We start from the raw sequence: 288358 nt of genomic DNA on the forward strand, positions 1-288358 counted from the left end.
TATCAATCACTTGCTCATGTATTTTCAGGTAGAGATACCTCACGAAGCAACTGCTGTCTATCCCTCTCGATCGTGCGTCTTCTGTCTCTTCTCTCCCTCTCCGTGTCTGCCGCACACAGACCGGACTAGTAGGTGCGCAATGGATTAGGGTAATTCTAGTTAATTACTACCTTTTCCGTGCTAAACTATGTAGAATATTGGCCTGTTGGAAACTACAACTCCCTACTACATATCACAATTTTGGGCTTGATCTGATTTATCTCTGTAGAAACTGTGCATTGAGATCACAGATAAAAACTTTGTGAAATGGAATTCAAATAATTGAACCCATCATCAATTAATTTTTCCGTTTTTAATCAACTAACCAAATGTCAGTTAATCGCTCAGCACTACATTAGTAGTGTTCTTGGCCCTGCTGATGTGTGTGTGTGGGTGTGGAGGCTGCCATGTGTAAAGGAAGATGACAAATGGACTGTCCCCTCAGGGGTGACCTAGGTTTGGGGGGCTGGCCACGCTAGATTTCACTAAGCCAACAGCATCTGTCCCATGACTGAGCCCGCCCCAGCTCCTCAGAATGGATATGTCTGGGTTCAATGTTCTCGTCACTGCCCACTGCAGCTAGCTAGTATGCACCATCACCTAGGATCTAAACCTAAGAGTTGTGAATCTTGTCTCAAGTACCGCAGTGGACACTTCGGAACCTATATATACCATCAAAACCTGTTACTGCGTGTCTGTACACAAGGGAGAATTGCAGTCAAGTCAACATGGGAGAGTAATGTCGCACTGGGCACAAACTGGTTGAATCAATGTTGTTTCAACATAGTTTGTCAACGTATTGTGACGTGGAATTTACGTGGAAAATACATTGGATTTGAAAAAGGTTATCAATGTAATTTACTCTCAAGTGTTCTCTTGAGGGTGACATTTCAACCACAGGATTATGTCATCATGGTAACCAAATGTCAACATAGACAAACCTTGAATTTTTACCTTTGAACATCAGATCTTCAACATTATATCCACTATCAGAAAAAATAAACAGTAGGCAGTACAGCTACCCTTCAGTCTCCCGACCAAGGTTTTAACCAATCCCAGCCCAGCTATGACATTTGTCACTGACTATTACCAATATGCTATGGGGAGAATGACTGTTGTGCAATCACCACTTAAAAACTAAATAGATTCACTGTTGCTATCGAAGTCATTCCAAAGGGTAGGTTTAACAGAGCAAATGAAATGTGAACTTATCACTCATGTATCATCAATGACTATACCAATGACTAGGACTATGTATCATTTGCAAAGTCATCAACAGCTATAGTTTCAGTTCAACCCAGGATTAGAGCGTTGCAGGTTCAAACCCCCGAGCTGACAAGGTACAAATCTGTCGTTCTGCCCCTGAACAGGCAGTTAACCCGCTGTTCCTAGTCCGTCATTGAAAATAAGAATTTGTTCTTAACTGACTTGCCTGGTTAAATAAAGGTAAAATTTAAAAAATCCCTCATGCTACTATTTATCAATCACTCATTCAATAGTAGGCTACCATTTATCAATCGCTCATTCAATAGTAGGCTACCATTCATCAGTCACTCATTCAATAGTAGGCTACCATTCACCAATCGCTCATTCAATAGTAGGCTACCATTTATCAACCATTCATTCAATAGTAGGCTACCATTCACCAATCGCTCATTCAATAGTAGGCTACCATTTATCAACCATTCATTCAATAGTAGGCTACCATTCACCAATCACTCATTCAATAGTAGGCTACCATTCACCAATCACTCATTCAATAGTAGGCTACCATTCACCAATCACTCATTCAATAGTAGGCTACCATTCATCAATCACTCATTCAATAGTAGGCTACCATTCATCAATCACTCATTCAATAGTAGGCTACCATTCATCAATCACATCAATCATTCATTCAATAGTAGGCTACCATTCACCAATCACTCATTCAATAGTAGGCTACCATTCATCAATCACTCATTCAATAGTAGGCTACCATTCATCAATCACTCATTCAATAGTAGGCTACCATTCATCAATCACTCATTCAATAGTAGGCTACCATTCATCAATCACTCATTCAATAGTAGGCTACCATTCATCAATCACTCATTCAATAGTAGGCTACCATTCATCAATCACTCATTCAATAGTAGGCTACCATTCATCAGTCACTCATTCAATAGTAGGCTACCATTCATCAATCACTCATTCAATAGTAGGCTACCATTCATCAATCACTCATTCAATAGTAGGCTACCATTCATCAACTCATTCAATAGTAGGCATTCATTCAATAGTAGGCTACCATTCATCAATCTCATTCAATAGTAGGCTCATTCAATAGTAGGCTACCATTCATCAATCACTCATTCAATAGTAGGCTACCATTCACCAATCGCTCATTCAATAGTAGGCTACCATTCATCAATCACTCATTCAATAGTAGGCTACCATTCATCAATCACTCATTCAATAGTAGGCTACCATTCATCAATCACTCATTCAATAGTAGGCTACCATTCATCAATCACTCATTCAATAGCCAAGCAAAGTAAATAGACCGGTAGTCTTGGCAGTATGTGACAGTATGGGTAGGCTACAGTATTGCTGTGTGATAGGATTAGTAAAGGATTAGGAACACCCCTCCCCCTTTATTGGGGGGAGGGGTGTTCTACTAAGCGAATTGTTTTAAAATGATTATACCAAGGATCGTTTAGCTATCTGATTTTGAGTTTTAGGACCCTTTTAGGTTTATATATATTTTTTAAATGAAACATTGAATTTGGTCATACTGCTATTAGCCAATAGAAATGCATTGAATAACAGATTCATACATGGAAAAACAGAAAGTAAAAATAAAAAAAATTGAAAGGAAGTCTATTTTGAAGTGTCTGTCCTATATCTGAGAGATCGAAGAAAGATCAGGAAACTATTTAACATTTTTCTTGACACATTTAACCTGTTTTTGTAGGGACTAAACCACTTCCATATATACATCCAGAAACGTTTTTAACTGGTACCGGGCTACGTTCAGGAGTGTTGTTAAGCTTCTGAGTAAAACAACCACCATGTAGGTGTTTGTGAGAGTCTCACCTTTCCATAAAGGGTCAAATTAGTTAGAGGGGGTCAAACCGTTTTCGTGAGAAGAGCAATTTTCTCGTGGTCTCGTGGTCTGACAAACACCACGGTAGCTGGGCCACCCGCCACCTCAGATGCGGAAGGCCACCATTGGCAGACGAGGTGGATTGAGACGCAGCCCATGCTGGATATCTCTAGCTTAGGTGAACGACATCATATCCTAGCCTATTGAATTTCAGAGCCTATAGCATGGCAGGAAATAGAAACACAATCATGCATTGATAAACTAAATATTGAACAACAATTTGTCTTATGCATCGATGTGTGCACTGTAGGGCTCGTTCACATTTGAGAAATGCAAATAATATGTGGCGAACGCAAATCCTAGAATCTCCATGTATGCCAGAATTTAGTAAGACATTTATGCATGGTTGATAAATGAGGCCCCAGGTCATTTGGTTCTGCTATTAGATGACACAGTGATACCAGTGATAACACAATCTGTTGTATAATTAAACAAAATGTCTGACATTGTTTATCCAATGGAATTTGGTTCTACATTGGAAATTCAACAAACTTTTGGATGTATTTTTGAGTGGGTGAATATAGTTTGTAACCTCATTGATCAACCTCTCAACCAAATATCACCCAATTATCCACGTTGAAATGATGTGCTTTGACCAGCACGGTGTCTTACTCTTAAAAAACATCAACATTGCTTTTATTACTTTGAGGTTTTGACCTGATCTGTAAAATGGCTTGCTTTAATAAAACAGACAGTACTCAGTACAGCTCATCCTCTCAAACCAATGTCTGTTTGTTGCCATGGTACCCGTCTCAAAGATATGCTTCATGCTCTCGCTCTTTCATCAATGATCAGTTACTCAGGCAGACACAATATCTCATATATAATGAGCTTGATATCTATATTTTCACTATAGGTTGGTGTAGCAGCCGTATGGCAGCCTTTGTCAGCCAGCACATCTGTATGCAGGAGGCAGTGTAAGTATACTTCAGCATCAGCTCTTCCATTATCAGAATCAGGATTGAGCCATCCCTCACAATACCCCTCTCCGCCCGCATGCACTAAATCCTAAAATCACTAAACGGGAAAAGGATGATCATTTTTGGAAGTTGATGACGTCCATAAGCACACACAAGCTCCTCCTGTCATGATTCTAGGCCTTGGGGGGGGGGTCTCGTATTACCGCATAGTTCTGAAAATATGCAATTCCCAGGGTGAGTGATGGGCTGAATGAAGTAGTGTGGTACCTATCGTCTATATGACTGACAGTAACTGGTTCTCTTGGATGAAAAGCAATAGAGAGTGAGTCATACTCCCTGCTTAGTGGATGGCAATCTCCCAGAGCCTTGTCTATCAGTGGGCATCAGTGAGCTCAGTACAGACACTCAGCTCAGTACGTCAGAGGAAGTAGGCTGATCTGACAGGATAAGGGCTGCCTCCTAAATTACCATCTTATTCCCTATAGTGCACTGCTTTTGACCACAGCCTTTTGGGCCCTGGTCAAAAGTAGTACGCTATAAAGCGAATAGGCGCCATTTGGGACACAGCCAAGGCATGACAGGCAGGCACCCAGGCTCCCTCACAGCTTCACAGAGGATCTGATCTGCGGGGGCTTAAGCAGCTGCTGTTGTTAAAACAATCGTTGCCGTGTTGGTGATATTTTTAGAGTGTAATGACTGGACATCCTGTGTCACCACCACCGGCCGACCCTGACTGTGAACAGCAAACATTGGACATCAATATCCCTGTCAACAGGGCCCGTCACACATCTCTGTTCCATTGACTGATAAGCAGCGAGCGATTTGGTGACCAGACGCTAAGACTCCTGGCTCCTGCCTGTCAAAACCACTGGATATAGACTATTGGTACACACGTCGTCATAGCCACCGGCAACAGGAAGAGGATCCCCGCCCACCTCACTGTCATCATGACAGCAGCACACCTGTCCTGTTTCTCACCTGGACAGACAGAAGTTTCTGCATCCCAAATGGCACACTATTCTCTTTATAAGCCACTACTTTTGAACCGGGCCCATACAGCTAGGGTCAAAGGTAGTGCACTACATAGGGAATAGAGTGACATTTGGGACGCAGACAGATGGTCCCAGTTAACAGTTGCCTGCCTGGCAGTGACGCCACAGAGGGCCCTGCACAGCTGGCCTGTTCTTACAAGCAGCCAAATAGAATACCTACAGCAACACTTACCACCGCAACAGCGTTATCCCTTTAGCCAAGAGCAATCCCTACTGAACAGACCAATCTCTATCTCCTGAGTGGTGCTCTACTTGCTGAGAAACTGGCTACAGACATTCAGGCACTGGAGACAGACCTTTCCTATCTAAATGGTCAGCAATGTTGGACATTTACATAGACCAAATGCTGCTTATTTTTAAGGGACATTGGTAGCATCATGCTAAATCCATGGAGCAAAAAGAGAAACGATGACAGTGCATCTCACTGACACTGAGAGGAATAAGAGAGAGGAGAGTAAATGAGAGGAGGAACCTTGGGAGAGACATTGTTGAGCTGGACTCCAATGCAGTTCCGTTTGCCTCGGCTGCAGAGGAGATCCTCCTGTCCTGCGTTTCTAAGACAGACGACAAAGCGCAGCATAACCAGTTCATTACATCACAGTCTTCTCTGACCACTCTGTTTAATTTCTCTCTCCTCACATGACTTAAGCTGAGACCTTGGGCGCTGTGGCTTGTAGCTGTCATATCTGCCGTGGTGCAGAGATGTGGGGTGACGACCCTGGTGATTGAGTCAGCCGCATCAGGGGGCCAACAGAACATTGCTATCACTGCCTTTAGGACTATGCATCTAGAGACTGTCTACCACGGGTTTCTATGTAAAGCAGTGATAGACACTCACCGGCCAGTATATTAAGTACACCACCCCGTTCACATAAATGGTTCACTCCTACAGACAGTGAGTCATGTGGCCGTGGCTTGCTATGTAGGGGTGGCAAGTAGCCTAGTGGTTAGAGCGTTAGACTAGTAACAGATAGGTTGCACGATCGAATCCCTGAGCTGACGAGGTACAAATCTGTCGTTCTGCCCCTGAATAAGGCAGTTCACCCACGGTTCCTAGGCCGTCATTGAAAATAAGAATTTGTTCTTAACTGACTTGCCTAGTTAAATCAAGGTTAAAAAAAAGCAGACAGACAGGCATTGAGGCATTCAGTTACTGTTTGATTTAACGTTAGAAAGAAAGTTACCTTTGAGCGTGGTACGATCGTCGGTTGCTGACACGCCAGATCCAGTCCCTCAGAAACCGCCACCCTCCTGGTCTTTTCACGCACGACAGTGTCTAGGGTTTACCAAGAATGGTGCGACAAACACAAAATGGTCTGTTTCTGAGGTAACGGGCTGTTCGTACCATGAATGTACCGTCGTCCAATCTGCAGCAACTGCATGATGCCATCGCGTCAGCACAGACCAACATCCCTATTGGAATGTTTCTGACTAGAATGCCTCAAAGAAGTCAGGTTGTTCTGGAGGCAAAGGGGGTCCGACCCGGTACGAGATGGGTGTACCTAAAAAACTGTCCGGTGAGTGTTTCTTAATTTAATACACAACAGAGGTTTGTAGATATCCATAAATCCATATTATTGACATCATCTTATGTTATCAAAGTATATGTCCATATGGTCTGTTTTACAGAGTATAATTAAGCAATAAGGCCCGAGGGGGTGTAGAATATGCACAACGCAGAGTGCCTGGATACAGCCTTTAGCCATGGTATATTGACCATATACCACAAACTCCGCAGGTGCCTTATTGCTATTATCAACTGGTTACCAACATAATTAGAGCAGTAAAAATAAATGTTTTGTCATACCTGTGGTATACGGTCTGATATACCATGGCTGTCAGCCAATCAGCATTCAGGGCTCCAACCACCCAGTTTATAATTGTATATAACTATCTACCTACATTCATTCTGTATTTCCTGTCTATGGGTGGTAGAGTAGCAGTGAGACTGACAGCAGGAACCTACTCGTCTCCGCACCACACATATTAACTAACACGTTTTTGAATATACTTCAGCTCTCTTTCTCCACTAGTATTACAGGAAGGAAGCCGAGTGAGAGGAAGCATATTGGCCTACTCTGAGACAGGAGTGTGGACTAATGCACTAAGTGGACAGAGATGAAGTGCAGGTTCTGAGTGGCTGGCTTCCAAAATCCAGCAGACCTGTGTTTTCCAATCGGATCATCGGATGCTGTGGTCAGCTTCAACACTGTTATTATAATGTGTGAAATGGTTTTCCATCCCCTTTGTTGTACTTGCTGGGAGTTGTGCAACTGTGATAATGTAAACCACGTTGAACAAACATACAGTATTTTAGATGCCACAGAGTGTAGGGAAACATATACAGTATATTGATTCGTCTTTTTTTTACACTCAACCTAACATACAGGCATATAAGACATGAATGTTGCCTCACCATCTCTATCAGTGTGTACCAGTGAGTATGCAGTCAGTCACTATGATGCAGGGAGGGGTCCAGGACTCTGCTATGAGTCACACCTGCAGATGAATGACATGTCATACCCCTCAGCGGTCAAGCATATCACAGTCTCTGGGAAACAAACAGAGGTTGAAAACAGCCCACACAAACAATAGCTGAACGTATACAACCGTCATCGTTCAGTCAGAATGTCTGCCAGAATGACGACTGCTTAGAACGTTTGAGTCTTTAGAACGTCTGGTTGTTCAGAAAGAGAGATGCATGCTGAATGTTGTCCTGTAAAATTATATGTCGCCATTAACATCGTCGTATCGCATGTTAGATATGTTACACTGAGAATGGTGTTCTTGGGGTCCGCTCTTCTCTCTTCCTGCACAGCACACATTGTCGGTGACTACTAGCCAGGGGTGAATGAGCTGCAGCAGGACATCTCACTGTCATCCTTCTTCAGGCCAATGTATTTTCACACTAGGGCAAGCATCTCCTCCTCTCCAGTCCCTCTGTATGATAGAACAGATAATGTTTCCACAGCTGCGAGTTATATATTCTTCTCTGTCCCAACAAGCAAGTTAGGGAGACAAGCAAGTTTATTCGAGAGATTCCACATTCTAAGAAATGATTGTTAGCCTTACAGCATGATTACTCCAGTCTGAGTGGTGTACTATTGTCAGTGGGCCCTAGAAGTGAGATTACCCTGCCTTCCTGACTGCTGAGATCAGGGTTGTGGTCCATGCATGACATTTTATAACAGGACCGGACAGTCATTAGTGTTGCTTAGAGGGCTGATCCAGCCTCAGAGCTGACTGAAACCCAGCACCTTGTTCACTCCATCTGATGTCCACTGAGGAGACAAGGACAGAGAGAAAAGACAGGAACTAAGAGAGGAGAGAAGAGAAAGGGGAGAGAGATGAGAAAGCAGAGGAGAGAAAGAGAAGAGGAACTCACTGACGGGAAGAGAGCAATGGACACCATCAAAAAGAGGTGGGTCATTATTTTTTCCTTCTGCATTAATTGAACACGACGAGGCCTGAAGAGGAGTGCGACAGCAATCAGGACAAGAGGGAGAGAACCCCAGTCTGGATTATATACTGTTCTCCGTATGTTGATGAAAGCACTACAGTCTCAAAGGGTTTATGTAAATGAAGGGGCTCTATGAAGGATGTTGGTCCTCAAAGAGCGAGTTGATTGATTTGAAGAGGCAGGTGATAAGGAGAGAAGGAGAGGCTCTGTCTGCATCCAAAATGGAACCCTGTTCCCAAGATAGAGCCCTACATACACTACCGTTCAAAAGTTTGGGGTCACTTAGAAATGTCCTTGTTTTTGAAGGAAAAGCTCATTCTTTTTGTCCATTAAAATAACATCAAATTGATCAGTGTACAGTGCAAGATTAGGTAACTAAGCACTTTTCCCACTTACCCAGAGTCAGTTGAAATTGCACTTAGTTAGCAACTTCCATCGAACTGCATGCAGACATAAAGTTGGTATCCATTAGTTCATTTAACTCTGGGTAAGTAGAAAAAGGGCCTAAATTGCGAAAATCACGCACTATCGCTTTAAAGGTGAAATAAAAAAATAAATAAAAAAATAAAAATAGCAGCACATCTCGACAAAATGTTTTATTCATGTAATCATATTTTTTGGAGTGGCTGCAATTATTCATATTCATAAAAAATGAACGATTTTAAATCAATCTATGGTTGTGCCTCCATTCTTATTTAATATTAGCCTTATGATTGAATTTGTCATGTTTTGTCTTATATTGTCTTGTCATTTTGCTTTTCCTTCTGTTCGTTTTCCCCCTGCTGGTCTTTTTAGGTTCGTTCCCCTTTTTCTCTCTCCCTCCCTCTCTCTCTCTTCTCTCTATCGTTCCGTTCCTGCTCCCAGCTGTTCCTATTCCCCTAATCAATCATTTAGTCTTCCACACCTGTTCCCTATCTTTTCCCCTGATTAGAGTCCCTATTTCTCCCCTTGTTTTCCGTTTCTGTCCTGTCGGATCCTTGTATATTGTTCACCGTGCTGTGTCTTTGTATCGCCCTGTCGTGTCGTGTTTCCCTCAGATGCTGCGTGGTGAGCAGGTGTCTGAGTCTGCTACGGTCAAGTGCCTTCCCCGAGGCAACCTGCAGTTTATGATCGAGTCTCCAGTCTGTTCTCGTCATTACGAGTGGAATTGTTCTTTATGCTTTATTTACCGCTCCGATTTGTCTAGGAGTATTGAATATTTACTTTACTGGATTAAAGACTCTGTTTTCGCCAAGTCGCTTTTGGGTCCTCATTCACCTGCATAACAGAAGGATCCGACCTAAGAATGGACCCAGCGACTACAGACGCTCGTAACACTGCCGTCGAGATCCAAGGAGCCATGCTCGGCAGACACGAGCAGGAATTGTCTGCTGCTCGTCATGCCGTGGAGAACCTGGCCGCTCAGGTTTCCGACCTCTCTGGACAGTTCCAGAGTCTTCGTCTCGTGCCACCTGTTACTTCCTGGTCTGCCGATCCTCCGGAACCTAGGGTTAATAACCCACCTTGCTACTCCGGGCAGCCCACGGAGTGCCGCTCCTTTCTCACCCAGTGTGATATTGTGTTCTCTCTCCAACCCAACACATACTCTAGAGAGAGAGCTCGGGTTGCTTACGTCATTTCACTCCTTACTGGCCGGGCTCGAGAGTGGGGCACAGCTATCTGGGAGGCAAGAGCTGATTGCTCTAACAATTACCAGAACTTTAAAGAGGAGATGATTCGGGTTTTTGACCGTTCAGTTTTTGGTAGGGAGGCTTCTAGGGCCCTGGCTTCCCTATGCCAAGGTGATCGATCCATAACGGATTACTCTATTGAGTTTCGCACTCTTGCTGCCTCTAGTGACTGGAACGAGCCGGCGCTGCTCGCTCGTTTTCTGGAGGGACTCACGCAGTGGTTAAAGATGAGATTCTCTCCCGGGAGGTTCCTTCCAGTGTGGACTCTTTGATTGCTCTCGCCATCCGCATAGAACGACGGGTAGATCTTCGTCACCAGGCTCGTGGAAGAGAGCTCGCGTCAACGGTGTTTCCCTGCTCCGCATCGCAACCATCTCCCTCCTCTGGCTCAGAGACTGAGCCCATGCAGCTGGGAGGTATTCGCATCTCGACTAAGGAGAGGGAACGGAGGATCACCAACCGCCTGTGCCTCTATTGCGGACTTGCTGGACATTTTGTCAATTCATGTCCAGTAAAGCCAGAGCTCATCAGTAAGCGGAGGGCTACTGGTGAGCGCTACTACTCAGGTCTCTCCATCTAGATCCTGTACTACTATGTCGGTCCATCTACGCTGGACCGGTTCGGGTGCTACATGCAGTGCCTTGATAGACTCTGGGGCTGAGGGTTGTTTCATGGACGAAGCATGGGCTCGGAAACATGACATTCCTTTCAGAGAGTTAGACAAGCCTACGCCCATGTTCGCCTTAGATGGTAGTCATCTTCCCAGTATCAGATTTGAGACACTACCTTTAACCCTCACAGTATCTGGTAACCACAGTGAGACTATTTCTTTTTTGATTTTTCGTTCACCTTTTACACCTGTTGTTTTGGGTCATCCCTGGCTAGTATGTCATAATCCTTCTATTAATTGGTCTAGTAATTCTATCCTATCCTGGAACGTTTCTTGTCATGTGAAGTGTTTAATGTCTGCCATCCCTCCCGTTTCTTCTGTCCCTACTTCTCAGGAGGAACCTGGCGATTTGACAGGAGTGCCGGAGGAATATCATGATCTGCGCACGGTCTTCAGTCGGTCCCGAGCCAACTCCCTTCCTCCTCACCGGTCGTATGATTGTAGTATTGATCTCCTTCCGGGGACCACTCCTCCTCGGGGTAGACTATACTCTCTGTCGGCTCCCGAACGTAAGGCTCTCGAGGATTATTTGTCTGTGTCTCTTGACGCCGGTACCATAGTGCCTTCTTCCTCTCCGGCCGGGGCGGGGTTTTTTTGTTAAGAAAAAGGACGGTACTCTGCGCCCCTGCGTGGATTATCGAGGGCTGAATGACATAACGGTTAAGAATCGTTATCCGCTTCCCCTTATGTCATCAGCCTTCGAGATTCTGCAGGGAGCCAGGTGCTTTACTAAGTTGGACCTTCGTAACGCTTACCATCTCGTGCGCATCAGAGAGGGGGACGAGTGGAAAATGGCGTTTAACACTCCGTTAGGGCATTTTGAGTACCGGGTTCTGCCGTTTGGTCTCGCCAATGCGCCAGCTGTTTTTCAGGCATTAGTTAATGATGTTCTGAGAGACATGCTGAACATCTTTGTTTTTGTCTACCTTGACGATATCCTGATTTTTTCACCGTCACTCGAGATTCATGTTCAGCACGTTCGACGTGTTCTCCAGCGCCTTTAGAGAATTGTCTCTACGTGAAGGCTGAGAAGTGCTCTTTTCATGTCTCCTCCGTTACTTTTCTCGGTTCCGTTATTTCCGCTGAAGGCATTCAGATGGATTCCGCTAAGGTCCAAGCTGTCAATGATTGGCCCGTTCCAAGGTCACGTGTCGAGTTGCAGCGCTTTCTAGGTTTCGCTAATTTCTATCGGCGTTTCATTCGTAATTTCGGTCAAGTTGCTGCCCCTCTCACAGCTCTTACTTCTGTCAAGACGTGTTTTAAGTGGTCCGGTTCCGCCCAGGGAGCTTTTGATCTTCTAAAAGAACGTTTTACGTCCGCTCCTATCCTCGTTACTCCTGACGTCACTAGACAATTCATTGTCGAGGTTGACGCTTCAGAGGTAGGCGTGGGAGCCATTCTATCCCAGCGCTTCCAGTCTGACGATAAGGTTCATCCTTGCGCTTATTTTTCTCATCGCCTGTCGCCATCTGAACGCAACTATGATGTGGGTAACCGCGAACTGCTCGCCATCCGCTTAGCCCTAGGCGAATGGCGACAGTGGTTGGAGGGGGCGACCGTTCCTTTTGTCGTTTGGACAGACCATAAGAACCTTGAGTACATCCGTTCTGCCAAACGACTTAATGCTCGTCAAGCTCGTTGGGCGTTGTTTTTAGCTCGTTTCGAGTTTGTGATTTCTTACCGTCCGGGTAGCAAGAACACCAAGCCTGATGCCTTATCCCGTCTTTTTAGTTCTTCTGTGGCTTCTACTGATCCCGAGGGGATTCTTCCTTATGGGCGTGTTGTCGGGTTGACAGTCTGGGGAATTGAAAGACAGGTTAAGCAAGCACTCACGCACACTGCATCGCCGCGCGCTTGTCCTAGTAACCTTCTTTTCGTTCCTGTTTCCACTCGTCTGGCTGTTCTTCAGTGGGCTCACTCTGCCAAGTTAGCTGGTCATCCCGGTGTTCGAGGCACTCTTGCTTCTATTCGCCAGCGCTTTTGGTGGCCGACTCAGGAGTGTGACACGCGCCGTTTCGTGGCTGCTTGTTCGGACTGCGCGCAGACTAAGTCAGGTAACTCTCCTCCTGCCGGTCGTCTCAGACCGCTCCCCATTCCTTCTCGACCATGGTCTCACATCGCCCTAGACTTCATTACCGGTCTGCCTTTGTCTGCGGGGAAGACTGTGATTCTTACGGTTGTCGATAGGTTCTCTAAGGCGGCACATTTCATTCCCCTCGCTAAACTTCCTTCCGCTAAGGAGACGGCACAAATCATCATCGAGAATGTGTTCAGAATTCATGGCCTCCCGTTAGACGCCGTTTCAGACAGAGGCCCGCAATTCACGTCACAGTTTTGGAGGGAGTTCTGTCGTTTGATTGGTGCGTCCGTCAGTCTCTCTTCCGGGTTTCATCCCCAGTCTAACGGTCAAGCAGAGAGGGCCAATCAGACGATTGGTCGCATACTACGCAGCCTTTCTTTCAGAAACCCTGCGTCTTGGGCAGAACAGCTCCCCTGGGCAGAATACGCTCACAACTCGCTTCCTTCGTCTGCTACCGGGTTATCTCCGTTTCAGAGTAGTCTGGGTTACCAGCCTCCTCTGTTCTCATCCCAGCTTGCCGAGTCCAGCGTTCCCTCCGCTCAAGCGTTTGTCCAACGTTGTGAGCGCACCTGGAGGAGGGTGAGGTCTGCACTTTGCCGTTACAGGGCACAGACTGTGAGAGCCGCCAATAAACGTAGGATTAAGAGTCCAAGGTATTGTTGCGGCCAGAGAGTGTGGCTTTCCACTCGCAACCTTCCTCTTACGACAGCTTCTCATAAGTTGACTCCGCGGTTCATTGGTCCGTTCCGTGTCTCCCAGGTCGTCAATCCTGTCGCTGTGCGACTGCTTCTTCCGCGACATCTTCGTCGCGTCCATCCTGTCTTCCATGTCTCCTGTGTCAAGCCCTTTCTTCGCACCCCGTTCTTCTTCCCTCCCCCTCCCGTCCTTGTCGAGAGCGCACCTATTTACAAGGTACGTAGGATCATGGACATGCGTTCTCGGGGACGGGGTCACCAATACTTAGTGGATTGGGAGGGTTACGGTCCTGAGGAGAGGAGTTGGGTTCCGTCTCGGGACGTGCTGGACCGTTCACTGATTGATGATTTCCTCCGTTGCCGCCAGGATTCCTCCTCGAGTGCGCCAGGAGGCGCTCGGTGAGTGGGGGGTACTGTCATGTTTTGTCTTATATTGTCTTGTCATTTTGCTTTTCCTTCTGTTCGTTTTCCCCTGCTGGTCTTTTAGGTTCGTTCCCCTTTTTCTCTCTCCCTCCCTCTCTCTCTCTTCTCTCTATCGTTCCGTTCCTGCTCCCAGCTGTTCCTATTCCCCTAATCAATCATTTAGTCTTCCACACCTGTTCCCTATCTTTTCCCCTGATTAGAGTCCCTATTTCTCCCCTTGTTTTCCGTTTCTGTCCTGTCGGATCCTTGTATATTGTTCACCGTGCTGTGTCTTTGTATCGCCCTGTCGTGTCGTGTTTCCCTCAGATGCTGCGTGGTGAGCAGGTGTCTGAGTCTGCTACGGTCAAGTGCCTTCCCGAGGCAACCTGCAGTTTATGATCGAGTCTCCAGTCTGTTCTCATCATTACGAGTGGAATTGTTCTTTATGCTTTATTTACCGCTCCGATTTGTCTAGGAGTATTGAATATTTACTTTACTGGATTAAAGACTCTGTTTTCGCCAAGTCGCTTTTGGGTCCTCATTCACCTGCATAACAGAATTACTGTAGTCTACATATCTCTTACATGTCTGTTTATCGATATGTCTCTTTGCATCCATGCAATGTCCATTGGTGTATGTTTGTGTGTGTGCACTTGTGTGTGTGTGTGTGTTTGTGTGGAATGTCTCTGTTTGTGTTAACGTCTGAGTGTGTGTTTGTGAGAGGGATGCTGCTCTCTCCCATGAAACCCTGGGGAGGGGGAGGATTCAGAAGTGAGTCAGAGCGGAGCAGCCCCCTGCCCCCCTGCCCCCCTGCCTCAGCTGATGAAGGGGGGGTGGGGGAGGATCCTCTACAGCTGCTCTGTCTGCAGTGCGGTGAAGGGCATAGAGACACAGGGACTTATCATCACACAGACTGATGACCCCTGAGCTGGCTTTCTTTCCTAGAAAGTAAGACCCATAACATTTGGTGAAAAGACACAGGATCAAGTCAGTCAATACTCTGGTCAGAAGCCAAGCTTCTCTTTGCATGATGAATATTTCAGAAGCTGAGTCCCAAATGGCACCCTATGACCTACAGTACGCTACTGTTCAAAGGTTTGGGGTCACTTAGAAATGTCCTCATTTTCCATGAAAACATACATGAAATGAGTTGCAAAATGAACAGGAAATATCAAGGTTATACATAATGATTTGTAATTGAAATAATAATTGTGTCCTTCAAACTTTGCTTTCGTCAAAGATTCCTCCATTTTCAGCAATTACAGCCTTGCAGACCTTTGGCATTCTAGTTGTTGAGGTAGAGATTTCACCCATGCTTCCTGAAGCACCCCCCATAAATTGGATTAGCTTGATGGGCACTTCTTACGTACCATATGGTCAAGCTGCTCCCACAACAGCTCAATAGGGTTGAGATCCGGTGACCGTGCTGGCCACTCCATTATAGACAGAATACTAGCTGACTGCTTCTTACCTAAATAGTTATTGCATAGTTTGTTGCTGTGCTTTGGGTCATTGCCTGTTGTAGGAGGAAATTGGCTCCAATTAAGCGCCGTCCACAGGGTATGACATGGCGTCGCAAAATGGAGTGAAAGCCTTCCTTCTTCAAGATCCCTTTTACCCTGTACAAATCTCCCATTTTACCACCAGCGAGGCACCCCCAGACCATTACATTGCCTCCACCATGCTTGACAGATGGCGTCAAGCATTCCTCCAGCATCTTTTCATTTTTTCTGCATCTCACAAATTTTCTTCTTTGTTATCTGAACACCTCAAACTTAGATTAATCTGTACATAACACTTTAACAAAAATCTTCCTCTGTCCAGTGTCTGTGTTCTTTTGACCATCTTTTCTTTTTATTGGCCAGTCTGAGATATGGTTTTTCTTTGCAACTCTGCCTAGAAGGCCAACATCCCGGAGTCGCCTCTTCACTGTTGATGTTGAGACTGGTGTTTTGCAGGAACTATTTAATGAAGCTGCCAGTTAAGGACTTGTGAGGTGTCTGTTTCTCAAACTGGTTAACAATGTACCTGTCCTCTTGCTCAGTTGCACACGGGGCCTTCCACTCGTCTTTCTATTCTGCTTAGAGCCAGTTTGCGCTTTTCTATGAAGGGAGTAGTACACAGCATGGTACGAGATCTTCAGTTTCTTGGCAATTTCTCGCATAGAATAGCCTTCATTTCTCAGAACAAGAACAGACTGACGATTTTCAGAAGAAAGTTTTTTGTTTCTGGCCATTTTGAACCTGTAATCGAATCCACAAATGCTGATGCTCCAGATACTCAACTAGTCTGAAGGCCAGATTTATTGCTTCTTTAATCTGGACAAGAGTTTTCAGCTGTGCTAACATCATTTCAAAAGGCTTTTCTAATGATCAATTAGCCTTTTAAAATGATTAACTTGGATTAGCTAACACAATATGCCATTGTAACATTGTAGTGATGGTTGCTGACAATAGGCCTCCGTACGCTTATGTACATATTCCATAAATAATCAGCCGCTTCCAGCTACAGTAGTCATTTACAACATTTGCTGGGCCACCCCAGCAAAGAGCACTTCCAACCCCCCCCGGACTGCCTTTGGCACCGCTGCTGTACCAAAAATCCTAGAGGAACTTTTGATAGGGGAATCCCCACCGGTAAAGACACGGGCAGGTGGCCAGTTGCCATGACAACAGTTATCTGCTAGAGAGAGTGAGAGTGAGAGTGAGGGAGAGGGAGAGGGAGAGGGAGAACTGCCCCTGGTTCATTCATAGATCTGCAGCTCACATTCAATAATGGAGGGCTCAATGGCAAACCTTCTCAAACAGCCTAATTCATTCTCTTTATAGGGAGTAATGGACTTTACAGTGTTCTGCTATTAAAATAACATATTCCTATATATAAATACGTACAGTATATTTGGCTGTATGTATTTGTAGATAAAGGCCTATTGAAAATGTGTATTGTTGCACTGTCACCATTTTCATTGCAAAAATAAATACACATACAAGCATAACTTTAAGCTACATATTACTTTGACAGAGGTAAGGAACTCTCCATTGATCAGCACAGCAATTGATGAAACAGGACCATGTTTGCTAAAAAAAAATATTAAAAAGAAGTGGTTCTGAGCTCATGGCAATATTGCACAGGTAGTCAACGGGTTACAAGAACCAGGAATGCAGACAGGCTAGCTCATTATATCTGTATGAGTGACTGCGTCCAACACACCACCACCTGTTGTTACGTTGGACACCTACTGATGTTATGATTTTTTTTAAAAGTATCTCAATCACATGTACTGCTAAAATAAAGGTTTAGGGAACAACAGGCAGGTACCACATTACTACACGACAAAACAGCTCAGTCAACCAAGCCTGATGGTCTTGTAAGTATAAAAGCAAATATAACATTGATGTGACCAGCTTCCCAAGCAGTGTGTCAAGAAGAAATGCGGCTTGGCAGAGTCGTGTTTTGGAGGACGCATGGCTCTCGACCTTCGCCTCTCCTGAGTACATACGGGAGTTGCAGCAATGGGACAATTGGATATCACGAAAAAGGGGTATACATTTATTTTTTAAATAGTACATTTTGTGTGCACTACATCATCACGCACAGCCTTTTATCCGGAACAAGTCAATTTGATGGAAACACATCTCTGGTGGGAAATTGCACATATTGATTTTCTGCAGATTATAGAATTGGATGGAAACCTAGATAGAGATGATGAAATATATTAAATAATATGAATAAATAACAAAAGCTTATTAGACAATGTCACATCTGATATTCATTAACCCAGGGGTCTCCAATCTTTTCTAGCATGAGAGCTACTTTAAACAATGTAACACGTCGCAAGCTACTTTTTCCAGCTTTAAAATAGGAATGTTCTTCTCTTCTCCTCTCCCTTGCAACTCTTCACCAGGTCCTTATTGTACAAGATAAAGTAGTGCACTATGTTTTCTGTTAATATACCTGGTAAAAAAGAATGGTTAATAAACAACTCTAATGGGGGCCCTATAAAATATTTGTTGTGTTTTCCAAAATTCTGTTTTATATTTTCCCAAATGATGTTCTCAGTTTTATTTTTAACTCCTAAAATTACAATTGTTCATAGAGAAACAACGAAATTGGATGTTCTGAGTCCAAATCACATCAGAAGACAATTTATTTTAGGTCTGGAAGAAAATTAACAAATATAGATTGTTTAGTGTAATTCCCCTTTAATTGTGCATCTTGTGAGTGAGGAATGTGCGGCCTAGCGATGGTTCTGTACTGCTGCTACTCATTTAATGAAAACGTTTGCAATAACAAATAATAGAAGCAAATTCTATACTTACCCATGATACACTTTTGCCAGGTAAGCCTACTTTGTGGTTAACATTTAATTGAGAAGATTTTGGGAAAAATATTTCTGTCAACCCACAAGATGATTATCACATCAGCTGGCTACATAGAGAGTGATAAACAAATGTGCGCACCACACAGACAGACAAGAGCAATATTGCTGAAATCAATTGGCATTAATTACAGTATTGTGGTTTTTTACAGTATTATGGCATTTTAAGACAATAGTGGTCAACCAGGGATGGCATAATGTCAATGTTGTGTTGATTAGATAGTATCTGGGAGCTTGTGGTGTCTGATACTTGTGAGATTTGTTTATGACAGTTGGCAGTGGAACACGTCAAAATTGCATGTACTTTCAGAATTGTTTGGCGAGCTACTCATAGGTGGGCTGCAACCTACTGTTATCTCACAATCTACTTGTTGGAGACCCCTGCATTAACCCCTCTATCATTATCAAAACGCCAGTGCACCTTGAGAAATGACAATTGCTATTATTGAGGATTTGAGAATGGAGCCTGGATCTAATGTGCTACAATAACTATCAACCAGAGCATTAAAGCATTTCCCTTATTATGTGGTGAGTGAACCGTTGTAACAGGAGGGATCATAAATCTAATTCATGGCTGCATGATTCACACAGAGAACAATAAAGCAGCTGGCTGGACCAGCAGGAGCTGCCATCATCCTCTCTCTTTACCTGCTTCTGACCAGTAGCTCCTGACAACTGAGAACCAACCTCCCATACTAAATAACGGCAATGGGCGGATTTCTCAATTCCCTTCTCCAGACGTTGTATTGGGCAGTTCAATGGTGAGAAATGTATGTCTCAGTCCCTGGAGGAAAAACGTTGTGCGATCCAGGCGCATGAGTACAGGACATCAATAAGTTGCTCCCAAGCATTTTAAACCAGCATCAGGAAATTTAGTCTATCATAGTTCATGTGGGATTCAATGACATTATGAAATGCAGCTCAGAACAGCTGAAGATGGATTTTAAAGAACATATTGGGTCACTACTTGACACCAACAAACGCCCCATTATACCTGGCCCTCTGCCCTCCCTAAATCGTGACATTGAACGGTTCAGCAGGCTTTTATCCCTCCATAACTGGCGAGGAGACTTTGGCAGCTCTGTGGGTGTAACATTTATTCACCATTTTGATACCATCTGGAAACAAAGCTCGTATTTTAAGAAGGCTGGGATCCACCCAAACCATTTGGGTTCCTGAATCCTTTCACAGCATTATAAAGCTGCGTTGAGACAATGACTTATCAATGACCCAAAGCCCAGCTCATTTAATCCGTACCATTGTGTCGCTGAGTTGTCATAATGCTTCAGCAAATGTACATTATCCCAGGGGCTTTGGAAGACACAATGTAAGTAACCTAATTTATATTTATTATACTGCCCTGAATGCCACTGCTGATCCCACAGCTGTTGTATGCAGTAATCATGTGCCTATGAACCAGAGTGATACTGTTAGCACTAAGGCAGTGTGTCCTAGTAGGAAGTCCACTGTGTGCAGCTCACCCTGCACTAACATAAATAACATGAGCATGTCTACCTCTGCTAATTTCCCCAGTAAAGCAATAAAAACAATCAATCATCACAGAAAAGTGCTAAAAATAGCCCATATTAACATATGTAGTTCAAGAAACAAGGGTTCATAAAAATCTATAATTTGCTTGTAACAGATGACATTCATATTCTGACAATCTTTGAAACTCAATTAGATAATCCCCTTGATGATACAGTGGTAGCAATACATGGTTATAAGATCCACAGAAAAGACAGAAATACCAAAAGTTTAGAGAGGATCTCATGTTAAATACTGTTGACGTGATATAGCTACAGGTTCAACTGCCTCCCATAAAACTGCTATAGCCCACCAAGTGCTAACAGTCAGTATCTGAATAACGTGTGAAACGCTTGATAGTATATGTGATATCTACAGAGAGTTATATTTTCTGGGCGATTTTAACATTGACTGGCTTTCATCAGGCTGCCCACTCAAGAGAAAGCTTCAAACTGTAACTAGTTCCTGCAACCTGGCTCAGGTTATCAGCCAACCTACCAGGGTAGTTACAAACAGCACGGGAATGAAATCATCGTCATTAATTGATCACACTAACGCTGTAGAAATTTGCTTTATAGCATTATCCAAGTCCATCGGGTTGTTGTTGATGTAATATATGTGTTGGTCTGTGGTGTGTAGCGAGAAGCAACCAGACGCTGCACTTGACACATATATGGAGTTGCTTATCCCAGTTACTAATAAATATGCAGCCATTAACAAAATTACCGTAAAAACTGTTAAATCCCACTGGATTGATGAGGAATTTAAAAAATGTATGGTTGAGAGAGATGGACAACAATAATGTCTTCACTGACATTTTCAACCTCTCCCTGACCAAGTCTGTAATACCTACATGTTTCAAGCAGACTACCACAGTCCCTGTGCCCAAGAAAGCGAGGATAACCTGCCTAAATGACTACCGCCCCGTAGCACTCATGTTGGTAGCCATGAAGTGCTTTGAAAGGCTGGTCATGGCTCACATCAACACCATCATCCCGTAAACTCTGCACCCACTCCAATTCACATTCCGCCCCAACAGATCCACAGATGAAGCAATCTCAATCACACTCCACACTGCCCTTTCCCACCTGTACAAAAGGAACACCTATGTGAGAATGCTGTTCATCGACTACAGCTCAGCATTCAACACCATAGTGCCCACAAAGCTCATCACTAAGCTAAGGACCCTGGGACTAAACACCTCCCTCTGCAAATGGATCCTGGGCTTCCTGACGGGACGCCCTCAGGTGGTAAGGGTAGGCAACAACACATCTCCCATGCTGATCCTCAACATTGGGCCCCTCAGGGGGCCCTTCCAAACACACCAAGACAGTCACGAAGAGAGCACGACAACACCTTTGCCCCCTCAGGAGACTGAAAAGATTTGACATGGGTCCCCAGACCCTCCAAAATTACTACAGCTGCACCATCGAGAGCATCCTGACAAGTTGCATCACCGCCTGGTATGGCAACTGCTCAGCATCCGACCATAAGGCCCTACAGAGGGTAGTGCGTATGGCCCAGTACATCACTGGGGCCAAGATTCCTGCCATCCAGGACTTATATATTAGGCGGTGTCAGAGAAAGGCCGAAAAATGTGTCTAAGACTTCAGTCACCCAAGTCATAGACTGTTCTCTCTGCTACCGCATGGCAAGTGGTACTGGAGCGCCAAGTCTAAGTTCAAAATGCTCATTAACAGCTTCTACCCCCAAGCCATAAGACTGCTGAACAATAATAAAATGGCCTCCCAGACTATTTACAATGAACCCCCCCCCCCCCTTTGTTTTACACTGCTGCTCCTCACTGTTTATTATCTATGCATAGTCACTTTATGCAAAGATACCATGTACAAAGTACCCCTGCATATTGATTTGGTACCGGTACCCCATGTATATAGCCTCATTATTGTTATATTTATTGTGTTACTTTTCATAAATTGTTTTACGTTTAGTAAAAGGAAGGGCATTCAGCATGCACAGCACTTACACAAATGACTGATGATTGGCTGAGATACCACTCTGAAGTCAAACAAAACATCATAGTCTGCTGCTGGAAAAACATATGTGTTATGGCTTTACACCCCCTGTTATATTGTGGATAAAGATCACCTGTCTAACAGAACGCAGAGGGATACGCACCTTTTTTTCAATTTTCACCTAAAATGACATACCCAAATTTAACTGCCTGCAGCTCAGGCCCTGAAGCAAGGATATGCATATTCTTGGTACCATTTGAAAGGAAACACTTTAAACGTTGTGGAAATGTGAAAGGAATGTAGGAGAATATAACAGAATGGATCTGGTAAAAGATAATACAAAGAAAAATCCAACTGTTTTTTTGTATTCTTTTTTTCCTGGTAAATTTTCTTGTTACTTACAACCTCAGGCTAATCACATTAGCCTATGTTAGCTCAACTGTCCCATGGAATGGACACCGATCCCAAAGAAGTTTTAATGGAAGCCTCTCCAACACAATCATGAAATCCCCAGGGCAGATGTCTAGGTCCCTACCTTATGGAACAGCTGGGACTGTGAAGCAACACAAACATAGGCACATGCATCCAACATACGCACTATACACATACGTACACATGGACTTTGTGTTGTAGATATGTGGTAGTAGAGTAGGGCCTGAGGGCACACACTTAATGTGTTGTGAAATCTGTTATGAATGTATTGTGATGTTTTTAAAATTGTTTAACTGCCTTAATTTTGCTGGACCCCAGGCAGCAGCTAATGGGGATCCATAATAAATACTAATACAAACACAGATACACTACATTACCAAAAGTATGATAAGTATGTGGACACATCTCATTCCAAAATAATGGTCCCCCCCCCCCACATGTCCATGTCCTGGGAAATGTTATTGTTACTTACAACATCATGCTAATCACATTAGTACACGTTAGCTCAACCGTTGATGTGGCCTCCTTCAATAACGGGCTGCTATCTGTCTATGGTACAGGGGTTCAGTTACACCAAGGCTGTCTGCTGGAGACAAACAAAGTTCATTGCCCTGCCCCACACAGCTGCACACAACATCTGTTGCACAGCTGCATGGAAACCATAGCAACAGCAGCCAAAAGGAGCGTCCGGCTTATCTGAGAGGAAATAGAAGAGTAGCAGATACAGGTACACTCCATTACCCCAGGTCAACTTCCTGCCTAGATGGAGAGATGGAATCTATATGGGGCTGTGATAATGGTGGATGTCTGGCAAACCAACAAACAGTCAAAAAGTAAAAGTGAAATGAACACATACATAGGTTGTTTATTAGCTTGCCTCTATTCTGGGAGTGATGATAGAGAGAGCAGTACTAAGCAGTTTCTTTATTGTTGATAGCCCCATCTCTCCACCACTGTCCTCCCTAAAACGTCACATTCCAGTCTACCAGTCCTGAAGGTGGTGCAGTGCTACAGTGAGAAGTGGAAATGAATGGCTGAATTACTTCCTATTTTTTTTTTGCTGCATGAAAAGCAGAAAGCACAACAGACTGTACATCTCCTCCCTTGAACAACACCACAACAAAAACGACAACATAAACCCTATTAGCTGGTTTATTTTCTATGCAGCATATGGACTCTCTCCCATTAAACTCAACCTGATTGAAAACCAGCCTGTGTAGTTCTGAACTCATCCACATTACACATAAACATAGTCCTTCCCTCTTGTTTTTGCAATGCTTTAAAAAATAGTACTAGATAACGGACAGTCCATTTATGAAAAATGTATATCATTTATATCATTTCCCCCCTATTGTATATAATTTCCCCCCTATTGTATATCATTTCCCCCCTATTGTATATAATTTCCCCCCTATTGTATATAATTTCCCCCCTATTGTATATAATTTCCCCCCTATTGTATATAATTTCCCCCCTATTGTATATAATTCAATTTGGATACATATTCAATCTATGTATCTGTATATCTTTTCTATTGTATAAAAACACAATGAAAACTTAATCAATGTTTACTGCACTTTGGCACAAAAATCAAAACGATGTTTCAAAATAACATTTTATTGTACAACAAACAAACCAAGTCAGTATTTGGATACATATTCAATCTATGTATCTGCCTAGTTAATGTATTTAGTTTGATAAGTGCTGAACACTATACATTTCTATATGTTTACCTCATAAATGCTTCAATTTGACATACATTTATGGTTGAAGGTAAAACCAAATATGGATGTGGCTGTAAATAATATGTCAATCGTTCTCCATCAGCCAGTTTGCATCAATAGGACAAAGTTTTAATAGTCTATATATATTCTACCATTTGGAATTATACATGTAGTGTAGTATACAATGCACTGCTGAAATACCTGGTTTGAATGTGACAATATAACTGTGTGAAATAACCACCAATGTCAAATATGACATAAACCTCTGCTTTATAAAGGGTGGCATAAGCACCGCTTAATAAAGGCCTAATAAATCATCATATTCAATTATATTCATTTAGAACCCTGTTTCAAGTATTCAGACCCTTCACTATGTGCTATATCTCTGTAATATATGTTCAGGCATTACACGCAAGACAAACATCAAATAAATGTACCTTTTGACCTAAATGAAAAACAGGTTTGCATCAAATCTAACGCAACACGATAGAGTGACTCCTTCTATATTTTCAAGTTTTGTGGTGGCATCAAGTTATGGGTATGCTTGTTACTGGCAGGGACTGGGGGGTTTCTCCGAATCAAAATAAATATGAATGGAGCAAAACCCAGGTAAAAAGAGGAAAAGATGTCTCAGTATTCTGCGAAACAAACCCTGGGAGTTTTTTAAAATATTTTTCAGCGGGACCATTACGCAAATTGTAATGCCAAAGACACACCAGAATGGCTTTCCAAGAGGTGTTGAGTGTTCCTGAGTGGGTTAGTCTCAGTCCTGAGTGGGTTAGTCTCAGTCCTGACTTAAATCTGCTTGAAAATCGGAGAGGTTTGAATGTTGCTGTCCGTCAATGATTGCCTGCAGAATTTACTGAGCTTGAGCAATTTGGATATATGTTGCCATAAGCTTTATGAAAAGTTGGTAGAATCTTATTCAAAATGATTTATAGCTGTAATGGATGCCAAAGGTGCATCCACCAAGTATTAAATCTGGGTTGTGAAGACAAACACAATCAACACATCTTTGGTTTTGTATTATTATTCATTAGGAAAATGTTCTATTCTTTTTCTTTCCCTTTGAAATTGTGGAGTAGGTTGGGTAGATATTAAGATAGATACATGTAATATTAAGGCAGAAAAATGTGAAGACTGTGCAAGGAGTGTGTAGACTGACACAAGCGTCTGTATATCTAGGGGATTAGTCTCGATCTCTATTCTATCATGAGAACAACTGTTGATAAGGCTGTCAATGCTTAGAGCCCAAGGATCTGGTAAGAGACAACATTCAGTCATACAGTCATGATAGAGTTACAGTGAAATTCTGTGGTAACACTGTGATAATGTCTGATAAGTGCATGATAATGTGTGAAATTCATACCATGAAATTATACAGCAGCAACACGGTTGGTGCTCTGATGATGATGATGAGGGGGGTCGGTGAGAGAGAGAATAATAGAAGGACAGAAAGGTGGAGAGAGTGAATCAAACTGGCCTCATTGTCAGTCGGAAGCCCACGGATGCTTCCCACTGCTGCAGGGTGTGATGCATGATGAGACCTGGCCTGGCTGCCCTGTATGAGGTCACAGTGAGTGGCAGTTCACTTCCTGTTCCCATATCACCAGCTGTGACGGCCTCTGCTGGGGGCAGGGAATTGGACCACTGAGAGGGGATGACAGGTTGAGGGGGGGTGGTAGCAGAGCTCAGTGAGAGGAGAGAGGCCTGGGGACGGCACGGAGTTGGGATTGGGATGGGGGTGGGCAGTGGTGGACCCTCCAGGGAAAATTAAGCCTCCATCTGCCGGTGTGGAAAGTGGACAGGAAGAGAGAGTTTTTACACGCTGTACTGTTGATTAGCCATGGGCATCATGCTCTATAACTGCAGCAGTGTACAAATGACTAGAGAGACTCACTCACTGCACCCAGGCATTTGAAGCTACAGTTGACTCATGGCTAATCAACAGATTACCACGGTTGACTCATATTTCCCCTCCCCTGTAGTACTTCTGATTCATCTAAAGAAAATGAAGGACAGCGTTCTGCAACATAAGATAATTAGATAAATATGTGGAGGAAAAATATTGAAAGAAAATTGAATGGATATGATTAGGGATGGTATGATTTTCCTCTTGACAGAACCCATATTTTCTATGTATGAGACTTGTGCAATTGTTAAGGACATACAGTATAAACAGTGCACAATAGGTTGTTGGCACCTTAATTCGGGAGGACGGGCTCATAGTAATGGCTGCAGTGGAACGGGATCAAATACACCAAACACATGGTATCCACACTATGTTCCAGACATTATGAGCCGTCCTCCCCTCAGCAGCCTCCACTGATACAGAGGTGTCCAAAATTATTGACACCCTTGATAAAGATTAGCAATAATGACTTTATAAAATGAATAACACTTAGTGTGTCTGCTACCTTGAATACGGATAATCCTGAATCAATCGTGAGTAATCATAAGAGATACAATTCTGAGGGTCAAAGATCATAACCCCAAGACATACTAAGTTAGCATGTCTTGAATGTACAGTATGATCTCTGACCCTCTGTAACTTTCTCAGTGATCATTGTTTATGATTAATTCAGGATTATCCGTTATCATTGTAGAATTAACATTAATGTAGAAGTGTTAAAAAAATCTATTCTATTCTCCAAAATGACACGACATTATTTACCATACATTTGTATTGGGCACAAAATGATGTGAAAAACAACAAAAACAAACTGCAAATGTATCCAAGTTTGTGGAGTCAAGCTTGATGAAGTCATTGCGTGCTAGGAATATCAAATCAAATGTTATTGGTCGCATACACATACTTAGCAGATGTTGTTGCGGGTGTAGAGAAATGCTTGTGTTCCTAGCTCCAACAGTGGAGTATAATATCTAACAATTCACAACTGTCACACTGATATTAAGTATTTGGAAACAGGCGCAGGAATACACAAAACAAACACGTATACAAAAACAAAAGAGCGATGGTAAACCTCGTTGAACGACACGATACCCATAATACACAATATATAAAGCACGCAGCATAACAGCTGCACCAACGCATAGGTACTCACACCACCAAAGGACATGGGAACAATAATCGACCCAGCAATGGAGACCAAGATATAGGACAGATACTTCAAAACCTTATTCTTTTTTTTGACATTTATGAATGTGCTATTAAGTATTAGTAAAAGGCCAAATTCAATATTTTATCAAATAGCGTTTAAATATATATATTTTTTGTATCTAATGGGGTCCTAAAATTCTAAATTAAATAGCAAAATGATCCATGGTATGACCTCAAAACAATTCCACATGTCAGCTTAGAACCAACGAAGTTACATCCTTCAGAAGAGGACAAGATAAGCTCACAATATAGAAGTTCCTCCTATAAAACTATAATGCCAGATGGCAGCTCGATTGACCCAGGAAAAGTATGTGATCATCAGCATAATGGAAACTTTCATTTCGATCTCAACATCCAATCATGGCAAAAACATCAAATCCTTACATTACAAGGGCTATATTCTGAAGGTATTAGAGAAGAGAGAGAGAGAGAGAGATAGAAAGGCTATATTCTAAAAGAGAGCGAGAGAGAGAATAATGATTAGCTCCAGCTACAGTCTGGCTAGCGGCACGGACAGAGGTACACAGACAGGGACAAGACACTCAGGCCCAGAGCGTGCCTCCACTGAGAGCTCATTCCCTTTTGTTTTGCTACACTGTTTTGATGCACTGTTTTGATGCACTGTTTGAGAGGAAAAGTGAATAATGCTACTGTAAAAGCATTAAGAGAAGAGTTTTCTCACCTTCCACTCCAACTCTCTGGCAGGAAGTCCTCTGCAACACTTCCAGGTCGCAGCGTAACCCGTGGGAATTTGGAAGCCTCCCAGAGTAGTGTCCTTTGGAGGGAATCAAACAGTAGGAGACTGGCATTGCATTGTGAGGGCAATAATTTGACTATAACTCAACATCAGAGGTTGCTTTTCCTAGAAATCCTAGAGACATGAACATGGCAGGAACAAACTGAGGTATTTAATTATAGCAACATACATTTGATATGCAATCAGTAATCACTCTTAATGACTAGTGTTCGACTGGCACAATACCGAGAGAGAATCCCGAGGAAGAATTCCTTCTTCCTCTCCTCTGTCCCTCTTGCATGAACTCAATTAGAGGCATTGGGGGGTTTGTTAAGGCATTAAGTCCATCACAGAGAGGCACTGATGTGTCATTATAGAGAATCTGCTTCCTGTTTACCAGCGGGAGACAGAGAGAGCCTCCTCTCAGAGCAGAGCAGAGAGCATGTCTACAGGTCACACACGCACTCACTCAAGCATGGACACACACACACACACACACACACACACACACACACACACACACACACACACACACACACACACACACACACACACACACACACACACACACACACACACACACACACACACACACACACACACACACACACACACACACACACACACACACACACGCACTCACTCAAGCATGGACACTCACGCACACACATAAACACAGGCTTTGAAAAACATTGCTTAACGTGTCACCACTCTGCAGAGTGCTAGACAAAACCCTTTTCTGAATACTGATCCTTGTTCTCTGAAAGAAATACTGATCATGGTACAGGGACAGAGAATCTGGGTTAATACGATTCTAATACAACTATTTGAAGACTGGGAAGATACATTTGATTCCAATGAACTATCAAAAACCGAGTGGAAAAAAAATCTCCTCAATGTGTACACTAGTTCTATGGTTTAGTGGAAGTCTAAAAGGGAAGCTAGCTAATGACCTCACATATTTAGGATGTCTGTATTCGCGATCCCTGGCATTTAAAGATGGCTGATTGAAGCCGAGGAGCTACAATCTTGTATCACAGGTCCCCGGTAGACGACAACCCCTCACCAGGCCTAGTACTTATTCCCAGTGACATGCACATCCTGCTACCAGCCAGTGAGGCAGGCAGCAGGCCAGATGTGGATGTTTTATGTATAACCACATTAGCAGACAGCATATGGGCTCACCTGGCCGGGGCTCTGGGCACAAAGTTCTGAGGGAAATAAATAAACACAACATGGGGCAAAGATGGGTCTGGATCTCAACAGTTGCTGTCTCGACTCCATCTCTGATCATAGGCTGGCACAAAGGTGATGCAGCAACTGTCCTGGAATATAAAGTCTTCTATGGGTTCCAGAATGAAGTGTGAGAGTCCAAGAGTCCAGGGCTAAGTGAATGAGTGCAGTAGGAAAGAAAGAGTCCAGCAATAGTCTGACAGTGTTAGTGGGAAACTAGCTCAGCCACATCATCCCCAGTCAGGTCATTGTAGAGAACAGTAAGACTCACTGACCTCAGAGTTAATATTCCACCAGCAAGCGACAACAGGACAGGCTTAAAATGCCGCTGCACACTCCCTCGTTCCATTTGAGAGGATTACTCACGTCTTTCCGACAGCTCGGGAATCTTAATCCGCCACCTTAATGATGCCAGGTGAGGCCTTGCGGCTATGATGCCTGGCTGGCTGCCTGGGTCTTGGTTAAAGTACTCTATCTTTCTCTCACTCTCTCTCTCGCTAACCCACTTTTGTCTTCTCTCTGTCTCTCCCTCCCCCTCTCTCTCTCCCAGTCTCTCTTTTCTTCTCTCTCACTCTCCTGGTATTGTTATTGTTGTGGCGGAGCTGCTTTTCCTCAGGTGTGGGGAGGGCATGACGAACCTCCATCCACCCATGACGAACACCCCCCCCCTCTCCTCCACCCAACTCCAGCCCTGCATCATCAGTGTTTATGCCTCAATCAATTACCAATCATAACCTGGGCGTGTAAGTATGCATTATTCATCCACCTGTCGAGAGGGGGAGGTCTACTGGGAGCTGGGTTCCTCTCCTCTCCCTTCCTCCTCCTCCCCTCTTCTCCCTCTCCCCCTCTCTCTCCAACCTTTCCCTCTCGCCATCCTCTCCCTCTAGATCCTCTCCTCCATCTCACTCTCTATCCTCCTCTCCCTCTTCCTACTCCCTCTCTCTATCCTCCCACGCTCTATCCTACCTCTCCCTCTTCCATCTCTCTATTCCTCTCTCTCCCTCTCCCTTTCCATCCTCCCCTCCGTCTCCCGACTCCCTCTCTCTATTCATCATCTCCCTCTCCATCCTCCCCTCCCGACTCCCTGCCTCTATCCTCCTCTCCCTCGCAATCCTCCCTCTCTCCATCCTCCCCTCCCCACCCTGACAGTTCACTCTGTACGACAGATTGATATTCATGAGCTATTAGTATTAAATATGCATCTATTATCACCTGTTTGTGTCTGATTAATCTCAACACTTGTAATTGTTTTTTCTTGCTCTTAGTTGTGTCGGCGCCTCACTGGCTGGTTGAAGTCCCAAGCCGCTTCTTATTAACGACATCTCCAGGTCAGGACTCACACAGGGAGAGATCTTTACATCAGTCCAATTGACTAAGGGTTTTTCCTAATTAAAAAATATAACTTTAATTGAGAAAGATTGTACTAACTGTACACAATCACTCAGTGTTAAAAAAAAATATGAAAAAGACATTACACAATATCTAGCACACAATTTAAGCCATTGCAAATGCAAGCTATTACTTTTTCCACTCACACAGAAAACACAAGAGGGTCAATCAATTTAAGCCCAATCAATTCCCCTCATGGGCTGTAGTTGATGCGTAAAGAGGCATGAGGTCACACTATTCCAAGATGGACGTCATCAACTGGACCATAATGAATTGGCGATGGGAGTAAGACAATAATCTATTGGCTGACAGCTCTATTACTAAAAACATCCATAATACGATATTCAATAACTTATTTTTAGTCACACAATCCATACATTTCAGCAACTGCATCATAAACACTGACTGAGATGTAGGAGGCCTGCTTTGATTAATACCCTTCCTCATATCAGAGATAATATACATTGGGATGGGAAGGAAAATACAAATAGAGTTGATACCTGTAAACTCAAGCTTGATTTCAGAAAGTGGGGAATATGGGAAAATACTGACGTATCATTGTAAACAACTTAGAAAGAAAGGAAGTAATTGTCACTGCATGCCACAGGGAGATCCCAATTGGCTATAATAAGTCTAGAAAAAGACATGATGTTCCCTTTACATTCAGACATCTATAGAAACGTGGGCATGCTACTCCCCCTAGAGCTCAGATCATGAATTGGAGAGAGATGAGATAACAAGCAATGTAGTGGACTCACCTGATTGGCTATTCAGAGAGGGGGAGAGAGAGAGAAAGAGGGGGGAGAGAGATAGGGGAGGAGAGAGAGAGAGAGAGAGAGAGAGAGAGAGAGAGAGAGAGAGAGAGAGAGAGAGAGAGAGAGAGAGAGAGAGAGAGAGAGAGAGAGAGAGAGAGAGAGAGAGAGAGAGAGAGAGAGAGAGAGAGAGAGAGAGAAAGTGATAGAGCTTTGAGAGCCAGTGACAATGAAAGTGAGGAGAGAAGACCCACCACATGTGATCACAAGGTATGTGTCTATGGCAACATGTTTATGCACTCACCCCTGTCTCTCACACTCCAGCTTGTTTTAATGATGTCCATGAGCTTGTCTTTAGCCTCCAGTGTTGTGCAGAAGCCAAAGATGAGATGATCCCTGTAAGGGAAGGACAGCGGGTTGAAAGGTCTACGGTCACATTCTGATCAAATAATATACTGTATGTGCAAAGGGGGCAGGACGTTCTTTAAAAGAAAGTGAGACTAAAATATGTGTTACATTGAGGCCCAGTGTGAGCAGCATGTCTAAGAGGGGTAAATCTACAGTATGGGTGGCAGAGGCTGATCTCGCCGTGCCATTGTAGGGTACAGGTAGCCTAGCGGTTGGGCCAGTAACCAAATACCTGAGGTGACAAATCTGTCGATGTTCCCTTGAGCAAGGCACTTAACCCTGCTCCACGGGCGCCGTACTACTATGGGTAAAACACATTTCACTGCACCTATCTGGTGTATCCGACAATAGAACATATATTAATAATCTCACTGTGCCAGTGTAGGGTACCGAGCCTGTAATCTCACTGTGCCAGTGTAGGGTACCGAGCCTGTAATCTCACTGTGCCAGTGTAGGGTACCGAGCCTGTAATCTCACTGTGCCAGTGTAGGGTACCGAGCCTGTAATCTCACTGTGCCAGTGTAGGGTATCGAGCCTGTAATCTCACTGTGCCCGTGTAGGGTACCGAGCCTGTAATCTCACTCTGGGTTCACGTTCAGGAACAGCCCTAACACCAGGTCTGTCCCCAGCTGTTTAAACAAAGGGTACACTCCACAAGAAGTGGTAGTCAGAGAAGTGAACAAAACCTTCATTTCTGGTATGGTCCTGCCGGTGTATTTTGAGTAAGACTGCATGAAGGCATGTGACTGGGGGTTTTAAAGGGTTCTTATGTTGCAGAAAGACCGTATAATCACTTTTCACAAACACTGTGCAGGAAAGAAGCACTGCGAAACAAGCACTGTTAGCATAAATCCATGCCTATTTGTCGTGACATTTTCACCCTGTCTTACCCAAGTCTTTACCTGCTGATGAGGTCAGACCCTGAGTCGAGACAATTTCCTGTGAAGAGGTTGGTGATAGACAGAAGCAGCAAGCAGGCCTCCTCGCATGAATTAAAAAACACAGAATACAACGGACAACATTATGGAGCTGCTCATAGCATAGTATATGAGAAATAAAGAAACACAGTACAATGACTCCATCTATTGGTCTAAATAAGGAACAGTGTGGAGGCCTGAAGCAGCTTTACCCTATGTGTTGTGATAATTGAATAGTTTTCTCTATAACCTGTTCATTTATATGCCTTGTGACCGTGATATATACAGCGGGTTCAGAAAATATTCAGACCCCTTGACTTTTTCCACATTTTGTTACGTTACAGCATTATTCTAAAATGGATACAAATATTTTTGTCCCTCACACAATACATCATAATGACAAAGTGAAAAAAGTGCAAATGTATTAAAAATTAAAAACATTAGTATTCAGACCCTTTGCTATGAGACTAGACATTGAGCTCAGGTGGATCCTGTTTCCATTGATCCTCCTTGAGACATTGCTACAACTTGATTGGAGTCCATCTGTGGTAAATTAAATTGATTGGACATGATTTGGAAAGACACACACCTGTCTATATAATGTCCCACAGTTGACAGTGCATGTCAGAGCAAAAACCAAACCATGAGGTTGAAGGAATTGTCCGTAGACCTCTGAGACAGGATTGTGTCGAGGCACAGACCTGGGGAAGGGTACCAAAACATGTCTGCAGCATTGAAGGTACCCAATAACACAGTGGCCTCCATCATTCTTAAATGAAAGAAGTTTGGAACCACCAAGACTCTCCCTAGAGCTGGCCACCTGGCCAAACTGTGCAATCGGGGGAGAAGTGCCTTGGTCAGGGAGGTGACCAAGAACCAGATGGTCACTCTGAAAGATCTGATGATGGGAGAAACTTCCAGAAGGACAAGCATCTCTGCAGCACTCTACCAATCAGGCCTTTATGGTAGGGTCACCAGACGGAAGCCACTCCTCTGTAAAAGGCACATGACAGCCCGCTTGGAGTTTGCCAAAAGACACCTAAAGGACACTCAGACAACGAGAAACCAGATTCTCTGGTCTGATGAAACCAAGATTGAACTCTTTGGCCTGAATGCCAAGCGTCTCGTCTGGAGGAAACCTGGCACCATCCCTTCAGTGAAGCATGGTGGTGGCAGCATCATCCTGTGGGATGTTTTTCAGTGGCAAGGACTGGGAGACTAGTCAGGATCGGGAGAAAGATGCACGGAGCCAAGTACAGAGAGATCCTTGATGAAAACCCGCTCCAGAGTACACAGGATCTCAGAATGGGGCAAAGAAGGTTCACCTTCCAACAGGACAACGACCCTAAGCACACAGCCAAGACAACGCAGGAGTGGCTTCAGGCCAAGTTTCTGAATGTCCTTGAATGGCCCAGCCAGAGCTCGGACTAAACCCAATCGAACATCTCTGGAAAGACCTGAAAATAGCTGTGCAGCGACGCTCCCCAGCCAACCTGACAGAGCTTGAGAGGATATGCAAAGAAGAATGGGAGAAACTCCCCAAATACAGGTGTGCCAAGCTTGTAGCATCATACTCAAGAACACTCAAGACATCGCTGCCAAAGGTGCTTCAACAAAGTACTGAGTAAAGGGTCTGAGTACTTATGTAAATGTGATATTTCATTACATTTTTTACATTTGCAAAAACAGTTTTTGCTTTGTCATTATGAGGTATTGTGTGTATATTGACGCCAAAAAACACATATTTAATCAATTTTAGAATAAGGCTGTAACGTAACAAAATGTGGAAAAAGTCTCAAGGGGTCTGAATACTTTCCGAATGCAGTGTAGGCCTAAAGACCAAGACAAGAATAAGACACAGTGGCAGAATAAATTCAACCACACCCTTGTTTTATCCCAGCCTCTGTCTGGTGAAGTCCACAAAGCATATTGCATGTACAGTAACCTGCCCTACAGCGGTCAAGCAAGTTCATGTTTCCTACATTTTTGGACCACAAAACAACTATTGATTTAGAACCACAGAGTTACCACAAGTCGCAAAGAAAACAGGAGCTGCCTCCACTATTCCAGCACCATTTAAACAACATTCAACATTTCAACATCATCAAATCATGATGTGGCTGTCCATGGTTCTGAGTTCATGTTGACTCACCCTACTTGTAGAGAAACACCAATGCCATCCTCCTCTCTTTCATGTCACGAAACGGTCTATGACTCAGTCATACAGTACACGCCTTTATTTGTTGTTGTCCTAGGCTACCTGGCTAAAATGTTTGCTCGCTAGCCTAACTTGCATTCATGGGCAACGTTAGCTAGTTAACATTAGCCTTCTACATCTAACGTTAGCTACATTTTGATATTCCATCCTCTCAGGCCAGGGGCAGAACAATGTATGAATTAATGGTTGGATCAGAATCACCATTATAATCATTGGCCAGTACAGAGAATTTAGTAAAACCACAAGTCAAAATCCCTAGCTAAAATCCCTGGTTAAATAAAGGTGAAATAAAAAATATAATAAAACCTGCTGTGAATTACATCAGCAGAGTCTTTCAGGAACACAGATGATTTCTCTGAAAAACAGTAATATCATGACCACATTTGCCCATCAGTTGTAATTTCCTCTTTCAATGGGGAAGCAAAGGGATATAGCTGTCATCTTTTAATTTTTTATATTTTTTATTTCACCTTTATTTAACCAGGTAGGCTAGTTGAGAACAAGTTCTCATTTACAACTGCGACCTGGCCAAGATAAAGCATAGCAGTGTGAACAGACAACAACACAGAGTAACACATGGAGTAAAAAATAAACAAGTCAATAACACAGTAGAAAAAAAGAAAAAAAAGAGTCTAGGTGAATAATTACAATTTAGCAGATGAACACTGGAGTGATAAATGATCAGATGGTCATGTACAGGTAGAGATACTGGTGTGCAAAAAAGCAGAAAAGTAAATAAATATAAACAGTACGGGGATGAGGTAGGTAAATTGGGTGGGCTATTTACCGATAGACTATGTACAGCTGTAGCAATCAGTTAGCTGCTCAGATAGCAGATGTTTGAAGTTGGTGAGGGAGATAAACGTCTCCAACTTCAGCGATTTTTTGCAATTCGTTCCAGTCACAGGCAGCAGAGAACTGGAACGAAAGGCCGCCAAATGAGGTGTTGGCTTTAGGGATGATCAGTGAGATACACCTACTGGAGTGCGTGCTACGGGTGGGTGTTGCCATCATGACCAGTGAACTGAGATAAGGCGGAGCTTTACCTAGCATGGACTTGTAGATGACCTGGAGCCAGTGGGTCTGGCAAGGGATAGGTCCAATACTAGACTACAATGTTATCATTTTACATTCAGACCAGAAACTGTAACCTCATGTGGAATGCATTGAACCAATACCCCCCAGACAAAGTCCCCGTTGCATCTCATGACATGGTCAGTTACCAAGCCCTGTCTAATCCATGGATGAATTATCATAAATGAAATCCTATCATTGCCTGCTAATGTGTTAAAAATAGTCTAAACGTATATGTAGGCTATGAAAAGCAAAACAATGTATTAATGTATAACATTGTAAGCCTATGACAAAGTGACAAAGTTCAACTGATTAGGCTATTGCAACACACCAACGCACACACACACAAGCGTGCGAATAAGTTGCTATAATAGGACTATCACAAAGAATTCCTAACAGACGAAGGTTGTTGGTTAGTTCGGCAATCTTGATTGTGAACAACAAATTGAAAAGCAAAGTCACTGCATCTCGGCAAAACTCCAGACTTGTCGCCCGGCACAGAGAACCCTGCAGTGACCGGTAGTTTCAACATGATTTTAAATCACTCTGTAGTGGTAATTCAATGTTTAGTTTAACCAAACAGTAGTTGGATTAGATGGCATGGTCTAGTTTGTTGGAGTTATACATTTATGCATTTATTCTGCATACAGCCTTTTAAATACATTCTGCAACAAGGTTAAAGATCGAACTGGCTATTTGTCTAACTATGCCATAAAACAAACTCCAATCAAACTGAAAGCATGACTAAAGTCGCCCAATTGGTTTGTTTATGACAGCTGTCATATTATATTACATAGACCTATCACACTGCTATCTCATCCTGATATCTCGACCGCAACCGAAAGTATTCAGCAAAGCGCTTCCTGGATGGACTTCAGTAGTCCCACCAGTAGTCCCACTAGTAGTCCCACCAGTAGTCCCACCAGTAGTCCCACCAGTAGTCCCACTCCTCTGCAGAGTTTCAGACTACTGTACTATTTTGGGCAGTGGCGATTTTAGCATGTAAATCTTGGTGGTGCAAACTCTATATAATTTTTTTTAGATCCATGCCAGCAAAGCTACTACACAACACAACACGAAACAATGCTTGAATTGCACTCTAACGGTGACAAACGGTGCCCACAAACTGTTAGGGCCTACATAAAGCTGTCCCAACCGCATAGGCTTGTCTTGCACACTTCATTCAGCCTCATAAAGCTAACTCTCTCTCCTCTGCTCTCATCCTTCTAGACCTATCGGCTGCCTTCGATACTGTGAACCATCAGATCCTCCTCTCCACCCTCTCCGAGTTGGGCATCTCCGGCGTGGCCCACGCTTGGATTGCGTCCTACCTGACAGGTCGCTCCTACCAGGTGGCGTGGCGAGAATCTGTCTCCTCACCATGCGCTCTCACCACTGGTGTCCCCCAGGGCTCTGTTCTAGGCCCTCTCCTATTCTCGCTATACACCAAGTCACTTGGCTCTGTCATAACCTCACATGGTCTCTCCTATCATTGCTATGCAGACGACACACAATTAATCTTCTCCTTTCCCCCTTCTGATGACCAGGTGGCAATCGCATCTCTGCATGTCTGGCAGACTATCAGTGTGGATGACGGATCACCACCTCAAGCTGAATTTTGGCAAGACGGAGCTGCTCTTCCTCCCTGTGGGAAGGACTGCCTGTTCCATGATCTCGCCATCACGGTTGACAACTCCATTGTGTCCTCCTCCCAGAGCGCTAAGAACCTTGGCGTGATCCTGGACAACACCCTGTCGTTCTCAACTAACATCAAGGCGGTGGCCCGTTCCTGTAGGTTCATGCTCTACAACATCCGCAGAGTTACATGTGACCCTGCCTCACACAGGAAGCGGCACAGGTCCTAATCCAGGAACTTGTCATCTCCCGTCTGGATTACTGTCCTTATTGTGGGCAAATTTTGTCATGAAACTTTATCATCAAAGTGGACAACTCGCTGTTGGCTGGGCTCCCTGCCTGTGCCATTAAACCCTACAACTCATCCAGAACGCCGCAGCCCGTCTGGTGTTCAACCTTCCCAAGTTCTCTCACGTCACCCCGCTCCTCCACTCTCTCCACTGGCTTCCAGTTGAAGCTCTTATTTGCATCCGCTACAAGACCATGGTGCTTGCCTACCCGGAGCTGTGAGGGGAACGGCACCTCAGTACCTCCAGGCTCTGATCAGGCCCTACACCCAAATAAGGGCACTGTTCATCCACCTCTGGCCTGCTCGCCTCCCTACCACTGAGGAAGTACAGTTCCCATTCAGCCCAGTCAAAACTGTTCGCTATTTTTCTGGCTCCCCAATGGTGGAACAAACTCCCTAACGACGCCAGGACAGCGGAATCAATCACCACCTTCCGGAGACACCTGAAACCCCACCTCTTTAAGGAATACCTAGGATAGGATAAAGTAATCCTTCTCACCCCTTAAAATATGTAGATTTACACACACACACACACACACACACACACACACACACACACACACACACACACACACACACACACACACACACACACACACACACACACACACACACACACACACACACACACACACACACACACACACACATACACACACACACACACAAATAACATTTAATGCACTATTGTAAAGTGGCTGTTCCACTGGATGTCATAAGGTGAATGCACCAATTTGTAAGTCGCTCTGGATAAGAGCGTCTGCTAAATGACTTAAATGTAATGTAAATGTAAATTTGTCTTAGTTGATAGCTGATATGGCTGACTTGCTTAAACAAATGTGGTTTTGACAATTGACATTTAAGATGTATAAACTATGGCATAAGGGAATGATGAGTGGACAAGAGGATATCTGTCATTTCAATTAAGACATTAATGAGCAAGCTAAGACGGACAAAGTCAATATTACTGTCATGTATTGTCATGTTATGTCTTGTTCCTGTTCTTTCTCTTCACTTCGTTTCCCCCTGCTGGTCGTATTAGGTTACCTTCTCTTCCTTTCCTTCCCCCAGCTGTTTCTCATCTCCTCTAACAACCTCGTTTACTCTCTCCCACCTGTTCCCTTTTTTCCCTCTGATTAGGTCTCTATTTCTCTCTCTGTTTCTGCTTCTGTCTTTGTCAGATTCTCGTTTGCTTCACCCTTGTCCCGTCCTGTCGTAATCTGCCTCTTCATCAGATGCTACGTGTGATCAGGTACCTCTGTCCTCTACAACCCGCGCCTACCCGGAGAGACCAGCAGTCTGTTGCCGCTAACCCTGCTATTCTCCTCTGCTGCTAGAAAGGGACTCTCCTGTAAAGATCAGAGGACTTTATGATTTATTTGTCGCCCTCTCTGCGGGTTGTCTATTTTGTCAATCGATACATCTGAAGAGGATATATGTCTTCCCTGTGTTTGAACATTAAAAGACTCTGTTTCTGTTAAACCGCTTTTGGGTCCTCACTCACCTGCATAACAATTACTACTTATTCAGCACTCTTGAAATGTACTGCGACAGAAATCAGAACATGGGCTGCTCTTGCAGCATTTTCCCTGTACACCAAGTCAGAACCATAGGATAAACAAAGGGGGTATAAGTAGACAATGAAAACTCTTACAATATTCAATGATGACATTTCTCTAAAACAGTCTATAGGTTACATGTGCACCACCAAGTCAGAACAGTAGGCTAAGTTATGAGGAGGAAAGGGATTAAATTATTAGTATTACTTTCTTAGCTACAGTATACATCTTTCTGTCATATTACATCAATTATGCAGCAGCATACAATACATTTTTGGACTCACTGTTGCTCTGTACTCACTTGAACAGGAAGATGGTCCTTATTGTGGGCAAATTTTGTCATGAAACTTTATCATCAAAGTCTGACATTCTCTGGATTTATGGTGCTTTCAACCCAAGGCAACTGGGAACTCAGAAAAAAAGTTAAATAATGTATTTTTATTTAACATTTATTTAACTAGGCAAGTCAGTTAAGAACAAATTCTTATTTGACAATGACTGCCTACCCCAGCCAACCCCTCCCCTAACCCGGACGACGCTGGGACAGTTGTGCGCCGCACTATGTGACTCCTGATCACGGCCGGTTGTGATACAGCCCGGGATTGAACCAGGGTCTGTAGTGACGCCTCATGGCATGAGTTAGGCCTGAGTTCTCGACTTGGAATTCCGAGTTGGTTGACCATTCAAAGTGTATTTTCCCAGTCAAAGCTCACATTTTCGTATTTTTTTGGGCAAACTGATATGTGACAAGTATTAATGCCAAAATAACAAAACAGGCACAAACAAAAAACAACAATTATTATTTGTATTTTTTTTGCTAAACAGGTGTGGCTCAAAACAGCCCCACCTGCCCTGAATGACAGGTCCCCTCTGATCTTGGCACATGTTTGTTATAAGCAGTGTGTATATAACAGTGTGTATATAATCCTCTGTCGCTATGTCTTGAATTAATAGGAGCTTTTGCAACTACACATTTTATTTGTGTCCCAGGGATAGATTTACACACACACACACACACACACACACACACACACACACACACACACACACACACACACACACACACACACACACACACACACACACACACACACACACACACACACACACACACACACACACACATACACACACACACACACACAAATAACATTTAATTTTTGTCAGCTTTCGAAGCATTTAAGTTTAAGTGACAGATTGGGCAGGAGGGGTGTATTTTTTGGGGGTTGGTGAGGGTTGTGTTTTTTTTAATTGGCACAGTGGAGGGTAGTGCATTTCTCTCCCTGGTTTACATTAGCTAGTTTCTGGTTTTACTATATAATTTCTTCCAACCTAGACAAATGTCCTTATCTGCTTGCATGCTCTTCCCCTATATCAAGGTGTTTTGGTACTTCCCTTATGCACTATGCTTCTCTGTGTGGTAACTTTTACTATACTACAGATCAGTATAGTCTACCAGTCTAATGGTCCATCCTGCCCTTTATCCACCATTTATAGTGACAATAGTGTTAGGTGGATCATTTATCCAGATGTGCAATAGGCTAATTAGCAATCATACCACAAATGAAAGCATTCAAAGCTGCATAAATTTAAAAAAAATATGAATACACAAGAACAAAAAGGGATAGCTGATTGCCAGTGGAGAGGCCATTGCACATGAAAGAACAGTTAAGCTCCCATATTGATCTTGTTTAGGGACAATACAATTATCCTACCTAGACTAGCCTACAACACCACAATGCAATTAATAATTCGCTATTGTTTTCAAGCCAGTACAAAATTCTTCTCCAGGCTGCAGTGAAAATGTAATTTGAATAACGGCGCAAAAGCCCTGTGATTTGAACGTTCCATTCAAAAGTTTCTGTCTCTCTGGGGCTAAGCTTCTTTTCCAATTTATAGGCTATATATATTTGTTTTAAATATTAATGTCATGCAGTGGACAACTAAGCCTATAGGCCGAAGCATGCAATGTCCTGATGCAATTAGTGCTCAAATCTCTGACAGCTGAACCTTGAGGTGGACAATTCATTTTTTTTTGCATATGCTACACATCGATTTGTTACAGGCTGTTTTTAAGTAAATGTGGCTCATTTGGCCAATATCCCTCGTTTATTGATGATGCTGGCTACGGCCAGGTCAAATCTGAAGCCAGGTTGGATCTTAAGGCATATGGATGTCGGTAAATTCTTCAAATGTCCAGTAAATTAAAATCTTCAAGCTCAGTTGTCTGGCACCAAATTTTCCCAAAGAAACTCTGAAATGAGCGTATTGTTTTTATGCAGATTTTAGAATATTTTCATGAAAATCTGTCAATTGGATGGAAACCTAGCTATAGACACCCTAAAGACTCTGGCAAGTGCGATAGTCCAGGATCACTTTGATTTTGATCATGCTTCACAAGCAGCTCCAAACATCTAAAGAATAAGCTACAGACCAGCCAAACAAGCTTGTAAGATTTGTACTCCCCCCTCATATGTATCTGAGGGAGCCCGTCTGCAATTGATTTGGGCCTTCCTCTGACACCACCTGGTATAGAGGGTCTGGATGGCAGGAAGTTTGGCCCCAGTGATGTACTGGGCCGTACGCACTACCCTCTGTAGTGCCTTGCGGATGGAGGCTGAGCAGTTGCCATACCAGGCAGTAATGCAACCTGTCAGGATGCTCTCGATGGTGCAGCTGTAAAACCTTTTGAGGATCTGAGGACTCATACCAAATCTTTTCAGTCTCCTGAGGGGGAATAGGTTTTGTCGTGCCTCTTCACAACTGTCTTGGTGTGCTTGGACTATGATAGTTTGTTGGTGATGTGGATGCCAAGGAACTTGAAGCTCTCAAGCTGCTCCACTACAGCCCCGTCGATGAGAATGGGGGCATGTTCGGTCCTCCTTTTCCTGTAGTCCACAATCATCTTCTTTGACTTGATCACATTGAGGGAGAGATTGTTGTCTTTGCACCACACGGTCAGGTCTCTGACCTCCTCCCTATAGGCTGTCTCGTTGTTGGTGATCAGGCCTACCAATGTTGTGTCATCAGCAAATGTAATGATGGTGTTGGAGTCGTGCCTGGCCATGCAGTCATGTGTGAACAGGGAGTACAGGAGGGGACTGAGCACACCCCTGAGGGGCCCCTGTGTTGAGGATCAGCGCGTTTTTACCTACCCTTACCACCTGGGGGGTGGCCCGTCAGGAAGTCCAGGATCCGGTTGCAGAGGGAGGTGTTTAGTCCCAGGGTCCTTAGCTTAGTGATGAGCATTGAGGGCACTATAGTGTTGAACGTTGAGCTGTAGTCAGTGAATAGCATTCTCACATAGGTGTTCTTTTTGTCCAGGTGGGAAATGTCAGTGTGGAGTGCAATAGAGGTTGCATCATCTGTGGATCTGTTGGAGCGGTATGCAAATTGGAGTGGGTCTAGGGTTTCTGGGATAATGGTGTTGATGTGAGCAACGACCTGACTTTCAAAGCACTTCATGGCTGCAGACGTGAGTGCTACGGGTCGGTAGTCATTTAGGCAGTTTACCTTAGTGTCCTTGGGCACAGGGACTATGGTGGTCTAATTGAAACAAGTTGATATTACAGACTCGGCAAGGGACATGTTGAAAATGTCAGGGAAGAAACTTGCCAGTTGGTCAGCGCATGCTCGGAGTACACGCCCTGGTAATCCATCTGGCCCTGCGGCCTTGTGAGTGTTGACCTGTTTAAAGGTCTTACATTGGCTATGGCGAGCGTGATCACACATTCGTCCGGAACAGCTGATGCTCTTATGCATTTTTCAGTGTTACTTGTCTCAAAGCAAGCATAGAAGTAATTTAGCTCATCTGGTAGGCTTGTGTCACTGGGCAGCTCTCGGCTGTGCTTCCCTTTGTAGTCTGTAATAGTTTGCAAGCCCTGTCACATCCAACGAGCGTTGGAGCCGGTGTAGTACGATTCAATCTTAGTCTTGTATTGACACTTTGCCTGTCTGATGGTTCATCTGGGGGAATAGCGCAATTTATTTTTAGCTCCTTGAAAGCGGCAGGTGTAACCTTTAGCTCAGTGCGGATGTTCCCTGTAATCCATGCCTTCTGGTTGGGGTATGTATTTACGGTCACTGTGGGGACAACGTCATCGATGATGATGAAGCTGGTGGCTGATGTGGTATGCAACTCAATGCCATCGGATGAGTCCCGGAACATATGTGTGTGTGCTGTAGCTTAGCCTCTGTGTCGTCTGACCACTCCCGTATTGAGCGAGTCACTGGTACTTATTGCTTGAATTTTTGCTTGTAAGCAGCATTTAGGAGGATAGAATTATGGTCAGATTTGTCAAATGGAGGGCGAGGGAGAGCTTTGACGCTTCTCTGTGTGTGAAGTAAAGATGGTCTAGAGTTTTCTTTCCATCTTGTTGCACATATAACATGCTGGTAAAAATGAGGTAAAACAGATTTAAGTTTCCCTGCATTAGTCCCCAGGCCACTAAGAGCAGTGCCTCTGGATGAGCATTTTCTTGTTTGTTTATGGCTTTATAGAGCTCGTTGAGTGTGGTCTTAGTGCCATCGGTTTGTGGTGGTAAATAGACAGCTACATAAAATATATTTGAAAACACTCTTGGTAAATAGAGTGGTCTACAGCTTATCATGAGATACTCTACCTCAGGTGAGCAAAACCTTGAGACTTCCTTATTATTTGATTTTGTGCACCAACTGTTATTGACAAACAGAAACAGACCGCCACCCCTTGTCTTACCGGAGACAACGTTTCTGTCAAGCCGATGCTTGGAAAAACCAGCCAACTGTATATTATCCATGTCATCGTTCAGCCACAACTCGGTGAAACATAAGATATTACAGTTTTGAATGTCCCGTTGGTAGGATAGACTTTAATGGAGCTCATCCAGTTTATTCTCCAATGATTGCACATTGGCCAATAGGAAAGACGGTAGAGGAGGGTTACTCACTCGCCAACGAATTCTCACAAGGCACCCCGACCTGGTCAGGTATCTGGAGTAAATCCTTCGCTTGGAGGTGAGTAATCGCTGTTATGTTATCCAGAAGCTCTTTTCAGTCATAAGAGACGATGGCAGAAACATTATGTACAAAATAAATTACAAACGACGAAAAAAAAACATAAAAGAGCACAATTGGTTAGAAGTCCGTAAAACAGTAGCCATCTCCTCTGGCGGCATTCTTTACTCATTATAAGTAAAGAGTCATGATGATCTGGATGAGACTGCCAAATTGAGGCAAAGGTAAGAATCTCTGGATTAACTATATAATGTTAGCTAAATGCAGTAATGAATAAATTGGCGACATTTCTTTAAATTGACAACTCTGTGAACTGTCTTGGGCAAGTTTTAAATGGACACAATACCTGTTAGTAAAGGTGTCAGCTATAGATGATGTGCAGGAGGATTTGTAGTCTGCTTTGATGCTCATTAGCATTTTCCAATTTGAGAGTAAGTAGAGCCGAAGATTTTGATAAAAGTCACCTTGTCCGAAATAAATTTACATGGTTATCAAATCGTTAGCTTTTCCCCACAGGGTTAGCTTACACAAAATATACCTTATTTTAAGTATTTCTAAAATCCCCTGTGGGAAAAACGATTGGAACCAATTGCTTGTCTGACCACTAGGTTTTATGGGTGTTATGGCACATTCACTGTGGGGCTCTATTGTCCTCTATTTGAAAGAATTCATCTCATTATGTTGTGGTTGGGATTTATAAAATGATAGCTGATCATATTAACCAAGTAAACCACATGGCCTGGCAGTTAAATCATTATATATTTGCAAATTGTCATAACCAACACTGTCATTACCACCACAAAATGTCAGGATTTGGCCAGGGTTGTTCCGGTTTTTGGTCACCAGATGCCCCCATTGTGCCTTTTGACCTTTTGTTTTCCCTTGATCCCCATTATTATTTGCACCTGTGCCTCGTTTCCCCTGATTGTATTTAAACCCTTTGTTTTCCTCTGTTCTGTGCTCTGTGTTTGTATGTTAGCACCCAGCCCTAGTACTCTGTGAACTCTTGTCGATCCCGGTGGACTCTCTTGTGGAATTCTGTTTTTTTGTTCTTGTTTGTTTTTTGAGTATCTTTTGAGGCTTTTTGTGCTATACCTTCCACCTTGTGGATTTACCTTTTTGTCTTGGAGGATTACCTTTGTTCTTGTGGAAATCCTTTTGAGGTTGTGGAGTTACATGTTTTCCTGAAGAACTTCACTTTTTACTTCATTAAATACACCGTCTCAAGTACTGCTGTGTCTGCCTCATCCTCTGGGTTCTACCGACTGTTCGTGGCTCAGTTGGTTAAGTGACTGTTTCTCACTCTGGAGACACGGGTTCATAACCGGGCCCTGACACAAAATGTGTCAAAAATGAGAATTTCAAGGTTATTACTATCAGAAAATAACAACTTCTGTATGAAATGGGTATACCCCTGCTCAATACAGCTTACCAAAATATATTTGACTGTCTTTATAGCAATCAATGATATTGTAGATATCCATTCCCACCCACTTATTTCTTAACAACTAACACAATTTATTTTTTATCAACTAACACAATTTACCATTACTCTTGTTATTTCTTAATGTGGGAGTACCAATCTCTATAGACAGATAAACCCAATAACCCCAAAACCCGTTGTGTTTGTCGTTCAGTTTTAAACTAAAATTAAATGTTTTATGTTGTGATGACAATGTCATCTGCAGTGTCATCTGTGTTTTGTGAAAAATCCATGTATTGTCGAATAAAATGGTCACAGCCAATACCGGTATATGGTTCCTTACAAAATATCTCTGTTGATAAAAGTTTATTTCATGAAACATATTTGCCAAAAGTGTCCATAGTTGCAAAATCACTCTAATACTGTTTGAACATGACTTTGTTTTATTTGAAGCTGCAGACCTACGCACATTCTGAGCAAAATAATGTCAGTGCATGGAGGGAAAGAGTTCATCAAAGTCTCCAGCATTTGACACAACAATGTGGCTCACAGGGAGAAAGTTGTGGTCTCCTAGTGTCTCCTTATTGGAACCACATGGGGACGGTCTAGTCAACCTTTTCTCTCATCCGAGAGAAACTGGCGTTAAAAGCGGGTTTCCCATCTACCGCCCAGCTGTAGAAATGAAATGAAATGTAGTTCATTTGCAATCTGTGACCCACTCATCTGTTCTCCTGCACATCGGCTCGCGCACCATGGCATGTAACTTTCCCGCTCCTATGGCACTCAGTGGTCATTGCCTGGTGTGTTTAATTATTCCGTGACACATATGGAATATGAGAGTCCATAGCAACCCAGGGAGCTGTTCAAACCCGAAAACCGAGCGCCCGACCCCTAAAAGGTGAGGAAAACTTTGACATCAAATTTGGAAAACCTCAGTAGCATTGGGGGTTTATGTAGCTATTTAGACACCGAAAATGAATTGGTTACATCTAAAATAATATAACCTAATTGAAGAGTTTGTAGTAGTACAGCCTGAGGATATTCTGCTTGGGCAATGTCGTTGCACATAACACAATTACGCACGAGACTTTCAGCAAATGTACTCTTATACCCGACTATGATTGAAGTAGTTATTATTATGGTTGTTAACGTACACAAACCCCATACGAACCCTGAATTGTATAGGCTGTTTATTCTATTTATTAACTAATTAATGCATGTTATAATCGAGATAATTATCTAGCCATTATTATTATGTGTCTGTGATTAGGCATAGGCTACCTTTAGTTTGTTATTTGTGACCTGGGTAGCTAATTTGACAGTGAACAGAGCAGTAACATATTTCACTTGCTCTTTTTGTGCATAGCATTGTCAATTAAAGTGCACTCTTTTTCTTAACCCAGTTTTCATACAAACTGGCATAGAACAGTTTAGCCTATTGTCCATAACTTAACATTGCATTTCATTGCTTGATGGCAATTAAAGGGCAAATCCAAGTGTTTTATTGTTTAGGGGTAGATCAGCTTTAATATTGAATATAGATTGTGGCTTTTATCAATGTAATTTTCTGCATCATCTCCAATCCCCCATATATATTTTTTGTATGTATGTATGTATGTATGTATGTATGTATGTATGTATGTATGTATGTATGTATGTATGTATGTATGTATGTATGTATGTATGTATGTATGTATGTATGTATATATATATATATTTATATATAGATGTTTAAATATATTTTAATGTTTTATTTTCCCCTAACCCTACCACCCCTCCCCTAATTGGACTAAACTAATGTACATACTATATACATTTTACAGACACAGTATATTTTACAATAGTTATATTTTGTTTGTTTTTAGTTCCATCCAGCCACCCTCAACCCCTCCCATCTATCTCTAAATTACCATCCAGTTTTGATTTCTATTTGTCATATATTTTTCAACTGTACTATTTCACAAAACTTCTGAACCTACTGTAAATGCCATGATCATATACCATTAATATGCCATGATCATCAGAAATTAAAATCAGGCTCAAGGTCTGCAGGCTCAAGGTCCCTGTTCCTGCCTCTCAGGACTGTTCATGTCTCCACTTGCTCATGGACTGCAAGCTCATTTCATCAACGCGTTAAATGTAATTTTTTCTTCCATCCTTGTTACTTTATCACCCTTTAGTAAACAGTAGCCTACCACTTATTGGGTTGGTATATATATAACACCCTGTTGGGTTTTATACTGTTACACCTTGTGGATTTCATTAGAGCAGAGATCAGGCTAGCTGGTCCGCAGCTAAACCAACACCCCGGATCTAAATGGAGTTTAAAAGATACTAGAAAGTACTGAACCGTTAATGGCAAACATTCACATCCATTTCACAGCACAGAGTAAACACACTTTCTCTCTCTCTCTTCCTTTTGCTTTCTCTCTCTCACTCTCTCTCACACACCGCTTGTGCACTCGCACTCGCGCGCACGCACGCACGCACGCACGCACACACACACACACACACACACACACACACACACACACACACACGTTAGTTGCTACCAGGTCTGCAGTGTTTAGGAGAGCTCCAGTGATGATGTAACATTAACCCCAAGGAGGAATGCTTATGCTGTGACCAATCCTGTTTCATTTCATTCATATCCAAAGCATCATGTATAGCCTTGCTGAAATACTCTCAAGAGTATGTTTGCATGTATAGGTATAGTAGGATTAGAAACTTTGCACTGTCTTTTAAGGCACCAGCAGACATGATTGGGAAGATAGTATCTAGGCTTTGTCTCTACTAGTCTTTGACTCTAGTAGTGCTTCAGTGTACCATGCCCATAAGATTCTGCTACTACTTTCCCTTAGTTTCTTTCTGTTTCAGGTTGTTTCCACTTCCAAGCTCCACTTCGGTTCCATTTGAAAAGTATCCACATCCTGATCAGTAGGATGTTGTGTCTATTAGAGGCTATTAGCAGAAGTGTGATCCAACAACGTATCATACTCTCAATAGCTTCAGTTACAGTGCCTAGCCCAAGCATCTAGTTATCACTGATCTTCACAGTGCTGCCATGTGGTGCCATGAGAGAATGGAGATTTAGTCCGTTTCCACCGAATAGAGGGAAAACCACATCCACAGCTGCCTGATGGTAGCGAAAAGCTGTTTTATTCCATGGTGCCTGGTGTGTCTGTATTCATTCTCCGTTAACCCCCCCATCACAGGCGTCACAACGACTCCCAAGTGGCCCTGCATAGTCACTTACTCCCTCACAAATCATTACAGTCATCTAAGTAGCTCAATTCATAAAACATGTTTCTTTGCACGGAATGAGAGTTTGGGTTTGCATCCTGTCCCTGTCGTTGGTTTGAATAGCGTGTGAAATTGTCTCCCTAAGCACATGGAAAAGTCTTCTTTATGGTGTTATTTATGGAGAAAATGAGAGGCTTTGAAATGCTTGTCATGTGAATTAGAATAGATGATACGTTTGGATTACGGTGGAGAAGCCCAATTTGTCAGCCATTAGAGTAAATGTCAGAGAACACACATAGAACATACGGTACATAGAACACACTGTCCACACTACTGGTACAGATGTAAGATCTTCATTTGATCATCCTGTTGCAGGAGAACTTTCCTGCAATACAGGAAATGTTTTAATTGTAGTGTATTAGAGATTTTTTTTAAAGCTTCTGAAGTTTGTAATTTCCACTTAAAAATGTCAGACTTGATTTTCCCTTATGAAAAATGTGTCAACCCCTACAAAAAGGTCCATAAATTATAGTCAAGTTTGTGGTCATACGCAGAACCTTAAAAACATAGGTGCTGGGATAAATTGGAGTACTAGCATAGACAAAGAAGGCCCGCACACTGTTAAAGCTCTCAATTCACCGCTTTCGATTGAAACGTTGTCAATAAAGTAGTGAATTGGGAGCTTTGACATTATTTATAATCCACATAATAATTTACACATCCTGTTGCTGCACGATTATTTTCCTGCTGTACCGAACTGGCTCAAATGAAGATCCTCCATATGCACAGTTACTGTCAACCAACTGTTAAAGTTACTTACTCTTACTGTATTAAACTACTGTGGCTGAGATTATAGCATGGTTAGATTATATATTCCGTACTCTAAATTTCACTAAACTAAACAAATTGTGGCAAGTGGTCAGTGGAGGTGTATAGAATATTAACCTGTTCATCAGCCACACAGTAAAGACAGCCAGTGTGGGAAGGTGTCAGATCGTTGTCGTAACTTTATTCTTATTCCTCCACTAATGTTATGTAATGTATTGTAATTCAATGAATCTGTTTTGGTCTTTCTCAATAACTCCGGACTGTGATGGTGGCAGGGGTTTAAACATATCAGGATCTCTGATTTACTTATTTTTATTCTCTCACTTTGTAACAAATGAATGTGGGACAGAAGTTTGACGAGGAGCCCATGTATATTGGTTCTTAAACAAACTTTACAAGTATGCTATTTCTCAAATTCCCTTCAATTTCCCTTCCCGCAAGTCTGTTTGGGTTAACCTCGGCTCCTTGCCTGAATGTGTTGGGACAGAAGTAGGCCTGAACACACTGGAAAGTGAAATGCCCAGATTTTACATCACGTGACTATGGATGAAAATGAATGAAGGCGACAAGTGTTATTTTCCTGGATTTTAGTAGTAAAAAATTGGATTTTATTTATCCAGTTCTAGTTTAACTATATGACTATTTTAGGATAGAGAGAGCATATGTGGGGTGGCCAGTCCTCTTCTGGCTGTGCCGGGTGGAGATTATCCAGTTCTAGTTCAACTATATGACTATTTTAGGATGCAAAGACATGCAGTTCTAAGATTTTCAATAAAATGTCTATCAGTGTATTCTGAAATCCATAGGTTGTGGATATGATAGCAGGACCATCACTCATTGAGTAATGAGAGCATTACAGGGGTATCATATTTTAACATGGAGACGTCCAAGCGGCCAGTGGCCAGATTTGACGCTCCTCATCCTCACATGTAAATCCACAGCATGCCAGACCTCTTAAAGCATGATGTGTGAAGTTGTTTTGGAATATTTACTTGTAAATTATTTATATGGAGGCGCTGGTAAATGGTTTGGGATTCATTCAAGGCTTTTACAGTGAGTTTAATTTGCATGATCATCTGTAACGCTTGTCGTCTGGGGAAGGAGAGTAGGACCAAGGTGCTGCATGGTAAATGTTCATATTTTAAATATTTTAATGAACACTGAAAACTAAACAATAAACAACCAACGAACAGTCCTGTAAGGTGCAACACAACACTAAACAGAAAATAACCAGTCACAAAACACAATGGAAAACAGGCTATGTAAATATGGTTCTCAATCAGGGACAACGATTGACAGCTGCCTCTGATTGAGAACCATACCAGGCCAAACACAGAAATAGAAAATCATAGACAAATTAAAATAGACAACCCACCCAACTCACCCCCTTGACCATACTAAAACAAAAGACAAAAAAAAGACAGTTTTACAGATTCAGGGGAGAGAAAATGAGCACCACTTAAATGAGCACCACTTATTCTGTCCCCAGATTCTTGACACTTTGGCTCCTTCTATGGAGTCTAGAGGTCGACCGATTATGATTTTTCAACGCCGATACTGATACCGAATATTGGAGAGCCAAAAAAAACAGATACCGATTAATTGGCCGATATTTATATATACACTGCTCAAAAAATAAAGGGAACACTAAAATAACACATCCTAGATCTGAATGAATGAATTTTTTTTATTAAATACTTTTTTCTTTACATAGTTGAATGTGCTGACAAAATCACACAAAAAGTATCAATGGAAATCAAATTTATCAACCCATGGAGGTCTGGATTTGGAGTCACACTCAAAATTAAAGTGGAAAACCACACTACAGGCTGATCCAACTTTTATGTAATGTGGGGCTCAGTAGTATGCTCAGTAGTATGTGTGGACTCCACGTGCCTGTATGACCTCCCTACAATGCCTGGGCATGCTCCTGATGAGGTGGCGGATGGTCTCCTGAGGGATCTCCTCCCAGACCTGGACTAAAGCATCCGCCAACTCCTGGACAGTCTGTGGTGCAATGTGGCGTTGGTGGATGGAGCGAGACATGATGTCCCAGATGTGCTCCATTGGATTCAGGTCTGGGGAACGGGCGGGCCAGTCCATAGCATCAATGCCTTCCTCTTGCAGGAACTGCTGACACTCCAGCCACATGAGGTCTAGCATTGTCTTGGGAGGAACCCAGGGCCAACCGCACCAGCATATGGTCTCACAAGGGGTCTGAGGATCTCATCTCGGTACCTAATGGCAGTCAGGCTACCTCTGGCGAGCACATGGAGGGCTGTGCGGCCCCCCAAAGAAATGCAACCCCACACCATGACTGACCCACCTCCAAACTGGTCATGCTGGAGGATGTTGCCGGCAGCAGAACGTTCTCTACGGCGTCTCCAGACTGTCACATGTGCTCAGTGTGAACCGGCTTTCATCTGTGAAGAGCACAGGGTGCCAGTGGCGAATTTGCCAATCTTGGTGTTCTCTGGCAAATGCCAAACGTCCTGCACGGTATTGGGCTGTAAGCACAACCCCCACCTGTGGAGGTCGGGCCCTCATACCACCCTCATGGAGTCTGTTTCTGACCGTTTGAGCAGACACATGCACATTTGTGGTCTGCTGGAGGTAATTTTGCAGGGCTCTGGCAGTGCTCCTCCTGCTCCTCCTTGCACAAAGGCGGAGGTAGCGGTCCCGCTGCTGGGTTGTTGCCCTCCTACGGCCTCCTCCACGTCTCCTGATGTACTGGCCTGTCTCCTGGTAGCGCCTCCATGCTCTGGACACTACACTGACAGACACAGCAAACCTTCTTGCCACAGCTCGCATTGATGTGCCATCCTGGATGAGCTGCACTACCTGAGCCACTTGTGTGTTGTAGACTCCGTCTCATGCTACCACTAGAGTGAAAGCACCGCCAGCATTTAAAAGTGACCAAAACATCAGCCAGGAAGCATAGGAACTGAGAAGTGGTCTGTAGTCACCACCTGCAGAACCACTCCTTTATTGGGGGTGTCTTGCTAATTGCCTATCATTTCCACCTGTTGTCTATTCCATTTGCACAGCATGTGAAATGTATTGTCAATCAGTGTTGCTTCGTAAGTGGACAGTTTGATTTCACAGAAGTGTGATTGACTTGGAGTTACATTGTGTTGTTTCAGTGTTCCCTTTATTTTTTTGAGCAGTGTATATATTTGTAATAATGACAATTACAACAATACTGAATGAACAATGAACACTTATTTTAACTTAAAATAATACATAAATACAATTTATTTAGTCTCAAATAAATAATGAAACATGCTCAATTCGGTTTAAATAATTCAAAAACACAGTGTTGGAGAAGAAAGTAAAAGTGCAATATGTGCCATTACATTTTTTTTTTAAGTTCCTTGCTCAGACCATACGAAAGCTGGTTGTTCAATATTCCCAGTTAAGAAAGGTTGTAGTTATTATAGGAATTATGACGTGTCGACTATTTCTCTCTATACCATTTGTATTTCATTTACCTTTGACTATTGGATGTTCTAATAGGCACTTTAGCATTGCCAGCCGAATCTCAGGAGTTGATAGGCTTGAAGAAGTCATAAACAGCGCTGTGAATCAAGCATTGCTAAGAGCTGCTGGCAAACGCAATAAAGTTTGAATGAATGCTTACGAGCCTGCTGCCGCCTACCACCGCTCAGTCAGACTGCTCTATCAAATATCAAATCATAGACATAATTAATTATAATTGTATAAACACAGAAATACGAGCCTTTGGTCATTAATATGGTCAAACCTGGAAACTATAATTTCGAAAACAAAACATTTATTATTTCAGTGAAATACGGAACCATTCCATATTTTATCTAACGGGTGGCAAACCTAAGCCTAAATATTGCTGTTACATTGCACAACCTTCAATGTTATGTCATAATTATGTAAAAATCTGGCAAATTAGTTCGCAACAAGCCAGGCAGCCCAAACTGTTGCATATACCTTGACTCTGCCTGCAATAAATGCACGAGAAGTGACAAAATGTCCCTAGTTAATATTGCCTGTTAACATGAATTTCTTTTAACTAAATATGCAGGTTTCACATTTTTTTAAGAAAGGCATTGATGTTTATGGTTAGGTACATTCGTGCAACGATTGTGCTTTTTTCCCCAATGCGCTTTTGTTAAAACATCACCTGTTTGGCGAAGTAGGCTGTGATTCGATGATAAATTAATGCACCGCATTGATTATATGCAACGCAGGACAAGCTAGTTAACCTAGTAATATCATCAACCATGTGTAGTTAACTAGTGATTATGTGAATATTGATTGTTTTTTATAAGGCAAGTTTAATGCTAGCTAGCAACTTACCTTGGCTCCTTGCTGCACTCACGTAACAGGTGGTCAGCCTGCCACGCAGTTTCCCCTAAGGAATGCAATGTAAATCGGCCATATTCGGCGTCCAAAAACGGCAATTACCGATTGTTATGAAAACTTGAAATTAATCAGCCATGCCGATTAATCTGTCGACCTCTAATGGAGTCGGTTACACAAAGTTTCCAGGAAACTGTAATCACATGGTTGTTATCAATTTACTAGTAATCCTTTTGGTTTGTGGTCATGAAAAGATAACTGCAAACCCTGTGCACTATTTCACAGGATTGCAGTGCATTCTTCTTGACATTCCTATGTCTAAACTATTGCAAATCAAAAATCATCCAAACAAATTTGATTTGTTACATACACATGGTTAGCAGATGTTAATGCGAGTGTAGCGAAATGCTTGTGCTTCTAGTTCCGACAATGCAGTAATAACCAACGAGTAATCTAACCTAACAATTCCACAACTACTACCATATACACACAAGTGTAAATGGATAAAGAATATGTACATAAAGATGTATGAATGAGTGATGGTACAGAACAGCATAGGCAAGCTGCAGTAGATGGTATCGAGTACAGTATATACATATGAGATGAGTAATGTAGGGTATGTAAACAAAGTGGCATAGTTTAAAGTGGTTAGTGATACATGTATTACATAAAGATGCAGTAGATGATATAGAGTACAGTATATACATATACATATATACATATACATATGAGATGGGTAATGTAGGGTATGTAAACATTATATTTAGTGGCATTGTTTAAAGTGACTAGTGATACATTTTTTACATCAATTTCCATTATTAAAGTGGATGGAGTTGAGTCGGTATGTTGGCAGCAGCCACTCAATGTTAGTGGTGGCTGTTTAACAGTCTGATGGACTTGAGATAGAAGCTGTTTTTCAGTCTCTCGTTCCCTGCTTTGATGCACCTGTACTGACCTCGCCTTCTGGATGATAGCGGGGTGAACAGGCAGTGGCTCGGGTGGTGTAGGTGTCCTGGAGGGCAGGTAGTTTGCCCCCGGTGATGTGTTGTGCAGACCTCACCACCCTCTGCAGGGCCTTACGGTTGTGGGCGGAGCAGTTGCCGTACCAGGCGGTGATACAGCCCGACGAGATGCTCTCGATTGTGCATCTGTAGAAGTTTGTGAGTGCTTTTGGTGACAAGCCAAATTTCGTCAGCCTCCTGGGGTTGAAGAGGCGCTGCTGCGCCTTCTTCACAACGCTGTCTGTGTGGGTGGACCAATGCAGTTTGTCCGTGATGTGTATGCCAAGGAACTTAAAACTTACTACCCTCTCCACTACTGTCCCATCGATGTGGATAGGGGGGTGCTCCCTCTGCTGTTTCCTGAAGTCCACAATCATCTCCTTTGTTTTGTTGACGTTGAGTATGAGGTTATTTTCCTGATACCACACTCCGAGGGCTCTCACCTCCTCCCTGTAGGCCGTCTCATTGATGTTGGTAATCAAGCCTACCACTGGTGTTGTCCGCAAACTTGCTGATTGAATTGGAGGCGTGCATGGCCACGCAGTCGTGGGTGAACACAGAGTACAGTAGATGGCTCAGAACGCACCCTTGTGGGGCCCCAGTGTTGAGGATCAGCGAAGTGGAGATGTTGTTTCCTATTCTCACCACCTGGGGGCGGCCCGTTAGGAAATCCAGTACCCAGTTGCACAGGGCGGTGTTGAGACCCAGGATCTCGAGCTTGATGATGATTTTGGAGGGTACTATGGTGTTAAATGCTGAGCTGTAGTCGATGAACAGCATTCTCACATAGGTATTCCTCTTGTCCAGATGGGTTAGGGCAGTGTGCAGTGTGGTTGTGATTGCGTCGTCTGTGGACCTATTGGGGCGGTAAGTAAATTGGAGTGGGTCTAGGGTGTCAGGTAGTGTGGAGGTGATCTGGTCCTAGTCTCTCAAAGCACTTCATGATGACGGAAGTGAGTGCTACGGGGCGGTAGTCGATTAGCTCAGTTACCTTAGCTTTCTTGGGAACAGGAATAATGGTGGCCCTCTTGAAGCATGTGGAACAGCAGACTGGGATAAGGATTGATTGAATATGTCCGTAAACACACCAGCCAGCTGGTCTGCGCATGCTCTGAGGACGCGGCTGGGGATGCCGTCTGGGCCTGCAGCCTTGCGAGGGTTAACACGTTTAAATGTTTTACTTACTTCTGCTGCAGTGAAGGAGAGTCCGCAGGTTTTGGTAGCGGGCAGTGTCAGTGGCACTGTATTGTCCTCAAAGCGAGCAAAAAAGTTATTTAGTCTGTCTGGGAGCAAGACATCCTGGTCCGCGACGGGGCTGGTTTTCTTTTTGTAATCCGTGATTGACTGTAGACCCTGCCACATACCTCTTATGTCTGAGCCATTGAATTGCGACTCTACTTTGTCTCTATACTGATGCTACACTGTTTGGGGAATAGCTACACTGTTTGTATTCGGTCATGTTTCCGGTCACCTTGCCCTGGTTAAAAGCAGTGGTTCGTGCTTTCAGTTTCGCGGGAATGTTGCCATCAATCCATGGTTTCTGGTTTGGCAATGTTTTAATCGTTGCTGTGGGTATAACATCGTCAATGCACTTTCTAATGAATTCGCTCATCGAGTCAGCGTATTCGTCAATGTTGTTGTTGGACGCAATGCAGGACATATCCCAATCCACGTGATCGAAGCAGTCTTGAAGCGTGGAATCAGATTGGTCGGATCAGCGTTGAACAGACCTGAGCGTGGGAGCTTCTTGTTTTAGTCTCTGTCTGTAGGCTGGAAGCAACAAAATGGAGTCGTGGTCAGCTTTTCCCGAAAGGAGGGCAGGGAAGGGCCTTATATGCGTCGCGGAAGTTAGAATAACAATGATCCAGGGTTTTATCTGCCCTGGTTGCACAATCGATATGCTGATAGAATTTAAGGAGTCTTGTTTTCAGATTAGCCTTGTTAAAATCCCCAGCTACAATGAATGCAGCCTCAGGATATGTGGTTTCCAGTTTACATAGAGTCAAATAAAGTTCGTTCAGGGCCATCGATGTGTCTGCTTGGGGGGGAATATATGCCGCTGTGATTATAATCGCAGAGAATTCCCTTGGTAGATAATGTGGTCGACATTTGATTGTGAGGAATTCTAAGTCAGGTGAACAGAAGGACTTGAGATCCTGTATGTTGTTATGATCACACCACATCTCGTTAATCATAAGGCATACCTCCCCCGCCCCTCTTCTTACCAGAAAGATGCTTGTTTCTGTCAGCTCGATGCGTGTGTAACGGATGTGAAACGGCTAGCTTAGTTAGCGGTGCGCACTAAATAGCGGTTCAACCGGTGACGTCACTTGCTCTGAGACCTTGAAGTAGTTGTTCCCCTTGTTCTGCAAGGGCCGCGGCTTTTGTGGAGCGATGGGTAACGATGCTTCGTGGGTTACTGTTGTTGTTGTGTACAGAGGGTCCCTGGTTCGCGCCTGGGTAGGGGCGAGGGTACGGTCTAAAGTTATACTGTTACATTGATGCTGTTGACCTGGATCACTGGTTGCTGCGGAAAAAGGAGGAGGTCAAAAGGGGGGTGAGTGTAACGGATGTGAAATGGCTAGTTTAGTTAGCGGTGCGCGCTAAATAGCGTTTCAATCGGTGACGTCACTTGCTCTGAGACCTTGAAGTAGTTGTTCCCCTTGCTCTGCAAGGGCCGTGGCTTTTGTGGAGCGATGGGTAACGATGCTTCGTGGGTTACTGTTGTTGTTGTGTGCAGAGGGTCCCTGGTTCGCGCCCGGGTATGGGTAAGAGGACGGTCTAAAGTTATACTGTTACACGTGAAGAAACCAGCTGGCTGCACCGACTCCGATAAAGTCTCTCGAGTGAGCCATGTTTCTGTGAAGCAAAGAACGTTACAGTCTCTGATGTCTCTCTGGAATGCTACCCTTGCTCGGATTTCATCAACCTTGTTGTCAAGAGACTGGACATTGGCGAGTAGTATTCTAGGGAGTGGTGCGCGATGTGCCCGTCTCCGGAGCCTGACCAGAAGACCGCTTTGTTTGCCCCTTTTACGAGGTTGTTGTTTTGGGTCGCCGGCTGGGATCCGATCCATTGTCCTGGGTGGAAGGCAGAACACAGGATCCGCTTCGGGAAAGTCATATTATTGGTCGTAATGATGGTGAGTTGATGTTGCTCTTATATTCAGTAGTTCCTCCCGACTGTATGTAATGAAACCTAAGATTACCTGGGGTACCAATGTAAGAAAAAAACAAAATACTGCATAGTTTCCAAGAAACGCGAAGCGAGGCGGCCATCTCTGTCGGCGCCGGAAGACACATTTGCAGTGCTTTGCTGAGGACTCTTGACTCTCCAGTAAGCTATTCATGGGAAATGAACTATTCTTCTCTGAGGCATTTGAACACAAAATAGAAGCCATACATGAAAGATATTCCCAGAGAGTGTTTTGAGGACCCCGGGTAAGCATTGTGAAATAGGCTGTGATGGCATCCCCATGTATGTTTGTGTTCCTGGAATGCATCTCCAAGAGGTGTCCTGTATGTTCTAGTGTAGGGCCAAGGATAAATGGATCTCAAACTGTGATTTGTGAAGACAGTGTCAAACAATTAAAAATGTCTTTACCATTTGTCTTGCTTTTTACACAAAACCAAACCAGAGTTGTATTTCATGGAATACAATAGAATGACAGTCATTCCACTTTGATTACATGCTTATAAATGTAACTTGTGAGCATATAATTGCTCTGGAATAGTCCGACATTCCATCAGAAGCTGTTCATGGAGAACTGAAGCCTGGCAGATTATGGAGAAATATTGTACAATATGGGAGGCGTGCTTTTCTTTTGAAGAGCAGTGCTTAGGGTTGGATCTATATTAGAATGAGGAGTCTTCTCATGTGTTTACCCACTTGGATCTCGGCATACTCCCACATCACTCTCACTGTCCCCATGTATTTACCCAGCAGGGGCTCCAGGCAAAGAAGTCATGTGTGAGTTGAGCCCACTGACCCCCCCCCCCCACCCCCCCCCCCCACCCCCCCCCCCCCCACCCCTCCTAGGAGGCTGAGATGTAATTTGGCCACAGAGGACTCCCTGTTAATAATAATGTGCCAAAACTCGCCTCCCTTCCTCGTGTTGTGTAGTGGAACCTTCCTGTTTAACTAAACTCCCAGTCTGAAAGATGACACATTTATGTTCGGAAATGTAGACACCTCTAGAGTAATAGTTTGTCAAAGAAGATGGTGGCGTTGTCTAAAAGCTTTCTCTGCTCCCTTTTATGTGATTAAATACAGATAGAGCAGATATTTTGTTATTCCATTGGCTGCGTGGGTTGTGTTTGTTCTGTAAGGTGTGTGTGGGTGCACAGCATGCACGTGTGCTGATGTGTCTCTGTTTGTTGTCGAGCCACTGAGCTTTGTGCGGCAGGGGAGATTTGTGTCCAGACACTGCCCTCTGTTTGCTTTTTCACAATTGCTTCGTCAATGTCTGAGGGATTCAGACCATACTTGTTGATCTCCATCCGGAAATCCCTTCTCTGCCTGTAGTTGTAATCTACTGTAGCTGTCTTATATCAAGGCCAAACGTGGACCATAGAGGGATATTCTCAAATATGTTGACACAGAATCATCATACTGTAACATGAGGGTAACCTCACACACACTAGATATAGTGGGTTATGACATGAACTTTATAACTGTTGCCAATATGACAACACCATTTTCCTAGACTTTGATTGACTTTCCTGGACTTCTGAGTTAAAAATATTCACGACTGATAAAGAATTCCTCTATAAAGTCATTGTTCAATCATGAGTACCAGACAGTGGGTAAATAGTGGCTTTGTAACATCGTACAGTATTACAGCTGTAACATCGTACTGTATTACAGCTGTAACATCGTAACATCGTACAGCTGTAACATCGTAACATCGTACAGCTGTAACATCGTACTGTATTACAGCTGTAACATCGTACAGTATTACAGCTGTAACATCGTACTGTATTACAGCTGTAACATCGTAACATCGTACAGCTGTAACATCGTAACATCGTACAGCTGTAACATCGTACTGTATTACAGCTGTAACATCGTACTGTATTACAGCTGTAACATCGCACTGTATTACAGCTGTAACATCGCACTGTATTACAGCTGTAACATCGCACTGTATTACAGCTGTAACATCGTACAGTATTACAGCTGTAACATCGTACAGTACTACAGCTGTAACATTGTACTGTATTACAGCTGTAACATCGTAACATCGTACAGCTGTAACATCGTACTGTATTACAGCTGTAACATCGTACTGTATTACAGCGTTAACATCGTACAGTATTACATCTGTAACATCGTAATGTATTACAGCTGTAACATCGTAACATCGTACAGCTGTAACATCATACTGTATTACAGCTGTAACATTGTACTGTATTACAGCTGTAACATCGTACAGTATTACAGCTGTAACATCGTACTGTACTACAGCTGTAACATCATACAGTATTACAGCTGTAAAATCGTACTGTATTACAGCTGTAACATCGTACAGTATTACAGCTGTAACATCGTACTGTAGTACAGCTGTAACATCATACAGTATTGCAGCTGTAACATCGTACAGTATTACAGCTGTAACATCGTACTGTATTACAGCTGTAACATCGTACAGTATTACAGCTGTAACATCGTACAGTATTACAGCTGTAACATCGTACAGTATTACATCTGTAACATCGTACTGTATTACAGCTGTAACATCGTAACATCGTACAGCTGTAACATCGTACTGTATTACAGCTGTAACATCGTACTGTATTACAGCTGTAACATCGTACAGTATTACATCTGTAACATCGTAATGTATTACAGCTGTAACATCGTATAGTATTACAGCTGTAACATCGTACTGTATTACAGCAGTAACATCGTACAGTATTACAGCTGTAACATCGTACTGTAGTACAGCTGTAACATCATACAGTATTGCAGCTGTAACATCGTACAGTATTACAGCTGTAACATCGTACTGTATTACAGCTGTAACATCGTATAGTATTACAGCTGTAACATCGTACTGTATTACAGCAGTAACATCGTACAGTATTACAGCTGTAACATCGTACTGTAGTACAGCTGTAACATCGTACAGTATTGCAGCTGTAACATCGTACAGTATTACAGCTGTAACATCGTACTGTATTACAGCTGTAACATCGTACAGTATTACAGCTGTAACATCGTACAGTATTACAGCTGTAACATCGTACTGTAGTACAGCTGTAACATCATACAGTATTGCAGCTGTAACATCGTACAGTATTACAGCTGTAACATCGTACTGTATTACAGCTGTAACATCGTACAGTATTACAGCTGTAACATCGTACTGTGTAACAGCTGTAACATCGTACAGTATTACAGCTGTAACATCGTACAGTATTACAGCTGTAACATCATACAGTATTACAGCTGTAACATCGTACTGTATTACAGCTGTAACATTGTACAGTATTACAGCTGTAACATCGTACAGTATTACAGCTGTAACATCGTACTGTAGTACAGCTGTAACATTGTACAGTATTACAGCTGTAACCAGGCCCTGGACTTTTTGACTCAGACCGGCCCACCAAAACCCCCCCCCAGCGATACACCACCACCTACACAACCGACACACAAACACTTTATGTAAACAATATTAATGAACAATATTTAAAACAATATGTTTAGTAAAATAGATGTAAAAAAGAACAAAGTTGCTCTTAGGAAGAGGCTGGAAGGAGCAGATACTGGCACAATGGCACTGGCAGCAATCTGACCACTGAAATAAATATTACAAGAATACATTTGTTGGTGAAAAGACTGGTGTCATAGAATAACATTTCCTACCTCCTTAAATTAAACCATTTCTGCAACAGCTCACTTCTCTCAGCAATGTCATCTATAACCAGGTCACTGTCCAGGGCCATTAAAATATCTCGCTCAGTAACCATGAGCATAAAAGCCCCCAGGTGCTGTTGAGCTAGAGTGCTGGGCCTACTGTTGATGAATTTCAGAGTAGAGAAGCTCCGCTCGCAAGCTATCTGGGTTACTGACCGTGTAAGTCGGAACTTGTAAGCAAGGCCCATGATGTGGTATACGTCAGTCAGTAGGTTGTACTGACTAAGAATACGGTAGCAACATGCTGGACAGTCCTTGCAAGATGAACAGCTCTTGTTCACCATCTCCACCTCGTCTTAATTTCCTTCAGGTCCATGACCCTCCATAGTCCTGGTTGTGTATTCTTCAAATCCCAATTGTTTTAACCTAGTCCACTGTTCTGCCAGACTCATGAGCTCACTCTTTAAATTGGCCACCGTTGCTCTGCTGTCAGATTTGATCAAACATTTGCTTAGTTCTTGAAGGGCTGTCTGTGGAAGGCCACTGGCACTGGATGTTAGCTGACTAAAGTGTTTAGGGTCCAGAAGAGCCATGTCGGCATACAAAGTGTCATTACTCAGAAATCGCCGATGGATGCTATCTATGACTGTATCCAGAATTTGATTATGGACACCAATCCTGTATGCACTTTCTGCCCCAGTAAAAGTCTCATCTTGTGGCATCTCTCCAGGCATGGTTTTCTTCTTTCAAGCCCTTTTCGTTGGCAGAGTGGTCTCTAACTCCAGCTCTGTTTCCCCATCCCGTTCCTGCAACTTCCTGTTGGCCCACTGAACAAATGTGTCTGCGGCTGCCTTGACTTTTTCAACATCTCTTGCCATTCCTTTCAACTGCTCCTCTGTAGACACAACCATACGATGCGCAGACAGAATGTCCATTCTACTTGTTTGAAGATATTTTGAGACTGGTGAGGTGGCCTGAAATATTCTGAGGAATATCTGAGCTTTAGGTATTGTTTCATACTTCAGCAACCCCTCAATGTATCCTTGTGCCTTGACCTGTGCAGTAGTGTTGATGTTTTTCTGATCTTGTATGGTTGACAGAGTGAGAAGGACATCAACACACCCTCATCTGGATTTCCAGAAGCTCCAAAGACCTTCTTTAAGGCACTGTCTTTAGCCCACCAGCGTATCTCTCCAATTGGAGCAAGATGTCTGTGTCTTGTGTCCTTGTTCTCCTTCTCCCAAATGTTCACCCTCTGGTAGGATTCACGGAAGAACACAGCTGTGTTGTCAACGAGAAAGAAAAGTGACCCACTTGCCAAGACACTCTCTGTTGTGTCTGCCAAAACAAGGTTCAAAATGTGTGCATAGCACCACACATGCACTTGATTGGTTGACTTTGCAGAGAGAAGGGCAGGGAAGCCTGTATACTGGCCTTGCGTACTGGAGGCTCCATCAGTGGAATTGCCAATGCACTTGTTGATGTCAAGCTTAATGTTTTCCAGTACTTCACTCAGTGCCTGGACAAAGTATTGTCCAGTGGATGCCTCGCATTTCATAAGTCACAAACCTCTCATGGATGACGTTCGTCACATATCTGACTATGACAGAGCATTGATCTTGTGTTGTAATGTCCTGCATCGTGTCAATCTGGACTGAAAACATACCAGCTTCCTGGATTTCACTTGCTATGGTGGCCTGCATTGTGTGTTGGATGGTGGTAATGACGTTATCGATGGTAGTCTTTGACAATAGAGTGATTAGAGAGCCTCTGCCCTCTCTTGACCCAGACTCAAGCAGTTTTTTGCTTTTCTCTATGCAAGCAGTGAGATGCTCTTTCACACACAGGTCGTACTTTCCCAGCAGAATGATCATCTCTAAAAAGTTGCCATGGTCAATGCTGCTGTCATCTAGCGTATAAGCTGCTTCAGACTGCGTTCCGCTGTAGCTCAGACCCCTCTTGCCTATGACTTTAATAACATCTATAATGCTCTCTAGCACTTGCCTTCTTCTGTTCACTTGCTCTCTATGAGCAGACGTCTGACTGCTGATGAACAGGCACTCAATGTTACCTTTGGAGGACCTTAGAAAGTAGGCCTCAGCATGACCTCTATGCATAACGCTCTTCTCATGCTCTCCCACTCCCTGATGGATATGCTTCCAGTCTGCCATTCCATTCGTGAAAGGGCTGTTCTCATGCTCTCCCTCTCATGCTCTCCCTCTCATGCTCTCCCACTCTCTGATGGATATGCTTCCAGTCTGCCATTCCATTCGTGAAAGGGCTGTTCTCGGTGGGCTTTGCAAATGCTACACAAATGAAGCAGAATAAAGCATGGTTTTCTTCACTGTATGACAGCAACTCCTATTGGTCTCATCTTTATAAAAGAAAAACCTTCTGCACCACAGACTTTTCACACTTTTGTTGGGGGTGGAAGCTAAAAAACATATCTAGGTCTCCTGACTTCGGCCTCTTAAAATAATCACACATTTGGGTGGCAGTGGAATCCTGGCTTTGGCTCAATCTACATCTGTCCACCACAGATGCATTATCCTCGACCTGGATGAGTAATTAGTATAAATTAGTATATTAGTATAATATTATAACATAATAGTATAATGTTAGTATAATATTAATATATGAATTATATAATGTTCATATATATTCATATAATTTCATATAATAGTATACTGTATACCACTAGTATAATATTAATTCAAATTGGACAACGGCGCCAAATGAATAATTTGTTATTTTAAAACATTTGGCTGCATCAGCCTCAAGGGACTTCAACCTCTTCTCTCTCTGCTTTTAAGCACCAGCTTTACGTTTTTCTCTTTTTGGTTGTCCATATTGCTCCGCTTCAATATTTATCCAAATGTCACCACTTAACAGAGATAGGAAAGGGGCAGGGCTCAGGTAAAGTTAGAATGGACTGGACCAAAAGTAATTGGCTGGGAGAGAGAGGCTGACAGATGTAATACCCAACAGCAGTGGCAGTGGGCCGGCAGTCCGCTCCCCTAGGCCAGTCAGACACACAGCACTTGGTTATTTTTATTTAAGCGTTCTGGGGTTATTTATATTTTGCGTTGCAACGACCCCAATTGTCAAGCGGCCCAGCGGGAAAATTCCCGGTGCTCCAGACGGGCAGTCTGTCATTGGCTGTAAAATCGTACAGTATTACAGCAGTAACATCGTACAGTATTACAGCTGTAACATCATACAGTATTACATCTGTAACATCATACAGTATTACAGCTGTAACATCATACTGTATTACATCTGTAACATCGTACAGTATTACAGCTGTAACATCATACATTATTACAGCTGTAACATCATACAGTATTACAGCTGTAACATCATACAGTATTACAGCCGTAACATCGTACAGTAGTACAGCTGTAACATCGTACTGTATTACAGCTGTAACATCGTACAGTATTACAGCTATAACATCATACAGTATTACAGCTGTAACATCATACAGTATTACAGCTGTACAGTATTACAGCTGTAACATCATACTGTATTACAGCTGTAACATCGTACAGTATTACAGCTATAACATCGTACTGTATTACAGCTGTACAGTATTACAGCTGTAACATCATACAGTATTACAGCTGTAACATCATACCGTATTACAGCTGTAACATCATACTGTATTACAGCTGTAGCATCGTACAGTAATACAGCTGTAACATCGTACAGTATTACATCTGTAACATCGTACAGTATTGCATCTGTAACATCGTACAGTATTACAGCTGTAACATCGTACAGTATTACAGATGTAACATCGTACAGTATTACAGCTGTAACATCGTACTGTATAACAGCTGTAACATCGTACAGTATTGCATCTGTAACATCGTACAGTATTGCATCTGTAACATCGTACAGTATTGCATCTGTAACATCGTACAGTATTGCATCTGTAACATCGTACAGTATTAGAGCTGTAACATCGTACAGTATTGCATCTGTAACATCGTACAGTATTACAGCTGTAACATCGTACAGTATTACAGCTGTAACATTGTACAGTATTACAGATGTAACATCGTACAGTATTACAGCTGTAACATCGTACAGTATTACATCTGTAATATCGTACTGTATTACAACTGTAACATCATACAGTATTACAGCTGTAACATCGTACAGTATTACAGATGTAACATCGTACTGTATTACAGATGTAACATTGTACTGTATTACAGAGGTAACATCGTACAGTATTACAGATGTAACATCGTACAGTATTACAGCTGTAGATGTGAACAATTCACAGTGTTAGTATTAGAGCTGTGATGAACTGCCTAGTTGTGTTTGTCCTCAGGGCCACAGCGACTGGTGTGGAGGACTCTCCTTTAGCACCCTCTATGCAGATGACCAGCGATGGCCACAGAATCCCACCCACCTGAACAGTACGAACACACAGTGGAACACGAGTAATTAATTTAAAATCAAATCACTTTTATTTCCTGAGAGGAATGAACAATTATTCATTGTTGGGATATGATGGTCTATATGAAACATATAAACTAAATACCATTTAGAGGCGACACAGCCCACACATCAAATGCACTCTGTTATTGAAAATCTATATTTTTTAATGTTATGAAAGATCTTCATTCATACATGTCTTATGATTATCAGTCATATTCCAATGATGTTATGATGATGACCTTAATAACAGTAATTGTTTGATTGTGTAGTTCAGTCGATGACGTGGTAAACATGGAGCATGTACTGAACTCACTGGAGAGGGTCATTCTCACCATCTTCCTCTCCATCATCATCATCATGACTGTTCTGGGAAACCTGCTGGTGATGGTGGCACTCTGCAAGGACAGACATCTTCGGTAAGCCCACTTCCTGTTACATGTAGGTCACGTCCTGTCAAATCGAAGGCTTTTTCTAATTTGGGCAAATGTCCATGCTCCACCCTCTTTCCTCACTCCTCCGTGACCCAGAATCCGATAAATGGTCGAGTTGCGAACGAAAAAGTGTCCTCCCTTCCTCGTTAGCCACCTTTCATTGAGGAAAGTCATGTTCACGGAAGAGTTTTGAAATCTGCCACACCACCTTTGAATCAGCTTTTGTTTTGTCGAAGGAGAAAACCATGCACACGTTCTAAAACAATGTTCTACTTATTGTTTCATTTATAAAATGTCTAGCACAACTAACTGAATTTGTTTTCATCACTTCACACATTTATTTTGGGATCCATCCCTGTAAACGTAGTTTTCCTGATGATGTGCGAGCGGAGAAGGAGAGTCTCATTTCATACAAGCACTCCTCCTCTCCTCCTCTCCTCGATTCCCTTTGACCCTTTTCAAATGGAGGTGAGAGTACGGAGGAGAGAGGACTCAGGAGCAAATCCAATTGAGAAATTGCCTAAGTGCTCAAAGGAGGAAATGTGACCCCTTTAAAGCACAACAAAAAATGTGTGCTGTTGGAAGTACTCAAGGGCTGGAGTTGAGAACCACTGCTTTAGAGTGTGCTTTTTAGCACAGAGATGGATAGTATAATTGTGTTTACATCCTGTGTCCCAACATCTCTAGAGAACATTATTATTGTTGCTGTGTTTCAACAAGTCTGTATATTTGCTTCTAGGGGATTCTCATATGGGCCTTTTGTTACGTGCACTGTTTTCTATAAAATTACATATGATGTCATGTACAAAACAAATATTGGACAGAATTTAATTGAAGTAGGAGATGTGTGATTGACAGACTGATGAATATGCCACCTTCTGGCTATTGGGTGACAACAAAGCAGCTGTTCTCACATTAGACACGGGCATTGTTTCTGTCATGTTCTATGTTTATGCGGTATGGTTTTTTAAGAGTTATGAGCAAAAAAAGCTTGTTCTGTCTAGTGCAGATAAGTCGATCATTTTAAAAGCTAGATTTTTTTTTAAAAATAGAATTATCTTTGCATTCAACTCATGCGCCTTTCTGGAAATGAACGAAAATGCTTTTGTTCCCCTTCTGCCTCAAGGAAAAAGAAGACCAACTACTTCATAGTGTCGTTGGCGTTTGCAGACCTCCTGGTTGCTGTGGTTGTCATGCCATTTGCAGCCATTGAGCTGACCACAGGTCAGTGGAGGTATGGGGAGATCTTCTGTCTGGTCAGGACCTCGTTGGATGTATTTCTGACCACTGCATCTATCCTACACCTGTGCTGCATAGCACTAGACAGGTGAGCAATGAACATAGTGAAAAACATCCCTTCACTTTGGTAATTATTGCAAAACTATTGCAAACTGTTGCCACGCCCCCCCAGCCCAGTCACCTTGATGCATCCATTCAGCCTAATAGCCATACACCTTTGTTAGCACCCAGCTGTGTGTTAGCATTAGCACATGTCTTGGAGGGCCCTTCTCTAGCACCTCTCTGTCCTTCTCTGTCCTTAAGCATATGGCAGCCTGTCATGGCTGATACATGAGCAGATATCTTGTCCTGTCCTGCACCTGCCCCATACAGTCAAAGGTCACTGGAGTAAGTCACCTGCTAGCTCACCCCTTGCTCCAAACAAATCTAATGTATGCTTCTCTACAGGACCAGGGCCGGATTACCAAACAGGTATGCAGGGCACGGGCCCCGGGCCCCCGACCTCCAGTGGGCCTTCAACAAATTATTATTATTTTTAATTTGGGGGAGTTTGTGGGCCCCCTGTAGGTCAGTGTGACAGGGTCTAGGTCTACTGGTGACTGACCAATAAGAACACGATTGGCACACAATAATATGATTATTGTGACTAGTCAGAATAATATAATAGTTTGATTTAAACGTTTACATGTTATGTGGAAGAAGAACCATTTCCTAATAATCTTGTTTACATGACACATCTGAAGTCAGTCTACCTGATGAAATGTTGATAAATGCACAAGATCGACAATCAAAATAGACGTTTTACCACAGCGACCATGTTATTTTGGGGAAACCTATTTGATTCAGAGTTTGGACACACACTCAGTGTATTAGGTAAACCACCCCGTTCAAAAAATGCTTTGCTCGTGCAGACAGTAAGTCACGTGGCCATGGCTTGTTATATAAAGCAGGCAGACAGGCATTGAAGCAATCCGTTGCTGTTCAATTGAACGTTAGAATGGGCAAAACGAGTGACCTAGGTGACTTTGAGCGTGGCATGATTGTCGGTGCCAGCATCAGTACCTCAGCATCTAGGAACGCAGAACTCGTCAGTCCTTCTCGCGGATGGGCTATTGCAGCAGACAACCACGACCCCAACGGGATCCACGCTTATCAGTTAAAAACCAGAAGAAGCGGCTCCAGCGGGCACGCGATCACTGAATGTACCCCGAAGAATTCAGGCCATAAGACTGCTGAACAAGACTGCTAATTAGCTAGTCAACTGACTAGACACAGTCACACAGACACTTTCACACTCCTGTTGTGAAAGTTTTTTTTAAATCGCCGAGTCACTTTACCCCTACTACTGTACATAGTTACCTTAATTATCTCGTACCCCTGCACATCACCTCGGTACTGGTACTCTTGACATATGATGACCCAGTGAGTGGGTTAATTTCCCCGGCAAATCCAGAAGAATAAACTTATCCGGCAAGCTCGTGAATGAGGACTGTTGCAGCTGTAAGCAAGTCTACCAGTGCAGCCAGGCACTGAGTGGAATTACTTTTTGACGGACCAATGGGCAAGGCGTTGTGGCTGACTGAAAGCTGTGAGTAAAAAGCTAACGTTACTGATCATCCATTCAGGTTACAGTTTTTCTCGATTGCTAAGACACTTTTAATGAAACTGGAGTCCACTTGATCTCCAAGTCATTTCTTACTGCTTTCGCACACAATGCAAATGCTATGCACATTATTGAAAAACAGTAAACACAACTCTCTACAAAAGGTGCACGTTGAGTAAATCGTGAAAAACGAAAAACAAAATGTAACATTTGGTGACAGCTGATACAAATGATTCCCATGAATACGAACCTCTTCTGCACGAGTGCAAAACTTATATGCACAATGTTTCAATCAGCAATCAGTCCTTATGCATAAAAGAGGTCAAATCTGAGTTGCTGTTTGCAAGAATGGACCAAGTAAGAGGCCAAGGAAAAGGACAAAGGAGAGGTACTGTAGAGGGACCCATAGAAGAAGATAGTTCAGCTCTCAGTTAAAATGGAAAAGGGTAAATAAAACCTTTTGTTTCTGGATATTCATGCTCTTGAATTACATTTGAGGAAAAAATAATACAGCCCATGCTGTGATAATATAATTTACTTGCCTTTTATGGTGCATACTATAATTATAGTATCAACAAATGGCACAGCCATATAAAAGACAGTTAACCAGGTTAGGGTATACTTTCGTATTCACACCCCTTGGCTTTTCTCACATTTTGTTGTGTTAAAGCCTGTATTTAAAATGGATCAATACAAAATTCACTGGCCTACATACAATACCCCATAATGTCAAGGTGAAATTATGTTTTTGTTTTATGTAAAACAAATTAAAAGCTGAAATGTCCTGAGTCGATAAGTATTCAACCCCTTTGGCAAGCCTAAATAAGTTCAGGAGTATAATAGAGTTTAACATGATTTTTGAATGACTACCTCATCTCTGTCCCTCAGTCGAGCAGTGAATTTCAAACACAGATTCAACCACAAAGACCAGGGATGTTTTCCAATGCCTCGCAAAGAAGGGCACCTATTAATAGATGGGTAAAAAAAAAGCACACATTGAATATCCCCTTGAGCATGGTGACGTTACATATATTAATTACACTTTGGATGGTGTGTCAATAAAACCCAGTCACTAAAAAGATACAGGCTTCCTTACTAACTCAGGTGCCGGAGAGGAAGGAAACTGACTTTAAAACAGTTACAGAGTTTAATGGCTGTGATAGGAGAACAAAGAGGATGGATCAACAACATTGTAGGTACTCCACAATACTATCCTAATTGACAGAGTTAACATAAGGAAGCCTGAACACAATAAAAATATTCCACAACATGCATCCTGTTTTAAACAAGGCACTAAAGTAATACTACAACAAATATGGCAAAGCAATCCACTTCTTGTCCTGAATGCAAAGTGTTATCTGGGGCAAATCTAATACAACCATTTCTGAGTACCACTCTATATATTTTCAAGAATAGTGGTGGCTGCATCATGTTATGCTTGTAATCATTCAGGACTGTGGAGTTTTTCAGGAAGAAAAAGAAACAGAATGGAGCTAAGCACAGGCAAATCCTAGAGGAAAACCTAGTTCAGTCTGCTTTCCACCAGACACTGAGAGATAAATTTACCTTTCAGCAGGACAATAACCTAAAATACAAGGATAAATCTACACTGGATTTTTTTTTACCAATAAGAAAGTGAATGTTCCTGAGTGGCCTAGTTACCGTTTTCACTTAAATATGCTTGAAAATCTATGGCAAGACCTGAAAATGGTTGTCTAGCAATGATCAACAACCAATTTGACAGAGCTTGAATAATTTTGAAAAGAGTAATGGGCAAATGTTGCACAATCCAGGTGTGGAAAGCTCTTAGAGACTTACCCAGAAAGACTCAAAGCTGTAATCGCTGCCAAAGGTGATTCTAAAGCCCAAATCAAACAAAAAGCATTTAGTTTGTTTACGGCGTAAATGAGCGCGTACACGCTGGAATTAGAATGCACGGTAGTAAATGGGAGAAAACAGACGTGGCGCGAGCTTCAATGCCGTCAACGGTATCATGCGCTTCAAATTAGAAAGCAAGTCAATTTTTCTTAGGTGTACGCGAAGCAATGCTGGTAAAGTGAATTGTTATGTCTGGACTTTTAAAAAGTGTCTATTTTGTGTTTATAAGTTTAGCTGCCAGTGCCAATAATACATATTTAAAAACAATAATGTTTTGCCTACCTTTGTTGATTTTGAGCACAGGCATATGGCCTATGCAGGCCACGGCTGGGAACTCACAGAACTCTGTTCGAGAGAATACTGTTATGTAGAAAGAATGAGACTAGCTAAATGATTTATTAACTGCTAGGGTGTATTAGCTACAACTCTCCTCATGTTTGTGAGCCGACGTAACAGGAGGCAGGTACAGGGCTCCCATAGGACATACAGTATAAGGTGAGTCAAAAGGAACACACAACAATAGTTCACAAAGCGAACATAACATATGACAACAGTTTATTATGGATTCTCATGACCATTAAGTTGGCATACACTAGGCAGTGTAATGTGAATTGACTCTCTCTACTCTCGCACGCAAATTTTGACGCCATTGACGACGTCTGTCTGTGTGGTTTCGGCTTAACATGTTTTCATTCAGGGGGTTGAATACTTATATAATCAAGATATATTAGTGTTTTATTTTTCATGAATTTCAAAAAATGTTTTAGAATATTTCTTTCACTTTTACAGAGTATTGTGTGTAGATCGTTGACAAAAAATGACAATTAAATCCATTTTAATCCCACTTTGTAGCACCACAAAATGTGAAAAAAGTCAAGGGGTGTGAATACCTTCTGAAGGCCCTGTATTTAATGGGCTAATGTGTAACATATTTGTATGTTTTGATAGAAGTAGTTGATTTTGTGTAATGTATTTAATGCTTTGATGGTCTTAATGGAAAATTCCACCCCAAAATTATCTTTTGATATTTGTTTCATTTGTCGATTGTTGACATAGTCCCAAAATGTTTTGCTTGTCAGCACTCAAGTTTTCAAGATATGTAACTTTCAAAATACAGAAATCATCCCCTGTATAATGCCATTTTGCATCATATGATGCAAGCTATTTTCATGTGCTGTGTGTGAAAGCAGAAATGTAAGGTTTTTGTTGAAGATAGCTATATCAGTGCCTGAATAAAACCTTTCTTCTGTAGGCCTACTGTGTGCGGCATTGTTTCCTCTCAGGTATCTAGCTAATTTATCTTAGCTAGCTATCTATCTAGCCAAACGTTAGATTTTACTTAGCTAGGAGTATTCCCTCTCTCTGAGTTAATGTAGCCCTGTCCTGTAGTCAAATTACCAAATCACCCTCTAGTGGCCTCATGGGTGCAATATTATTAATATTTTTCATAATTTCATAATTAATAAACATTGGGTTTTCTTAACTGCCAAAAATCTGGTGTTTCTATGTCAAATGGTTCTGTTAAATTTCAGTCTTATATGATGTAGATCAAGTATAGTATTGGTATGCAAACTTAAAATTAAATACATTTAAATTCTACATCTGACATGTTGCAGGTCTCTTCTTTTTTAAGCCCATACCCATGTGTGTAAGGTGTATACTTTTGTTCAAAGTAGATTTGTACCAAGAATTCTGTGTGTGCCCATTGCAGTAAAATGAACATGGTTGGTAGCTACAGTAGTTGTCAAGCTTATAATTCATGCTTTTATGGTGGTTCAGTTACTGTATGGTTTTTAGCCTAATTATTTCCATGAGTTAGCTAGCTAGCTAGTCTGTCTGGATGCAGGCACAGTTACTTTAACGATAAGTGGATATAGCTAGCTAGCTACATATTGAATTGAAAGTAGTGTCTCAATTGTTCAGCCAAGTTTAAACTATCCAATTAGACTCTCCACTTAAATGTTGTCATGTCTTTGTCCCCCAGATACTAAAGGCGGCATGGCCCTGAGAGTACTTATCCCACCACCAGTGTACAGAGTGCAGGCAGCTACATATGGAAATTAAAGTAGTATCTCACATGTTTATCCACGTTTGTCCATTTTGACTGCCCCCTAAAATCTTGTTACGTCTGTATTCCCCAGATACAGATACTAAAGACGTGTGTGACAAGTTGGAAAGAAGACTACCTGCCCAAGCATTGATGATTCCCGAAAGTCATACTGTAAGTATACATGTGGAATATTGAATAATGTTTAATATGTAACACTGTAACCCATGCACAAAGGAGCTGGACTCAACTCAATGCAGATTAACGTCCTGCACACAGCAATTGTTTTGCACCCCAGTATCTCTACCTGCACATTCATCTTTTGCCGATCTACCATTCCAGTGTTTATTTGCTATTTTGTAATTGCTTCGCCACCCTGGCCTATTTATTTCCTTAACTTACCTCATTTGCACTCACTGTATATAGACTTTTTGTTTTCTTTTGTTCTACTGTATTATTGACTGTATGTTTTGTTTATTCCATGTGTAACTCTGTGTTGTTTTATGTGTCGAATTGCTACGCTTTATCTTGGCCAGGTCGCAGTTGCAAATGAGAACCAATGAGAAATGAGAACTTGTTCTCAACTAGCCTACCTGGTTAAATAAAGGTGAAATAAAAAATAAAATAAAAAAATAATAGACTGTATGGGAGTAGAGCATATTCTTAGAAATAGGAAAGGCCACAATTTGTGTGTGTGTGCACGGGCTTGTGCAAAAGTGTCGTGATCATTTTTCAACATTTACAATATTTTCTAATCCCCAGGTTGTTACAAATATGGCTGAATAACTCTGCCAGGCGACCAAAAGAACAAGAGACCTGAACCCTTCATTGTGACTCTCGGGGACAAATCACCTCTACTCTCTGGCATTCACCATCATGAATGGACAGGCTCTGGAGCAGAAGACATTATGTTTCCTTGTTGTTGTTGTTGTTTGACATAAAATCATGTTGAAAATGTATACCTGGTAGGAGCTGTGGGGTGGTGACTTTTCTTCAGCCCCATTCCTCAACTTTAATTGGTAGGGCTGCTGAGATATTCAAATGATGGATTGTGCTTCTAAAATGTTGGTTGATTTGTGTGTTCCTTATTTGTTTTTTTTAAATATTTTGCCTGACTTCATTTTGTAGTTGAAATTAAGAGCTGAAAAATAAACATTTGTGTGGTAACGTTGTAACTTTGATTGTTAACAGTATTTGTACTTTAAGAAAATGAGCAGATTCTTTAATAGAGAGAAGGTAGAAAAAGAGAACCCAGCAAGAAACGAAGAAATGAACACTGCTGGGTAAATAAACATACAAATAATGATAACCCAGCCATAAAGTAATAAATAACCCTCGGCTAGGTTAAAAATACATGAATAACAATAACCCAGCAAGAGTAAAAACCAACCTACTGCTGGGTCAAAATAACCCAGTGCCAGGAATCCATCAATCAAATGTATTTATAAAGCCCTTTTTACATCAGCAGATGTCACAGTGCTGTACAGAAACCCAGCCTAAAACCCCAAACCGCAAGCAATGTAGATGTAGGAGCACGGTAGGTACTATATTGACCCAGTGCAGGGTTACAGAAATGACCCACATTGTTTTTGTGTAAAATTTTATTATAAAACTGCAATCGATCATTAGAAGGATATTTCTTTTTTTAAAGTAGTCTTTGAAGTGATGAGTCACTGCTTGTCTTTCTTATCCACCTATATAGGACTAAAGCATTTAATAGAGGGTGTCCGTTTAGTTTATTATTTGGTATTGCAAGTAATGAGATTATCTTAATAAGGAATGAGTCATCATTGGCAATATTTTGGTGTGTATATAGCAGGTAGATATTTGTGGCCTGTAGATATAAATGTTATTCAGAAAACCACTATCAATAGATTACAGGTTTTGTCCTCTGTTGAATCTATGATGTTGATATATAATTTTGATACTGTAGGTACTATGCGATCTGCTGCCAGCCGCTGGTCTACAGGACTAAGATGACTCCCGTCAGAGTGGCCCTAATGCTGGGGGGATGCTGGGTCATCGCCTCCTTCATCTCCTTCCTTCCCATCATGCAAAGCTGGCATGCCATCGGCATAGAGGACATTGTAAGTCTGTAAGCAGCTTGTGGCCTGCCTGTCTATCCGATGGTTCTACTACAGACAGAGTCTTGCTCTGTCGTCTAAATCGTTTGATCCAAATCAATTTACATGCTAGATGTTTTGAGCTACCATGAATTGCTTTGTTGATCCTTGAAAATGTGGACAGATATTGTTAAGTGAAGGACACATGGTTAAAACATCAAGAATTACATGTTTTTATTTGAATAACATTTCAATCTCGTAGAATGGTGTTGTAGTAGTCATAAAACAATTGCACTACTATTCACAGCCCTTTTCAGCAAAAAGCACAACAGATCAAACTGGAGACCTACAGTATGTTTGAATAGTTAAAAAAAATGTTTTGACATAGTGCCGATTTTGAGCTGCTGAGATCATGAACTGTTCATGCATCAAGCTCTTTGGGGAGAGCAAACACACAAGCCCTCTTTTAGTTCTAAAAATAGTACAATGACTCATTGTTTCACCTTTGACATCTGAAAGATACGTATCTCTGTCAAATGATGACACTGATTATTGTTTACAAAATTCAAATTGTCCATATACACTGACTGTACAAAACATTACTTCCTAATATTGAGTTGCACACCATTGTCCCCTCAAAACAGCCTCAATTTGTCGGGGCATGGACTATAAGGTGTCAAAAGTGAAGTCTCACAGTGAAGCTGGCCCATGTTGACGCCAATTCTTCACACAGTTATGTCAAGTTGTCTGGATGTCCTTTGGGTTGTGAACCATTCTTGATACACACGGAAACTGTTGAGTGTGAAAATACCCAGCATTGTTGCAGTTCTTGTCACTCAAACCGGTGTGCCTGGCACCTACTACCATACCCTGTTCAAATGCACTTAAATATTTTGTCTTGCCCATTCACCCTCTGAATGGCACTCATAAACAATTCATGTCTCAGTTGTCGCAAGGTTTAAACACCCTTCTTCAACCCGTCTCCTCCCCTTCATCTACACTGATTGAAGTGGATTTAACAGGTGACATCAATAAGGGATCATAGCTTTCACTTGGATTCACCTGGTCAGTCTATGTCATGGAAAGAGCAGGTATTCCTAATGTTTTGTTCTCTCAGTGTAAGTGCTGTCCAAGTGCACTCAACCATCCTAGGCTAAAGCTACCACTACCATTTACATAGACATAAACACCCAAGAAAATTCCAAGCGCACTGAGATCTAAACACTGGAGTCAGTGCTGAGCACAATTCACAGCTACCAGTTTGTGAACACAAATAATACTATATGTCAACGTCTACCCGTTCATAGTTTAAGAGAGTCAGTAAATGGACATTAGGCAATCGTTACACTCTCGGGTTGAAGGGGATACAAGCGTGTCACTATTCCATATGTGGATACAACAGAACGCACATGCCTCTTCCTGTATGTGGATATGCTTGTTCATTGCTTGTTCTCTCTCTGCATGCTGTCTGTCTCCAGATTGAGGAGAGGAAGTTCAGCAGCAGCAGCAGCAACAGCAACAAGACCAACTGTGTATTCGTGGTGAACCGTCCGCATGCTCTCATCTGCTCCGCCGTGGCCTTCTACGTTCCCCTGGGCCTTATGGTGCTGGCCTACCAGCGCATCTACATCACCGCCATGGGCCACGCGCGGCAGATCGGCACGCTGCAGAGGGCAGGCTCCGCCCACTACTCGGCGCCCCCCCATCACTACCTCAGCTCCGAGCAGCAGGGCTCCAGTCGCATGCGCATAGAGACCAAAGCTGCCAAGACCCTGGCTGTCATCATGGGCTGCTTCTGTCTCTGCTGGGCCCCATTCTTCATCACCAACGTGGTGGACCCCTTCATCCACTACAGTGTGCCCTGGCAGATGTGGACCGCCTGGCTGTGGCTTGGCTATATTAACTCTGGCCTTAACCCCTTTCTCTACGCCTTCCTGAACAGGGCCTTCAGACGGGCCTTCCTCATGGTACTGTGTTGTGGTGGTGAGAGATACGTACGCCAGGGGAGCTACGGCCCCACCAGACGCTACTCTGGATCTGTCAATGGGACCTCCGTTGCACTCAGGTAAGGAACTGATACTGGACCACCCACACGTGTCCTACCTTTTATCATTTAGCCTTGAATTAAGATCATTCTCTCTCAGGTACAGACACATAATGTTCTCTCAGGTAGGTGGGTTAAGCTGAGTCTCTGGTGCCCTATCTTACTTCTAATACTTTTTGATTCATCTGAGATGAGATATTGCCCAAGACGTTTGTGTCACATCCTGATCTGTTTCACCTATCTTTGTGCTTGTCCCGTCGAGTCCTACCAGCGTTTTCCTGTGTTTCCTGTGCTCTCGTTTTTGTTACTGCAATGCCTTATGAAGGCAGGCAAAAGAAGTCAAGGCAGGCAAAGGGTCGTAATCCAAATCAGAGTCATGCAGGTACAGCACGACAGGCAGAATAAGGGTCAGGACGGGCAGAGGTCAGAACTGGGAAGACTAAGAAAAACAAAAACTATAGCACAGGAAACACGGAAAACAGGTAGGATTTGACATCTAAGGCACTGCATCTTAGTGCTAGAGGCGTCACTACAGACCCTGGTTCGATTCCAGGCTGTATCACAATCGGTCGTGATTGGGATTCCCATAGGGCGGCGTACAATTGGCCCACCGTCTTCCGGTTAGGGTTTGGCCGGGGTAGGCCGTAAATAGGGATGTGTTCTTAACTGACTTGCCTAGTTAAATAAATGTTAAATAAAAACATAAAAAAATTAATGGGACAAACACAAAGACAGGTGAAACAGATCAGGGTGTGACATTTTGAGGTCTGAAGAGAAAACCAGGTTATTCTCCAATCAGGGTCATCAAAGAATTCATATTTAAATTGTTGAACAACATAGTGAGAGTTTAACTCAAACTCAGAAGCTTGAGTTTGTTTAACTGTTAACCTATTCTGGCTTCCAGACATTCATCGTCAAGTGAAGACAAGTAAAGGATGGGGCATCATTAGGGAGATTTAGATTTGCTCTTATACCCCGTTTTTTTCCATACCCAATTTGGTTGGGCACGTTGAGCAGTGCTGTACTCTTCTACCAGACTCAGAGGCACATGTGTGAGGAAGGCACTTAGGCCACTCAGCCCGCGCCTATATGACCTCATCAACACTACTGGATACACAGAGGGGGGAAAACAAAATGCATGTGACTACATCCTGGATTGTCAATTGGCCCAGAAGTAGTATGTATGTGCTTTTTGAACCACATTGACATTTTGAAATGGGATAGTGTTTGTTTATTCATGTTTTTATGATTATGTTTTCCTTTTGAAATCGGATAAGGTGACGGATGTTGTGATCTTTTTGTATCATCATTTATCTTTCTCAAAGGCTGTTTAGAGAAAGAGAGAGAGAGAGAAGTAGCTGTTTTACATACTTCTCTCCAGGGTGACTTAGCCTTTTTTTATTGTTCAGTGTTTTGTTTGTGAGTTTTTCACATAATGATTGACTTTGTTTCCATACAAAATGTTACAAGTCTACCGTCCATGTGTTTCTATTTTATTACGTTTTGGAAAATAACATTTCATTCTTAACTGGTAACTCTGCGGCCATATTCACAGTTGTAGTGGTTACTCCTTGGATTCATTTTTGTGTAATATAGTAGGCAGAAAAACAAACGGTATTAGAGACACCCTAATGTCTCTCTATTAAAAAATGTCTGAGACACAAAGCAGATGTCTCTTTTTTCCGCTCAGAATCAAATTACTGCAACTAGAATAGAAGCTGTTGGAAAATCATTACGGATTTTGCGTAAGATACTTTTTCTTCTAGCATTAAAGTGGTCAGGAGTCAGTCACATAGTGAAAATGTCAACCAATTGATTGGTCGAAAAAACAGACTATTTTCAGTCTACCAAGATTTTATTTAGTTGGGGACAGCCTTACTTCCCCTAACCTTTTAACCTAACTCCTAAACCCTAACCCTAATCCCTAGCCTAGGCAACGCTAGCCACCTAGCTAGAATTCGTAACTTATCATACGTTTTGCAAATTTGTAACATATTGTATGTTTTGCAAATTCATAACATATTGTAAGTTTAGCAAATTTGTAACATATAACATGAATTGTAATTCGTAACATATCATACGAAATGGGTGATGTACATCCACAAATGAATACATACCATACAAAACATAACATATGGGAAGCAAATGCTGTCATTATTACACATGCAATATGGTAGTTATTTTAACGTTACTATTTTTTACAAACAAAAAAATATTTGATTCATAAAATATTTAAGCAGTCATCTTCCTCAAATGAAGGGGATGATGACAGAATATTTGCGAGAGGTAGGATTTTTTTGGAGATTTTTATAAGGATTCCAAAAAACAGAGGCAGTTGGAGAACTTATTCACAGAACTTACATGTATATATTATTATTAGCTAGCATACAGGTAGACCACTGTATGTGATGAGATGCTAGCTAGCTAACTTTACTGTATAGCTAAGTAAATCAAATATCATCAGCTAGCTAACATCTTATTAGCTATCTATCTTGATGTTTATCATTGCGAATTAAAACACAAGCTCCAAATGCATTTGTAGATAACAGTCATGGAAGAGGGTGAAAGGACTTTTGCTCCAGCTGTCAGAAAATGGTGGACGTAGACTGGATAGGGCAGGTCATTTTTTGGGAGGACATTATGAAAAGATTCTCTCGTTCTAGTTCCTAGTAAGGAAAAATGTTAGGACAGAGAGATTTTAGCAACATGCTAAAACATGAGGTGGGTAAATGGCACGACAATGGGCCTCAGGATCTCGCCACGGCATCTCTGTGCATTCAAATTGCCGTCTATCGTCACGCCCTGATCTGTTTCACCTGTCCTTGTGCTTGTCTCCACCCCCCTCCAGGTGTCACCCATCTTCCCCATTATCCCCTGCGTATATATACCTGTGTTTTCTGTCTGTTGCCAGTTCGTCTTGTTTGTTCAAGCCTACCAGCGTTTTGTTTCAGCTCCTGTTTTTCCCTAGTCTCTTTTTCTCGTCCTTCTGGTTTTTCACCTTTGCCTGTCCTGACCCTGTCCCCACCTGCCTGACCAATGCCTTTCTCTGACCCTGACCCTGAGCCTGCCTGCCTGCCGTCCTATACCTTTGCTCCACCTCTGGATTACCGACCTCTGCCTGACCTGAGCCTGCCTGACATCTTGTACCTTGGCCTCGTTTGCCTGCCCATGTGGTTCAAATAAATATTGTTATTTCACATAGTCTGCACTTGGGCCTTACCTTGATTCCTGATATCGTAAAAATGCTATTTTTTTCGTTGTCCGTAGCTTATGCCTGCCCATACCATTACCCCACCACCACCATGTGGCACTCTGTTCACAATGTTGACATTAGCAAACCGCTCACCCACACGGCGTCATGCACGTGAGTCCGGTTGGACGTACTGACAAATTCTCTAAAACAACGCTGGAGGCAGCTTATGCTAGAGAAATTAACATTAAATTATCTGGCAACAGCTCTGGTGGACACTCTGTAGTCAGCATGCCAATATCACATGACCTCAAAACTAGAGACACCTATGGCATTGTGCTGTGTGACAAAAACAGTGACCTTTTATTGTCCCCAGCACAAGGTGCACCTGTGCAATGATACGGCTGTTTAATCAGCTTCTTGAATTTCCACACCTGTCAGGTGGATGGATTATCTTGACAAAGGAGAAATTCTAACTAACAGGGATGTTAACAAATTTCTGCAAAAAAAATGAGAGAAATAAGCTTTTTGTGCATATGGAAAATTTCAGGGATCTTTTATTTCAGCTTATGAAACATGGGACCAACACTTTACATGTTGTGTTTATATTTTGTTCAGTGATTGCCTAGTTACTTTTACCCATATAATCACATGTGTAACGGATGTGAAACGGCTAGCTTAGTTAGTGGTGCGCGCTAAATAGCGTTTCAATTGGTTACGTCACTTGCTCTGAGACCTTGAAGTAGTAGTTCCCCTTGCTCTGCAAGAGCCGCGGCTTTTGTGGAGCGATGGGTAACGATGCTTTGAGGGTGACTGTTGTCAATGTGTGCAGAGGGTCCCTGGTTCGCGCCCGGGTATGGGCGAGGGGACGGACGTAAAGTTATACTGTTACATTGATGCTGTTGGTCGTCTTTCCATGAGGTTTCAGGATGTTGAATAACACATTATTAGTTATGTTATAATGCCTACATAGGATGGTCAAAATCCATTCTGTGTTGAATTGTGCATCCATTGTTTTCAGTATTTGTTATGGATTTCCTTTTGCTTAGTAGCTTTAGCTGCTCTAGTTTGTATTTGTTTATTCTGAAGCTGCTTTCAGCAGCAGAACAAAGTGTCGATAGAGAGTGTGTGTTTAGTCATCTGCAGGAAAAAGGCATAAGGACATTACACGTCAAAAACCAAGCCTTGTGTAGCAAGGTCATAATATACACAGAGAATTAAGTTCTTGTGGCTGAAAAGCAGGTTTAGCCTTGGTTCACACACAGACTACAATCCACTTTGATGCACTTCGCTGAGCACTCTGGTTTTATTCACATAGCAAATAAGGAAGGATTCAAAATGAATATATAGTGGAAACACTGTTAAAACTTTCACTATGTTGTTCAACAATTGACAAGCCCTATACTGTAGCTACCTGGGCTTTTACAACCTGAAATAACTACACTTCACATCATCGCATAATAAAGCAGTATCACCATCTTCAAGTCTGCCTCTAGCTAACCGCTAACACAATGTTCTAGCATCTTGAAAGCATTCCACCATCTTGCCAGAAGTAGCATTCTCTTGTCATCACTGTTGCATCCAAGATGCGGCAGGGTAGCCTAGTGGTTAGAGTGTTGAGGTTGCAAGTTCATATCCCCGAGCTGACAAGGTACATATCTGTCGTTCTGTCCCTGAACAAGGCAGTTTACCCACTAGGGTTCCTAGGCCGTCATTGAAAATAAGAATTTGTTCTTAACTGACTTGCCTACTTAAATAAATAAAAGTTAATAAAAAGATAAAAGCATGGATGGATTATGTTTTATCTAAAATGTCTATATCTAAGTGATGTAGCTACAGTATCCATTTTGCACCAGAACATATGCTTTCCTGTGTATAAGCTCTCTTAGTGGCAAGGTGACGAGTCAATACAACCAAATGGAACCTAGCTTGACTGGGAATTCCACAAGGTTAGGATAAAAATGTGTACTTTATAGGTGTCATTGAATCTGTATTGCCCACAAGGGTTGAGAGCAGTGGAGGCTGCTGAGGGGAGGATGGCTCATAATAATGGTGAGAACAAAGCGAATGGAATGGCACCAAACCATGTGTTTGATGTATTTGATACCGTTCCACCGATTCCACTCCAGCCATTACCACGAGCCCGTCCTCCCCAATTAAGATGCAACCAACCTCCTGTGGTATGAGAGAAATACATTTGTAAATTAATCAAAGGGGCTTACAAGAAAATGACTAATTCAGGCAGAAAGGAGTTTCAGCACTTTAGTCCATTGTTCAGAATGAGTAAATCACCTGTACTTACCCTGAACAATGGATTAAAGTGAGCAAATAAAAAATTGATCTCTGCCTTTTTGTTGAGTGCTCCCTTCTGCCTGCAATTAGTCCTTTTGGAAATGTTTCTTGGTAAGCCCCTTTGATGGATTTTTGTCATTGTTGTCAAGCACCCCTACTTTCTTTGTTTGCTGTTGCTCATTTGTAAAGTAAATACATTCACTCTCAGTGTGTTGGTTCACCACAGAGACATAAGTGCCTCCTACCCCAGCTAGCATTAAACTGTTCTGAGAACCATATGTTTCTTAGAGCTTCGTGAGAGTATGGTTGTCCTATGGTTACGTTGCCTGCAACCTTCCCAAAATGTTATTGGAATGGTGTAGGATAGTTGCTTGGCTTTGGAACATCCTCAATACATTTAAGGAACATGACAAAACAACGTTATTACTTTAACGGAATGTTCCTAAAAGTTCCAACATGGTTACATTTAATTACATTTTTTGGTATTGTTCTAGGAATGTTCTCCAACTGGTTTGGCATTGGGAATGTTCTCAAAGTTCAACGAACGTTAAGAAACAACGTTCTTCTGTGGGAATATTAGTACTTCAGCATAACGTTTCCTACAGGTTTCCTTATGGTTCTATTTTAAATGATGTTCTCAGAACGTTCAGAGAATGTTAAAGTGGAACTGACAGCATTAACTACTTTGCAGATATGAAACAAACAGACAATCATAATATCAGTGAAAGATATCAAATTCCTACTTTATGCTAAAAAACCAACTTCATAAGAGGTTTGAAATAGGTTCTACTTTACTAAAAAATCCAGTAAGGCATTATTGGCAGAATAGATGGATGCATTTCAATACATGATTAATATAATTCACCAATACATTGAATCACTTTTTTCCCAAAAATGTATAGCTGTAAATCACAGCTGGCGCCCCCGTACATTGTTTGCTGCCTCCACCCATTCGGGCGGGATGCACTGTTTCAGGGCAATGATCACAAGTCGGTCATAACGTAGTCATAGCGTGGCTAATAGGCTAGCGTACATGCTAAACATAAGGCCCGTGGGCCGAACAGGACACATAAGCGAGTCAACAATTCGGGATTCGAACTCGGGACCTCTGCCTTAAAAACACACGTGACCGCCCTCCTCAAGGGTAGCCGATCGCACCACCTCAAAAGCTAGCTAATGAGGCAAAGCAAGTGGGATACTTAAGGCTGAGGAGCAAGTTTCACACATCCCTATGTGCTACACTAGATTCTCAGAAACATATATCTTCGTTCCCAGAACCAATGGGAAACCAAAAATGTATGCTACCATTACTTCCAAGAAACCAAATGTGCTAGCTGGGACTGCTCTCAATATGGCCCCCAACACTACTTCCTGTAGCAACTCTACATCCCTGTCAACAGCTCTGCACCATTGGGACATGTTTCTGCATTTGACATTCCTGGATTACAATTTTAGGGTGTAGTTGAAAGTTACTGCAGATGCAGTATCTGTTAATCTAATGAACACTAAGTTATTCTACCTCAGAGCTTGAGCAAAAACTGTGGACAGTCTCCGCCGCCATGGCAATAAATATACAGTGCCTTCAGAAAGTATTCATACCCCTTGACTTATTCCACAGCCTAAATTCAAAATTGATTACATATATTTTGTCTCACCCATCTACACACAATAACTCCTGATGACAAAGTGAATATGTTGTTTTAGAAATGTTTTAAAATGTATTGAAAATGAAATACAGAAATATTTAAATTACATAAGTATTCACACCCCTGAGTCAATACATGTTAGAATCCCCTTTGGCAGTGATAACAGCTGTACGTTTTTCAGCGGTGAGTCTCTAAGCGCTTTTCACACCTGGATTGTACAATATTTGCTATATTTTTCTTTAAAAAATTATTAAAAATTTGTCAAGTTGGTTGTTGATCATTGCTAGACAGCCATTTTCAAGTCTTGCCATAGAATTTCAAACCAATTTAATTCAAAACTGTAACTAGGCCACTCAGGAACATTCAACGTCACCTTGGTAAGCAACTCTAAAGTATATTTGGCCTTGTGTTTTAGGTTATTGTCCTGCTCAAAGGTGAATTTGTCTCCCAATATCTGTTGGAAAGCAGACTGAGCCAGGTTTTCTTCTAGGATTTTGCCTGTGCTTAGCTCTATTCCATTTACTTATATCCAAAACAATTCCCTAGTCCTTGCCAATGACAAGTATAACCATAGCATGATACAGCCACCACCATGCTTGAAAATATGAAGAGTGGTACTCAGTGTTGTGTTGGATTTGCCCCAAACAAAACACTTTGTATTCAGGACAAAAAGTTATATTTCTTTTTTTCTTTTTTTTTTGCAGTTTTACTTTAGTGCCTTATTGAAAACAGGATGCATGTTTTGGAATATTTGTATTCTGCACAGGCTTCCTTCTTTTAACTCTGTAATTTAGGTTAGTATTGTGGAGTAACTACAATGTTGTTGATCCATCCTCAGTTTTCTCCTATCACAGCCAAACTGTAACTGCTTTATACTCACCATTGGCTTAATGGTGAAATCCCTGACAGGTTTCCTTCTTCTCTGGCAATTTAGGAAGGATGCCTGTATCTTTGTAGTGACTGGGTGTATTGATACACCATCCAAAGTGTAATTAATAACTTCACCATGGTCAAAGGGATATTCAATGTCTGCTTTGTTTAAAAACAAAAAACGTCTACAAATATGTGCCCTTCTTTGCGAGGCATTGGAAAACCTCCCTGGTCTTTGTGGTTGAATCTGTGTTTGAAATTCACTGCTCGACTGAGGGACCTAAAAAGATAAATGTATGTGTGGGCTACAGATAGTACATAGGTAAGCATTCAAAAATCATGTTAAACAATATTATTTCACACAGAGTGAGTCCATGTAACTTATTATGTGATTTGTTTAGCACATTTTTACTCCTGAACTTATTTAGGCTTGTCATAAACAAAGGGTTAAATACTCATTGACTCAGGACATTTCAGCTTTTCATTTTTAATTCACTTGTAAAAATTTAGAAATTCTTCATTCCACTTTGAAATTATGGGGCTTTGCGTGTAGGCCTGTGACCAAAATCTAATTGTAATCCATTTTAAATTCAGGCTGTAACAACAACAAAATGTGGACAAAGTTGTGGTGTGAATACTATTTGAAGGCACTGTAAATGCAGGGATGGGTAAGTTACTTTCTAAATGTAATCCGGTACCGTTACTAGTCCAAATTTGTAATCGGTAACTTTTGGATTACCCAAACTCAGTAACGTAATCTAATTACATTCAGTTACTTTTAGATTACGTTCCCCTTAATAGACAATAGAAGAAGACAAAAATGTATGTTACCAATTGAACTTTGTTAAAATGTACATACAGTTGCTGGCCATATATATATATATGACGGAGAGGAAGGAAACCAGTTATATAAATATAATCTATAAATCCAAAAATATATATAACGACAGATTGCCCCTTAAAGTCTATCAAAAATGTGCGAGTTTGAGGAGGTGTCCATTTTTTTTTATCAGCACTGCCCTGTACTGCATTATCACCACCGCATCTCAATGTTAGAGCCGACACCCTGGTTCGATTCCAGGCTGTATCACAACCGGCCGTGATTGAGAGTCCCATAGGGCTGAGCTTAATTGGGTTTTGCTGGTGTAGGCCGTCATTGTGAATAAGAATTTGTTCTTAACTGACTTGCCTAGTTAACATTTACATTACATTTAAGTCATTTAGCAGACAAGTTAAATAAAGGTTACATTTAAAAAATAAAATAAATGAATTAGACTGAGCAATAAAATCCCCACTTTTATTACATAGGCTGGGATCTGAACTATGCAGCTGTTACAAGAGCACATTTGTCACTTGCTGCCCACTGGTATCAAAAACAATGATTGATAGGCAGCTTAAACTTCTTGAATTCAACCATTATTGGGTTCAAATACACATTTAGATTTGTGAACAGCCATCAACAACAACCACAATCCGTAAGACACAAATAGCTAAATGAGAGAACAGCAGTGTGATTCACATCAATGCGCTATGTAGATATCAATAATAAGTGATATCCGTATCGCTGTACACTACACCACTGCTGTTATCCTGACCTCCTTTATTTCAGTTGGATAATCTTTGGATGCTGACAGCAGTTGCACCATTGGAAGAGATAGCTTGGACTGTAGCCTACAAAAAGCCCATTCCTGCTCTTTTCCCGCAATCCACCAAATACATTTTAAATATAGTGTGTCATCATAGTGGTCTCTGACTTGTGGTCAGATTCGCTCAGGTGGAATAAACTTAAACTTGCGCCTTTTTTCAATGCTGATGTGAATGTCAATGAGAAAACAGAGAAGTGTCAATTATTTTTTTCCCCGCACATCCTTTCTGAATTTAAATTGAATCCTCGAAGTAATCATCTAGTTTTTTGAAAGTATCTATAATCTGATTACAATATTTTTGCTGGTAACGTAACGATTTACAGATACCGTTTTTTTTGTAATCCGTTACTCCCCAACCATTTGTATATTTGGTATTTTAGGTATTTTATTAGGATCCCCATTAGCTGTTCCAAAAGCAGCAGCTACTCTTCCTGGGGTCCACACAAAACATGAAACATAATACAGAATATCAATAGAAAAGAACAGCTCAAGGACAGAACTACATACATTTGTTTTAAAGGCATACGCAGCTTACATATCAAGCATACACACAAACTATCTAGGTCAAATAGGGGAGAGGCATTGTGCTGTGAGGTGTTGCTTTATCTGTTTTTTGAAACCAGGTTTGTTTATCTGAGCAATATGAGATGGAACAGAGTTCCATGCAACAATGGCTCTATATAATATTGTACCCTTTCTTGAATATGTTCCGGATTTGGGGACTGTGTAAAGACCCCTGGTGGCATGTCTTGTGGGGTAAGTGTGTGTGCCAGATCTGTGTGTAAGTTGACTATGCAAACAATGAGAATTTCAACACATTCATGTTTTTATAAAAATAAGAAGAATCCAGTCAGTCTCTCCTCAACTCTTAGCCAAGAGAGTCTGGCATGCATAGTATTTATAACAGCCCTCTGATTACAATTAAGAGCAAACCGTGCCGCTCTGTTCTGGGCCAGCTGCAGCTTAACTACGTCTTTCCTTGCAGCACTGGACCAAGTGACTGGACAATAATCAAGATTAGATACAACTAGAACTTGCAGAAACTTGCTTTTTGGAGTGTGGTGTCTAAAAAGCAGACCATCTCTTTATTACGGACAGAACTCTGCCCTTCTTTACAACCATTGAATCTTTATGTTTTGATCATGACAGTTTACAATCTAAGGTAAGTAAGTAATTTAGTCTCCTCAGCTTAACTGATTCAACTGAGGTCTAGAATTTAGGGAATGATTTGTACCAAATACAATGCTCTTAGTTTTGTAGATGTTCAGGACCAGTTTATTAATGGCCACCCATTCCATAAAAAATAGAGTTTCAGTGACTTCATTAGCTGTGTTACTGGTGAGTATATGTTTGAATCATCAGCATACATGGACACACATGCTTTGTTTAATGCCACTGGCAGGTCATTGGTAAAAATAGAAAAGAGTGGAGGGCCTAGAGAGCTGCCCTGCGGTACACCACACTTTACATGTTTGACATTAGAGAAGCTTTCATTAAAGAAAACCCTTTGAGTTCTATTAGATAGATAGCTCTGAATCCACACTAAAAAAGCCATAACATATCATGTATGTTTTTTCAACAACAGGTTATGGTCAACAACAGGTCATGGTCAATAGTATCAAAGTCCGCTTTTACCACTCTTGGGTAGCGAAATTACTTTGGCTTCCCTCCAGGCCTGAGGACAAAGACTTTCCTCTAGGCTCAGATTAAAGATATGACAGATAGGAGGGGCTATAGAGTCAGCTACCATCCACAGTAGCTTTCCATCTAAGTTGTCAATCCCATGAGGTTTGTCATTATTGACCGATAAGAATTATTTATCCCACACTCTCCCACACTAACTTTACAGAATTCAAACCTGCAATGCATTTCTTTCATTATTAGTTTTTTAATGCATTTCAATTCCTCATCAATTCATAGGGGCGGCAGCGTAGCCTAGTGGTTAGAGCATTGGACTAGTGACCGGAAGGTTGCAAGTTCACACCCCCGAGCTGACAAGGTAAAAAACTGTCGTTCTGCCCCTGAACAGGCAGTTAACCCACTGTTCCCAGGCTGTCATTGAAATTAAGAATGTGTTATTAACTGACTTGCCTGGTTAAATAAAGGTAAAATAAAGAAATAGAGCCTGAACAGTTAGGTTTTTTTTTAGGTGCATGTTTATCAATAATAAGTGCAGCATCTGGATGCTCCTCATTAATCACATCAGACCAACAAATATTTTGAACATCATCCACATAAGAGTCACAGCAAAATCTTTTGTATGATCACTTATACACTATTATAGGCCCAGCTGTTGGAACTTAGGCTTTCCTGGATATAGCCACTATATTGTGATCACTGCATCCAATAGGTACGGATACAGCTTTAGAACAAAGTTCTACAGCATTAGTAAAAATGTGATCGATACATGTGGATGATCTTGTTCCGGTATGTTTGTAAACACCCTGGTAGGCTTATTAATAACCTGAACCAGATTACAGGCACCGGATACAGTAAGAAGCCTTCTCTTGAAAGGACAACTTGATGAAACCCAGTCAATATTCAGGTCCCCAAGAAAGTAGACCTCTCTGTTTACATCACATACTCTATCAAGGATTTCACACATATTGTTTAGAAACTGACTGTTAGCACTTGGTGGCTGATAGCAACACCCCTAAAGAAAAGGCTTCAGATGTGCCAAGTGAACCTGCATCCACAACACTTCAATAACACTTGACATAAGATCTTCTCTAAGAATTACAGGGATATGGCTCTGAACATATACCACAACACCTCCCCCAAGTATTTCTGTCTCTTCTATAGATGTTATATCCGTGTATTGCTACTTCTGTATCATCAAAATGAGTCTCAGAAATGGCTGAAATATGAATGTTATCTGATGTTATCAAGTTGTTGATTTCATGAACCTTATTTCTAAGGATACATATATTAATATGTTCAGCCCTTTCCTGGGTAGCTTATCAGAGATAGACATAATACTGAAAAGAGCATACAAAGCAAGATACAAAAATATACATTCAGCAGTACATTAATCAACTGGTGTGTCTGCGGTGTGTGTGTGCGTGCGTGCGTGCGTGCTGCGGGGTTGAAACTACGAACCCATAGGCTTGGCTCTCTCATCCCCTCCAGGCTTCTGGGAGGGAGGGTGGACAATGAGCCTGTCATAGCGGATGTAAGCAATGTCCCCACGTGCTCTGGCAGCTTTCATGGCTGGGATCAGTTCTTTCCTCTTCTGGCGCACAGCTTCAGGATAGTTGAGGAAGATATACATTCCCCTCAAGTTCTTGGCTCTTTCAGGAACAGCTACCTTGTCCTTGAACCTCAGGAATTTTACCACTATTGGCCTGGGCCTGTCACCTGGGCTGGGGGTGGGTTTTCCAATCCTGTGTGTGCACGCCAATCTTCCTGTGGTCCATCTTCAGTTTTTCAGAGATCATTTCCCTCACTTTGTCCTCAGACTCCGTCCAAGTCTCATGTGGAGATTCTGCAATTCCGTCCACAACCATGTTGTTCCATCTGATTTATCCATCATTTTTATCATGGATTCACATACATAACTGATATCCTCTCTCAATGACTTACAGATTGCTGTCATTTTGCTGTTCTCCTGTTTCAACTCATTGAGCTGACCCTGGGAGAACTGCAAACTGTTCTTCGGGTCCTGGATCTCTCTGGTCAGGTTGTCCATTCTTTTATTAGTTGAATCTACCAGTATTTGGACAAAACACTTTAATAAGCTATTTCCTTGTTGTTGTAACAACTGCTTGTAGAACTATTTTTGTTTGTTAAAAGATCCTTCACGTTTGATAGAGAGACACCATTGTCCTCAACGGTACACCTGCCGGCTTTGGTCTTTGTCATGGTAGCTAGCAACGTAGGTTAGTCTGTTACTCCTCGCAGTTTGAGACAGGGCAAGTCACAGGGAAGATTTAAAACAACAAACATCAAGGATCTAGACAGCCACAAACCAGGGACAATCCGCAGTCCCAGGCATAATGGCTAACCGCGTCTCTGGCTGTGTTCAAGCCCTCAAGAAAACCCTGCTAGCTTGATATGCAGCTAGCTAGCAGCTAGGTTAGCTGCAAGCCCAAAAAGCTCCTCAGACCCGTCCTTGGTTGGCAGGATCACTGGACAGAAGCTACCAGTCTCAGCAACTGATGCCAACTGTGTCGCGGGATCCAAATTAAAAAGTTAGCTAGCTACTAAGAACTTTTTTCATTGATTGTGTTGTAAGGTTTGAGTCACTCTGATAGCATAAGAATGGCATAAGCCATGGGAAATTAGCTTTAAAATGTGTAGAATTGCAGGAAATTAGCTCTAAAACGGTTTTCTTTTCTCTCAGCCCATGATAAAATGTGTAGTATTGCAGAAAACTAACTTTAAAACTGTACATATTTTTCTCCGGCCCATGAACATATTTAAGGAAATTAGCTTTAAAAAAGCAACATTTTGTCTCTGCAGCCAAGACTGTGCAATTGGCCACACCCACTATCACTACAGTATCACTACCAATCCTTGGGGAAACACTGGGTTTAATATTCTTCACCTCAAACAGACCTGGACTCTTTTTGATTCTCTCACTGACACAGCCGTACTGTAGCCTACATTGGGCCATGATGCTTCTTTTGTCACAATTAGCTTTTCCCATGAACATTGCAGTCATGAACTGATACAAAGATAATGATCACCGTCCTCTGTGTTGTGCGTCTTCATTGTGGCAAAGGGTAGGCCTAACAGAATAGAAGATATGTTCAATGTAATCACTACACCATTTGGCACACTACTATTAACCTTCCTTCCAAGTAGACAGACAGAAGGGTTGAGGCATTTCAAGAAGCTCACTAAAGAAGCAGGCTAAGTGCTACATAGATTTGACCTTTGGTACATTGCAGGTGTTTAGCTGTGTGCACTGTGTGTATATCTGCAGATGTTAACTGTATGGATCTGGAACCCAGTCGTTGTAGCACCCTAAAATGTCAACTAACAGCCTCCGTGGTTTAGAGAGAGTGATGTTTTAAAAAGTATAAAACTCTGTTGTGTGTGACAAAGCAAAGTCTATACATTGCAATTTGTATGCGTGGGGAAAGCCTGCAAATGTCTACAATGTTTAATGAAATGTACATGTTGATAGCGCTGTGAAGGTCTGGTTCGGTGGACACCCTTTGGGCTTCTGTTGTCTAGTGTAGAAGGTGTTCTGTAGAGACTGGTGTGTTGCAGTCTATTGTATATTGTACCCTCATGCTGCCAATTTTAATCACCAACAGTTGTACTTTGCTGACCTGAATGCCTAAATACAATTCTTTGTATGGAAGTGAAATTAGGTTGCATGAAGAGGGTAAGTTACCTTCTGGAATCACATTGACATGTTCTATTATTCCTACTCTGACTTGACTACATGACTGTACATGGGAAACTCTGTCTCCACTTGTTTCTATGTATGAGGAGAATCAGGAGATGAAAGGTATTATTTATGTTCTGGCTTGATCAGGGATATTGGGTGTTAGAACCTGTGAGTGTGAGATCAAAAGTAAATATACAACCCCCCCCCCATAGTATTACGGCCCTTGCAGTCAACTGCACTGTTAGTAGTGAGATCAATATTTTTGATATACATACCACTAGAATTCATCAAATCCTATTTTTTTCTAAAATCACAGAGCATTTTGTTATGCTGATTACAATAGTGGATTGAGTGAGGCTGTCTTGAACAATTTGTCTCCCAATTATCAGCCTTCCTATCAGTGTTTATCACCATGGTGACTTACCAAGAAAATACCCATTTGTGTGCCGATATCACCTGCTACAGTGATCCATTTCCTAGAAGGATATCTCCATATTTGGTCAAACTTGGGTAAAGTTGTGTCTATGAAGCACCAAATCAACTCATCTCAGGTTGATGGCCAGCCCTCTTCTCCAGCTTGCAGGACTAATTTGATTACAATAAATGTCTGCTCAGTGACATGGTCCCATGTATTTTCAGAATGATACTCACAACCAAAGAAGTTGTTTTCCATTATGTTTGTTTGTATAGTAACAGCAAAACAACTGGTACATCATCTCATGTGTATCGTCTGATGTCAGTGTCTAACCACGGTGGTGATACTGCCAGATCTGTCCAAAATGATCATGTTGATTAGTCTTTCCCATCCCAGTTCAAGACAGGCGTTTGGCAGGATCTGCATTTGGAGGATTTTGCTTACAAGCAAATTGCCAGTATAAATATGCACTGTTCCATTAACACTGAGTAATACTGACGAACAGTACGGAGTGGCAATGTGAGTGGATTATTGAAGTATGTGAACACTTGATTTGGTCAGTCCGCGGTAATGTCTGGAGAGTCGGTGATCTTCAGTACAGACCTTTTGATTGTTCAGATACTGTATCACCTCTTGGTTTTGATTAAGTTGGAATGAAGTTCATTGAAGGTTTATTTACGTTTAATTGGCCTTGATATGAGCTTTCCATATCAGCATGTTTGCTTTGACAGATGTTGATAGAGCGTTGATAATTGATTTAAGTCCAGCTCTCCTCCGCATTGTGCAGCAACACAATTAACTCTGGACAAACATTCCATATAACAAAGATCAAATGCATTCCATAAATGATACACCTTCACATCAACACTCATAATTCATTCTTAATGAAATTGTAAACAAAGTTTGCAAAGTTTCCTACTTTGTACTCAGATAATAACAGCTGCGACTAGGAACTTGTTTTTACAAGCAACATTTATTCATTGATGTAACATGACCGTTTTTTTTTTCACGGCCTGAGTGGGCCCCTGTACCATTTGACAAATCAAAATCAAAATGTATTGGTTGTGTACAACTTTTAGCAGATGTTATAACCAGTGCAGCTAAGTGCTTATGCTACTAGCTCCTAACAATTGAGTTAAATGTCAAACAAGTACACAAATAATACAAAAAATGATCTAGAAATGTCAAAAATTAATCCAATGAACAATCCAAATAGCAGTGTAACAGTAATCCATATGTATATATATGTATATACAACAGATTAATTTACACCAGTTATACTAAGAATGATATGTATAGTAGTAGATATATTAGAGTAAGCTATGTCAAGAATCCAGTATATAAATAAATATGCATTGTGTATAAACAGTGTACCTAAAATGCATTGTACAGTAGTAGAAATATTAGAATGAGCTACAGTGCCAGTCAAAAGTTTGGACACACCTACGCATTACAGGGTTTGTCTAGATTTTTACTATTTTCTACATTGTAGAATAATAGTGAAGAGATGAAAACTATGAAATAGCACATATGGAATCATGCAGTAACCAAAAAAAGTGTTAAACAAATCAAAATATATTTTATATTTGAGATTCTTCAAAGTAGCCACCCTTTTCCTTGATGACAGCTTTGCACACTCTTGGCAGTCTCTCAACCAGCTTCATCACCTGGAATGCATTTCAATGAACAGGTGTGCCATGTTGAAAGTTAATTTGTGGAAGCCCTATTTGGTAAAAGACCAAGTCCATATTATGGCAAGAACAGCTGAAATAACAAAAATAAATGACAGTCCATCATTACTATAAGACATGAAAGTCAGTCAATACGGAACATTTCAAGAAAAAAACATCTAACATCAATCTAACATCTATGATGAAACTGGCTCTCATGAGGACCGCCAAAGGAAAGGAAGACCCAGAGTTACCTCTGCTGCAGAGGATAAGTTCATTAGACTTTCCAACCTCAGAAATTGCAGACCAAATAAATGCTTCACTAAGTTCAAGTAACAGACACATCTCAACATCAAATGTTCAGAGGAGACTGCTGCTGCCACACCCTGATCTGTTTCACCTGTCCTTGTGCTTGTCTCCACCCCCTCCAGGTGTCGCTTGTTTTCCCTGGTGTATTTATCCCTGTGTTTCCTTGTTTGTCAAGTCAACCAGCAATTTTGTTTCTCAGCTCCCGCTTTCCCAGTCTCATTTCTCTGCCTCCTAGTTTTGACCCTTGCCTGTCCTGACTGAGCCTGCCTGACCACTCTGCCTGCCCCTGACCTCGAGCCTGCCTATCACCTGGTACTGTTTGGACTCGGACCTAGTTACAGAAGCCCTACCTGTCCTGACCTCAAGCCTGCCTATCTCCTGGTACTGTTTGGACTCTGACCTGGTTTATTAACTCTCGCCTGTACACCGACCTGTCTTTTGCCTACCCCCTTTTGTCATAATACATTTCAGAGCTCAATCATCTGCCTCCTGTGTCTGCATTTGGGTCTCGCCTTGTGCCCTTATAACTGCGTGAATCAGGCCTTCATGGTCGAATTGCTGCAAAGAAACCACTGCTAAAGGACACCAATAATAAGAAGAGACTTGCTTGGGCCAAGAAACACGAGCAATGGACATTGTGTCTTTGTGACACGCAGAGTAGGTGAACGGATGATCTCCGCATGTGTGGTTCCCACCATGAAGCATGGAGGAGGAGTTGTGATGGTGTGGGGGTGATTTGCTGGTGACACTGTCAGTGATTTATTTAGAATTCAAGGCACACTTTACCAATATTCTGCAGCGATATGCCATCATTCTGCAGCGATATGCCATCCCATCTGGTTGGGACTATCATTTGTTTTTCAACAGGACAATGACCCAAAACACACCTCCATATGTGGGAACTCCTTCAAGACCGTTTGAAAAGCATTCCAGGTGAAGATGGTTGTGAGAATGCCTTTGAGTGTGCAAGCTGTCATCAAGGCAAAGGGTGGCTACTTTGAAGAATCTAAAATATAACATATAATTGGATTTGTTTACACTTATTTGGTTACTACATGATTCCATATGTGTTACTTCATAGTGTTCATAGTAAAAATAAAGAAAAACCTTTGAATGAGAAAGTGTGTCAAAACTTTTGACTGGTACTGTATGTTGAGAATACAGTATTTAAATACACAGTACAAAACCCCCATGGCAAAATGGATGAAATTGCAGGAAATGACCTTCCATACCAGAGTACAAAATATACATATACAGTGCCTTCAGAAAATATTCACATCCCTTTACTTTTCCCACATATTGTTGTGTAACAGCTTGAATTTAAAATGTATTACATTTAGATGTTGTGTCACTAATCTACACACAAGGCCCTATAATGTCAAAGTGGAATTTTGTTTGTAGAAAATGTTTGAGTCAATAAGAATTAAACCTCTTTGATTTGACAAGCCTAAATAAATTCAGGAGTAAAAATGTGCTTAACAAATCACATACGTTGAATGGACTCATTCTGTGTTCAATAATAGTGGTGAATATGATTTATGAATGACTACCTCATTATCTGTAAGGTCCCTCAATTGAGTAGTGAATTGCACGCACAGATTCAACCACAAAGGTTCAATGCCTCACAAAGAAGGGCACCTATTTGTAGATGCTTGAATATCCCTTTAAACATGATGAAGTTATTAATTAGGCTTTGGATGGTGAATCAATACTCCCAGTCACTACAAAGATACAGACATCCTTCTAACTCAGTTGCCATGACGCCAATGGTGACTTGAAAACATTTACAGAGTGTAATGGCTGTGATAGGAGAACACTGAGGATGGATCAACAACATTGTAGTTACTCCACAATACTAAATGAATTGACAGAGTGAAGATCCTGAATTCAAAGTGTTATGTTTGGGGTAAATCCAATACAACACATTACTTAGTACCACTCTACATATTTTCCAGCATAGTGGTGGCTGGGTAAAAAATAAATAGAATGGAGCTACTGTAAGCACAGGCAAAATCATAGAGGAAAAGCCAGTTCAGTAGCTTTCCACCAGACACTGGGTGATGAATGTACCTTTTCGCAGGACAATAACTTAAAACACAAGGCCAAATCTACACTGGAGTTGCTTACCAAGAAGACAGTGAATGTTCCTGAGTGGGCGAATTACAGTTTTGACTTAAATCTGCTTGAAAATCTATGTCAAGACATCAAAATGGTTGTCTCACAATGATCAACAACCAATTTGACAGAGCTTGAAGCAAATATTGTACAATCCAGATGTGCAAAGCTCTTAGAGACTTACCGTGAAAGACTCATAGCTGTAATCACTGTCACAGGTGATTCTAACATGTAACAACTCAGGGGTGTAAATACATATGTAAATTGGATATTTTACATTTTTGTCATTTAGCAGATGCACTCATGCAGAGCAACTTACAAGAGCAATTACGGTTAAGTGCCTTGCTCAAAGGCAGATCGACAGATTTATGTAATAGATTCAATAATAGATCCAGATTAGGTTTAGTGAGTGATTTGTTCTAAAAATTGTGCTTTTCATTTTTCAAATATTTAGCATCAGCCAATTGCTTGTTACCCATTCTAAAACTGATTGGAGCGATATGTCGAGGGCGTCAGCTATTTATTTACTGTTGCCACCGACATGTATACTGTTGAGTTGTTGAGCGTACATGGACACACAGGCTTTATTCAAGGTCAGTGGAAGGTCATTAGTAAACACAGACAACAATAATGGTCCAAGCTGGCTGCTCTGTGGTACACCACACTCAACCAAATTTGCATTAGAGAGGCTTCCATTAAAGAAAACCCTATTGGATAGATAACTGTCCATCCATGATAAGGCAGAAAATGTTAATCCATAACACGTAATTATTTTCAGCAATATGTTATGATCAATGATATGAAAGGTTGCACTGAAGTTTAACAAAACAGCTCTCAAAATCTTATTATTATCAATTTCTTTCAGCCAATCATCAGTTTTTTGTGTCAGTGCCGCACATGTTGAGTGCCCTTCCTTATAAGCATGCTGGAAGTATGTTGTTAATTTGTTTTCTGTATATAATTGTCAATACATTTTCAAAAATGCAAAGTGTAGTATTCATGTGTAATTTATCTGCATGTTTTGAAACTTGAGTAATTTGTATTAACATTTTTCACATATAACAGATATTTTGTGTTACTTCATTTTACCAGACCTGGTTGATGCTTGATGCTTGATGCTTCCTAGATCCCTTCAGTGAGCTAAGCTGTGGTGATTTGGCTACCTGCTGAGATACAGTGCCTTCAGAAAGTATTCATACCACTTGACTTATTCCACATTTAGTTGTGTTACAGCTTGAATTCAAAATGTATTAAATAGATTTTTTAAAACATTTTTGCAAATGATTGAACATGAAGTACATAAATATCTAATTTACATAAGTATTCACACCCCTGAGTGAATAGTTTGTAGTAGCACCTTTGGCAGTGAGTACAGCTGTGAGCATTCCACACCTAGATTGTGCAACATTTGCCCATTTATTATTTTCAAAATTCTTCAAGCTCTGTAAAATTGATTGTTGATCATTGCTAGACAACCATTTTCAGGTTTTGCCATAGATTTTCAAGCAGATTTAACTCGACCACTCAGGAACATTCACTGTCTTCTTGGTAAGTAACTCCAGTGTAGATTTGGCCTGCACTATTACTTTAGTGCCTTGTTGCAAACAGGATGCATGTTTTGGAATATTTTTATTCTGTACAGGCTTCCTTCTTTTCACTCTGTCAATTAGGTTAGTATTGTAGAGTAACTACAATGTTGTTGATCCATCCTCAGTTTTCTCCTATCACAGCCATTAAACTCTGTAACTGTTTAAAGTCACCATTGGCCTCATGGTGAAATCCCTGAGCGGATTCCTTCCTCTCTGGAAACTGAGTTAGGAAGGACGCCTGTATCTTTGTAGTGACTGGGTGTATTGATTCACCATCCAAAGCGTATTGCTTCACCATCCCTCAACTGAGGGACCTTACAGATAATTGTATGTGGGGGACAGAGATGAGGTAGTCATTCAAAAATCATGTTAAACACTATTATGTCACTCAGAGGGAGTTCATGCAACTTATTATGTGGCTTGTTCAGCAACTTTTTACTCGTGAACTTATTTAGGCTTGCCGTAACAAAGGGGTTGAATACTTGTTAACTCAAGATGTTTCATTTTCATATTTTATTAATTTGTACATATTTTGAAAAACATGATTCCACTTTTACATTATGGGTGTATTGTGTGTAGGCCAGTGACAAAAATCTCTATTTAATCCATTTCAAATTCAGGCTGTAAATGTGGAAAAAGTAAAGCGGTGTGAATACTCTTTGAAGGGACTGTAGCAAGGCTCCTCCAATAGCAGGGTCCATTTCCCCTCTCTCTCACACAGTCCCTCTCACTCCTGTCCTGCTCTGACCATACTGATGGTCATCTGGTTATGATCAAGATTTTGAGTTTAGAACCACATTTTTGGAAAATGTAACAGTGTGTCTCAGCCTCAATCCAATAAACCCAATACAAATTGAAACAAGTAACATCCACATACCAGGGATCAGCATCGTATAATGGAGAATGGAGAACTAAATCAAATAAAATCAAGTTTTATTAGTCACATGTGCCGACTACAACAGGTGTAGACCTTACGGTGAAATGCTTACTTACGAGCCCCTAACCAACAGTGCAGTTTCAAAAATGACGGATAAGAATAAGAGATAAAAATAACAAGTAATTAAAGAGCAGCAGTAAAAAATAACATTCACAGGGGGGTGCCGAGTTAGTTGAGGTAGTATGTACATGTAGGTAGAGTTATTAAAGTGACTATGCATAGATGAGTCAATGTGCGGGGGCACCAGTTAGTTGAGGTAGTATGTACATGTAGGTAGAGTTATTAAAGTGACTATGCATAGATGAGTCAATGTGCGGGGGCACCAGTTAGTTGAGGTAGTATGTACATATAGGTAGAGTTATTAAAGTGACTATGCATAGATGACCACTGAGAGTGGCAGTGGTGTGGAGAGGGGAGGGGGGGTCAATGCCAATAGTTTGGGTAGCCATTTGACTAGATGTTCAGGGGTCTTATGGCTTGGGGGTAGAAGCTGTTTAGAAGCCTCTTGGACCTAGACTTGGCGCTCTGGTACCGCTTTCCATGTGGTAGCAGAGAGAACAGTCTATGACTAGGGTGGCTGGAGTCTTTGACAATTTTTAGGGCCTTCCTCTGACACCGCCTGGTATAGAGGTCCTGGATGGCAGCAAGCTTAGCCCCAGGGATCTTACTGGGCTGTTCACACTACCCTCTGTAGTGCCTTGCGGTCGGAGGCTGAGCAGTTGCCATACCAGACAGTGATGCTCTCGATGGTGCAGCTGTATAACTTTTTGAGGATCTGAGGACCCATGCCAAATCTTGTCAGTCTCCTGAGGGGGAATAGGTTTTGTCGTGCCCGCTTCACAACTGTCTTGGTGTGGTTGGATCATGTTAGTTTGTTGGTGATGTGAACATCAAGCAACTTGAAGCTCTCAACCTGCTCCCCTGCAGCCCCGTCGATGAGAATGGGGGCGTGCTCGGTCCTATTTTTCCTGTAGTCCACAATCATCTCCTTTGTCTTGATCACATTGAGGGAGAGGTTGTTCTGGAACCACACGGCCAGGTCTCTGACCTCCATCGTATAGGCTGTCTCGCCGTTGTTGGTGATCAGGCCTACCACTGTTGTATCATCGGCAAATGTAATGATGGTGTTGGAGTCGTGCCTGGCCATGCAGTCATGAGTGAACAGGGAGTACAGGAGGGGGCTGAGCATGGACCCCTGAGGGGCCCCTGTGTTAAGGATCAGCGTGGCGGATGTGTTGTTACCTACCCTTACCACCTGGGGGTGGCCCGTCAGGAAGTCCAGGATCCAGTTGCAGAGGGAGGTGTTTAGTCCTAAGGTCCTTAGCTTAGTGATGAGCTTTGAGGGCACTATGGTGTTGAACGCTGAGCTGTAGTCAATGAATAGCCTTCTCACATAGGTGTTCCTTTTGTCCAGGTGGGAAACGGCAGTGTGGAGTGCAGTAGAGATTGCATCATCTGTGAATCTGTTGGGGCGGTATGCAAACTGGAGTGGGTCTAGGGTTTCTGGGATGATGGTGTTGATGTGAGCCATGACCAGCCTTTCAACAGACGTGAGTGCTACGGGTCGGTAGTAATTTAGGCAGGTTACCTTAGTGTTCTTGGGCACAGGCACTATGGTGGTCTGCTTGAAACATGTTGGTATTACAGACTCGGACAGGCAGAGGTTGAAATGTCAGTGAAGACACTTGCTAGTTGGTCAGCGCATGCTCGCAGTGCACGTCCTGGTAATCCGTCTGGCCCTGCGACCTTGTGAATGTTGACCTGTCTAAAGGTCTTACTCACATCTGCTGTGGAGAGCGTGATCACACAGTCTTCCGGTACAGCTGGTGCTCTCATGCATGTTTCAATGTTATTTGCCTCGAAGCGAGCATAGAAGTAGTTTAGCTCATCTGGTAGGCTCATATCACTGGGCAGCTCTCGGCTGTGCTTCCCTTTGTAGTCTGTAATGGTTTGCAAGCCCTGCCACATCCTATGAGCGTCAGATCCAGTGTAGTACGACTCGATCTTAGTCCTGTATTGATGCTTTGCCTGATTTGCCTGATTGAGGGTTCGTCAGAGGGCATAGCGAGATTTCGCTCCTTGAAAGTGGCAGCTCTAGCCTTTAGCTCAGTGCGGATACTGCCTGTAATCCATGGCTTCTGGTTGGGGTATATACGTATGGTCACTGTGAGGACGACGTCATCGATGCACTTATTGATAAAGCCGATGACAGATGTGGTCTACTCCTCAATGCCATTGGAGGAATCCCGGAACATATTCCAGTCTGTGCTATCAAAACAGTCCTGTAGCTTCATCTGACAACTTTTTTTTATTGATCTAGTCACTGGTGCTTCCTGCTTTAATTTTAGCTTGTAAGCAGGAATCAGGAGGATAGAATTATGGTCAGATTTGCCAAAAGGAGGCTGAGGGAGAGCTTTGTATGCATCTCCGTGTGTGGAGTATAGGTGGTCCAGAGTTCTTTTCCCTCTGGTTGCACATTTAACAAGCTGATAGAAATTTGTTAAAATTGATTTAAGTTTCCCTGCATTAATGTTGCCGGCTACTAGGAGTGACGCCTCTGGGTGAGCGTTTTCTTGTTTGCTTATGGTGGAATACAGCTCATTCAATGCTATCTTAGTGCCAACCTCTGACTGATGTGGTATGTAAACAGCTACGAAGAATACAGATGAGAATTCTCTCAGTAGGTAGGGTGGTCTACAGCTTATCATGAGATACTCAACCTCAGGCGAGCAATAGCTCGAGACTTCCTTAGATATAGTGCACCAGCTGTTATTTACAAAAATACATAATCTGTCGCCCCTTGTCTTACGAGACGCCGCTGTTCTATCCTGCCGGTACATCGTATAACCAGCCAGCTGTATGTTGATATTGTCATCATTCAGCCACGACTCCGTGAAGTATAAGATGTTACAGTTTTTAATGTCCTGTTGGCAGTTGAATCTTCCCCGTAACTAATATATTTTATTGTTCAAAGATTGCACGTTTGCTTGCAGAATTGAGGGAAGTGGGGGTTTATTCGATTGCCTTCGAATTCTCAGAAGGCGGCCCGCTCTCTGGCCTCTCTTTCTCCGTCTCATCTTCACTCAGATCACGGTTGTCGTGGCCTGTTCCCAAGGAAGCCGTATATCCTTCGCCTCGGGCTCATCAGAGTCGTGAAAGAAGAATAAGGATTCTGCTAGTCTGTGGTGAGTAATCGCAGTCCTGATATCTCTAAGTTATTTTCGGTCATAAGAGACGGTAGCAGCAACATTATGCACAAAATCAGTTAAAAAAATATTGAAAAACAACGCAGATAAACAAACAAAAAAATACAATCGGTTGGGGGCACATAAACATACCTACTGTACCGGTGGCATTATACCTGGAAAAATGTCTGGTGATTGGAAAGTTGGTATATGAATTTCCTTTGGGGTACCTGGGCTCCCGAGTGGTGCAGCGGTCTAAAGGGACTGCATCTCAGTCACTACAGTCACCCTGGTTCAAATCCAGGCTGTATCACAACTGGCTGTGATTGGGAGTCCCATAGGGCGGCACACAATTGGTCCAGGTTTGGCTGGTGTAGGCGGTCATTGTAAATAAGAATTTGTTCTTAACTAACTTGCATAGTTAAATAAAGGTAAAAAAGAAAAACATGTTTTGTTCTGTTATTTTTTGGTCTGGGAATAAACAGTTGTTAAATGTACCATGGCTCTACATTTGTACAACTATTGCCTGCTGCTATTCCCTGACAAGTTACACCAGAGATGGGCTTCAGTTTTACTACATTTGAAACTATCTGGGACTTTGGGATTTGATAGAGTTTAAAAAATGCAATTTTATTTGTTTTTAGAGGCAGAACAAATCCTTCATAGCATGGTTTGGTAGTAAGACATTCAGCATACTCAAGTACCCCATGGACTCATGCCAGGTTCTGTTTTCTGACCCCTGTGAAATAAGGTTGAAGTGGTTTGTATCATATACTGTAGCTCAATTTCAACATTCTTTGATGTCATGTCAGAAGAAAAACATATTATTATTATTAAGCCAATCAACATGTGATCTCCATGGCTCCTCATGTCTGCCTAGTAGGTGTCTCAGGTCCAGTGTTTGGGTTTGATTTCCACCCAGAGTCCTCCAGGATTCAGAGTTTATACTTTAAGACTGATCACATTATATGTTGGCAAGAACAACCATATGGACCAGCGCCTGAGGAATCAAGATGAAATTAAACAGCAAACTAGTCAATAAAACCTTCCCAAGGACATGTTCAAATGGTCTTCGTTGACGTAGACCTCATGTGTATCAGATTTAAGCTTCAGGTTTAATCCACGTCACAGACATGTTGAAGATCCCAGTTCTCAAAAACGTAAGAAGCTTCTTAAGAAGAAAAAATAAGAATTTCATAACAAAGTTATGTATGTGCAATTCCTCAACAATATCTTAAGATTGAATAATTTTCTTACAAACTTCTCAAATATGTTCTTACGAATCGTCTTAGGATGTTTGTTGCTAGTCAACCGATTTATCTAGCTTTCTAGCTAGCAATGGCAATCATGTTAGCATATTTCCTACAGAGATTATTGTTCTAAAACATGTTCTTGGGTTTAAAGAAATCAACACTGAAACTTTCAGATGAACTTTGTGAGTGAATTAAACATGTTCAATTGCTTTCATGAGCTTATTCTCTCACTGCCCTTCGTTTACGAAAAGGGTTAAGCTATCTTGGAATTAAGAACAAATTCCAAAACTTTATTTTCAAGAATCATATTTCTTTTTAAATGTTTGCTTTCAGGAGAAACACAAGACATAGCACAAGTACATTTCCAAGAACGTTTTGGAAGAATACCAACTTTGCTTAATTTTCTTCAGAAGTCTATAGTTAGGGGGAAAATTGCAGTTAAGAAGACATTTCTTCTTAAGAAGGTTTTATGAATCTGGGCCCTGGACTGTACCTGAAATACTGTTCCCACAATCTTCTCTAATGTTGCTATAATCACAACAGAGTTCTACAGTATGTGGAGGACATGTGTGAAGTTTGATCATGCTATGATGGATATTATGGATATTTCTCCATCTCCATGATATGGCTGATAGTGAAGGTTGAATCATAGTCAGAGCAACATTCTGTTGCTTAGCAGTGGAACGGGTGGGGTAGTGTCATTGACAGTTGGCACCCTTAACTGATAAAATCAATATGTCTTACAATAAATAAATACACATTATTTTGAAAGAATATATGTGAAATAATTTGCATATAGGAAGGGTCCAGGAAATCTGGTCACAATGCAGACACAATGGATGGAATACATGTTTTTGTTTGTTTGCTTTTTGTTGAATTTTACCCCTTTTTCGTGGTATCCAATTGTTAGTAGCTACTATCTTGTCTCATCGCTACAACTCCCGTACGGGCTCGGGAGAGACGAAGGTTGAAAGTCACGTGTCCTCCGATACACAACCCAACCAAGCCGCACTGCTTCTTAACACAGCACGCATCCAACCCGGAAGCCAGCCGCACCAATGTGTCGGAGGAAACACTGTGTACCTGGCAACCTTGGCCCAGCCCGCCACAGGAGTCGCTGGTGCGCGATGAGACAAGGATATCCCTACCGGCCAAACCCTCCCTAACCCGGACGACGATAGGCCAAATGTGCGTCGCCCCACGGACCTCCCGGTCTCGGCCGGTTACGACAGAGCCTGGGCGCGAACCCAGAGTCTCTGGTGGCAAAGCTGGCGCTGCAGTACAGCGCCCTTAACCACTGCGCTACCCGGGAGGCCCTCAGAGACATTTTAAGATTATATGTAGACACATTTCCAGAAATGTGGATACAATCAGAATGTAGACAAGATCAGGACAAAGGACCCATGTTAGCACCAGGTATAAACAGGCTTAAGTTACATTCAAAGACAAGGAAGTCACTGTGAATTTAACCACACATATTGCACACTGAGTATACCAAACATTAGGAACACCTTCCTAACATTGAGTTTCACACCCCCCTTTGCCCTCAGAACAGCCTCAATTCGTTGGGGCATGGACTCTAAGAGGTGTCAAAAGAGTTCCTCATTGGAAAGAGGGACAACCTAGTCAGTTGTTCAACTGAATGCCTTAAACTGAAATGTGTCTTCTGCATTTAACCCAACCCTCTGAATCAGAGAGGTGCGGGAGGCTGCCTTAACCGACATCTTCAGCGCCCAGGGAACAGTGGGTTAACTGCCTTGCTCAGAGGCAGGGCGACATATTTTTACCTTCTCAGCTCGGGATTTGATCAGGGAACGCCAAGCTACCTGCCGCCCCAAGTTCACTACACATTCTCTTTCGAGGACTTGTATACCGTTTAGGTCAAATTGGACATGTATTGCATGGTATTTAGTTATGGTGCTTCTTTTGACATGTTTATGTTGAGTCTATGACCAAGTGCGGGTTTATTTTGGCACATGTTCTTTCCATACTGTACATGCTGGAGGTTTCCCAGTTATCAAAAATGTGGACACCCCCTTTTGTTCTCAAGAGTTTGCACTACAATCAAAGATATCAGTCTGATCTACTGCTTAGTGTGATAGGGTGAAACACCAATGTCTTTCAATTATATGAAATACAATTCAGAGGTTACGAGGGGGACCATAGAACCCATTTTGGTCAAACGTGAGAATGTCCATTATGGAGAGCTAAATCATAACTGTCTGTTGGTGAAAGGAACCATACAAGTGTGCTGCTCTAGAAATGTATAATTGGCATTCAAATTGTCTCAATATACGCCTTAACGCAGACACTTTTATCCAAAGCGACCTACATGTGCAGGATCTTAATTTGATCACTCTGTTGCGGGATAACATTCCAGCAATGGGAATTGTATTTGGGGTTTAAAAAGGCTTCTGAAGTTTGTAATTTCCACTTCGAAATTTCAGACTTGATTTCCACTTACCATTTTTTAAATAAAACCCGACAAAAATGTTAATTATATTCAAAATTTCCAATTACATCAGGATTATTTTCCTGCTGTAGCAAACAGGCTAAAATGAAGATCCTACATATATATATAACATTTTGTGTGTATAGGTGGCCCCAGGAATCAAACCCACTATCCTGGCATAACTGTCTGATTCCATGCATGCAGCTCTCAGGTTTGAGCTGGCTCCAGAAGGCATAATAACATAAATCATCTAGAAACAACATTGAACATGTCTTGTATGTTTTGTGTGTTCCTGTGTGGCTCAGTTGGTAGAGCATGGCACTTGCAATGCCAGGGTTTTGTTCAATTACCAAAAATTAAAAGCATGAAAACGTATGCACTCACTACTGTAAGTCTATCTGAAACATAATTGCAGTGGACAAGTCCAATGACATAGGTACAGAATCATTCTGCTACTGTGTCTTATTGTGATTGCCTTCATTCCATTTAAGTGTATATAATAGGTATTTTTATACTGACAATATATACCACCATAGAGAAGGCACAGTAGCATTATACAGGTATGTTGCTATGTAAATTTTAAAAATACTCTCGAACTTTGGCAACTAATAAGTACTTTTTTAAACCTCAATTAGCCACAAAATCCCAAGTTTGAAAGCCATTGTTTGTTTTTTTGGAAGCTGTGTGGTGGCATTCCCCCCCCCCCCCCCCACATGGGCCAGCCCCCCTAGAAATTAAAGTTTCAGCCAATGAGCTTCAGCCCGTCGCGAGAGAGAGCAATGACGAGGTGCACAAATCTGCACATTCGTGGCATAGTACGCCTTTTGGCTCGTGAGTAAGACTTTCAGAACTACAACAAATGAGTCATTACAGTGGCATTATTACAGCTTTAATGGCATATCAGCAGTGTAAATATGACAAACAATTACAATATTGTTTATGGACAATTCATAAGCCATTTGTCATTCTTGCTTGCAAACATACATCAGTGTAGGAGTGATAACACGGTCCCAAGTTTGATGGACGTTCACGTGACAAACTTGATTGGTGACATTTTCATGTCAAGTTGATCATGACAATTACCTCCCATACTGTACGGGCTAAGCCAGGTGGCATCTGACATTGTTTGCCTGAGTATGATAAAAAAAAGTACTTACAGAGCTCTACTTGGACAGTAAAGGGTCTCCTGAGAGAACAGAGTGCATTTGGAGGTGGAGGAACATTGCTGTTTGTTTTGTTCCCCCTCAGGTTTCTCATCGAGGGCTTTGGTGGTCTGATAATGAGGACAACCGACATTTGGCCTCCTGAGACTGGCTTCAGTAGACTCCCTGGAACTCAGACAGGGCAGCAGTAAAACCTAGCAGCACTAGTCCTACTTATTTTTCACTTCTTATGAGCCTTATTGCTGCCTGGGGGGCTCAGTCATAACTCAGCTAACCCTACATGTGATTAAACCACCTAAGACATGATCTATCCAATATTCCAAATATGACGTGTTTTCTCACTGGCTAAGAGGGGTATTTTTGATTAGTAATTAAGAAACCATGTCTTGAGGCATGAAATATGTGTCAATTATTATGTTAGTATACATGGTTGCGTAACACTATCTGGTATCTGCCCTGCCTGCTAGAAGCCAACTACAGTGCACTTTTCTATACAAACAGAACAGTATTATAACTCATGAGAAACAGCACTTGTTTTCAAATTACCTACACCTACATTAGTCGTGTTTTTCCCGATTCACCTTTCCACAGGATATCGTTAGTATTTCACTTTGACCCCCATCAGCTTATAAACGATAACTAACAGCATTCTTTTCATTTCCTCCTTCTAGATTATCCTTCCTTCCCAACCGAAGCCACAGTGAACAGCAGAAAGATTTTATCCAATGAGGTAGGATCTCAAGACTCCATGGGTGGACTATAGCCCAGAGAAATAATGGTGTTAACCTGCTTGTCTCACACAAGCGAAATACAGTAGATATTCATGGGGACGTATGGTCACGACATTGAGATTCTGAGCTGAAGGACTTGAGAGGACTGCAGTCTGATTATCGAATTAGCAGATCAAGGTTTATGGAATTTGATGCAAAAAAAAACACTGTCCAGTCGAGCCCCCCCCCCCCCCAAGTGAAGACAATGAAGATACAGGAAGAGATCAAATGCTAGTGTGCCTGTGGAATGACTCAGCATTGTGCCAAGATTGTTTGTGATTGATGTCCTAAGAGTCCCTATGAAGTTAAACGCTATTGTACATGTAATCAGTTGGCCAAGCAGTTTTGTGGACTGGGGTCTCTCCCATTCCTGCTAGTGACCTGTGTTTTAAGGACAACTATGTTTAAATATGTCAATCAACTTATTACATTATCTTTTGACAAATATTTCATGTATATATATATATGTATGTTTTGCATAGTTGGGATGTACCAAATGTAACTATCATGTAATTTGGCAACTAAAAATGTGCTTCTGAATGTCTAAACAAATTCTTTCCCACTGGATCAGGGTATTATTCAAACTCGTTGCAGTCACTTTAATCTAGCCGTAGATTTGTAATCATGCAGCCTAGACAACGTGACGGGCTTCAATGGAGACAGTTGAATAGCAAACAGCTTTAATTGTGTAATACTGTGTTGCCTTGAAAGCATTTAACCGTTCTTGACCATCATGCCATTGTTTGAGTGAGGCAATTATACAGCCAAAAATCCTCTTCTCCATGTTCATAAATGACTAACTTGATTATCCATGACAATTACATGGTTTCTACAATCCCACTCGTCGGTCAACGGTAAAGGAGTGTTTTGGCTCAAGGTCAATGAAACAATCCGGGATTGATGGAGCAGAAGAGGAATGTCATTCATTCTCTATAACCATTCAAGTTTACAGGGTCTGGATCAATCTTAGGACTTTGGCTCTAAACCAACATTCCCTATTATGAATAAAGCCAAACTCTCCCATGCCATTTCATGTGTAGATAAAAGTTCAAACACTGCCATGTAGCTCGGTTGATAGCGCATGGTGCTTGCAATGCCAAGGTTGTGGAGTTCAAATCCAGTGCGGGACCAGTCTGAAAAATGCATGCACTACTGTAATTAAAAGACAGGTGACATATTTATTAATAGGTATACAAGAAACAGTAAAATTCACATGTTGACACAAGGACAAAACACATTGCCAAGACAGTGTGTGTGCAGAAGAAACAAATGAGAAGTAGCATTACAAGAAAGCAATATTTACAAACAGAAATATTTATAATAAAACATTTTTTTTAAAGAATAGCATGTAGATCTGCTGGAAGGTCTGTATCAAAACAGGATGCTTCATCTGGTGTTACCTGGTCATTTATTATAAAGTAAAACATTTCAAATGAATATTAAAGTACTGCATGTCTAACATCTAAGGGGCTCTACCTTTAAAAAAGTATCAAACTCGTGAAATACCTGCCCTGGACAGCAGAATATTAATAATCGGAAAACATGGCTTTATGACAGTTTCATCCACACCTTTACTATTACAATACGTTGCAAATTACACTAAGATTCCCCTTTGACCTAACCACTCCCATGCAGGTTGTCGTATTACTATACATAAATAAAATTGGTTAGATTTCAAAGTAACAGCAACACCAATTAGCCCAAATTAGTTGCATCTAGACACGTGTAGCCACGGCAAGTCTTTGATGTAACTAATTTGAGCTAATTGGTGTTGCTGTTACTTTGAAATCTAACCAATTTTATTAAAACACTGGCCGTGTAGCCAGGAGAAGAGTGCCAAGTGGACAGAACACAACCTGAGGAGTGAACTGTGCACGCACCTCTTAAAACGCAGGGTCCTTTGCTGTGGAATTGAAAACTGCATCACTTGACTTTTTGGACAACGCACTCTGGAGGGAATGAAAGACATATTTCAGTAACTGATACCATAACTCCCCCCCAAAAAAGCACTGTTGGAGTGAAAAGTGAGGAAAAACTTAGGTCAACATTTAACTTACAGTGGAGTCTGAAAATATTTAGATCCCTTGACTTTTCCACATTTTGTTACGTTACAGCCTTATTCTAAAATCTATTTAAAAAAAAGGGTTTTCTTCCAACGCATCAATCTACACACAATACCCCATAATGACAAAGAACACAGGTTTCAATATTTTTGCAAATCTACAACAAAAATACAGAAATATCACATTTACATAAGTATTCAGACCCTTTACTCAGTACTTTGTTGAAGCACCCTTGGCAGCAATTACAGCCTTGAGTCTTCTTGGGTGTGACGCTACAAGCTTGGCACACCTGTATTTGGTCAGTTTCTCCCATACTTCTCTGCAGATCCTCTCAAGCTCTGCCAGGTTGGATGGGGAGCGTATCTGCACAGCTTTTATTCAGGTCTCTCCAGAGATGGTTGATTGGGTTCAAGTCCGGGCTCTGGCTGGGCCACTCAAGGACATTCAGAGACTTTACATTTAGCAGACGCTCTGATCCAGAGCGACTTACAAGAGCAATTGGGATTGAGTGCCTTGCTCAAGGGCACATCGACAAATTTCAGCTAGTCAGCTCGGGGATTCGAAACAGCAACTTCTCGGTTAGTGGCCCAGCCTAGACTTCGAGACTTGTCCCAATGCCACTCCTGCGTTGTCTTGGCTGTGTTCTTACGGTCGTTGTCCTGTTGAAGGTGAACCTTCTCCCCAGTCTGAGGTCTTGAGCACTCTGTAGCAGGTTTTCATCAAGGATCTCTCTGCACTTTGCTCTGTTCATTTTTCCCTCGATCCTGACTAGTCTCCCAGACACTGCCACTGAAAAACATGCCCACCGCATGATGCTCCCACCACTATGCTTTACCGTAGGGATGGTGCCTGGTTTCCTCCAGACGTGAAGCTTGGCATTCAGGCCAGAGTTCAATCTTGGTTTCATTAGACCAGAGAATCTTGTTTCTCATTGACAGTCTTTAGGTGGCTTTTGGAAACTTCAAGTGGGCTGTGATGTGTCTTCTACTGAGGAGTGGCTTCCACCTGGCCACTATCATAAAGGCCTGATTGGTGGAGTGCTGCATACATGGTTGTCCTTCTGGAAGGTTCTCCCATCTCCATAGAGGAACTCTGGAGCTCTGTAAGAGTGACCGTCAGGTTCTTTGTCACCTCCCTGATCAAGGCCCTTCTCCCCTGATTGCTCAGTTTGGCCAGGCTGACAGCTCTGGGAGGAGTCTTGGTGGTTCAAAACTTCTTCCATATAAGAATGATGGTGGCCACTGTGTTCTTGGGGACCTTCAATGCTGCAGAAATGTTTTGGTACCCTTCCCCAGATGTGCACTTCAATCCGGTCTCGGAGCTTTACGGATAATTCCTTTGACCTCATGGCATGGTGTTTGCTCTGACATGCACGGTCAACTGTGGGACCTTATACAGACCGGTGTGTTTTTCCAAATCAATTGCATTCACCACGGTTTAAAATAAGGCTGTAACGTATCAAAATGTGGGAAAAAAAGTCAAGGGGTCTGAATACTTTCTGAATGCACTGTAAATTCATGTGTCCGGATTATTGAAGTACACAGTGACACAGTCTTAAGGATGGTCTCACAGTGAAGTACGAATATAGTTTAAAAGGCTGGTTTAACAATATATAAATTGCAGGAAATTTGTTAATACTAATATTTTCTCTCCACCCCATGACAAAATGTGTAGAATTGCAGGAAATGTGATTTTGAGAGCAAAATGTGTCTGCAGACAAGACGGTTGTAGAGTTTAGTTTAAAGGGTTAGTCTTACTGTGAAGTCAGAGTAGTTTAAAATGTGCAACTAACAATATATGATGAGCTATGAGAGCTATGAGAATGTATGAATTGCTTTTGTTTTGTAAAGTGCCATGTTTATTTAATTGGTTGACTATAGAGCCGAGAGAAAAATATTTGTAAAAATAAATAATAATTAACAGCTGGTCTTAAAGTCAGAGTATAGTTTAAAAGGCTGGTCTCACAGTGAAGTCAAGGTAGCTGATGTCAACAGGTTGTTTCCTCTCTGTACTGTTGCACTCCAGCAGGGGCGTTCTCTGACTGCTGCTGCTCTCCAGGGGCCTCATTTTCTGCACAGCCAATGAGTGGACACAAACCAACACGGCACATCAGAGTCAACATACTGAACGTGCAGCACACTTCCTTCTCTGCTTACCTATCGAATCCACCTGAAGTATTATATTTCTACATCTCTTTAATAGAATTATTAACTTGGAAAGAGATTAGATTCTAAAGACGAGTTTGGATTTTGCTGTCAATACTGTGTCTTTCACAAGCTAGGTAGACTTTGGAAAGTGGTTTACGGCTCAAACAGGAAAAACTCTATAACAGCAATCACCTAGTGGTTCTCTTAATAGTCATCACGCTATATAAATGGAAGCTGTTCACCAAGCACAAGAACCAACAATGGTCCACAGTTTGGAATGAGTGCTGGGTGTGTACCTGCATCTGAACCTGGGAGAGAGGAGGCTTGCTGCTGGGCACACTTATGAAGGTGTTGGCTGACCGCACCCTGGTAACCTGGCTAGGAGTCTTCTGAAAGAAGGGCTATGTGGGTCAAGGTCATGTAAGACTAGTGACACATTTCTTACATTTTCCACATACGGAAGGTACTTAATGAGATTCTTACATTACGCAATTATATCAAAATAAAAGTGTTACCACAATAATAAAGTGCTCGAGTTGGTTTCGGAGGCCAGTGAACTCGTCTCATAAGGACCACTGTAAGTGCTAGTTACTGTACCTTCTACAGCTACATTTCTGGAGATTATTTGACAAAAAAATCTAAATATTATGTTTGTGCTAGTCAGCCGTCCCTGTACCAAAACTTTATATTTTTCCTTCATAGCTTGTTCGGACCCTGGCTATTCCCAGCCCTAGTACCTTTCTGATCTTGTTGGGGGTAGGGCCGTTTATCCCTCCATGGGCCCTCTTAGTGGGAGTTTTGAATGGGGTTGTCATCTCCCCCCTTCTTTGATGTCTGCAACTGAAACAGAGACAAACAAAGCCTCAGTCAGACCAGTCAGTAACAAACGATCAGTGCCCCAGAATGGTCAAATCCACATTTCTCAGCATTGCCATTTGGCAGTTACACATGTTGACCACGCTACTGGACTTACGGCGGCACGTTCACTTTTCTCCTTGTCCCTCTGCTGCTTGTACTCCTCCCATTGGCTGGAGATGTAGGTCATGACTCTCCGGCCCTGAACCAGGAAGGCAGAACCCTGGTCCTTCTCCCAGGCTTCAACCCCCTTCTTCAGTTCTTCCTCCAACTGGTCACATCACATAACAGGGAGAAACAATGTCACTTTTCCTTTGTAAAAAGACCACACACACACACACACACCTTACTGTCATTTACAGTGGATTTGGAAAGTATGCAGACCCCTTGACCTTTTCCTTATTGTTTTTACATTACAGCTGTATTCTAATATGGATTAAATAGTTTTTCCCCCCTCGCAAAATCTACACACAATATCCCATAATTAGGGATGTACGATATATTGGTGAACATATCGGATTCGGACGATATTAGCTAAAAATGCCAACATCGGAATCAACTGATGTCTAGTTTAACGCTGATGTGAGAAACCAATGTCAAAGTTGACGTGCATACCTATATAACGCAGGTACATGCCGTAATCACGCCATGTAAAATTTGGCGCTACAAGTGCAACACAGCATTCACAACCTAGCCCACAATGTCTGAGGTGTGGCTCGAGCAGTCAACAAGTCGAACAGTCATTTGAAAGAGTAAGAACATTTTAGCGAGACAACTCAAAAGGCAAAATCCAAGATTATGGAATTCATTGCCCTTGACAATCAACCGTTCTCGGTCATGAATGATGTTGGCTTTCGCCGACTGTTCGAGCACCGGTACACGCTACCAAGCACGCTATTTTTCAGATGTTGCCCTACCGGAGTTACATAGTAATCGTGTCACTGCAATTAGCGTCAGGACATACATAACTATGGAACGCCGTTTGAGTCTTTGCGTGTCAAAAAAGATACAGTAGCACTGTCAAAAGTCTGCAGACCAGCAAACAACGGCCACGAACGATGTGTTTACAATACCACGTTGGTAATAAAGCATCATTTGTTTGAGTGCAACTTCTGGGCTAGCTAGGTTTAGCTTGGTACCTCGCTAGCACCAATACAACCAGACTGAAAACAATGACCAGTAGAAACTGCAGTCATTTTCATTATTCTTAGCAATGATTTAGGAATCCTTGTGAATAAGTATTAGCTAGGTCACCAATTGTTCACCTATTGAAATTCAACTTCAGTTCATGAAAATAAATAGCTAGCCAGCTACTTAACCCTGTTGCCCAAAGCTATCTTTATAAGAAGCCAGCTAGCTTCATCTGGCTAGTGAGGCTCGACCGGACATGGTTATGTGTGGTGAAGCTAGCCACAATAAGGATTAGGGACAATAGTGGAATTTGCAGTTTGCCTTCAAAATAAGTAATTGAAAGTGATGCAAATGAATACAAATAGTAGAATTATGCCATACGGTTATTTTGAAGGCTAACCGCAAAGTCCACTATTGTGGTTAATTATTATTGTGGTTGGCTTCACATACAGGGTCCGACCACCATTAATCAAATAAAAACTGTCTTATGAATGATAACACCTAGCTATATAGTTAGCTAGCTAACAATGGCTACTGAAACAGATGTCGTTTTTGGGGAAGAACATTGTTTGCATCCATGAGCTAAGCTAGCTTTTCTTTTTATGACCAGCACTGTAGGTGCACACGACAACTTTACCAGCATCATAGCATACGTATCGATGAATCATTCACATGAAATACAAGTGATTGTGTAATAACTACGTAAAAAAATTCATGAATGCGTTAAATTATGATGTGACGTGCAGTCATATTCAGGTCCTGATTGGTCAGCAAGCTTATTTAACGCGTCAAATAGTGTTATCTACCTACTGGTCATTGTTTTCTGTTTTGACACGCAAAGATCCTAATGGCGTCCCATAGAAATCTTGGTTGAGAATGAAACGACTGAACAACGAAACAGCACAGGAAGTAAGTGAAAGAAATAGGCTTCGATTATGCTTTACTGGTAATGGGGACATACCAGTACATACATATTTATAATTGTGCGCTAGAATGCTTAAAAGGCCGCTAAAATTTTAAATATCGACATCGTGTTTTTTTTAGCAAGGAAAATGTCGGATATCGCTATCGGCCAAAAAAAACCTCATATCGTTGCAACACTGCCCATAATGACAAAACATTATTTGCAAATGTCTTAAAAATACAAAACTGAAATAGCACATTAACATAAGTATACAGACCCTTTACTCAGTACTTTGTTGAAGCACCTTTGGCAGCGATTACAGCCTCGAGACGCTACAAGCTTGGCACACCTGTATTTGGAGAGTTTCTCCCATTCTTCTCTGCAGATCCTCTCCGGCTCTGTCAGGTTGGATGGGGAGCGTGTCTGCACAGCTTTTTTCAGGTCTCTCCAGAGATGTTCGATCAGGTTCAAATCTGGGCTCTGGCTGGGCCACTCAAGAACATTCAGAGACTTGTTCCGAAGCCACTCGCTCATTGCCTTGGCTGTGGGCTTAGGGTCATTGTCCTGTTAGAAGGTGAACCTTCACCCCAGTCTAGGGCCCTGAGTGCTCTGGAGGAGGTTTTCATCAAGGATCTCTCTGTACTTTGATGCTGCCACCACCATGCTTCACCATAGGGATGGTGCCAGGCTTCCTCCAGGCATGATGCTTGGCATACAGGCCAAAAAGTTCAATCTTGGTTTCATCAGACCAGAGAATCTGGTTTCTCATGGTCTGAGAGTCCTTTAGATGCCTCTTGGCAAACTCCAAGCGGGCTGTCAAATGCCTTTTGCTGAGGAGTGGCTTCCGTCTGGCCACTACCATAAAGGCCTGATTGGTGGGGTGCTGCAGAGATGGTTGTCCTTCTGGAAGATTCTCCCACCTCCACAGAGGAACTCAGGAGCTGTATCAGCATGAGAAGCGGGTTCTTGGACATCTCCCTGCCCAAGGTCCTTCTCCACCGATTGCTCAGTTTGGCCAGGCGGCCAGCTCGAGGAGTCTTGGTGGTTCCAAACTTCTTCCATTTAAGAATGATGGAATTTCTAAACGCACTGTATACATCATTGGCATTTTACATCAGAGTACAACTTCAATGACACCGCCATATAAACAGCATATGAGAATGACCTTGAACTGATCATTGGATGCTCCAGTGAGCGGTTGTGAATAGAAGCTGTGTTGATATAACGCTGGACTCCAACTAATTTAGCAGGAGTTTGTTTGATTACCATCATCAACCATGTCTGTCACTTTTCTTAAACATATTTTATATGTAAAAATGTAAAGACTATAATTTCTACAACTTACAACAGATTTTAAGCAGGTGAAAATAATTGAAGAGTTGAATGAATGGTATATAACATTCCTTCAGACTGTGAAGCCAACCACCATACAAATGTATAGAAGGACATGACTTAAATCAAATTAAGTCTTACCTTTGGCAGCATCTTTTGAACTTTGATCTTCTCTTTGGCCTCTTTAAGAAGGGCTCCTCCTCTATTGGAGAAACGGTTTGGATCATTGGCCTTTTTCTGCAAAGAGAAGTTTCAGTAATAGATTATACATTTTCTTGTCAAATTATATAGAATAACAAAATTAGCAACACACTGAACATGTATCAGAACATGAGCAGATTGTTGTCTAGTATCTAGAGTGCAAATGTATTTTAGTTTTCAGCAAATCTAAAACAGATCACATTAGGGCTGACCCCATTTAGTCAACTGGTTGATAGGCTATTGGTTGACCATCAACCAGTCAACTACATGGGGTCAGCCCAAATGTAATCCGTTTAGGATTTGCTGGAAACAAAAATAAAATATCCAGTCTATTCGGGAAAGTATTCAGACCCCTTTTTCTACAGTTTCTTACATTACAGCCGTAATCTAAATTTGATTAAATAATTTCTCTATCTACACACGATATCAAAGCAAAAAACTTTTTTTTCTAGAAATGTTTGCAAATTTATTAAAAATGCAAAACTGAAATATTACATTTATTCAGACCCTTCACTCAGTACTTTGTTGAAGCACCTTTGGCAGCAATTACAGCCTTAAGTCTTCTTTATGACGCTACAAGCTTGGGACACCTGTATTTGGGGAGATTCTCCTCTGCAGATCCTCTCCAACTCTATCAGGTTGGATTGGGAGCATTGCAGCAGTTATTTTCAGGTCTCCTGAGATGTTTGATCGGGTTCAAGTCAGGGCTCTGGCTGGGCCACTCAAGGACATTCAGAGACTTGTCCCGAAGCCACACCTGCATTGTCTTGGTTGTGTGCTTAGTGTCGTTGTCCTGTTAGAAGGTGAACCTTTACCTCGGACTGAGGTCCTGAGCGCTCTATAGTAGGCTTTTAGTCAAGGATGTCTCTGCACTTTTCTCTGTTAATATTTTCCTCAATCCTGACTAGTCTCATCCCTACAGCATGATGCTGCCACCACCATGCTTCACCATAGGGATGGTGCCAGGTTTCCTACAGACATGACTCTTGGCATTCAGGCCAAAGAGTTCAATCTTGATTTCATCAGACCAGAGAATCTCATTTCTCAGGGTCAGAGTCCTTCAGGTGCCTTTTGGCAAACTTCAAGCAGGCTGCCATATGCCTTTTACTGAGGAGTGGCTTCTGTCTGGCCACTCTACCATAAAGGCATGAATGACAGAGCTGTTGCACTCCACCAGAGTGACAATCTGCTTCTTGGTCACCTCCCTGACCAAGGCCCTTCTTTCACGATTGCGCAGTTTGGCCGGGCAGCCAGCTCTAGGAAGTGTCTTGGTGGTTCCAAACTTCTTCCATTTAAGAATGACGGAGGCCACTGTGTTCTTTGGGACCTTCAATGCTGCCGCAAAGTTGCCACCCTTCCCCAGATCTGTACATCCACACAATCCTGTCCCAGAGCTCTACGGACAATTCCTTCGACCTCATGGCGTGGTTTTTTCCCTGTCAACTGTGGGACCTAATATAGACAGGTGTTTGTCGACTGTCATAACAAAGCATCTGAATACTTGTGTAAATAAGGCATCTTTTTAAAAATGTGTAATAAATTTGTCGAAAATTCTAACAACCTGCTTTCGCTTTGTCATTTTGGGGTATTGTGTGTAGATTGATGAGGAAAAATTATTATTTAATAAATTTTAGAATAAGGCTGCAATGTAAAACAAATGTGGAAAAGGAGAAGGGGGCCAAAAACTTTCTGAATGCACTGTGTGTGTGTGTGTGTACATACAACCATTCAAAAGTTTGGGGTCACTTAGAAATGTCCTTGTTTTTCATGAAAACATACATGTAATGAGTTGCAAAATGAATAAGAAATATCGTCAAGACAAGGCTATAAATAATTTTTTCTTGAAATAATAGTCTCCTTCAAACTTTGCTTTCATCAAAGAATCCTCCATTTGCAGCAATGCCTTGCAGACATTTGGCATTTTAGTTGTCAATTTGTTGAGGTAATCTGAAGAGATTTCACCCCATGCTTCCTGAAGCACCTCCTACAAGTTGGATTGGCTTGATGGGCACTTCTTATGTACCATATGGTCAAGCTGCTTCCACAACAACTCAATAGGGTTGAGATCCAGTTACAATGCTGGCCACTCCATTATAGACAGAATACCAGCTGACTGCTTCTTACCTAAATAGTTATTGTAATGTTTGGAGCTGTGCTTTGAGTCATTGTCCTGTTGTAGGAGGAAATTGGCTCCAATTAAGCACTGTCCACTGAGTATGGCATGGCATTGCAAAATGGAGTCACAGCCTTCTTTCAAGATCCCTTCAACCTTGTACAAATCTCCCACTTTACCACCACCAAAGCACCCCCAGACCATCACATTGCCTCCACAATGTTCTTCTTTGTGAGCCGAACACCTAAAACTTAGATTAATTATTCCATAACACTTTCTACCCCCAATATTCCTCTGTCCTGTGTCTGTTCTTTTGCCCATCTTAACCTTCTTATTGGCCAGTCTGAGATATGGCTTTTTCTTTGCAACTCTGCCTAGAAGGCCAACATCCCGGAGTCGCCTCTTCACTGTTGATGTTGAGACTGGTGTTTTGCAGGAACTATTTAATGAAGCTGCCAGTGAGGACTTGTGAGGCATCTGTTTTCAAACTAGACACTAATGTACTTGTCCTATTGCTCAGTTGTGCACCGGGTCCTCCCACTCCCCTTTCTATTCTGGTTAGAGCCAGTTTGCGCTGTGCTGTGAAAGGAGTAGTACACAGTGCTGTACGAGATCTTCAGTTTCTTGGCAATTTCTCACATGGCATAGCCTTCATTTCCCAGAACAAGAACAGACTGACGAGTGTCAGAAGAAGGCACTTTGTTTCTGGCTATTTTGAGCCTGTAATCGAACCCACAAATACTGATGCTATAGATACTCAAATAGTCTAAATCAGCACAACAGTTTTCAGCTGTGCTAACAAATGCTGAATGGTTTTCTAATGATCAATTAGCCTTTTAAAATGATAAACTTAATTAGCTAACACAATGTGCCATTGGAACACAGGAGTGATGATTGCTGATAATGGGCCTCCGTACACCTATGTAGATATTCCATTAAAAAAACATTTTTAAAAATGCTGTTTTCAACTACAATAGTCATTTACATCATTAACAATGTCTACACTGTATTTCGGATGAATTCAATATTATTTTATTGGACATACACTTTCTTTCAAAAACAAGAACATTTCTAGGTGAACACAAACTTTTAAACGGTAGTGTATACATCATTTTTGTAAAAATAAAATAATAGGTATGGTACACGAGACAACGCCTGACTCACGCCTGTCTCAGTGGACTAATCCATTGCGGTAGTATTACCAGTAGTACATTTACCGTTCTAATCTACAACATTGGTTTAATTTCTGTTAATATGCATTCAATATATTATTATTACCGTCTTTTACCGTTCTCATTGTCCGGAGTGGACACGTTGTTTAAGGACCACACAACCTAGGCTACGCTTAGGAGGAACAAGTTTTGGTTTATTTCATACCATTTCCGAGTTGTCAATTCATGAATTGTCTTTTGTTTGTAGCTCTCCTATCAACGTTAACTGAGAACGCACACTGGATTATGCGGAGAAATAGGCCTAGGCTGCCTGGCCTGCGTGCAAATGTAGGCCTATAAACGTGCCCATTTGGGGATCTGATAGTATTTCCGATTGTCTTACCTCACCACCACTGTGGAACAGGTTATTGTTTGTTGGTTTGGCAGTGCCACTGTCAGCCAGAGAAATATGCTAAGAAGGATTATCACCACAGCAAGCAAGGTACTTGGAGTCAAACAGACAGGCCTAGATGAGATCTTTAAGGTCAGGGCCCTCCGCAAGGCTCACAAAATCATTTTAGACCCAAGCCTCCTATGTACACTGACGTACTCCCCTCTGGGCGCAGGTAAAGGGCACCCCTCAGCAGGAAAAACAGAACCAGACAATCATTTGTGCCAGGTGTGATATCCCTCCTAAATAGCTCGGGCTAATGTTCCTACAGACTCAGTAAGGCCGGCAGGCTAGTCTTTTTTAAAAATGTTTATGTATTGGTATGTAACTTATGAAAGTTGTATTGTCAATTTTGTTTTGTATTTAAAAGCATATTAAAATGTGTAAATGACACTGCAACAACATTTCCCCACGGGGACAATAAAGTCAGTAAGAACTTCTTTCTTCAACTCAAACAGCAAGTAAATAAAGTCTGTCTTTTCATCCATTGAGAAAGACAATAGTTCCTCAACGTAGCCTATTTGAAAAATCTTTCCAGCTCTTTCGATAACCACTTGTGCTGTGATCCGATGGAAACCTTGTAAAATAGGCCTACCCTTGCACAAACTGTCTACAACTGTGTATCTACAGCCTTGTTGGTCTGGAGCTAATTTGCGGGAAACTAAGGGCCCAGAATATTTTTTATACAATATTGAAAGTTTGCTAGCGCGAGCTTCAGGCCGGACCAAGTTGATACAATGTTCCTTGCAGACAAACCATGCATAGCCAACTAATTTATTTTTAGTCAAGATATTTTCTACCTGCAGGCTTCAACATTTTATTTGTTAACTTTATGTAGGCTATTTTGTGTCTACAGGCTATTACCAGCAACTTCATGAGCTTAACTGCAGAAAGTCAGCAGCAAGGGGGGAGGGTAGGCTATCTCTGGCTCCTTCTTGAGTAATTTGTGTCTTAATTATTAAATCACTGTGCTTAAAACACAAGACAAGCTCATTAGTCTACATATAGGCTAGCTGATTTCTATATAGGGAAAAATAAACAGTTTGAAATTTAAACCAATCGATTGGTCGAAAGAAGTCAACTCTTGGTCAATTTTTTGTTGTTACGGACAGTCCTAGATGACATGCACCAAGTAGTGCACAATTTTACAAAACGTTGCAATTTCATTCAAACATAGCCTGACCGCAAATACCAGCAGTACCTCAAAATCCTGGAAGAGGGCCCAGTACTTCTCCCATCTCTGCAGGGCCTCCAGTAAGGGCTTTACCTGGTCGTAATAATTCTTCACCTTCAATAGTGCAGCATCGTGCAGCGCCAACAACTCCTCTGTGAAGTTATCTAGGGAAAAACGAATGGGTTCGATCAGATGCATGTGTATTTTGTCTGTGAGAGTGAGATTTCATAGTGTTGTTCTACTCACTGTCACAGAAGTGGGCATTGAAGGGTTCCCTCTGCTCACGGCCCAGGTTGCACTTGTCCCAGAAGGTCACTAGTTCCTGTCTGACCTTTTCAATCACATCCCCCAGCTTGGTCTTCTGCAGTTCTGTCAGACGGTCCACCTCCCCCTGCCACTGGACCGAACAACATGGTCAGGTTCAGTATGAAGAAAAAGGAAAACAACGCTCAGAAACAGTGATACGAGGAGGTACTATAAGAAACATGTTTTTTCCTCAGTGGTCCTCAATGAACATTACCCGGGTAAGAACTGTCTCAAACACTGTGGGGTACTAGCACCATCTCTGTTCTGTTTCCTTGTTAGCTAAGTCCGGGGCAACATTATAGTCATAGTGTAAGGTTTACTGTTTTGAACAGTGGTGTGTGGTATGCATGTGAAGCTTTGTCCAACACAGTGGTGAAGGAGAGGTATGAAGGAGGAGAGAGTTCCAACCTGTGTGATTTGGTCAGAGAGGGTACCCTGCACACTCTCTTGGAACACACTGCAGTTTTGCTCCAGCGCATCCAGACGATTCCACAGGCACATGGATCGTTCTTTCAGCTCAGCTAGAGTATTTGTCAGTGTTTCCTTCTTGACCTCCATCTACACAAAATGATACAAATACTATTGGCCCAGACCTAGAAGTCACATCAGATAAAAGACTACAATATAATATCTAAGTAATCATTAGTAGCGCGGCGAGATTATTTTCAGTACCTGGGAGAGCAGCAGTTTGAGGGCTTTGATATTTTCATGAGTGAGCAGGAATATATCCTCGTCGTGGCCCACAGACTCTTTCTCCAGGCTAGTCTCTGGTTCATGACCCATCTCCTCCATCAGCTTCCTGATGTCCTCACGCAGACCTGAGAACACCTTTGCACGACTCTTCTACAGGATTGAGTGATAAGAGTTTAGATTTTTTTTCTCCAAAATACCAGCAATGGGCAGTTATGGCAAATGTACAGTTTGGATAAGAATGTTGCTTTTTAAAGACAATAGGAAGTTCAACATGACATTCATACTAAACCCAAATCTTCAACCTGGCCTGCAGCCATTACAGTACCTTTTCCTCACTGAGGGTCTGGACGTGCTCCCGGAGTTCCTGTAGCTGCGTGCGAGATGGCATGCTGCCAGTGGGGATGTAATAAGGGGTGACGCACAGCTCCACACACAGTTCCTTATCCTGCTGCTGCAGTCCGTGTAGCTCCTTCAAACGCTCCCCCTTCTCCTTGGTCAGAACCTCCACACGTAGACGCAGGTTCTTCTCAATCTGGAGGACTGTCAGGCCCTCCTCCATCTGACAGGTGGGCAAGACGGAGACAGGAGGTTTGTACAAAGGAAGGAATGGAGTCAAGGAAAGGAATCAGCAAACAATGTTGAGGTTGATTATAAAAAGCCTTAAAGTATCACTTACTTTGTATGGATCCATTGACATTTCCAGGCACAAGGTATCCAGCTGTTTTTGAAAAGTGATGATATTGGCCCGGATGCGGTGCCTCAAGGCTTCCTCCTCAGTGATCATATCATTCAAAAGGCCCTTAGGAAAATAGTGTCAGAGTTGGTTAATTTAATTGCCTACTTGACGAGGATTCAGTAACATGCAGTTCATCTGAATATACTGTTTTCTAAAGCCTCACCTCAATGTGTTTCTTCACTGTCTCCATTCGCTCCACCCTCTGCTCCTCCATGATGCCCATGCTGTCCCAGATGTCCACCAGCCTGGCCATGGCATGGTTTATACCCGTCACTAGCGAGAAAGCCAGGGCTTCACTGCAGAGATGAGTGACAAGACAATCAAATTTGGTAACTTAAGCTGGCTAAGTAGCTAGCAAACATATAACTAGGCATTTGAACACTTTTGTTTACTGCCAGACTAGCTCTGGTCCAAGCGCATGCGTTAGATCTGCACTACAACGAATGGACCACACAACTATTTTCGCGGTTCAGGCAAATAAATGTTCGTCAGCAACCGTTACTCTAACAACATCTTTACTTTGGCGAGTAGCAGATGTATGTTAAAGCCTGACAATATTAAGGTGGAAATCCATCTAGGGACGAATGTAAAAATAACACCCTGGACCAGCGCCAACACACAGCTGGCTATAGCGTTAGTCCTCTGTTAGCTAGCTACCAACGGTTTGAACATTTCCCCCCTATCTCGGCAATGCTGCAATGTCATTAGCTTTTTCTATTAAGGAAGGGAAGCAACTTCTAATTGTAATCAACCAAACATTGATGCAGCTAACTAGCTAAGAGACAGTACCAGTTAACTTAACTAGCTAACTGGTACTACCAAAGATTTCGTATAACTGTGGTGCTACCGTCTGTTCTAAGGTTAACGTACTTTAGCAAGCCAAGTCAACTTGAACTTACCTCCTCCGACTTGACATAGTTTCCCCCGAAAACAATAAAGGAAAAATAGGTAGCTGTTGAGGAATATCAATTATTTATACAAAAAGACGTAGATGGCTGGCTAGCTTCATTTGTCACTACAGCGGTGCGGAAACAGTGCCCTTTCAGCTGCTTGTGCAAAAAAATTCAAAAAAGTCGTCCTTGTTCAAGAAGCGCTGTAATAGGCTATTCACTCACCAATGGCACTCCCATTTTCTCACTTTTGTCAGGAGGCTCTCTGCCGCCATCAAGTGGACAGTAGGCTACATTGCATTTTCACTTCAGTACTATACCAAGTAAGTCAAAATACTTTTATAGAATTACGCCACACGCCATATCAATGTTATTTTTTGGTAGATGTTGCTGATTAGATGGATACACATAAGTCTATATATTCAATCATGTTGAATGAAGAGTCAGGAAAGCTCACATTGTAATCAATGTCTGTAGTGCTCTGGAGTGATGTTTGAACCTGCAATATGAAAAGTCAGCATAATTCATGCCAATGCCCAAAGTAAATGATTATTTCTATCAAACTGACACAGCAAATTGTGAAATTACTAAACGGTAGTAAGCCTATAATGGCTGAGCACAGAGGAATTGTTCCAATGCTGTATTCTGTTATTTTGCCAGTTAATCATTGACACAGCCGCTGTCAAGTGAATTGGCAACTGAAAAGGACCAGCATTCAATATAACTTCATAGTCTCAAAATCATTAGTCATTTAAATTACACATAGCTAGTATTGTAGTAGTTTATTAAACCATGAATTTACTTATACTTTATACAAAAGCGTTGTTTCTATTGATAACTAAGATGCACAGTATATAAAAACATTCAACCGTCAACAACTCTACAAAGTAATATAAAATACGATTTTAAGAATAATTTGATAAGATTCCAAACTTTAAAAGTTCATCTGAAACATCAACTTCTATTGTAAATGTTTAGATACCAACACCTTGTTGGAATAGACACTGGAGTTTGTGTGTTACAAAATAACTGGTGAAGTCACCATCAATATATTATGGTGAATCTGTCCTGGTCAAACACAAAATGAAACATAAAATAGATTGATTCTCCCTTGATTAGTAGTTAGATGGTCAACCAGAAATCCGCTATAAAACAACCAGCAGATAACATTATCACTGACACATTCATCACTGTACAAAAGCATGCTAGTTTTATTATTCAAATAACATTAACCCCCCCCCCCCCCCCCCCTATTAGCATGATAAAGAAAACCCTTCTGTTTAAGCTGGAGATGATGTGTTTTTGCATGGGCTGCGTCTCAATCCACCTGTGTTGGCATCTGTGGTGGGAGTTGGCAGAGTTACAGCGGTGTTTGTCCGACCAGGAGACATCCCCGAAAATCATCTGAAGTCGGTGCCACCGATGTGCCAACTTCTGTCTGTAGCGTCCGAATGGTTGACCCCACCATCGAAAGCTGAGTCTCTCATGAACGCGTACATGTTGGTTGTTTAAAATCAAAGTATACCTACAGAAACCTGAGACCTTCCTCCCTTCGACAGGAAGAAGAGGGCGAACGGCACGATGCTTCCGAAGCTGTTTTTTTCTCTCTCAGACACCAGCGAAGGCACAGGCACATGGCAGACATTGCCAGCAGCATACCACCTTGCGTACCACTGCTGGCTTGCTTCTGAAGCTAAGCAGGGTTGGTCCTGGTCAGTTCCTGGATGGGAGACCAGATGCTGCTGGATGTGGTGTTGGAGGGCCAGTAGGAGGCTCTCTTTCCTCTGGTCTAAAAAAATATCCCAATTCCCCAGGGCAGTGATTGGGGACACTGCCCTGTGTAGGGTGCTGTCTTTCAAATGGGATGTTAAATGGGTGTCATGACTCTCTGAGGTCATTAAAGATCCCCTGGCACTTATCGTAGGGGTGTTAACCCTGGGGTCCTGGCTAAATTCCCAATCTGGCCCTCAAACCATCACGGTCACCTAATAATCCCCAGTTTTCAATTGGCTCATTCATCCCCCTCCTCTCCCCTGTAACTATTCCCCAGGTCGTTGCTGCAAATGAGAATGTGTTCTCAGTCAACGTTCCTGGTAAAATAATGCATAAATACAAAATTATGAGGATAATACACTTTTACTGTTTGACCAAATCATAGGTTTAGCCGCCAACAAAATAGGATCTTTGAGGTGACAATGTACAACTTGCTCTTGCTACGTTTATAAACACCTTTCCGTTTTTTACAATCCATGATCTTGGCTGTATAACTTATGACAGAGTCGGAGAAGGTCTCTTTGCTGATGCCACGTTTGACCTTGAAGGTGAGTTTGCGTGACCTCAGCTCAGCCGATCAGAAAACCGGGCCGGCCCTTGCCCACAGAACAACCAAAGGCAAATTTGATAGAAATGTGATTTATAGATTTGTCATTCTTCTTGAAAGCAAGTCTAAGAAGCAGTAGATCTGTTCTATGAGCGCCATTTCTATGCTTCCCAGTCTTAAATTTTGTTTTTGTGTCTTTTACTTTCGGTTTTATACACCAGCTTCAAACAGCTGAAAATACAATATTTTTGCTTATGGAAAATATGTTTCACAGATTGTACAATGATTCTCTACACTAGACTTGCTTATTTTGTCACACACTGAAATTAGGTGAACTACAGTATTAGAATTTTAGCAACCAGGAAATGTCGGCGAGATTTCTGCTTGGTACTTTAACCCTTTACACCTATATGGATAGTTTCTAACAGAAGAAATATAAAAAGTATATGCATGACCATGGTATAACTTGAAGGAAATGATCAGACCAAAGGTTAGAACACAACAGTTCACCTGACACAAGACCAAACAAATCCAAACATTACGCTGTTGATTTCATCTGCGTTTCACATTTACTGTACTTTTCGCTGCATTTGTTGATGACGAATACACTCATAAGACAAGAATATTCACTGCAATTTTGGGGTAGGTGCAAACATTATTACAAGGGCTTGAGTGAGAGGTCTAACTGGTGTCTTCAAGTGGACACACACCTCTCCGAACTGTGCACAGTACCTAAGTCATTTCAATGCACTTTTATGACACAAGGAAAGAGCCTTCAACTTAAAGGTGTTTTTTTTAGATCTCCTAGCTTTGCCGTTGAGGAACTGAAGCAAGCACACCTACAGTATTTTGTTTGGAACACAGCCCTACGTCCCCACCATCACACAATTACATCCCAAAAAAAACGTTCCATTATAAATCACAATCTGGGTCAGGTGGACATCATTTGAAAGCTTATTCTATTGCCAACATGACTAGTTATAAAATAGGATCTTACAGTGTTAGGCTTTCACAAGGCACTTCAGACAAACATATTGTAATTTTTGTGCGCATGGAATGGAGTCCTTCAAGTGTGTGTTCTGCAGCAAATTTTCTTCACAATATGACAAACATTCTGTTCAGGACAACCCATGGTATGACGCTTGTCATTCGTGTAACTGCACATCAAATATAGCTATCATGATTGTTGATACGGTAAATTACATCAGTTTTCAAATATGGAAATGTGAAGTGCACATTTGGACTTATGGGTGTGTGGTTTGCTTGTATGACATCAAAGCAGTGTTTATTATAATCCTCCAAGTGTCATCTGTCAGAACACATTGACTCCTCTCAATTTACAGCGTCCCCTCACTCAGACCACAAAAATGTTGCTTAACTACTAGCCCAATTAGCAGGAGGGTTTGGGGGCATTTTTTTTATTGTGCGTGGTACACATGTTTAGAATGACTGTCAGTTGAATCGCACACAGGGCTGTATAAAGTGAGCTGTAAAGTAAAGAGCTGGTTCTGACATCATATATAGTACATTACTGTACAGCCACTGCATTCAGATTTAGATGCTTATGAGTGACCAAATCTGCCATTTTCAACCCGTACAGGGGATGACAGGGGCTGTGAGTGTGAAGGGCTACCAGGCCCATGGACCGCCGGCAATGTCACCTTTTTAATTGTTTTATTTTGATATAAAAACATTTTTGTGTGTGTGTGTGTGTGTGTGTGTGTCAATTTTGACCAAGCCACCCAACAGAAAAATTGTCCAGCCTATCTGGCATTTTCCAGAATTGCCAGAAGGCCAGTCCATCCCTGACCAGAGCCATTTATTTACATATCCATTTATTTGGAAATATACGGCTCTGGTCTACACCAATGTGTCACCAATAAATGCAGATGTTGCCCTGTCATTGGCATATTGAACTGCAGTGTGTACAGTATAGAATGACAAGCGTTCCATGTCTTTGTCAGCCTTCCCAAAGAAAGAGCCTTGTCTGAGAGAATCTATGACCGTTGTATTACAGCTTGCTAGCAGCACTGTGACACCCACCTCCTTATAGTCTTTAATGATCCCTTTGAAGGTTTGCATCCCTGTGGAGTCTACGAAGGGCATGGCAGAGCAGTCTAAGATGATAGTGTGGAAGTCAAGTTCTCTGGATACCAGCCCTACATTCACCTCTCCATTAGTCTTGTCGTCTCTCCCGACTTCCTTCGCTGCCATTTTTTCAGATTTTTTCTCTGCTTCCATCCTCCTGCTCATCTCCAGGAAGGGTTCCACGCCCACGGCCTTGTACAGCGACTTCAGGAAGAAGTCCTTGTTTGCATAGTAGAGCGGGGCCTGGAAGCGGAAGATCTTCACTTTAGGGAGGGACATGAGGTTTTCATACTCCTCCAAATCCTCGTAGTAGACAGTGTCATGGACCTGTCCTAGCAGCGAAACCTTGGGCTTCTGGGTCTGGACGATGATACAGAGGATAGAGAAAACCACCCCAACCACCAGCCCCATCTCCACACTGATCAGTGCTGAGGCACTCATAGTCACCATCCAGACGACAGCGTCCATCTTACTGACGCGCCACTTACTGGGCACGTCTCTGAACTTACGGAGAGCTCCCCTCAGGCTGACGATGATGATACAGGCCAGGACGCACTTCTGGAGGGAATAAAAGAAGGGGGCGAAGAAGAGCAGGACCAGGAGAACGACAAAGGCACTTACAATGCTGGAGACCTGAGTCTGGCAGCCCGTGGAGTCTTTCACCATAGTTTTAGCCAGGGCAGCACTGGTGGTGAAACAGTGGAAGAAGGAAGGGATAATGTTACAGAAACCAATGGCCAACATCTCCTGGTTTGGCCGGACGGTGTAGCCGTTCTTCTTGGCAAACATCTCAGAGAGAGAAACCGTGAAGGCAAAGCTGATCACAGCCAGTGGGATGGCATCGAAGGCCACCCGGGGCATCAGACCAAAACTGGGCACCTTAGGGGGGATGAAGCCTGTGGGGATAGCACCAGAGACACTGGAGTCGTACCGTCCGTGGAAGTCTGCAAAGTGGGACACCAGTGTAGCGCCCGCCACCACTACCAGCTCTGTGGGCAGAGGGATCTTCAGACGATCCTTGTAGCGATCTTGGAGCTCCTTCCCCAACACCAGGACAGAGATGCAGATGACACTGGTGATGAGGTCACAGTAGTTGGTGTTCTGGATGTTACTGAAGATATTGATCCAGGTGACCACCACAGTGCCGTAGCCCTGGTGGCGAGGGATCTTGAGCCCCAGTAGGTACTTGGCTTGGACGGTGAGGATGGTGAACGATGCGCCTGTGGCGAAGCCGTCCAGCATGGGAGCAGAGAGGTAGACGGAGACAAAGCCCAGTCTGAACACAGCCATCAATACCTGAAAGGAGGTAACCATGTTTATCAGATAGCTAATCTAATCTAAAGGTCAATATTCAGCACAGTCATCTTTGATGTGAGGTCATTTATGATGTTTAGGACATGAGTAATCAAGTCTAAATGATTTACATCTGTTCCACTACATGTTGAAATCTGTTCCACTACATGTTGAAAGCAGTTATGAGAGTGCTGAATCAATCAGAGTAGTTGAAACTGTACCTGGTAAATCCCAGCCAAAAACGTCAAGGCTGCTGCGATGCTGATGGCATAACATTCTTTCCCACACTCCATGCCGAAGGCCCCTATTGTCAGGTTGACGGCTGAGCTGTCTGAGTCTTCTGTTACGTTTAAGAATCCATCTACCGTGGCTGCTTTGGTATCATCCAGCTCGAACCCTGCCATATACACCTCTCTGTCCACAACCTGGCCCACCATGAGGCTCATAAGACTGAAGATGCCCACAGACACGTGCCTGGAGGTCCCCATGAAGAAGTAGATGATGTTGGCGAAGAAGGAGGTGTAGAGGCCATAGATAGGGTCCACTCCGGCCAGCAGGCAGTAGGCGATGGCCTGGGGCACCAGGATGATGCCTATGATGAGGCCTGACATGAGATCACCCCAGATATACTCTTTCAGTTTGTACTTGGGAAGCCAGAGCACCACAGGGAAGAACCCAGTCAAGGTGTTCTTGACCCTGGGCACAGAGCAAGACAGGCTACGGCTCAGCTTGGTCTTCAGAACGGTCATGGGCTCTTTCCGCTGCCGGACCCTCCGCTCCAGGTGGGGAACTTCAGTGACCTTGGCTTCCTCCATGGCCTCTGAAAGGGGTGGGTTGTGGGGGTGGGGGTGGGGTGCTTAGCTGTGCTCCTGGAATGAATCAGACAGAGAATCGTCACTCATCATGACACTCATTGATTATTAGATAGTGTGTGTCCCCCCGAAGGAAACAATGATTAAACACCTTCCCAACTAGCATTTGCATTCAAGGGGTGTTGCATTACTCATAGTTCTCTCGTTAAACTTTGATACGTAGTTCATTGTATCATTGAAAGTGTAACAGAGGTTCAGTCAAGGAGTGATTTAGTGAAAATGAAAACATTGAAAAGCAATAAACATGTCGGGATCTGTGAGAGATTAGTTAGGCTATCGTCAAAGAAACTTCCTGCTTGCTGTTAATGTGCTCCCACATCAAGTTCAATGTTACACAGAGACATTCAGCATCGTTGTCACACCCTGATCTGTTTCACCTGTCTTTGTGATTGTGTCCACCCCCCTCCAGGTGTCGCCCATCTTCCCCATTATCTCCTGTATATTTATACCTGTGTTCTCTGTTTGTCTGTTGCCAGCTCGTTTTGTTTCGTCAAGCCTACCAGTGGTTTTCCCTCTGCTCCTGTCTCTCTATTTGGCCTGTTTCCTAGTTTTCCCGGTGTTGACCATTTTGCCTGCCCTGAGCCTGAGCTTGCCTGCCGTCCTGTACTGTTGCACCACCAATCTAGATTACCGACCTCTGCCCGCCCTTGACCTGCTTTTTGCCTGCCCCTGTTCGATTAATAAACTGTTGTTACTTCGACGTTGTCTGCATCTGGGTCTTACCTGAATGGTGATAACCGTGGCAACACTTACTCAAGGACCACAGGGAAAATATACAGGTGTCTTAGGCAACCCATCTCAGATTGCCCCTTAATTCAAAGACAAACGCAGACAATGTATTGACAAACCATCTAAAACTCCAATATATCTTAAATGCGACCTAACCGGAAATATCAAGCATCAAAGCATGCCTCTAATGATAGAAAGCATGCCTCTAATCAGTAGAAAGAAAGAAATTCCGACATTTCCCACTGTGGACAGTCTGAACATCTCTAGATTGAGATGAATGAGTGACCCAGACATTCAGCATTGAGCTCATCATGTCTTATCATGTCTTATCATGTCTTATCATGTCTTATCATGTCTTATCATGTCTTATCATGTCTTATCATGTCTTATATGTCTTATCATGTCTTCAGAAGCCCTAAACTATGCAGTAGATAACTGTCCCACTGGGCACACACTGAGTGAATCAATGTTGTTTACACGTCATTTCAATGAACTTAGGTTGCACCAACATGCAACAGACGTTGTGCCCGGTGGGATGATAACCCTTAACGGTAGCAGTAAACAGAAGATGAAATATTATCGTTGTGTCCCATCGTAACCTCATTACAGCTGTCTGATGGGCTTTGATTCCTGCTTCTTCTTCCTGTACCAAAGTCAAACACCCACCCCTCATGTATTAATAACGGTACTCAAATAGTAATAGCAATTTTAGGTCAAAATCATTTTTAGACCCTCCTCTAGAGGCTCTACATTTACCTGTCTTAAAACGCATGAAATGCATGAAATGGCAGACATAGGTTACACACGCAGGCTACTTGTTATTCTACCAATGTTCAGGCTGAGGCAAAACAATAACTCACCCACACTTCGTTCTGCCAACCCAAAGAGGAATGCAAATTTTGTGTCAAAGTTTTGTAGTCAGGAACATGTAACCTACAGGTACACCTACAAATAGTCACCGCTATCAATGTTCTCCCTCACAGCCAACATGTGAGTGTCACATGCTCTCTCTTTACTTTCTCTTATCCTGTCTCTCCTGTCTCTCTGGTAGTGTCATACCCACACCTCTCTTGCTACCCCGGAGTAGAATGACAAAAAGGGTGTTGTCTCAAATCTATGTTGGATGAGTATAGCGATAAGGGCAACCCTTGTCCTGACACTGATCATTGCCATAGGCTGGACAGCGTGGGGAGGTGGGGCCACTGTCTCCTTTTGGGTTGTCCATAAAGTGGAAGCAAGGTCTCCCTTCGCAATCTAATTTTGTTGAGGGCAATAGGGTAACAAAAGTAAATCGTTTACTGGCTGGTGTGGCTTATCTATCTGTTAATATTCAGACCTAACCTGGGATCTGGTTAGTTTTCAAACTGAAACTGAAGAAGAAGGGTCACAAACGGAAACAGAAATAGAAGGGTCACAAACGGAAACTAAAGCAGAAGGGTCACAAACTGTTAACATGCAGTAGTTCTAGTTGACACAGTGACCTGGTTTGGTGATTGTCTTTACAAACACAGCAATAAGATAGGAGTTCATTCACTATTGACTTGACACCAGAATACTGATCCCGGTTCTCAGTTTATTATGTATTGCATACATTAATATATCTGTCATCATGTGTCAAATATGGAAATGGACATGTTTTTTTAGAACTAGATTTTTTTTGCATTTGACTGAATGTCCTGTTTCCCAGAGGCCTTAGGGTTTAGTAAGGTTTGCCTTTTAAGGGAAATACGTGTTCACACATTCTTTTTTACTCCTGCATTGCATATTAGTCCTCATTAATGAACTACTAGATGATGAGTTGTGTTACATTACATTACATTTAAGTCATTTAGCAGACGCTCTTATCCAGAGCGACTTCCTGGTTTGTCATTGACTAATTGACTAAGACTTAGCCAATTAAGCCATGGAGCACATCACTCCAAATCTGCTATATGAAGTCCCATTGTGCTCAGTGTTATGGTACAGAAATCGATCTGTGACTAGCTAATAGTTCCTGTCTCGTGACCTGCAGTGATGTCATATCTGTGGACCCAATATTAAAGAATGCCCTAGCTTGAAATCCCATGTGAAATCCCATTATGATATGGCATGACTCTAGTGTGGGATCACAAGACTATGTGTCGTCTGGTCTTTCCACTATTGTGCCATGAGGGAAAAGTTGTACAATGGCCCTTGACATTATATCCAGATGAATTAAGTCAAACGTTGACCAGTGAGGTCTTGTGAGATGTGTGTGAATTGATTTGTGCCAGGTCTTGGCATACACCATAACTTATCAGTTTGACCAGTTAAGTTGAAACATACCCTCCAAAAGGTCTGGATCATCAATATGAAGTAGAAGTTGTGTAAACATAATAAACTACATGTATGAAATAATATTTGTGTATGGAATGATATTATATAGCCTTTTATAATGGAATAGCTTACATGTAAACTAAAGAGGTATTTTTCACTAATCAGTTATTCACTTCATCTAGGTTTTTGCCTTGTTTGGCTGTATTTCATAGTGAATGGCACCATTGTTGGTGGGCTGAAGACGTTGCATTCAACAGACACCTGTCCAACCGTGTAACAGGCATCAATAGAGTAATAGTACTAAATTACTGAAATGTGTATATTGTTATTGTTTCATGTGCAACACAATACTGCTCATAATCCGTTTGTATACCATTCATTCCAGACAAAAAATACCTCTTGAAAAACCTATACAGTGCATTCGGAAAGTATTCAGACCCCTTCACTTTTCCCACATTTTGTTACGTTACAGCCTTATTCTACATTGGATGAAATAGTTCCCCCCCCTCGTCAATCAGTAATGACAAAGCAAAGGGAGGATTTTAGAAGTGTTTGAAAATGTATAATAAAAAACTGAAATATCACATATACATAAGTATTCAGACCCTTTACTCAGTACTACCGTTGGCAGCGATTACAGCCTTGAGTCCTCTTGGGTATGACGCTACAAGCTTGGCACACCTGTATTTGGGGAGTTTCTTCCATTCTTCTTTTCACATCCTCTCAATCTCTGTCAGGTTGGATGTAGAGCGTTGCTGCGAAGCTATTTTCAGATCTCTCCAGAGATGGGGTTCAAAATCAAGGCCACTCAAGGACATTCAGAGACTTGTCCTGGAGCCACTCGTGCATTGTCTTGGCTGTGTGCGTAGGGTCGTTGTCCTGTTGAAAGGTGAACCTTCACCCCAGTCTGAGGCCCTGAGAGCTCTGGAGAAGGTTTTCATCAAGGATCTCGCTGCACTTTGCTCCGTTCATCTTTCCCTTGATCCTGACTAGTCTCCCATTCCCTGCCACTGACAAACATCCCCACAGCTTGATGCTGCCACCCCATGCTTCCCCGTAGGGATGGTACCAGGCTTCCTCCAGACGTGATGCTTGGCATTCAGGCCAAAGAGTTCAATCCCTACCGGCCAAACCCTCCCTAACCTGGACGACGCTAGGCCAATTGTGCGTCGCCCCATGGACCTCCCGGTCGCGGCCGGCTGCAACAGAGCCTGGGCAAGAACCCAGGGTCTCTGGTGGCACAGCTAGTGCTGCGATGCAGTGCCCTAGACCACTGCGACACCCGGGAGGCCCCAAACTTCTTCCATTTAAGAATGATGGAGTCCACTGTGTTCTTGGGGACCATCAATGCGGCAGAAATGTTTTGGTACCCCAGATCTGTGCCTCGACACCATCCGGTCTCAGAGCTTTATGGACAATTCCTTTGACCTCATGGCATGACTTTTGCTCTGACATGCGCTGTCAACCGTGAGACCTTATATAGACAGGTGTGTGCCTTTCTAAATCAAGTCCAACCCCCACTTCCCTCCATTCTGATAGCAAATGTGCAATCCTTGGAGAATAAAATTTATGAGTTACGCGGAAGATTAAACTACCAATGGGACATAAAAAATGGTAACATCTTATGCTTAACGTAGTCGTGACTGAATGACGACAATATCAACATACAGTGGGCAGGCTATGTGATGTACCGGCAAGATAGAACAGCTGGCGCCTGGTAAGACAAGGGGCGGCGGATTATGTATTTTTCTAAATAACTGCTGGTGCACGATATCTAAGGAAGTCTCGAGCTATTGCTCGCCTGAGGTTGAGTATCTCATGATAAGCTGTAGACCACACTACCTATCAAGAGAGTTTTCCTTTTTCCTTCTTCGTAGCAGTTTACATACCACCACAGTCAGAGGCTGGCACTAAGACTGCATTGAATGAGCTATATTCCACCATAAGCAAACAAGAAAAATCTCACCCAGAGGTGGCGCTCCTAGTAGCCGGGGACTTTAATGCAGAGAAACATAAATCTGTTTTAGGAAAAATAATTCTGGACCACCTATACTCCACACACAGAGATGCCTACAAAGCTCTCCCTCGCCCTCAATTGGTCAAATCTGACTATAATTTCATCCTCCTGATTCCTGTTACAAGCAAAAATTAAAGTAGGAAGTGACTAGTGACTAGATCAATAAAAAAGTGGTCAGATGAAGCAGAGGCTAAGCTACAGGACTGTTTTGCTAGCACAGACTGGAATATGTTCCGAGATTCCTCCGATGGCATTGAGGAGTACACCACATCAGTCATTGGCTTCATCAATAAGTGTGTCGATGATGTCATCCCCACAGTAACAGTACATACACGCCCCAACCAGCAGCCATGGATTACAGGCAACATCCGCCCTGAGCTAAAGGTGAGAGCTGCCGCTTTCAAGGAGTGGGACTCTAACCCGGAAGCTTATTCGAAATCTCGCAATACCCTCTGACGAACCATCAAACAGGCAAAGCATCAATACAGGACTAAGATCGAATCGTACTGCACCGGCTCTGACTCTCATCGTATGTGGCATGTTTTGCAAACCATTACAGATTACAAAAGGGAAGCACAACAGAGAGCTAAACTACTTCTATGCTTGCTATGAGGGAAATCACACTGAAACATGCATGAGAGCTCGAGCTGTTCCGGAAGACTGTGTGATTACGCTCTCCGCAGCCGATGTGAGTAAGACCTTTAAAAAGGTCAACATTCACAAGGCCACAGGGCCAGACGGATTACCAGGATGTGTACTGCGAGCATGCACTGACCAACTAGCAAGTGTCTTCACTGACATTTTCAACCTCTCCCCCTCCAAGTCTGTAATACCAACATGTTTTAAGCAGACCAGCATTGTGCCTGTGCTGAAGGTCACTAAGGTAACCTGCCTAAATGACTACTGACCCGCAGTACTCACGTCTGTAGCCATGAAGTGCTTTGAAAGGCTGGTCATGGCTCACATCAACACCATCATCCCAGAAACCCTAGACCCACTCCAATTTGCATACCGCCCCAAAAAATCCACAGATGATGCAATCTCTTTTGCACTCCACACTGCCGTTTCCCACCTGGACAAAAGGAACACCTATGTGAGAATGCTATTCATTGACTACAGCTCAGCGTTCAACACCATAGTGCCCTCATAGCTCATCACTAAGCTAAGGACCCTGGGACTAAACACCTCCCTCTGCAACTGGATCCTGGACTTTCTGACGGGCAGCCCCCAGGTAGTAAGGGTAGGTAACAACACATCCGCCACGCTGATCCTCAACACGGGGGCCCCTCAGGGGTGCGTGCTCAGTCCCCTCCTGTACTCCCTGTTCATTCATGACTGCACGGCCAGGCACGACTCCAACACCATCATTACATTTGCCAATGACACAATATTGGTAGGCCTGATCACCGACAACGACAAGACAGCCTATAGGGAGGAGGTCAGAGACCTGACAGTGTGGTGCCAGGACAACAACCTCTCCCTCAAAGTGATTAAGATAAAGGAGATGATTGTAGACTACAGAAAAAAGAGGACCGAGCACGCCCCCATTCTCATCGATGGGGCTGCAGTGGAGCAGGTCGAGAGCTTCAAGTTCCTTGGTGCTCACATCAACAACAAACTAACATGTTCCAAGCATACCAAGACAGTCGTGAAAAGGGCACAACAAAACCTATTCCCCCTCAGGAGACTGAAAAGATTTGGCATTGGTCCTTAGATCCTCAAAAGGTTCTACAGCTGCACCATCACTGCCTGGTATGGCAACTGCTCGGCCTCCGACTGCAAGGCACTACAGAGGGTAGTGCGAACGAACCAGTACATCACTGGGGCCAGGCTTGCTGCCATCCAGGACCTCTATCCCAGGCGGTGTCAGAGGAAGGCCCTCAAAATTGTCGAAGACTCCAGCCACCCTAGTCCTAGACTGTTCTCTCTGCTACCGCACGGCAAGCGGTACAGGAGCGCCAAGTCTAGGTCCAAGAGGCTTCTAAACAGCTTCTACCCCCAAGCCATAAGACTCCTGAACATCTAGTCAAATGGCTACCCAGGCTATTTACATTGCTCTACATTGCTCCCCACCTACCCTCTTTACACCACTGCTGTTGTCATCTATGCATAGTCACTTTAATACCTACATCCTACCACAACTAACCGGTGTCCCCCCGCACATTGACTCTGTAACGGTACCCCCCTGTATATGGTTTCGCTATTGTTATTTTACTGCTGCGCTTTAATTACTTGTTACTTTTATCTCTCATCCTCATCTGTATTTTATTTTTAACTGCATTGATTAGGGGCTCGTAAGTAAGCATTTCACTTAAGGTCTACCTGTTGTATTCAGCACATGTGACTAATACAATTTGATTTGATTTGATCAATTGAATTTACCACAGGGGTTCTCCAATCAAGTTCAAGAAACATCTCAAGGATGATTCATGGAAACATTAAAACATTAATCATGTTTGAGTACAAATTTGAGTCTCATATCAAAGGGTCTAAATACTTTTGTAAATAATGTATTTCCAATTTTTTTTGTATACATTTGCAAAAAAAAACATTTTGATGTTGTGTTTTATGTAGATTGATAAAGATTTGTATTTATTTAATCAATTTTAGAATAAGGCTCTAACTTAACGAAATGTGTAAAAAGTCTGAATCTGAGTCTGAATACTTTCCGAATGCACTGTATATGTGAAAGACATGAAGAGAGGAATACAACATGCTGGTAGAAAAATATATTTTTCAATTGAACATTGAAATATATTATACAATTAATTAATAAGGCAATACTTTGTTTTATAAATGTCTAACTATATAGGACGCATACTATAAATTATAGATATGAGAGGATGACTACTCTGTCTCTTTAAATACACCAGAGTCAGGGTGTTGTCTGATGTACTATTCATTCTCAGTCTAGAAATGTATCCGTTTTATCTGCAAAAGCCCCTCTCCAGGGGTCCATCTGTGGCTGCATAGAACCAGTCAACACAGTGTACAAGGAGAGGGGACTCACTCTGATACAAGGGGTGTGGAGGCTGGTGAGAGGATACAGTAGCCATGCGTCCTCTTCTGAGATCTTCACTGTGCTCACACCCAGGCCAGATTCAGTACAGCTGGATGGAGCAAGGGATGATGGGAATAGGAGCCTCATTCTCATCCAGGGCCCACTCATCTAATCCTCCAATCAGAGAAAGAGAGACGAGGGGATGGGGGATGGGTTTGTGGGCTGGTTCATAACCATGGAAACTGGTGGGCTGGTTCATAACCATCCATTCACTGATGAGACTGAGAATCAGTGTGAGGGGGTTGAGTGATTGAATGCTTTCTCCAAGGAACAGAATGCTCATAAACTTTGTTGAATGTGCTATGTAAGTTGTTAAAGATATATCGCTTTTTCTAGGACATATCACTAGCACTGTCAAACGTGTCACTGCCAAGTGCCCTATTATCTCCCCAGGAAGGCTACCTCAGCAATGACATCCAGGTGTTCTATTCTACTCTATTGTTGGGTCCTGTTTGCAGTGCTGGCTGGACAGAGGACCTTTTTTTAATGCCAGTTCACTCTTGCGTTCATAGTACATGTGGTGTGAGAGTAATTAAACGTCCTTTACACATTAACTTCCTTTGAAGAGAGTTTCTTTTTTTTTCATCAGCATGTAAATGTTTGAATAGGATTAGTCAGAGAGAGTGGGAAAGTAACCTATTGGCATCCCTCTCATCCATCTGAACATGTGCATCCAGGTTCACAGCAGGTAAACTCTTGGCCTTGGAATCCACACTAACTGAGTGAACCAGAGCTTGGCTTGAGCAGCAACGTTGACCGTTCTCCCCTTTGATCCGAACAAGATTGATGGTATCAAATGAATGAGACATTTATGATCCTCTAAAACTGATAAATTTCTGCTGTGCACATGACATAGGTGTCAACTCCCATGAACTATAATGGAATTATATGGCCAAACAGTGGTTAAACCTTATCAAGAGGACATGAAACATGTTATAAATTATTCACACAATGTCACCAGTATTTTGACATCTGACCACTGACGATAGGAACTTCTTATCCAGATCCTTTGGCTTACTTAGGGGTTTTGTCTTAGCAACATGTTCTGATCTTTACATATTTCTGTCCCATTAATTAGAATCATACCTTGACATACTTAAGAAGAGAGATACTTAGGTGAAAAAAATACTTTGGCTTGCATACAATTACATTATCTAACAGCCAAGATCATTTCAATTTGTTTAATGGGAAAGAAGGCTTTTGTCCCAGCTCAAATGTCCAGGGTCATTGTCGTTGTAAAGTCCATTTGTCTGGGTTATATTGTAACCATATAACAATTTGTTGCTACATCGAATACCTTAGGTCTACGTAGAATGCTGATTCACACAAAATCGGTCACTCATTTCGTTATGGTTATGGAGTTGTGTATTTAAGACTGTGAGCAGTTGTTTGGGGAAAAATAATGCATACCATACAGTTTTGATGCTATTCATAAAACAAATATTTTCCATATTGCACATCATGAATTCTTCGCCACGAGTGTGGTAGTTTCACTGGGTGGCGAAATGATAATAACATGTGCCACTAGAGGGAGCAGTATCCTATCTTGAGTGCTCGTCACCACCACTACTGTTGAATAGTACAGGGTGTTGGAAAAGGCAGTGGAAACCGTATGGCAATGCAATAGGTTTTTGTGAATGTTTACTTTATTTATATATTCTTAGGATATAAATATTTATCAGTGGGTGATCACCGATCATGGTTTGAATATAACTTTTTACCTAAGTCCAAACGGGGATAAGGACACAGTGTATTTGTAAAGAAACTCTCAGGCCAGATAGTTTCCCAGATAGGCAACATGAAATCTTGTTCATATACACCCCCAGGACGAATATGACTCTTTTTTATTACATTTTCTGACAAGTGAGCACTTTGATATGGTCACGTTCACGTTTTCATAAATTCTTAGAAGGTTTGGGAATAACATATACTAAGGTATTTGTGAAAATTCTACAGCAATATAGAGTGGGAAAGCGTCCGATCTCAGATATAAAAAGTATCTAGACATTATCTAATTTATTTTAGGCTAGCATTTAGTTTTCAGCAGCGGAGATTTGTATAAACCTCGCTGTCTGTCTCATCGACATTTGAAACACTGTTTCAATATTCAAATTCGATCTCCAGCTGTCGCATAGTAATGAACGAGTCTGGACGAGACAGACAGCTTTTCTCAGCCAGTCGAAACCCTGAATCATTTTTACGGATATATACAAAGCAATATCAACAGAAAACAGGTACACCTTCAGCTAGTTTGCAGTCTTTCTAGCTCCAGGTTAAAGTGATTGTGTTAGCTGTGTTGTTGGCTAGCTCCTCGGAACAACAATGTCCTGACGAGAGATCACTTTTTCTACGTGAGTCATTAGCTCAATCTTATGGATGTATCCAAATAAATGTCACTAGAAAACATCTTAAACAAATGCAGCTTCTTGGTTGTTATTCTGGCTGCACTGTTTGACGTGACTAAGTTAGCCGTAGTTGGCTAGCTAGTAAGCAAGGAATAAGAATGTTGCCAGCCAGTATAGCAACAGAACATTTCGATTGAATGACTGGGTCGCGTCCATAGATACAGAACAGAAAGACTTAGCAACTGGGTCTCGTCTCTGCCAACCTAACCGATAGAACGAACGACCTTGGGTAGCAGCCCTACATTTGTGCCGGACTATATCTTGCGGAAATATGAATTAGTGTGATTAAATTAATCAAAAAATGTTTTAAATTAAAATATGTAAATCATTATTTGAATATGTTGGTAACCAGTTGTATAAAAGTGATAATGCCCTCAACCGGTGTTTGGAAGATATATTAGCATGGTTTGCCGGCCCTCGACTTCGTCAGCACCTGAGCCAATATATCATCAAAACACCGGCTTCTCTGGTATTATCACTTAAATAGACACTGCAGTAAATAAAACCTAATAAAAACAGTCTTCCAAGACCAGAGTGTATGCAGACCGGTGCACCATATTCAATCAGAGCTACACTAGGCCTTTATGCAAACAAGCCATTTGCCACAAGGGCCTGCCATCAGTCACTGTGAACTGAAATGTGTGTTTACAGGCAGTTGCAACAGTGCAACTTTAAACCATTAGAAAGCATTTGGCAAAAGCCAGAAAATACACCTGAATAGATTTATGCAAATACCATTGGAGTCATCTTAAATTTTAGTCGTATTGATCAAACAAACATAAAAAAGTTAGGCCATCTTTCCCTATATCCACATCAACAAGATTAAGGCTAGCCAGAGCAAGATGAGCTCAAATCTAATGAAGGAACATTAGATAAACCCTCTCAAACTTTTTCAGATAGTTGACCATCAAAATGTCACTGATAAACGATGGGGAATAGTAAGTAGCTTGCTCGTCCTGCAGCTTACCTGCCAATGCATGCTTGTTCCAATCAAGCACCAAGCTAACTGGCTAAAGTTGGCTAGCTAGCTACTTCCTGACACAAATGAGAGAACACCTCACTCTGACCATTTTACTAAACCTAGCAGAGCTGGTTAGGCTGTTCACATGTTATCTAGAGTTTTCTTGACTAACTATAATTTTTTTCTCCTATGTTTACTGACACTGGTCATATTGAGCAGGTGTTGCGCGTTCACATATTAATCAGTTATTCTGTGTGCGAGAGTGCTCTGAAATCAGAGTAGATAGCCAGTGTTCCATCTGCGCCCGCCACGTTCTCCCTCTCTCTCTCTGTGTGAGAGAACCTTCTTTGCTTGGTTTTCCTCCTCTGACTGCCTCCCTTCCCAAGTCATTCTCCGGCTACTTGTTAAAGCTGAAAAATGTGAGTTCCATGCTTCCTCTGTGTCTTTCCTGGGTTATATTATTGCACAGGGCTGGTTATGTATGGATCCCTCCAAGGTCAAGGCAGTCAGAGTGGCCTGGGGTTTGCACATTTTTACACACGTTTCATCTGCAACTACAGCCATCTGGCAGCACCGCTCTCACCTCCACCTCGTTCCACTCCCCCTGTGCTCTCTTTCTCTGTATGTATGTGTGTTTGTGTGGGCGGAGACAGGTGTGCTGTAGGCAGAGCAGATCCCTACCAGCTGCAACCTGTTCCATAATCAAGACCTCTACAAATACTCAGCCCTGCCACTTCCACGCTGCCAGATCGTAACCTCTGCTCAGTCAGTCTGCGGTTTTAGCCGTTTGTTCCTGCATAGATCCTGTTTTTGAGTTGTGCCTGTTTTCCTATGCCTGATGCTGTTTTCCTCTCTGCTACAGTTCTGTCCGCTTTGACTCTGGTCTTTTTCTCCAGTCCCACATTTCGTCAATCCCGCCACCCTGTCCTGGACCCCCCACTCTACTGCTTCCTTGGATTCCTCACCAGGACCTGCTTACCCAGCCCTAACTCCCCCCGCTCCAGCCCCAGCCACAGCACCTGTCTCCCTGTAAACCGCACAATCTTTCCCTGGCCTGCACCCCATCTTCCCCCTGCTTTTCAATAAATACCTTGGTTACCTCATCCTAGTCTCCTCGTCTGAGTCTGCTCCGTGTAACAGAGTACATTTACAAACGCAAGAGATATGCTAACAGGATAACAGTCGTTCAGCATATCTAGCTAGCAAAGTGATTAACATTTCTTGCTAGCTAACCAAATGACACCTGCATCTGTGGCTGTGTAGCCACCAAAAAAAATTATATGATGGGGAAAAAGTCAGTCACTCACCCACAGTGCTTTAAAGTACTTTAAAGTACTAGATAAGTCGTTTTTTGGGGGTATCTGTACTTTACTTTACTATTGACAACTTTTACTTCACTACATTCCTAAAGAAAATAATGTACTTTTTACTCCATACATTTTCCCTGACACCCAAAGTTACTCATTACATTTTGAATGCTTTGGATCCAATTCACACATCAAGCTCACCCCACGAGAAGCATTGCATGATCAACGCCACCCTCAGCAAGGAGATCTGCGGGAAGTGATGTCTCTCCCATCCTTAGACGTACTATCTCTAGGTAATCAGTCCAGATTATTTTCGTAGGGTGTGACCTATCCAACTCTACTTACTTCTTATTTGGATTTCATTGATAACATTGACGTTCCAGGCACGAGAGTTGATGCCAGATGTCGGGATAGCAGGTAGACTTTTGCTTAGATGTCGCTTAACTTGGTTGATGAACGTTAAGTTTAAAAATTGTTAGTTAAATGTAAATATTGTCAGTTAATCGTTCCACTTAAATTGGCTGGTTAGTTGGATAACAAACATACTGTGTAGCTACATCTACAAATTGACCTGGCTAATTGATAGTTTGAGGAGGAGTGACATGATGCTGTGCTGTTACATTTGTAAATTACCTGGTCTAACAGCAAAATGAGCTAAAAGGAAACATCTGCTAACTACTTTAATCATTGCATTATTGCAAATTTTCCATTGGGAAAGAAAAATGGCCATGCATTTACCAGAAAACGAAGCTCCACACAACAAGGGGGGGTAAGAAATAATTTAAACATTACATATATAAATTCCCACTGGGCCCATGATAAAATGCAATGTGCATTGTGTTGTACCACTGAATAAAACTGTAAGAAGATGCACTCAGACCAGCTTTTGTGATTTAACTTATGTTAAGTACATTACTTTAGTTGGCTGCTTTGAGCAAATCTTGTATATAATATAACCTATTCTGGGATACGTGTGTGTGTGTTACAAAATATTTACAGAGGTTCACTGTTGCAGTGCCAACTTTGGGAGCATGTGGTCCTTGATAAAAATCCTCTAGTCCAGCAATATGAGTCTACCAGAGGTCGTCACGCTGGATGGGGATGGAGGCCTTGGTGGTCCACATAACGAAAAAGTAAAAGTCCCTTCCAATGATTTGGAGCTGCCCTTGGACCTGGTGCCAGTAAGGATGGTCTTCCAGGAGGCAGTAAAACCCTCCCTCCTCCTGGTTATAGAAATAGTTTGACTTCACTGCCTCGTCAATGGTAAGTTCCCTTGCACCTTAGGGACACTTGACCTCCACCACTGCTGTGGTGCCCAACAGACCATCCGGTGAGGCACCCTGGATCCTGGACCCCATAACCCAAAGCCGTGACTCCAGCAAATCCATCCCTGTAGCCATTTTGAATACCTTGATGCCCTCCTCTTCATTATCGGTGCCCCACTTTACAGACAACACCCCCATCCAACGACTGTGATCTGAGGATCCTTTTTTTAGCAGCGACGGAGTAATGAACTTGGCCCTAAACACTGCTCTAAAATTGCTGGCTGTCAACTTCGCTCTCCTCGCGGTATGCCAGTTGGGGTTGATGCACTGTTCAACAGTTGCCTGCAGTATAGCCTCCTGATGTTCGACTGATAGGACCATGCCGGCCAGGATCCCTGCATGCCCCAAGGTGCCCTTGTTTTTTAACAATGTCCGGTGATGACAGGAAGATAGTGGTTGTTCTGGCTCAGGTTCAAGGAGTCATGTCATTCCACTGAACCTGCCCCGGAGACGGTTCCTTAGCCACTGAAGATCCTCTTCTGTGGGCTCTCGGGTCAGAGGGTTGTAGTCTTCGACCGAGTACAGGTCCTCCACTGACTGCACCTGGTCGGGCACAGCTGTCTTCCTCCACTCGCATTACACATCTGTACAGCCAATATCGTGAATCGCAAAAACAGCTGCATAGCTACACTGCACTCTACAGGGGGATTCACATGTGGTAAAGAGAATCACCTATTACCTATGGAGACCTAGCAAGAGGACGGATGTTAAGTGCCACGTGCCTTTCTATGCTTGACTTTGAACACCTTGAAATATGTGTGTTGTAAGAAATTAGCTATATAAATCAAGTTTGATTTTTGATTGATGGCGTTACAGCTGAAGAATATTTAATGAGCACAGGTGCAGTTTTTCCATAAACTTTTCATTGATATTTGGGGATTTTATCACTTGACATATCAATCATATAGTGGGAAGGATCCCACAAATCAAGACTGTGTGAAGGCATGTTCCACCCCAAGTAAATAAACACTTTGCCTTTAAAGATTTGTCTCTGGTCATGAAACTACAATAAAGGCTGGATGTTTAAACAATGTCAATTCTGAATGTCAATAGATGTTTAGAACATTCTAGAACTGAGTTATCACTCGTCTAAGTCTGGTTTCTGGGGTAATCTGGTGAATGACTTTATAATTGATTAAGTGGCTCTTTCTTTGTAGAATGTCTATAGTAGTAAAGAACACATTATATTGCTAAGATGCTCAAACTTAATTTAATAGCTACACTCCCCCGACACAATATAAATTCCATCCCTCATGCTGGCCCTGACCAAATTGGTAAGTTGCCCCTAGGTTTAGATGCACTTCTCCACATGGCCAGACTTACAGAGGTCTTCTCCCCTTTAAATGCTCTTATGTTCATCCTTGAAAATGTACATAAGGTCTGAAATAGACACCAAAGTCCACATACTGTACAAACGATTATCTAAGTTTAAATTTTTTTTTTTTATCTACTGCTCTGCTAACTATATAACTAAAGCGTAGTCAGTGGCTAGCTAAGACAGAGAAAGGGGGAAGAAGTTCATGGATAGGACACGGGTCTCTGTTTGCGCTGGTGAACGGAAGTTGACAGTGTCGGCTAGAGATGACGTGCAGGAGCTCCCTGCAGGATTTTGTAGTCTTGCTGAGATCTTCTGTTGATAATTAGAATTTCACATTTTTGAGAGTAAATTGTGGCGAATATATTGATTTAACTGACCTTGTCCGAGAGAGAATTACACAGGCTATCAAATGTCATGCCAGGGTAAGCCTACACCAAACACAGACCTTATGAAGTAGTTCTAAAATCACAAACGCAAAAATGAAAGGGGAAGCATTGTTATTACAACGTCTCACCAGGGTAAGCCTACACGAAACACAGCCCTTATTTTAAGTGTTTTTAAAATTCCCTATGGGAAAACTGAATGGTAGAAATACGATTGAAACCATTTCCCTGTTTGACCGCTAGGTTTAATGGGTATTTTGACACCACTGTGGGGCTCTATATTTTTGGGATTACCAAGATATGTATTGGTGAATTATATAAATCATGCATTGAACTGCACCCATCTATTCTGCCAACAATGCCGTACATCATGTGTTGAGTCAAATAGAACATATTTTTAAAACCATCAATCAATCAAAGCCCTTCTCACATCAGTTGATGTCACAAAGTGCTGTACAGAAACCCAGCCTAGAACTCCAAACGGCAAGCAATGCATGTGTAGAAGCACGGTGGCTAGGAAAAGCTCTCTAGAAAGGCTAGAACCTAGGAAGAAACCTAGAGAGGAAACAGGCTATGAGGGGTGGCCGAGGTTAGATTATATCAGAACATGGCCAAGATGTTCAAATGTTCATAGATGACCAGCATGGTCAAATAATAATAATCACAGTGGTTGTAGAGGGTGCAACAGGTCAGCACCTCAGGAGTAAATGTCAGTTGGCTTTTCAAAGCCGATCAATCAGAGTATCTCTACTGCTCTTGCTGTCTTCGAGAAAGAAAGAAAGAAAGAAAGGGGTTAGAGTTCAGGAGAGAGAGGACTGTACTGGTAAATTAAATGTTTTACATTCTCAGGATTACATTCTCTGTCGAGAAAATATATCTAGCAAACAATTCCTGAATAACTAGCTTGATTAGCCTATTGCAAAACTACAACTCAGCTAATCTGTTAATAGTCAAGGGCACATTGTCTGTTGACCATATTCTCATTAAACCTGGGGACTTTCCGGATAAAGGCTTAGGGATCTCACATAGAATTACATACTGTATTAGAACACTAAAATGATCATTTAATAGGATCTCTGTGGTTGCATGGTTCAGGAGTTGAGACTTGAGGAATTGAGGAGTTAAGCTGGTGTGGGTGAGAGACTTCCTAACCTCACCTAGTCTGGACCTAGCTGGACCCTGACCAGTGGATTCTCTGCCATTATTCACAGTTCACAGCCAAGACTAGTGGATAACAACTGAGCAGCTTAATCCACTTATATTATTAACCATGGCTCTTACAAAGAGGTTCTGTGAAGAGAAGCCTTCATCAGCAATCTGGCATCTGTGGGACTGGTGAGTGGGACCATCTGGACCATTTGAATACAAAACAACAACACAATAGCTTCAAAATAAACTAGATGCACTAACAACAAAGCCACACTCATTCAAATGAAAATCTGAAATACCACATTTACATAAGTATTCAGACACTTCACTCAGTACTTTGTTGAAGCACCTTTGGCAGCGATTACAGCTTGGAGTCTTTTGGGTATGACGCTACTAGCTTGGCACATCTGTATTTGGGGAGTTTCTCCAATTCTTCTCTACAGATCCTCTCAAGCTCTGTCACGTTGGATGGGGAGCATCACTGCACAGCTATGTTCAGGTCTCTCCAGAGATGATCGATCGGGTTCAAGTCCGGCTTTGGCTGGGCCACTCAAGGACATTCAGAGACTTGTCCTGAAGCCAAGCCTGCGTTGTCTTGGCTGTGTGCTTAGGGTCATTGTCCTGCTGGTAGGTGAACCTTCACCCCAGTCTAAGGTTCTGAGCTCTCTGTAGCAGTTTTTTTGTGCAAGGATCCCTCTGTACTTTACTCTATTCATCGTTCCCTCGATCCTGACTAGTCTTCCAGTCCCTGCTGCAACCACCATGCTTCAACGTAGGGAGGTTGCCAGGTTTCCTCCAGACGTGAGGCTTGGCATTCAGGACAAGTAGTTTAATCTCTTGTTTCTCATGGAGAGTCCTTTAGGGGTCCTTTGGTCACTCTAACAAAAATACCTGATAGGTGGAATGCTGCAGAGAGAGATGGTTGTCGTTCTGGAAGATTCTCCCATCTCCTCAGAGGAACTCTGGTGCTCTGACAGAGTGAGCATCAGGGTTCTTTGTCACCTCTCTGACCAAGGCCCTTCTACCCCGATTGCTCAGTTTGGCCTGGCGGCCAGCTCTTGGTGGTTCCAAACTTCTTCAATTTAAGAATGACAGAGGCCACTGTGTTTTTGGGGACCTTAAATGCTGCAGAAATGTTTTGTACCCTTCCCCAGATCTTTGCCTTGACACAATCCTGTCTCGGAGCTCTACGGGCAATTCCTTTGACCTCATGGCTTGGTTTTTGCTGTGACATGCACTGTGGACTGTGGGACCTGATATAGACAGGTGTGTGCCTTTCCAAATCATGTCCAATCAATTGAATTTACAACAGGTGGACTCCAATCAAGTTGTAGATAAATCTCAAGGATGATCAATGGGAAACAGGATCCACTTGAGCTCAATTTTTTTGCCACATAGCAAAGGGTCTGAATAATTATGTAAATAGGGTATCTGTTTTTTGCTTTTATAAATTTGCAAAATAATCTAAAAGCCTGTTTTCGCCTTGTCATTATGGGCTATTGTGTGTAGATTGCTAAGTTTTTTTTTCCATTAATTTTAGAATAAGCCTGTAACGTAACAAGATGTGAAAAACGTGAAAGGGTCTGAATACTTTCTGAAGGCACTGTATATGTGAAACTATTTATTTAATCCATTTTTAGCTCTTGATCAAACATGGATGCAACTCAGAGATTTGTTTAACAAAGACATTTATTTTCACACACACACTTTACCCGATTGAGCAGCCCTTCCCTTGAGACAATGGGTGGCAGACCTTTCTCTCCCGCCTTGCAACATGGTCTATTCATTTCTACAGCGCTGCTATGGACCTATCTATCGGCCCTGGATGCCTCATCTCATGCCAGAATGCTTAAGGAATCCGGTTCAGGCTGAGCTGACAATTTAGCAAGCTCCTGTGGAGGAAAGAGAAAAATAACTTATCCCCCTAACCAGACATATCTGTCGAATAAATTATTCCTGCACTGGGGCATAATGCAGATTGTTGTGAATATTTTAAATCCTTTTTGAACTATAACTCTTAGCTCCCTCTTAGCTTTCATTTATTAATTATGATGCTCTCCTTCATGCTCATTGATATTATCTAGACATGATCTCATTTAGCCTTTGTTTTCATGCTGTGTCCCTATAGACAAGTGTCCAACTCACCGGAGTGTAGGACAGGCTCGAACAGGCCAGCCATGCAGATCTCCTCCTGTTTCCCATGGACAATGTGCTGGATTACTGGGGACAGGCCACAGGGGTTACGGGAGAAGATCAGGGAGTAACCATCCTCGCAGCGTCCATCGTCCTTCAGGGTACGGCAGGCGTAGGTATCATAGTCGGTGTCAATCATCCAGTAGTTGTCACCTCCACTGGCCAGGTAGCTAGCCAGTCCCTGGTAGTTCATGAACATCTTGCTGGGGTTGGTGGGGTTAGGCACAGTGTACTGGGCAGCCATGGAATTATCATTGCGTTTACTTGATAGCTACCTACACAAATAGCTAGCTAGAACAAAGTGTTAATAAGATAAATTCATTTAAAAAGATTAAAAGCAATACAAATAAGTTATCCAGTAGGCATCTACTGAGGGAGCTAAGAGCTGTGTTGCAAACAACACAGAACCTGTCAACACAACAACACACACTCATTTCCCCAGAACATATCAACACACTCAAACTCATATTAGCTCTCACGACTTATAACCAGAGGTCAAACACATATGCACGATCATTGTGATCCATCACTTACAGTGTAAAATGTCTATATTTCCTGTCCACCAATTAACATTTGATTGGTTTCTGCCATAATTCTGTGGTCTATTAGACAAATAGTTGACACCAATTAAATTGATATTAATCCACATTCTTCCTTACAACTAGACAATTATTTTAGTATCTGTGTATGCTTTATATGCTAGTTCTTCCAAGTTGATGCAGAACTACTCACCCGAAGAGAGTGACACGTCCCTTGGAGGTGGCGGTCATTGTGCCGCCATCATCGACGGTGTACTCAGCAGAGATGTTGTCCTGGATGGAACAGGCCCGCAGGGTCCTTCTTCTGAAGAGCGTATCACTTCCCAGAATACTTTAACAGAATAAACCAGAGATAGAGAAGATTGAGAAAAACTCACAAACAGTTGACGATGAGGATTGAAATCCAGAGGAGATTCAAAACTTTATTCGGCAGACCATTGTAGTCGTTCGTCTCTTATGCATTTGCATTACACATGATCATAGCCATGTTTATCCGATCATGTTTAAAACTGACATTGTTCACTTGTCTAGGGATGTGACCCCTAATGTGTGCACTGTAGCAAAGCTCACCCTCCGGGGGTCGAAGTCCGCCTTGACTGTGAAGCTGTCTACCACGCAGGAGGCAGACCAGGCGTGTTCCTCGCAGGCCATCAGGACAATGAGCAGAGCCAGCGTTGAAGATTTCAAGCTGCACAGAAGACAGAGGGAGAGAGACATTGAGGATGAACTGACCACACCAGACAAGATGCACATCAGATCAGGCGAGAGAACCTCAAACGATCTGCTTCTAAGTTAGTAAACATTCAGTGTGTTCCTAGAGACACTGTAGTAGTGTATCCTCATTGGAGTAAAATGAGGACACACTACTACAGTTCCTAAAGTTCAATGGTCTTTCCGTTACATATTCATAGGGTTGTGAGGTAGAAATGAATGCCATATTTCACATGAAGGTAAGACCCAGATGGAGACACATAATGAACAATGGTTTAATAATCCAACAGGGACAGGCAATAGACAGGTCAAGGTAGGCAGGGATCAGTAAACCAGAGGTGGGGAAACAGTACAGGACGGCAGGTAGGCTCAGGGTCAGGGGCAGGCAATAGACAGGTCAAGGTAGGCAGGGATCAGTAAACCAGAGGTGGGGAAACAGTACCGGACGGCAGGTAGGCTCAGGGTCAGGGGCAGGCAATAGACAGGTCAAGGCAGGCAGGGGTCAGTAAACCAGAGGTGGGGAAACAGTACCGGACGGCAGGTAGGCTCAGGGTCAGGGGCAGGCAATAGACAGGTCAAGGTAGGCAGGGGTCAGTAAACCAGAGGTGGGGAAACAGTACCGGACGGCAGGTAGGCTCAGGGTCAGGGGCAGGCAATAGACAGGTCAAGGCAGGCAGGGGTCAGTAAACCAGAGGTGGGGAAACAGTACCGGACATCGGGTAGGCTCAGGGTCAGGGTAGGCAGAGGTCAATAATACAGAGGTTGGGCAAAGGTATAGGTCGGCAGGCAGGCTCAGGGTCAGGCAGAGTGGTCAGGCAGGCGGGGGCCAAAATCAGGAGGGCCAGAAAAATAGAAACTGGAAAAAGCAGGAGCTGAGAACAATAATGCTGGTTGACTTGACGAACTGGCAACAAACAAACAGAGAACACAGGTATATATACACAGGGAATAATGGGGAAGATGGGCGACAGCTGGAGGGGGGTGGAGACAATCACAAAGACAGGTGAAACAGATCAGGGTGTGACACATGCACATGTTTTTAAGAACAGAAATAGGTGGCAGGTTTGAATCCTGAGTAGAAGGCCTCAGACATACAAAAGCAAAACTCATTCTTCGCTTGCTAGTATCTTCCAAAAACAATTCATACTGTATTTAAGAACAATATTTACATTTTCAGTGAGATAATCAAGTCCTATAATAGCATGAAATATATTCATGGGTCCTCTCCATCAAGACGCTGGACCTTACCTGTCTTAGTGAGGATGAGCAGTGTGTAGAATTCCGTGTTTTGTGGTTGTCCGTTAAGGATTTGGAATCTCTTGTGTTTGGGGCCCTTTATGCACAGTGAACACAGACAAGGGTACTGATTATTTTTCACTTCTTGTAAGTAAATAAGGTGCTTAAATCACGGGTTAATCCGGTTGGTGATTTTCTGACTATAATCTGGCTTCGCTTCTGAATCCGCCCATGCCTCCCGTAAAAACAATTAGGGCTTTATGTAACTGTGAAGACACACACACACACATTTATGATGGGAAAATATATTGTCCAAACACTAAGGATCATTAGGATTAGAGAAATCATACCCCAGCACATGCTGGAACACAACAACTAATGAGCATTCGTTATTGTGTTCCATCACGTAAATCCTTACTGCTGATGATAGAATACTACCACCAGCACTGCTTTGTAGACCTTGAGACTAGTTTGGAGATCCTGGAGTATGATTAAACAGCCAGCAGGCTAAAATAGTATTTTGGAAATGAAATGTAGGGTTGTGTGAAGCGCCACTTGAGAGGCATCCCTAACCATCAGTATTGTAGTGTCATCTACCAGCCGGATCGCTCTCTGTCAAAACTATTGCTTTCAAATGTTTTGAACCTTGGTGCTCTATGTGTTGTTCTAATCAGTCCTGATAATTGACTTGCTAAAGGCCTGAAGCTGTATTGTGTGAGCTAGTGTTACACTAGGCTTTGTTTGGCTCTGATGTACATGACTGGCGTGGTGAAACAGCTTTAAGGTTATTTACTGTATGTGTTGTGCTCCATGGAGTCCGTGTACAAACTCAGCGGGAACAAACGTGATGCAGTAAACACCAGTGCACCACACACACACGGGCTAACGGGCCCAGCAGAGAAGTACCACCACTACTCAGCCCCTCTTCATTCACTCTCCATTCATTTAATTAAAGGCACTTCTGGGTAGTTAGAGCATTGTATACTGTACTCCTGGCACTACTCTGAGGCATTACACACAATATTATGGTATATTTCCTGAATAGCTGTTTAGGCATTAGTAGTTGTTGAGAGCTCTTTAGTTGTTTTGTACTTCTTTAGTTGTTTTGTACTTCTTTAGTTGTTCTGTAGTTCTTTAGTTTTTCTGTAGTTCTTTAGTTGTTCTTTAGTTTTTCTGTAGTTCTTTAGTTTTTCTGTAGTTCTGTCATGTTTTGTCTTATATTGTCTTGTCATTTTGCTTTTCCTTCTGTTCGTTTTCCCCCTGCTGGTCTTTTTAGGTTCGTTACCTTTTTTCTCTCCCCCTCCCTCTCTCTCTTCTCTCTATCGTTCCGTTCCTGCTCCCAGCTGTTCCTATTCCCCTAATCAATCATTTAGTCTTTCCACTCCTGTTCCCTATCTTTTCCCCTGATTAGAGTCCCTATTTCTCCCCTTGTTTTCCGTTTCTGTCCTGTCGGATCCTTGTATATTGTTCACCGTGCTGTGTCTTTGTATCGCCCTGTCGTGTCGTGTTTCCCTCAGATGCTGCGTGGTGAGCAGGTGTCTGAGTCTGCTACGGTCAAGTGCCTTCCCGAGGCAACCTACAGTTTATGATCGAGTCTCCAGTCTGTTCTCGTCATTACGAGTGGAATTGTTTTTTATGCTTTATTTACCGCTCCGATTTGTCTAGGAGTATTGCATATTTCCGTTACTGGATTAAAGACTCTGTTTTCGCCAAGTCGCTTTTGGGTCCTCATTCACCTGCATAACAAGTTCTTTAGTTTTTCTGTAGTTCTTTAGTTTTTCTGTAGTTCTTTAGTTATTCTGTAGTTCTTTAGTTATTCTGGGGTTCTTTAGTTATTCTGTGGTTCATTAGTTATTCTGTAGTTCTTTAGTTATTCTTGGGTTCTTTAGTTATTCTGTGGTTCATTAGTTATTCTGTAGTTCTTTAGTTGTTCTGGGGTTCTTTAGTTATTCTGTAGTTCTTTAGTTATTCTGGGGTTCTTTAGTTATTCTGTGGTTCATTAGTTATTCTGTAGTTCTTTAGTTATTCTGTGGTTCATTAGTTATTCTGTAGTTCTTTAGTTATTCTGTGGTTCATTAGTTATTCTGTAGTTCTTTAGTTATTCTGGGGTTCATTAGTTTTTCTGTAGTTCATTAGTTATTCTGTAGTTCTTTAGTTATTCTGTAGTTATTTTGTTGTTCTGTTGTTCTTTAGTTTTTCCTGTTCGGGTGGCGCTCAGCGGTCGTCGTCACCAGCCTACGAGCTGCCACGCCTGACTTCGCCTGACTTCTTCCCCACTACACCCTGAACTCTCTGCTTCCCGCGCCTGACTTCTTCCCCACTACACCCTGAACTCTCTGCTTCCCGCGCCTGACTTCTTCCCCACTACACCCTGAACTCTCTGCTTCCCGCGCCTGACTTCTTCCCCACTACACCCTGAACTCTCTGCTTCCCGCGCCTGACTTCTTCCCCACTACACCCTGAACTCTCTGCTTCCCGCGCCTGACTTCTTCCCCACTACACCCTGAACTCTCTGCTTCCCGCGCCTGACTTCTTCCCCACTACACCCTGAACTCTCTGCTTCCCGCGCCTGACTTCTTCCCCACTACACCCGGGCGTTACAGTTCTGTAGTTCTTTAGTTGTTCTGTAGTCCTTTTAAAAGCCACATACTGTGCTGGCAAACGACAAGCTGATGGCTGTACTATACTTATACTTGGAAACACGTACTTGATCTAAGGCTGGGAGATTTTTGGCATGTCTGTTGATAGCATACAATATTGTACTGCGTCAGACCGTCCACAGCCCTTTCTGTGATGATGTTCAATGTCGGCATTTTGGTTACCATTTTACAGTGTGTATAGGTGTGTTGTTCTCTTTATTCATTTGCACCTTAGGTGAAGAGGCTGAGAGGGAGCATACATTTGCCGACTATTTCTGACATATCAAATTAATTGAACTGACATTTTAAAAATTCCAGGGGCAGTAAAAGATAACAGAAGGTGTATGACAAACAAGTAATGGTTCTACTATTTACTGGTTAAACTTAATCTTTTGAATACAATTTTTACGGCATGAATATCAATGGCATGGTCAGCTTCAGCAGCAGTGATTAACAGTAGAAGTTCAATTAGCTTGGCCCTTCGTATAAGCCGGCTGCCATCTTGTGTTGTGGTGTTGCACTGTATTTCTAGGGTGAAATATGGGCCACGCACAATGGACGTAATGCACCACAAGGGGTCAACAGTCCATTGGCAACAAACAGGTCACGTAAAGGCTTGCAATGGCTGGATTAATATGTTAGTATCATTAAATGTGTACATTGGTTAAATCCCTCATCTCCATTTGAGGTTTGCGATGAAAGAACTGTTTAATTCATTCGATATTGATTATAAAGTAATAGTAGTTATATCCAACGTAATATTGAATAACAAACATGAGAGACTATACTGTTTTACACACACTCATAAGCAATTGCTTGTAAGCACGCACCCTCGTAAAGGAAGTCAGACGCAGGTTCATAGGAATGAAATGTATGCCTATGCATGTGCACATACGTTGCACAGTACATATCACATGCACACAGACAGACACACCTCCCTCGCCAGCCTTGTCTCTCTCACAGGTAGCAGATCTGATAGTATGAATCTATTCATGTGGAGATTATCCAGCTGACCTTTTGTATAAGATGGTTAAGGAACCTTAATATAGCCGGTGTGGAAAGATTAATGGCATTTTATCATCGGGCTTGTCTTATTGTCTCATAGACCCCCATACGTGTCTGTCTCTCACTTAATCATGTAATATGTCATATTGTAATTGGATGATAAAAACAGATACTGCAGCAAGTAAGGCTACTGTGTTCATTTAAAAAAATAAAATCTAAAAGCTTAAATGAATATAACTAACAAATCTTTTTCTGCTTCTGAAGGCTACAACCGGCAGAGGCCTGTGAAAGATCCCATAGCAGTGGTACTGACTGAGGACAACAGAATTGGGGTGCTGAGATAATCAACTAGTGGCCTGGTTAAATAGGGCTTAGCAACGAGGAGTGCTTTTTTTATTAAATAAGAAAGTTAAGAGCTTGTGTGTGTGGTGCCTGCCTGGGGCAAGAGCAGGCTACAGTTGGAGACAAACCAAACGGGGGGACATCTTAAGGATAACTGCTTTCAGACATGTGCCTCCTTCGAGGGAGTCCGGATCTCTTTTCCTTCAGGCTCGTTTTCTAAACCTGGCGAGGGGCGAAAGAAGAGGAGGTAATCGGCCAATGAAAGGACTGGGTTGGCCTCCTTCATAGAGATCACCTGATCAGTTTTGCATGAGCAGATCCTGGCTCACCTTCAACACTATTAAGAGAAAAGCTTGCTGATGACAATGGGATTGGACTCAGCCCTCCCTCCCCTGCCATTGCAAGTGTCTCCTCTGTTCACACCAGGACCTAACTAACGTGCCTGCCCTCTTTTTAAGGGAGTTTGGGGATTACATAGTGTGAACTTGCCCTCTTTTTTTATTTGCTAGTAATCAGTAGATCATTGGTTTTGTCGTCTTTTTAGAGACCGTGGTTTGAAGACTGGGACTGGGGGAGAACCAGTACATCCCTAACCCAAGATGAGTGCGACGAAGGAAGATGTTGAGAAGTTCCTGGATGGGAACCCGGCTTTCGCCCAGGGCTACTTCAACAAGAAGCTCACACCGGGGACCCTCTCTGTGATGGCAGGCATCTCGGAGTCCAAGGTGGACTTTGGGATGTTACAGGAGCTGGGTCAGATAGAGGAAGGCCAGATCCTGTTCGACCTGATCAAAGAAATGCAGGAGAACGTGAACATGGAGAAAGTGGTGTTTAAGATTCTGAAGAGGATCGTCGCCCTGATCCAAGCTGACCGCTGCAGCCTGTTCATGTACCGGGAGAGGAACGGCATCGCGGAGCTGGCCACTCGTCTCTTCAACATCACTACAGAGTCAGAGCTGGACGACTGTGTGGTGCACCCTGAACATGAGATCGTCTTCCCCCTGGACCTTGGGGTGGTGGGAAATGTGGCCCAGACCAAGAAACACGTCAATTTGAAAGATGTCAATGAGGTAAGAGTCAGATGGGGAAAAGAAGCATAAATGTTGTGGTAGTGATGAGAACAGACAGACAGTGTCCCAGAGGCTAGTGAGAGCCAGTGAGATTGTGTTAATAGTCTTTTACAAGGGCCTTGTCATACGCTCCTACATGATATCATCTTCTATCTGTACCAAAATAAATAGATGCATCACGTTTATGTTCAGCCAGAGAGAAAAGTGAATAGTTATTTAATCCGTGCCTATCCGAACGTACACATATTGTTAAAATTGTGTTTTTTGCTAAAACGCAGTGACACACAAAGTGGTATCGCAACTATACAGTACTGTGGGGATCTTCTAAATGTATATCTGGAGACAATATAAATCCTCTTGACAGATGTAATCCAGTTATTGTATATCCCTTGACCCCCTGTTGTAACTGGGATTAGGGCACCTGTTCTGGGGCATTTACACTAGGGTCAGCAGGAAGCTAACACGGTTCAAATTCATTTATATTTCACATTGCCCTGATTTACATTCACCCTTGATAATGGAGTGTACTTCTTACCCGAGCAGTTATAATTCTTTAATAAATTGTGTTTTGTCTTTGAATATGCCAGAGGAAAACATGTATTAATCTGTGGTCTATAATGACATGCCAACTGACAAAAGGCTCAAAACCAAGGCCATGTACTGGCTCATAGACAGACCCGTCTTAACACATCCATGTGGGATCTCTGAAGTCGGTGATTGGTTTTGTTTTCTGCCATACAGAGCAGTCACTTCAGCTCATTCGTTGATGACCTGACAGAGTACAAGACCAGGAACATTTTAGCCTCTCCCATCATGAACGGAGAGGATGTGGTGGCTGTGATCATGGCCCTGAACAAGACCACTGGACCACACTTCACCACTGAGGATGAGGATGTGAGTACTGAGGACGAAGGCTCTCTGAGAATAGGACCTACACACGTCCAAGTGTCGGTGTCACAATGGAAATACTAAGAGGAGGTTATTGCATGAATAAGTTGAGGATGAGTAATCAACAGGTTTTCCCCCTTCCCAAAGTGAATTTACTCAAAGCGTACGTGGCCTATAAACACTGACTGATGTTGTAGAACACAAGCGTGTCCATCAAACAAGCACAGGGAACACATACAAACTGTGCCATTGCTGCCTAAATGAAGAGAAAGGTCACATTCACTCACACCTGATGTTTTCAAATACTCCCTCTTGTCTTTCCTCTACCACCTTGATTACACATCAATGCATGTATTTCTCTTTAACAATTATTATTAATTCACATTTTTGATCTCCCAGCTTTTTTTGAAGTATCTCAGAATAGCCACTTTGAACCTGAAGATTTACCAGCTGAACTACCTGTACAACTGTGAGACTCGAAAAGGACAGGTGAGTCTGCTGTCTGTACTGATATTCAGAGGAATTACTAGTTGTAGATGACAATATGGTGAACACACAAAAAAGGCCTTTTGATTTGATTATTTAGCTCTCACACATTTAATGATATATCAACCAACTGGTTATTAGCTGATCCTTCGTGGTTGTTGTTTTTCTGTCGGGTATAGGTCCTGTTGTGGTCTGCCAACAAGGTGTTTGAGGAGCTGACAGACATTGAGAGACAGTTCCACAAAGCCCTGTATACAGTGCGGGCCTACCTGAACTGTGACAGGTACTCTGTGGGCCTATTGGACATGACCAAGGAGAAGGTGGGTAACACTGTCTGCATGTAGCCGGGCCATTCCTGAATTGCGGTATTGTCTTAAGCCTTCGAAGGTTTTTATTGATCTATAATATATATTCAGTATTTTTGTTGAATTTCTTGCATTCAAAATAATAGGTATCCCCAAATCCTCAAAACATGTCACTACAACTCCACTCATCACTTCTGGAACAAGACAATTTGTTTGCCCTAAGTACTTTAAACCATGCACAGGCATAAAGTTTTGCAACATAAAGGACTTGCATTATGTTTCATCACTGATGAACAGTTTACGTGTGATATGTAACTATGTGTGTGATTTTAGTGTTTTTCATGGTTGCAAAGGTGAGGGACGTACAAGCCACCGCAGTTCAAGAATGATCCAGCCATTTAGTAAAGAATAGTTATTATGGGTCTCCTCTAGTAATACTGTAGCCCACAAAACATAGCTCTAGCAGTATTTGTTCATATTTTGCACCTACAGCACTACGGTGCCTTCAGAAAGTACTCAGACCCCTTGACATTTTGCCCATTTTGTTGTGTTACAGCCTGAATTTAAAAGAATAAAACTGAGATTATTGTTCACTGGCCGACACACAATGCCCAATCATGTCAAAGTGGACTTATGTTTTTAGAATGTTTACACATTTATTAAAAATGAAACGCAGAAATGTATTGTGTTAATTAATAAGTATTCAACCCCTTTGTTTTGGCAAACCTAAATAAGTTCAGGAGTAAAAGTTTGCTTAACAAGTGTCATGAATAAGTTGCATGGGCTCACTCTGTGTGTAATAATAGTGTTTAACATGATTTTTGAATGACTACCTCGTCTCTGTAACTCGTAACATACGATTTCAAACACAGATTCAACCAGGGAGGTTTTCCAATGCCTCGCAACTAAGGTCACCTATTGGTAGATGGGTAAAAATAAAATAAAAAGCAGACATTGAATATCCCTTTGAGAATAGTGAAGTTCAATGGCGGTCAATGGCATTAAATATGTTAATATGTTAAATGTTTTTTTTATGAGCATGGCCTTATTTCTATTACAGCATATTGGACGACTGTATTCCATTCACCCAGCTCAATGTAACATTGATAGGTTTAGGCTACTACATGACACTAGAATTGTCCCTGTACCTATCATAAGGTTGCTACAACCTAGCCCATGAATGAAAGTTTACAACGTAGGTTCACAGGTCGAGAGAAAAAATAAAGTAATCAAGGTGACAGACAGTGACACATTCAACACTGCCATGCACACTCTTGCCTGCGTCTAGCTGATCGAGGGTGTAATCATTAGTCCAACAGTTGCAAACAATAGTTTCTATTAGACAAATTCAGGTATGTTTATCCCTGTTTCATTCCGTTAAAGAAACGTTTTTCAACAGAATCAGCGGAATTCACCTTTTCCTTTTGCTTGTGGACTTCAGTGAACAACACATCAGTCGTCTGTGAACAGGCGGGAAAAAAACATAATATCATAACCGCTAAACGCTACACATAGCCTTGTTATCACCATATTAGCTAACGTCATAGTTAGCTAACATAGCTACTAGAATTAACGTGTTCGTTAAACTGCTACAATCATGCAGTACAGTGTACAGTCAGCAAGCAGTTTAGCAGTTACAGCGGCAGGCCCCGGTGGAAATAAATGAATAAAACCAAACTCTTACCTTGACTTGGAAGAGTTCCAGTGTTGGATAGATAGAGCCAACTAGCTGACATAGCATCCCGCTCTGTTTGAGCCGCGTGTTTGAGTAGGATAAACTATCTAGCAGCATTTGCTAGCTAAGAGAAAGAAAAATACAACAAAATATAGCTCTCTCTATCTCTCGCTTGCTTCTCCTTCATTTTTAAAGAAATGTATTTGATCAAAACTGTTCAAATATTATCTTTCTCTTTATTTGTTTCAACTACTCACCTCACTACATGCACTGCAGTGCTAGATAACTGTAGCTTACGCTTTCAGCTAGGGGTGTGCTGAGTAGTTGGACAAAACGAGTATCATAACAGATATGTATATCTGTATACATTATGATCAGAGTATTTTTTGTATTCATCCATGATCGGGAAAAAGTCATTTTCATATGCCAGCACGCATCTTTCTCATGTCAGTCGGTCCTGTGTGAGGTTCTACGTGGTCTAAATAACTCAACTGGCTGTCTGTAAAGAGAAGGGCAGGCTGTACGTTGATCCTGTGGTTGTGATTGGATAGAGGGAAACTATATTTCTCCATCCACTTGCTTCATAATTTCACCCGATCAGTTTTCCTCTCTTTGAGCTGATCATTTAGATTGCTGCTGCCTGGCTGCTACTATGATAAATCGTATGGAGAGGATGTTTGCTATCAAGCTGTCAATGTGGATAATATCTCACGGACTCTGACTGAGTGACAAACTTGCAAATTGAGGCCAGACAGACACACACACACACACACACACACACACACACACACACACACACACACACACACACACACACACACGCACACGCACACGCACACACACACACACACACACACACACACACACACACACACACACACACACACACACACACACACACACACACACACACACCCCTCCGCGCGCTGCTCTGAATCTGTAGCTTCTTTGCAGGAATTTGGCCAACATCTATTTAGGCATATTAAAACACTTCTGTTTTTTCAGATCGCAAGTATCATCCGATCCGACAATCAACTGTCAAGTTACGGATACGATTACGAATACAAGTATTGGCCATGTCGGCACACCTGCTTTCAGTACTATAATCAATCTCTGATCCATTGATTGGGTGGACAACATGTCAGTTCATGTTACAAGAGCGCTGATAGGTTGAAGGATGTCTTCCGGAAGTTGTCATAAATACTGTGTAAGTCTATGGAAGGGAGTGAGGACCATGAGCCTCCTAGGTTTTGTATTGAAGTCAGTGTACCCAGAGGAGGATGGAAACTAGCTGTCCTCCAGCTACACCATGGTACTACCCTACAGAGTGCTGTTGAGGCTACTGTCGACCTTGATTGCAAAACAGTGTGTTTTAATCAATTATTTGGTGACGTGAATATATTTAGTATAGTTTTATCTAAAAATTATAACTTTTTAAATGTTTCACTATTTACATTTTTATGAAAATCAATTAGGAGGATGGAGAAAACTAAGGACGGATCAACAACACTGTTGTTACTCCACAATACTAACCTAATCCGCAGAGTGAAAAGAACAACATTTGTATAAAATAAAAATATTTTCCAAAACATGCATCATGTTGGCAACAAGGCATCCTATTACGGGTATGCTTGTAATCGTTAAGGACTGGGGAGTTTTTCAGGATAAAAAAATCAACTGAATAGAGCTAATCACAGGCAAAATCCTAGAGGAAAACCTGGTACAGTCTGATTTCCACGAGACATTGGGAGATCAATTCACCTTTCAGCAGGATAATAATCTAAAACACAAGGCCAAATCTACACTGGAGTTGCTTACCAAGAAGACAGTGAATGTTCCTGAGTGGTTTTGACTTAAATTGTCTTGAAAATCTATTGCAAGACTTGAAAATGTTTGTCTAGCAAATATTTGACAATCCGGATGTGTAAAGCTCTTAGAGACTTACCCAGAAAGACTCATAGCTGTAAACACTGCCAAAGGTATTCTAACATGTATTGACTCAGGGGTGTAAATGCTTATGTAAATGAGATATTTCTGTATTTCATTTTCAATAAATTTGCAAAAATGTCTAAAAACAGTTATTCACTTTGACATTGTGGGGTATTGTGTGTAATAATTTATTTAATCCATTTTGATTTCAGGCTGTAAAACAGCCAAATGTGGAGGCTCTGCAGTGGCGGATTTAGGTATTGGTGACATGGGCAGCCGCCCAGGGCGGCATCTTGCCGGGGGTGGCACGGGGGGACCCGCACAAAATGTTTTGGAATGGTGACATTTGCATGATCGGTTTTCCATCACTCATTTGCACATCACGTCAATGATATGATGTCACCGTGAGGGACTGTGGGTCAATTAACCTTGTCAGAGTGGGCGCCCTGATTCTAGTTTGTGAGCTTGGCAGGCCACTGCCTGGGAAGGTCTCCCACTCAGAAGTACGAGATGGGGAGGGGGGCTGGGGTAGGTTGACCTCAGGTCTCCCCACTGGAAGCCTGAGGTAGGGGGACTGGGGGAATGGGCGGACCTCTAACTTTGTACAGTACTAATGTGTGTGTGTGGGGGGTGCCCAGGGAGCCATACAAGCTAGAACCGCCACTGAGGCTCTGTAATATGCTGTGTCTGACAATCCATCTGTGTTATTGCTTTGTTTCTATAGGAGTTCTTTGACATCTGGCCAGTGTTGATGGGAGACCAGCCCCCTTACTCTGGACCTCTTACCCCTGATGGCAGAGTAAGTGTTCATAACTATCTACTTATTATCCTATGAACTGGTCTTTACCTTTTTGCCTTTGTTTTGAAAATGTTGTATTCCTGGTGTGTGATTTTTTTTGTTTTTCTGTTATCTGTGATTCTAGGAAGTCATATTCTACAAAGTCATTGATTATATTTTGCATGGAAAAGAGGACATCAAAGTTATCGCGTACGTTTATTTAACTTTTCTCTGATCATTAATGTATAGTTGAAGTAGTTTCAACTCTGTATTATCAGACCTGGGTTCAAATACATGTGCATTTGAGTAGTTGGCATTATAAATATTTTTTCTGTGTATTTGAGTATTTTTAAATACACAGCCCAAAACAAGTATTTTTATTTGAGTATTTGAATGGTTATTTGTAAAGAACAAAAAGTATACCAAATTGTATTTTAGAGGATTTTCAAATACTTATTTCAAATACAATTTTCAAATACCTTTGTTAAACACAAGCGAGTGCATTTTAGTCCGTGTATGCACATTTTTCTAATCCTTTCCAAATGTATTTCCAAAGACATAAAAAATGTTCAACTACTTGTCTTTTCAAATCAAATATTTCTGAAAACTTACTTTGAATGTATGTTAAAGTGATTGAGATATCTGAAATAGTATTTGAACCCAGGTCTGTGTTTGATACTGTATAGCAGAATAATCCGTGTGTGTTGTCTGACTGTGTTGTCAACAGGACTCCCACTCTAGAACACTGGGTTTTGTGTACTGGACTTCCCACATATGTGGCTGAAACTGGTCTTGTAAGTTTTTTAAACTGGCATTCAGATACCAAGTGTTTGAAACGCTATCAGAATTTGGAATTGACTTGAAAATAACACAATGTTCAAATTGCCATGATTTGCATGTGTGTTGATGCTGTACTCTTTCTTTTGAATATCTAGATATGTAACATCATAAATCCCGCAACAGAGGAGATGTTCAAGTTTCAGGTACATTTGCATCCTCATAAAATCAAGTATCCTTGCATGTGGTTTTAGCAAACAGTTTAGCAACTTGCATAATTCCTGTTGACCATTTACCTTGTGTCTTCCCATAATACAGTCAGAACCCTTGGATGATAGTGGTTGGACCATAAAGAATGTGCTGTCCATGCCAATCGTCAACATGACGGAAGATATCGTGGGCGTGGCTACATTCTACAACAGGAAAGATGGGAAGCCATTCGATCAGCAGGATGAGGAGCTAATGGAGGTACTTTACTGTACTACAGCACGCAACTGTCTTCTCAACAACTCCTCTCTCACAGAGAAGTCACCAAGTCAAATGGCTCTATAAAGCCTTGTTCTCTGCATTTTTTTGTGTAGACCATTAATTTATACAATGCACTGTGGCAGTCAAATGCCACTCACTCTCTTCACCACATTGACCTGAGTGAACCTACTCTGAATGATAGTGTGATTGTCTGTCTACCCATGCTGGCTTCTGAGTGAACCTACTCTGAATGATAGTGTGATTGTCTGTCTACTCATGCTGGCTTCTGAGTGAACCTACTCTGAATGATAGTGTGATTGTCTGTCTACCCATGCTGGCTTCTGAGAGAACCTACTCTGAATGATAGTGTGATTGTCTGTCTACCCATGCTGGCTTCTGAGTGAACCTACTCTGAATGATAGTGTGATTGTCTGTCTACCCATGCTGGCTTCTGAGAGAACCTACTCTGAATGATAGTGTGATTGTCTGTCTACCCATGCTGGCTTCTGAGTGAACCTACTCTGAATGATAGTGTGATTGTCTGTCTACCCATGCTGGCTTCTGAGTGGACCTACTCTGAATGATAGTGCGATTGTCTGTCTACCCATGCTGGCTTCTGAGAGAACCTACTCTGAATGACATTGTTTCTGCTGGTCTCCCCAGGCTATGACTAACTTCCTGGGCTGGTCCCACCTCAACACAGACACCTATGACAGGATGAAAATGATAGAGAACCGGAAAGACATAGCTCAGGACATGGTGCTCTACCACGTCAAGTGCCGTGATGACGAAATACAGAATATCCTGGTGAAGCCTTGCTCACAGATATACACAGATCTAACCTCCTTTACAAGAGAAGTGTTGTTTTCATATTTCACACTCATTGTTGTTTTATGTATCTTAGAAAACCAGACAGTATTTCAACAGAGAGCCCTGTGACTGTGAAGAGGAAGAGTTCCTGCAGATTCTGGTATTGCTACCTTATTTTTGTAGAATAACAATTTGGTCATAATCTGGAGGTTGTAGAATTATCTCTGATTTAGTCACTAGAGTATACGTTTAAGTACTGGAACAGTAGGCCTGCATTTGAAAGCTCTAGCTTGATTTATATGGTTGTATAGGTATAGGATCTTCATTTGATCACCCTGTAGCAGGAAATGTAAAACATATAGTGTATTTGAGGTTTAAAAAGGCTTGATTTTCCCAACAAAAATTCCCATGAATTATTATCGACATAATAATTCAAATGTCCTGTTGCTGCAGGATCATTTTCCTGCTGTAGCAAACTAGCTCAAATTAAGATCCTTCATCTGCATGTTTAGTTTTGGTTAATAATGCCGTAATAATCATGCTTTATCACACAGAAAAAAGAACTGCCTGGCCCCAAGAAGTTTGAGATCTACGAGTTCGGGTTCTCTGACTTTGACTGCACAGAGCTGGAGCTGGTGATGTGTGGGATCCAGATGTTCTATGAGGTCGGAGTGGTCAAGAAGTTCCAGGTTCCACAGGAGGTATGGTGCAATCATGATCTGTACTGCGACACCTTTCAGTGCCGGGAAAGTGTCAATTCTGAATGATCTCTGTGCAGTTTGTCGTTAGTTACTTTATTACTCTCCCGTACTATCTGTATATGCTCTAACAGGCATCTTTATCTATTTCAACAGGTTCTGGTACGCTTCATGTACTCTATCAGCAAAGGCTACAGGAAAATGCCCTATCACAACTGGCGCCACGGTTTCAATGTCGGACAGACCATGTTCACACTGTTGACGGTAGGAATGCTTACACCTCAGTAATGTACCCTAACATGTTTTCTTACTTGCCAAAAAAGCGTAACTGAAGGCATGATTGAAAGATCTCTAATTCTGAGAGTCAAACGGCTGTATTTTGTTGTGTCAGACAGGGAACATGAAGAGATACTACACAGATCTGGAGGTGATGGCAATGATCACATCTGCTTTCCTCCATGATATCGACCACAGGGGCACCAACAACCTCTACCAGGTGAAGTGAGTACTCCTGGGATTCGCTGCTCTCTTTTCACTCTGCTCTCTGAAAGTTGGTACTGATGTTGGATCTTCATTTGACCAGTATTGTCACAGCAAAAATAATGATTTGACTGTTTAGTCCACTATGTTGCTTGATCAAAATCAAATCAAATCAAATTTTATTTGTCACATACACATGGTTAGCAGATGTTAATGCGAGTGTAGCGAAATGCTTGTGCTTCTAGTTCCGACAATGCAGTGATAACCAACAAGTAATCTAACTAACAATTCCAAAACTACTGTCTTATACACAGTGTAAGGGGATAAGGAACATGTACATAAGGATATATGAATGAGTGATGGTACAGAGCAGCATACAGTAGATGGTATCGAGTACAGTATATACATATGAGATGAGTGTGTAGACAAAGTAAACAAAGTGGCATAGTTAAAGTGGCTAGTGATACATGTGTTACATAAGGATGCAGTCGATGTTGTAGAGTACAGTATATACATATGCATATGAGATGAATAATGTAGGGTAAGTAACATTATATAAGGTAGCATTGTTTAAAGTGGCTAGTGATATATTTACATCATTTCCCATCAATTCCCATTATTAAAATGGCTGGAGTTGGGTCAGTGTCAATGACAGTGTGTTGGCAGCAGCCACTCAATGTTAGTGGTGGCTATTTAACAGTCTGATGGCCTTGAGATAGAAGCTGTTTTTCAGTCTCTCGGTCCCAGCTTTGATGCACCTGTACTGACCTCGCCTTCTGGATGATAGCGGGGTGATCGGTGGTTAGGCTATTAGCTGGCCAAACGTATGTTACATGAAAAATGCAATACTGTTAGTGTGCGTTAGTGTGGGTGTGTTAGTGTGGGTTTTCAGTGAATTGATGTAAATCACAGGACAATTGCAGGAAAGTGCAGGAAACAATTCTGAGCAACAAAAGAGTGATCAAAATGAGGATCCTACATCTGAACAACAACTCCTTAAATGATCTATGGGTCTCTTCTTTTACTCACTCTCTCATCATGACTGAGGCCTTGCATGTAGAGAAGCACCTTGATTAGCTTTGTGTGATGAATGGCTTATGATGAGCTCTTTACAGTGTCTGGTCTGATCTCCCCTCACGAATAGATCTGGTAACCCACTTGCCAAGCTTCACGGCTCATCCGTCCTGGAGAGGCATCATCTAGAATTTAGCAAGTTCCTCCTGGCAGACGAGGTACGTAAGGTTTTTAGTATCTCAGCCATAAACATTCACTACTACAGCAGAACATTTTAGGTAAATTGTTTATTTATTTGTACTTTATGCTTCCATGTTGATCACATGCTCTAGTCTAACTCCTCCACCCCCCCCCCAGTCCTTGAATATATACCAGAACCTCAACAGAAGACAGAACGAGCATGCCATCCACCTCATGGACATTGCCATCATTGCAACAGACTTGCAACTCTATTTCAAGTAAGACTTGCAACTCCAATTCAATTAAGGAAAATAATCCTGCAGCAACAGAAAATATGAATTATTATGTGTATTATAATTTATGGATGTTTTTTGAAGGGGTTTACACATTTTTTGTCAGGGAAAATCTAGTCGGACAGAAATTACAACACTTTCTAAAGCTTGAATTCACTACAAGTTTGCATTTCGTGCTGTGCAGGAAAAGTCTCCTCAAAAAAAGGTTGATCATATTAAGATCCTACATCTGTATTTACTTAACTGCAATACATATTGTATTCCCCATACAGATCTTATGAAGAATGTATTGTTGTTAATGTGGACTATTTTTCTGCATATTAAAGCACGGATTTAGATACGACGATCAAGCCTACTTAGTCCTGTAAAGTTGAGGGAACAAGATTTCACAATGCAGCGCTTATAACTTTAACTGAATGTGTAAATCTCTGTTTGGACATTTCCCAATGTCACCAGGAAGCGAACAATGTTCCAGAAGATTGTCGACCTATCAAAGACCTACGAAGATGAGAAGAAGTGGGTGGACTGGATGTCCCTGGAGACGACCAGGAAAGAGATTGTCCTGTGAGTGCAGTTCATGGTAGGGGGAGGATAGTAGTGATAGAGGGATACGTAGGATAATAACATGCACATTGGATCTTATTTTAGCATTTCTATTTTACGCTGAACCTTCAATGATTCCCCTCAAAGGGCCATGATGATGACAGCATGTGACTTGTCAGCCCTCACTAAGCCATGGGAGGTACAAAGCAAGGTGAGAACCTCCCTTGATTATATATACGACATTTTAGTAGATGCTTTTGTGTTTCTGTAAGTGAATAAAGCTGTCCAATATAGTGAAATACATTGGACTACCTGGCTTCGTTCCAGGTGGCGCTGTCTGAAGCAGCTGAGTTCTGGGTGCAGGGTGATTTGGAAAGAGAAGTTCTTGAAAATCAACCCATTGTGAGTATATCAACGTGTGTGTGTCTGTTCTTTGGATATCCACATACATTTTTACACATCCAAGATGCCTGATGAAGAACTACGTTTTTTTTTTGTGCGTGTGTGTGTGTGTGTGTTGTTCCTCCCTCCTTTCCAACCAGACAATGATGGACAGAAACTGTGCTGGTGAACTGCCCAAGCTGCAGTGTGGTTTCATTGACTTTGTCTGCACATTTGTCTACAAGGTAACGTCACCGCATGTACTACCACTCCTTCAGACTAGCTACATTTACATTTACATTTAAGTCATTTAGCAGACGAGCTTCACAGTTACTGCTAAGCACCAAGTAAACCATGAATCAATAGATCTTAGTGTTTGGTCAAATAGTTGGCATACCTTCTATTGGATGTGTAGAATGACCAAATGCACAAATCGTTGCCTTTCAGACAAGCATTATTTGGTGAGATGGCTTGACTGTCAGAAATAGAGCTCTCAAGTTTTGGTTTTGTTGTTTAGGAATTGTCCCGCTTCCATCCGGCCATCCAGCCGATGTATGATGGCATGCTGAACAACAGGAAGGAGTGGAAGGCCAAGCAGGAAGAGTACGAGGCACAACAGGCCATCCTGAAAGCCCAGTCAGGTCAGAGTGGACGATATACTATTGCTCTCTAGTTTAGAGGGCATTTTGTCTGTGCATTAAAAGTCATACAGATGATCCTTAAACATGTATTGTTTCTTGTATTCTTGCTATGTAAAGGGTCCAAGACGTGCTCAGTGTGCTGAAGCTCAGGACCTGTTTTGGAGGTAGGTCACTCCAGGATACATCACAGCCACACAGTCTTACTGCCGGCCGTGGGCAGGACCAGCCTCACCTCAGAACAGCTGTGGAAGGACAGCCTCCCCTCACAGCATCAGAACTTTAGAGAAGAGCCAGAGGGACTCCTTATCAGTCACGCAGCAAGGCCGTTGGATCTTCTGGTTCCAGACCCATGTTGGCACATTATGGCCCCAACAGTCAATTAATTTCCTGCCTTCAACTGAAGAGCAGTTATCATTAGTTGCATAGGCATATCCACATTTTGTAAGTTACCCCTTTCACTATGCTTCACGACATTCGGAGGAATCCTTCATGGTCTTAGTGGAGTTCATGTTTGTTTGTACTAACTTTTTTAACGTATGTACGGTAGGTTCCGGAAGGTTTTTATTGACCAATTAAAGGAACAAGAAGTCAACAACTTCTGAAATGTTTCCATATGTATGTATAATGTCATTAATATGACACTAAAGCCCTGTTTAAACCAGGTGCCAACATACGTTCTTTGTCCTGATCTAGTCCACATTCTGATTGTGGCCACATTTTCAGACATATGGTATTAAAGTGTGTCTCTTATCCATCCACTGTGTCTGCATTGTGACCAGATTTCCTGGTCCCTGCCTGTATGCAATTATTTCCCAGATATTCTTTCCAAATAATATTTATTTATTTGAAGACACATAGCAGAAGTCAATGGTGCTACCTGTCAATGCTTTTAGAGGCCAAAATAATGATTATTTAAATGGATTCACTGTGCAGGTCAGTCTACACTTCATAGATATCCAGACACAATGTGTGTCTGACTACCTCTGGAGGTGGTCAGGAAGAGCTGACCTATGACTGCATTTGTCTAAAATTGTGGGAACAATCAGACTGTGGACAAGATCAGGACAAAGGACACATGTTAGCACCTGTTAGCTCGTTATGATCGCTTTTCATTTTAAACAGGTTACTGTTTCTTAACTAACATTTTCGTACAGAATACTGTATGAAATTCACAGGGATACTTTTTATTTTACATTAATATTTTACGCTGTTATTTGTATAGATTTTTAAAACAAGTAGGCTTGTTTTTAGAGTTATCACATTAAAGGTAGACTCAACGATTTGACGTTGCCACGAGCAGCACCGCAGATAGAGATGAGCGAGAAGCAAGATCCCGGTCTTACACGGTCACATACAGTATCTGTGCCTGGGTTTGCTTCATGCTGTTAAGTTGAGCCTCGCGCTTCAACACTCTTAGTTGTTGCGGAAATTGACCCACTATGGTCTTTACTTTCTACATCTACGTCAGAACGCTGAGTCTACCTTTAAATAACACTTTACCAAATGTTGGTGGATTCATCAAGGATCCAACTTTACTTTTATGTATGTTATAATAACAGTGTAATAACCCGTGACTTACATTGTTCTTTACTCCTTCCTGTCAGTCGTCATTTACATAACTGTCCAGTTTTTCCAGATTTCTATGAAATATGACCTATAATTAAATACAAAATGAGTGAAATAGTTTTCCTTCCAAGAAATGGTAGTTAAAAATAAGCTTTTCTGCATTTGAATGGTGTGGGCGTACCCCAACAACAGAATGTTGTGGCATATCCCGGTCATAAAAATATGAATGACAAGTATAAACAGCTGATTGGCCAGCTCAGCCAATGACCCAACGTGACGTGTTGAATGAGGAAATAGCTAGCATTTTTGAGCTGGGGTTTAAGTATTTTTTTCTTTTATTGATGCTTTTTGCCACGAGTACGAGAATAGGACGAGTCAACAACATTATTAGTATGAGTTAACAGAATGAGCTTTTTGTGAGATTTTCACTGGACAATTACTTTAATGGTAATCAAAAGTAGATTATGCAATACTAGGGTATAGGGCTAGCATCCGCATATGCCATAAGAAGTACGTTTTATGGTTCTACTTCATTACAGGGTAATGTGACCCCTTGCTGTGGGATGCTAAGTGATGGTTTTGCGGTATATTACTATTGTCCCATGCTGTGTTGGGTGAAATAATGGTGTGTAGCACTTTTAGTACAGCACTGTAAGAGGTGCTGTTGTAGAACGACTGCAGTCAAGCAGTTGAAAACAAGTATATTTTCTGTGTGTGTACATTGTCATTTATTGTTCTGAGATAGGAGAGAAAGGAGTTGACATTTTCAGGAAGGTCTGTCCCTGGCTATCAACAGTTAACTAGAAATGCTTCGTTTTGAGAAACCCATCGTTCTCGCTATGTAACTGTTCACTGTTTATTGTTGAATATTTGAATGAGACATACTTTTAGGGTAAAAACAAGATACGGTATGTCTCAGTATATGCATATCTAACAATATTGGATGGATTTTTATATGGTCCAGTCCACTGCAAATAGTGGTCAATGTCCAATCCCTCAGTAAGAGTGATTGAAGCCAGTGGCCTTGATTCTGTTACTCTTGAGCCTACTCACTGGATCCATAGAATCTCCTAGTGTTCATTATGAACAGAGGGTAATCCTGCTCTTACAGCAGCCCCACTGTCAATGGGGTACCTATGCTTTTATAGATGGAATCAATTGTAAATAGTCTTCTCCTGTAAATATATTTCAATAATAGTATATTTTTTTCCAGATGATTAATACTTCATTTCCTCTATGAGCGTCAGTGCAACATTATTGTTATGTTTGATCTGTGCCGACATTATAGCATGAAGGGAATATTAAGGACCCTTTTATTAGAAGCAGTAATTATGTACTTCCTCTTTTCAATTCCACCTTCATTAAACATTGCAACAAACATTTTATTCCACAATATGCTGTTAAAAATACTTTAGCGTAGATATGACAAGTTCTAAAGCTCAATGTACGTGTTTTGTCTACAATGACCAAAATAAAGTACATTTATTTTTAAGGATGCATTTTGTCTAATGATATCTTGTTAGTTTTATACAACAGGAAACAATTTAAATATCCATTGTATCCTATTGTTCTTATATTTATATATATTTATATGGACAGAGTTTGGGCCAAAGTATCTAAAGCCGTATTCATGCCCCAGGCCTTAATTCTCAAATCAGTTTTGGAATACTGACTTTCCAAACAGGAAGTTGCAAGTGACCAAATCCGATGTGTGTGTTTAGACAGCAGTCATTTGCTGACATGGCTAAGCTAGTTATCATAGTAACGACAGGTGTGCACAGTGGTATAGGCTGATTGGTGGTGGTGCTCGTGCTTCCTATCACTCAAAAGTTGTAGCAAGGATCAAAGGATAAGATGATCCAAACTTGTTTTGGTTGTTAGCCACAGCAGTCAACTAGCTAGCTAGGTAGCTGTTTATCTTTCCAGCTCATTCACTCATTTGTTCAAATCAAATTTTATGGGTCACATACACATGGTTAGCAGATGCTAATGCAAGTGTAGCGAAATGCTTGTGCTTCTAGTTCCGATCTAACAAGTCATCTAACAATTACCCAATACACACAAATCTAAAGGGGTGAATGAATGAGAATATGTGCAAATAAAAGCATATGGAGGAGCGATGGCCGAGGCATCATGTGATATTTTATCTTTATTTAACTAGGCAAGTCAGTTAAGAACAAATTCTTATTTTCAATGACGGCCTAGGAACAGTGGGTTAACTGCCTGTTCAGGGGAAGGACGACAGATTTGTACCTTGTCAGCTCGGGGATTTGAACTTGCAACCTTTAGGTTACTAGTCCAACACTCTAACCACTAGGCTACCCTGTCGCCCCTTATGATCAATGTAAGATATGTAAACACTATTAAAGTGGAATTATTTAACAGCCTGATGGCCTTGAGGTACAGTTGAAGTCGGAAGTTTTCATACACTTAGGTTGGAGTCATTAAAACTCGTTTTTCAACCACTCCACAAATGTCTTCTTAACAAACTATAGTTTTGGCAAGTCGGTTAGGACATCTACTTTATGCATGACACAAGTCATTTTTCCAACAATTGTTTTCAGACAGATTACTTCACTTAATCACAATTCCAGTGGGTCAGAAGTTTACATACACTAAGGTGACTGTGGCTTTAGAAGATTCTGATAAATTATGTCAATTAGCCTGAGTCAATTGGAGGTGTACCTGTGGATGTTTTTCAAGGCCTACCTTCAAACTCAATGCCTCTTTGCTTAACATCATGGGAAAATCAAAAGAAAATCAGCCAAGACCTCAGAAAATAAATTGTGGACCTTCACAAGTCTGGTTCATCTTTGGGATCAATTTCCAAATGCCTGGTACCACGTTCATCTGTACAAACAATAGTATGCAAGTATAAACACCATGGGACCATGCAGCCGTCATACCGCTCAGGAAGGAGACACATTCTGTCCCCTAGAGATGAGCGTACTTTGGTGCGAAAAGAGCAAATCAATCCCATAACAGCAAAGGACCTTGTGAAGATGCTGGAGGAAACAGGTACAAAAGTATCTATATTACATTTACATTTACATTTAAGTCATTTAGCAGACGTCCACAGTAAAATGAGTCCTATAACGACATAACCTTAAAGGCCGCTCAGCAAGGAAGAAGTCACTGCTCCAAAACTGCCATAAAAGCCAGACTACGGTTTGCAACTGCACATGGGGACAACGATTGTACTTTTTGGAGAAATGTCCTCTGGTCTGATGAAACAAAAAATGTAACGGTTTGGCCATAATGACCATCGTTATGTTTGGAGGAAAAAGGGGGGATGCTTGCAAGCTGAAGAACACCATTCCAACCGTGAAGCATGGGGGCAGCAGTATCATGTTGTGGGGGTGCTTTGCTGCAGGAGGGACTAGTGCACTTCACAAAATAGATGGCATCACGAGGGAGAAAAATTATGTGGATATATTGAAATAACATCTCAAGACATCAGTCAGGAAGTTAAAGCTTGGTCGCAAGTGGGTCTTCCAAATGGACAATGACACAAGCATACTTCCAAAGTTGTGGCAAAATGGCTTAAGGACAACAAAGTTAATGGAGTGGCCATCACAAAGCCCTGACCTCGATCCTATAGAAAATGTGTGGGCAGAACTGAAAAAGCATGTGCGAGCAAGGAGGCCTTTACAACCCTGACAGTTACACCAGCTCTGTCAGGAGCAATGGGCCTAAATTTACCCAACTTATTGTAGAAGGTTACCTGAATTGTTTAACCCAGGTTAAACAATGTAAAGGCAATGCTACCAAATACTAATTGAGTGTATGTAAACTTCTGACCCACTGGGAATGTGAAGAAAGAAATTCAAGCTGAAATAAATAATTCTCTAGTATTATTCTGATATTTCACTTCTTAAAATAAAGTGGTGATCATAACTGACCTAAGACAGGGAATACTTTTTTCTAGGATTAAATGTCAGGAATTGTGAAAAACTGAGTTTTAATGTGTTTGGCTAAGGTGTATGTAAACTTCAGACTCCAAATGTAGAAGCTGTTTTTCAGTCTCTCGGTGCCAGATTTGATGCACCTGTACTGACCTCACCCTCTGAATGAAAGCAGTGTGAACAGGCAGTGGCTCGGGTGATTGTTGTCCTTGATGATCTTTTTGGCCTCCCTGTGACATCGGGTGCTGTAGGTGTCATGGAGGGCAGGTAGTTTGCCCCCGGTGATGCGTTGTGCAGACCGCACCACCCTCTGGAGATCCTTGCGGTTGAGGGTGGTGCAGTTGTCATACCGGGCTGTGATACATCCCGACAGGATGTTTGTACACAATTAACAAGCTAGGTAGCTACCATGTCATGTTCTCATCAAACTGTCAACAGAGTAGCTAACAAGCAACAAGATGTGCCAAATATGTCTAAAAAACATTTAAGGGCAAATAAATCAGATTTGACCATTCAGACAAGTCACATGGCCAGGAATCCACATCTGATTTAAACCCCCGAAGGTCGTTTGAAATAGAACAGATTCATCTCAGATATGCAAAATCATTGGGTGAGTCACTTCAAACTGCCAATGTGAACAAGGTTTAAATCACCCCTGGTCAATCTGAACCATTTTTCTATTTTGGGAATGTTTTGTCTTGATATTAGCTCCACAGTATAATTTGCAGCTGAAATTCCCATTGTCTCCAGGCAGTATCCAGCTCATGACTCATCTGGAAATAAAGCCTCTTAACCAGCACTAACTCTCAGCAGTTTCCACCAATCTTCTGACCCATATACATTATTATGGCACAGTTGCAGTACCGAGTTGTACAGAGGAACACATGTTAAGCCATGTTATCTTTGGCTGTTGCAGAATTATATATATATATATACACACACAAACACCCTTTGTGAGTGTCACGATATAGCTCACTAATAGCATTGAGAAAACCTAATGAACATTAAACAGTGTTGGTGTTATTTGCCTACATAACATAAGTAAAATTCTGCCATTGTTCTGCTTGTCATTCAGGATTACAAGTAGAAAACCTCCCAGCCAAATGCATTCAGATTATCAACAAAAAAACTGCATGTTGAATATTCATGAATGTAATGTAAAATTGACCAGGTATGTGTCTATTGTGTGTTAAACCTGGGTCGAAGTGTGTGTGGCAGTAATGTTCGCTCAGCACTTTCTTAGATTGTCCTATGACCTGAATCCTGGGATTTATGCTATACTGGGCCTGGATTACAGCCTTGTCCCTACTCCGGTCATCTCACAGTGAAGGGCAGGGTGACAGAGATGTTCATATTGTCCTGCTCTCATACCAGGATATACAGTATTACTGGCATAGCACACAAGGCGGCATTAAAAAGACAAAACCAGCTAAATGACAGACACCGTTATCTGAATGCTAACGAGCAAAAACGAACATAAACTAATTGCAATGGTTGGTAAATCCAGTTCATAAAGTCATACAGGATTAGCTAGTAGCTACCGAATATCCTTTTCGGTGAGTGTGGACATTTACAAGCGAAAGTTGAACGAGAGAAATTATGCAAATGAACAAAGTTGTGATGCATGCCTTTGAAGAAAGAGCAGCATGTGTAGGCCTGTACGGAGCAGATGGGGGAGAAAAAATAAAACACTAGTAGGAAGCACAGAGGGGAAATAAATGGCAGCTGCACAGCTCTGACTTCTGTCAGATCGCCATTATTAGATAACTGATGGCAAACATTTAGTAGTGAATTGTATACAAGTGTAACTTCATCTCATGTGCGTCGCACAACTGAATCGCCGATAGATATAAAATGCTATGGACTCACCAGCTCGCTTTCTCTGGTCGTGCTATTTACTGTACAAACAAGGGATGGCTTAACTGTTCTGGGGAACTATGGTGAAATGAAGAACCCAATCTGCTTCATCTCCTAAGGTATTGCACAAGTTGACTGAAGGTAATATACTATATATACAAAATCAGTGGATTTGGCCATTTCAGCCACACTCGTTGCTGACAGGTGTATAAAATAAAGCACACAGCCATGCAATCTCCATAGACAAACATTGGCAGTAGAATTGCCTCAGTGCCACTGTCATAGGATTCCACCTTTCCAACAAGTCAGATCATCAAATTTCAGCCCTGGCACGGTCAACTGTAAGTGCTGTTATTGTGAAGTGGAAATGTCTGGGAGCAACAACGGATCAGCCGCGACGTGGTAGGCCAGACAAGTTCACAGAACGTCTGTCCTCGGTTGCAACACTCACTACCTAGTTCCAAACTGCCTCTGGAAGCAACGTCAGGACAATAACTGTTCGTCGGGAGCTTCATGAAATAGGTTTCTATGGCTGAGCTGCCACACACAAGCTTAAGATCACCATGTGCAATGCCAAGCGTTGGCTGGAGTGGTGTAAAGCTCGCCGCCCTTGGCCTTCGGAGCAGTGGAAACACGTTCTCTGAAATGATGAATCACTCATCATCATCTGGCAGTCCAACGGACAAATCTGGGTTCGTCAGATGCCAAGACAACGATACTTGCCCCAATGCATAGAGTCAAAAAGTTTGGTGCAGGAGGAATAATGGTCTGGGGTTGTTTTTCATGGTTCAGGCTCCTTACTTCCAGTGAAGGGAAATCTTAACGCTACAGCATGCAATGACATTCTAGACAATTCTATACTTCCAACTTTGTGGCAACAGTTTGGGAAAGGCCATTTCCGGATTCAGCATGACACTACCCCCGTGCACAAAGCGAGGTCAACACAGAAATGGTTTGTCGACATCGGTGTGGAAGAACTTAACTGGCCTGCACAGAGCCCCGACTTTGGGATGAATTGGAATGCCGACTACGAGCCAGGCCTAATCGCCCAACATCAGTGCCTGACCTCTCTAATGTTTGTGGCTGAATGGAAGCTAGTTCCAACATCTAGTGGAAAGCCTTCCCAGAAGAGTGGAGGCTGCTATGGCAGCTAAGGGGTGGACCAAATCCATGTTAATGCCCATGATTTTGGATTGAGATGTTTGATCACTTTTGGTCATGTAGTGTAACTTAAAAAGTAGCTACAAACATTAAAATGTATTGAAAAACTTCAAATAAATAGTTGATGGTATTGACAAAGCATCCATTGCTTTTTCCAAATACCCATATAAGGTATACCACCCAACCCTAACATGTACATCTGGTTCCCAGGTGTATCTTTTATAGTTATTTCACTCAATTTACCCAGAAGAAAATAAGGGTGGGTATACACAAATACACTGCTCAAAAAAATAAAGTGAACACTAAAATAACACATCCTATATCTGAAAGAATGAAATATTCTTATGAAATACTTTTTTCTTTACATTGTTGAATGTGCTGACAACAAAATCACACAAAAAATACCCACACTACAGGCTGATCCAACTTTGATGTAATGTCCTTAAAACAAGTCAAAATGAGGCTCAGTAGTGTGCGTGGCCTCCACATGCTTGTATGACCTGCCTACAACGCCTGGGCATGCTCCTGATGAGGTGGCGGATGGTCTCCTGAGGGATCTCCTCCCAGACCTGGACTAAAGCATCCGCCAACTCCTGGACAGTGTGTGGTGCAACGTGGCATGGTGGATAGAGCGAGACATGATGTTCCAGATGTGCTCAATTTAATTCAGGTCTGGGGAACGGGCGGGCCAGTCCATAGCATCAATGCCTTCCTCTTGCAGGAACTGCTGACACACTCCAGCCACATGAGGTCTAGCATTGTCTTACATTAGGAGGAACCCAGGGCCAACCGCACCAGCATATGGTCTCACAAGGGGTCTGAGGATCTCATCTCGGTACCCAATGGCAGTCAGGCTACCTCTGGCACATGGAGGGCTGTGCGCCCCCCCCCAAAGAAATGCCACCCCACACCATGACTGACCCACCGCCAAATAGGTCATGCTGGAGGATGTTGCAGGCAGCACACATGCACATTTGTGGCCTGCTGGAGGCCATTTCGCAAGGCTCTGGCAGTGCTCCTCCTTGCATAAAGGTGGAGGTAGCAGTCCTGCAGCTGGGTTGTTGCCCTCCTACAGCCTCCTCCACATCTCCTGATGTACTGGCCTGTCTCCTGGTAGCACCTCCATGCTCTGGACACTACGCTGACGGACACAATAAACCTTCTTGCCACAGCTCGCATTGATGTGCCATCCTGGATGAGCTGCACTACCTGAGCCACTTGTGTGGGTTGTAGACTCCGTCTCATGCTACCACTAGAGTGAAAGCACCGCCAGCATTCAAAAGTGACCAAAACATCAGCCAGGAAGCATAGGAACTGAGAAGTGGTCTGTGGTCACCACCTGCAGAACCACTCCTTTATTGGGGGTGTCTTGCTAATTGCCTATCATTTCCACCTGTTGTCTATTCCATTTGCACAACAGCATGTGAAATGTATTGTCAATCAGTGCTGCTTCCTAAGTAGACAGTTTGATTTCACAGAAGTGTGATTGACTTGGAGTTACATTGTGTTGTTTAAGTGTTCCCTTTATTTTTTTGAGCAGTGCATTTTCAGATTTGAGACGAACACCTCTAACTATACAAAATGTTTCAGCTAGGTTTCATATAGGATATTTGGGAAACATCTGGCGCATATATATATATATAAATAAAAATTAATCTGGATATCAGAACACATTACTATCTTAACAGATATATCCAAGAATAATGATTTAATACATTAAATTACTTATGTTTTTTATTTCATTATTCTTCAAACAGAATCCATAGGCAGTTCATTTCAGGATGGTGTCTTCAGAGGCTGTAAAAAACAAACAGATAAAACGTGTTTCATAACATTTCCTCAGTTACATCTTCACTGCAGACCTAACATTCTGATGCGTTTAAAAAAAAAATTACCTTCTGCCAGTGCTTTGGCAATTTTCTCTTGCTCCTCGCGGATCTTCTTCTCTGCCTCCTCAACAAGCCTCTCTTTCTCTGCTCTTGGCTTTAGATAGTCTAAGGGAAATACAGCAATGACACTGACACTGCAATAATGATCATTGAAAATACCCTCGTGACAGTACAACAATCGTATATCTTGGTAGTAAGCTACTTACCATATCTTTGTTTGCCATAAAACATGCCAATGAGCAAGAATGACCACCTGGCCGTCTGAAATAAAGACAATTGATTAGCTAGTTAGTTGACTTAGCTACACAGTTCAAACGTATGCGATTGCCTTGACCACTATCTATTTATGCTGGTTGACTTTCAATCGTCTTTTGGCAGAATATTGAAACAATTCGTGTCTTGCACGCTAACGTTAGACTACATGTGAGATGACCTGGAACGGCCCCAGTTAGCCATGCTAGCTAATAAGTTAGCACGTTAGCGAGCGTACTCGGCAAGTAGCCAATACTGTGACCTTGCCTCAGAATTATTATAGACTAGTGGGTTGAACCATTAAACCTGGGTCAAAGTAACATATTGTCATCAATTTTGGCTTGATTATTTAGTTATACTATCTTTATGGCAGGTATATCGTAATTTAGCTGGCTAGCTAACCCTCAGTGGATTGAACCAGTCAATGTCATACGATTAACATTGGTTAGAAGCTAGCTAGCCAAACTTACTAACAAGCTAGACGTCTGATTTTAACATGACATAAAATCACCTGCTGTATTCACCATATGCATTCAAATTAGTTAGTACAACACAAGTTATTAAAATGATTATAGATTTACCTTGATGACAGGAGAGACTGCAACTGGAGGAACCATTTTGCTAGTGAGAAATTGAGGAAGTCTTCTTTTTCTTCTATAATATAATGGACATCGCAAACAAAAGTTAGAGGTGCATGCCGCCACCTACTGTACTGGAGTGTGTAGTCTATCACAGTTCACAGACTAAATGAATAAATACATAAAGATTCAAATAAACTAAACCCTCCTATCTACTCATGTACTACTAAGAAAATAAAAAAGAGCCCTAGTAACTTCTAACAAACCCTTCCCCATCCCCCTTCAAGAGCATCCTGACCGGTTGCATCACCGCCTGGACTGTAAGACACTTCAGAGGGTAGTGCGTACGGCCCAGTACATCAATGGGGCCAAGCTTCCTTACATCCAGGACCTATATACTGTACCAGTATATAGGTCATGTTGGCACATGTGACAAATACAATTTGATTTGAAATCCCTTCCAACTCCACATCCTCATCCAACCTCAATAACCCTACACTTCAATCTTTCCCTCCCTTCCACATACCAATACTTACAACAATACCGGTACTTACAACAATACATCAACACATGCTTGACTGTTTCATCAACCATATACTCCGTACACAAACCATTACCATGCTTGCCAAACAGATCTAATGACGAGTTCAATGTACAATGCCCTAGACGCAACTGAGCAAACAGCACCATCTCTTCCTTTCTAATCTGACCATTGAATCTTGGTCCAGCAACCTTTCTTTGTAGGGAAAATAAATTCCGGCCTTTGGGCTCGCTGTCCCACCTCTTCTGCCACACATCTATCATAATGGCTCTAATCTTACATTTGGCCTCACCTTTACCCAATTATATCTTGTTTTAAAGCATTTTTTTCTACCTGGTCTACTATTTCACTCCCACCCACTCCCAAGTGAGCTGGGACCCAGGGACCCAAATCCTTTTCGATTCGCCAGATAAGCTATTCAACACAGACAGGGAAACTGATCATAATATAATTCTGACAGGTTGAGCATCCTCCACCCACTAGAGGGCAGCTACTATCGCCAACAGTTCAACTGAGTTTACTGACAGTTCATCTGACATATCTTCACGTCAAGTTCAGGAATGTACACGCCTGCTCCTCTCCAGTAAGACCCCTATCTGTGTTTGAGGATGTCAAAGAAAGACAATCTATTATAATGACAAGATAGTCTAGTGACCACTCTACAATGGAAATATATGTCCTCAAAGAAGGAAGGCAGGCGGGAGGAGGAGGCGAGATCAGGTGGGGGAATTATAGCCAATGAGAGGGTAGATACCCGTAAACAATAGGCACAATTCGGATATAAAGTTGTTTTCTTTCAAAGTAGGCCGAAATGCATTTATTTTATTTGACTAGGCAAGTCAAATAAGAACAAATTCTTATTTACAATGACGGCCTACCAAATGGCAAAAGGCCTCCTGCGGGGACGGGGGCCTAGGATTAAAAAAATAAAAATATACAATATAAATATAGGACAAAACACACATCACAACAAGAGAGACAACACTACAGAAAGAGAGACCTAAGACAACATAACAAGGCAGCAAAACATGACAACACAGCAATGGTAGCAACACAACATGACAACATGGTAGCAGCACAAAAACATGGTACAAACATTATTGTCAACAGCACAAAGGTCAAGAAGGTAGAGACAGCAATACATCACGCAAAGTAGCCACAACTGTCAGTAAGAGTGTCCATGATTGAGTCTTTTAATGAAGAGATCGAGATAAAACTGTCCAGTTTGAGTGTTTGTTGCAGCTGTAGTGAACTGAAAAGAGGAGCGACCCAGTGATGTGTATGCTTTGGGTACCTTTAAAAGAATGTGACTGGCAGAACAGGTGTTGTATGTGGAGGATGAAGGCTGCAGTAGATATCACAGATAGGGGGGAGTAAGGCCTAAGAGGGTTTTATAAATAAGAATCAACCAGTGGGTCTTGCGACGGGTATACAGAGATGGCCAGTTTACAGAGGAGTATAGAGTGCAGTGATGTGTCCTATAAGGAGGATTGGTGGCCAATTGATGGCTGAATGGTAAAGAACATCTAGCCGCTCGAGAACAACCTCACCTGCCGATCGATGGATGTCTCCGTAATCTAGCATTGGTAGGATGGTCATCTAAAATCAGGGTTAGTTTGGCAGTTGGGGTGAAAGAGGAGCGATTGCGATAGAGGAAACCTAGTCAAGATTTAACTTTCGCCTGCAGCTTTGAAATGTGCTGAGAGAAGGACAGTGCACCGTCTAACCATACTCCCAACTACTTGTACGAGGTGACTACCTCAAGCTCTAAATCCTCAGAGGTAGTAATAACACCTTTGGAAAGAGGGGCATTCTTCTTACCAGACTTTTGTTTTGGAGGTGTTCAGAACAAGGTTAAGGATAGAGAAAAATTGTTGGCCACTAAAAAAGCTTTGTTTAACACAAAATCCAGGGAGGGGCCAGCTGAGTATAAGACTGTATCATCTGCATATAAATGGATGAGAGAGCTTCCTACTGCCTGAGCTATGTTGTTGATGTAAATTGAGAAGAGCGTGGGGCCTAAGATTGAGCCATGGGCTACTCCCTTGGTGATAGGCAGTGGCTGAGACAGCAGATGTTCTGACTTTATACACTGCACTCTTTGGTAGAGGTAGTTAGCAAACCAGGCCAAAGACCCCCTCAGAGACACCAATACTCCTTATCCGGCCCATAAGAATGGAATGGTCTACCGTATCAAAAGCTTTGGCCAAGTCAATAAAAATAGCAACACAATATTGCTTAGAATCAAGGGCAATGGTGACATAATTGAGGACCTTTAAGGTTGCAGTGACACATCCATAACCTGAGCGGAAACCAGATTGCATACCAGAGAGAATACTATAGACAACAAGAAAGACAGTCAGTTGATTATTGCCAAGTTTTTCCAAAACTTTTGATAAACAGGTTCAAAATAGAAACAGGCCTATAACAGTTAGGATCAGCTTGATCTCCCCCTTTAAATAAAGGATGAGCTGTGGCTGCCTTCCAAGCAATGGGAACCTCCCCAGAAAGGAGAGAATGGTTAAACAGGTTGGAGATAGGTTTTGCGATGATAGGGGCAGCAACCTTAAAGAAGAAAGGGTCTAAACCATCTGACCCAGATTTTTTGGGGGGGTCAAGTTTAAGGAGCTCCTTTAGCACCTCGGACTCAGTGACTGCCTGCAGGGAGAAACTTTGTAGCAGGGCAGGGGAAAAAGAGGGAGAAGCATAGGGGATAGTCGCATTAGAAGGGGTGGGAGATGAGGAAATGTTGGACGGGCAAGGAGGCATGGCTGAGTCAAATAGTAATCCTGACTTAATGAAGTGGTGATTAAAGAGCTCAGCCATGTGCATCTGGTCAGTAACAAAAACATCATCAACATTAAGGAACATGGGCAGCTATGAGGAGGTTTTATTCTCCAGGTCTTTAACTGTTTTCCGGGACTTCTTGGGGTTAGACCCACAGAGAGAGAACTGCTCCTTAATTAAAGAAACTAACTTTGGCCTTCCGGATAGCCTGAGTGCACTTAGTTCTCATTTGCCTGAACGATAGCCAGTCAGCCTGAGTATGCGTGTGCCAAGCCTTTTGCCAAATGCAGTTCCTGAGGTGGAGTAACGCTGCAAGATCACGATCGAACCAGGGGCCGGGGCCGAACGTGTTTTCAATTCTCATTTTCTTTATATCAATAAAGAAGGTCCAAACGTCTTCGACAGAGGGGATCAAGCTGATTCTATACCCTTTTACAGAGGCCAGTTCATGAAGGAAGGCTTGCTCATTAAAGTCTATGACAAATCAGGACAGGTTGTTTCACTGAGCAGCCATTACGAACACAGGCTGTAAAACAGTGATCACCAATGTCATTACAGAAAACACCAGACTGATACCTATCAGGATTATTTGTGAGGATAACATCGAGGAGAGTAGCCTTTTCTGGGTGCTTGGAGTCATACCTTGTGGGATTGGTGATAATCTGAGGAAGATTTAGGGAGTCCCATTGCTTTAGGACTTGGTCAGGTGGTTTAAGCATGTCCCAGTTTAGGTCACCTAGCAGGACAAATTCAGACTTAGTGTAAGGGGCCAGGAGAGAGCTTAGGGCAGGTAGGGTACAGGCTGGTGCTGATGGAGGACGATAGCACCCAGCGACAGTCAACATAGAGCTATTTGAAAGTTGAATGCTTAAAACTAGCAAATCAAATTGTTTGGGGACAGACTTGGTGGAGACAACCGAGCACTGAAGGTGATCCTTGGTAAAGATTGCCACTCCCCCACCTTTGGAAGATCGGTCTTGCCGAAAAAGGTTATAACCAGAAAGGTTAACATCCGTATTCAAAAGACTCTTCCTTAACCACGTCTCAGTAATGACCAACACATCTGAATTGGAGCCGTGAACCCACACTTTCAATTGATACATTCTAATGTTATTAACATGCAGAAAACCCAGGCTATTACGAGAGCAGAAAACAGTGAGGCAGATATCAGAGCACAAGTCAGAATTGGGGCTAGCAACAGTAGGTGGGCCAGGGTGTACATGCACATTTTCAGATATCATCAACAGTAATACAATCAAGGCAAGGCATAGGACAAGGAGAGCTCTGCATCAATGTGCATCAGATGGCAACAAGATCATATTGTACAGCAATTTCATCAGGTAACATGAATTCAAAGCCGGCGAGAGGTGGATAGAACAGGATGGGGGGCCAAAAGTCTGTGTAACCAATAGAGAGTCAGAGTTCCGAGTATGGGAACTAACATAGTCTGTCCCATAAAGAAAGTTTGTAGCCAACAAAGTATGCAGGTGTCACGAGGAAAATAGCTAAATGCACAAGATTAAAAAAATATACATATAACGACTTTGGGCTAGCCATTGTACGTTCAGAGTCACTAGCCCCAACAGTGCATGTGTGCTGGAGGCGAGCGAAATCTCGGGAGAGAGGGGTGAGTGTGGTGGAGGTACCTGTACCAGACAGGGGGAGACAGACCAGGGCAGAAGGTGAACAGAGAGGGGTGAGTGTGGTGGGGGTACCTGTACCAGACAGGGGGAGACAGGCCAGGGCAGACGGTGAACAGAGAGGGGTGAGTGTGGTGGAGGTACCTGTACCAGACAGGGGAGACAGACCAGGGCAGACGGTGAATAGAGAGGGGGGAGTGTGGTGGGGCTACCTGTACCAGACAGGGGGAGACAGGCCAGGGCAGACGGTGAACAGAGAGGGGTGAGTGTGGTGGAGGTACCTGTACCAGACAGGGGAGACAGACCAGGGCAGACGGTGAATAGAGAGGGGGAGTGTGGTGGGGCTACCTGTACCAGACAGGGGGAGACAGGCCAGGGCAGACGGTGAACAGAGAGGGGTGAGTGTGGTGGAGGTACCTGTACCAGACAGGGGGAGACAGGCCAGGGCAGACGGTGAACAGAGAGGGGTGAGTGTGGTGGAGGTACCTGTACCAGACAGGGGAGACAGACCAGGGCAGACGGTGAATAGAGAGGGGGGAGTGTGGTGGGGCTACCTGTACCAGACAGGGGGAGACAGGCCAGGGCAGACGGTGAACAGAGAGGGGTGAGTGTGGTGGAGGTACCTGTACCAGACAGGGGGAGACAGGCCAGGGCAGACGGTGAACAGAGAGGGGTGAGTGTTTTGGAGGTACCTGTACCAGACAGGGGGAGACAGGCCAGGGCAGACGGTGAACAGAGAGGGGGAGTGTGGTGGAGGTACCTGTACCAGACAGGGGGAGACAGGCCAGGGCAGACGGTGAACAGAGAGGGGTGAGTGTGGTGGAGGTACCTGTACCAGACAGGGGGAGACAGGCCAGGGCAGACGGTGAACAGAGAGGGGGAGTGTGGTGGAGGTACCGGTACCAGACAGGGGGAGACAGGCCAGGGCAGACGGTGAACAGAGAGGGGTGAGTGTGGTGGGGGTACCTGTACCAGACAGGGGGAGACAGACCAGGGCAGACGGTGAATAGAGAGGGGGAGTGTGGTGGGGGTACCTGTACCAGACAGGGGGAGACAGGCCAGGGCAGACGGTGAATAGAGAGGAGGGAGTGGTGGGGGGTACCTGTACCAGACAGGGGGAGACAGACCAGGGCAGACAGTGAATAGAGAGGGGGAGTGTGGTGGAGGTACCTGTACCAGACAGGGGGAGACAGACCAGGGCAGACAGTGAATAGAGAGGGGGAGTGTGGTGGGGGTACCTGTACCAGACAGGGGGAGACAGACCAGGGCAGACGGTGAATAGAGAGGGGTGAGTGTGGTGGGGGTACCTGTACCAGACAGGGGGAGACAGACCAGGGCAGATGGTGAATAGAGAGGGGTGAGTGTGGTGGAGGTACCTGTACCAGACAGGGGGAGACAGGCCAGGGCAGACGGTGAATAGAGAGGGGTGAGTGTGGTGGGGGTACCTGTACCAGACAGGGGGAGACAGACCAGGGCAGACGGTGAATAGAGAGGGGGGAGTGTGGTGGAGGTACCTGTACCAGACAGGGGGAGACAGGCCAGGGCAGACGGTGAACAGATCGCCAGGTGGAATCCAAGCAGCAGTGCAGCAGGCAATGGGAGTAGGTGTGTGCCATGTGCATCCACTTATATCAGTGCACAGAACTAGGAATTTGAATATTTAATAGCATTTCTGACAACCTAATCATTACGAAACTTCTATTTGATCAAATAAGCCTCACGTAGCAAATTAACAATCACAATTTTTGTTGACCAAACTCAACACTCATAAGATGTTTCTTATTAACTTGTTCAGTGATTTTTGATAGCAGATCAAATTGAATGCACATACATCTTCTTTTCTTTTACCACATGGGATTTATTTAGTCACCATTCTTTTTTATCTAAAGAAAACATTAGATAGGCTACATAGTCTGTGTGTGTTCTAGGCAAATAGAGTCCCAGTGAAATACTGCCATATAAGCAAATATCATTATTCAGAGAAAGCAGTCATGAATCTCATGCAGAAAAATGCAACAACGAAGGGCAAATCATTTATTTTATTGTATTTGTTATTATGTGAATCAAATGCATTTCTATGACATGGGCTTTTTATTAAGAAACCAAGGCCTTTATTCCCTCACACTCTCAGTCAGAAAGGTCCGAGCTATTGCATAAAACCCAAGGTTGTCATGGACTTTCAGCACAATATGACATAGGTAACACACCTGTCAGGTGATAACCAGCCAACTATGACAACTGATCTGAAATGCTGATCTGAAATGAATTTACGATGAGTATTTAAGTTTACGTTTATCATCCTCATCATCGTCACACTCAATCAGTGTGTAATGTGTCTTGTTAAATATCGAATACAAGTATTCAATGTGACTAAGCCATGCTATGTAACCCATAGGTTCAATATAAAAATGCAACATTGTATGTAATTTAGGCCTATACATTGCAGTCACAGTTATTCATAAAGGGAAAACATAGAGAAAGGACGTGTAATTGTTCTTGAATGAAAATGTCATATCACCCCCAAAATAACCACAATAAATAAGATAAAGATTATTGATGTGAAACAAGAAACAAACCAAAAAAACAAGATATTGTCACACAGTGTTCAGTCGTTGTCGTAGATGCAATCTGCAAAGAAATGTGAATTATTAGGCGAACTAGAAATGATAGAAATAATACATAAATAAAAATCCTCTGACGTAAAAAAAAACATACCAGGACCATATTGCAAGAATACAATTGATCTAGTTGATCACTTGATCTTTGTATAAATGCAATTGTTTCATGTCAAAAGTTTGAAACGTACCATCACCAATGTCATCATAGATATCAGAATCTCTGTAAAAGCAAAACAGATCATTTATATCAAATTCAGGGCATTTCATATCTAAGCATTTTCTCTGCAGTTTTGGTGAACTGGTCAATAACATACTTTAGATGGTGTGTATTTCTGGATGTTTTTGTATGATCTGTTTTTGTGTTGTACTTACTCTACTGCAATATGGCTAGTCAAGACGTAGCCAACTAAAGGAGAGAGAGATGACCATCATTAAAGTTAGCCCCCCTTGCAAAAGTGGTTTTTATTACAGAATGCCTATGTGTGGATTCATTGTTACTCACACTTGCCCTCCTCGTTCCTGCAGATGAGCTTGTTGTCTACAGGCTCAACGATGACATCCACAGTCTCCCCAGGTCTCAACGGTAGATCTTTACTGCTCCACTTCTTATTGGCCAAGGTGGAAACGATGGTCACCTGATACAAGACCTGGATCTCCCGATCATGCTATTGGTGGGAGAGAACAGGATTGAGGGTCAAACAAACACATAACATGTCAAATCTATGTCAATGGTAATAGCATACTACTTACCTTGAACTTCTTTCTGAAATCCTTCTCTTCCTTCTCAAATTTCTTTAGCTTTTTAGGATCTTTGTCCTCAGCCTTATCCTTGGTTTTACTTTGTGGGAGACTGAAAAGAGAGAGATGGAACGTGACATTATCAACGTTTTTTTCCCAGTGGGGGATTAGGACATTCTTATGTCATTACAGCAACTTTGTTTAACCATGGGGCCATTTTTCTCTCTCTCTCATTACCTGCTGATAGATGGAGTCGGAGGGAACTTAGTGACATCCACATCATCATAGATTTCCTCGTCAATGACCTCAGCCAATTGTTCTATAACAGCAAGAGATACAAAGAAAGAATAGTAAAAACACATTGAAAATGTACGTTTTTATAATGCCACTCACACAGAGCACACAGTCACCCAAGATCTTAAACATAATACTTTACCAGTATTTCCTTCCTGATCAAACTGAGAAGGTGGAGGTACTCTGAAAATGACCAAAAAAATTTATTCAAATCTTAGTCTATGTTATGCCTTGTCTCTGGTGTAATTTGATTGGATTGCTTGTGCTGTAGGTCAATTTTGATCAAGTGAACATGAATCAACACAGATAATTGAACAACCACACAGAAAGTCAACAAATGCCAACAATTACAATTATTTAACTCACACCTGTACATATATCATTGTGGGTACATATACATTTATAGACAGAATGAAACGGTTGTTAAAGGCCAAGTGCAGTCAAAACTGTGAATACTGTGTTTTATATATATTTCCACACCACGAGGTTGGAATAATACTGCGAAATTGTGAAAATTATGATAACGCCACTTTAGCTGTTTGAAAAGGCTGCCTGAAATTTCAGCCTGTTTTGGTGGGATGGAGTTTGGTCTAGTTAATAGACCAATAAGAAAAAGTTCCAAACCTCTCTACCAATAACAGCTAGTTTTCAGTTTCCCCCTCCCTACTCAGTTCTAGCAAAATTTTTGCTTGAGAGATTTCTTAGAAAGGAGCAATGTTTGTTTCTTTAAAAAACATTTTTTTTAATTGAACACGATCACAGTTGTTACCCAGAAATGATATGATACTGAGATCAAAACGGCTGCATTGGACCTTTAATTAACTGAAGGACATACAAAAACAGTATTTTTATTGATGTTTTGAGAATGATTTCAGACTGATTCAATTATTCAGTAATGAGTTAATGAATCCCTTCTGTCCCTCTTGTTTAGTTTGTTGAGATTTTGGGTTATAGGGTTAGGAGTTAATGACAGTGAATTTTCCTGATCCATCTGACTAAATGAGAGAATTACTCAATTTTGCTGCCTGGGCCTTTTCTCCACTCCTCGAAGCCCTTTAACACCCAAGAGAGGCCGCGAGGTTTAGGAGGCAATCTGGTGTCCGAGAGGCTAGGGTTGCACATACACACACACACACACACTTATTTACATACACACACACAGACACATGCATAGAAAGTATCCACTCACAGATGAACGCACGCCAATGAATCTACATCATCAGAGTGCAGCAAGTCACGGTATTCTCACCTGACGTTGAAGCTTGACTCGTCCAGATCATCATATACGTCCCCATCCTCCTCAGGTGGTGGAGGAAGAACCACTAGGAATGGCAAAAGAAAGATTGAAGCTACTGTCGATGGAACTCAGGTCATGTGACCACATTGCCATATTGTGTTATTCACTTTCAATATTAAGTTGTGGTCATTTGAAACTTACTTCCTGGACCCTTGATCCCACTGGAATGAGGAGAACATGATTTCAATGGAGCACATAATCACACAGTCCAAACTAGACAGTGAAAGGGATTGATGCAGTGCATTTTTCATAATAAGGTATTCATATCTTTCCAATGGTTATCTGTCTCAAAGGTTTTGATAGTGTTAGTGGACATTTTACCTGCTGAGGTTATTATGAAAGTCCACGTCATCATATACCTCCGGTTCGTGTTCAATCTGACTGGATGTAGACCCACCCTGACGCTTCAGAGTGTCAAAGTCAATCGCAACGGACTCCGTCTTCACATAGCCATCTGAAAATATACAAAGCCCATGTCTAAGTCTCACACATGGGGAACATTTAAATGGATGTGAGGGAGAAAAGTAAGACACATAGAAAGGAGATGGAGTAGAGGAGGAAGAGCAGACAGGAGGAGGAGGAGGAGACAGCTGTCACTTACAGGAGCCATCCTGTGACCTTCCCAGCCAGCGGCCCTCTGGGTTGTCCAAAACACGCATGATGTCAATAGACTCTCCCTGCTTCAGCACCAGGTCCGTCTTGCTCCCTTTACTGTCCACCCTGGCCTTGGCCCTGTGGACGACCTCCAGTGGACCAGTCAGCTGCCACATTAAGGAGAAATAAAAACATGATAGAGGATGCAACGTAATACACATTAACTTTCCAAATATTCCACAGGATGGACTCCATGATAACTACAATATAGCAAGACTTAGGGGAACCACTGAACAACAGGCTTCTGCAGTGCAAACACTCACTTTGAATTTCTTTCTGGTCTCCTGTTCTTTCCTCTCGCGTTCTTTCTGTTCTTTCTTTTCCACCTGTCGTTTTTTCTCCTCCCTCTCTCGCTTTTTCTCTTGTTCCTTTGACGATTCCCTGGTAACAAAAGAAGTGTCAGTGGTGTTAATGCTCACTAGAGGGCAGTGTTCATTTAAAACCTGGTACAATAACATAAAAGAAAAAAAACAATTTAACCTTTATTTAACTAGGCAAGTCAGTTAAGAACATATTTTTATCTTCAATGACGGCCTGGGAACAGTGGGTTAACTGCCTGTTCAGGGGCAGAACAACAGATTTGTACCTTGTCAGCTCAGGGGTTTGAACTCGGAACCTTCCGGTTACTAGTCCAACGCTCTAACCACTAGGCTACGCTATGGATTCCCTCCATAGAGGGAATCCATAGAGATACTGTGGATAGAGGACTCAACTTGGATATAACCCATTTTATATCCATATCCCCCATGGACATTGAAGACCAATGTATGTACGCCACTGAGGGTAATGTATGCACTCACTACTGTATTGTTAGTCACTCTGGATAAGAGCTTCTGAATTTGCTATATAACCCATTTTATATCCATGTAACCCCTGGACATTGTCATTGAAGACAATGTATGAACGCCATATGCACTCACTACTGTATTATTAGTCGCTTTGGATAAGAGCATCTGAAATTGCTAAAATGTACATTTTAAAACATTCACCACCATCTATCTAATGGCCAAAATAAATGACACACAATATTTGGCTTAGGACTCCAGCCCTGCAGGGGGTGGTAAAACCACCAATATTAGCGTTACACTATTTACATTTTTATTTTTTTACAACTTTAAAATGGAGATATCCTCAATTGCGCTGCCCAAGCTGTCACAGGTGCCGTAATGGCACCTGTTCCACTGGATGTCTTAAGGTGAATGCACCAATTTGTAAGTCGCTCTGGATAAGAGCGTCTGCTAAATGACTTAAATGTAAATGTAAATGTAGATACAAAGATGAGACCTTTTAACATCTCTATGAGGGAATATTTCTCACCATCTTTCATCAAGATCTTCATACATTTCATCACTTTCACTGTCCTATTGGAGGAAAAATATGAAGTTAGAATACTGTATGAATACATGGCAATAGTTTGTAAAAAAATACAAATAAAATCAGAAATGTTGACAAAGTGACAAATATTTAAAGTCACCTCATTCCTTTGACTGGGAGGATTGTTCATTAACCCCACATCATCATAGTTCTCATCTGGGTCAGGTTGGATTCTGGAAGCAGAGACAGTCAGTCAGTCAACTGGCCAAAATGACCCACCACATCCATGAAAATAAAGTCAGTACACAAGTATTCAATTTGATGTTTCTATGCTGTGAAGAAAGTGCATTGTGCCTCTACAGGCCAATGTGTATTTTACTTGTGTATGTACCTCAGTGCCAATCACCCTAGTCTAATATTGTTCGGCTTTCACACAACATTCCCCTGATTATCAGAGTCTGATACTCACATGGCTCCTGGTGGTCGCGGTGGCAGGCTAGGGGCCATGGGGTTAGAGGGCAGGGGTGGGGCCACATGGTTACTGGGGTGAGAGGCAGGAGGTGGGGGAACACTTCCCTTTCTAAACCCAGCAGGACCTTCAGGGTAAAATCACAAACCTTTAGATGTTCCTTTCAGAAATGAGTGAAGAAAAACATTTCCTTTTGAAATCAATGGCAGATTCTTAATATAGCAATTGAATAAGACCTCAGTCCTCCGTGTTCTATGGGCGTTGTTCTGTAGTTGAAAGGGACTGCACAGTAGCGGAGTTTGAGACAAAAAATAATAATAATCCTTGTCCCTACAACATGTCCAGCAGAAAATATCTGGTTATTGAATATGTTGAATTTCATCCTGCATGTAGACAACAATCCTTAAAAAAATACACAAATAGTGCCTGTAACTCAAAACGACACTGTCCCCAGAGGGAGTGTGGAATTCACATTGGACCCCTCTTCTGTCTGCGGACTTACAGTAATGCAAACCGTGGCGAAGTCTATCTTTAGTCAAAACCATGTTCACACGTGGATCCAAAAAAAGGAAACCTTTCACTTGAATGTGTCCCTGTTGTAAGAGGAACTCCGCAATTAGGGAGCAAACATCAGCTGTAAAAAGGAGGAAGGTAAAACAGAAACTAGAGCGGGAACTTGAATAGAGGAAGCCAATGTTTGCGTCTTTGGTTTCACATTTCAACGTGGAATTGTACTTCTGTGTGTAGCGACTTTTATAAAGCTTTTGGAAGGTCATCCCCTCTAATCGGTCTGTCTATTGTGATGACAACCTGTGACACGGCTGATGTGTGTGTTCTGCCACCTGTCTCCGATCAGTAGAGCATACAAAACCACAGAAACCACTAGACTGGGTGAAAGGCCCGTCAATCTGCAGAACTGGAGCACTCTTAGAAAACCACAGCAGGTGCATCTTAGCAGCTGATAGACTTATCAGGATGTGGCTTATTAGTGGTAAGTGAAAGACAAAACACTTACCATCGGTACTAGCCTCTGTGCCCTTCTTGAACTTTTCCAAGTTGACCCTAGGAGGCCGGTTGGGTTTGGCTGGGGCAGTCCCCAGTGCCAGGATATTAGGCAGTGGGTTCCTTTTGGGGAAAGAAGAGCTACTGGTAAGGGCAGAAGGGTTCAACCCCACGACTGGAATGGTGTGGCCCAGTGGCTTCTTAGTGAAGCTGGGTTTCTTACTGGCTATAGGTTTGGGGGGACAAGAGTCACTGGAGGTGAGGGGGAGTTTGGTTATTTCTTTTACTCCTTCCTCAGATAGTGTCTCTCCTCGATTGAATGCATTCTGAGCAGTCCTGAAGTTTGTGGGCTTGAGGGTAGTGCTTGGTGTGAGCGGTTTGATTGTAGAATCCACAGCGCCAGCCACACTATCCTCTGTCTGAAGCCGCATCTTTGCAATGGAGCTGATGGGTTTTATGGAAGGGGGTAATTTGTTCGGCGTACCCCCACTGTCGTCAGGTTTGGGGCTTCTGTCTTTGCCCCAGGTGGGTTTGGCCACACACAGGGGTGGTTTGGGGAAGGCAGGCTTGGTGCCAGACAGGGTCGAGCTCAGAGAGGGCTTCTGGAGAGGGGGTTTTGGCAGAGGAATTTTGACCTCAGCGTCATGGGATACTTCTGGGCCAGGAGGTTTGGGTTTAAATGGGTACTGTTTGGCAGAGGGTTGGCTGTCCTCTTGGGCACTTTCAAACATACTAGCGATCGCTTTGGTTTTGGGCAACTCCCTAACTTCTGGAGCACTCTTGGTGGAGACAGTGTTCTTGAGGAAGTTGGGTTTGGGCACGGTGGATGCTGCACTGCCTGATAGGCTGGTCTCCAGAACAGGTTTCTTAGGCTGGATGGGGGGTCCAGAGGACAGGGTGGGGTGCACTGCAGCTTTGGGACGTCCTGTAGAGGTGCCCTCTGTGGAGTTTCCCCCCGTGTTGAAGCGAGCCGTCATGGCCTTCACATCAGACTTGTTGTTCTGCTGATAGCAAACAAACAAAGACTAGTGAGGAGGAAGTGTCCTTCATGGATACACAGTTTCCCCTAATCAATACTAATTTGGGGAAGACCGAAACAAATAAATGCAATTTACATCAATAGTCATTCATTAAACACTGTTGGTTATGTCTCTATTATACAAACTCACAGACATATCTAACTGGGGAACTAGGGAAAGGAGAAAGAGAGAGAGATATAGGGATAAAAGAGAAAACAGAGAGAAAACAGGTTGTAACAGATGCTTTATAACTGACATTTAGAAATGACTCCAACCTCCACATGTACAACTTCTCGAAGAGAAAAGTTGTTCTATGATTTTACAGCTTAGATTGACATTTCATCAAAGGACAGCCTCTGAAAAGGATGCTTAACCCTGAGTAAACTATACGATGTTTTCACCACGTTGGTATTTAAACCACCTCAATCTCACCTCAATCTCAAATCAAGCCAACAACGACTCACCTACCTCTCCGTGTCTTGCTGTGCTGAGAGCAATAAGCTCCTCAGGGTCCAAGTATGTGTAACAGATCACAGAGGAAATGCAACAAAGTAATGGCGCTAAACAGGAAGTGGGTACATACGTGTTCTGTGCTCTCATTGTTTGATTAACTTACACTCTTTGTTTTTCATAGACAATATAGTCATTCTAACAATAATGGTTCTGCTACTACTAGTTGGGGGAAAAAAGGTATCTTGAATGCCTGGCTGTAAAAAGAGCCGTGTAAATATAATGAAGACCTAATATGACCTAATGAATCAGATTACCCCTCTATGATGAAAGGGTTCTGTATTATGACATTCTGTCTTTCCTTAGCCAAGATGCAAATTACCCTCTGGGGCACAAAAAAAGCTGTTTGTCTGTGCACTGTGTGAGCAGGTACCGCAGGTTCTACTCTCTGGTGAAAGGTTAGAATACTGTATGTATCTGTTATTAGCCACACTGGTGATAGTTGCAGTACAAATCTATGCCTCGTGCCGTTGATAATAGAGGACATGTGGTGGATGGCTCTCCTCTTGTAAGCACCACACCTCACTGTAATGAGGGTTGTTGGAAATCGAGACATAGCAGTCCTATCATGAGGAAGTGGAAAGGACAGGCGTTCCGATTGCACAACGTTGATGGCCGCCAGACTGGGGAGAAACAAACTGTGCTGTTGTTGGACTTCAGGGGACAGACAATGGAGACAGCTAAGGGGGCAGGAGTGTCCATTGAAAGTGGCATTAACTCATCAATGAATTAAACATAATACTTGTTAATAATACTTGTTTCACAGTGTATTGGACTTGCCACTCTTTATGAATACACATATCGCCTAATAAAGTGTGTCGCGTCACATAAAGAGCAATGTAGGGAGATTATAGTAGTTCACACTGGTTCTGCTTAAGGCAGTCAATGTCACTTGACTTTGTTTTATCATTAGTCTCATTGGTGAGCATCCAGATTACTAAGGGGTAAATGTATAGCCTATTCTCGTGGCTGTTTCTGAACTGTCGTTTCTCCTTAGAAACCACACAGGCCACAACTTCAGCTGGATTCCACTAAACTAGTTCATGTCCCTAATAAATGTAGATATTTCTGAGCTAATGATTAGGATGCATCGACGTTATAGAGACACTGTCTGCCTGTCATTCATGTGTTGAAGGCTGTCGGACGTACAACCCATGTAACGATATTCAAAGCAGGGACTCCGCCACTCAGACACAGAGAACCGTGACAATGCTAAGTCATGTTTACGACTTCACAGATACAGTGGATTTCACTTGTCTATATGGCTACTGTATGTGACGTGGACTGTCACCAAAACAGTGAAAAAGAGACTTTCAGTGCCCTACTGTCTCTAGTCACTTCACCAGAGATGTGCTGCATGCCTAGCAAGACTAAATTACAGCCAACAACCGAGGGTCGAAGGTAACACGTTGACTCTTTTTTTAATCAATTAATGACTTCTCCAACAAAAGAACGAATCTCCTGACACACTACGGTCAATGTCCTTTAGATGTTAAGCTTGGAGAGAAATGGGAGACAAAAAAAAAATGCCTTGAGTAAAAGCAAAGAGGAACCACGGGTTTTTTCAATGTGGTGAAATAAGTTAAAAAGTCTGTATTACACAATCTAGATTGTCACCAACCCGTTATAAAACGGTACTTCTCGAATACAGAGGTTAAGCGCTACTTTAATCATCCAAATCAAAACTACATTTACAAACCCTTCTAAAAGAGACAGTATAGGTTAATAGTAATCAAGTACAGAATCCCCATCTCATAGCACTTTCATAAAACTTCCCAAGAAAAATGTGCAAAGAAAACAGGGCCCTGTATAACAAATAAGACAATGAATATAGGATCTTGCACATAAAAACAAATATATACAGCGAAATGGGCTAACACCTGCTACTACACGGCGGTGTACAACAAAGAATTCAAACAAACACTTTCCCAAGTTAGCCATACAGCCAATAAAGATACAGCACCATTAACTTCTCAGGGTCACAGCTCATGAGAATATGATTGTAAGGCAGGTACTCACCATAGTGGCAACAGTCAGCGCCCAGGGAATCTACCCAGTCTGTACGTGGGCTGGCGGCCCTTAGGTAGGAGAGAGTTTCTCTGTGTGTACTGAATGTTTTTTTGTGAGCGATGGCATGAGAGAGAGAGAGAGTGAGTGTGTGTGTGTGTGTGTTTGAGCATTTGTGACCTCAGTGTCTGTGTGCTATTGGCTACTTCCCCTCTCTGCTAAATGACTCCTGTGTAGTCATCAGCATGGCAGTCTTATCTCTCTCTGTCCATCTGCTGTATTTACATATTTCAAGCAGGTACATTGCTCTTTCCATCTCCAATGAACCACCAGCGTCACAATTCCACAGTAGTTCCCCAGAACTGTCGTGAAATTCAACCTGTTTCCTCACACTGGACATACGTAGTTAACTAGTATACAAAACGCTGTAATAGAATGTACTGAATTACATAAGGGGGGGGGGGGGTCAGAGACACAAAGTCTACTGGCTAATGTAGTCAAACCTGAGGGTTAGCCAATAAGTAAATGAGGGATTGATGTTGTTGTTGATTGTAGAGAGGGAATCAAAATGGAATGTTTCTGGATGAATACGGTCTGATATTTTAGATATGAGCTGTCTCAGATCGTTTGTGAAAAACATTGACCTTTCCAACGTAAAGAATAGGAATAAGCATAGGCTTTGATTTCTGGTCAAATAGATGGAAAATAGGTCTTAGAAAACATCTAGCAGAAAAAGTCTTAAAAGGCATTAGAAATGCATCAAACCACCATAATGCTGAAATGATTTGGCCTTGTCATTCAGTTATCAAAAACCCACACGTCTTTAAAATATTTTCACATTTCTCTCCTTCATGAGGAGGGAGGATAATGGACATGTGCAGAAGTAACAAGTAAAGGTAGACCTACCAATCAATTATAGTGTTTTTACTGATAATTTGGTTTGTGATTTATTAAGTGAGTAAAATGTGTAATTCTGCTCCAAAATCGGTAACAGAAGGACTGCAACCGAATTGGTTACAATTGGAGTTCATAGAAGTCACAAAGCACAGTCGGGTCACCTGCTCTCCTCCCTTCCACTGGCATGTTTTCTTTCTGGCACATGGTGGTCAAAGCAAGAGTGTGAAAACAGTTTGTCCAACCCCCCTCTCCCTCCCATGTGCCCTCTCCCGGCTCTCCCTGACACCTACAAATGAGCAACGTTCCCTCTAATTTATTTTGGCGCGGAGCAAATTTCAGGTCTGCTGAGTGCAAACATTCTGAAAATTCTGTGCAACTTCTGGCACACGTTAAATATGGGCACTGAGGCTGTGCCCTCTTTAAGTTACAGTTATAACAGCGGCCAAGTAGGCTACTGTGGCTATTTGATCATAATGTAGGCCTACCAGAGTGGCCTACCATCAAAAACAAATGGAGAAAATGCATCCCATAACATGTTAACATGGAAATAGCTGTTCTATCATTTAGCCTACAGTAGCAGCCAATGTGGGGTGTTCAATGTAGGCCTTACATTCCATGAGACTTTTGAAAATACCATGTGGGGATTGACAATAACATGTTTATGTTATGTTATATATCATCCCTCAGACAAGGAGGTGACTGAAAATGTTGTGTTGTTTGATGGAAGAATCCATTTTACAAAACAAAATGCATCATTATTCCCATATCATTATCACAGAGAATCAAACAAATGATGTTACCCTGTGCCTATTGGCCACTTAGTTTATTCGAGCCTGTCTCAAAATACAACACTTCCCCTTTAAGACAGAAAAAATCTGTCTTTCTTTTCAAAGATGGCTAGAAATACCCATTTTGTGCTCTTGTAGGAAGCAACCACTCCCCCATTGCTGACTAGAAATATGCTATAACTGGGCTAATAACTCTCTAACTAGCAAAGAGTATGAACAAATGTACACAGCTGGCTACTTGCAACTCTTTCCTCTCATACACTGAGCACCGACAGACACCGGAGGTCCATAGATGTTAAAATGTCGTTGAAATTTGGTCAGTCCAATTTGGTCAGATTCACATGTTTGGACAGCACAGTAGTCAGCAAAGCAGAGTTAAGTACAGTACAGTCTTGCACAGTACGGCATTGCACACTAGAGTAGAGTACAGTATCATTTACTGTACTGTATTGAACTGTGCCATACTAAACTCTACTGTGCTCTACTGTACTGTATTGTGCTGTGAGGTCCAAACTTGTGAAACATAGATGTCTATGATTGGTACAGATTTAGTCGGGTCTGAATCAATATCATTCCTAATTATGCATTCGCAGTATAGTACAGATCAGGGACCCAGTACAGATCAGAGACCCAGTACAGATCAGGGACCCAGTACAGATCAGGGACCCAGTACAGATCAGAGACCCAGTACAGATCAGGGACCCAGTACAGATCAGAGACCCAGTACAGATCAGGGACCCAGTACAGATCAGGGACCCAGTACAGATCAGAGACCCAGTACAGATCAGGGACCCAGTACAGATCAGGGACCCAGTACAGATCAGGGACCCAGTACAGATCAGAGACCCAGTACAGATCAGGGACCCAGTACAGATCAGGGACCCAGTACAGATCAGGGACCCAGTACAGATCAGGGACCCAGTACAGATCAGGGACCCAGTACAGATCAGGGACCCAGTACAGATCAGGGACCCAGTACAGATCAGGGACCCAGTACAGATCAGAGACCCATGATGTCATTCTGTTACCACCATTCTGTTAACGGGTGTTAATCCACTTCACTTACTGTCGTTCAATGACCAAAATAGATGGGGGTTTTTCAAGGTGTCATATCATTGCTTACAGCCCCATTCATTCTGCAGACATCTTTAAATTCTCATTTGGAGTAAATATTTAAGAGCTTTTGGAAAACGTGGCCACTTTTTTTTAAAATGAGGGAGATTCTACTTTCATTCTGTCACCAAACTTTACACCTGCACTGTTCTTCAATTAAATGTGTTTTGTAACATTTTCTGTGGAAATTGCTCAATGTAGTCCATGTGCATCGAGTTGTATGGTTGTTTAACTTTGAAATCTATGGTTTTTGTTTGGAATACTTTCAAAGTGAAAAGTCAGAGACTCAGCATTATTCTGTTACCGTGGAATTGCCCTGCACCTAGTCATCTGTATCCAGTTCAAAGCTGCTGAACATATTTTTTCTCCCCATTAATCCCGGTCCAGACCCAGCATAGCTCAAAGACAACAGACAAAAATCCAGGTCAAACACAACCATATTGTCACGCCCTGGTCGAAGTATTTTGTGTTTAGCTTCATTTATTTGGTCAGGCCAGGGTGTGACATGGGTTTTTGTATTGTGGTGTGTATGTAGTGGGATTATAGCTTAGTGGGGTGTTCTAGGCAAGTCTATGGCTGTCTGAAGTGGTTCTCAATCAGAGGCAGGTGTTTATCGTTGTCTCTGATTGGGAACCATATTTAGGCAGCCATATTCTTTGGTTGGGTTGTGGGTGATTGTCCTGAGTGTCTTGATGTCCTTTGTGCTGTGTTAGTTGACACAAGTATAGGCTGTTTTCGTTTATTGTTTTGTAGTGTTTTTTGTATTGATTCGTGTTAAGTTTGTCTGATTAAACATGGATCGCAATCTACACGATGCAGTTTGGTCCGACTCTTCTTCACCACATGTAAACCGTTACACATATTCATTAGACCCATCTTATTCCTATTCTATTTAAAGTAAAACATGAAACACATAACTATTAGCCTACAGCTAATCACCTTACATTCTCTTGTCAAACAAATTCCTATTCTACTACCTGGATTTTAACGTTAGTCTACAAGTCTAACTGTAAGAGGGCAAGTTATTTTTCATAACAATGTGGTCTTGTGTGATTGGTGTAGACAAAAAGCGGAGCTTTCGAAGCACACCTTCAGGCATTGTTTTTTTTATGACTTTCTCTTTTTACAGGTGTCCAGGTCTATAGAGTTAAAAGAAACCAGATGTCAACTTCACAATTATAGAAAATAACTTAATTTCAATAAAGTATTTGGTATTTTTAGGGTAATGTTAGCCATTTCAAAGTACAAAATGCTGATAAATTGATTTAGTTTGCAAAGACATTTCGAATAAAATTCCTTTAATGGTTATGATTCCATCTGTTATTATGTCAAGTGTTTTACCCACAACCATTAAACATGATTTTGAGCTTGTTGCCATGGTGTTTAAGGTCTTTGGGCTGTTCTCTCTTTCACTCCTCTGACCTGTGGTAAAAGTAGCACTCGTCTGCTTCCTCATCATGACCTTAGTAACTATCGCCAGTAACCTAAGGACAGTGAATACCCAAAGTCCTCTGCAGCTTCTCCTCTTGCTGCCGCAGCTCCATGGAGTCCAATGGGTCCTAGATGTTGGCCAGAGACCACATGGGCGAGGTGAACCAGTCATTCATATCCACGTCCTTCCCCACCCCACTGAACTACTCCCAGTTGATCTTCCGCTGATCCCGGAGACCGTTGACCACATCCCATGACAAAACGCTCGTTCTCAGTTTGGTTCTTCCCTGAGAAGAATAAAGGAAAGGTGTTTGTCATGCCATTTCCCAATTATTTCCATCAACATTTGACTGTTAATAAGTGGGATCGAATCAGTGTGGGAAATGACAGAAGGAAATAGAAAGATTGTTTTTCTGTGGCATATCTCTTGGGTAAGGTCTGTGTACAGGAATGGTTGGATCATTCAAAGGGATTTGGATTCTATTTCCTGTCCAAAAACATACAATGCATGACATGTTGACATGTCAGTACACAGTATTATCTTATAAAAAACAAACTCACCATTGAGTGGAAACAGTTCCACAGAGCCTGAGGCTTTTGGTCCTGTTCCGAACAGCAAAATGACGGACGCCTGTTGGAAAGACCAACAATGGAAATCAAGTATTTAGTCATCATCCTTCCATTACTTCTGAGTGAGGACTATTGTGATAATGGCATAATGTTTCTGAGGTTAACAACACTCAATCATTCTTAGACTAATCTGGTCTGTTTGGAGATGTTTAACAGGGAGCCTGACCCATAGGACAGGCTTTCCCTCTCAGCCCCTGGAGCTACTGTTGGAAGGAGTAGTCATCCTCAGATGAAGTAGAGATGATCAGCAGTCTCCTTTTAGACATGAACCTGGTTGGGGTAAATGGCTCTATTATTATCTGTTCCCTGCTTTGTAACTATTACAAGTCACATGGTCATGCTTTATAGGGGTATTTTATGTAAGGTTCCCATGTTGACTTAATCATATACCTCAGCAGTGGCCCACCCTGTTGTTGGGATTTGGAGCAGGCGACAGGAGTTTCCCTCCCTCTCCATTTCAAACCGTCACCAGCTGTCCCCATAGGAGAACCCTTTTTGGTTCCAGGTATAACCCTTTTGGGTTCCATGTAGAACCCTCTGTGGAAATGGTTCTACATGGAACCCATAAGGGTTCTACCTGGAACCAAAAAGGGTCCTTCAAAGAGTTATCCTATGGGGACAGTCAAAGAACCCTTTCTTTCTAAGAGTGTATAAGAGGACCTAGCCTGGGGGGGGAGAGAAGGCTTTAAATAGACACAGACGGGAGACAATTATTGCTAAGATTTAGAGAATAGTTTCATTTTATAGTTTTAATTCCAACATCTGTCAGATATTCAAGCGTTGACTTTATATTGTAGATGACAAATAGCAACAAGTAGCTTTCTTGATTCATGTTTTTCTTTTTAATGCATTGTTTTTACTAATTCACAATCTCAGTCATGAGTTGGAGAGGTTGACACTCACACCACACACCAAAGCAAGTGTTGTCCAGACAATGATAAAAAATAATTTCTTGCTCAATCTTGCGAGGGGTGCTACAGTATCTCTTTCACTTGACTGGTGTGAAATTGATGGATCTTTCAGATGTCGAGTGTCTTTTTTTAAGTTCCATTTTTTTTCAATTGAAAGGAAGAAAGACATAGTAAGACTGTTCAGTGAAAGTAATGACCTTACACTTCAAATGAGGGTGAACAGCACAACAGTAATGTCAACATGCCTCCAACTGTATGTCATATCAGCGTTGGTCTGTCTGTATACCCCTTCTGGACTCTTGGTGCAGAAGGGAACAGGTCTGCAGTTTGTCTTTGCAGATATCTTACTCAGCACACTGCACCATGCAAATGAAGACGCCACGATAAGATGGAGGACAGAAATCACCCAAAAAGAGGAAGTGGTCAGAACTTTTGAAACGAGTGTAAGCACGCACCCTCTGCCAATAGCAGGGATATAGGCGACAGATATGTCATTCACCTACATTAAGATGAGTTCAAGAACACTACGTTTGCATGGAAAACATTTGTGCTCCTGGTACTGACTGAGAAAAGAAAAAGATGTTTCACATTGTTTTCTTCTGATGTGAAGCAATGATAAGAGCCAAGACAATGAGTCCTACAGTAACGGTGGCATGATTTAGTGCTTCCTAACCCTTTTCTTGTGTGTTTGAGCTACAGACTGCTGTTTAATAATCTAGCGAGTGCCACCCTGGCGGTTGATGTATGCCACAACAGATGTATTGTCTGTCCTGACTGGGATGTGACCATTCTGGAGGAAGGGCAGAAAACGTCTTAGTAAAAGGAACACTGTCAGCAGTTCGAGGTACAGTAGTTTATATGAGCGAGGCAGAGTTGTGGGGAGCACACTGCGTTTCCTGCTCTTACCTTGTAGACTGCGCCCCACCCTTTGAGGGATGCGTCTCTTGACACGAACCAGAAGAAGAGTGCCAGAAACAAAGATTGAGGGGCTCTTCTAGTGACGAAGACCCAAGAGACATTCAGAGGTTGCCGTTATCTTTCGAGCGAGGGGACGTCGTGTACACAGACGATGGGGCTGATAACCAATGCTGGAAGTCTCTTGTTCTCAGAAGAACTAGTGGTACAACTGAAATGGCGGACGCCATCAACCCCAACACTTGGAGACACGTTCGGAGCCTGAACCACAGTGCCTCTCCCTGTGGAACAGGTGTCCGTGTAGCAGTCCGTCTGTGTAGCCCGATAAGAGAGAGAATCCAGCCGGATGCCTAGGTTTTCTATTCTCTGCTCGTTATCTGGTTGATCTTGAGCCCTAACTCGGTGAGGTGGGTTACAAGGGAAGCCGTGTCTCGCACTGCTTGCTCCTGTGATGGGGAGCAAAGCAGGAAATAGTCCATTTAGGCGGAGACTCTCAGTCCCCTGATTCTCAGGGATGCTAGAACCGCCTCCACAGGGATGCTAGAACCACCTCCAAACATCAGAGGAGCTAGTGCTAGCCCGAAGGGGACAGCGAGGTAATTGTAGACTGTGCCCTGAAAGGCAAACCTGAGAAACCAGCATGTGTGCTGCAGAATACTTATATTGAAAATAAGCATCCTGTAGGTCAACTGAAGAGAACCAGTCACAACGAGGAATAGAGAGATCACGTTGAGCGTAAGCATATGGAACTTAATCTTCCTCACATGGCTGTTGAGGACCCATAGGTCCAGAATGGGGCGCACCTCACCTTCATGGGAACCACGAAGTAGAAGGGGTAGAATCTTCCACTGTTATTACTCTTATTGCGACCTTGCTCAATAGATGGGAGAATGCCAGCTCTAGCATGCTAGCTCGCAAGAAGCTAGAATCCCGTTGAAAACGTTGGCTTCATGTGCGCCAGTTATCTTCTCTTGTAGCGAGTCGCCCACCCACATGTTAGATGACTCTCGCTCGCCAGTGGTCCTAGAATTCCCTCTGGCAGCATTGTACCGAGTTTCCCTTTGTTGTATTTTTGCTCAATGTTAATTTCGTCAACAAAAATGTTAGTCAAACACCTATTTTTCAGTGTCAAGGCAATAACTAACTAAACAGACCAAGAAAAAACTACAACTAAAGAAAAAATATTTTTCATTTCGATTGACGAAAACAAGACGAGACTAAAGTCCGACTAGTAAATGGACTGAACAAGAGTTCTTTTGAGAGATCGAGAGCGTTCAAAGTTATTTATTTGGTCCAATCAAAAGCATGCATAACATCAGCAGAATTGTAAGGCTTTCTCATTGCAATGTTGCAATAGTGTTATTGGTGGGAAATAAATCAACCATGCCCAGGTCATTCACGAGTCACCTCTCCACCCGGCAAACCGTTCTCCAATCTGGCGGCAACAAATTATTGATGCAAATAAGGCACCAGCCATGGCTACTCTCCTGGTTGTACAAGCTTCTGGTAGAAAAAGGGATGATGTTTGGAGCCACTTTTCCTATTGTATCGATACAAACCAGACCGAACACAAGTTCATGGGGAAAATTACTACCAGCCTCAACAGACATCTAAAAGTGCATCATCCCCAATACACACCGAGTGTACAAAACATTAAAGATACCTGCTCTTTCCATGACATAGACTGACCAGGTGAATCCAGGGGAAAGCTACGGTCCCTTGCTGATGTCACTTGTTAAATCCACTTCAATCAGAGTATATCAACAGCAAGAGACAGGTTTAAGAAGGATTTTAAGCCTCGAGGCAATTGAGACATATATTGTGTATGTGTGCCATTCGGAGGGTGAAAAGATTTACGTGCCTTTGAACAGGCGCACCTGTTTGTGTCATGAACTGCTACATTTTCCCAGCTCAACAGTTTCATGTGTGTATCAAGAATGGTCCACCACCCAAAGGACATCCAGCTAATTTGACAACTGTGGGAAGAATTGGAGTCAACATATGCCAGCATCCCTGTGGAATGCTTTCGACACCTTGTAGAGCCCATGCCCCAACGAATTGAGGCTGTGTGGAGGGCAACTCAATATTTGTAACATTGTTCTCTGTTGAATGAAGAGAGTCAGACCGAAACGCAGCGTGTAGGTTACTCATGACTTTAATGAAATATATCGCGGTACATGAAATAACTGAATAAACGAAAACAACAAACGAAACGTGAAACTAATTACAGCCTATCTGGTGACTACTACACAGAGACAGGTACAAACACCCACAAAATACAACGCGAACTCAGGCTGCCTAAATACGGTTCCCAATCAGAGACAACGATAAGCAGCTGACTCCAATTGAGAAATGCCTCAGGCAGCCAAGCCTAACTAGACACACCCCTAAATCATACACAATCCCAATTACTACAAACCCCAATACGAAAACACAACATATAAACCCATGTCACACCCTGGCCTACCCAAACATATACCAAAAACACAAAATATAATGACCAAGGCGTGACAGAACCCCCCCCCTAAGGTGCGGACTCCCGGACGCACATCAAGAGCATAGGGAGGGTCCGGGTGGGCGTCTGTCCATGGTGGCGGTTCTGGCTCGGGACGTGGACCCCACTCCATTAATGTCCTATTTCCTCTCCTTCGCGTCCTGGGATAATCCACTTTCTCCGCCGACCATGGCCTAATAGTCCTCACCCTGATCCCCACATAACTGAGGGGCAGCTCGGGACCGAGGGGCAGCTCGGGACCGAGGGGCAGCTCGGGACAGAGGGGCAGCTCGGGACAGAGGGGCAGCTCAGGACAGAGGGGCATCTCAGGACAGAGGGGCAGCTCAGGACAGAGGGGCATCTCAGGACAGAGGGGCAGCCCGGGACTGAGGGGAAGCTCGGGACAGAAGCAGCCTGGTACTGAGAGGAAGCTCAGTACTGAGAGGAAGCTCAGTACTGAGAGGAAGCTCAGGCAGGTAGTAGGCTCCGGTAAATCCTGGCTGGCTGGTGGAACTGGAAGATTCAGGTTGTCTGGCCGATCTAGAAGATCTTGGCAGACTGGCACTTCTGGCGGATCCTGGCAGACTGGCACTTCTGGCGGATCCTGGCAGACTGGCGACGCTGGGCCGACTGGCGGCGCTGGGCAGACTGGGAGCACTGGGCAGACTGGGACCACTGGGCAGACTGGGAGCACTGGGCAGATTGGGAGCACTGGCGGCGCTGGGCAGACTGGAGACTCCGGCAGCGCAGGAGAGGAGAAAGGCTCTGGCTGTGCTAAACACGCGGGAGACTCCAACAGCGCAGGAGAGGAGAAAAGCTCTGGCTGCGCTAAACAAGCGGGAGACTCCGGCAGCGCAGGAGGGGAGAAAAGCACTGGCTGCGCTGAACAGGCGAGGCGCACTGGAGGCCTGGTGCGTAGTGCTGGAACTGGTGGTACTGGCGCGAGGACACGCACAGGAAGCCTGGTGCAGGGAGCTGCTACCGGAGGACTGGTGTGTAGAGGTGGCTCTGGATAGACCGGACCGTGCAGGCGCACTGAAGCTCTTGAGCACCGAGCCTGCCCAAGCTTACCTGGCTCGATGCCCACTCTAGCCCGGCCAATAGGAAGGGCTGGTATGTGTCGCAGCTGGCTCTGCACCCGCACTGGAAACACCGTGCGCTCCATAGCATAACACGGTGCCTGCCCGGTCTCTCTAGCCCAACGGTGAGCACAGGGAGTATGCGCAGGTCTCCTACCTGGCATAACTATTCTCCCCTCTAGCCTCCCCCCAATAAATTTTTTGGGGTGACTTTCCGGTTTCCAACCGCGTCGCTGTGCTGCTTCCTCATACCTGCGCCTCTCCGCTTTAGCTGCTTCTATTTCCTCCTTGGGACCGCGATATTCTCCCGGCTGCGCCCAGGGTCCTTTACCGTCTAATTCCACCTCCCATGTCCAAATCTCCAAATGGTGCAGTCTCTCCCACTGCAACTGTTCTTCACGATTAACAGGGAGAGTAGGCTCAGGTCTGACTCCTGACTCAGCCACTCTCTCTCTGCGCTTTCCCCCGTTACTTTCCGTTTTCGCTCTGTATAGCCGTGCTTTCCTTTTCGAATCCATACGTCTATAGCCCTCCTCGCATTGCTGTAGGGAATGCCAGGCGGGCTCCTGCACTCGCTCTGGGTCGGCCGCCCACCTGTCAATTTCTTCCCACGTAGTATACTCCATGCTTCTGCTGTCCATAACGTCCTCCTTCAGATCCTGCCAGTTCACACTGCTGCTCGGTCTGTGATGCTCGGTCTGTGAGTGGTGGGTGTTTCTGTAAAGTTAGTCTGTTGAATGAAGAGAGTCAGACCGAAACGCAGCGTGTAGGTTACTCATGACTTTAATGAAATATATTGCGGTACATGAAATAACTGAATAAATGAAAACAACAAACGAAATGTGAAACTAATTACAGCCTATCTGGTGACTACTACACAGAGACAGGTATAAACACCCACAAAATACAATGCGAACTCGGGCTGCCTAAATACGGTTCCCAATCAGAGACAACGATAAGCAGCTGACTCCAATTGAGAATCGCCTCAGGCAGCCAAGCCTAACTAGACACACCCCTAAATCATACACAATCCCAATTACTACAAACCCCAATACGATAACACAACATATAAACCCATGTCACACCCTGGCCTACCCAAACATATACCAAAAACACAAAATATAATGACCAAGGCGTGACAATATTAGGAAGGTGTCCTTAATATTTTGTACAGTGTATATTAAAATGATTAAATTAAAGGATTACATTTATTTCTATCATCAATTGCACACCACCACCAAACAAAACTTGACTGACGTTTTTAACCCAAACACACATTGGGTGTCCGGGGAGCTGTTGTGGGGGGTTAACTACCTTTCTCAATCGCGGAAAGATGGATTTTTCATGTTGTCAGCTCAGGGATTCAAACTGGCAACCTTTTAGATTACTGGCCTAACACCTAACTGCTAGCGCCATCTGCTGCCCTCATGCTAGGCCGCTTGGATTACTGGCCTAACACCTAACTGCTAGCGCCATCTGCTGCCCTCATGCTAGGCCACTTGGATTACTGGCCTAACACCTAACTGCTAGCGCCATCTGCTGCCCTCATGCTAGGCCACTTGGATTACTGGCCTAACACCTAACTGCTAGCGCCATCTGCTGCCCTCATGCTAGGCCACTTGGATTACTGGCCTAACACCTAACTGCTAGCGCCATCTGCTGCCCTCATGCTAGGCCACTTGCTGTCCTTATGCTTAGGAAATAACAGATTGATAATAGCTAGTTAGTTTGCTACAACCTATGAGACCACTACTTATGACAGAACTTAGATTACAATATAGCTACAGTCAAGGGTTGGGATTCCCTATCTGCCGCAGAGTAATGTGTTCTTCTCTCAATTTGGCTGTTGGGAAGAGAATCATGCGGTAGGACAAGGTTATGAATGTTTGGAAGTCAGTGATTTATGTTTACTAAAGGTTAATGGAGCAATACAAATGTAATGTGACTTACATAAGACTAAAATGAAAGGGCATTTAGTTGACTAAAATGGGCCACTGTTTATGTAAAATTTCAACAATAACTAGACTAAATTACATTTTTAGTCCAAATGACATGGACCAACATTTACACTGCCTTGGCAAGACACTTGGATTGGACAGAGACATTTTTATGGGTAGTGTCAAAACACTGGGGTTTGGAGACAGTGCTTGGTGGTGACAGAAAATGTGTCTTCCTGCCCCTGCTACTTGAAAAAGAGCAGAAGGGAGAGCTGTTGCACGAAGGGCACTTAGGGGTAGAGTTAGACCCCTCCGTCTTCCCTGTGAGCGGATGCATAGACATGTTTCCTTTCAGTCAGTTGTTCAACACAAAGGACGAGAGCTGAGATCCTACGTTCGGCAGTGTTAAGATTGAGGTTCACCTGAGAAGAGTTAAATAAGAAGACAAGATTCAAGTTGTGCTGATGAGAGCTTCAGGAGCTGAGGAAAGCTTCAGTGATGTTCCGCAAGGAAGAGAGGTGAGAATGACCAGAGGGAGGGGCTCGATTCATTCGCTACTCAACCTGTCTGTCTCTGACAGACATTATGTGATTGGTTCTTCATAGTAGTGATCTGCCTTGAGAGAATCCCATTGTGATACAGTACCAGTCAAAAGTTTGGACACACCTAATCATTCAAGGGTTTTTCTTTATTTTTTAAAAATATTTTCTACATTGTAGAATAATAGTGAAGACATCAAAACTATGAAATAACACACAACGAATCATGTAGTGACCAAAAAAGTGTTAAACAAATCAAAAAATATTTTAGATGTTTGATTCTTTAAAGTAGCCACATTTGCCCTGATGACAGCTTTGAATGCTGAGAACTTGTTGGCTAGTTTTCCTCCATTTTGCAGTCCAACTCATCCCAAACCATCTTAATTGAGTTGAGGTCAAGTGATTGTGGAGGCTAGGCCATCATATGCAGCACTCCATCACTCTCCTTCTTGGTCAAATAGCCCTTAGGCAGCCTGGAGGTGTGTTTTAGATCATTGTCCTGTGAAAAACAAATGATAGTCCCACTAAGCGCAAGCCAGATGGGATGGTGTATCGCTGCAGAATGCTGTGGTAGCCATGTTGGTTAAGTGTGCCTTGAATTCTAAATAAATCACTGACAGATTTCCACCGGTCTAATGTCCGTTGCTCGTGTTTCTTGGCCCAAGCAAGTCTCTTCTTCTTATTGGTGTCCCTTAGTAGTGGTTTCTTTGCAGAAATTCGACCAAGGAGGCCTGATTCACGCAGTCTCCTCAGAACAGTTGATGCGGAGATGTGTCTCTGTGAAGCATTTACTTGGGCTGCATTCTGAGGTGCAGTTCACTCTAATGAACTTATCCTCTGCAGCAGAGGTAATTCTGGGTCTTCCTTTCCTGTGGCGATCCTCATGAGAGCCAGTTCCATCACAACGCTTGATGGTTTTTGCGACTGCAAAAGTAATGACAGTCCATTACTTTAAGACATGAAGGTCAGTCAATCTGAAACATTTTAAGAACTTTTTTAAGAAAGTTTCTTCAAGTTCAGTCGCAAAAACCAATGAGAGAATGCCAAGAGTGTGCAAAGCTGTCATCGAGGCAAAGGGTTGTTATTTGAAAAATCTCATATTTTTATTGGTTTAAAACGTTTTTGGTTACTCCATGATTCCATATGTGTTATTTCATTGTTTTGATGTCTTCCCTATTATTCTACAATGTAGAAAATACTAAAAATTAAGAAAAACCCTGGAATGAGTAGGTGTGTTTTACATGCTCCTAACCAACTGTGCTATTTTGTTAGTTTTTTGCGTTGTTTGTAACTTATTTTTTAAAACTTATTTTATACTTAATGTTGCTGCAATTACTCACCTCAAACTGTAAGAAGAGTTTTCCTTTAACGAGTATGATGAGAAGGATATACTACTTTCCTGGGGAGAGGCCCAAATCCCCATTATTTGCATGAAGAAAAGACGGAGAAAAAGGGGGCGGAGGTCGGGCTGCCTTCTGATAATTCGTAGGCGAACAAGTAAACTCCAACTGCCATCCGTTCTAATGGCTAACGTGCAATCATTGGAAAAATAAAATTGATGACCTAATATTAAGATGATCCTACCAACGGGACATTAATAAAAACTGTAATATCTTATATTTCACAGAGTCATGGCTGAACAACGACACAGATAATATAGAGCTGGCAGGATTTTCCGTGCAGGGGCAGGACAGAGAAGCTACGTCTGTTAAGAAGTGGGGTGGGGGTGTGTGTGTTTTTGTCAATAACAGCTGGCACTAAGACCACACTCAACCAACTGTAAGGCCATAAGCAAACAAGGAAATGCTAATCCAGAAGCGGCGCTCCTAGTGGCCAGGGACTTTAACGCAGGCAAATTTAAATAAGTTTAACCAAAATTTTACCAGCATGTCAAGTGTGCAACCAGAGGGAAAAAACTATAGACCACCTTTACTCTATACACAGAGGTGCATACAAAGCTCCAGTGACTCGCGAGTCAAGTACCAGTGACTCTCTCAATACGGAAGTAGTCAGATGACGCGGATGCTACGTTACAGGACTGTTTTGTTAACACAGACTGGAATATGTTTCCCGGGATTCCTCCGATGGCATTGAGGAGTACACCACATCAGTCACCGGCTTTATCAATAAGTTCATCGACGACGTCGTACCCACAGGGACCGTATTTACATATCCCAACCAGAAGCCATCGATTAAAGCAACATCCGCATCAAGCTAAAGGCTAGAGCTGCTGCTTTCAAGGAGCGGGACACTAATCCGGAAGCTTATCAAACAAGCAAAGCGTCAATACAGGATTAAGATTGAATCCTACTATACCGGCTCTGACGCTCGTCGGATGTGGAGAGCTTGAAAATAATTATGGACTACAAAGGGAGACCCAGACGCGAGCTTCCCAGTGACGCGAGCCTACCAGATGAGCTAAATGCCTTTTATGCTCGCTTCTGAAGCATGCACAAGAGCACCAGCTGTTTGGAATGGCTGGCTGATAACGCTCTCGGTAGCCGATGTGAGCAAGACCTTTAAACAGGTCAACATTCACAAAGCCGCGGGACCAGACAGATTACCAGGACGTGTACTCAAAGCATGCGTGGACCAACAGGCAAGTGACTTTTGACATATTCAACTTCTCCCTGAAGTCTGTAACACCTACATATTTCAAGCAGACCACCATAGTCCCTGTTCCCAAGGAAGCGAAGGTAACCTGCCTAAATGATTACCGCCTCGTAGCACTCACGTCGGTAGCCATGAACTGCTTTGAAAGGCTGGTCATGGCTCACATCAACAGCATTCTACCGGATACCCTAGACCCACTCCAATTCGAATACTGCCCCAACAGATCCACAGATGACGCAATCTCTATTGCACACCACATTGCCCTTTCCCACCTGGACAAAAGGAACACCTACAAGTATGCAGGAATGCTGTTAATTGACTACAGCTCAGCGTTCAACACTATAATGCCCACGAAGCTCATCCCTAAGCTAAGGATCCTGGGACTAAACACCTCCCTCTGCAACTGGATCCTGGACTACCTGACCGGCCGCACCCAGGTGGTAAGGGCAGGCAACAATACATCTGCCACTCTAATCCTCAACACTGGGGCCCCTCAGGGGTGTGTACAACAGTGGTAGGCCTGATCACCGACAACAATGAGACAGTCTATAGGGAGAAGGTCAGGGAACTGGTAGTGTGGTACCAGACAAAGGAGTTTGAGCAAGACAAAGGAGTTCGTGGACTACAGGAAAAGGCGGGCCGAACAGGCCCCCATTAACATCGACAGGGATGTAGTGGAGCGGGTCGAGAGTTTCAAGTTCCTTGGTGTCCACATCACCAACAAACTATCATAGTCCAAACACATCAAGTCAATCGCGAAGAGGGCACAACAAAACCTTTTTTCCCTCAGGTGACTGAAAAGATTTGGCATGTGTCCCCAGATCCTCAAAAAGTTCTACAGCTGCACCATCGAGAGCATCCTGACCGGTTGCGTCACTGCCTGGTATGCCATCTGCTCGGCATCTGACCGTAAGGCGCTACAGAGGGTAGTGCGTACGGCCCAGTACATCACTGGGGCCAAGCCTCCTGCCATCCAGGACCTCTATAATAGGCGGCATCAGAGGAAAGCCCATACAATTGTAAGAGACCCCAGTCACCCAAGTCATAGACTGTTTTCTCTGCTACCACACGGCAAGCGGTACCAGAGCGCCAAGTCTAGGACCAAAAGGCTCCTTAACAGCTTCTACCCTCAAGCCTTAAGATGAATTGTTCAGCAATCAAATGGCCACTGGACTATTTACATTGACCCCCCCCCCCCATTTGTTTTGTACACTGCTGCTACTTGCTGTTTATCATCTATGCATAGTCACATTACCCCTTGCTACATGTACAAATTACCTCAACCGACCAAACTGTTCTTGAACTGCACTGTTGGTTAAGGGCTTGTAAGTAAGCATTTCACAGTAAGGTCTACACTTGCTGTATTTGGCACATGTGACAAATACATTTTGATTTTATTTGTTTTACTGTACATAGAAGCGAGTATTTGAAAGAGAACGTCTGTAAAGTCTGAACAGTTAGAAGTTTGTTAGAAGGTAAGGGGCAAGGAAATACCAGGACAAAGTGTCTATAATACTGTAATAAGTTCACATAGTAGCTGTCACAAACTCCAAATTCCGCACAGTTATCAGTGACCAGCTGGATATTTATTTCCCACTGTGCAAATAATTTCTGTGCGTTCTTACAAATTCCATTTTTAAACAGGTTTTTTTGCTTGGCAGACATATTGTTTTTACTGACATTTGTCAATAAAACTCATGAATGCAACTGTTTATGTAAAACTTTTTTGTGCTGCACTAGTAACCCTGGTTGTCATGAAAGGAAAATGGTAAAACACTTCAATGTGAGGATAAATATTAGGGCATAACAAGGAGATAAATGAAAGTAGTACAAAAAAATGCTATTGGTTATTTAAAGGCAACATCCCTTTAAAGCTGAACTATCTAACACCCGCGGTAACCACACATTCCTAACATAGAGACAGTTAAGAAAAAAACAGGAACCAACTCTGCACTACATGTAAGGAGAGATAAAACCGAAGACATAGAGAAATTGTATCATCTCCATGCTTTGTCATGCTGAGTTTGACTGTAAGCTACAGTATTTCAACTGCAAGGTCTCAATTAGCATCAGGTAATGTGCTGTTATCTATTCACATACTTCTATTTCTCTAGTCATTACCTTACCAAGTTTGGTTGGGGAATTTGATCTAATGGCACCAGACCCATGTCTGTGTTATGCAGGTGAATGAGGACCCAAAAGCGACTTGGCGAAAACAGAGTCTTTATTCCAGTAAAGGAAATGTGCAATACTCCTAGACAAATCGGAGCGGTAAACAAAGCATAAAAAACAATTCCACTCGTAATGACGAGGACAGACTGGAGACTCGACCATAAACTGTAGGTTGCCTCGGGAAGGCACTGACCGTAGCAGACTCAGACACCTGCTCACCACGCAGCATCTGAGGGAAACACGACACGACAGGGCGAGACAAAGACACAGCACGGTGAACAATATACAAGGATCCGACAGGACAGAAACGGAAAACAAGGGGAGAAATAGGGACTCTAATCAGAGGAAAAGATAGGGAACAGGTGTGGAAAGACTAAATGATTGATTAGGGGAATAGGAACAGCTGGGAGCAGGAACGGAACGATAGAGAGAAGAGAGAGGGAGGGAGAGAGAAAAAAGGGAACAAACCTAAAAAGACCAGCAGGGGGAAAACGAACAGAAGGGAAAGCAAAATGACAAGACAATATAAGACAAAACATGACAGTACCCCCCCACTCACCGAGCGCCTCCTGGCGCACTCGAGGAGGAATCCTGGCGGCAACGGAGGAAATCATCAATCAGCGAACGGTCCAGTACGTCCCGAGACGGAACCCAACTCCTCTCCTCAGGACCGTAACCCTCCCAATCCACTAAGTATTGGTGACCCCGTCCCCGAGAACGCATGTCCATGATCCTACGTACCTTGTAAATAGGTGCGCTCTCGACAAGGACGGGAGGGGGGGGGGAGGGAAGACGAACGGGGGTGCGAAGAAAGGGCTTGACACAGGAGACATGGAAGACAGGATGGACGCGACGAAGATGTCGCGGAAGAAGCAGTCGCACAGCGACAGGATTGACGACCTGGGAGACACGGAACGGACCAATGAACCGCGGAGTCAACTTACGAGAAGCTGTCGTAAGAGGAAGGTTGCGAGTGGAAAGCCACACTCTCTGGCCGCAACAATACCTAGGACTCTTAATCCTACGTTTATTGGCGGCTCTGACAGTCTGTGCCCTGTAACGGCAAAGTGCAGACCTCACCCTCCTCCAGGTGCGCTCACAACGTTGGGCAAACGCTTGAGCGGAGGGAACGCTGGACTCGGCAAGCTGGGATGAGAACAGAGGAGGCTGGTAACCCAGACTACTCTGAAACGGAGATAACCCGGTAGCAGACGAAGGAAGCGAGTTGTGAGCGTATTCTGCCCAGGGGAGCTGTTCTGCCCAAGACGCAGGGTTTCTGAAAGAAAGGCTGCGTAGTATGCGACCAATCGTCTGATTGGCCCTCTCTGCTTGACCGTTAGACTGGGGATGAAACCCGGAAGAGAGACTGACGGACGCACCAATCAAACGACAGAACTCCCTCCAAAACTGTGACGTGAATTGCGGGCCTCTGTCAGAAACGGCGTCTAACGGGAGGCCATGAATTCTGAACACATTCTCGATGATGATTTGTGCCGTCTCCTTAGCGGAAGGAAGTTTAGCGAGGGGAATGAAATGTGCCGCCTTAGAGAACCTATCGACAACCGTAAGAATCACAGTCTTCCCCGCAGACAAAGGCAGACCGGTAATGAAGTCTAGGGCGATGTGAGACCATGGTCGAGAAGGAATGGGAAGCGGTCTGAGACGACCGGCAGGAGGAGAGTTACCTGACTTAGTCTGCGCGCAGTCCGAACAAGCAGCCACGAAACGGCGCATGTCACGCTCCTGAGTAGGCCACCAAAAGCGCTGGCGAATAGAAGCAAGAGTACCTCGAACGCCGGGATGACCAGCTAACTTGGCAGAGTGAGCCCACTGAAGAACAGCCAGACGAGTAGAAACAGGAACGAAAAGAAGGTTACTAGGACAAGCGCGCGGCGACGCAGTGTGCGTGAGTGCTTGCTTAACCTGTCTTTCAATTCCCCAGACTGTCAACCCGACAACACGCCCATAAGGAAGAATCCCCTCGGGATCAGTAGAAGCCACAGAAGAACTAAAAAGACGGGATAAGGCATCAGGCTTGGTGTTCTTACTACCCGGACGGTAAGAAATCACAAACTCGAAACGAGCGAAAAACAACGCCCAACGAGCTTGACGAGCATTAAGTCGTTTGGCAGAACGGATGTACTCAAGGTTCTTATGGTCTGTCCAAACGACAAAAGGAACGGTCGCCCCCTCCAACCACTGTCGCCATTCGCCTAGGGCTAAGCGGATGGCGAGCAGTTCGCGGTTACCCACATCATAGTTGCGTTCAGATGGCGACAGGCGATGAGAAAAATAAGCGCAAGGATGAACCTTATCGTCAGACTGGAAGCGCTGGGATAGAATGGCTCCCACGCCTACCTCTGAAGCGTCAACCTCGACAATGAATTGTCTAGTGACGTCAGGAGTAACGAGGATAGGAGCGGACGTAAAACGTTCTTTTAGAAGATCAAAAGCTCCTTGGGCGGAACCGGACCACTTAAAACACGTCTTGACAGAAGTAAGAGCTGTGAGAGGGGCAGCAACTTGACCGAAATTACGAATGAAACGCCGATAGAAATTAGCGAAACCTAGAAAGCGCTGCAACTCGACACGTGACCTTGGAACGGGCCACTCACTGACAGCTTGGACCTTAGCGGAATCCATCTGAATGCCTTCAGCGGAAATAACAGAACCGAGAAAAGTAACGGAGGAGACATGAAAAGAGCACTTCTCAGCCTTCACGTAGAGACAATTCTCTAAAAGGCGCTGGAGTACACGTCGAACATGCTGAACATGAATCTCGAGTGACGGTGAAAAAATCAGGATATCGTCAAGGTAGACAAAAACAAAGATGTTCAGCATGTCTCTCAGAACATCATTAACTAATGCCTGAAAAACAGCTGGCGCATTGGCGAGACCAAACGGCAGAACCCGGTACTCAAAATGCCCTAACGGAGTGTTAAACGCCGTTTTCCACTCGTCCCCCTCTCTGATGCGCACGAGATGGTAAGCGTTACGAAGGTCCAACTTAGTAAAGCACCTGGCTCCCTGCAGAATCTCGAAGGCTGATGACATAAGGGGAAGCGGATAACGATTCTTAACCGTTATGTCATTCAGCCCTCGATAATCCACGCAGGGGCGCAGAGTACCGTCCTTCTTCTTAACAAAAAAAAAACCCCGCCCCGGCCGGAGAGGAAGAAGGCACTACGGTACCGGCGTCAAGAGACACAGACAAATAATCCTCGAGAGCCTTACGTTCGGGAGCCGACAGAGAGTATAGTCTACCCCGAGGAGGAGTGGTCCCCGGAAGGAGATCAATACTACAATCATACGACCGGTGAGGAGGAAGGGAGTTGGCTCGGGACCGACTAAAGACCGTGCGCAGATCATGATATTCCTCCGGCACTCCTGTCAAATCGCCAGGTTCCTCCTGAGAAGTGGGGACAGAAGAAACGGGAGGGATGGCAGACATTAAACACTTCACATGACAAGAAACGTTCCAGGATAGGATAGAATTACTAGACCAATTAATAGAAGGATTATGACATACTAGCCAGGGATGACCCAAAACAACAGGTGTAAAAGGTGAACGAAAAATCAAAAAAGAAGTAGTCTCACTGTGGTTACCAGATACTGTGAGGGTTAAAGGTAGTGTCTCATATCTGATACTGGGAAGATGACTACCATCTAAGGCGAACATGGGCGTAGGCTTGTCTAACTGTCTGAAAGGAATGTCATGTTTCCGAGCCCATGCTTCGTCCATAAAACAACCCTCAGCCCCAGAGTCTATCAAGGCACTGCATGTAGCACCCGAACCGGTCCAGCGTAGATGGACCGACATAGTAGTACAGGATCTAGATGGAGAGACCTGAGTAGTAGCGCTCACCAGTAGCCCTCCGCTTACTGATGAGCTCTGGCTTTACTGGACATGAATTGACAAAATGTCCAGCAAGTCCGCAATAGAGGCACAGGCGGTTGGTGATCCTCCGTTCCCTCTCCTTAGTCGAGATGCGAATACCTCCCAGCTGCATGGGCTCAGTCTCTGAGCCAGAGGAGGAGATGGTTGCGATGCGGAGCAGGGAAACACCGTTAACGCGAGCTCTCTTCCACGAGCTTGGTGACGAAGATCTACCCGTCGTTCTATGCGGATGGCGAGAGCAATCAAAGAGTCCACACTGGAAGGAACCTCCCGGGAGAGAATCTCATCTTTAACCACTGCGTGGAGTCCCTCCAGAAAACGAGCGAGCAGCGCCGGCTCGTTCCAGTCACTAGAGGCAGCAAGAGTGCGAAACTCTATAGAGTAATCCGTTATGGATCGATCACCTTGGCATAGGGAAGCCAGGGCCCAAGAAGCCTCCCTACCAAAAACTGAACGGTCAAAAACCCAAATCATCTCCTCTTTAAAGTTCTGGTATTTGTTAGAACAATCAGCCCTTGCCTCCCAGATAGCTGTGCCCCACTCTCGAGCCCGGCCAGTAAGGAGTGATATGACGTAAGCAACCCGAGCTCTCTCCCTAGAGTATGTGTTGGGTTGGAGAGAGAACACAATATCACACTGGGTGAGAAAGGAGCGGCACTCCGTGGGCTGCCCGGAGTAACAAGGTGGGTTATTAACCCTAGGTTCCGGAGGCTCGGCAGACCAGGAAGTAACAGGTGGCACGAGACGAAGACTCTGGAACTGTCCAGAGAGGTCGGAAACCTGAGCGGCCAGGTTCTCCACGGCATGACGAGCAGCAGACAATTCCTGCTCGTGTCTGCCGAGCATGGCTCCTTGGATCTCGACGGCAGTGTTACGAGCGTCTGTAGTCGCTGGGTCCATTCCTTGGTCGGATCCTTCTGTTATGCAGGTGAATGAGGACCCAAAAGCGACTTGGCGAAAACAGAGTCTTTATTCCAGTAAAGGAAATGTGCAATACTCCTAGACAAATCGGAGCGGTAAACAAAGCATAAAAAACAATTCCACTCGTAATGACGAGGACAGACTGGAGACTCGACCATAAACTGTAGGTTGCCTCGGGAAGGCACTGACCGTAGCAGACTCAGACACCTGCTCACCACGCAGCATCTGAGGGAAACACGACACGACAGGGCGAGACAAAGACACAGCACGGTGAACAATATACAAGGATCCGACAGGACAGAAACGGAAAACAAGGGGAGAAATAGGGACTCTAATCAGAGGAAAAGATAGGGAACAGGTGTGGAAAGACTAAATGATTGATTAGGGGAATAGGAACAGCTGGGAGCAGGAACGGAACGATAGAGAGAAGAGAGAGAGGGAGGGAGAGAGAAAAAAGGGAACAAACCTAAAAAGACCAGCAGGGGGAAAACGAACAGAAGGGAAAGCAAAATGACAAGACAATATAAGACAAAACATGACAGTCTGACCTACAACTAGCATGAATACAAGAAAACAATGTGTATGGAGAGAAACTGCAGGGTTTTACTATTTGGCTTATTCACTACATTTGCATTTTATGTTTCCCAGTCAAATCTCAAATCTTGCAACATCAGCTTCCACATCAACAGATGACTGTACTGGCCCAGTTTAAAGGCCTTCGAGTACGTAAAACTGTCCGACACTACCACCTGCTGGAGATATAATATCATACACCAAATACCACAGACATCCATATTTGGGCCTCATAAACCACATTTCAATCCACAGTTTTCATATGAGCAGTGGTGACCAGTCAATCAGGGCATGGTCCAATCACACCAAGACAGTCGTGAAGAGGGCACGACAAAACGTATTCGGCAGATTTGGCATGGGTCCTCGGACCCTCAAAAGGTTTTACAGCTGCACCGTCGAGAGCATCCTGACAGATTGCATCACTGCCTGGTAAGGCAACTGCTCGGCCTCCGACCGCAAATATTGATATAATAACCATCATATCAAAGTAAACATGCAGTTTATTAGGCTTCAGATGAAATAAATTATAACTGCGTTGCTGGGTTTAGAACTGACATGAAAGTTATTTCACTGTACTTGTGCATGTGACACTGAAACTTGAAATGAAAATTAAATAAGTTATGATGAACTTCACAGGGTGGTAAAAGTGCAATTGATGAGCTTGATGCTCCCTTCCAATAAATATTGAGGGTCTTATTCTGGTGACATGATCATAGATGCTTGGCTGCTGTTTGACAAATAAAAATAATCTCATCTGCATTTGTCAGAAACCCTTCAGTTCACGTGTATATTTCTTTATTCAGTACATGGGAATTTAGCTGCAACATGTATTTTGATGCATACCCGCGGGAAGTAGGTGTGCTGAGGATGCTGCAGCACCACCTGAAAAATCTGGGGGAAAAATGTGCATGTTTTTATATGGATTTTTACATGTTTGCATGAAAATCTGTTGCCAATTGAATGGAAACCTAGCTAATGTTGCACATCACTATCGACAACTCAGGTCAAGAAATATAGAAAGGAAGGCAGACAGGCAGAGAGATTAATGTGATTGAAAGAAACAGAATTTTCATCAGGATATTTATATTTATATATACTACTACATTTACATTACATTTAAGTCATTTAGCAGACGCTCTTATCCAGAGCGACTTACAAATTGGTGGATTCACCTTATGACATCCAGTGGGACAGTCACTTAACAATAGTGCATCTAAAACTTAGGGGGGGGGGGTGGGGTGAGAGGGATTACTTAACCTATCCTAGGTATTCCTTAAAGAGGTGGGGTTTCAGGTGTCTCCGGAAGGTGGTGATTGACTCCGCTGTCCTGGCGTCGTGAGGGAGTTTGTTCCACCATTGGGGGGGCCAGGGCAGCGAACAGTTTTGACTGGGCTGAGCGGGAGCTGTACTTCCTCAGTGGTAGGGAGGCGAGCAGGCCAGAGGTGGATGAACGCAGTGCCCTTGTTTGGGTGTAGGGCCTGATCAGAGCCTGGAGGTACTGAGGTGCCGTTCCCCTCACAGCTCCGTAGGCAAGAACCATGGTCTTGTAGCGGATGCGAGCTTCAACTGGAAGCCAGTGGAGAGAACGGAGGAGCGGGGTGACGTGAGAGAACTTGGGAAGGTTGAACACCAGACGGGCTGCGGCGTTCTGGATGAGTTGAAGGGGTTTAATGGCACAGGCAGGGAGCCCAGCCAACAGCGAGTTGCAGTAATCCAGACGGGAGATGACAAGTGCCTGGATTAGGACCTGCGCCGCTTCCTGTGTGAGGCAGGGTCGTACTCTGCGGATGTTGTAGAGCATGAACCTACAGGAACGGGCCACCGCCTTGATGTTAGTTGAGAACGACAGGGTGTTGTCCAGGATCACGCCAAGGTTCTTGGCGCTCTGGGAGGAGGACACAATGGAGTTGTCAACCGTGATGGCGAGATCATGGAACGGGCAGTCCTTCCCCGGGAGGAAGAGCAGCTCCGTCTTGCCGAGGTTCAGCTTGAGGTGGTGATCCGTCATCCACACTGATATGTCTGCCAGACATGCAGAGATGCGATTCGCCACCTGGTCATCAGAAGGGGGAAAGGAGAAGATTAATTGTGTGTCGTCTGCATAGCAATGATAAGAGAGACCATGTGAGGTTATGACAGAGCCAAGTGACTTGGTGTATAGCGAGAATAGGAGAGGGCCAAGAACAGAGCCCTGGGGGACACCAGTGGTGAGAGCGCGTGGTGAGGAGACAGATTCTCGCCACGCCACCTGGTAGGAGCGACCTGTCAGGTAGGACGCAATCCAAGCGTGGGCCGCGCCGGGAGATGCCCAACTCGGAGAGGGTGGAGAGGAGGATCTGATGGTTCACAGTATCGAAGGCAGCCGATAGATCTAGAAGGATGAGAGCAGAGGAGAGAGAGTTAGCTTTAGCAGTGCGGAGCGCCTCCGTGATACAGAGGAGAGCAGTCTCAGTTGAATGACTAGTCTTGAAACCTGACTGATTTGGATCAAGAAGGTCATTCAGAGAGAGATAGCGGGAGAGCTGGCCAAGGACGGCACGTTCAAGAGTTTTGGAGAGAAAAGAAAGAAGGGATACTGGTCTGTAATTGTTGACATCGGAGGGATTGAGTGTAGGTTTTTTCAGAAGGGGTGCAACTCTCGCTCTCTTGAAGACGGAAGGGACGTAGCCAACGGTCAGGGATGAGTTGATGAGCGAGGTGAGGTAAGGGAGAAGGTCTCCGGAAATGGTCTGGAGAAGAGAGGAGGGGATAGGGTCAAGCGGGCAGGTTGTTGGGCGGCCGGCCGTCACAAGACGCGAGATTTCATCTGGAGAGAGAGGGAGAAAGAGGTCAGAGCACAGGGTAGGGCAGTGTGAGCAGAACCAGCGGTGTCGTTTGACTTAGCAAACGAGGATCGGATGTCGTCGACCTTCTTTTCAAAATGGTTGACGAAGTCATCTGCAGAGAGGGAGGAGGGGGAGGGGGCGGAGGATTCAGGAGGGAGGAGAAGGTGGCAAAGAGCTTCCTAGGGTTAGAGGCAGATGCTTGGAATTTAGCGTGGTAGAAAGTGGCTTTAGCAGCAGAGACAGAGGAGGAAAATGTAGAGAGGAGGGAGTGAAAGGATGCCAGGTCCGCAGGGAGGCGAGTTTTCCTCCATTTCCGCTCGGCTGCCCGGAGCCCTGTTCTGTGAGCTCGCAATGAGTCATCGAGCCACGGAGCGGGAGGGGAGGACCGAGCCGGCCTGGAGGATAGGGGACATAGAGAGTCAAGGGATGCAGAGAGGGAGGAGAGGAGGGTTGAGGAGGCAGAATCAGGAGATAGGTGGGAGAAGGTTTGAGCGGAGGGAAGAGATGATAGGATGGAAGAGGAGAGAGTAGCGGGGGAGAGAGAGCGAAGGTTGGGACGGCGCGATACCATCCGAGTAGGGGCAGTGTGGGAGGTGTTGGATGAGAGCGAGAGGGAAAAGGATACAAGGCAGTGGTCGGAGACTTGGAGGGGAGTTGCAATGAGGTTAGTGGAAGAACAGCATCTAGTAAAGATGAGGTCGAGCGTATTGCCTGCCTTGTGAGTAGGGGGAAGGTGAGAGGGTGAGGTCAAAAGAGGAGAGGAGTGGAAAGAAGGAGGCAGAGAGGAAAGAGTCAAAGGTAGACGTGGGGAGGTTAAAGTCGCCCAGAACTGTGAGAGGTGAGCCGTCCTCAGGAAAGGAGCTTAACAAGGCATCAAGCTCATTGATGAACTCTCCGAGGGAACCTGGAGGGCGATAAATGATAAGGATGTTAAGCTTGAAAGGGCTAGTAACTGTGACAGCATGGAATTCAAAGGAGGCGATAGACAGATGGGTAAGGGGAGAAAGAGAGAATGACCACTTGGGAGAGATGAGGATCCCGGTGCCACCACCCCGCTGACCAGACGCTCTCGGGGTGTGCGAGAACACGTGGGCGGACGAAGAGAGAGCAGTAGGAGTAGCAGTGTTGTCTGTGGTGATCCATGTTTCCGTCAGTGCCAAGAAGTCGAGGGACTGGAGGGAGGCATAGGCTGAGATGAACTCTGCCTTGTTGACCGCAGATTGGCAGTTCCAGAGGCTACCGGAGACCTGGAACTCCACGTGGGTCGTGCGCGCTGGGACCACCAGAGTAGGTTGGCCGCGGCCACGCGGTGAGGAGCGTTTGTATGGTCTGTGCAGAGAGGAGAGAACAGGGATAAACAGACACATAGTTGACAGGCTACAGAAGAGGCTACGCTAATGCAAAGGAGATTGGAATGACAAGTGGACTACACGTCTCGAATGTTCAGAAAGTTAAGCTACGTAGCAAGAATCTTATTGACTAAAATGATTAAAATGATACAGTACTGCTGAAGTAGGCCAGCTGGCAGTGGGTGCGTTGTTGACACTACACTAATCAAGTCGTTCCGTTGAGTGTAATAGTTTCTGCAGTGTTGCTATTCGGGGGCTAGCAGGCTAGCTAGCAGTGTTGTTTACGTTACGTTGCGTTAAAAGAACGACAATAGATGGCTAGCGAACCTAGAAAATCGCTCTAGACTACACAATTATCTTTGATACAAAGACGGCTATGTAGCTAGCTAAGTAGCTAGCTACGATCAAACAAATCAAACCGTTGTACTGTTTTTATTTGTTGGCTTTAGGCCTATGTATTTGACCTAGTTGATGATTGAAGTTATAGGCCTACTTCTGCATTGGCCATCTCCGAGTTCAATGTCATTTATTTGCGGATAATGGATAATCCTGGAAATGGTGGATAATCCTGGAAATAATGTGGAAGTTTTCCAGAGACACTGTTGCACGGAAAAGTTCTCTGCCAGTTTCTGCATCCCACAGGGATTCTGTGGAATCCCCATTGGATCTGAAAACACCAGCAAGGATAAGAACCTCAAAGTATGTATTTAAATGAGCGGTCCTTCCATCTCTCTCCAAAAACACACCTTCCCTCCAAATTAGAGCAGTTCAGAATGATTTTATGGATGGTGTCTGGGATGAACAGTACAAAAGAAGACTATGTCCCGCACATGAGTAGCCACCATCCACATTGGCACAGGTTGCATCCTTATCACATTCACCCCGCATGGCTGCCACTCAATAAGACCATTAAATTGCACATTATTTTTTACATCCATATTTCTCCTCCTGCAGGCTGCTGATGAGCTGGTTGCTGACGGGCTGGCCCTGGGGTTGGCTGAGGGTCAATCTGATCATCTTCTTCCAACTCCCTATCAGACTCTGAATTGACAGAGACAGTCTTCCACACTAGCTTCTCTCGCCGCAAAAAAAAAATATTTCTAAGGCCCTCTGAGCAGAGATTTAATTTCCATACTGATTGATTGTGGTAAGGAGCCACGCATGCAAACCTATTTATTTGTGTCCCTCCCACAATTTGCACCTGGCTGTGGTAGAGTGTGGGAAAATGCAGATTATTATTATTATTGTATTTTTTTACATTATATTGAAATAATGTAACAAAATAATGTATTGTAATAACATTGTACAGGTTCCCGCAAGACATTGTGCAGTTTCACACAATACAAAGGGTAAAGAGTGCGAGAAAAGCGGAAGACAGGCAGGGAGTCAAGTTCTTGGTGCTATGTTGAAACAGCAGGCCCAGGGAGGAGGAAGCGAGTGGCACACAGCTAACCTTTTAGTTTAATTTTTACTAGTTTTCATCTACACACACACAGTTTCCCACACTTTTATTACCAGTGGACCCGAACACCACATATGTAATATAAATGTGTAGGGGGGTGCACAGTGTGCACTCAATGAAAACATGTTTCTTCACAGAAAATAAACCAAGACCAATGAGTCTCAGGTTGAAAAGAAGTATTAATTGTATCATTTTTATTTTAGTAAACATTGAAAATGGGTCCCACAGACCCAAACACCACACACGGGTTAAAGTCTACTGTACTGTATCATACTGTACAGTATTCTACTAAATAAAACTCTACTGTCTGGTTATGTACCATACTGTACTCTACTATGCTCGACTGGACTGAAATGTGCCGTACTGTACTGTGCTGTTCAAACTTGTGAAACATAGCCTAGATGTCTATGATTTGTTCATGAGATTTGGTCTGGTCCTGACCGACCAAATGTGTAATTGTTTAGGGGCAGAGGTCATAATAATATCCAGTATGCTTTGCAAGTGTTTGTTTTCACATTTACATTTCGGTAATTAAGCAGATGCTCTTATCCAGAGCAACTTAGTCACTCTGGGCAAAAAGGGTCAATATCAACTAAGGTAGTTTCTCCTACCAGCTGTGCTTGTTTTTTGTGTGTATAATGTGCAGCACAGCTGGTTGGAGAAACCATTCGAGTTGCACAAAACGGAATATAACGTTGCAGATAAAGTTAGGAATTACTCAATTTCATCTTCACAACATCCAAAGACCAGCATCACTACACTGAAAGCTTTGCTGTTTCTAAAAATGACCTATTTGTTAATGTTTTCCATAGCTCCCATACTGCAGAACGAGCAACAAGGAAGTCTATTGCAGGTGGTCTAAGTGTCTCAAATCCAAGTGAAATCCCTTCCATAACATGCCATTTGCATCAAAAGTAAAGATTTGGTTCATAAATAGTGAACCAATCCTTTAATGAGATTTGAAAGTGTGATGTAGCTAATTCTCCAGATGGTGGCAGCGGCTGCATTTAGAATTTGAAGCAGATTTTCTTGAGGACTGTAGATATCTTCCATTTAATTCAAAGGGTGGGATAATAGGACAAAGCACTGTGTTTCTTCATTTTTTCTCTCTCCAGATTCAAAGATTTAAATCTCACCAGCACAACCATTGTGTAACAAATAGTTTACAACCTGGATATCTTAAAACAATCATCAATATAGCCTAAGCTCTTGCAGTGATGCTGTAGAATGTATCAGGGGCTTTCATTAAGCGCCTTCACACCCTACTGCCAGTGCCCCCATGACGTCCCCTGTGCCCCTTCCCAGAGCGGCAGCCAAAGAGCAGTTCAAGTCGCTGGGAGCTCAGACTCTGGAGGTGGACATTAAGGAGGCCGGGGACGGCCAAGGCGGATACTCTAAGGAGATGTCCAAGGAGTTAATTAAGGCTGAAATGAAGCTGTTTGCCAAGCAATGTTTGGAAGTAGACATCCCCCTCAGCACGGCACTCATCCCTGATATGCATTGTGACCACCAAGCACACACCTCACTACCGCTATCCCCTCCCATAGAGACAAATCTGTATCTCTTTGTCCTCTTCGACCTGCTTTACATCTTCCTCTGCACTGCTGTCCTCCTAGTCTGATCTGTTTGTGTTCTGGCCTACTCCATTGTCATCGTCAAGCCATAAGGAGTTGGCAAGAGAGCAGAAAGACTGGCAACCAGTTTGTTGTCATCCCCGATTTCACCCCTTCTTTGTTCTTCCTCAATCACGTACGAAGTGCATGTACTGCTATCATCAGCTTTTATCTGTCCAATCCTCTCAGGTTCTAAGCTGCTTTAAGGCTTCATCAGCTCAGTTACCTAGTAGTAGTTAAGGTAGTGGTTAGGACCTATCCATCTGGTTAACTCTGCCCCTCAAAGTTGAGTTGGTATTATTCCCTTCCTTAGTGTTTAACATGATTTTTGAATTACTTCCTCATCTCTGTACCCCACACATACAGATAATTGTAAGGTCCCTGAGTCAAACAGTGAATATCAAACACGGATTCAACCACAAAGTCCAGGGAGGTTTTTCAATGCCTTGCAAAGAAGAGCAGCTATTGGTAGATGGGTACAAAAATGTAAAAAGCAGACATCCATTTGAGCATGGTGAAGTTATTAATTACATTTGGATGGTGTATCAATACAAGCAGCTACTACAAAGATACAGGCATCCTGTAACAGCGTTCGTCTGTTGAATGAAGAGAGTCAGACCGAAATGCAGCGTGTAGGTTACTCATGACTTTAATGAAAGTATCGCGGTACATGAAATAACTGAACTAAATACAAAAACAACAAACGGAACGTGAAACCTATTACAGCCTATCTGGTGAACACTACACAGAGACAGGAACAAACACCCACAAAATACAAAGCGAAAGTCAGGCTGCCTAAATACGGTTCCCAATCAGAGACAACGCGAAGCACCTGACTCCAATTGAGAATCGCCTCAGGCAGCCAAGCCTATACAACACCCCTAATTAGCCGCAAATCCCAAATACTACAAACCCCAATATGATAAACAACATATAAACCCATGTCACACCCTGGCCTACCCAAACATATAACAAAAACACAAAATACAATGACCAAGGCGTGACACGTCCTTCCTAACTCAGTTGCCGGAGAGGAAGGAAACCGTTCACAGATTTCACTTTGAACCAATAGTTACTTTAAAACAGTTAGAGTGTAATGGCTGTGACGGGAGAAAACTAAGGATGGATCAACAAATCTAAAAGCGAGTGACGTTTGAAACAGTATTAGCGCAGCTAACTAGCTCGCCATTTCACATTGGTTACACCAGCCATTAGGCTGAGAGGCTTGAAGTCATAAACAGCGCTGTGCTTGGGAAGAGCTGCTGGCAAAACGCACAAAAGTGCTGTTTGAATGAATGATTACGGGCCTGCTGCTGCTCAGTCAGACTGCTCTATCAAATCAGACTTAATTATAACATAATAACACACAGAAATACGAGCCTTTGGTCATTAATATGATCGATTCCGGAAACTATCATTTCGAAAACAAAACGTTTATTATTTCAGTGAAATACGGAACCGTTCGGTATTTTATCAAACGGGTGGCATCCCTAAGTCTAAATATTCTTGTTACATTGCACAACCTTCAATGTATGTCATAATTACGTAAAATTCTGGCAAATTAGTTTGCAATGAGCCAGGCAGCCCAAACTGTTGCATATACCCTGACTCTGCGTGCAATGAACGCTAGAGAAATGACACAATTTCACCTGGTTAATATTGCCTGCTAAACTGTATCAGTAGTTATAAGGTAAGTTTAATGCTAGCTAACAATTTACCTTGGCTTCTACTACATTTGCGTAACATGCAGACTACTCGTGGAGTGCAACAGTTAGAACTTTGGACTAGTTAACTGTGTGGTTGCAAGATTGTAACCCCTGAGCTGACAAGGTGAAAATCTGTCGTTCTGTCCCCGAATAAGGAAGTTAACCCACAGTTCCTAGGCAGTCAATAAGAATATGTTCTTAACTGACTTGCCTAGTTTTAAAAAAGGTATAAATAAAAAACATGTAAAAAATAATCGGAAATGGCGCCTTAAATACCGATTTCTGATTGTTATGAAAACTTGAAATCGGTCATTCCGATTAACCGGTCAACCTCTAAAATCAATTCAGTTTTATGGGTGTGCTTGTAAATCGACCTGGGAGTTTCAGGATAAAAAAAACCTAATGGAATGGAAATCCTAGAGAAAAACCTGGTTTCCACCAGACACTGGGAGATTAATTCACATTTCAGCAGGACAATAACCTAAAACACAAGGCTAAATCTACACCCGAGTTGCTTACCAAGAAAACAGTGAATGTTCCTGAGTGGCCTAAGTTAGTTTTGACTTAAATCTGTTTGACAATCTATGGCAGAACCTGAAAATGAGTGTCTAGCAATTATCAACAACCAATTTGACAGAGCTTGAATAATTTTGAAAAGAATACTGGACAAATGTTGCACAATCCAGGTGTGGAAAGCTCTTAGTGACACAGAAATACTCATAGCCGTAATCGCTGCCAAAGGTGAATCTAACATGTTTTCAATTTCTATTCTGCTTTGACATTAGAATATTTTGTTTAGATTGTTGACTAATCAAAAGAGAACCACCGTACTCTCCCAGACGCTTGCTGATGCGTAAAACCCACAAATTCAGACAAACAAAAATGATTTGTGGTGGGCTCATTAATCTCATTAATCGATGTCATGTATTTAGGTGAGAGGACACCTGAGGCAGTTGATTTGCCTTTCGTGCCCACTCCCATACCCTACAATTCTGTATTTCTTTGTAACTCATTTGTGTACAGGTAGACCAGAAAAGCCACATCCCTGACTGGCAGAGGAGTGGCAAACCTGATTAGAAGCACCTGCTGCTCATCAGTTGTTCTGTACAAGTGCTGTTTTGAATTAAACAAAATTGTACCTGGAAGGCTGTAAAGCCGAAACATCTGTGTACGCAATCGCTAATGCAGTGAAAATAATAAAAAAGATGTAATAATAAAGTAAGCCTTATGCGACATATTTTAGAATGCCAAGCCATTACAACTTTGTGTGTAGATCATTGACAAAAAAAAGAAGACATTTTTAATCCCACTTTGTAACGTAACAAAATGTTGAAAAAGTCAAGTGGTGTGAATACTTTCTGAAGGCACTCTCTCTTGTCATGCGTTGTTTACATTGGTAGACGGCCTTGATAAGATATGCAGCTGTAAGTTGGGAATGACATTTCCCTTTCCACTGACATGGCATGTGGTGTCAAAGTCATTGATGTTGTGTAATGGTCCCATGTCTAGGACATGTATAGGGGACAGGATAACTAGCACTACAGGTTCTGTTAGGTGGGGAGCAGTGATGCAGTACTCGAGACCACATATTGAGTGTCTCTGTGTCGGATACATTTTTACTCGTTCTTGACTCGGTCTCGGACAGTGAGGACTCGTAATTTCTTCTCGAGACCAGCCAAGACCAGCGGAGTAAAAAACACATAATTATATGTTTCTATTCATTCAGTGCAACAAAGAAAAATGCACTCCTTTCTTGAAATATTCATCTTATGGCCTATTGAAACCTGGGATTCCTACTTTTCTCGTAACTTTACTTTAATTTACTTCCGTTGAAAAATATCCTCAAACTTTGTCTGAATTTCCTTGACTCGCTCGTAGGGAAGAGGGAAATGTTGAGGAAGTTGCAGGTTCACCATTAGTAAGGAGAGACGGGGGGGGGGGAATTGTAACAGTATTTATCTATTATAGACAGATTTGCGCAGTGCGGAGCCTATTGGGCCTTCTGTGTGTGACAGGCTCGTGATGCTGAAAGGACAGCAACCCGTAATACCAGTGCACTCTCAACTGGTTGTCACATGGAGCAGCTCACAGAAGAATGGCATCGATAGGAAAGACGTTTCAATGTATATCTACCAGTAAATGCTAACTGAGGCAACAATGGGTATGCAAACCAGGTATTGGAAAGGTTTTGTATGTAGTCTTATTCGCAAAGCGCTTTTCAGTCATTTCAGTCATAATGTAGTGTTTGCATGAGCATTTCTAAAGGCTTTGCTCTAAAAACCTTCCAAGTTAAATCAATTGATTGGCAGATGCTTTTATATCAAGCGTCTGATGGCCTAGCCAATGGCTGACTTAGCTAGCTAGCTAGATTTATCTCCCCAGAGTCCACCAAAGAAAAATCCTGATTGGTTATTTTGGGGATATTTTTTTTCTTCAACTGAAGAGATAAAATCGGAACATCGTTGAAAATAATAATATTATTATTTGATAAATCCTGAGCCTTTCTCTGAAGGCGTAGTAAGTCCACGTAGTTCCCCAAAGTGTTTGAAGTTGGTAATCATTTGTAGAGTGTCTCTATTTTCCCTCAACATCCATTATTTACTATTCTGAATGTCTAAAGAATCCATATGTTCTGAAATAGGAACACAGAAATACTGGACTTTTTTTTATTATTATGGTGGTGATTTGACAATTACATTCATGGTCTTGTCATGGTCTTGAATTGGACTCTCATTTTTCTGGTCTTGGTCTTGTCTTGGACCCCTCGTCTCCCTCCCGGTCTTGAATCGGTCTCGCTTTAGGTGGTCTCGAACACAACACAGGTGGAGTGGCTGACTCCTTTGGTCTGGTCTACACAAGCCTACCCTGGCCTGATCTGTACTGCTGTGTCATATTCTGACCAGTTCAACTTAACCTTGGAAGAGTTTCTCTGTGTCTTCATGACATCCGTTTACTTTGAAGCTAGTTTAAACTTCAGAAAGAACCCGAAAACATTGCCTAGCATAAACCGAGATCAACAAATTGCAATTTGTTTATTTGCCAGGGTTTGATTAATTGTCTTTAAATCTAGACTTTAAGACATTGTTGTACAAAATGCTGACTAAAAGTAGACAAACTGCTGTGCTGATTGAGCACCCTGCTGGCACTGCAGACAAGAAGCTTATTCAACATGGTGTTGACCTCTCTGACCATGGTGCTGTGTCCTCAGGTCGCAAGACTCCTATCCTGATCACCAAGAACATGGTGGAGAGCATGAAGGATGGCTCTGTGGTGGTGGACCGTGCCTGGAGAACTCTCTGTACACAAGGTCAGTCAAGACAATCTATTATTATTCTCATCTTCAGTTTCATCATTTGTTTCTCTTTTGACACCGTGGTGAACCTGCTTATGTCCGTATCATTTGGATTGCCTAGACCTGGTACCGCAAGGCTACCTACTAAAATAGTGTAAATCCTTTTCTCAAAGGTTGATGAGAGAAGAATCCACAATTTGTCTTTCAGTAAAATAGCTGCTTCTGTTATTTTTAGGGTGTGACCCACATAGGCTTTGCTGACCTGCCCAGCCGCCTGCCTACCCAGTCCAGCACCCTGTACTGCAACAACCTGACCGGACTCATCCGTGCAATCAGCCCTTCCACTGAGAACATCCACTATGAGGTCAAGGAGCAGTTTCAGTATGGCACTATGGACCACATCATCAGAGGATCCGTTGTCATGCAGGTGATGTGAAGCAGCTGGGTTTGGTTACATCTGTTATTAGCGGCAGGGTAGCCTAGTGGTTCAATTCGAATCCACAAGCTGACAAGGTACAAATCTGTCATTCTGCTCCTGAACAAGGCAGTTAACCCACTGTTCCTAGGCCGTCATTGAAAATAAGAGTTGGTTCTTAACCGATTTTCCTAGTTAAATAAAGGTAAAAAAAAATTAAAACTTGCACAACGGGGGAAGACTGGTTAATCAGGGAATCTTTGATGCATTTACTTGCTCTACCTCTGTAGTTGGCAAATGAAATGGGTCTCAATGTTTGCTTATGGAAATTGTTTTTGGAAGATATTGGTAAAATGTGAATTTTGAACCCATAGGCTCCCTTTAGTTTTTGGGGGATTGTTGGTAGTTCTAACAATGTTGTCCTCTCTATCTGCTGTAGAATGGAAACAACCTCTTCCCAGCTCCTCTGCCCGATAATATCACAGTGGCAGCCCCTCCCAAACCCAAGAGCATGCAGGAGCTGGCCAAGGAGAAGGCTGCTGCCATGTCCCCCGTCAAGGCCACCCTGACCACCGCTGGCATGTACGCTGGAGGTGAGACACACCAGCACTGACTGCACTGACTGCCTAGACACTTCATTCATTTATACTTACATTGCCTTCCAGGGTCATGTTCAGGAGGTAACAAATGGAGGAAAATGTAGTAAAATGATTTGAAGCTACCTGGACTTAATGCTCATTTTCATGTTCTGTTCCACAATTTTTGCTACGGTGTGCCCTAACGAACACCACCCAGATCTAAGTCAGTTGTTTAATTATAACTTAAGGGGAATAAAATGGCTGACACAGCAGAAAGCAGAGGATCCAGAGCAACACTGCTGGCTGTCAGAATAATGGCCTCCTAAACTGAGCCATGTCATGAGTCTCTGTGAGCTTGTATGGTGGTCTCCCTCTCTCTCTTTCTCTCGCTCACCCTGACCTGGGTTAATAGGACTATCGTGGGGGGTTAAAGCAGCCTGTTAGTGTTTTATTACCTTTCACATTCATTACATTGTTCTATTCTCTACTAACACTAGCAAGTCATCCGCATAGCTGACTAATGTGGGAAAGGTGAGCTGTAACCCCGTTCTGAGAGCAGCATCAGCCGTGATTAGACATAAACGCTACCCTGAACTGAAATCTGTGCAGATTAATTATATTGGTTACAGGCGGCGGCTCAGAGGTTAGTCTGTGAGAGAGAGAGAGAGAGAGAGAGAGAGAGAGAGAGAGAGAGAGAGAGAGAGAGAGAGAGAGAGAGAGAGAAGGCAGGCAGTAACTCTCTGCTCTGTTCTGTTCTGGAATCAGATCAAAGAGACCCAGAGAACACAGCCTTCTTCCCCAACATTCAGATAAATGAGCCACAAACTGGGTTCACACGTAAATAAACACCCTGAGATAAACAAACATGCACATTTATCTTTATGTCCTTTCATGAGTTAGTTCGCTCCGTATCTCTGTCTCTCCTCTATGAAGCCAAGGATGGAAGGTGCTGCTGGAACATCTTGATTTTCTGACCACCGGATCAACCATGCGAGAGGCCAGAAAGGCAAAATGGCTGAGAGCTCCTTTGAAATGAGGATTGGTCACCTAATTAGAACTCACCCTAACCTGCCCCCCCCCCCCCATCCCATAAACCACCACCAGCAGCCTCTTAGTGCCAGGAAACTAGGTATAATAAAATGTGAGATGACGAGCCCTCCCTCCCCCTGCTGTGTCTGTCTGAAGTGGTGCTGTAGCTGTTTCCCACAGACCCCTGCTCTGGTAGTGGAGACTGTAGATGGCAGGCCTGTAAACCCCGTTCACACATTCCCCCGAGCAGCTCGTTCTGGGTTGGCTGTGGTCGGCCCGTCGCCACCACTACAGTTTGGTTGCTGCAATTGCTGCCTAGCTGAAATGCTAATGGCATCATATCTGTCTCTTGTCCTCACTTAAGAAAATTAGCAGACAATAGAAAGAGTCTAGTTTGCCTCACAGGCCTCATTAAATGCATGTCAACACCTCATGGGGTTTAGAGACCTGCTATTCAGTATGGACATTGGATATGTGGTGTGGTGTAGTGTTATTAAGTTATTAGTTAACTCTCTCCCTCCTTTCTCCCTCTCAGGTCTTGGCACCCTTTTAGGCCTGGGCCTGACTTCCCCAAATGCAGCCTTCACTCAGATGGTGACCACCTTCGGCCCTGGCTACCATTGTGGTGTGGTGGGTGAGCCCAGCAGTTCACTCCCCACTCATGTCCGTCACCAACGCCCTCTCTGGTGTGTGTTTATGAAGTCTAATCTTAATGAACTGGATACAGAAGACTAAACAGAGGCACGTCATTATTTTGTAAAGTAGTATATTCAGGAATGTATTTATATATATATATATATATATATATATATATATATATATATATATATATATATATATATATATATGAGGTAAAACTACTGAAGAAAATGCATCCAGGCTGAAGATGCATCACTTAGGATTTGGTTTCAAATGAGAATTTATCACATTTTAAAACCCAGATGTTACTCATTTGATTTACTAATCTCTAAAAGGCATTGCTGTAACTGTGCAGAGGAGATTCCTTCACAGAACTGGCAGCTGATTCTCCCTCCACCTCCACACCTGTAGGTGCTCTCCTCTCAGTGATGAGTAGGAGTAGGACCTAGAGGGAACAGGAAATGATTCATGCTCCTTGTAGTCTGGGTGATTTTAAAGTACTACTCTAGAGTGTGGATCCTCTTCAAGCAACTGGAAGCATAGGTCTCAGGTTCCACTCTGCGTATGCAGAAGAACATAGGCTAATGAATTATAGAAGAGGAATCTGTAATTGAATATTTATTCTGTAAATAAAAGAGAGACTGATTATTAGGCTGATACAAATGTAAATCAATGTTTGGATAGTGGCGAGAGGAAATTTGATGATTACTCAATCCTAGTTGCAAAATACATTAATTTGCCACCATTGCAAATTAATAGTTCCTGATCATTGTTGCCCTTTCCCACCTTCCACATCTACTTCATTAACAGGAAGTGTTACAGATGGTGTGTGTGTGTGTGTGTGTGTGTGTGTGTGTGTGTGTGTGTGTGTGTGTGTGTGTGTGTGTGTGTGTGTGTGTGTGTGTGTGTGTGTGTGTGTGTGTGTGTGTGTGTGTGTGTGTGTGTGTGTGTGTGTGTGTGTGTGTGTTCGCAGCATGTTGATTACTCTTGACACGGGCGGAAGTGACACGCTGGCTGTGATATCTACTGCTTTCGAGGGCGATGTGCCTCATTAAGCTTTTCCTTGTTCCTCCGGGCGGCGGTAGGGCACTGCAGTCAGGGCATGGGTCTGGGTCCAGGAACCAGGAAAGGTTTGAATGTCTTAATGAGCCCATGGTGGTCCAAAATTAAATCCTTCATGTCGCCCCAGACGCTCACTTCAGAAGAGGCATGGTGGTGGCATCCAATGGAGCAATTATCTCCCTAGACCTACTGCACAGTTCCTGTGAACCACTTTATTAGTCCACACTATACATACTGTGGCAAGAAAAAGTATGTGAACCCTTTGGAAATACCTGGATTTCTTCATAAATTGGTCATAAAATTTGATCTGATCTTCATCTAGGTCACAAAAATAGACAAACACAGTCTGCTTAAACTTATAACACACAAACAATTATACATTTTCATGTGTTTCTTGAACACACCGTGTAAACATTCCCAGTGCAGGGTGGGAAAAGTATGTGAACCCTTGGATTTAATAACTGCTTGACCCTCCATTGGCAGCAATAACCTCAACAAAATGTTTTCTATAGTTGAGGATAAAATCAAATGTATTTATATAGCCCTTCTTACATCAGCTGATATCTCAAAGTGCTGTACAGAAACGCAGCCTAAAACCCCAAACAGCAATGCAGGTGTAGAAGCACGGTGGCTAGGAAAAACTCCCTAGAAAGGCCAGAACCTAGGTAGAAACCAAGAGAGGAACCAGGCTATGAGGGGTGGCCAGTCCCTCTTCTGGCTGTGCCGGGTAGAGAATATAACAGAACATGGCTAAGATGTTAAAATGTTCATAGATGACCAACAGGGTCAAATAATAATAATCACAGTGGTTGCGAGGGTACAACAGGTCAGCACCTCAGGAGTAAATGTCAGTTGGCTCTTCATAACCATTCATTAAGAGAATCTCTACCGCTCCTGCTGTCTCTAGAGAGTTGAAAACAGCAGGTCTGGGACAGGTAGCACGTCCGGTGAACAGGTCAGGGTTTCATAGCCACAGGCAGAACAGTTGAAACTGGAGCAGCAGCACGGCCAGGTGGACTGGGGATAGCAAGGAGTCATCAGGCCAGGTAGTCCTGAGGCATGGTCATAGGGCTCAGGTCCTCAGAGAGAGAGGAGAGAGGAGAGAAAGAAAGAGAGAATTAGAGAGAACATACTTAAATTCACACAGTACATCGGGTAAGACAGGAGAAATACTCCAGATATAACAGACTGACCCTAACCCCCCGACACATAAACTACTGCAGCATAAATGCTGGAGGCTGAGACAGGAGTAGTCGGGAGACTGTGGCCCCATCCGACGATACCCCCAGACAGGGCCAAACAGGCAGGATATAACCCCGCCCACTTTGCCAAAGCACAGCTCCCACACCACTAGAGGGATATCTTCAACCACCAACAATCCTGAGACAAGGCCGAGTATAGCCCACAAAGATCTCTGCCACGGCACAACCCAAGGGGGGGTGCCAACCCAGACAGGAAGATCACATCAGTGACTCAACCCACTCAAGTGACGCACCCCTCTTAGGGATGGCATGGAAGTGCACCAGTAAGCCAGTGACTCAGCCCCTGTAATAGGGTTAGAGGCAGAGAATCCCAGTGGAGATAAGGGAACCGGCCAGGCAGAGACAGCAAGGGTGGTTCGTTGCTCCAGTGCCTTTCCGTTCACCTTCACACTCCTGGGCCAGACTACACACAATCATAGGACCCACTGAAGATTCTGCGTCTCTCACATGGGTAAGTCGCTTTGGATAAAAGCGTCTGCTAAATGGCATATATTATTATTATTATTTAGGCAGACCATTCCATAAAAATGGAGCTCTATAGGGGAAAGCCCTGACTCTAGCTGTTTGCTTAGAAATTCTTGGGACAATAAGGAGGCCTGCATCTCGTGAGCGTAGCGTACGTGTAGGTATGTACGGCAGGACCAAATCGTAAAGATAGGTAGGAGCAAGTCTGTGTAAATCTTTGTAGGTTAGCAGGTAAAACCTTGTAAGATCAGCCCTTGCCTTAACAGGAATCCAGTGTAGAGAGGCTAGCACTGGAGTAATATGATCAGATTTTTTTGTGTTTAGTCGTGTTTAGCACTAACTGAAGTTTATTTAGTGCTTTTTCCGGTAAGCTGGAAAGTAGAGCATTGCAGTAGTATAACCTAGAAGTAACAAAAGTATGGATACATTTTTCTGCATAATTTTGAACAGAAAGTTTCTGATTTTTGCAATGTCACGTAGATGGAAAAAAGCTGTCCTTGAAACATTCTTGATATGTTCGTCAAAAGAGAGCTCAGGGTCCAGAGTAACGCAGAGGTCCTTCAAGGTTTTATTTGAGACGACTGTACAACCATCAAGATTAATTGTCAGATTTAATAAAAGATCTCTTTGTTTCTTGGGACCTAGAACAAGCATCTCTGTTTGTGCGAGTTTAAAAGTAGAAACACAGGCTTTCGATGAGGGAAATTTTGGGGCTTCACCATGTTTCATTGAAATGCACAGCTGTGTGTCATCCGCATAGCAGTGAAAGTTAAAACTTCTTGACGCACCCATCCTGTTTCATTTTCATCAACACCCGCTGAATTGCAGTGCGACAAATTCAAATCAAATTACTAAAAATATTTAATTTTCATGAAATCACAAGTGCAATATAGCAAAACACAGTTTAGCCTGTTGTTAATCCACCTGGCGCGTCAGATTTCAATACCGCTTTTTGGCGAAAGCATAACAAGCGTTTATGTAAGAACATCTCTCTCAGTAGACAAAATATCACAAACACAGCAGCCAAGTAGATTGGTCACGAAAGTCAGAAAAGCAATAGATTAAATTGCTTACCTTTGATGATCTTCAGATGTTTGCACTCACGACACTCCCAGTTACACAATAAATGTTCCTTTTGTTCCATAAAGATTATTTTATATCCAAAATACCTCCATTTGTTCAGTGCGTTATGTTCAGAAATCCACAGGCTTGAGCGGTCACGACATCACAGACAAAAATTCCAAATAGTATCCGTAATGTCCACAGAAACATGTCAAACGTTTTTTTATAATCAATCCTCAGGTTGTTTTTAAAATATATAATCGATAATATATCAACCGGGACTGACGCTTTTTCAATAGGAGAGGGAGAGTCAATGGCTGCCCCACTCTGTTGCGCAAGCAAAACTCTGCGAACACCCAGCTATCCACTGACGCCATGTTATCTTTCTCGCTCATTTTTCAAAATAAAAGCCTGAAACTATGTCTAAAGACTGTTGATACCTTGAGGAAGCCATAGGAAAATGAATCTGGTTGATATCCCTTTAAATGGAGGCAAGGCATCCAATGAAACAGAGTGCTTTCAGGAAAAACAGCACTTCCTGGTTTGATTTTCCTCAGGTTTTCACCTGCAATATCAGTTCTGTTATACTCACAGACAATATTTTCACCGTTTTGGAAACTTTAGAGTGTTTTCTATCCTAATTTGACAATTATATGCATATTCTAGTTTCTGGGCCTGATTGGCCTTGCCTAATGATTGTGTCTGAAGCTGGGTTTGCAGCACAGCTATGCTGGCCGTAAGGTGATCATTCTCCTGTATATTATGAGTACAGCGACTGCAATTAGAAGGCATCATGTTATTAATGTTACTACTTAGCTTCGGCTGGTGGAGGTCCTGACGAACCACGTCCAGATAAAGCGTCCGGAGTGAAAAAGTTGAATGAAAAAAAAAAATATATAAACGGTAATTAAAAAGTAAAAATCGTAAAGTTGTCAGGTAGCAAAGTAAGGTTAGCAACAAAACGCACAGCAGCACGTAAACAAGTCTGCAAGTTGTGACCAGAAATGATGAAAGTTAGGGTTGTCTGACACAATTACTCACCTGCACAACGGTCTGGAGTAATTCTGGACCATTCCTCTTTACTAAACTATTTCAGTTCCACAATATTCTTGGGATTCATTCATTCATTTTTCCATCGATGATAGCAAGTTGCCGAGGCCCTGAGGCAGCCCCAAACCATTACTCCCTCCACCATAGTGTATAGTTAAGATGAGGTTTTGTTGTTGGTGTGCTTTGCATTTTTTTCTCCACACATAGTGTTGTGTGTTCCTTCCAAACAACACAACTGTAGTTTAATCTGACCACAGAATATTTTGCCAGTAGTGTCATGTTTTGTCATTGATTATCATGTCTTGTCTCTGTGCTTCCCTTCTATTCGTTTCCCTCTGCTGGTCTTATTAGGTTCTTTCCCTCTTTCTATCCCTCTCTCTCCCCCTCCCTCTCTCCCTCTCTCTCTCTATCGTTCCGTTCCTGCTCCCAGCTGTTCCTCATTCTCCTAACTACCTCATTTACTCTTTTCACACCTGTCCCCTATTTTGCCCTCTGATTAGAGTCCCTATTTCTCCCTCTGTTTTCTGCTTCTGTCCTTGTCGGATCCTTGCTTGATGTTCGCTGTTCTGTGTCCTTGTTCCGCCCTGTCGTGTTTTACCTTCTTCAGATGCTGCGTGTGAGCAGGTGTCAATGTCAGCTACGGCCGGTGCCTTCCCGAAGCGACCTGCAGTCTGTGGTCGCGTCTCCAGTCATTCCTCTCTACTGACGAGTGGATTTCAGTTTTCCTGTTTTTGCATTTGCCTAGATAATATCCAGGATTATCGCTTTTGTTTAAGACTGGAATAAAGACTCTGTTTCCGTTAAGTCGCTTTTGGGTCCTCATTCACCTGCATAACAAGTAGCTCTGTAGAATATCCAGGTGCTCTTTTGCAAACTTCAGATGTGCAGCAATGTTTTTTTTTGGGACAGCAGTGGCTTCTTCCATGGTGTCCTCCCATGAACACCATTCTTGTTTAGTGTTTTATGTATTGTAGACTCGTCAACATAGATGTTAGCATCTTCCAGAGATTTCTGTAAGTCTTTAGCTGACACTCTAGGATTCTTCTTAACCCCATTGAGCATTCTGCGCTGTGCTCTTGCAGTCATCTTTGCAGGACGGCCACTCCTAGGGAGAGTAGCAACAGTGCTGAAATTTCTCCATTTATAGGCAATTTGTCTTACCGTGGACTGATGAACATCTAGGCATTTAGAGATACTTTTGTAACCCCCTTCCAGCTTTATACAAGTCAACAATTCTTAATCTTAGGTCTTCTGAGATCTTTTTTGTTCTAGGCATGGTTCACATCAGGCAATGCTTCTTGTGAATAGCAAACTCAAATTTTGTGAATGTTTTTTTACGGAGTAGGGCAGCTCTAACCAAAATCTCCAATCTCGTCTCATTGATTCGACTCCAGGTTAGTTGACTACTGATTTCAGTTAGCCTTTGGAGAAGTCATTAGCCTAGGGGTTCACATACTTTCCCCAACCTGTTTAAATGATGTATTGAATATAGACAAGAAAAATACAATAACTTGTGTGTTATTAGTTTAAGCACACTGTGGTTGTCTATTGATGTGACTTAGATGAAGATCAGATGAAATTTGATGTCAGATTTATGCTAAATCCAGGTAATTCCAAAGGGTTCACATACTTTTTCTTGCCGCTGTACCCTAGTCATTCTCAGTCTCTCTGCTCACACATTGTCTCTTAGGTGTGTTCCCCACATATTTGGCATTACCTAAACCATTCCTTTTATCTTGGTCATGCAAAGAAGTGGAAACATTGAAGCTATTGGAGTTAAGGTTATTGCTGTGCCAAATGTAATAAAGCTGAAAGAGCTGTTCGAGCCCAAGACGTTAGTGAAGTATATTGGAATTTCAGATTCTTAAGAGGGAGAGAGAGAGAGAGAAGTCTTTGTCAATCTCTGTCTGGGGCGTTGGGTTACTTTTGATGAGGAGCCCTTGGTTTTGCCCAATGGCTGGCACCATCCTCATGACAGCTCTTTAATCTACCTGAAACTGTTGAGTCACAATTAGCTAAAGTCTTTCCCTTCTGAAGTCCGCCCTGCGTGGGATGTGACGAAGAGACGCTTCTGGGATAACTGTCATCCCATGGGACTTCACCTTTATTGTGTGTGTGTGTGTGATCAATATAGACATGACTGGCTGACTATCTAAGAGCTGTCTTGATAAGTCAGTGCTATGTAGGTGGTATTGGTGTCTACTTGGTCTATTTGGCATGTCTGTGATCTCTATGGCCTGAGTATGACTCCTTTGTTTTCCAAAAGTAACTCGCCCTCTTTTCAAGGGAGGGAAACTTCAGTCGGGGATCTGATGGCATTAAGGGCTCAAAGTTCACCTGGTGTGTAGATTATCGCCCATCGCTACAACTCCCGTACGGACTTGGGAGAGGCGAAGGTCGAGAGCCGTGCATCCTCCAAAACACAACCCAGCCAAGCCGCACTGCTTTTTGACACGATGCCCGCTTAACCCGGAAGCCAGCCACACCAATGTGTTGGAGAAAACAACGTACACCTGGCAACCATGTCAGCATGTAAGCATGCGCCCGGCCCGCCACAGGAGTCTCTAGAGCCCGATGGGACATGGACATCCCGGCCGGCCAAACGCTCCCCTAACCCGGACGACGCTGGGCCAAATGTGCGGCGCCTCACGGGCCTCCCGGTTGCGACAGAGCCTGGACTCGAACCTGGATCTCTAGTGGCACAGCTAGCAGTGCGATGCAGTGCCGTAGACTACTGCGCCACTCGGGGGACGACGACACCACGTCTCTCTTTTTTGACAGAGTGTGCGAGGTGATGTTTCTAGCCTAATTGTCTGCTGTATGTATTTCCTGTGACACTGAGGTAGCGTGCAGTCACCTTTTAATTCAAACCTTGGCCTGTCTCTGTGACTAATTGTTACTGTGGAGTTCCAGAACGGGACAGCCAGGAAAAGCTCACTCATTCAGTCAGACACATAAACACATGACTGGGAGCAGGTTGGCTCTGTCTGAGCAGCCTGTTGTTGTGTTGTTCACTGCTGTACAGCAGGCTGCATTTGTAAGTCATTATAGGGCTGATGGCTATCAGGACTCCCTCTGCGCTCTGACATTTTCCTCATTAAGCTGTGCTGCTGCGCTCGAATGCAATGTGTAAGAAACATGCCTCTCTGTACAGCACATCAAATGTTATAAAGCTTTGTTTGTCTGACAGGGCAGAGAAGCAATAATGTTTCAGTGTTTTGTCATTGTCATTTGACATTTGACATCAGTTCAACACATGTGGGACTAATTGAAAAACATGTCTGTAATGTGATCTAAGCTGTGCTTACTGTGTGTGTGTGTTTATTCCAGGTCTGACTGCTGTGGGCGGTCTGTCTCTCATGAGGGGGGGTCAACATCGCTGGCGAGTGACTCTGGACTAAACCAGACAGTAACTGTGAAAACAGATAGTGAATGGAGCAGACAAGCTCCCCTTACCTCAAAATTGTACCCCTTTTGGAGACCTTATATAAGATCTTAGAATACGTAAGATACGTGGATATCAGACCCATTTAGGGCCATTTATTTCACTTGACTATCTATTAAGAAACTGCCTATTGCTCCACTGTGCCCTCTTCCTCAGCTTTGACCGTTAGTTGGCCCATGGACCCTGTTCGTGCCCTTCCCTAACTCCCTTTAGGTGGAAAAGAAGGAACGTCACACATGAACTGGAAATGACTGAGTGGTCTTCAAAAGGGCCATGGCCATGCAATAAACCAGGCTTAGTCTAGCTCTGCTGAGAAGAAATGAGGGAACGTTGTTAATGGTAGTGTCGGGAAAGTCTTTGGTGCATCGTTCTAGACAGCCGCTGAGTCACTCATTCAAAGGCAACCCGCTGCAGCGGTCCAGAGGTCCCAGTCTGTGCGAGGGCGCTCCAACAGGCCAGAACACTGAGCAGGGTCAAAGATCATGGCAGGGATTCATTTTCTGTAATAACCAGTTATTATGACTCTCTCAGATCTCATTGTGCATATGTTCCAGTGTGCTTAAAGTGCACCTCTTTATATATATATCTATATTAATTTTCTTTAAAGAGCAGGTGTTTAATTTAGTTTTAAAGTCCCTATTGGTTTCCATTCCACATGTAACATTTCTTAGTGGTCTACCACACCATCCATAAACCTTCAGTAACATAAAAACGGACATTCCACCATTTGTTTCCTAGCCCTTCTGCTACAATTTTTATATTGTGAAGTGAATACACCAAAAAATTGCCCTCCAATTTAGTTTCAATAAACTAACCCTGAAATTTATAGAGTACCTGCTCCTCATACAACGGGTTGAGGAATAGTTTTTTCTTCCTCTGGCTCTTGCCTTTTGTATTGCCATGTGTTTTTACAGCGGCAGCACGGACAAATCCTGTCCATGCTTTTCTTCAATACCTGCCCTTTGCATTCTTGAATCTGAATGTATTGACTCTGAGCCTCAAGTCTGAAATATTTTTTTTTAAATTATTGGTGTGTTTAAGTGATTGAGGTCTGGGCTGGGCTAAAATTAGCGCGTACAGCTGAAGTGACAGATGTTAGCCACTGGATAACCTGTCTGAGTGTGGGGGTGTAGTGGCGATGTAGAGAACCCAGAGGTTGCTTTTGGAATGTAATATGATCCGCTCCAGCAGACTGAAGTGTTCCATCTGGTCGTTATATCAGGGGAGCGACTCCACCAAGATACCCCCAGCTACTACATTCACTAAGTTGGCTTTTAGGAACCTTTTGTGTGCACACGTTTAATGGGTTACTCAAATATCAAATAAGGGTGCTATAAATATTTGAAATATGAAATAACCGTCTTCACCCTGTTATGCCTGAAGCGTTCCAAACAGAGTGTATATGCAGACCGTTGTCTACCAGGTTGAGTTTGACTGGTTTTGTTCTCTTTCTCTCTCAGGTGGTTTCCTGGTCACCAAGAAGATGCTGGACATGTTCAAGCGTCCCACTGACCCTCCAGAATACAACTACCTGTACCTACTGCCCACCGGGTTGTTTGTGGGAGGCTATGGAGTCGCCATGCAGGCTGGCTACAAAATTGAACAGGTGAGCATCACCTAACCCTTACACTATGTACCACCAATCAGGTGGGCTCAGGCATTGTGTTCATTCGGTTGTGTTAAGTAGGCAGAAAACGTGACTGAAATGGGCATGTATTACCTGAACTTTTTAATTTCTAACAGGTTTAAACTTTTGCCACAACTTTTTGCTACGCTGTGCCCTACTGAACATGGCCCAGGTCTAAGGCACTACAGGGTCTCTTTGATCTGATTCCAGAACAGAACAGAGCAGAGAGTTACTGCCTGCCTGGCTGGTCTGTCCAACCAGTCCACTGCATGCCTGGGTAATGCCCTGGGCATGATTGGTGTGGCAGGGGGCATCGCTGTCACCCTGGGCTTTCTGAAGCCCACCTCTGAGCTCCTGGCACAGATGAGTGCCGCCATGGCTATGGGTGGCATCGCTGGTAAGTGTGTGCATGCTTGAGTGTACAAAACATTAGGCATAGACTGACCATGACATAGACTGACCAGTTGAATTCAGGTGAAAGCTATGATCCCTTATTGATCTCACTTGTTAAATCCACTTCAATCAGTATAGATGAAGGGAAGGAGACAGGATAAATAAGTCTTTTCAAGCCTTGAGACAATTGAGACATGGAATGTGTATGTGTGCCATTTAGAGGGTGAATGGGTGATTTAATGATTTAAGTGCCTTTGAACTGGGTATGGTAGTAGGTGGCAGGCACACCTGTTTGAGTGTGTCGAGAACCGCAATGCTGCTGGGTTTTTCATGCTCCACAGTTTCCCGTGTGTATCAAGAATGGTCAAGAATGGTCCACCACCCAAAGGACATCGAACTTGACATAACTGTGGAAAGCATTAGAAACAACATGGGCCAGCATCCCTGTGGAATGCTTTCGACACCTTGTAGAGTCCATGCCCCAACGAATTGAGGCTGATCTGAAGGCGAAAAGGGGTGCCAAATCAATATTAGGAAGGTGTTCCTAATGTTTTGTACTCTGTGTGTGTGTGTGTGTGTGTGTGTGCGTGTGTGTGTTGGATTTTCATGCCTGAATGATCTGAACAACATATGTTATTTACTGTAGTCTACATGTGTTGTCTCCTTCAATCATATGAGTAACTGCTTACTGCTCATACTGCAGCTGTGCTGTGGTAATGGTCACCATCATGTCTTAAGCATGTTCCAGTCAAGTCAATCCACATGGTAATTCTTCCTGGAATCAAGTTGGAACCTAGACTAAGCCATCCGTTCAGACCTTAGCCTGTTTGCTCTTCCAAATGCTCCTATTAACCCCGTCCATGTCTGCGGGGCTTTAAGAAGAACACACACACACCAGAACACACACACGGAGGTGCACTCACAAACAAGGAAATTTCCCCCAAACATCAGCCATACCTGTGCCTCAGGATTACCCGTTTCCCAGCAATCCTTAGGGTGTGCGTCTTTGCGCACCTCTCTGTGTGTGTTGACCGGTCCTCATCCCCTCTGCCCCCCAGAGTTGGGTATCGCTAGGAAGATCCAGATCACAGCCTGGTGGGTCTGGCTACAGTGCTGACCTACGTGGCAGAGTACATGATCGAGTACCCTCACTTTGCTACCGACCGATGGGAAACCACAAGGTGAGGACGGACGATTGTGATTGGGAATAGTGATGCATTGTATTTGAGTCCTATGTAATTCTATGGGAGTGGGGAGGTGGACGTGGGATGTTGTTTTTGTTGGGAGCTGCATGTGAAAAGGGGTAGGAAATCCTAGGCCAAGCACGCCATGAGTTTTTACGGTTCCACTTTGACCTACATTTCCTGTCAGCAAATGAGGCAGTTAAAGCAATACGTATATTCCTTATATATATTCATCATCACGGCCCATTGACTTGATCAATTTGTCCATAGATGTTATTATTCATACACTATATACAAACGTATGTGGACACCCCTTCAAATGAGTGGATTCGGCTATTTAAACCATGCCTGTTGCTGACAGGTGTATAAAATAGAGCACACAGCCATGCAATTGCAACAGACAAACATTGGCAGTAGATTGAAGAGCTCAGTGACCTTCAACGGGGCACTGTCATAGGATGCCACCTTTCCAACAAGTCAAATTTCTGCTGTTATTGTGAAGTGGAAATGTCAAGGAGCAACAACTGCTCTGTCGCAAAGTGGTAGGCCACACAAACTCACAGAACGGGGCCGCTGAGTGCTGAAGTGTGTTGCGCATAAAGATCGTCTGTCCTCGGTTGCAACACTCACTACCGAGTTCCAAACTGCCTCGGGAAGCAACGTCAGCACAACAACTGTTCGTCGGATGCTTCATGAAATGCGTTTCCATGGCTGAGCAGCCGCACACAAGCCTAAGATCACCATGCATAATGCCAAGTGTCAGCTGGAGTGGTGTAAAGCTTGCCGCCATTGGACTCTGGAGCAGTGGAAATGCATTCTCTGGAGTGATGAATCACGCTTAACTATCTTGCAGTCCAATGGACGAATCTGGGTTTGGCGGATGCCAAGAGAATGCTACCTGCCTGAATAGATAGTGCCAACTGTAAAGTTTGGTGGAGGAGTAATAATGGTCTGGGGCTGTTTATCATGGTTCTGTCTAGGCTGTACTTCCAACTTTGTGGCAACAGTTTGGGGAAGGCCCTTTACTGTTTCAGCATGAGAAAGCCCTAGTGCTCAAAGTGAGGTCTATACAGAAATGGTTTGTGGCCTGCACAGAGCCCTGACCACAACCCCATTGAACACCTTTGGGATGAATTGGAATGCTGACTGCAAGCCAGGCCTAATCGCCCAACATCAGTTCCCAACCTTACTAATGCTCTTGTGGCTGAATGGAAGCAAGTCCCCGCAGCAATGTTCCAACATCTAGTGGAAAGCCTTCCCAGAAAAGTGGAGGCTTCGATAGCAGCAAAGCAGGGACCAACTCCAAATTAATGGCCATAATTTTGGAATGAGATGTTCAATGAGCAGGTGTCTACATACTTTTGGTCACGTAGTGTATATATATTACATGCATACATTTTTAGTGTATATATATTACATGCATACATTTTACTGCGTTTTCAGGAATGTTCTGATCATGGGCACCACATCTCAATTTAAACAGTTTGGGTTTGATCCAATAACCCTCTGGTCAGTAGTAGACCAGTAGACCAGTAGTGGTCTGGGTCCTTCAGGTTGATGCCTGAGCGTCTGTACCCGAGTCTGCACCCCTCCTCTCAGTCCCCTGTCCCAGCCGTGCCACCCAGGCCCCCCTGCTCCAAGCTAGGCCAGGCGGAACCTTTCCCAGTTTGGCACTAATTAGCCCCTCCGCCCCCAGTCATTTTCCACTTGTTCCCGAAAGCTGGAACGCATTATCCCAGGGAGCGTTCCCACTCCACAGTCCCACTGGAACCTGGAAAACCTGCTCCGATAAAAGATTAAAACGTCCATTTTCCGCAAAATGCACATTTCACGCTAGATACGTTTTTCTTGTTATTTTCTTTTGCATTTTGTTTTTCAGTCGTGGGTTTGTTTTTGGAAGGCTTTCAAATGAGGAAAAGAGTGAATGAAACATCACAATGCGTCCCATGTCACAGGCGGTGGAATCCAGATGCTGGCTCTGTTCATTTGATTATCAACGTGTATTCAGTTTCAATTTAGCATGAAACAGCCTCATGAACACATTTCAGTCTCTGAAATGAAAATCAATTCTCTGTTATCTTTCTACCTGCCTGCCAAGGATTGAATTAGTTCAAGGATAAACTCCCTTTTTAATCCTTACAATGTGTGTGATCGTAACATCCTTGGATAATAATTCAAATGCTCACTTTCAGATTGTTCTTCAAAAGTGGATGAGGACTGAATACTTGTAACTGAAGGCCATAATAAATTAGATGGGCACCGCATAGTAATGTCCTGATATGCATTTAGCTCTATATGTCCATGCCTACAGTCTTTCTTCTCCTCCTCTCTCCAGGTGTGCTGATGCTATGAACGCTGGGCTGATGGTCTCCTACATGCTGGACCCCAGCTACACAACAGGCTCTGTGTCCTCTCTCTCTCGGCCGTCATGGTACGACCTACATGACGCCTCTACCCTAATCAAATAAATAGATTTACTGGGACGGACATCCCCATTCAAATCAATGTTTTAAGTTAAGATGGTGAAGTGACATTTGTGTTTTTTGAGAGTCTTTCCCTGTTCTAATAATTCTATATCTATGGCCCTAATATCCACCAACCTGGACTGACCTGTAATCGTTGAACTGATTCTTAGAAATACGATGGAAGTCGTATCTCCTTTTGAAATCCTGTGCTCTAGCCCATTTTAGGTAAGTTCAGCTATCCTTCAATAAAATGCACTCTGCTCACAATCCTGCTCCACTGTTGGCCCTTAAGGAGAGTTTTCATTGGAAGCATTAACCATAGGATCAATCCATAATATGATGATAGATGGAAGGTAAACTAAGATAATGAGGTTTTGAAGCAGCGCTGAGAGAAGGTGGTTCTGGTTAAAACTGTTGTGAATGTTGGCTGCTCAGGCCTCCGTGTGGTTTTTGACGTTGGATAAATCAACGGATATTCATTTTTTACGTATATAATATCACACCACTCTGACTGATAAGGTGTAGCTAAACAATCACCTGTGCCTTGAGCGTGAATGTCTTTAAAAGGAGATCTGATATTGTTCAAGTCCTGCCCTCACTGTTTGTTTGATGGAGTGTATCGTTGCATAATGTGAGGTAGCTGGCTCTGGTTAGAGCCTTTCCCTGAATTAGGGATCTTGGAGAGTAACACTGGGATGATATCATAGAGAGCACTTGAAATGAATACTCCTTGTTTTAACAAACACCTAATGCACCGACTGAGGCCCACCACGACCTGATAGGGGTTAAATACACTACATTTCTACTGCCCGATCAGATTTCTCTATTTACCATTCAATAATACAGGTTGTCTGCTTATGCCCACGTGTTTCAGGACAGTGCAGACGTGTGAGTTTATATAGGCCAAGGCCTACTACACACATGACACATGCTCTATGTATAGCTTCTTTTGTATGGACAATGCATTGAATTTAGCAACACATTAATGAATTGTCTTGTTTTATTATGCCCACTGCCATATCAACCTTCAGTCTAAAGGTAGTCTTTCTCTTCTAGGGCCTGACGCTGACAACAGCCATGGGTGATCATCACGGTGCTCAGCAGCTACTCCGGCTGGGCCCAGTCTGCTGAAGGTTTCCTGCTCATCAACAACCTGCTCAACATCGTAGGGGCCCTCGTCGGCTCCTCAGGGGCCATTCTCTCCTGCGTCGTGTGTGGTGAGGAAGTCCGTTGGTCTCTATTTTCAAAGTGTCACACAACCCATAGATCAGGGGTATTCAACTCATACCCTACGATGTCTGGAGCCTGCTGGTTTTCTGTTCTACCTGATAATTAATTGCACATACCTGGTGTCCCAGGTCCTTGATGTAGAGGGGAACAATGAAAAAACGCAGTGGAACTGGCGTCGAGGTCCAGAGTTGAGTTTGAGGGCTATAGAATGATTAAAGTATGGAGCCTATAGTTCTTCCGTCTGTCTGTATTTAGGAAGTGTCATACATCAGACAGTATGGGATAAATAGGCCGCATCAGCTCATAACCTACATATAAACCTTGAAGATGCTAAAATGTGCAAGTGGCAGTTTCTGTGCTTCCAACGTTCTCCACTAGGAGGAACTCTAACTGTACTTAAATGCCTTCTTGGCGGCATTGACTGCCTGAAAGAAACTGGGTTCACTGAAAAATGCAAAAGGCTGAGCAGCTTTTAATCCTATCCATCTCTGTACTCCCCCTCCTCTCTCTCCTCTCCCCCTGGCCAGGGGCTAGGCCATGAACCGTTCCCTTGCCAACGTACATCATCCACTGGGTCAGGCAAGCCCATGGAGATCATAGGAACGTGGACCAGACTGTCAAAATGATCGAAGACGCCCACAACATCATCATCACTCCAGGTAAAGTAAAAACCCAACCACACACACACACACACACACACACACACACACACACACACACACACACACACACACACACACACACACACACACACACACACACACACACACACACACACACCCACACACACACACCCACACACACACACACACACACACACACACACACACACACACACACACACACACACACACACACACACACACACACACACACACACACACACACACACACACACACACACACAGACAGCATTAACACAGTGATACTTACACACACCGGAGCACTGACAGGGTAGGTTCATGTAAACCACCCACGTACACAGGGTTCAACTGACAAATGTTTTTAAGACCTAGAGAGTAAGTGCGTTGTGGCCAAAGGTCTTGTGCAGAAAGTAGAAAACATGGTCCTTTGCGATCCACATTTTTCAGAAATTCCCAAACTTTTTTTCTATGTTTAGCTAACCTCTATTGACCTTGTTACATCACCAGTTAATTTGCTCAACTTCATTGGGGCACCTTTCAAGTAGGGCCCGTCAGGCATGCAGGCCCACTCTATCCCGAGGTGGTCCAAGAGCCTGGGTCGTGTTTTGGAGTAGGGTTTATTGAAACTTTGACAGACCTCTGTATAATCTCACTCTCTGTCTTTCCGCTCTCCCACCCTGTCTGAAAACCCGTCCCCTGACGACAGCTCTCTGCACATGGCTTCTCCAACCTAGTGGCGAAGTGAACTGTTGAGTGAGAAGTCAGCTTTATCTCTCCTGCCTGGCAGTGCAGCCTCAACCTGCGCTGGTCCATACAGTATGCTGCTCCCAGGGAAAATAAAGGAGTAGAAAAGAAGGCTTTTTTTATGGGCTTTACTATGCGGTACCTATGGGGCTCTGGTCAAAAGTAGTGCACTATAAATGGAAATGGGGACCCTGGTCAAAAGTAGTGCACTGTAAAGGGAATAGGGTGCCATTTGGGACACAACCCCAACCTAGTGGCTGGCTCTGCTCTGCTCTGCTCTTCTAAACTGCCTGGTTGTCTGTGGCTCGGCTTGACCTCCTGGGCCAGTAAGTGTAATCGCCTCCAGCAAAGCTTATGGCTCTGTCTGTCCTCTGTCTGCTTCGGCATCCACTTTGTTCTCTACAACAGAGAACTGGACCATTATGGGCAGACAGGACGAACAGATGGAGGGGTGATGAGATGTGGGAGGATGAATAAAGAGAAGGGGAGAAAGGATGATGAACGTGGCACTCCAGAGTAAACAGGCGTGGGGGGCAAGCACAACAGAGATGGCTCCTTCATTTAAAACACACCGCCGTAGGCAGTCCAGCCTCCAGCCATTCAGCAGGGCTCAACCCTACGGTGTCCTGACCCAGCCATGGACCTAGACAGTAGACGGTTAGACCCTATCTAACATGGATGTACACGATTGGGCCCATGTAGACAGTGGGGGAGATGTTACTATATCTATTGTGGAAGATGTTCTGAACTTCTAAAGTACACAGTTGTCTAACTGACTACTGCAAACCCAGACTTGTTTTTGTATCCAAACATTTTCAAGCATCTTCTCCAAATGTAACCAAATTAGCCGGTGTTTGTGTGCCAGGTAGTCCTGCCAGACTGAAAGGTGATCCTCAGCTTCCAAGGCCTGGTATTATGGTGCACTGTTCCACAGTTGCTCTCTGTGTTGTCAGTGGGTCCCAGATTCTTCTGCTGACTGCAGTGCACTACACCACACCAGGTCCGAGCTGGAACCAGAGCTGTCTTGTTTTCCTTTTCACGTTTCCTATAATTGGACCAGTCACAGTCACTTTGCTTGATTGACATCAGTGGAAACATTTAAGACTTTTTTTTGATAAACACTGGCCTTGTCTGGATGGGGTTGTTTTCGTTAGGAGAAAAGCTTGTGTTTGAGAGTCTGCATGAAAAAGTTGAAAATCATTAAGGAGCTAGTGTGGACCGTAGTTATGCTCAGTGCAACATGCTGTGTTGAAAGCAGAGTATTTGACGGCTGTTGTGACAGGCCTATCAAACGTTGTAAACAGCAATTGAGGCTTTAGATTATCCATTTGCTGTGAATTATTGTTTCTCTTTCTTGGATGGTGGTCATTTCAGGAAGAGGCTTCTCAACTCTGCACGGGGCAGATGAAAGATAAGTGTTGATGGTCCTTGTTGTGTTTGACTGACCAGTGAATAAAGGCTAACTTGGTCTTTTGAGTTAGAAATGTCCTGTCTACCACATGTACTGGAGCAATTAATGTGCACTTGGACATTAATTGTAAAAAAAAAGAACCAAATCAATTGGAAAATCAATTGAAAATCAATTGAAAAATCAGTTGGAAAAAGAACCAAATCAACACCATGCCAGTTGTTTTTGGTAAACGGCTGAGGGATGGAGCTGGAGAAATGGAACCGCTCTCAAATGTATAGGCAGAGCTATGGATGCAAGGACTGACCATCATGAGATCAGAATTATTTATAAGTTATATTCTTCAAGACTCAATATATAATTTATTTATACATCTAAAAATGGATGTAGCAACGAAGGATTCTTGCTTTAAGAGTAACATAATTGATTGATTGCTCCAGAATCCTGCACATGCTCCCACTTTACTGCTTCTGTCATGCAGGTGAACGAGGACCCAAACGCGACTTAACAGAAACAGAGTTTATTAATGTTCAAAACGGAATAACAGAAATCCTCTAGATTGTAGAGGGGAAAACAACTGGAGAAGCGGCCACAGACTGCAGGTAGCTTCGGGTAGGCGCAGGCCGTAGTCGACTGAGACACCTGCTCACACGCAGCGTCTGATGAAGGCACAAAACACGACAGGACAGGGTGATACACAATCACGGCAAAAACACGACAGGACAGGGCGAAACGCAATCACAGCATGGTGAATACAATACAAGGAACCGACGGAACAGGAACGGATCACAAAGGAATAAATAGGGAGTCTAATCAGGGGAAAGGATCGGGAACAGGTGTGGGAAGACTAAATGATGATTAGGGGAATAGGAACAGCTGGGAGCAGGAACGGAACGACAGAGAGAAGAGAGAGCGAGAGAGTGAGAGAGGGAGGGGGAGAGAGAGGGATAGGAGGGAAAGAACCAAACAAGACCAGCAGAGGGAAACGAATAGCATGGGGAGCACAGGGACAAGACATGACAATAAATGACAAACATGACAGCTTCAGATAAAAGGATTGAAATCATTTCACGACTGATTCTTTTTTTTCAGCCTTGATGTACTTTATTTATTTTACGGTGTCTGTTTATTGTGTTTTAAAATAACAGGCTCAATTATTTCACCTCCGGGTCTTGTTGAAATGAGAGGAAAGAGCTCCCACTTGTATTTAGGATTATTATCAAAACCATATTCTGCTATTTGAGACAATACATGCAGATAAACTAGGTTAGTACACTTGTTTACTCCTGACCCCTCAGACATCCTCTGTTCCTATGGGAATTCACTGGTCCTTTAAAATGATACTCTACAGAAAAACTCTGGACTTCCCTATTGCTGGGATATGTTGGTTTGAATATTTTTCTTGTTAGATTTTAAATACCTGGTGTGTCAAAACTAAAAGCGGAGAAATAACATTTAAGCAAATATTTTTGGTTATTGGTTATTTCCTAAATGTTAAATGTGTTTTTATAAGGATTATTTTATTATTTGAAGCACGTTTCATAGGGCTTTATGTAAGTGTTTGTGTTTTTATCATCAGAATATCAATATCCAGGTAAGAATCTCTGGGATTGTCTGATTTTTTTTGCTATTTATACAAGCATTTTTTATCACTGTTCACAGGTGGTAGTCAGTTTTGGACTTCTATCAAGATGTGCCAGTTAAAGTCCAGGCAGACTGTGTTCTGAAGTTTTATTGTGTTCCTTAATTTTTTCAGACATTTTATACAGAGCAGTTGACAGGTTTTCATAGCAAGTAAAAGTAGAGACTCAGGGCTAGAAAATGGTATATCATACACCACAATTGAGGAACAATGGGAAAGTCATTCTGCTTTGAAAGTTGATGAACTTGTAACCTCACTTTTGAAAAAAATGGCCTTTGAATGTTTTGGTACACCTACTGGAGAGCTCTTCTTTGTCTACACCCATTCAGCATCATTCACTCCCTCTTAAGCTTTAGCCTCACCTATCTCTTCAAGGGTTCATCTGAGTGTTCTGTCCTAACAACATTCAAGCACCCAAGCTAACTGGCTAACTTTGGCTAGATTGCTAGCTACTTCCAGACACAAATGAGACAACAGCTCACTTTGACCATTTTACTCACCCTAGCAGAGCTGGTTAGGATATTTTATGTTATCCAGAGCATTGGTGACTGCAACTGTACTGATGGCAACAATTTAATTACACTTTTTTGTTGTTGAGCGTTCATACATTTCTCAGTTATTCTGAGCTCTGGCACACTCAGACGGGAGTGCTCTGAAATCGGAGTAGATAGCCAGAGCGAATTTACCAGCTACGTCTATCAACAGCTGTCACAGTGACATCATGAACATTCTATTGAAATGTATACTTGCATAGAAGAGTATTTTGTTAAGACATGTAGCTAGCTAGCTAAAAAATGAACCATAATCCCAACTCGTGACGTTACTACCCTGAATGAATCGGCAGGTAGCTAACCTACCAGGTTCAATGTTAGCTAGCTAACATTAGGCTTTAACTTAGCTAGCGAGCCAGCTAATGTTAGCTAGCTAGGTTAATGGTTGAATCCCCGAGCCGAGTAGGTGAAAAATCTGTCAGTGCTCTGGAGCAAGGCACTTACCCCCCTAATTGCTCCTGTAAGTCGCTCTGGATAAGAGAGTCTGCTAAATTACTAAAATTGTATGTAAAATGTGGCACTCCTTTCTTCCATCATGGAGTGCTTTGAGAGGCTAGTTTAAGAATCATGTCACCTCCACCTTAGCCGACACCCTAGACCGACTACAATTTGCATAGCGCCCCAACAAATCCGCAGAGGACGCAATCGCCATTGCACTGCACACTGCCCTATCCCACCTGGACAAGAGGAATACCTGTGTAAGAATGCTGCTAATTGACTACAGCTCAGCCTTCAACACTATACTGCCCTCCAAGCTAGTCACTAAGCTCAGTGCCCTGGGACTGACTTCCTGACGGGCCAACCCCAGGTGGTGAAAACAGTCAACAACATCTGCGCAACGATAATCCTCAACACGGAGGCTCCTCAAGGGTACATGCTCAACCCCCTTCTGTACTCCCTGTTCACTCATGCTACACACGTCTCCAACTCAGTCATCAAGTTTGCTGACAACATAACAGTGGTAGGCCTGATTACCATCAGGGAGTGGTGCCAGGAAAATAACCTCAATGTCAATTAAATTAAGTAACTGATCTTGGACTACAGGAAACAGCAGAGAGAGGCTGAAAAAAATTGTCTTGGCCCCTAAGACCCTTATGCACGTCTACAGAGGCCCCATCGAGATAATTTTATCAGGATGTATCATCGCCTGGTACGGCAACTGCACAAACCACAAACGCATGGCTCTCCAGAGGGTTGTGCGGTCAGCCCAACGCATCATCTGGGCCACACTGCCTGCACACCAGCACATCTACAACACTCGGAATCACAGGAAGGCCAAGAATATCGTCAAGGACCTCAGCCACCCAAGCCACGGCCTGTTCACCCCATTACCATCTAGAAGGGGGAGACAGTACAGGTGCAATACTGTTTTACATACTGTCTTACCCACTTTATACAGGACCTTCAGAAAGTATTCACATCCCTTGACTTTTTCCATATTTTGTTGTATTATAAAGTGAGATTAATTGATTTCATTGTACGATTTGCAGGACAAAATGTACGTGTAAATGTTATTTTTATTAAAACACTATCTTGACTAGATAAGTATTCAACCCCCTGAGTCAATATACACTGAGTGTACAAAACATTAGGAACACCTAATCTTTCCACGACAAACACTGACCAGGTGAATCCAGGTGAAAGCAATGACCCTTATTGATGTCACTTGTTAAATCAACTTCAATCAGTGAAGGGGAGGAGACAGGTTAAACTCCAAGTACAGTTAGTACACATGGAAAGGAATTTTCTTAGGCATTAATCATGCAAACACATTTATTTCTTGTGGCACAGCGTCTGTAAGATTGAAACTTATGCTCTTCTGTTCCCTATCCATGGAATTAGTCCACTGCACCACCAGGATGGAGCTAGCTTGCCATGTTTTACTTTTTACTCATACCCCAAACCCCATTTCAAAAGAAACAAGCACTCATTAAGATCAGGTGTGGCCTATTAGTGGGCACCCAACCCACCTGAACACACTTAACAAGATGAAGGATCGAGAGTTTCGTTGACGCTGAGAACGGAATGTAAATGTTTTTAAAAAGTGACCGTCTTTAAATGAATCCCTTTGAAAACAATGTGGCATCGATATGAGTTAGTAACAGTTATTCTAGTGTCCAAATTGGCTACAAAGTGTAAATAGGATCATTTTCCTAATAAAGTCAGTCTCGTCTAAAACTGAGCAAGGAACATACGTGCGTCACAATGGGTACATTGAGTTTGGGTTTTGATTTGACGATGTACATTTGCCCACTAACATGGGGTGAACAGATTTAGTGATGGCTCTCTATCCAATAGCATAGACCGTGAAATAGACCTGCCCAGCCACCCGGCTTTGTTTACATAAGACAATACGTTGCGCTTTTTTTAAACTTGAGAAATACTGCACCAAACACCTTTGTTAGATTTAAAATTGCGCAACTAAAGCATCCTCTGCAAAAACATCAAAAATAATTACAGATTTCAGATTTAGCTTAGATTCATTCTAATGATTTTTAGGAAATGAAGTGAAGCTTCCGCATCTACAGTGTCTCGTTGGGGACAAACATCATTAACCAAATGCAAAATCGTCCAGGAAACATACCTCCAAGACCGAAATCCCAATTTTCTAATGCGCAACAGAAAAGACTAAGAAAAGATTAGCATGTTCAGTGGCTCTTTAAATAATTCTCAGAACGTTTTTTGAACATTACTAATGTTTCATGGAAAGTTTTCCTAATGTTCAGAGAAATTAACTTAAAACCATGAGGAAACCTGTAGAAAACGTTATGCTGAAGTACTGAAATTCCCACCTAAGAAACCTATGGTTCTCAGAACGTTATGTGCTAGCTGGGAATGGACCTACTGTATACAGTATGTTTTTCTGGCCTGCAAATTGATTTGGACGAACAAATCTGTGCTATTTTGAAATCGCGATGTGGCCCTCGAGCCAAAATGATTGCCCACCCCTGCCATAACCCCTTCATTACCCCTGCCTTGCCAAGGCACCACTGGGGTGAAAAAAGCCAGGAGGGGAAAGGACAGGGTTGAGGCTAACTGTGGAGTGAACAGAGGAAGGTGAAAGGGAGGAGAGTGAATGAGAGCAGCGCAAAAGTAGGAATAGGCACACCGGAGAGAGGAAAGAGGAGGGAAGGGAAAAGGCACACCGGAAGCTTGTGTAATTTTCCTTCATTCGTTTGATCTGAGGTTCCAGCAGCTGCTGCTACTTAGAGCATTTGCAGTTGATTAGAGGGGGAAGTGGGTGGCCAGAGAGTGGCCAGATTTGGTAGTCCTGTCCCCCTTCCCCTTCCCTCTCGGCTGGATAATTGGGTGGGGGTGTTAGGCTGCTATGAGGGCGGGGCATGGGGCTGCCACTGTTTGGAGCCTCAGAGGTGGATATTGTTCCTAATGTATTTGTAATGTAATGTAATTCACACAGTGTGGTGTTGCTCTGGTTAGCCTCTTTTGTAAAGGCCATGCCCCCTCCCTCTCTCACCCCCCCCCACACACACACACATTTCAACACTGCAACATGTACACTGCATTGCATTACATAAGGTACCTAACGGGTTAACTCCACACACTGCTACACACGAGGGTAGTCAAAGTTCCTAAGGCTACTGTGGGTAACAGCCGTGTGTGTAAATTGGGGACTGATTCATAATGGCAGGAGATCACAGAGGGTCTGGGTAGAGCAGGAGAGGGGGAACGAGACACCTCAGGCAGTATGAGTAGAGTGCAGCTGCTCTGATCTCTGCTTTTACTCTCTGGTCATAAACCTGCTGCTCCAGTGTGTATCCGTAGGGCCCTCTCGTCCTCCATCCTTAACCCATTTCCCCTGCTTCTCAGGCCCTTTATGACCTCTGACATTAACCTAAACCGCCCCCGGCACTAACATCATGGCCCCTCCATCTTGTACTTCTGACTCAACTTTTGTCAACAGCCAAAATATTATGATACTTTTAAACCACAAGGGTTTTCTCACCCTTCTCATCCTTGTGATATGCCATATAGATGGAGGTGAATAAGATGTTAATCCTTCTCTCTTACCAGTTTGGTATCCACCCAGAATGCCTTGGCAGCTCAACGTGCTATTGGCCGAGGCGGGCATTCCCTATGACATCGTGCTTTTTCTATGTCTCAGAAACGGACCTGGTTCTGGTGATTGGTGCAAACGACACAGTGAACTCCGCAGCCCAAGAGGACCCCAACTCCATCATCGAATCCATGAAGAGTGAACGAGTATACACTTCAAGGGGGAAGAAAAGGTAGGGAATGGGACTGCAGCCCCTGTCAAATGTTGACTGTCACAGAAGGGCTTGTTGGAAGTTGAGCTGATTTACTCCGGCTCTCCAAATGGTGAAGTGTAATACTGGAGCGGGTATCTAACATGGGCTCAGAAGGAAGCTATTCATCTTTAGTTCTGTTCAAGTCCTAGACTTCCAGATTCAAGGGCCTCTTTCTACGTACAAACACTTGCGTATGAACACACGCATGCACCCTGTACTCTTTGTTACTGAGGCAACAAAGCCCTTACCCAGGTGTACTAGCTCCAGCAGGCACAGATCTCACACGGCTTCCATTAGCGGTGACTCGCTCCCTCTGGAATGATGACATTTTGGAGCATCCGAGTGGAACTTTTCCTAAATGTGGGATTCATATTGCTCACCACCCCACTTTAAAACGCCTTCATTTCTACAGGTTCCCTTGGGAAATCAGAGTATGTGAGCTTTAATACTACCAGCACCCCAGCCCTCTACTATACTGGGCTGTATTAACATGACGTGTGTGTTTATATCCCTCGGACCTGCTGGACTGTTGAAAATGTTATTTTCATTGTTCTTAAAGTGACTCAGACACTTGAATGAATAACCTTCCACTTGTGGCCCATGTTTATATGACGCTGTGTGGGGCCGGTCAGGCTGTGGTGCGGATGGGTGTGCTGGGCCGGGCTGTGTGTGTAGTCTAACTGTAGATATAAACAAACCAGGAGGGGCTCCTCAGTGCCACCGTAGCCAAGCTTGTCAGAGCATACAGAGGGCATTCCTCTGGTACAGTATCCTTGCCTCGCCTGGTGGACGGTTAGGTGGTTGGTGATTCAATGGTCCAGGCCTAGCACGACCGTGCCATAGCCACATCCTCTGGTGCTGATTGCCAGACTAAGATTACCTCTGTTTGCACCCTACCCCTGTCCCAAATAAAACCATCTGTCCCATGTATTATGGATGAGGAGGTTGGGGAGTCTGGACTGGGATGCCCTGCCTAGAGAGGCTGGCTAGGGTAGGCCTGGGTGTCCCAGACCCTTACTCTAACTCCGGCCTGAAGCACAACCATAGTGGGAGTGATTTACACTCTTCTCTCACAGGAGAGTGTTTGAGTTAGTGTATGCTTGTATGTGTGTGTTTTGTGTTAAGAGTAGTGTTTGTGGGTGGGGCGGCACCATGGGAACACTAGCCACTACTGACCCTTTCCTGCCTCTCTGAGTAGATTCGGACGGTCCTCCTGTTGATTTTTGGGTCTCAGTATGACAGAGGTTCTCTTCCAAGTATCTTTCAGCGTGTCAGATAGCAGGGAATAAAAGTCTAGTGGTGAGAGCACCACTCTGGTTTTACTTATTCAATTATTGTGCTGCGTTCTGTGCCTCCAAAAACACATGCTCACAATCACGGGATGCTCCAATCCATTTCCCAGGTCTCTCTCTCTCTCTCTCTCTCTCTCTCTCTCTCTCTCTCTCTCTCTCTCTCTCTCTCTCTCTCTCTCTCTCTCTCTCTCTCTAACTCTCTCTGCCTCTCTCTCTCTCTCTCTCTCTCTCTCTCTCTCTCTCTCTCTCTCTCTCTCTCTCTCTCTCTCTCTCTCTCTCTCTCTCTAACTCTCTCTGCCTCTCTCTCTCTCTCTCTCTCTCTCTCTCTCTCTCTCTCTCTCTCTCTCTCTCTCTCTCTCTCTCTCTCTCTGCCTCTCTCTCTCTAACTCTCTCTGCCTCTCTCTGCCTCTCTCTCTCTCTCTCTCTCTCTCTCTCTCTCTCTCTCTCTCTCTCTCTCTCTCTCTCTCTCTCTCTCTCTCTCTCTCTAACTCTCTCTGCCTCTCTCTGCCTCTCTCTGCCTCTCTCTCTCTCTCTCTCTGCCTCTCTCTGCCTCTCTCTCTCTCTCTCTCTCTCTCTCTCTCTCTCTCTCTCTCTCTCTCTCTCTCTCTCTCTCTCTCTAACTCTCTCTGCCTCTCTCTGCCTCTCTCTGCCTCTCTCTCTCTCTTTCTCTACAAACACTAATGATGCTTAATTTTGTAAATGGCCAACACTTAAATGCCCATTAGTTGTGGGACAAACTTACTCTTCTCCTCCAAATGGAGCCCTTCCCCCCTACATCTTCCACTTACATGCAGGTGCATGCAACATTTAAACCCCTGTTGAGGTATGTTCATGGATCCGTGTTAAATGTTTACCAAATTAGACAAAAAGAGGTGCTATCACAGTTGAGGTTGTCTTATTTACTATAGCATGTTTAGTTTCAGAAAAAAACACTGATTGCTTTTGATTATTTGTAAACATACAGTGCCTTCAGAAAGTATTCACACCCCTTGACTTTTTCCACATTTTGTTGTGTTACAGCCTGAATTTAAAATTGAGATTATTTTGTCATTGGCCTACACACAATACCCCATAATGTCAAAGTGGACTTATGTTTTTTTTAATTGTTTTCATTACTACAAAGATACAGTGGTCCTTCCTAACTACGTTGCGGGAGAGGAAGGAAATCGCTCAGGGATTTCACCATGAGGCCAATGGTGACTTTAAAACAGTTAGAGTTTAATGGCTGTGAGACAGTAGGAGAATTCTGAGGATGGATCAACAACATTGTAGTTACTCCACAATACTAACCTAATTGACAGAGTAAAAAGAAGGAAGCCTGGACAGAATACAAATATTCCAAAACTTGCCTCCTGTTTGCAACAAGGTACTAAAGCAATTAAATGTTTGTCCTGAATACAAAGTGTTCTGTTTAGGACAAATCCAATACAACACATTACTGAGTACCACTTTCCATAATTTCAAGCATAGTGATGGCTGCATCATATTATGGGTATGCTTGTAATTGGAAAAAAAAGAAACGGAATGGAGGTAAGCACAGTCAACTTCCTAGACGAAAACCTGGTTGTCTACTTTCCACCAGACACTGGGAGATGAATTCACCTTTCAGCAGGACAATAACCTAAAACACAAGGACGGATCTACACTGGGCACCCTAGTGGCACAGCGGTCTAAGGCGCTGCATCTCAGTGCTAGAGGTGTCACTACAGACCCTAGTTCCAGGCTGTATCACAACCGGTCGTGATTGGGAGTCCAATAGGGCGGCACACAATCGGCCCAGCGTCATCCGGGTTAGGGTTTGGGTAGTCCGTCATTGTAAATAAGAATTTGTTCTTAACTGACTTGCCTAGTTAAATAAAGGTTAAATAAAAATAAAATACACTGGAGTTGCTTACCAACAAGACAATGCTTGTTCCTGAGTAGCCGAGTTACAGTTTTGACTTAAGTCTGCTTGAAAATCTATAGCAAGACCTGAAAATGGTTGTGTAGCAAGGACCAACAACCAGTTTGACAGAGCATGACGAATTTTGAAAATAATAATGGCAAATGTTGCACAATCCAGGTGTGAAAGCTCATAGAGACTTACCCAGACAGACTCACAGCTGTAATCACTGCCAAATATGCTTCTACAAAGTATTGTCTCAGGGGTTAACGTGATGTGGTGTTGCCACAACAACATACAGGAACTCAAGTCCTTCTGTTCACCTGATTTAGAATTCCTCAATCAAATGTCGACCGCATTATCTACCAAGGGAATTCTCTTCGATTATAATCACAGCCGTATATATTCCCCCCCCCAAGCAGACACATCGATGGCTCTGAACGAACTTTATTGGACTCTTTGCAAACTGGAATCCATATATCCGGAGGCTGCATTCATCGTAGCTGGGGATTTTAACAAGGCTAATCTGAAAACAAGACTCCCTAAATTTGATCAGCATATCGATTGCGCAACCAGGGCTGGAAAAACCTTGGATCATTGCTATTCCAACTTCCGCGATGCATATAAGGCCCTGCCCCGCTCTCCTTTCGGAAAATCTGACAACGACTCCATTTTGTTGATCCCTGCCTACAGACAGAAACTAAAATAAGAAGCTCCCGCGCTGAGGTCTGTTCAACGCTGGTCCGACCATTCTGATTCCACACTCCAAGACTGCTTCCATCACGTGGACTGGGAGATGTTCCGTATTGTGTCAGACAGCAACATTGACGAATACGCTGATTCGGTGAGCGAGTTCATTAGAACGTGCGTTGAAGATGTCGTTCCCATAGCAACGATTAAAACATTCCCAAACCAGAAACCGTGGATTGATGGCAGCATTTGCGTGAAACTGCGCGAACCACTGCTTTTAATCAGGGCAAGGTGACTGGAAACATGACCGAATACAAACAGTGTAACTATTCTCTCCGCAAGGCAATCAAACAAGCTAAGCGTCAGTATAGAGACAAAGTAGAATCTCAATTCAACGGCTCAGACACAAGAGGTATGTGGCAGGGTCTACAGTCAATCACGGAATACAAAAAGAAAACCAGCCCCGTCACGGACCAGGATGTCTTGCTCCTAGGCAGAGGACAATACAGTGCCACTGACACGGCCCGCAACTAAAACATGTGGACTCTCCTTCACTGCAGCCGACTTGAGGAAAACATTTAAACGTGTCAAACCTCGCAGGGCTGCAGGCCCAGACGGCATCCCCAGCCGTGCCATCAGAGCATGCGCAGACCAGCTGGCTGGTGTGTTTACGGACATATTCAATCAATCCCTATCCCAGTCTGTTGTTCCCACATGCTTCAAGAGGGCCACCATTGTTCCTGTTCCTAAGAAAGCTAAGGTAACTGAGCTAAATGACTACCGCCCCGTAGCACTCACTTCCGTCATCATGAAGTGCTTTGAGAGACTAGTCAAGAACCATATCACCTCCACCCTACCTGACACCCTAGACCCACTCCAATTCGCTTACTGCCCAAATAGATCCACAGACGATGCAATCTCAACCACACTGCACACTGCCCTAACCCATCTGGACAAGAGGAATACCTATGTGGGAATGCTGTTCATCGACTACAGCTTGGCATTTAACACCATAGTACCCTTCAAGCTCATCATCAAGCTCGAGACCCTGGGTCTTCACCCCGCCCTGTGCAACTGGGTACTGGACTTCCTGAACTCCAGCCACTTTAATAATGGGAATTGATGGGAAGTGATGTCAAATATATCACTAGCCACTTTAAACAATGCTACCTAATATAATGTTTACATACCCTACATTATTCATCTCATATGTATATGTATATACTGTACTCTATATCATAATGCCACTTTGTTTACATACTCATCTCATATGTATATACTGCACTCAATACCATCTACTGTATCTTGCCTATGCCGCTCTGTACCATCACTCATTCATGTATCTTTATGTACATATTCTTTATCCCCTTACACTTGTGTCTATAAGGTAGTAGTTTTGGAATTGTTAGCTAGATTACTTATTGGTTATTACTGCATTGTCGGAACTAGAAGCACAAGCATTTCGCTACACTCGCATTAACATCTGCTAACCATGTGTATGTGACAAATAAACTTTGATTTTATTTGATTTGGGGTGTGAATACTTAAGTAAATTAGGTATTTAATCAATGCATTTTGCAACAATTTCTAAAACATGCTTTCACTTTGTCATTATGGGGTATTGTGCGTAGATGGGTGAGGAAAATACATATTTCATACATTTTGAAATCAGGCTGTAACACAACAAAATGTGGAATAAGTCAAGGTGTATGAATATTTTCCGAAAGCACTGTAGGATAGAACAATGTATCAGACGTTCTTTCTCGGTTGTGTAAACGGCTGCAGTCTATGCTGAGCCCCCGTGTCCATGTCTTTTTAGGTGGTTGTAATGAAGCGTTCTCTGGGAGTGGGCTATGCTGCATTGGACAACCCCGTCTCCTTCAAGCCCAACACAGCCACGTTGCTTGGAGATGCCAAGACGACCTGCGATGCTCTGCAGGCTAAAGTCCGCGAGGCCAGCTAGTGAGCCGTGGCTGGTCCAGTAGGCCTCGGGCCTGTCTGACTCAGCAGTAGGTGGGATGGAGAGGTCGTGCAGCGGTCCAAAACAGTGTCACGCTTTTTATACCGTAGTTAGATTTTTGTACTTGACCAAGTATCAAAATCGTTTGCGTTTAGCTCCTTCTGGCTTAGCAGCAACTGTTGCGTGATTAAGTACAATGTAAAGCCATATTCAGCAATGGCAACTCTTAACTGTATGCTTTTTTTGTGCAACATGTCTGCTTACAGTGTAATGACTAGCTTTGTGATGTAGCACTAATGTTACATGTGATTATAACCTTTCATAAGAAGGATTTAGTGAATGTGGCTCCAGTTGGCCCTCTGCCACACAGCTAAGCTCTTCCTCTTAGCACTAGAGGGACGTTGAAAGAACAGAGCAGATATGAAGTAAAGCTAAATGAGTTTAATAGACATGGACACCATAATATAACTGTTAGAATTGATCATCAATTATGAGATGATGGGCTTGATTTAGCATTGATACGTTTATGAGTTGCCGATTTTGTCAAATGGTTGGAGTGCAAGTCCTGCCATGTCTGTGCCAAGCTCTTTCCTTATGCCTTCATCCAGATGGAATCCCTGTCTAATGCTTCCTTACTGGGACCAGGTACAATGCAACACTATAGAGAAACTGACTATGACAACATCCCTACCTCATAGCTTCCTAACCCAATCACACTGTAAAGACACTGTAAAGTCCATGGAAAACAAGAGCACCTCCTTCCAGCTGCCCACTGCACCGAGGCTAGGTAACACGGCCACCACCGATAAATCCATGATTATCAAAAACTTTAAGAAACATTTCTCAATGACTGGCCATGCCTTCCTCCTGGCTACTCCAACCTCGGGCCAACAGCTAACCCCCCCCCCCCCCCCCCCCAAGCCTCCCCAGCTTCTCCTTTACCCAAATCCAGATAGCGGATGTTCTAAAAGAGCTGCTAAACCTGGACCCGTACACATCAGCTGGGCTTGACAATCTGGACTCTCTATTTCTGAAACTATCTGCCGCCATTGTCGCAACCCCTATTACCAGCCTGTTCAACCTCTCTTTCATATCGTATCTTGCTGCGGGCGATTCCCTGATCCACCTCTACGCAGACGACACCATTCTGTAAACTTCTGGCCCATCCTTGGACACTGAGCTATCTAACCTCCAAATGAGCTTCAATGCCATACAACACTCCTTCTGTGGCCTCCAACTGATCTTAAATGCTAGTAAAACCAAAAGTATGCTTTTGAACCTTTCGCTGCCTGCACCCGCACGCCCAACTAGCATCACCACCCTGGATGGTTCCGACCTAGAATATGTGGACATCTATAAGTACCTAGGTGTCTGGCTAGACTGTAAACTCTGCTTCCAGACTCATATCAAACATCTCCAATCTAAAATCAAATCAAGAGTCGGCTTTCTATTCCGCAACAAAGCCTCCTTCACTCACGCCGCCAAACTTACCCTAGTAAAACTGACTATCCTACCCATCCTCGACTTCGGCAATGTCATCTACAAAATAGCTTCCAATACTCTACTCCGCAAACTGGATGCAGTTTATCACAGTGCCATCCGTTTTGTTACTAAAACACCTTATACCACCCACCACTGTGACCTGTATGCTCTAGTCGGCTGGCCCTCGCTACTTATTCGTCGCCAGACCCACTGGCTCCAGGTTATCTACAAGTCCATGCTAGGTAAAGCTCCGCCTTATCTCAGTTCACTGGTCACGATGGCAACACCCACCCGTAGCATGAGCTCCAGCAGGTGTATCTCACTGATCATCCCTAAAGCCAACACCTCATTTGGCCGCCTTTCGTTCCAGTTCTCTGCTGCCTGTGACTGGAACGAATTGCAAAAATCACTGAAGTAGGAGACTTTTATCTCCCTCACCAACTTTAAACATCTGCTATCTGAGCAGCTAACCGATCGCTGCAGCTGTACATAGTCTATCGGTAAATAGCCCACCCAATTTTACCTACCTCATCCACATACTGTTTATATTTATTTACTTTTCTGCTCTTTTGCACAGCAATATCTCTACCTGTACATGACCATCTGATCATTTATCACTCCAGTGTTAATCTGCAAAATTGTAATTATTTGCCTACCTCTTCATGCCTTTTGCACACAATGTATATAGACTCTCTTTATTTTCTACTGTGTTATTGACTTGTTAATTGTTTACTCCTTTACTCTGTGTTGTCTGTTCACACTGCTATGCTTTATCTTGGCCAGGTCGCAGTTGTAAATGAGAACTTGTTCTCAACTAGCCTACCTCGTTCAATAAAGGTGAAATAAATCAAATAAATAAAAAAACATTTGCATTCCATTCTCTTCTTTGTAAACCATTCTCTTCTTCCATCAATGGATGCAGTAAAGAGAACAATCGAACTCGACCAACCAATGGCAACGCCACTCACGCTTCTCCCCCCCCCCATCAAAATTAGCCCACATTTAGGCTATTGTTTATATGTGTATTGCACACTATTTTGGGGTAACAATAAACAGCATGTTCATGTCATCGTCACCAATCAACTGCATTACACTGAAAACAGCTTCAAGTACCATCACTGATTTCTATACGCTAGCTATGCTACCAGTTTATATGGACTTTTTTAACACAAAATCTGAACGGATTTGTAAGATCATATTTTTGGAATGTGCGTCAGTGACGCTCTACTTGTTCTTTCCCCTACCCTCTGCGTTCCATTGAACTCTTTACCGCATGTATTCTGTCTTTCCAGACTTGTATTTATCTTGTTATATTTTGCTTTGCGCTGACTAGAAAGGTTAGCGTATGAAGGGCTGTTATTCACTTACACATAGTGGCACAATAGACAGCCAAATCATATAGTTGGTGTAGTTGGTGTAGATTGCCATTTGCCATATTTCTGTCCAGTTTTCAGTCATAAAGTAAAGAACAATATATATATATATATATATATATTGTGGCAAAGAAGGGGGTCGAGTGATAAGTGGCAGATATGTGAGAGCAGAGCTAGTAAACGGGCTCTGCCCGATCACTAAAATGGCCACCCCTGTCAGAACTACAGATCACAAAATGGCCGACCGCCAAAACTACAAGTCCCAGAAGCAAGGGGAACCCTCAGAAGGTGGAGCCGACTCACAGATAAAGGGTCAAGAGAAACCAGGAAGAGGAAGAGAGAGGGCTGGAAGGAGCTATGAACAATAGAGAAAGAGACTATAGAGATTGGCTGGATTTACCGTGTATGAGCTGGATTGTTTGGACTTACCTGTTGGCGTTTGGACCTGGACCTACCGAGAACCCGATTCGTGTACCGAACCCTGCTATCCTTGACCTCGCCTAAGGCCTGGGTGGACCAGGACGGAGAAACAAACACACAGGTACTGTCCTGTTCGTAAGAACTCTCATTCTTGGGTGATTTGGTGACAGTTTACCACTTAGTTTGTGACAAACGCTCCTAACCTTGAAGAGGTTTGCCACACGTGGTGGAGGATGCGGGCATGGACTAACATACCACTGGTTAGATAGAAGGAAAAAATAAATAAATGTTCAGTTAGCACTCCAAGGGGAGTCAGGTTTTTTTTTGTTTTGGCTTTGTTTGGTTAGGACAGTTTTTCAGGAAAATGAGTATGGAGGGAGCCATACAGGCCCTGTTACAAGCGGCGGCAGCCCAACAAGAGGCAACTAGAGCTCAACAAATAGTTCATCAGGATGCAATGCGAATGTATCAGGACACGTTACAGATCCAGCATCGCACCAACCAGCTGCTCATAGAAGAGCAAGAGAGAAACACCCGGGAGTTAAGAGAAGGCCTAAAGGGGCTAGCGGACCAAATTGGGACTCAATTACCAGCTGCAAATACCCAGAGGAGGGCACCAATACATTCTGGTCATTCTAGATTATGCCACTCGCTACCCAGAAGCCATTCCCCTTCGGACGATGACTTCCAAAAATATCGCAAAGGAATTAGTGCTCTTGTTCACCAGGGTAGGGGTTCCAAAAGAGATCCTTACCGACCAGGGGACCCCCTTTATGTCCCGCCTTATGGCGGACCTTTGTAAACTGTGGCAGGTGAAACAGTTGAGGACATCGGTTTACCATCCTCAGACGGACGGGCTGGTTGAGAGATTCAACCGAACCCTGAAGTCAATGCTCAGGAAGGTAATCGATAAGGATGGGAAAAACTGGGATTGCATGTTGCCGTATCTGATGTTTGCCATTAGAGAGGTTCCTCAAGCCTCGCTGGGGTTTTCTCCCTTTGAGCTGGTATATGGGAGGCATCCCCGGGGAATCTTAGACATCGCCCGGGAAACCTGGGAGCACCAATCCACCCCGTATACTAGTGTCATAGAGCACGTCACGGCAATGCAAGACAGGATAGCTACAGTCATGCCCATCGTCAGAGAGCACATGAGACAAACACAAGAACACCAGCGGCACACTTATAACCGGCAGGCTACTCTGAGGGAATTTCAACCGGGAGATAAGGTGTTAGTGCTGATCCCCACAGTAGAGTGTAAACTACTAGCCACATGGAAAGGGCCATATGAAGTACTGGAGAGAATAGGAGAAGTCAATTATCGGATCCGACAGCCAGGTCGACGGCCCCAGGAACAGATTTATCACATAAACCTGTTAAAAGCATGGAGAGAGAGAGAAACACTAATGGTCACATACCCTACACACATTCAGGAGACAGCCGAAGTAAATATTTCACCCACTCTGTCCCCAGCGCAAGTACAGGAAGTAAAGACCCTGATCCAGAAAAACAGAGATGTGTTTTCAGAGGTACCTGGCCGAACTGAGGTTACGGCTCATGATATCGTTTCCCTACCAGGGAGAAAAGTGAGTATGAGGCCATATCGGGTACCCGAGGCTCGACGGGCCGCGATTAGAGCAGAGACTGAGAAAATGTTGACAGCTGGAGTGGTTGAAGAGTCACATAGTGAGTGGTCTAGCCCAATTGTGATGGTCTCCAAGCCCGATGGGTCATTGCGGTTCTGTAACGACTTTCGGAAGGTAAATGAAATCTCGAAGTTTGATGCCTACCCCATGCCCCGAGTAGATGAACTACTGGAGAAAATTGGTCATGCTCGGTACATTACGACCCTTGATCTGACAAAAGGGTACTGGCAAATTCCTCTGACCCCCAGGGCCAAAGAAAAGACAGCCTTTGCAACACCTGACGGTTTGTTTCAATACACCGTCATGCCATTCGGCTTACACGGGGCCCCAGCAACCTTTCAACGGCTCATGGACAAAGTCCTAAACCGCACAAGGCATACGCCGCAGCTTATTTAGATGACGTGGGGATCTACAGCCCAGATTGGGAATCCCACTTACCCCGGGTACAGGCAGTGTTAGATGCCCTTAGAAAGGCAGGGCTCATGGCAAACCCTGCCAAGTGTTATGTGGGGTTAGAGGAAACAGAGTATCTGGGATACACTGTGGGAAGAGGGTTAATCAAACCTCAACATAAGAAGGTGAAGGCAATTAGAGAATGGCCGAAACCAGTAAATAAGAAGCAGGTCCGAGCCTTCCTAGGGCTGACCGGTTACTACCGGAAGTTCATCCCAAGTTATGCCACAGTGGCCGCCCCACTTACCGACATGACTAGAGCCAGAGGGCCAAACATGGTCAAATGGGATGAAAGGGCCACCAAAGCATTTAGGACATTACAGGAGGCTCTCTGTTGTAACCCAGTGCTGGTGGTACCAGACTTTGAGAGAGAGTTTGTGGTTCAGACGGATGCCTCAGAGGTCGGCTTGGGAGCAGTGCTATCCCAAGAGGTAGAAGGGGTGGAACACCCCATCCTGTTTTTAAGCAGGAAGCTGGAACCACGGGAAACCAACTACTCAGTCGTTGAGAAAGAGGCGCTGGCAGTAAAGTGGGCTCTAGAAAGCCTGAAGTACTACCTGCTGGGGCGCCACTTCACCCTCATCAGTGACCATGCCCCACTCACCTGGATGCATAGGGCTAAAGAGAAGAACGCTCGGGTGATGCGGTGGTTTTGAGTCTCCAACCGTTTCATTTTGACTTGAAACACAGAGCAGGGAAGGAAATGGGAAACGTGGATGGGTTATCCCGCATGCATGCATATTTTTTGCTGCGGTAGCCCGACCTAGGGGGTCGGATCTAGGGGGAGAGATATGTGGCAAAGAAGGGGGTCGAGTGATAAGTGGCAGATATGTGAGAGCAGAGCTAGTAAACGGGCTCTGCCCGATCACTAAAATGGCCACCCCTGTCAGAACTACAGATCACAAAATGGCCGACCGCCAAAACTACAAGTCCCAGAAGCAAGGGGAACCCTCAGAAGGTGGAGCCGACTCACAGATAAAGGGTCAAGAGAAACCAGGAAGAGGAAGAGAGAGGGCTGGAAGGAGCTATGAACAATAGAGAAAGAGACTATAGAGATTGGCTGGATTTACCGTGTATGAGCTGGATTGTTTGGACTTACCTGTTGGCGTTTGGACCTGGACCTACCGAGAACCCGATTCGTGTACCGAACCCTGCTATCCTTGACCTCGCCTAAGGCCTGGGTGGACCAGGACGGAGAAACAAACACACAGGTACTGTCCTGTTCGAAAGAACTCTCATTCTTGGGTGATTTGGTGACAGTTTACCACTTAGTTTGTGACAAACGCTCCTAACCTTGAAGAGGTTTGCCACAATATATATACTCTACTTTAAATCTAAGTCTGTATTTTATTTAGACAAGACCCTATTTGTAAATTGTGAAGGCTAAGCAGGCTTTGCTGCACAAAAGAACTTTCAGAAAATGTATAGTGTCATGGTTGGGAGATACAGTGAGTGCTTTCCTCTCTGGTTTATCATGGAAGCTCATCCCTCAATAAACCTTTATTTAAAATATGTTTTTGCTCGTTCTTCTCTCAAACACACTACAACAGTTTGAGGCTTGCATCATCTGAGCACATTTATGGAACTTGGAAGGTCAAGACTCCACACTTTCACTAAGTTGTTATAGCTTTATATACCATTTCATAGCTAGTCTCAAACATATGCAATTAGAAGTTCTTAAAGCTGTAATAGACACTGAGGAATTGTGTGTGTGTGTGTGTGTGTGTGTGTGTGTGTGTGTGTGTGTGTGTGTGTGTGCGTGCGTGCAATACATGGGTGGAGTTGCTGGCATGGAAGTGACGATTTCAAATGAATAGGATTGCATGTGTTTGCTATGAGGGTCACTTCAACGTATAACAAGTAGCACTCAGACACCCTGCTATCTCTGCTGATCCTCCTGACAGACATGTGAGGGCGTTCAGGGGGAAACCGCCTCTTGTTTGGGGAGAAGTGATGCTACTGAAATAAGGGTTAGGTGGCGGGCGTACTGTACCTCCTCTACTTTAAGTCTGTCTTTTGTTTGGCCAGCAGCATTTTTCCAAGGCCTGAGGATAAGAGGATAGCAAACATGTTCTATGGTGACAATCCACCCTTATCCTCACCATCCACTTGGGATTGCCTTTCATTTCTGTCTTGTTGAAAGCCAATTGATTTGTTTTCCTTGGCCTAGCATGCGATTTCTCAAGAGAGTATTGCTGCGTTACAGTATGTTTGCACTGTATGATAAGCAAATTATGTTTTTTTTTAAATCTGCAACATCTGGATCCGTCTATTGCTATTTGGGACCTTCAATTTCAAGTCCAGTTCAATGATACCCCTTTCTTGCCAACATGCGCACACACAATATAAAGTTACCCCAGTTATCGCATGAATTCTCTCCTCCCCAAAGCCAAGGAATCCTTCATCACCGCAAAAGTAGCTCACTGGTTCCTTCTGCAGTGACTCTGGCCAGCAGTCTACGTAAATGAGTTCTCTGATGTGCATATGATTCCACTGGAAGATAACAGTCCCCAAGCCTTGTATAGTACCTTGTAAGAGAATGGAACAGCACCAGATGGAACTATGTGTGATTGGAGCAAAGGACTACATGGTTCCTTCATCACAAATGTGACTGGATTGCACTGTGGTTTGTCTCCGTGGACACCGAGGACGCGGCTGCTCTCTGTTGGGCCTTGTTCGTCAACCAACCATCATACTGGGGGAGTATCGTCATCTTTAGAACAGCTCTTTTCATGTCATAAAATGATCATACATGCTGCCTTTTGTCCAGAGGATACATGGAATAGGTATTTGTGTACATCTGGTCCCCTACTGCTTCAAATCAAGCTTTACTTCAGTATTTGCTATAATAAAATCAGCCCTTTATTCTAAAGGATAAATGAAATAGGTCTAGTTGTATACATTTGGCCTCAAATACTTCTTCTACCAAAGCATGTTTTACTTCAGTATCTCATCCGTGTATTTGTCGCGCTATACCTCCTGTCCTGGACCTACTTTTAATGGGACATTACTGAGCCAACGTAAGCATTTAAAGCTCTACTGCCAGAAGGATTCCTTTGATCATTTTTCTTATTTTACTTCTCCACTCAATGCCCATCCATAATGTGCTTGGACAGTATCTCATCTGAAAACAGCTTGTTTAAAGAATTGATGTATTGGGGATTCTCTTTAAAAGCCCTAGCCAAAACTGTTCCACTGTGAAGATGAAGATAAACGAAGACACGCTAGACCCCTGCTTTTACTGTTCAATTTCCTTAAGCTTGAAGTTGAATAACATAAACATGTTTGAGTGTCCTTTTTAAGATACTTTTATTGACCAGCTGCTCTGAATGTAAATGTTGGGCTGGGGGAATTTTGGGGTGGTTAATATGCGAGATCGAGGGGGTTTGTCTCTGAAGCATTGCAGGAGTCTTAAGAGCTGTAGTGACTGCATAAAGTATATGCCTCAAGAAAGAGGCTGCGTTAAGTCATGTTAGAATCAATGGCAGAGGCAACACCGATCTAAGTGAGAATGCAATTTAAGAGTTTGAAGCATGTCCCCAACAAACCAAAATTGGTTATGTGAAAGTTCCCAGAACATTTGTTAGGTTGTGGCAAATGTTCTCATAACCAAAAACTGTCCAGTCGTCCAGATGATTATACAATGTTTGAATAAAACATTTGTCTGATGTTGCGTACATTCCCAGAATGTTGCTCTCACATTTTGTTGTGACAGCGTGTTCTGAAAACATTACTGGCACATTATCTTATTACATTACCTGGAAACATAATGAGAATGTTTGGGGAATGTTCTGGGGTGGTTGTTACAGATGTTATGCATTGTAGTTCATGTAAGGAGAACATTCCAACGGATATTTAATTGAAAGCTTCAATATGTAACTTTTTGGGCGACTTTATATTGAAAGCAAGTCTAAGAAGCGGTAGATAGGTTCTATGTGCTCCATTTCTATGCATCCCGCTTATAAGTTTTGTACACCAGTTTCAAACAACTGAAAATACAATGTTTTTGGAAAATATATTTCACAACAGTTTAGATGGTACAGTGATTCTCTAACCTATAATTGCTTGTTTTGTCACATAAACTGAAATTAGGCTAACTATTCTATTTTTTTGTAACCAGGAGATAGTGGAGCGATTTCTGCATAGTGCATCTTTAAAACATTTTTGGAACGTTTTTGGAATGTTATCATCCTAATGTTATATGAAAACCTTAGCTTATGTTCTGGGAACGTTCCCGGTTTGCTGGGTCTTCTTCAAGAGTAAATTGACTTTCTTCTACTGTTCACCTCAGTATCGTGGGTATCAGAAGACATTTAAACAGACACAGTCCTTCTGGACCAGAAACTATGTGTAGGATCTGTGTCCAGCAAAATCACCAAACTCCTCAGTTTGGAACACGAGACATAGATCACACCATAAATTACCTGTCTACTTTTCCTGTGAGATAAGATGCTCCATTTTTACGAGCATCAAAGGAATGTGGCAGAACGTCGTCTCCAACTGAGAGAGATGGGTAAACGGTGGTGTGATGTGTGATGTGGCTAAGGTCTGCGCTGTTGTGTCTGGAGGAAGTCTATTACAACCTCAATAAAACCTCCAGGACACAAAGGTTGAGTAGACACACACACACACACACACACACACACACACACGTGGGCACCCTCGTGTACAGACACACCACACACAGAGGAGGTCCTTACCATGCCCTAGGTTCTCAGTATAGGTGGTATAGCTTTAATAGTTTATTTAATACTGAAGAACAAATAGCAGCTCTTTACGAGTACATTTAAACTAATTAAGAAAACAGGGCTGGATCATCTATTGTCATTTATAATTGAGGGTTAATTAAGGGGTTGATACAATGAATGGTGGTCTGGCTTTTCATGTTATTCAGCATTCAAAACCACTCTGGGCTATTGCATTCTTTGAGGTTAAACCCAGGCAGCCACACAGGTGCGTAACCCTAAAGCGCTTACCAGAGTCTAAAACGTGTATGCGTGCGCACAGCCGTGTTCTGGAATATTGGACCGTTGGCTCAGCCGGCTTAAGCAAAACTCCGACACCGGGTGGTGTTAGTTGGGATTTTGGGATGGTGCACCATCGGGCTGTGCGTCCCCCACTGATGGTGGTCCCAGAGCCGTGTAGCTATGTCACGATGGGATGCTGGACTATTGGGTCTCAGCAACTGTGGACTTTACACAATGGTGGAATTATGTTTATGGGTCATGCATCAGATATCCATCTGAATCTGATTCACAGTCTGAACATGGGGGACTTGCTTTCTAGAAAGTGAGAAGGTTGGTGTCCTCAACTAAGGGCAGGTGTCCTCAACTAAAGGCTGATGTCATCAACCAAGTGGACCACCAATAGTGCTGACAGTCTCCCTACATCAAGGTCCCAGAGCTTTTCCATCAACTCATCATATTTAACCAACATGTCAAATATTATAAACCCTTCCACGTCTGTGGGAACAGCCAGAGAGGTCATTTATGGACACACAGCTTAGTTGCTCACTGCATAATGACGCTGACTCAAAGCCAAAAAAAAGAATGCATTATGGTGGAGAAACATCAGGCTTGATGAATTGTAAGTTCAACAGCGCTCAGCTCTCTGTGAAGTGTTACTTATGATGAGATGTTAACAACAGGGTAGCTAGGGTGCCGTCCAGATCTTTCCCCTCTGGTCTGGCCTGCCTGTGTGTGTCTCTGCTGGGTGTGGTGGAACTGATGACATGATGTTTCTCCTCAGACATAGGGATCTAGACCTCAGGGACCTATACTAGACAGTAAAAGCAGAGTTCAAGCCTGGCGTTGCACGGCCACGGAGGTCAAAGGTTTAGGGAAAGTGGGATACCTAGTCAGTTGTACAACTGAATGCCTTCCGCATTTAACCCAACACCTCTGAATCGGAGAGGTGCATGGGGCTCACTTAATTGACATCCACGTCTTCGGCTCCAGGGGAAGAGTGGGTTAAGAACTGGTGCAGAGTGCTAGATTTTTACCTTGTCAGCTCGGGGATTCCATCCAGCAACGTTTTGGGTACTGTCCCAACGCTCTAACCACTAGGCTATCTGCTGCCCGTGTTTAGCGGTGAGCCCGGCAGATCCTGGTTAAAATCTGGCTCTCAGTGTGGCATTAGATATGACATCATCGACCCTTCCTGCATTTCATATTCCTTGTGGTCAGGGCTCAGACCTAACTTGTTGACTAGCATTGCTGCACCAAGGTCAAGGGTTTAGCATGGATCCCAGTGCCAAGCCCCCAGCAGCCTGAGTGCGTTCCAGGACGAGTAAAATGCCTCATCTCAAGACATGTTTGGAGAATTAATGATGCTGCATGGTCTGACGTCGCTCTACTCCTCCACAATGGGAACGATAACATTCTTAGCTGCCTGTGGTATTATTGCATTGCTGGACCATAGCAAGAAGGCTGGTTGTTCTGAATCTGCATCGTTTGCATTTATTTTTTGCATACTCTATTTAGAGACACTGTTATCCGTATTAAGGTCTTCCTAAGTTATCTATTCAGTAGATAAGACTACAGTATAATCAGATGAATTGCCTACAGAGACAGTCACACTGCTGAACATTTTTTAAATAACTTTTTCCACATTTTGTTATGTTAGACTTATTCCAAAAATGTTTTTTCCTCATCAATCTACACACAATAGCCCATAATGACAAAGCGAAAACACATTCCTTTTTTACACATTCTGGCAAAAAAAGAAACCTCATTTACATAAGTATTCAGACCCTTTTATGAAACTCAACATTGTACTCAGGTGCATCCTGTTTCCATTGATCATTCTTGAGATTTCTCTACAACTTGATTGGAGTCCACCTGCGGTAAATTCAGTTGATTGGACATGATTTGGAAACACCTGTCTATATAAGGTCCCACAATTGACAGTGCATGTCAGAGCAAAAACCAAGCCATGAAGTAAAAGGAATTGTCCGTAGTGCTCCGAGACAGGATTGTGTCGAGGCACAGATCTGGGGAAGGGTACCAAAAAATGTCTGCAGCATTGAAGGTCCCTAAAAATACAGTGGCCTACATCATTCTTAAATGGAAAAAGTTTGGAAACACCAAGACTCTTCCTAGAGCTGGTCTCACGGCCAAACTGAGCAATTGAGGAAGAAGGGTCTTTGTCAGCGAGGGGACCAAGAACCTGATGGTAACTCTGACAGAGCTCCAGAGGTCCTCTGTGGAGATAAGAGAACCTTCAGAAGTACAACCATCTATGCAGTACTTCACCAATCAGGCCTTTATGGTAGAGTGGCCAGGCGGAAGCCACTCCCCAGTAAAAGGTACATGACAGTCCACAAGCATGGTGGTGGCAGCATCATGCGGTAGGGAATCTTTTCAGCGGCAGGGACTGGGAGACTAGTCAGGATCGAGAGACAGATGAATGGAGTAAAATAGAGGGAGATCCTCCAGAGCGCTCAGGACCTCAGACTGAGGCGAATGTTGACCTTCCAACAGGACAATAACCGTAAGCACACAACCAAGACAATGCGGGAGTGGCTTCCGGACAAGTCTCTGAATATTCTTGAATGGCCCAGCCAGAACCCGGACTTTAACCCAATCGAACATCTCTGGAGAGACCTGAAAATAGCTGTGCAGCAACGCTCGCCATCCAAATTGACAGAGGAGCTGCAGAGAAGAATGGGAGAAACTCACCAAATAAAGGTGCGCCAAGCTTGTAGTGTGATACCCAAGAACACTCGAGGCTGTAATCACTGCCAACGGTGCTTCAACAACATTCAGAGTAAAGGGTCTGAATACGTATGTATATGTGATATTTCAGTTTTTTTAATGGGAAATATGGAAACCATGACAATAATTTGTACCCTTGCTCTGTCTTCACAACTATTTACATTGCAGTTAAGATAATCTACTGACATTGGCAATTTTTATCAAATAATGCTGGGATAATTTGTGAAACATTTTTTGCTCCGTATTTTTTAAAACATCAATGTTTATATTAAGAGTTTTTGAATACCAACTTTATTACTAGTCTAATCTCTGATGAGACTGTCATAAAATAATGATGGAAAATACCCTCAACCATTACCGTAAATTCTGAAATAATATTTTTAAGTCATCCACTACTTTGATTCTTTGACCTTTTGAATAAGAGAATGTTTCTCTAGGTCAATACATAACACTGCAAATTCCATTTTAGTGACATTTATTAGACTCCATTAAACAGTGAGGAGTTGTGTTGGTATGAAACAGCTGTGAGCTGTTTCAGTCTTACCAGAATGTTGCTTTACTCAGTGCCCCTCCCCCAGCCCTTATCTCCCCCATCACATTGCAGCCACTTTGGGTTGTCACAAGAGGTGCCTCTTATCTGGGGAGTTCTGAAGAGTTCCGTGAGAATCTCCTAAGAAATGCCTTAAAGGAACCTTTGGAATGGAGTTGAAATCCTATAGGAATGATCTGACATTGGTATCCTGTAGCTAGGGAGGCCTGGCCCTGGAGAGTCCTTTTTTGCTGGCTACTCAGTGTGTGTGTGTGTGTGTGTGTGTGTGTGTGTGTGTGTGTGTGTGTGTGTGTGTGTGTGTGTCCGTGCATGTGTGTTTGAGAAAAAGAGAGTGACACAGATAGAGACTATTCATTCAGAATTCTGAGGGTGAGAGTTAAGAACACACACTCTGATCAGACTCTACAGCCGTACCTGTCCAGAATGCCGTAAGGCCTTTTAGAAAGCTCTACCTAAGAGCCTGTTTAGCTGTGGAGGGGGCCTGGACCTTGGCATGGTGTTACCAGTGTGTTCTCTCTGTCTCCGACTGGGTAGGTAGCACAGAAGTGACGAGCGAACAAAGGAGTGAGGGAGCATAGCTTCAATGGGAGTCGGGTATCAAGAGGATAACCACCGCAGTGTCAAAGGGGCCCGCCACTGCCATACACAAAAGAATGACTGACACCATGAAAGAGGGATGGAGTTTCAGAGCCTGGGCATAAAAAGGAAAACATTCTCTCCCTCTCTCTCTCTATCTCTCACTCACTTTCTTTTTCTTTTGTGTTTGAAAGCTACAAAAAAAAACAAATCAGCCCCTCATGTGGGCAACAATGTGTCACCGCTGAAGGTATTTCAACTTCTGAAGAGTCACAGGAGCAGCATACTTTTGCTTGAACTTTCTTTGAACACTTTTTCCCCTGCTAGAATGGCTCCCTCAGTGATTAGATGGTCTTGCGAAGCAGCTTCTGATCATAGAAGTGGGGTTTTGATGAAGCACGCGGGAGATTAGCTAAAATGATTTAAAAACAACACCTGTCCTGCTCTCATCGTGGTGGGGTTCCCTTTGTTGTTTTTGTGGGCGGCGGAGGAAGCCTCAAGGCAGGCTTGGAATCACGCCGGTCTTGTGTTGCCCTCATCCCACACGTCTTTGTGCGCGATGAGGTTATCTGGCGGGGCGTTTCAAAGGTGGGGGACAGACAATACCTTTCCGTGCCACGGGGAGAGGGTGTAGGGTTCTACAGTCATCCCTGAGCGTGCGACGATTGGGTCAGGAACATGGGACAAAGAGACAGATTCTACACCTGCAAACAGGATTAAGACTCCCAGTCAGACCGAGACATACAGACTGTTTGTATATTATGTGAGTTTCCCTGGTACCAGGGGAAAAAAATCCCGGCCACGGACCACAAACAAAACACCAATACCAATCAACTTTTTACACTGCAGAACAGCACAATCTGTTGCGTTTGACTTCCATAGCTGCCTTATCGCCTGTATCTCTCATAAATAAAAGTCAAACATATCTGAGTATCTTAACAAGGTTTTGTTGAATACAGCATCTGACTATGGAGGTAACAGGAAAAGGGGCAATGGTCTGATGTAACCGATGCGATGGAGGCCAATGATACAGCCCAATCTAATCTCATTTCCCACTTGAGATGTCATCATTATTGACCTTCCCCACTTTCATGGTTAAAGAGAAGGGATTTGAGCATTGGGTTAATCTCTGAAATTTTAAGGATGGATGTTATTTTCTGTTGGCCTACTGTCCCATAGTGTTAAATTCAGTACGGATCAAATTTAACACTATAAGGCAGTTATTCTCCTCCTTGCACTGGATTCAAAAGGCTTTTTCATTTCCGGGCCTTAGGATAGGCATAGCCCTCAAATAAAATAAAAAATACATTTCAACTGTAAACATTGACTTGAATGGGGCAATTATTCTTGATGAATATAACTGGACGTATGCAGAAGGATTCTAAAATCTGAACTCATACTTGACTTGTATACCCTTCATCACAGAAGGGGAGTGTATAGACATCCTATCAAATATTTCATAGCATCACAGGCTATTAAGTCATAACAAGTTTGAGAAAGGTCTTCTTTCAAGTACGTATGGTACATGGCTCTGCATTTGTATCCATGTACGCTGCAACGACAGCAAAATGCAATTACATAGAAATGGTCGCTGTCCTATCTTCATGCTTATGGACAAACAAGCCCATCGCTGTTGAAACGTTCTTTGACTAATTCGATTTACCCTTTGGCGTAATGTTGAACTATGTACCTACTTATCTGATTATCCACATGGAAGATAGTCTAAAAGGCTGGTCCGTCCAGTGATGTATACCTCTCTAGGAAGAGAGCGAGCGGGAGAACGAGAGAGTGGGGGGGAGACAGCACAGAGAAAAGGAAATCCTCATTAGTGTGATTGTCCAATGACTCACCCTCTGCTGGAACTGCAGTGCAAACTTAATTTAGTGGTTTGAGAAAATGTAGTATATGCTCAGCCCACACACCAGAGCAGGCAATGCCAAGAGCCCAATTACAGGTCACGACCTGAGTCGGTCCTGTTCCTGTCATTCCCAGCCAGGCCTAGATGCTTTTTTTTGAGGTGGAGTTACTGGAGTATGGGAAATGTGTTTATTTGCAATGGAGAGCTTTACAGGGGATTTCAGAAAGAGCAATGTTTTGTCTTGGTTGTTGTTGTAGAGGTCACAATTTCCAAAATATAGTTGAGTAGGAGGATGAAAACCAAGAATACCAATCAGCCTTAAATCGGCACAGTCAATCAACCAATTCATAATTCACTACGTGGGGGAGAAAATGTCATGGCGTATTATGATTTTGATGTGAAAGACTAAATGGTAGATATATTCAAGTATGAATATGCTAGTATATTCTATTATAAAAATGGCACACAGACTCACAAAGTTAGCCATAACACCAACAAGAAACAAGAGCAAAAGAGCCGGCTTGCTTAGAAACTAGCTGTGATGGAACAGTCATATGATGGAACAGTCACAGAACATTGGATCAACAACGCAATCTTCAAAAACAAACCAACTCTGGGGTCTTTCTGGAGCCAATGTAATGCGGAAAGATTTACAATATATTAGTTATCAACAGTTTAAGTGTGGTATGTTTAAGCAATAAGGCACGAGGAGGTGTGGTATCCAGGCACTCTGCATTGCGCCGTGGATAAGAACAGCCTGTGGTATATTGGCCATATACCACAAACCACCAAAGTGCTTTATTGCTATTATTAACTGGCTAACAACGTAATTAGAGCTGTAAAAATAAATGTTTTGTCATACTCGTGGTATACGGTCTGATATTCCACGGCCGTCAGCCAATCAGCATTCAGGGCTCTAACCAGCCAGTTTATAGTACCCCTCTTGAGAAGTTACAAAGAGAGCATACCGCAATGACCATAATATTACCACAATATTTATAATATCTGGAGATTTTATGAATGAAAACTGTCCTGACATAGAAATCGAAGTGCAGAGCAATCTGTCATCTGTACAATTATCATTGGAATATTTGTTTATTTCTTTTGAGAATGATGCAATTACAAAGCATTTGTAGGAGGCTGTACCCACTGGTCACAGGCATCAGTGGGTATGGCGTCAGTTTTGGTTGAGTTGTCAACTAAGGTGAATTCGACGAAAAATCAAACAAATGTCACCATGTTATTGCATGTAGGTTAAAAGTTGGGTGAAAAAAATACGAAATTCCCTTACGTTGATGACATCTTGCAAATCCAATCAGTTTCCCACTATGATTTTGAATTTTTGTGTTGAAATGACATGGAAACAACGTTGATTCAACCTGTTTTTGCCCAGTGAGTAGTAGCCATTTTTAGGTAATTACGAACCAAATAAAAATTGACTAGCTCCTTTTAATCCCTTTATAAATTATTCAAATACCTACCTTGATATAAAGTATTGCTCAGACTCTTTTAGCAAAATGGATGTAAAATGATTCATTGACTTTGAATTAGACCCCAGCTCTAGGATTATGATAGGACTAATCTAGAGGTATCTGAGCCAGAATGTAACGAGGACCCGATGAAGTGAATCTCATTATTAAATGCTTATTTTAGCAAATGAAAAGAGTAATGTAACTGTACATTTAAATAATACATTAGAAATCATACTCTCCCTCTATTTCTACTTTTATTTACACAATATTGCATCAATCTGAGCAGAGAATGTGATCCCTCCCCTTTATGGACAAGACTGATTATTACATTCTAATGCAGAATGACCATCTTCCTCTCACGTTGATTCAGATTGTTTGTAGCCCTCCTGTGACTGGCTTGTAGAGTGTTGTCCATATACGGCGACCATATCCCCTGACTCTGACCTCAACTCTGTCTGTTTTGAAATGCAATCCCTTTACACCCGTCCTAGAGCTCCGAGACCAGATCATGGGCAGTCAATGAAAGGTACATTGATCTAAGAGTAACTCTTGTTTGAGGTGGTTGTAATTATGCTGCAGGGCTCAAAGTATCCCACTTTGTTACATCTTTCTCAGCCTCCGTGGTTGTGGTTCCAACTGCTGTCACATGAATGCGATAGGTAACACTCGTGTTTGTTCCTCCATACTTTAAAGAGCTCTCTCAGGGGGGAAAGGCAGACAAAATCATGCGTTAGGACATATCTACTGTGCCTTCAGAGAGTATTCACACCCCTTGACTTTTACACATTTTGTTGTGTTACTAGGTAAGATTAAAATGTATTTAATTGTTATTTCTTTGACAACGATCTACACAAAATAAATACAAAAAAAGTATAATATTTTGTAAAAACAAAATTATGAAAAATAAAACATTAATATATCTTCAGTAAATACAGTTCAGGTCAAAAGTTTACATACACTTAGGTTGTAGTCATTAAAACTAGTTTTTCAACCACTCCACACATTTCTTGTTTTAACAAACTATAGTTTTGGCAAGTTGGTTAGGTCATCTACTTTGTGTTTACTATCAAATCAAATCAAATCACATTTTATTTGTCACATACACATGGTTAGCAGATGTTAATGCGAGTGTAGCGAAATGCTTGTGCTTCTAGTTCCGACAATGCAGTGATAACCAACAAGTAATCTAACTAACAATTCCAAAACTACTGTCTTATACACAGTGTAAGGGGATAAGGAACATGTACATAAGGATATATGAATGAGTGATGGTACAGAGCAGCATACAGTAGATGGTATCGAGTACAGTATATACATATGAGATGAGTGTGTAGACAAAGTAAACAAAGTGGCATAGTTAAAGTGGCTAGTGATACATGTGTTACATAAGGATGCAGTCGATGATGTAGAGTACAGTATATACATATGCATATGAGATGAATAATGTAGGGTAAGTAACATTATTACATTACATTTACATTTAAGTCATTTAGCATAAGGTAGCATTGTTTAAAGTGGCTAGTGATATATTTACATCATTTCCCATCAATTCCCATTATTAAAATGGCTGGAGTTGGGTCAGTGTCAATGACAGTGTGTTGGCAGCAGCCACTCAGTGTTAGTGGTGGCTGTTTAACAGTCTGATGGCCTTGAGATAGAAGCTGTTTTTCAGTCTCTCGGTCCCAGCTTTGATGCACCTGTACTGACCTCGCCTTCTGGATGATAGCGGGGTGAACAGGCAGTGGTTCGGGTGGTTGATGTCCTTGATGATCTTTATGGCCTTCCTGTAACAACGGGTGGTGTAGGTGTCCTGGAGGGCAGGTAGTTTGCCCCCGGTGATGCGTTGTGCAGTCCTCACTACCCTCTGGAGAGCCTTACGGTTGAGGGCGGAGCAGTTGCCGTACCAGGCGGTGATACAGCCGCCAGGATGCTCTCGATTGTGCATCTGTAGAAGTTTGTGAGTGCTTTTGGTGACAAGCCGAATTTCTTCAGCCTCCTGAGGTTGAATAGGCGCTGCTGCGCCTTCTTCACGACGCTGTCAGTGTGAGTGGACCAATTCAGTTTGTCTGTGATGTGTATGCCGAGGAACTTAAAACTAGCTACCCTCTCCACTACTGTTCCATCGATGTGGATAGGGGGTGTTCCCTCTGCTGTTTCCTGAAGTCCACAATCATCTCCTTAGTTTTGTTGACGTTGAGTGTGAGGTTATTTTCCTGACACCACACTCCGAGGGCCCTCACCTCCTCCCTGTAGGCCGTCTCGTCGTTGTTGGTAATCAAGCCTACCACTGTTGTGTCGTCCGCAAACTTGATGATTGAGTTGGAGGCGTGCGTGGCCACGCAGTCGTGGGTGAACAGGGAGTACAGGAGAGGGCTCAGAACGCACCCTTGTGGGGCCCCCGTGTTGAGGATCAGCGGGGAGGAGATGTTGTTGCCTACCCTCACCACCTGGGGGCGGCCCGTCAGGAAGTCCAGTACCCAGTTGCACAGGGCGGGGTCGAGACCCAGGGTCTCGAGCTTGATGACGAGCTTGGAGGGTACTATGGTGTTGAATGCCGAGCTATAGTCGATGAACAGCATTCTCACATAGGTATTCCTCTTGTCCAGGTGGGTTAGGGCAGTGTGCAGTGTGGTTGAGATTGCATCGTCTGTGGACCTATTTGGGCGGTAAGCAAATTGGAGTGGGTCTAGGGTGTCAGGTAGGGTGGAGGTGATATGGTCCTTGACTAGTCTCTCAAAGCACTTCATGATGACGGAAGTGAGTGCTACGGGGCGGTAGTCATTTAGCTCAGTTACCTTAGCTTTCTTGGGAACAGGAACAATGGTGGCCCTCTTGAAGCATGTGGGAACAGCAGACTGGTATAGGGATTGATTGAATATGTCCGTAAACACACCGGCCAGCTGGTCTGCGCATGCTCTGAGGGCGCGGCTGGGGATGCCGTCTGGGCCTGCAGCCTTGCGAGGGTTAACACGTTTAAATGTCTTACTCACCTCGGCTGCAGTGAAGGAGAGACCGCATGTTTCCGTTGCAGGCCGTGTCAGTGGCACTGTATTGTCCTCAAAGCGGGCAAAAAAGTTATTTAGTCTGCCTGGGAGCAAGACATCCTGGTCCGTGACTGGGCTGGATTTCATCTTGTAGTCCGTGATTGACTGTAGACCCTGCCACATGCCTCTTGTGTCTGAGCCATTGAATTGAGATTCCACTTTGTCTCTGTACTGACGCTTAGCTTGTTTGATAGCCTTACGGAGGGAATAGCTGCACTGTTTGTATTCAGTCATGTTGCCAGACACCTTGCCCTGATTTAAAAGCAGTGGTTCGCGCTTTCAGTTTCACGCGAATGCTGCCATCAATCCACGGTTTCTGGTTAGGGAATGTTTTTATCGTTGCTATGGGAACGACATCTTCGACGCACGTTCTAATGAACTCGCACACCGAATCAGCGTATTCGTCAATATTCCCATCTGACGCAATACGAAACATATCCCAGTCCACGTGATGGAAGCAGTCTTGGAGTGTGGAGTCAGCTTGGTCTGACCAGCGTTGGACAGACCTCAGCGTGGGAGCCTCTTGTTTTAATTTCTGCCTGTAGGCAGGGATCAGCAAAATGGAGTCGTGGTCAGCTTTTCCGAAAGGGGGGCGGGGCAGGGCCTTATATGCGTCGCGGAAGTTAGAGTAACAATGATCCAAGGTTTTACCACCCCTCGTTGCGCAATCGATATGCTGATAAAATTTAGGGAGTCTTGTTTTCAGATTGGCTTTGTTAAAATCCCCAGCTACAATGAATGCAGCCTCCGGATAAATGTTTTCCAGTTTGCAAAGAGTTAAATAAAGTTCGTTCAGAGCCATCGATGTGTCTGCTTGGGGGGGGATATATACGGCTGTGATTATAATCGAAGATAATTCTTGTTTACAGACAGATTATTTATCTTATAATTCATTCACAATTCCAGTGGGTCAGAAGTTTACATACACTAAATTGACTATGCCTTTAAATAGCCTGGAAAATTCCAGAAAATGATGTCATGCTTT

The 288358-nt window shown here is 43.1% G+C and overlaps 6 protein-coding genes, 2 long non-coding RNA genes and 1 pseudogene across 15 annotated transcripts; 4 read left to right on the forward strand and 5 right to left on the reverse strand.

Moving 5' to 3' along the window:
• The first annotated feature begins 46642 nt into the window (after positions 1–46642).
• Positions 46643–109902, forward strand: LOC124048725 (5-hydroxytryptamine receptor 4-like). 2 transcript variants are annotated; one of them, XM_046369770.1, is made up of 7 exons: positions 46643–46820; positions 66533–66644; positions 66912–67058; positions 68200–68400; positions 75774–75927; positions 77382–77968; positions 108692–109902. In XM_046369770.1, the coding sequence occupies exons 2-7, from the start codon at positions 66592–66594 to the stop codon at positions 108747–108749; spliced, it is 1200 nt and encodes a 399-aa protein (XP_046225726.1). In that variant the 5' UTR covers positions 46643–46820; positions 66533–66591; the 3' UTR covers positions 108750–109902. The 2 variants fall into 2 exon arrangements, with proteins under 2 accessions (XP_046225726.1, XP_046225727.1); XM_046369771.1 differs by lacking the exon at positions 108692–109902 and adding an exon at positions 78852–79408.
• On the forward strand, positions 71699–75015 carry LOC124048727. Of its 2 annotated transcripts, XR_006841285.1 has the most exons (3): positions 71699–72288; positions 73778–74014; positions 74603–75015. It is a non-coding gene; the product is annotated as an uncharacterized LOC124048727 (long non-coding RNA). The 2 variants fall into 2 exon arrangements; XR_006841284.1 differs by having other exon boundaries at positions 71699–74014.
• Positions 109903–109948: 46 nt separating the features above from the next.
• Positions 109949–125114, reverse strand: LOC124048724 (protein regulator of cytokinesis 1-like). Of its 3 annotated transcripts, none has more exons than XR_006841283.1 (14): positions 124947–125112; positions 124211–124343; positions 123988–124110; positions 123637–123870; positions 123291–123461; positions 123027–123176; positions 122559–122709; positions 122340–122476; positions 117364–117459; positions 113974–114126; positions 113738–113840; positions 113297–113386; positions 112819–112923; positions 109949–110739 (listed from the first exon to the last, which is right to left on the reverse strand). XR_006841283.1 is itself a non-coding variant. In XM_046369769.1 (14 exons), the coding sequence occupies exons 1-14, from the start codon at positions 124961–124963 to the stop codon at positions 110674–110676; spliced, it is 1716 nt and encodes a 571-aa protein (XP_046225725.1). In that variant the 5' UTR covers positions 124964–125114; the 3' UTR covers positions 109949–110673. The 3 variants fall into 3 exon arrangements, 1 of the variants encoding a protein (XP_046225725.1); XR_006841282.1 differs by having other exon boundaries at positions 113297–113389; XM_046369769.1 differs by having other exon boundaries at positions 113297–113389; positions 113738–113815; positions 113965–114126; positions 124947–125114.
• A 1940-nt stretch (positions 125115–127054) lies between these two features.
• LOC124048728 (sulfate transporter-like) lies at positions 127055–133346 on the reverse strand. The gene is made up of 3 exons (XM_046369772.1): positions 133100–133346; positions 130860–131507; positions 127055–130641 (listed from the first exon to the last, which is right to left on the reverse strand). The coding sequence occupies exons 2-3, from the start codon at positions 131451–131453 to the stop codon at positions 129118–129120; spliced, it is 2118 nt and encodes a 705-aa protein (XP_046225728.1). The 5' UTR covers positions 131454–131507; positions 133100–133346; the 3' UTR covers positions 127055–129117.
• Positions 133347–148106: 14760 nt separating this feature from the next.
• Positions 148107–168730, reverse strand: LOC124048730. Of its 2 annotated transcripts, XR_006841287.1 has the most exons (8): positions 165330–165446; positions 161290–161334; positions 153152–153236; positions 151763–151880; positions 151386–151523; positions 150606–150834; positions 150173–150352; positions 148107–148660 (listed from the first exon to the last, which is right to left on the reverse strand). It is a non-coding gene; the product is annotated as an uncharacterized LOC124048730 (long non-coding RNA). The 2 variants fall into 2 exon arrangements; XR_006841288.1 differs by lacking the exons at positions 161290–161334; positions 165330–165446 and adding an exon at positions 168519–168730.
• Positions 157351–173604, forward strand: LOC124048729 (rod cGMP-specific 3',5'-cyclic phosphodiesterase subunit beta-like). The gene is made up of 22 exons (XM_046369773.1): positions 157351–158195; positions 158937–159089; positions 159483–159572; positions 159749–159889; positions 164203–164277; positions 164402–164466; positions 164984–165050; positions 165192–165239; positions 165352–165501; positions 166165–166308; positions 166406–166471; positions 166866–167012; positions 167166–167273; positions 167401–167510; positions 168634–168721; positions 168861–168961; positions 169433–169540; positions 169667–169730; positions 169847–169921; positions 170062–170145; positions 170418–170541; positions 170659–173604. The coding sequence occupies exons 1-22, from the start codon at positions 157725–157727 to the stop codon at positions 170682–170684; spliced, it is 2505 nt and encodes an 834-aa protein (XP_046225729.1). The 5' UTR covers positions 157351–157724; the 3' UTR covers positions 170685–173604.
• Positions 173605–180742: 7138 nt separating this feature from the next.
• On the reverse strand, positions 180743–181855 carry LOC124047828 (ATP synthase subunit e, mitochondrial-like). Its single transcript, XM_046368142.1, has 4 exons — positions 181753–181855; positions 181126–181180; positions 180926–181024; positions 180743–180827 (listed from the first exon to the last, which is right to left on the reverse strand). Exons 1-4 carry the CDS (start codon positions 181786–181788, stop codon positions 180802–180804), a joined length of 216 nt encoding a protein of 71 aa, XP_046224098.1. The 5' UTR covers positions 181789–181855; the 3' UTR covers positions 180743–180801.
• A 6863-nt stretch (positions 181856–188718) lies between these two features.
• Positions 188719–198929, reverse strand: LOC124048731 (FYN-binding protein 1-like). 3 transcript variants are annotated; one of them, XM_046369775.1, is made up of 18 exons: positions 198652–198929; positions 195117–196104; positions 194102–194228; positions 193793–193865; positions 193636–193679; positions 192582–192699; positions 192266–192425; positions 191986–192118; positions 191806–191825; positions 191617–191689; positions 191380–191475; positions 190510–190550; positions 190311–190392; positions 190086–190185; positions 189838–190000; positions 189708–189741; positions 189524–189555; positions 188719–189345 (listed from the first exon to the last, which is right to left on the reverse strand). In XM_046369775.1, the coding sequence occupies exons 1-18, from the start codon at positions 198652–198654 to the stop codon at positions 189323–189325; spliced, it is 2310 nt and encodes a 769-aa protein (XP_046225731.1). In that variant the 5' UTR covers positions 198655–198929; the 3' UTR covers positions 188719–189322. The 3 variants fall into 3 exon arrangements, with proteins under 3 accessions (XP_046225731.1, XP_046225730.1, XP_046225732.1); XM_046369774.1 differs by having other exon boundaries at positions 195117–196107; positions 198652–198928; XM_046369776.1 differs by lacking the exon at positions 191380–191475 and having other exon boundaries at positions 195117–196107; positions 198652–198926.
• Positions 198930–228465: 29536 nt separating this feature from the next.
• On the forward strand, positions 228466–266787 carry LOC124047669 (annotated as a pseudogene).
• The last annotated feature ends 21571 nt before the right edge of the window (positions 266788–288358 follow it).

Source organism: Oncorhynchus gorbuscha, linkage group LG11 (genome assembly GCF_021184085.1).
Source record: "Oncorhynchus gorbuscha isolate QuinsamMale2020 ecotype Even-year linkage group LG11, OgorEven_v1.0, whole genome shotgun sequence".
NCBI classification, from domain to species: Eukaryota; Metazoa; Chordata; class Actinopteri; order Salmoniformes; family Salmonidae; genus Oncorhynchus; species Oncorhynchus gorbuscha.

Bases quoted from the DNA above. Each gene is read 5' to 3' on its own strand.
- LOC124048725 (XM_046369770.1), top strand. From the start codon at position 66,592: ATGGCCACAGAATCCCACCCACCTGAACAGTACGAACACACAGTGGAA. The intron at 66,645-66,911 runs GTAATTAATTTA...TTGATTGTGTAG, and splicing joins GAACACACAGTGGAACACGA to TTCAGTCGATGACGTGGTAA. The intron at 67,059-68,199 runs GTAAGCCCACTT...TTCTGCCTCAAG, and splicing joins TGCAAGGACAGACATCTTCG to GAAAAAGAAGACCAACTACT.
- LOC124048731 (XM_046369774.1), bottom strand. The intron at 192,700-193,635 runs GTGAGAAATATT...TTTTGTTACCAG, and splicing joins GAAGATCTTGATGAAAGATG to GGAATCGTCAAAGGAACAAG. The intron at 192,119-192,265 runs GTAAGTGACAGC...GTATATTTTCAG, and splicing joins AAGGTCACAGGATGGCTCCT to ATGGCTATGTGAAGACGGAG.
- LOC124048729 (XM_046369773.1), top strand. From the start codon at position 157,725: ATGAGTGCGACGAAGGAAGATGTTGAGAAGTTCCTGGATGGGAACCCG. The intron at 164,467-164,983 runs GTACGTTTATTT...TGTTGTCAACAG, and splicing joins GAGGACATCAAAGTTATCGC to GACTCCCACTCTAGAACACT. The intron at 169,922-170,061 runs GTGAGTATATCA...CTTTCCAACCAG, and splicing joins TTCTTGAAAATCAACCCATT to ACAATGATGGACAGAAACTG.
- LOC124048724 (XM_046369769.1), bottom strand. The intron at 122,477-122,558 runs GTGAGTAGAACA...GTTTTTCCCTAG, and splicing joins CAATGCCCACTTCTGTGACA to ATAACTTCACAGAGGAGTTG. The intron at 117,460-122,339 runs GTACTGCTGGTA...TTCTCTTTGCAG, and splicing joins CCCTCTTCCAGGATTTTGAG to AAAAAGGCCAATGATCCAAA.
- LOC124047828 (XM_046368142.1), bottom strand. From the start codon at position 181,788: ATGGTTCCTCCAGTTGCAGTCTCTCCTGTCATCAAG. The intron at 181,181-181,752 runs GTAAATCTATAA...TCTTTATTTCAG, and splicing joins CAGTCTCTCCTGTCATCAAG to ACGGCCAGGTGGTCATTCTT. The intron at 180,828-180,925 runs GTAATTTTTTTT...TGTTTTTTACAG, and splicing joins TGCCAAAGCACTGGCAGAAG to CCTCTGAAGACACCATCCTG.
- LOC124048728 (XM_046369772.1), bottom strand. From the start codon at position 131,453: ATGGAGGAAGCCAAGGTCACTGAAGTTCCCCACCTGGAGCGGAGGGTC. The intron at 130,642-130,859 runs GTACAGTTTCAA...ACCTCCTTTCAG, and splicing joins TTTTGGCTGGGATTTACCAG to GTATTGATGGCTGTGTTCAG.